General features: G+C 45.2%; 1 protein-coding gene and 1 pseudogene across 6 annotated transcripts; one reads left to right on the forward strand and one right to left on the reverse strand.

Annotated features, from left to right (window-relative positions):
- Positions 1-31,405: 31,405 nt before the first annotated feature.
- On the forward strand, positions 31,406-208,008 carry SMOC1 (SPARC related modular calcium binding 1). Of its 6 annotated transcripts, none has more exons than XM_064292641.1 (14): positions 31,406-31,744; positions 116,742-116,907; positions 118,005-118,117; positions 145,682-145,781; positions 148,077-148,124; positions 162,117-162,206; positions 164,216-164,296; positions 184,407-184,599; positions 185,359-185,441; positions 187,221-187,326; positions 198,365-198,609; positions 204,950-205,044; positions 205,124-205,177; positions 205,769-208,008. In XM_064292641.1, the coding sequence occupies exons 1-14, from the start codon at positions 31,646-31,648 to the stop codon at positions 205,970-205,972; spliced, it is 1,677 nt and encodes a 558-aa protein (XP_064148711.1). In that variant the 5' UTR covers positions 31,406-31,645; the 3' UTR covers positions 205,973-208,008. The 6 variants fall into 6 exon arrangements, with proteins under 6 accessions (XP_064148711.1, XP_064148712.1, XP_064148713.1 ...); XM_064292642.1 differs by having other exon boundaries at positions 162,150-162,206; XM_064292643.1 differs by having other exon boundaries at positions 205,766-205,863.
- Positions 56,119-56,946, reverse strand: LOC100663689 (large ribosomal subunit protein eL42-like; annotated as a pseudogene).
- Positions 208,009-221,440: the final 13,432 nt, after the last annotated feature.

Genomic DNA, 221,440 nt, shown 5'->3' on the forward strand with positions numbered 1-221,440 from the left:
GCTGCTGAAATGGCCTGTGTTGAATGTTTACTGGAAATGACATTTACAAAAGGCACCCCTGGGAAGAGTGTCAGGTGGACAGGGAAGTTAGAGGCATGGGGTCCACCAGGCTTCTATCTTGTCCCAGCACCCTCCAGGGCTATCATTTAATTGTGTTCGTGGATGGGAGGCTCAGAAGCTTGGGCGTGGGGGCTTTTTTGATTGAGCCTTATAGAGAGAGCATAGGGGATCAGGGCTCAACAAGTTCAAAGACAGGAACAGATACCAGGAAAGGAAGGAAATAGGACATTGGGATAGTAAAGAATGATCAACATTTCAGATAATGAAGATTTTGAACTTTTAACAATTGAGGTTGTCTTTTTTTTTTTTTTTTTATATCTCCCTCTTCCTCTAGTCTACCCATATGCATTTTGTTGTTGTCGTTAGGTGCTGTTGAGTCAATTCCGACTAAAAGCCACCCTATGTGACAGAGTAGAACTGCCCAGTAGGGTTTTCTGGGCTGTAATCTTTATATGGGGGGACCCTGGTGGAGCAGTGGTTAAGCGTTTGGGGCTAACCAAAAGGTCAGCAATTGAAATCCGCCCGCCGCTCCTTGGAAACCCTATGGGGTAGTTCTACTCTGCCCTATAGGGTCCCTATGAGTCGAAATCCACTAGAGGGAAATGAGTTTTTTGTTTGTTTTTTTTATGGTTTTAATCTTTATGAGAGCAGATCGCCGCCACCAGGTCATTCTCCTAAGGAGCTGCTGGATGAGCTCGAACCGCCAACCTCCCAGTTAGCAGCCAGTTAACCGTTAAGCCACCAGGGCTCTCTGTAATCACCTTAGGTAAATGTAAAAGCATATATATGCACAACACACAAACGTCCTTTAGTTTAGTTTGGTTTCGTATACACATGTCTTCTGTTTTCCTGCTTAGCTACCGATAATTTCTTATTTGGTGGCTACATCTCCCTTCTAAAACGACTACTTTAAAAAAGGGAAGACATGAAAATAAGTGTGTGAGAATGTGTGTGTGTCTCCACCATATGTAACTGCTTTCTTTTCTTTGCTTGTCTCCCCCTCCTGAGTCCTGTGGGTGGGTTACACTTGCCCTCCTTTGCTGAGATAATTTGCACTCTCCAATTTCATTAGCTGCAACCCCCTCCTGCCCTGGAACAAAAAATAGGGCCAAAATGTTCAAAAGAACACATGGAGACCCCATTAATGTGGGCCCTAATTGTGCCAATTCAACCCCCTCAATAACTCTAATTAAAACCTGTCTTGTGTGGGGCGCTGAATGGCAACACAGCTGTCATTCCAAACAATCACATAACAGAACCAAGGGGAAAAAGGTCTCTATATGCAATTTTTGGTGATGGTTGTTATGGAGAGGGTCGATGGAAGAGGATTAAGACAGGGGTGCAGTCAGAATGGAGAACCTTGAAAGAGTCTTCGATGTCAGGTCACAGTTTGAAATCTGAAGACCTTTAGCTTTTTCCCTCTAGCTCCCCCTCCTTTTCCTGCCCCCAGGCAGGAACACCTGCAAACAGACTGGAAGGGGCCATGACCACCAGACACATGGATACCACAAGTTGTCTGAAACATCTGAAAGGGCGGGGGGGCGGGGGAACCAACCAACAAAACCACACACCAAAAACTGAGAAAGATTTTTTTTCTCTGCTTCCAACCTTGTCTTTTAGGATCCAGCTGCACTTTGCTGGGCACCATAAATAACTCCGCAATTACATTAATTGGTTGCATATTTGTTGACACTGAAGGAGAAGCCCTTGAGGTTGGGGGAGGTGGATTTTAGCTGCAGTTTAACACTCTTCCTCTCTGCCATCCCTCCATATCTGACTTCCAACCACCCTGCTTAGTTTTTCTGGTTGGGGGGAAGTGGTGGGTTGACTGGCCCATTTCTGAATAAGGTTTGACAGCCCCCAACTTGACTCAAGTCTGCTCTGTTGGTCATCCCTGGGCCTGTTGAGCTGCTGGATTTAGAAGTTATATCCCACCACAGGAAAGCTTCAGAGGCTGGTTCCTGGCAACTTGATTTGATGGAGTTTAATTCCCACTGGAGGCAGGGGGTATGATGGGCTTCTTGTCAGGCATATTGTTTGGATCAAATGAGAACTTGCTAGACCTTTGCCAGAATCCCCCAGATCTTGGACTCTTCCAAAGGCTTGGCCTACCCTATGCAGTCTCTCAAATTCCCTTCCTTAGGAAGCAACAGTATCTTAGTTACCTTGTGCAGTCTACCTCAGTCAGTGGGCAACACCTGGGGAGCTCAGCTTGAAAACTAGCTGTCAGCCAGGATGACTTCACAGAACAGGGTGGAGGGTAAGTGGGGAGGGGGTAGGGAGCAGAAACTGAGCCCTGGCTGGCAGCTCAGAGTTGGCTGCAGATCAGAGACTCAGGACTTGCTTTCCCTGTAGCGCTGAAGGGTGGGAGAGAGAGGGTGTGAAACACTGAAGACATGAGTCTTGGAATCTATACCCATACATGGCCCTGCTGAGTGGTGGGAGCGGTTCTTGACGGGAAGGGCTATGTTTATCTTGCCCATCACTACATTTTGGTAGTGCCCAGCAGGAAGGCTCTTACATAGAAGGTTCTCAGTTAATGTCTGGTCAGTGCATGGATGGATGGATGGATGGACGGACGGACGGACGGACGGATGGACGGGTGGGTGGCTGGCTGGCTGGTTGGATGAAGACCTTAAGTTCTAGTTTCCAAGTGCTCTGAGCTCTTAAGAAGGAAGAGATTCTATCAGTCTGAGGTCATACAGTTCTCTCTAACATGGTATGGTGGAAAGAGCATAGGCTTTGAAGTCAGCCCCACCCCATTGCCATTGAGTTGATTCCAACTCATGGTGGCACTATAAGACAGAGTAGAACTGCCCTATAGGGTTTCCAAGAGCAGCTGGTGAATTTGAACTGCTGACCTTTTGGTTAGCAGTCAAACACTTAACCACTGCCTCTCCAGGGCTCCTTGGAGTCAGTAGACCATGACCTTAATATATCTACTTTTCAGAGCCTTTATAATGATAAATAGGAGTCCTGGTAGTGCAGTGGTTACGTGCTTGGCTACTACTAACTGAAAGGTTGGTGGTTCAAACCCACGAGCTGCTCCAAGGGAGAAAGATATGGCAGTCTGCTTCTGTGAATATTACAACCTTGAAACCCTATGGGGCAGTTCTACTCTGTCCTATAGGGTCACTATGATTTGGAATTGACTTATGGCAATGGCTTTTTTTTTTTTTTTCAATAACAATGCATAAGCTCCTGCAAGTAAATACAACAAAAGTCACTTTCTTTTCCTTTGTCTGTGAAACCAGTGAGGAGGATAACTTTCTGAATCTAGGGTTCTGATTTCCTTGTTAAAAAATAAAGATTAGTCCTGTAAACTAGCAAACAGGAAAGCAGGCTTGAGAACCTAAAGCTTAGGCAAAACTGGCCTCCTTGCTGTTACACAAGCATGCTAGGCCTGCTCTCAAGTTAGCTCTTTTATGTTTGTTGTTCCTTCTACCTGGAAGCTCTTCTCCCAGATATCTGCATGTCTCCCCCACTCATATCTTCCAAGTCTCTGCTCAAATGTCACCTTATCAGACTGCTCTTCCTTAATCACCATATTCGAAATAGCAACTACTACCCCTCCACCCCCCATCACTCTCTATCTTCCTTACCTGCTTTATTTTTCTTTATGGTGCTTATCACACCCTGACATATTATGTACTAGTTGATTCATTTGTTGTCCATCTTCCCTTATTACATTATGAGTTTTTATGAGAACAGAGACTTGTTTCTTTTGTTCATTCCTATATCCATAGCACTACGTATCACATAGTAAATTTTACCCATTGCCATTGAGTTGATTCTGACTCATAGTGACCCTACAGGACAGAGTAGAACTGCCCCAGAGGATTTCCAAGGAGCAGCTGGTGGATTCAAACTGCCGACCTTTTGGTTTGCAGCTGTAGCTCTTAACCACTGCACCACCAGGGCTCCAAGTAGTAAATACTCAACTAGTATTTGAAGTCCCTGGCTGGTACAAATGGAAACCCTGGTGGCATAGTGGTTAAGAGCTACAAATACTGACCCAAATGTCGGCAGTTCAAATTCACCAGGCCCTCGTTGGAAATTCTATGGGGCAGTTCTACTCTGTCTTATTAAAAAAAAAAAAAAAAACCCAGTGCTGCCAAGTCAATTCCAACTCATAGTGACCCTATAGGAAAGAGTAGAACTGCCTCATAGAGCTTCCAAGGAGCACCTGGCAGATTCGATCTGCCAACCCTTTGGTTAGCAGCCATAGTAGCACTTAACCACTATGCCACTAGGGTTTCCACTAGGGTCACTAAAAGTCAGAATTGACTCAACAGCAACGGGTTTGGTTTTTTGGTTTTTGGGTGGTGTAAACGGTGAACACGCTTGCCTGCTAACCCAAAAGTGGTTCAAGTCTACCCAGAGATGCCTCAAAAGAAAGGCCTAGTGGTCTAATGCCAAAAAATCAGTCTTTGAAAAACCCTATGGAGCACAGTTCTGCTCTGACATACACAGGGTCGCCATGAGTTGGAACTGACTCCGCGGCAACTGGTTTGGCTTATTTGTTGAAGGAATGGATGAGGGATTGTGATATTTTCTGATCACCTAACAGGAAGAGAATGCCTAGCCCTAAATAATTTTTGGGTCAAGTTGCTTCATGATGAACGTGTTGTAAGAAAAAAAAAAAGCCCTTATCTCCTTGGTTCCTAACCTGGGGGTCCTAGAGTAGTGGTTAAGAGGATGGCCTTTGGAGTCAGATAGATCTGGATTCAAATCTAGGCTCCACCCAGCAGTAGCAATGCAAATGTAGACCAATTACTGAGACTTTCTGAGCTTCGGTTTCTTTTTCTGAAGATAACAATAATTGCTACCTCATAGGACTGTTGTAAAGGAGCCCTGGTGGCTGAATGGTTAAGCACTTGGCTGCTAATCAAAAGGTTAGCAGTTTGAACGCACCAGCCACTTCATGGGAGAAAAGACCTGGCAATACGCTCCCATAAAGATTACAGCCTAGGAAACCCTATGGGGGCAGTTCTTCTCTGTTCTATAGGGCCGCTATGAGTCGAAATGGACTCGACAGCATACAACAACAAGAAGGACTGTTGTGAGAATTGAGATAATGTTTGAAAAGTGTTTATGACAGTTCCTATCACAGGGCGTATATACAATGAATGCTAGATGCCATTGCCATTGTGGTCAGCCTCATCTCCATTATCTTGAGGTGGAGACCACCCCATAACTAACAGTGAGGTGGGTGTGAGGCCTGACAATGCTGTTGGTGGAGTGATAAAGGGCTTTTATTTTGAAATACTTTCCCTCAACTAATCATTCTTGAGGGGAGAGATAAGCTCTATTTTGCAGCTTCTTATTCCTCAGTTCTTTTTATTTTTAAAACTTGCACTTGGCTGCCAATCACATAGTCAAGTAGATATAGAAAGACCATAAATTCCTCGCTGAGTTTGTTCCTTTGAGCTTGGACAGCTGGTGGAGAAGTTCTCCAAATGAAATTTGGGACATTATCACCTTGACAAGGAGTCTGATTCCTCTTCAAACCAGGGCAGGATTCTGTCCAAGGCCAGAGTAGATGCCATACTGTCCAAGAGGCCAGACAGATGACTCAGGAGCAGAGACAAATCTGAGTCTTACTTTTCATTTTCACTAGGATGACATGAGTGGGCACACCCTCATTCTCTTACCAGCCTCCCAGCACTGGTCTTAGAGGTGGGCAATGGAGACTGCCTGTCTCAGGGCTCCGTGGGCCTGCCAGTCTAGGTTTGGACCTGTGGCTTTTCTAGGACATGTCAAACTTACCCTACCGTAGTTGTATATCTACTCATCCTTCTTGTATTCAACTACATTGTAAAATGTGTGTGTATAGTTCTGGGGCACGGAGCAGGCATCAGGCCTCAGATCTCTTAACTGCCTGTTCAGAACTTTTTAACTGCCCAAGATTTTGTTGTTGTTATTGTTAAGGATATAGCATATTCCATCCCCAAACCATTGACTGTGGACTATAGAAACAGTTTACAGTATTTTTTTCCCTCTGTATTTTAGCTATATCTATGGCAGTGCCACCGCCCAGATTGTTGTTGTTGTTAGGTGCCGTGGAGTCAGCTCCAACTCATAGCAACGTGAGTGGCCCGGTCATGTGCCATTCTCATAGGAGCCCACTGTTGCAGCCACTGTGTCTATCCATCTCATTGAGGACTGTCTTGTTTATATAGGGCTGCTATAACAGAAGTGCCACAAGTGGATGGCTTTAACAAACAGAAATTTATTCTCTCATAGGGTAGGAGGCCAGAAGTCCAAATTCAGTGTGTCAACTCCAGGGGAAGGCTTTCTTTCTCTGTCAGTTCTGGGGGAAGGTCTTTGTCATCAATTTTAACCCTGGCCTAGTTGCTTCTCAGCACTGGGACCCTGGGTCCAAAGGATGTGCTCTGCTCCCAGCTCTTTTTTCTTGGTGGCATAAAGTCCCTCTCTCTCAGCTCACTTCTCCTTTTATGTTTTAAAAGATAAAAGGTGATGCAAGCCACACCCCAGGAAAACTCCCCTTACATTGAATCAGGGCTGTGGCCTGAGTGAGGGTGTTTTATCTCTCTCTAATCCTCTTTAACATCACCTAATCTTGCCTCATTATCCATGGGCAGAGATTAACATTTACGACACACAAGAAAATTACATCAGATCACAAATGGAGGAAACTGCACAATACTAGCCCAATTGACACACATTTCTGGGGGATACAATTCAATCCCTAAAAAGGGTCTTCCTTCTTTTCCACTGGCCCTCTACTTTACAGCCCAGATTATGTCTGGGAAATGTTAGTCACTTCAAGAATGAGGGCTTGTATGGCAACATTTGCATGCTACTAACCAATATGCTCGTTGTTGTTAAGTGCCATCGAATCAGTTTTGACTCATAGCAACCTTATGGGTGTTGCTGTGTGCCATTGAGTCAATTCTGACTCATACCAAATGTATAGGAAAGAGTAGTACTGCCCCATAGGGCTTCGTAGGCTGTAATCTTTATGGGAACAGATCACCAGAACTTTTCTACCGTGGGATGGCTGTTGGGTTAAAACCACTGACCTTTCGGTTAGCAGCTGAGTGCTTAACCATTGTGCCAGCAGGGCTCCTTGAACTTATGGATAACAAAATAAAGTGTTGCCTGGTCCTGCACCATCTTCATGATTGTTGCTATTTATGAATCCATCGTTTTGGCTGTTGTGTCAATCCATCTCATTGAGGATTTTCCTTGTTTTCACTGATCCCCTACTTTACCAACCACAATATCTTTTTCTGGTGATTGGTCTTGTCTGATGATGTACCCAAAGTAAGCAAGCTGAAGTCTTACCATTCTCGTCTCTGAGGAGTATTCTGGTTGTTTTTCTTCTAAAAGTGATTTCTTCATTCTTCTGGTATATTCGATATTCTTCACCAACATACCATTCAAATGTATCAACCAATATACTAATTATATTTAATTCATATCTGGTAAGTATTTTTAGAGCTATTATTTTGCAATTCTCTCAGTAGGTAATATATATTCTAGAACCAAATAAAACTGAATTTCTTTAGAAATATTCCATTCATCAGGTCTTTAAGAAATTGGACTGCTCTTCCTTCAATTAGGGAAGAAAGAGAAAATTTTTCTGAAGACCAGAAAATACTGGGAACAGAGAGGAGGAGGCTGCTGGGAGTGAGCAAGAAGGTAAGAAAGAGAGATACAGCTGGGAGAAGAGCATGGAGAGAGAAGGAAGGAAGTGGCAAAAAGAGAGTTAAACCTGGAAAAGGATCAAGTAGAGGAAAGGGTGTGTGGAAGTGGTGGGAGGGAGATCCCGGAGAGGAAGGGCTGTGGGCTCACTACACTCCCTGCTTTTATTAATCCAATTAAAGTGTTGAAAATCAGATCACATGTGAAACTTTTAACATGAATTTTTCATTACAGCATTGGGGAATGGGAGGATGGGAGATGGGGGGGATGGTAGAGGGGTAGGAAGGAGTGGGGAAAGCATCAAATGGTCATGATGTGGAGAGAGAAAGACCTCTCAGTCTTACCAGGACAGACTTGCCCACGTGACCATTGGCTTAGGCCTGTTCTTCTGGGGCCCACCAGAATCTCTGACTTCGCCCTCCAGTGCCTTCTGCCTTATTTTTATGCCCTTTAACCCCCGACAATCCGATCTGTTGGTAGGGTCCTTGGCAGGTGGGGCTGGAAAGAGAGTTCCCTTGAAGATCCCTGCTGCAGCCTCAGAAAGGAACCCCATACCATGTCCCCCAGCCTCTCCCTCAGCATTGCTGATGAGGACACTGGGTTTCAAAGGCAAAGGAGAAGGGAATAAGATAGTAAAGCCCAGTAACATACATTTAGCCTCCATGTACTTCAAAACGTGATGTAAGAAAAATAGCTGAGAAATCTCAAGCACTCAAAAATATCCCCTGTGATCTTGAGAACATGGGTGGCAGGGAAGGAAAAAGGTTTGCTTAGGTGGAAAGGTCTGCTCTCATGCTCAGCACTCCCTTTCTTCATCAGTACACCTTCTATACTCTATTCAGTCTGTTAAAAAATATTTGTGGAGCCCCAACTTGATGCTTGGCATTGTGCTAGCCACCGCAATTCTGGAAAATTGGGAAAACAGTTTGGGCTTTGGAATTATCTAGACCTCAACTCCAAATTCTGGCTTTGCCCCTGAGTCTTCAATGCTGAGTGACACAGCAGAAAAAAAAGTCCCTGACATTCTGATCTAGCAAGACGAATGATAAGCAAGTAAGCAAACACACAAGCTCACTTCAGACTGTATGAAGGAAAAAAACTCAGTCACACACCTTAGTTGGGGTTCAGAGCCTCCCTGGTGGAAAGTAAGGCCAAGCTGAGGCTCAGCAGAGTTGTCCAAGAATGCCCAATAAGTTGATGGAGCTGGGTTTGAAACCCACACTATGCCTCTTTTTTTTAGCTGCCTGGATTTCCCTCAAATTAAGTTTGTTATGTGATAAATAAATATAATTAAAAAAAATCAAAGATGTAGAAAGGGAAGGCATGTTTCACCACATCCAATTTGGTGGACTGCCCTTTTCTCTGTGCACTTGCCTTTGACCCTCCCTTGGGCTGACTGAAGAACAGGCAAGAGGTGGGGGACCAGGGTCAGCATGGAGGATTCTCTCCTTGAACTCCCCTCTCCCTGCTCAGTTCCTTTTCACATGGGGATTTCCTGGGCTGCCCACTCCCAGGAGGGAGGCCTCTGCTGCTGCCTGCCCACCAGGGTTTAATCTCCTCCAGGCACCACTGGGCCTGCTGGTGTGTGGTCTTTCACACTGATGTGCTTCAGCAGCTGGAAATAGTGAGAAGGAAAGGGGGGGACCTGGAGCATAAATCCCTGGCACTTCTCAAAACAAAGCTGAATGACTCCAGCTTTTAATCAGTTTCGGGCTGAGGCGGGAGAATCGTGTTTAGTTTTACATAGACAAAGCCCTCTTTAGGTCTCTGCTTTCAGGGCATTCCAGGACTGGCCTTTATGTAAATGGCGGCAGCAGCCTGGGCAGGAGGTACAGAGACTGTTCCACAGCTGGGGCCTGTGGGAAGAAGATGAGCCCTCTGGGCGCAGGATGGTGATTTCGTTTTTATCACCGAGACCCCTCTGTAGTGGACATTGGTATTGCTTACCCACCTCTTCGGCTCTCGGAAGCCAGAGTAACCACAGCTTTAGGGACTGCTGTCTGCCCTTCCTTAAGCTTTGACAGGCGGGCTCCTTCAAAAGTGGGTGTGCGAAGTTAAGTTTAAAAAATTCATTTCCATGTTAAGATTAAGAGAGCTTACTATTTATAAGACCTCAACTGTGAAAGAATACATTTGCAAAGCGAAGAATCCTGTTCTATCCGCTGCACTACCAACTGCTGCCCTGCCCAGATATGTAGGTATCAGGTTATTCTAGAATCAGTAACATCACAAAGAGATTTCTATAAAGGCGTGAAGTAGGAGCCACGTCTCTGACCTAAGGTTGCCAGAGTTAGCAAATAAAAATACAGGATTCCCAATTACATTCGAATTTCAGATAAACAACGAATACTTTTTAGTATAAGTATGTTCCATGCAATAGGCTATGCAATATGTGGGATGTACTGACATTAAAGAATTACTTATTGTATATCTGAAATTCAAACTTAACTGGATGTCCTGGCAACCCTACTCTACATATCTGACAATGCTACACTGGCCCTCTTTTTACACGAGTCCTCCTTCAGGTCTTTTTCTCTCTTGGTCCTCCTAGGTCCCCCTCTCTTCTTCCTGGGGTACTTTTTGAACTTAGGTCTCCCTGGGTCCTGTCCTTCCTCTACCTTTCTGTCTAGTTATAACCCCCTCACTTCTCAGTGTGGGGTGTCTCTACTCATCTGCTTTTCCTTTTCTCCTTCTTTAATCCTACTTAAAGGCCATGAGTGGATCAAGACTCACCAGTTGCTGCTGAGGACTAAAGACAACAATGTGATATTAACTCAGTGACCCAGAGCTGTCGAGTCGATTCCAACTCATAGCGCGACCCTATAGGACAGAGTAGAACTGCCCCATGGAGTTTCCAAGGAGTGCCTTGCGGATCCAAACTGCTGATATTATCTACTATTTATTAAACCCCTACTATACTCCCTGATGGCCCACTGGTTAAGCACTCAACTGCTAACCAAAATGTCAGCAGTTCAAACCCAAACAAGTCTTGTCAGGGAAGAGACTTGTTGATCTACTCCCATGAAGATTACAGCCTAGGAAACCCTATGGGGCAGTTCTACCCTTACACGGGGCTGCTGTGAGTCAGAATTGTGCCAGGCAGAGTCCCTGGGTGCTGCAAATGGCTGGTGGTTCTAGCCCACTTAGGGATGCCTGGGAAGAAAGACCTGGTGATCTACTTTGGAAAAATCGGACATTGAGAATCCTGTGGAGCACAGTTCCACTCTGACCCACATGGGCTGGAATTAACTGGACAGCAACTGGTTGGTTTTGGGTATGTGCCAGGCACTGTTAGTTGCTTTAATACATTTAACCCTCACAACAACACCATAGGGAATGTTTAATTCTCATTTGACAAATGAGAAAATTGAAGCTCTAAGAAGGGGAGTGACTTGCCCGTGGTCAGCTAGCAAGTCACAGAGACGGAATTTGAACCAAACTCTGTTAACTTCCAAAATGGGACTCTTAACTCTTATGTGCTTTTTTCCTGCCTCTATTACAAGCATCCAAATTCAAGTTTTTCTGTCTTTGGACAGATGTCTAATTGTGCAAGACGTCTGGTTAAGGCACAGATGTAGTAATGAAATATATCCAAGGAATTTTTTCCATGTTCTTATTGCAAATACACCTCTCACATGGGAAAACAGCAATAACAAATAATCTCTTCTTAATCTGCACTTCATCTTAGTCAATTTTAAAGTCACTTATTCAATTTGGCCACTTCAATATCCTTTACCTTGGTATCATCTGACTATTTTAGTTGCCTAGCTAAGGAGTGTGATCGAGCATGGGTTTTGATTTTATTGAGGACAGGAAGCCCAAATAGCAGATACAAGCTCCAACCTCCAGATGTTTGTGGTCTAACTGGCCAGAGAGGAGTGGCCCTGAGAGGCCAACAGCACAGACACAGCAGCAGCTGGCTGGGAGGATGACCGTGGAAGGGCTGAGGTCCAGGGGCATAAAGGAGTGATTGCAGTGCACCTGTGACCTGCCAGGGAGTGTTTCCTGGCTGAGGGCAAGGCTGCCTCCTTGGCTGGTTGCAAAGCCTGGAGTGGCTCCAAGCAGTGCATCCTGGAGAGTGGAAGTTGCAGATGGTGTTGCCCAGCCTTCCAGACTCCAGCTCCTTATTAAGTGCTGCTGTGTCTGGAGGCCGTGACCCTTGGATTGCTCATGGAACTCATGGAAAAAACCCATTAGATTTACATTTATTTCTCCTGGTTGTTGAACAGTTTTACCCTTCATGTTCAACCGCTGTGGAAGGAGGTCAGTTGACTTGTTGAACAGGAGAGAAAGATAGTCTAGGTAAAGATGGAGGCTGAATCTTGCAAGGCCTTGCCCAGAGTAGGTGTTCACCAAATGTTTGAAGAATAAATAGAACACTTGGGATGGGGAGCTCCTGATGGGGAGCCATGGAGTCCGGGGTATGAAAATTTATGGTGAATGTGCAGTGGGAAGGCAGAGGGAGCAGGGTTTGACCTTTCCTTTTTATATTTTAAATAGCACTTTTCCTTTTATCACAAATATAATGCATGTTCCTTTAGAATAAGTAAAAAAACAACATAAAACCCAGATAACTAGAGATCCTTGAACAGAAGGATGATATGATGGCGATAGTATATGATGCCCTTGTCTCAGGAAATCCATTAGAACTTGGAGGAAACCCCTGACAGAGCGGGAGACCACAGAAATGGTGACTGCACATTTGAGGGAAAGTGGCAGGATTTGGAAGTAGGGTGGGGTGGGGGGGGCCTTGAACCTGGAGTACCAGCTGTCTGGAGGCGCTACGGGTAGTGGCCAAAGTGAGACTTTGGTGGTGGTGAGGAGGAGATCATGAGCTCTGTTTATGTGCAGTCTGAAACAAAGGACGGACATACAAAAGGAGAAGTAGGGTTGAAGAGTAGATGAGGCATACGGCTGAAGGTATCAGTTTGAGAGTCACCAAAACACACATCATTACTGAGGCTGTGACAGCAAAAAAGACCCCATGACTGAAGCTAAAGGAGAAAGACAGGAAGTGAGTTAGAGGGGGAAATCAGGCGCAGGAGAGGGAGAGCTACACATACTGAACCCTGACCAGGTATCGCGTGAGGACCTTGCTAGGTCACTGAGTCTTCGTACAGTTTGGGGTACGGATGGCATGGCACGCTTGAGTCTGTGATGCACAAGCCCTCACCTGCTGAAGGTTCACCCCCTCCCCCCCATTATGCATCCAGGGATCCCTTGGTGCTTGTGGCTTCCTGTGGAGGAGGGTCCTAATTGCCTCATGCTTTTTTTTTTTCTCCATGGCTATCAGTGATCAGCTGTGTCTGAAGTAGGGATGTAAGCAGCATCCTGGTCTCCTGAGGCACAGGTGGCTGCCAGGTGGTTAGTATTATCCTTGGTGAAGGGGATGACCTCATCGTCATGTTCTGGAATGCCACCTTGGAAGGTTGGATGGGTCAACTGCCTGCCCATGGTTTGGACTGCAGAGCACCAGGTGGCACACAGATGAGGCAGTGGTTGAGTCTTTGGAAGCCACAGTGAGGGGACACACCAGCTAAGCTGTTGAAGGAATCCTCTGAGGTGAAAAGCAGAACTTGGGGTCAGACAGAAACTCCTCATCTTGTTTCTCCAGGAGGTATGGCATTGCTCCCTCAAGGAACCATGCCCTCCTCCCCTTTCATCCACACACGATCAAGAGGGCCTGCCTTAGACCTGAGCCCCAATGTTACTGCTCTCCACAGTCTGTCCTAGCACACCATTACCAGGAGGCAAGCAGCTCCATGAAGGCTTCAAGTCAGAAAGGCCCCTGCTGCCAGCGGATGCAACCAGAGTCCCTCTTCCTCCTTCAGTAACCAAGTTCCTGGAAAGGAGCTGGGCAGTTTTAAAAAACTGCTTACTATTTTTTTTTTTTTTTACTACACAAAAGGCCTTGTGATACCCTTCTCCCAGGACTCTGAGACCTACCGCTCCTTCATTTGCATAACTAAAGCAGACCACTCAAGTGATTCTTCAAAAACAATGAAGACCTGCTTTGAGGTGATTTTCTGCCTCTGCCAACACTCCAAAGTCTCTGGCATATTATCTTGGTAAAAAAGAAGATTAAAAACACAAATTTAATCTCTGACAGGGCATTCTACCAGAACACATTATTTCATTTATTACTCCCAACAACTTTGTGAAGAAGACTTTATTACCCCTTTTGGTAGAAGAGGTAATTGAAGCCAGAGATACCCTGGGTTGGAATCCAAGTCCTCTATCTCCACGCCCAGTGCCATTCCACTGCACCAGGCTGTTTCTTAAATAAGATCAGCCTGTTCTTTTTCCCTATCCTCAGGGCCCATTCCAACATTTTGTCAAATGGATAAGGCATTTTTAATGGTTTTAAATAGCTACATATTTATTTATTTTGGTGGTTGTTGGAACATACACCAGTTCAACAATTTCTACAGGTACAATTCAGTGATACTGATTACATTGTTGAAGTTAGGAGGCTGTTGGGAAACTCAGTGAGCTGAGGTGACATGGGTGAGGCATGAATAGTGTCTGCTTCAGGCCATGTCAGTGGTGCCAACCAAAACCAAACCAAACCCATTGCCACTCACAGTGCCCCTACAGGACAGAGTAGAACTGCTCCATAGGGTTTCCAAGGACCAGCTGGTGAATTCCAACTGGCAATCTTTTGGTTAGCAGCCGAACTCTTAACCGATGCGCCACCAGGGCTCTGTCAGTGGTGCCACTGCTCCCAAATCCATTACATCTAGTACCATCAGGGCCCATCTGACTCAAGTTTAGTTGAAACATTTTTAGCACTTTTAACTATTTGTAAAGATTGATATTTCTTGGCTTTTATTCTTTCTTAGATGTCTTCCAAAGCAAAAAGATAAATTTTACTTAAAAATAGAATGAACTCGGTCTATTTTGTAATTATGATATAGGGACATTGGACCCTTTTGTAAATGTAGATACATTATGAGATCTTAGTGATCTTAATTTTTCCTGTATCTTGAAATGTTTTGCTATTTTGTCATCCTAGAAATTGTTTTATCATTGCTCATCAATCATTCCCAACTATGCTGAAAAAGACTAAAACAATAAGAAAACTGAAAAATGATGGGATAACCTAGAAAGATGATGCAATTGTGTAATAAATTTTATCAGTTCTGAGTTGGCATTGAATCAACAGCAGTGGGTTCAGTTTTCTTACTGAACTGCCTATAATATTACTTCATTCTTCAAGAAGATGTAAAAGACTGGAGATACCATTTTTGTTATCAGCTTTTAGCTTTCACTGAACACAGTTGAGAATTCTGAATTTTTCTTTTTCTGCCTATAATTATTACCCAAAGTGGGTCCTGCTCGGTCTGGCTTCTTGTCAACAAAGACACCTAGATGAGGAGGGAGGAAGAGTATTGATTGCAAGCACGAAGGCAAGGAGCACGGACGTATCTACCTCAAATCAAGCTCCCCCAACAAAGGGAGGCAGAACTTTTTATACTGTCTTTCACAAGGAAGTACAAACAAACATTATGGACTACATAGGTTATCATGGTGCACAGGCACAAGACAAATTGCATTTTCTTTCGCACATAGGCTGGTAAACTGGGTTTGACTGGCTTGAGTCACACCCAGTGCTTTGAGGACAATGGACAGGAGGGGCAGGTTCTGCTTGGTTTGAGCAGCTCCCAATTGAGCCACACCCAATGCTATCACTTAAGTCTTTGTCTGATAATGGCTAAGCAGCTCCTGGCTGGGTTGGCTATCATAACGGCAAAGAGAAGATTGAGAGAAGAGGTTTCATTAATTTTTCAATAACAGAAAATAAATGCCAAGAGACAGTAGCATGCTACAGTTTGGACAAATAATGATGACAAAATTGATTGTGTAAGACAAATCTTAGCCTATAAGTCTTCAGATGACAATATTCTACATTATTTTTCCTAGACTCAAGGAATCAATGAACTAAGAATATATGTATTTCTTGTTTTAATAATTTTTATTGAGCTTTAAGTGAACGTTTACAAATCATAGTCAGTCTGTCACATATAAGCTTATATACACCTTACTCCATACTCCCACTTACTCTCCCCCTAATGAGTCAGCCCTTCCAGTCTCTCCTTTCATGACAATTTTGCCAGTTTCTAACCCTCTCTACCCTCCTATCTCCCCTCCAGACAGGAGATGCCAAGAATATATTTTTAAGGTCAAAAAGGAAATATGGTGTTTTCATTCACTTAGTCACTCAGCAAGATGGACTTTATTACATAATATTTTACAACCAGAATGTGGACCTTCCTATTTTGCTAAAAGGACATGACAGTATTCCTTCATTTTCTAGATTTTTGCACCAAAATTTACATGAAATGATTTATAAATGGACAAATGCTTAAGGCAGATGTGTACACTAGGAAACAGATAATGTAGAAATGAAAATACTAATTGAAGATTTTAAATTGTTTTTAAATCTAAATTAAAAATGTGTTTCAGTTACAAGCAAAGGAGGTAGATGGCCATTCTCTCTTCAACCAAATTATGAACCATTAAAGTTTTTAAAAGTGTTGTGTTTTAATGATGCAAGTGCAAACAGAAGAACCATAAGGAACGATAAGCTAGGACCAATTAGAAATACATCTAAAATCTGGAATCAGTATTTACAAGATGAATATATGCCAGGTTCATGACCGCTGATGAGCAGATGGTTTCAGTCAAAGGTTGTTGTCTATCAGGTATGTTCCTTTAAAACTAGGAAAATATGGAATAAACATTTGGGTTTATTATATTTACATTTGTGCCGCTAATTGCACTACTAAAGGGACAAGGTGGGCAAACCCCACATTTATCATTTCCTCCTTGCCAGCCACTTCCTTGGCACTCCCTCTCTCTGATCCTAACTACCCAGAGTTAGGTTGGACTTCTTCCCCGCCTCCTTTGAGTGAGCTCAAAACATTTGTAGTCACCCAGGGCCAACTGTAGGCTCAGGAGTCTGCACAATTCCGTATACTTCACACCAGCCAGCCCCTCTCTCTAACTCCTCTGGGGCTTGGTCACAAGCTAAAAGGACTCTTCCCTTTGTCATCAACTGCCTGGAGTGCATTGCCCTGACCACAAGTCACCTAAAGCTGGAATCTTCACCAATCGACTGCTAATTCTCTGAATTAGCCACCCTGAGTTAAGCCAGAGTCTTATTGCCCCTTGTGGGTTTGTTAGTTTCCTAGAATGGCTCACAAAATTCACCTATAGAGCCCTAGTGGCTAAGTCGTTAAGAGCTTGGCTGCTAGCCAAAACTTTGTCAGTTTGAACCCACCGGCTGCTTCCTGGAACCCTATAGGGCAGTTCTACTCTGTCCTGCAGGGTTGCTGGGAGTCGGAATCGACTTGACGACAACAGTTTTATTTTATTAAAATATTTACATTTATTATAACCAGAAAGAATAAAAGTGAACAGATGCATCAGGCAGGTCTGGGAGAGTTCACAGCAAAGAGACTTCCACTGTCCCCAGGGGTGTGCCTTGCTCTACCATGCATAGATGTTCTCACCACTTCCAGAAGCCTAAAAAGAGGAAGCTCCAAGGTTCAGGGTTGCTTAGTCATTAGGGCCTAATGCATATGCATGACCTAGTGAATATGTATGATTGTATCATGCCCCCTTCCTTTCTAAGTTCTGTTGCCAGGGTGGGATTGGAGATTCAGAAACAAAGAGGCCAAATTAAGTTCTTTGTCCCGTACACAATCTTATTAACATTTCTAGTGAAGTTGTTTTTCACTCTCTGTGGTAGTCAGGCTCCAAAATGGCCCCTAATGATCCCAGCTTTCTAGTACTCATGCCTTTGTATAGTCTTCTCCAACATTGTACTGGGGTTGGTCTTTGTGATCAATAGAATATAGCAGAAGTGATGGTATGCCACTCATGAGATTAGGTTATAAAAGACCACGGCTTCTATCTTGGTCTCTCTGATCACTTACTATTGGGGTAAGCCGCTACCATGTTGTAAGGACCCATGCAGAGAGGAACGGAGGTACTGGCTAATAGCCATCCAGGACCCGAGGCCTACCAACAACCAAGTGAGTGACCTTGGAAGTAGAACCCTCAGCTCCACATGACTGTAGCCCTGGCTGAGAGCTTGACTGCAACCAGGACTAGCTGTGGGGCCCAGTGAAATATTAAAACGTAAGACCTCTTGTTCAAAAATTATTAAGGATTTCAAGACCATGACAAAACCCTCCCAAAATAGTTGCCGTCGAGTTGATTCTGATTCATGTCACCTCATGTGTGTCAGAGTAGAACTGGTCTCCATAAGGTTTTCTTTTTTTCTTTATGTTTGTAGCAGCTTTATTCATAATTTCTAAAACTTGGAAGCAATCAAGATATCCTTCAATAGGTTAATGCTAAACAAACTGTTGTACATCCATAAAATGAGATATTATTGAGTGATAAAAAGAAATGAGCTATCGAGCTGTGAAGAGACGTGGAAGAACTCTAAATGCATATTGCTAAGTGAAAGAAGTCAGTCTGAAAAGGCTACATGCTATATGATTTCAACTATATGACATTCTAGAAAAGGTAAAACTATAGCAACAATAAAACAAATCAGTAGTTTCCAGGATTCCAGGGGAGGGAGGAAAGGATGAATAGGTGGAGCACAGGGGATTTTTAGGTCAGTGAAACTATTTTGTATGACACTGTAATGGTGGACACATGACATTATACATTTCTTGAAACCCATAGAACTGTACAACAGGAAGAGGAGTCCTAATGCAATCTATGTTGCTGTTGTTGTTAGGTGCCATCGAATCAGTTCCAACTCATAGTGACCCCATGTACCACAGAACAAAACACCGCCTGATCCTGCACCATCCTTACAATTGTTGCTATGCTTGAGCTCATTGTTGCAGTCACTGTGTCAATCCATCTCGTTGAGGGTCTTCCTCTTTTCCGCTGACCCTGTACTTTACCAAACATGATGTCCTTCTCCAGGGACTGATCCCTCCTGACAACATGTCCAAAGTAGGTAAGATGCAGTCTCACCATCCTTACTTCTAAGCACCATTTTGGTTGTACCTCTTCCAAGACAGGTTTATTCGTTCTTTTGGTAAAAACCAAAATCCGCTGCCGTCAAGTTGACCCGACTCATGGCTTTTGGCAGTCCATGGTATATTCAATATTTTTTGCCAACATCACAATTCAAAGGCGTCAATTCTTCTGTCTTCCTTATTCATTGTCCAGCTTTCACAAGCATATGATGCGATTGAAAATACCATGGTTTGGGTCAGGCGCACCTTAGTCTTCAAGGTGACAACTTTGGTCTTCAGCACTTTAAAGAGGTCCTTTGCAGCAGATTTGCCCAATGCAATAAGTCTTTTGATTTCTTGACTGCTGCTTCCATGGGTGTTGATTGTGGATCCAAGTAAAATGAAATCCTTGACAATTTCAATCTGTTCTCCATTTATCATGATGTCGCTTATTTGTCCAATTGTAAGGATTTTTGTTTTCTTTATGTTGAGGTGTAATCCATACTGAAGGCTGTGGTCTTAGATCTTCCTCAGTAAGTGCTTCAAGGCCTCTGTTTGTCGTGCTGTGGGGCTTGCATGTTGCTGTGATGCTGGAATGTAAACTATAGATTTTAGTTTATAATAATCAATATTCTTTTATGAATTATGACAAATGTACCATACTAATACAAGATGTTTATAACAAGGAAAAAAGGTACATGGGAGTTCTCTGTACTCCCTGCTCAATTTTTCTGTAAACCTAAAATTGCTCTAAAAAATAAAGTATATTAATTAAAAAATGCATAGAACAATGCTTAACACATAGTGTTAAAATATTCGATATTATTATTATTAACATTATCATAATTATTCTTATTACCTTCATCTGATTTTTTCAGCCTTGAATGACTTGACTCCTGAACTAACTATAATTTCTGAGAGACTAGCTTTCTTTTGTTCCTTTTTCATATGCGGCAGCTTTAAGACCCCCTACTGCAGAGAAATAAAACTCAGAATCTTCAACTACTCTAGGGCTTCCCTAGCTCTTGCTGTTATGCCGCATGTACTTACTGTTTTCTCGGAACTTTCCTTTTTTTTTAGTTTTTATTATTTTTTAAAATAAAAAAATTTTTTAAAGTATATATATATATACACAAAACATTTGCCTTGTTGACATTTTTTACATGTATAATTCAATGACATTAATTATGTTTATCATATTGCACAACCATTACCACTATATATTTTCAAATTTTATCACTAACAGAAACTCAGTGCCCCTTTATCCAATTTTTACAGATGGGCATTTAGGAGGTTTCCAATTTTTCGATGTTTCAATATTACAATCCATGCTATTCTGAACATTATTACTCATGCCTACTTGGACACTTGTATATTTCACTAGGATGTGACTGAGATGGGGACCTGCTAAATGGTAGAGAAAACCAGTTGCTGTCAAGTCAATTCTGACTCATGATGACCCCATGTGTATCAGAAGAGAACTGTGTTCCACAGGGTTTTCTTTTTTTAAAAAAACATTTTATTTATTTTTGTTGTTTAGACTGTACACAGCAGAACATACGCCAATTCAACTATTTCTACATATATAATTCAGTGACATTGATTACATACTGATCTGTGCAACCATTCTTACCCTCCTTCTCTGAGTTGTTCCCCCCATTAGCATAAACCCACTGCCCCCATGGTTCCTATCTAATCTTTCAAGTTGTTGTCAGTTTGATCCCATATCCAAAAACCGAAAACCAAACCCCCTGCTGTCGAGTCGATTCTGACTCATAGCGACCCTATAGGACAGAGTAGAACTGCCCCATAGAGTTTCCCAGGAGCACCTGGCATATTTGAACTGCCATCTCTTTGGTTAGCAGCTGTAGCACTTAACCACTATGCTACCAGGGTTTCCCATATAGATAGACCTTAAAAAGAGCACAATGCTCAAGGCAGACATTCTTTATTAAACTACTGGCTGGTTTTAAGAAGACTTCAGGGGATATTTTTGTTTTAAGGTTTAAAGATTATCTCAGGTCAATAGTTTCAGGGGTTCATCCAACCTTCATGGCTCCAGAAAGTCTGGAATCCATGATAATTTTCAATTCTGCATTTTCCCCCCTTTGATCAGGATCCTTCTATAGAATCTTTGATCAAAATGTTCAGTAATGGTAGCTGGGCACCATCCAGTTGTTCTGGTCTCATGGCCAAGGAGGCAGTCGTTCTTGGAAGCAATTAGCCACACATTCCATATCCTCCTCCTATTCCTGACTCTCTTTCTTCCTGTGTTATTCCAGGGGAATAGAAACAAATTGGATGGCTGCTTGCAAACTTTTGAGACCCCAGGCACTATGCAATGAACTAGGAGTTAGAATAGAAGTACTAAATATGTTATTAGGCCAATTAACTAGGCTGTCCCATGAAATCATGACCCTAAACCTCCAAACCAAGTGTTTTGGTCATCTAGGGCTGCCATAACAGAAACACCACAAGTAGGTGGCTTTAACAAAGAGAAATTTATTTTCTCACAGTCTAGTAGGTTACAAGTCCAAATTCAGAGCATCGGCTTCAGGAGAAGGCTTTCCTTCTCTGTGGGCTCTGGAGGGAGGTCCTTGTCCTCAATCTTCCCCTGGTCAAGGAGCTTCTCAGGCTCAGGGACCCTGTGTCCAGAGGATGTGCTCTGCTTCTGGTGCTGCTTTCTTGGTGGTATGAGGTCCCCCAACTCGCTGCTTTTATCTCTTGAGATAAAAGGTGGTGCAGGCCTCACCCCAGGGAAACTCCCTTTACCTTGGATCAAGGAGGAGACCTGGGTAAGGGTGGTATTACAATCCCACCCTAATCGTCTCAACATAAAATTACAATCACAAAATGGAGGACAACCACACAATACTGGGAAGCATGGTCTAACCAAGTTGATACACACATTTTTGGGGGACATAGTTCAATCCATGACACCAAGAAACCAAATCTCGTGAGGTTTTTGGTTGTACATAATCAGCTTCATCAGCCACTCCTTTTTTTTTTGTCATTGTAAATATATAGCTCACACATTTTTGCCAACTCAACTTTTTACAGGTTTACAACTTATTGACAGCAGTTACAATAATTGCCTGTGCAACCCTAACCTGAATCAATGTGGTTTTTGTATCACCATTAACCACCCCTTTCCCTCTCCCTCCCACCCCTGGTAACCACTAATAAACTTTCTTCTCTTTATATTTGTCTTGTCTGGTCCTTTTTATAAGTGAGGTCATACAATATTTGTCCTTTAGTGATTGACTTGTTTTACTCAGCATCATGTCTTCCAGCTCCCTCCATAATTTATTATATATCAAGACTTCCTTTCTCCTACTGGCTGAGTAGCATTCCATTGTATGTATGCGTCTTAGGCTGGGTTCTCTAGAGATGCAAAACCAGTAAAGCCTCCCTCCGTCCCTCCGTCCCTCTGTCCATCCGTCCATCTGTCCATCCATCCGTCTAATCTATCTACGTATCTAAAGAGGTTATATCAAGGAAATGGCTCACGGGGTTTTAGAGGCTGGAATGTCCCAAGTCCGTGGAGCAAGATAGAGGGTTCTCCCGATTCATGTAGCCACAGGTGCTGGTGAACCCAAAATCAGCAGGTCAGAGAGCAGGGCTCTTGCTCACAGGCTGTGATGATCGAAGAATTCCAAGATCAGATCACAGGTAAGCTGCTAGCTCAAGTCCCAAGAACCGGAGGTCAGATGAACAGGAACCAGTTGCAGCATCCAGAATGAGCAAAAGCCCCCACGCCTTGCCAGAATGTCTGCTTATATTTGAACCCAGGCCACACGCCGAAGGAAAGTCCCTTCAAGTGATTGGCTACTCACAGCAGATCCCATCATGGGGGTGATCACATATGAAATCTCAACAGGGAAGTGATTACAAAATTATTCAACTACCAAAACACTGTGATCATGGCACAGATAAGGTGACATACAACCTTAACCATCATAGTGTAGATCACATTTTGTTTATCCATTCATCTGTTGATGGGCATTTAAACTGTTTTTACCTTTTGGCTACTGTGAATAGTGCTGCAATGAACATTGGTGTATAAGTCTGTTTGAGTTTTTGCTTTCAACTCTTCAGGGCATATACCTAGAAGTGGAATTGCTGGGTCATATAGGGTCGTTATGAGTAGGAATTGACTTGAAGGCAGTGGGATGGTAGTTCTATTTTAGTTTTTTTGAGGAACCACCACACTGTTTTCCACAACAGCTGTACCATTTTGCGTTCCCACCAGTAATGGGTAAGCATTTCAGTTTCCTCCCACATCCTTGCCAACATTTGTTGTTCTGTATTTTTTTTAGTCTTAGCCATTCGAGTGGGAATGAAGTGGTGTTTCATGGTAGTTTTGATTTGTATCTCTCTGATGGCTAATGATGCTGAGCATCTTTTCATGTGTTTGGTGGCCATTCGAATGTCCTCTTTGGTGAAAAGTCTATATAAGTCCTTTGCCCATATTATGATTATTTGTCTTTTTGTTGTTCAGTTGTCCATAGAGTTTTCAGTGACTGATTTTTTGGAAGTAGACCATCAGGCCTTTCTTCTGAAGTGCCTGTGTGTAGCCTCAAACCTCCAATCTTTCTGTTAGCAGCTGAGAGCATCAACTGTTTGCACCACCTAGAGGCTCCCCAAAGGACAATAGCAGAACATTAAACCAAGCATGGGGTCCTTCCTGATTGCACAGGTTACATGCCCATGAAGCTGGCCCTAACTGCAACCTCATGAGAGGCCCTGGTCAGAGTCACCCAGTTTAGTCACTCTCAGATTCCTGACTTACAGAAACTGCGACATAATAAACGTTTGTTATCTTAAGCTGCTAAATTTTATCAGTAATTTGTTACATAGCAATAGATAACTAATTAACTATTCTTTTTGTTCTCTTGTAAATTATTTATAGAATGACTTAAAAATATAAAAACACAAAATATGTTCATTGGACCCAGATTATGGTAACAATTTTTCCTGGGCTACTGAAGGTTAGGAGGATAGGAGTGGTATAGTCACAATGTAGTTCTCTCCCACCTCAGTGCCTTTGCACATGCTGTTTTCTACACCCAGAATGCTCTTCCTCCCATGCTTTGTCCAGGTAACATCCACCCGTCTTTCAGGTCTCAACTTAATCATTATTTCCTCAGGAAAGCTGTCATTGATCCTCCCGACTGAGTTTCTCCCCTTTTTAATATGGTCCCAGGACACCCTGTACATCTTTGAAGTGCTGCGATCACTTGTAATTAGTGAATTAATTATTGATAATTGGTTGCTTAATGTCTGTATTCTTGCTAGATTGTAAGCTCCTTGAGGTCAGTCACCTCTTTTTGTTCAGTGGAGTCTTTAATCCCAGTCTGAATGAGGTCCTTGTAATAATGTTTTCTCTGGAGCCCCCAGGCTTGGACCTGGTTATAGGCCTGAAGACCTGGGAAAGGCCCTGTGCCTCTATATAAACAAATAAGCCAATAATGCAGACAAATGAAAAATAAAGCAGGTGAGTGGGAACATTTTATATAAATGGTTCTTACTTTCCTAGGGACATCATAACAAATTACCACAAAGTGGGTGACTTTAAAGTACAGAAATTTATTTTTTCATGGTTCTGGAAAGTAGAAGTCCAAATCAGGAGGTCGGTCATGTTGATTCTTTTTGGAGGCTTTGAGAGAGGAAATACTCCATGCCGCTCTCCTGGTTTCTGGTGGCTGCCAGCAATTCTTGGCGTTCCTTTGTTTCTTATGGACGCATTTGCTTCCGTTGTCACATGGAATCTGTCTTCCCCCTGTGTGTGTCTCTATTTCCATGTCTGTCCTTCTCTTTTATAAAATGCCACTCAGAAGGGACTGGGATTAGGGCCCACCCTACTCTGGTATGACTTCGTTTATTTAACAGATAACATCTGCAAAGAAAAACCCTATTTCCCCAAACAAGGTCACATTCCCTAGGTCAACATACCTTTTCTGGGAGACATAATTCAATCCATAGCACATTGTAAATAGGAGTAAACCTTTATTAATGCACAAATATAGCAACTTTCTGAGTCTTATGGATAGATTTAAGAGAATGCCAACAATTTGCATGCACATGCAAAATTTAAGGACTGTTCTTGTTAAGGTTAACGTCTGTGGTTAAGCCTCAGTTACTTATTTACAAAATGGCACCAATAACGCTGACCCCATAGATTGGCTCATAGGCTCATAGTAGCCTAAGGCAGATAAGGTTCAAGTTCCAATTCTGCTATTCCTTTTGGCTATGTGAATATTTAACCTCCCTAAGTCTCAGTTTCTTTGTTGGTGAAATGGGGAAAATAATGATACCTACATCAAGGTGCAGGGCAATGGATTTCTCTTTATATTTTGCCTTTTTGGCACTGGGTTTGTAGTTCTGCCAAGGTGATTTGCTAGGCCACAATCTGGCAAAGGGTTGGGCAGTTTACTATGCAAATAAGATATGTAAAATCCTTGCAGGGATTGGTCAATTACAATGCAAGCAATTAAGAAGAAGAACCGGGACTAGAGTGTATCATTTGGACCCAGGGTCACTGTGCTGAGAATCTCCTAGACCTGAGAGAGAGAGCTGTAACACTGGAGATGGCATGAGACAGTGCAAAATGACACGAGATGGCATAAGACAGCACGAGTGGGGAGACCCAGGAGACTGGCGCTAGATGGCTGTGGTGGACATCCTGGCCCACAGAGTGAGGCAGCTGTGGTGGGCTCACCAACCCATGGAACTAGATTGCTGAGTGCCTTTGGACAGGAGGCTTGCTGGTAGATGGGAGGTGGGGGGTGAGGGTGGGGAGTGCCTCTGGGCACTTGATGGCAGAGCCATAACACTTGCTGCAACAGGGATCAGAGGCAGAGTCCAGGCCCAAGTGGGGGCCAGTGGCTGAGGCCAGGCTGAGTGGGGCCAGGTGGCAGAGGCCCAAGTGTGGCCTGCTGGCTAGCATGGTCAAAAAGGAGCTGAGAGCTGTCTTGATTGGAAGCTGTCCTGATTGATGAACTGCCTCCTGAGTTGTTCCTGTTACTTCCAAGTTGATCCTGACCCTGAGTTGTAGCCTGTTACTTCCCTAATAAACCACATAATCCTCAGAATGGTCTGTGAGTTCTGTGTGACCATTGCAACAAATTACTGAACCCAGCAGAGAAGTAGAGAGTGCCATGGGGAGGGTGGCTGGTGTCAGAAGTGGTTCAACAGGCTGGAGACTGAAGGTATGTTTGACCTCCACTTTGTAGGAATCAGCTTTGTGCTAATGATAGCGATTTTCATTCTCCTTTCTGAGAAGTTAGACGTGGTCTGACGCTACTACCACCAACAGCTTTCGATAAAGTAATGTGAGAGTGTGTATTAGGGTCTTTGTATTTGGTGTTTGCTAAGCACTTACCATACCAAACCCATTGCCATCAAGTCGATTCCAACTCATAGCAACCCTATAGGACAGAGTAGAACTGCCTCCTAGGGTTTCCAAGAGCGCCATGGTGGGCAGTGGTTAAAGGTCAGCAGTTCGAGCCTATCAGAAGCTCCAAGTGAGAAAGGTACAGCGATCTGCTTCTGTAAAGATTATAGCCTTGGAAGCCCTATGGTGCAGTTCTACTCTGTCCTATAGGGTCGCTATGAGTCAGAATTGACTTGACAGCTGCAGGGGTTTTTTTGGTTTAAGTCTTTACGGAAGCGGACTGCCCCTTCTTTCTCCAGTGGAGCGGCTCGTGGGTTTGAACCACCAATCTTTCAGTTAGCAGCTGAGTGCTTTAACCACTGTGCCATCGGTTAACTATTATTATTACTTTTAAAACCAAGTCACAGAGAAGTAACCAGGTGAAAAAAGAGATTCAATTATAGGTGGAATACGGAAGGAAAGAAATAGAAGAATACAGATGGATTGCCGAGAATATTTTCACAAGGATGCATATTATTTGCAGTGATTATTGGCCACTGGTCTCTTAGGGGGGTTCTTTCTTGTGATTCTTGACACCAAATGGTTTGAGCTTCATCCCAGTATGTTCTCAAATCCTCCCACTTGAAGGTACCTAAGAGAGAGAAATAATAGAAGTAAATTTTTCTGACATCAAGAATCTGGGTGTCTGGCCCTTAGGCCATTAATGTTTGTGAGCACAAACGAGCTGGACTTGCAGAGGTAGAGGGAAGCCACCACTGAACATTTGGACACCATTACCTTGTCCATGGTTCTTTCTTTTGGCAACTCAAGGCATGGTAATGACAATAGCCTCTACTTTTAGTTGTCTCCCAATATTTTTTTTATTCTTCCTTGGCAACATACACCCTGGACACATGTAGCCTCCTGGAGTTGAAACTACATTTTTTTTCTCAGCTTTCTTTGCAGCTGGATAGTGTCATATGATTAAGTTCTAGACAATGAGATAAAATGGAATGTGACTTCTTGGAGATGTCCTTAAAGAAAGGAAGTATACTCTTCTTTTCCCCTTCTTCACACCCGCTGACTGGAAAACAGATGTGATGGCTAGAGCCTGAACAGCCATCTTGGACCATGAAATGAAAGCTTCTTATAAGAATGGTAGAATGATAATAAAAGAAGCCTGGATTCTTGACAATTGTGGGGCTGCCCTGGACTTTCAATGAAGTTTGTGTACAAAAGAGAGAAATAAGCTTCTGAATTGTCACTGTAATTTTTTTTTTTTTGGTCACATATATTTAAAATTTCAGGACTGATCTTGGTAAGGTTAACTTCTGTGGGTAAGCCTCAGTTACTCATCTGCATAATGGGACCTGTGCCAGACTAATGCTGTTACGGCTAGTTAGTTATAAATCCAGAAACAGTACGCAGGATTCTTGGTGTCCTGGGCTCAGTAGTGTATTTGAAAACGGTCCTGGACCTTTGATACAACTCACCATTCTCAGTTGGTAGCGGTTCTCACGAGTGAAAATCCAAAAACTAAACCTATTATCGTCAAGTCTCTTCCGAAAAGGCTGGCAGTTTGAATCCATCAGCCGCTCCTTGGAAACCCTATGGGTCAGTTCAACTCTGTCCTATAGCAACCTTATAGGACAGAGTTGAACTGACCCATAGGGTTTCCAAGGAGCGGCTGATGGATTCAAACTGCCAGCCTTTTGGTTAGCAACTGAGCTCTCAACCACTGTGAAGCAAACATAAATTGGAGTATGTTTATATTATAAAAGCGCTTTGCTTGAAAGTTCCATTTAAGGCCTACCTCCTTTATGAAGCCTTCACTGTCCATTAGGTCTATGGTGAGCCCCTGCTCTCTATGTCCCCAAAACATACTCCTAGATATGGTCTCCAGGTGTTTGTCTGTTCCGTGCCTTCAATTAGATTTTAATCTCTCAGAGGACAGCGTGTGTGCATTCTAAACATCCCTCATAATAGCGAGTATTGTGCTGGGCACAGAAAGGAAAGGCACGGAAAGTGCTTGTTAAAATGAACAGAGATGTTCTGTTCTGAATACACAACAAGGTGATAGAGACTCTCCTGGGTTTTACAGAAACACAGACATATTTGGAACTGGCGTTCCTCGCTAGTACTAAATATTTGAGGCCCTCAGTCCTCAAAATTTGATAGAAAGTATTCTTTTTTACTTCTATTGATATACCCCCTTGCAAATAGGAGTCCCACAGGACAAGGAATATGGCCAAAACTGGACAGACCAGATGCCAGCATAGCTAGATTTATTTTTGGACCATAAGCCTGGCCTCCAGGGAAAGAAGGAACTTGTCTATTTCAGTTTTTGCTTGGATCAGAAGAGCGAGCCTGGCAGAGAGACGCTGTTTGGGACTAGGAATTCTCTGGAATGTCTAACCTTCTCTGGGCTTGGGAGGAATCAGGAGAAGAACATGCATAATTTGAATAATTTGAATAATGGCCATGGTTACGACAGGCCCCACATGCCAACCAGAGGGAAAGAAAACAGTAGCCAGTGAAGTAACTGGAAAGCAATTAAACTAAGCTACCTGGTTGCAATCCAGAATAATACACTTTTGGACCAGTGATCACTAGGAAATAAACTTTCCGGCTGGAAGGCAGCGTTTGGTATTACGGATGGAATGGACTAATGCAATGCTTTCTCCCTGGACGCTTTCTCCTGCCAGATACTGGGGGACCATCTCACATATTTACTTACTCCAACAGATTTTTCAAAACTTTCAGCAGCAGAAAGAAGTTGAGTAGCTTGACAGGGTTCGTGTGGCCAGGTGATAGAGTCAGGAAAAAGCTGTCAGGCTTCTGAGCCTGATGGTAAGGTTTTCGTCCTGCCAAGCCCCTGGTGGGTGACACTTAGCAAGCACGCGGAAATTGGTGTAAGTATTGCATTAGGCACAGTGCTGGACAAATGTCACAAGGCCAGCTGGGCAAATTCCCAGGATGCCAGATCACAAGGGCTGTTTCCAGGAAGGGCTGACCCTGGCTCTTTCTACCCTCTTCCCCCAAAGCTTAGAAGTCTCAGTTACCTTGTAGGCCACTGAAGTTCCCACTGAGCACACAGGAAACAGCTCACCCTACTGCATTTGAGGCTGGGTATTGAAGCTATCACACGACAGAGGCAGAATTAGACTCTGAAAACCTGGGCTTGGATATTGGCTCTGCCATTTTCCAGCCAAACATGGCCAGGCAAGTCACAATCTCATGGAGTATCCACTTACCTACCTGTAAAGTAGGGTTATATAGGTCCAAGAGCTCAAACGGTTTGAGCTCAACTACTAACTGAAAGGTTGGCAATTCAAACCCACCCAGCAGTGCCACAGAAGAAAGGTCTGGCTATCTGCTTCTGTAAAGGTTACAGCCAAGAAAACCTCATGGAGCAGTTCTACTGTGTAACACATGGGGTCACCATGAGTTGGAATCAACTTGACTGCCACAGGTAGAGTGGGGCTGTCTGACCCAGCTTCACAGGATCATTGTGAGGATAAAATGAGATGAGGCATTTGTCCTGCCCTCTTCAAATGCCAGAGAGTGATATTTCTAACTTATTTAACCATTCTAAGGGCTTTATATGCTCCATCTCCTTTAATTCTGACAATTCACCCGTGGATACTATTTTTGTCCACATTTACAGAGAGGGAAGGAAACTGGACCCCAGACAAGTCACTTGTTCAAGGTTATACCACTAGGTGGCAGACCCGGGGTTTGAACCCATGCTGCCCAGCTCCACAGAGTCTGCCTGACCGTTTCAGAATTTCCCAGTAGGGGAAAAGACAGACAGTTCTCCTAGAGAGGCTCTTCATTTTTGTCTGGACAACCACAAATATTTCACTATTATTCCAGGGAGAGGTTTGGGCTTTCTGGTCTGAGGGCTCTGGGGAGAGTTGAAGCGTTCTAAAACAGAGGTGGTGCATTCAGGTTTGCTTTTTAGGAGGATGACTGGGTGCAGTGTGGAGGCTGGAGAGGGCAGTCTGGGGAGTTGGCAGGTCTGAATGCAGGAGTATGGTGGGAAGCTTGTACGTTTAATCCTGGAGAGGAGCGGTAAGGGAGCAGAGCGAACCCATACACATGGGCTCTCAGGCCCAGGCCGGGAGGAGTTATTAAACCCTGGGTTGCTTAGAATCTGGTTGGAGAAAAGGAGGCTTTCCCCTGAAGTGGGTGGCACATACCAGTCCTGAAGGAAGTAAACACAAAAGGGGTCCTGCTCTGCATAAGAAGACAAACCATGTGCTCTTGGGTTGAGTGCAGCCTACCGTGGTCCTTGGTTGAAGCAGCTGAAACCAGCTCCAAGGTGTTCCTGAGGAGACAGCCCTGGACAGAGCACTCCAATATCTGACTGGACGTTTTGCTGGGCTGTTGTCTCCAAGTGGTCAGGACACCCAGGGCTCCCAGGCCACAGAAGGACACCCTGTTGGCCATCCAGCTCCAGAGCCACCACGGGCTACGGGTGGGCACTACCTTTTACCCACGCCTAGCGCCTGCTCCCCCTTCTTCCTTTGTGACTTCTGCCTGGTCAGCCTCTGTAGGACTTAGGGTCTGTCACCCCTAGGGAGCTTCTTCGAAAGAAGTGAACATGCCCATCCCCACTCCTAAGGCTGATCATGGGCCACCCATTGCGGGGGTCGCCTAGCAACTTCCCAGTTGTTCTCGGGCCTCTGCTCCCTAGCATCTTCACCTGAAAAGTGGGGCTAGGAGCATTTTCCCCCGCCTGCTTCACGGGGCTGTTGTGACAACGCATGTGGTTGTGCTATAACATGCTCAAACCCATTACAATCCTTTGTCGTCGAGTTGATTCCGACTCATAGCGACCTTACAGGACAGAGTAGAACTGCCCCTAGCGTTGCCAAGGAGAGGCTGATGGATTCAAGCTGCTGACCTTTTGGTTAGTAGCCGAGCCCATAACGACTGCACCGCCAGTGCTTAAAGCATTATTTATTGTTAGCCGGTCGATGTTCTAGTAGGTTAAGGCTGCAGGAGCTCTCTTAGGCTTCTGGTAACAGAAGGGCCAAGAGAAAGTTACTTTTCATCCCGATTCCTCCGAGAATCCGCTACAGCGGAACAATCGGGGTTCGCTACTAGGTGGAGGTAGTGTGGGGGGGAAGGGTGGACCCCGAACCACCACTCTTTCCTCTCTCCCATTGGCTGTCACCTGCCAGAGGGTCAGCTGCTACAGGCCTGTCGGGGCGTCAATCACGCCCTCCTGGCTCCGCCCCGCCCCACCGGGGGTTTATAACGGGAATTCCCATGGCTCGGGCTCTGCGTCCAACCTGCTGCCGCCGCAGTCCGGCCGAGCGCAGTAGGCACCGCGCGCAGAGCACACGCTCGCGCTTCAGCTCTGCTTCTGGGCAGTTCATGACGGTGTCCTCTGACCGCAGCCTCCGCCAGCAGCCGCCGCAGGACCGCTGCCTGCTACCTGACGCCGCCAGGGCCCGCGAGGGAAGGAAGAAAGGCAGGCAGGCGCTGGTGTGCTCCCCGCGGAGCCCGCGACTCCAGCCCGCTGCCCTGCCCGGCTGGCACCATGCTGCCCGCGCGCTGTGCCCGTCTGCTCATGCCCCACTTGCTGCTCGTGTTGGTGCAGCTGTCCCCGGCTCCCGGCCACCGCACCACCGGCCCCAGGGTAAGTGCGCCGGGAGCTGCGTGCCGGTGGATTCCCGAGGGCGGGGCGCGCGCCCTGCGTCCCCAGTTGCGCGTTCACCTGAGCAGGGAGACTGCGGCCGCTTTGCTCCTCACCCTCCCGGGCGGGGGAGGGAAGAGGGACGTGCCAGAACTTACTGTCCCCCACCTACTACCCAGTCCCTTGCGGGTTTCTTGGCGAAATTGCTGCAATGAATTTTTCTCCCATTGCCCCCTTTCCTTTCTTGCAGCACCGCCCCCGCCCCGACCCCGAACTGTCACGAGTGAGTTTTCTTTCCTAACCTCTCTCCCACGGCATTTTGCTCCAAGACCCTCAGAGGTGCCTCCTGCGTCCGAGAGAGCACGCTCTCGGCTCCAGTAGGGCTTCCCTGTGCTCTCCCGCTGCGCCCTGGCGGTCCCCGAGCGCTGGCGTTCTTGGGAGGCGGCGGGGGGGAAGCGCTGCTTGGGGAGTTTTAGGTTACCCGCGAGCCACACAAGGACCTTGTGTTGTTGTTTTAAAAAGCGATCGCTGCTCATAAAACCCACAGCAGATAATTTTAATGCGCCCTTGTGCTGGGCACGGCCCTGAAGGAGGGGTAGAGGTGGGGGACTGTGGTGAGGTGGTGGAGAGGGAAGCGCTGTGCTGCCTGCGTTCGAGAGTCTCTTCTCCCGGGGTTCGGTGCTGGGAGGTTGAACTGCTTGTTGAACCTTGGTCTGACTGGCGTTTTTAAACGATCTGAAATGTGCCAATTCTGTGCACAGGACGGGCTGTCCAGGGCGTTGTAGACTCTCCTGGAACCGACAAGCATTGTGTTCATTTCGTTTCTCGATTACTGCTCCCTCTCCTTCCCCCAATTGATCTAAGAAAGAATTTCACTGCCTTAAAAAATGTACTTTTAAACCACCTAGTGGATCATTTGCCCAAACAGCAACCCTAATCTCTAGCCACGAATCAGTTTATGTCAGAGCAGCCGTCCCTCAAGATAGCTGCTTGCCTCAGCAGGCAGTGTGCAAGACCCTGTGAAGGTAGCTAGGATTTTTGTGAAAAGAAGGTTGGCTCCTCTGCCAATTTGCGCTTTCCTGGATATTCTCCTGCCTTGCCCGATTACCACCTGTTAAGATGGCAGGTTCTTTCTTCAGAGCTTTTGCTCTCTGAGAGTCATCTTTATAGCAGTCGTGTGTGGAGGAAAAGCCTGGCGAAGCTTGCGGAGTCTTAATGACTGCCCAGATGCCGGGCTGATTACCCTCAAGCTCCGCTATCATTGTGAGATCAGTGTTGCAGCCACTTAGAAAAGAAAAGTGTTTGTCCCGTGTTGGGCTGGCTCTTGCTTTTGTGACCAGATGTACAACAGCGGCAGTTCAAGTGTGGCAGATTAGATCCAGGGCGTGTCATAAATCCTCGACAGCAGGCATTCCCAAAGCTGGGGCAGGGAGGGCTCGGGGGAGTGACTTTTATGAATGCAGATGAGGATGCCTTTTAAACGAAGCTGCTTGGTTTGATATTAGGGCTCGCAGCTCTTAAACTCTGAGGTCAGGCGAGCCACGGTGTTCCCTCCAATAATTAGGAACAGTCAAGACAGAGACGCAGACCAGAGCGCCCCAACTGAAATCTGGATGTCCGCCCACATGAGGGTCGAAAGGAGAGAGGCCCGGAGACAAATGGTGGGGGGCTCATTTGCTGCTGGCCATGGCTAGTGTCTCAAGCCATATGGCTCTCTTGCCCTGCCTCCTGGACAAGAGGAAGTAGTGTTCAGGGCAAAGCTAGCGGCTCTCAGGAAAACCGAGACATTAGTTAGATTTCTCTCCAGCGTCTTTGAATTTATCAATTTGATAGAAGTGATGGGGCATAAACAGGAACTGTACATGGGCTTGTGTGTGGCCCAGCAGCTCGCGAGCTCTCTCTTGCTTGCTCTCTCTTTCTCTGTCACGCACACACAGACACACAAGTGTGTTTAGAAAGTACCAAGGGGGAAGCTGCTGTCCTGAGCATGTGGTTACCTGGTTACATTTATAGGAGACAATTTATGAACATCTGGGCTAGGCACTTTACATGATCTCTTCTGTTTCCAAGAACCGTGCAAGGTGGGTCATCCTGTCTTAGTGCCAGTTTGCTGATGAGGATGTGAGACTCAGAGGCCCAGCAACTTGCCTGAGTCACTTGTGGTGCATGTGTAGCTCTGGGATCCGGATTCCGGTTTGTCTGGATTTAAAGGCTGTGTGCTTTCCACACCACCGAGCAGCTGCAGGGAGTGCTCATCCAACCAGTGATACTGTCCCCGCTCTAAAGAAGAGATGGCTCCATGAGAAAATGCTGAACCCAGAGGAACCAGGCAAGTCTGTTTGGAAGAGAGCGTGATGAACAACACTTTTTGGCGTCTTGTCACTAAAAGGTGATGTGTTTGAGTTTCAGCATATCCCCGAAGACTCCAGTTTTCTTCTATGGTTTCTTGGTGGCCCCAGATGTGTGGCTCTGGGTTGTGAGTGGTGGTATCACAGGAGGAGCAGACACATCTGGCTGGTTTCAGAATTCCCTTTGGGCACCCCGAGGTCTCTTCTGTTAATCTTTTGAGTGACAGAGGCTTACGGATTGGCATCTTTTCCAGCTGGCTTCTAGGAAACTGAGAACATGCCCTTTTGGTTTAACTTTATCTGGCTCACTAATTGAGCTCCCCTGAGGCCTAGACCCCAATCCTTGCTCCCTTATTTGCTTCCGGCCTTCATAAAGTCCCTGACATTTGTTTGACTCTGGAAGCCAGCAGCTATCAGGTATCAGACTGGAGGCTATTATGTAGGAAGCACCTGATTTTTTTGGTCTCTCAGCTCTGAACGCTGTGCTACCTGGGATGCTGGTCAGGATTCTTTTAATTACGAAGGAGGCAGTCATTTCTTTAATCCTGCACAATTTACTGAAAATGTTTCAGGGGAGGATGGGATGGGGGAAGGGCTGTCCCAGGCTGAGAATCCGGCTGATGGTTAGGTCTTTGTTTAATCCCCCGTCTGCCCTTGGAGACAGGGAGCTGGGTGAGGGCAGGAACCGTGCTCACCTTGCCCAGTGGTGTATCCCCAGAGCTCAGCACAGTGTAGACTCCCAGTGGGGATTTACTTTGTTGGAGTTTGTGGGATGAGCAAATAAATAAATGTAGATAACGCGTGCATAACAGTGATTGAGAAGCTCCACTTTTCGGTGCTTGCTTTAGCATGGCTGGGGGTGAGGAGGGGCAGGAAAGAGATTGAAGAAGTTTGAGAATTAGGAGAAAATGGGAAGGTCAAGAAGTTAGAGTCAGAGATTTAATTCTTTTAAGTATATTCTTGATTTGTTTTCTCTCCTCCTTAGTCAATTCATCCTGCAAAACCCAGCTTCAACATCACTGTCCGGGGATTTTCCCCCAGAACACCCTTTTGCTTATAAGGGATCACTTCTCATCTTTGATAACTTCTGTGTCTGGTCCACTTGTGTTCTTAACTTTTACTTAATCCTGCCACCATGTGGACCTTGAGACCAAGCCAGCATCCTTATCTTAGCATTAACCTGCCACTCTGTCACCTATGCATGATCCTGTCTTGTTAAGTGAACAAACTTCAAGCCCGTTGAGGGCACGTGAGAGAGGTCTTATTCATCAGTGTGCTTGTCGCATTGTAAAGTACATGGTAAATAATTCATTGACGTGAACTGGACTGTTCAGTGATGTCCAGCTTGGACTCCTGCTTTCACTGAAATTTGTTAATTACAAGCTGTTTCCCCTCTCCCATTTTTAGGCTTCTGCTTTTTTTTTTTTAATTAAAGATGTGTGTGCATGTGTGTGTGTGTAGGGTACAGGGGTGTGGGGTCTGGGGTGTGGAGGTGTGTGTGTGTGGAATATGGGGTGTGTGAGGGGTGCATGTATGTGTGATGTGTGTGTGGGGTGTGGTGTGTGTGTGGGGTGTGGGGGTGTGGTATGTGGTATGGGTGTGAGGTGTGAGGTGTGGAGGTGTGCGTGTATAGGGTATGTAATGTGGGGTATGTAAGGGGTGCATGTGTGGGCTGTGGAGGCGTGGTATGTGGGGTGTAGAGATGTGCGTGTGGGGGTGTGGAATATGGGGTGTGTGAGGGGTGCATGTGCGTGGTGTGTGTGTGGGATGTGAGGATGTGGGGGTGTGGTGTGTGTGTGGGGTGTGGGGGTGTGGTGTGTGGAGGTGTGTGTGTATGGGGTGTATAATGTGGGCTATGAGGGGGCTGCATGTATGGGGTGTGGGGGTGTGGTATGTGTGGGGTTTGAGGATGTGATGCGTGTGTGGGGTGTGGTGTGTGTGTGGGTTGTGGGGGTGCGGTGTGTGTTGGGTGTGGGGGTGCAGTGTGTGTGTGAGGTGTGGGGGTGTGGTGTGTGGGGGGTGTGGGGTGTGGTGCGTGTGTATGTGGGTATGTGAAGTGGCGATGGGAGGCTTAGGGGAGAAGACACTGAACAAGGAAACTTGGACGGGGAATCTGTAGCTCTATTCTAATCCTTTTATATATTTTTCATATCTGTCAAATGTGAAATAGCTTCTAGACTGTCAGCTTGCATTTCACTAGCCTGCCTCAGTGTCTGCACCAGGGTGGGTGCTTGTGTCTGCATAGATGCTCTCCTTATGGTCTGTGTGCCTGACAAGATGCCCTTCTCTTTCATGTGGGTGATTTACCTGAGATGCTACTCAGGCATTAGGCTAAAAACCTGATTTAAACATTTTTATACAGTTGCTTTTATGCCTATTCCCAAGAAAGGTGATCCACCCCCGAATGTGGAAATTATAGAACAATACCATTAATATCATATGCAAGCAAAATTTAGCTGAAGATCATTCAAAAACGGCTGCAGCAGTATATCGACAGGGAACTGCCAGAAATTCAGGCTGGTTTCAGAAGAGGACATGCAACCAGGGATATCATTGCTGATGTCAGATGGATCCTGGCTGAAAGCAGAGAATACCAGAAGGATGTTTACCTGTGTTTTATTGATTATGCAAAGGCATCTGACTGTGTGGATCATAATAAACTATGGGTAACACTGGGAAGAATGGGAATTCCAGAACACTTAATTGTGCTGGTGAGGAACCTTTACATAGATCAAGAGGCAGTTGTTCAGACAGAACAAGGGGATACTGATTGGTTTAAAGTCAAGAAAGGTGTGCGTCAGGGTTGTATTCTTTCACCATACCTGTTTAATCTGTATGCTAAACAAATAATACGAGAAGCTGGACTCTATGAAGAAGAAGGGGGCATCAGGATTGTAGGAAGACTCATTAACAACCTGCATTATGCAGATGACAACCTTGCTTGCTGAAAGTGAAGAGGCCTTGAAGCACTTACTAATGAAGATCAAAGACCACAGCCTTCAGTATGGATTACACCTCAACATAAAGAAAACAAAAATCCTCACAACTGGACTAATGAGCAACATCATGATAAACAGAGAAAAGGTTGGAGTTGTCAAGGATTTCATTTTACTTGGATCCACAATCAACAGCCATGGAAGCAGTAGTCAAGAAATCAAAAGATGCATTGCATTGGGTAAATCTGCTGCAAAGGACCTCTTCAAAGTTTTGAAGAGCAAAGATATCACCCTGAAGAATAAGGTGGGCCTGACCCAAGCCATGGTATTTTCAATCACATCATATGCATGTGAAAGCTGGACAATGAATAAGGAAGACTGAAGAAGAGTTGACACCTTTGAATTGTGGTGTTGATGAAGAATATTGAATATACCATGGACTGCCAAAAGAACAAACAAATCTGTCCTGGAAGAAGTATGGCTAAAATGCTCCTTAGAGGCAAGGATGGCGAGACTGCGTCTTACATACTTTGGACATGTTGTCAGGAGGGATCAGTCCTTTGGAGAGGGACATTATGCTTGGCAGAGTACAGGGTCAGCGGAAAAGAGGAAGACTCTCGACGAGGTGGATTGATACAGTGGCTGCATCAATGAGCTCAAGCATAACAACGATTGTAAGGATGGCTCAGGACTGGGCAGTGTTTCGTTCTGTTGTGCATAGGGTCGCTATGAGTCGGAACTGACTCGACGGCACCTAACAACAACAACAACATAGAGTTGCTATATCTCTGCGAACATGGGGTATGTTAAAAATAAAATTGAAGGGGACAGGAAGAGGAAACAACTATCTTAGAGACTCCAGGAAATGAAAGCAAAATGAAAAACATTTTGATATTATGTCCTAAATGTGAACATTCACATTTCGTATGACCCAGCAATTCCACTCCTGGGTTTATGTCCCTGGAGAAACTCATGTCTAGCAAGGAGACATGTGCAACTCTGTTCACAATACCACAGCCTGGAAAGAGCCCAGATGCCCACCAGTGGGAGGGTGATGAATAAACTGTGATGTATTCACACAGTTGGAAATTATACTCAGTCAAAACAAATGAACAACAATGACATGCAAGAACGCGAATGAATCTTAGCAATAAGGTAGTAAGTAGAGGAAATGCATCTTTCTAAGCCAAAAATAATGAAAATTAAAAATTTAGAGACACATATGGCTGCAGCAAAACAGCATAAAAAGAAAAGCAAGGTAGTAATGGACCTAAGATTCAAGGCAATGGTTACCAGGGTAGGGCAAGGCAGGGGGTGGATTGGTGGGGAAACCAGATGGTTAGTGTAAGTTAGGGTCTATCTTAGCTTTTTTTTTGAGGGGGGAGGAGCAGATGGGATTAAAGGTATTTGCCCACTATTAAAGATCTAAGAAATGATTAAATGAAAAACAAAAGTGGGCCTTGCATGGACCAGTGTTGAGTGTATCCTGAAGCTAAGATGACTAATTCAGTCTTTGCACCTGAGGCCTTGCCTCCTTCTGTCTTCCCCTTTCCAGGTGTGCATGTGGCCCTATCTAAAACACCACACTGGGGAGTGAATATTGGCTTTTGTTTATTGGCAGGTTAGACCCAGAGCAGGCCTGAGGCCCTGGCGGAAATCTCCACATCGGCTGGCCAAAGGGCTCATTTGTAAAGCCGAGCTGGCAGCGGGCAGCCCTCCCTCTCCCTTGCTCTGGAGGTTCCTCTCTGCACCTGAATGCTGAGCCCTGCGGAGTAGAAAAATTCACTGGCTGAAGGCTGGGTCAGAAGCCTTATTTGCCAGCAGGGGTGGGGTGGGTGTAGAGTGTGGGGAGGCCTGTTTTCTGATTTGATGCCTGTCTCTATTCCAACCTCTTCCCCTCACCGCCTTTGCAGGCCCTGGGGGAGGGGTAGCTTGGCCCTGTTAGCAGGTACAGGGCACCCTTTCTCTGCAGATCACATAGAGATTTATTGTTCAGGCAGCCAAGTTGCTGGCATTGCTGGTGGTTGGGGGGGGGGTGGTGTGTCAGTGCGGGGGGCCCCTTCCTTCCACGTTTGTCACTGCAGCGCTGTTTGGGAGAGGACAAGGGTTGAGTTGCTGATGAGAAATTGATTGGAGCTGCTTGTGAGGCCTGCCAAACAGGGTTAGCATTGTACAGTACGTGCTCTGCACGGATCATGAGTCAACGAGGGGATAAGAGAATTGGATCTCAAGGAACACTCCCAGCCAGCCCATGAAGACCCCAAGGCAACATAAGCCATTATACCAATGAAATGGGCTTCCCTTTGCATCTGACATCATTCCAAACTCAGTTGTTAGATCTCAGAATAATCTTACCTTTGGCAGACATTAATCTTGTTAGGTGTGGAGCTCTGTGTACTTTCCAGATGTTGCCTCAGTCAATTTTAGCCTCCCTTTTTTTGAGCCAAAGTAGGGCAGCCTGCACAAAGCAGGCCTGGCCCGTGGGGGAGGCAGCACACAGTTGCTCTGTCTCAGTAGAGCCCGTGCTACCAAGAGGAGGACCAGGATAGAGCACTCTGTGTAAGATAATGTGTTTCAGGTGCTTTGAAACCCGTCAAATACCCTGCAAGTATGAGCTAGTATACCACCACCCATTCTTTAAAAATCATTTTGAACTACAGCATTGATCTGATTCTATAATATAAGGCTTTACTGTTGTCGTTAGCTGCCACTGAGTCAGCCCCTGACTCATGATGACCCCATGCACCACGGAACAAAATTCTGCTCTGTCCTGCACTATCTCCATGAAAAAAAAATGGGTTGGGAATTGGACGCTTGCGATCCACAGGGTTTTCATTGGCTGATTTTTGAAAGAGGATTGCCAAACCTTTCTTCCTAGTCTGTCTTAGTCTGGAAGCTCCGCTGAAAACATGTTCAGCATCAAAGCAACACACAACTCCACTGACAGACAGTGGTAGCTATGCATGAAGTGCACTGGCTGGAAATTGGACTCAGGTCTCCCCCATGGAAGGTCAGAGTTCTACCACTTAACCGCAAGGGAGAGATGTGGCAGTCTGCTTCCGTAAAGATTTCCAGGCTTGGAAGCCCTATGGGGGCGCTCTACACCGTCCTAGAGGGTCTCTATGAGTTGATGGTAACAGGTTAAGCATTTCCAGGACAGTGCTGTGGAGTTTTAAATGATTTTTGTGATGCTTATTATGCATCTAAGGAGCCCTGGTGGCACAGTGGTTCAGTGCATGGATGCTAACTAAAAGATTGGCGGTTCGAACCCACCAGCCACTCCATGGGAGAAAGATGTGGCAGTCTGCTTCTGTAAAGGTTGCAGCCTTGGAAACCCTATGGAGCAGTTCTCCTCTGTCCTGTATGGTCAGTATGAGTTGGAATTGACTCAATGGCAAGGTTTTTTTTTTTTTTTGTATTGTGCACCTGTCATGGAAAAGTTCTGCAAAGCCCCTGGGGAGAGGAAACAAAAGTGGATAATACCTAAGGGGGTAGGGTGGGGAGTGTTGTAAAAGAACGTGAACCACTCCTTCAGGTACCTAGTGCCACTGCCCTGCTCAAAACTCCAGTGAATTCCCTTTATCTGCAGTGCTGTCCAATAGAACTTTTCACGATGATGGAAATGTTTATATCTGCATTGTCCAGTATGTTAGTCACTAAACACATGTGGCTGTTGAATGCTTGAAATGTGATCCATGTCACTGAGGAACTGAAGTTTTTATTTAATTTTAATTAATTTAAGTTTAAATATGAAGAACCATCTGTGGCTAGGGGCTATTGTATTGGACAGTGTTGGTCACTAACCAAGATGTCTAGCTTTACCTCTCATTAGATACTCCCACATGCCCAGGCTTCAAGGGCACTAAATCACTTTGCATTTCCTGACCCCTCTTCCTTTCTCTTCCCCTCCCTATCTCCATCTGTCAGAATCCTACCCATCATTGGAAAGGCTCAAATGCTATTTCCACAGAGGCCCCCAGACTCACCCCAGGCAGTGTTTTCTCCACTGCTGTGTACTGCTTGCCCTGTGATGGCGTGTGTTCCTGTCTGCCCTGCATTCCACCTGACTGTAGGAAGTAGGGTAGTGGGGCGGCTACAACACAGGCTTTGGAGGCAGACAGACTCGAGTTTGTATGTGGCTCTGCCACCTGGAGTCTGGGCTAGTAATTTAACTTCTTAGATCCTTAGCTCCCCACTGTCTTCGTTATAACAGAAATACCACAAGTGGATGGCTTTAACAAAGAGAAGTTTATTTTTTCACAGTAAAGTAGGCTAAAAGTCCAAATTCAGGGTGTCAGCTCCAGGGGGAGGCTTTCTCTCTCCGTTGGCCTTCTCATCTATCTTCCCCCAGACTAGGAGCTTTTCGTGCAGGGACCCCGGGTGCAGAGGACACACTGCTTTCTTGGTGGTATGAGGTCTCCCTGTCTCTCTGCTCACTTCTTTCTTTTATATCTCAAGAGATTGCCTCAAGACACACTCCAGTCTTGTAGACTGAGTCCTGCCTCACTACCACAACTGCCGCCCATCCTCTCTCATTAACATCATAGAGGCAGGATTTACAATCACAGGATACCAGGAATTATGGCCCAGCCAAACTGATACACACATTTTTGGGGGACATAATTCAATCCATGACATTCTACCCCTTGGCCCTCCACAAAATCACATCCTTGTGACATGCAAAACATTCACCTCATCATATCATAGGCAGAGCTTCGAACAGTGCAGCTCATTGTTCACTTTGCTTGGAAGGAGAAATGGCCAGATGTGCAATTGTATACTGATTCATGGGCTGTGGCCAATGGTTTGGCTGGTTGGTCAGGGACTTGGAAGGAACATGATTGGAAAATTGGAGACAAGGATTTATGGGGAAGAGGTATGTGGATAGACCTCTCTGCATGGGCCAAAGAAATGAAGATATTTGTGTCTCATGTGAGTGCTCACCAAAGGGTGATCTCAGCAGAGGATGATTTTAACAATCAAGTGGATAAGAAGACTCATTCTGTGGAAACCAGTCATCTTCTTTCCTCATCTACTCCCTCCCGAACAAAAGTGGCCATGGTGGCAGGTATGGAGGTTATGCATGGGCCCAGCAACATGGAATTCTACTCACCAAGACTGACTTGACTACAGCCACTGCTGAGTGCCCAATCTGCCAGCAGCAGAGACCAGCATTGAGTCCCTGATATGGCACCATCCCTTGAGGTGATTACATTGGACCACTTCCATCATGGAGAAGGCAGCATTTTGTTCTTACTGGAATAGACACTTTCTCAGGATATGGATTTGCCTTTCCTGCATGCCATGCTTCTGCCAGAACAACCATCTGTGGACTTAAAGAATCCCTTATCCCCCATCATGGTATCCACACAGCATTGCCTCTGATGAAGGGACTCACTTCACAGCAAATGAAGTGTGGCAGTGGGCCTATGCTCATGGAATTCGCTAGTCTTACCATGGTTCCCATCATCCTGAAGCAGCTGACTTGATAGAACAATGGAATGGCCTTTTAAAGACACAATTACAGTGCCAGCTAGGTGGCAGTACCTTGCAGAGTTGGGACAGTGTTCTCTAGGAGGCTGTATATACTCTAAACCAGTGTTCAATATATGGTGCTGTTTCTCCCATAGCCAGGATTCATGGGTCCAGTAATCAAGGGATGGAAGTAGGAGTGGCATCACTTGCAGGATTTTTGCTCCCTGTCCCTGAAACATTATGCTCTGCAGGCCTAGAGGTCTTAGTTCCAAAGGGAGGAATGCTCCCACCTGGAGACACATCACTGATTCCATTGAACTGGAAGCTACGAATGCCACCTGGCCACTTTGGGCTCTTTATGCCTCTGGATCAACAGACAAAGAAGGGAGTTACCATATTGGCTGGTTTGATTGATCTTGATTACCAAGAGGAAATTGGACGTATATTACATAATGGAGGTAAAGTCTGGAATACAGGATATCCCTTAGGGCGTATCTTAGTACTACCATGTCCTGTGATTAAAGTCAGTGAAAAACTACAGCAACTCAATTCTGACAAGACTACTAATGGCCCAGACCTTTCAGGAATGAAGGTTTGGGTCACCCCACCAGGCAAAGAACCATGACCAGCTGAGGTGCTTGCTGAGGGCAAGGGAATATGGAATGGGTGGTGGAAGAAGGTAGTTCTAAATACCAGTTATGGCCAGGTGACTAGTTGCAGTAATGAGGACTGTAATTGTTATATTTCTGCTTTGTATATGTGCATCAGATATTTTTGTTTTCTTTGGCTTCTCACTTATAAAATATAAGATGTAAGTGGGGCTACTGTGTTTCTGGTTGTATATGTGTTAGTTGTATCATTGTTAGGCAAAAGTATGACTTCATAATTGTATTTATTCAGAGATTATGTATGGTTTGGAGAGATTGGTACAGATGCCAAGTTGACAAGGGGTGGACTGTGATGGTTAAGACTGTGTGTCAACTTGCCTGGGCCATGATTCTCAGTGTTTTGGCAGTTGTATAATGTTGTGATCACTTCTCTGTTGAAATTTGATATGTAATCACCCCCATGATGAAATCTGCTGAGTGGTACTGGTTGGGGTGGGGCCTGTGGTGGCTCACTGCCCCCTCAGCCTTCATCTCTCCACCTTCCACCACCTGCTTACTTCCTGCTTACCTTGCCAAGGTTGTTGGCTTGTTCTGGATCCAGCAGCTGTCTCTTGTCTGACCTCCGGTTCTTGGGACTTGAGCTAGCAGCTTATCCGTCGATCTTGGAATTGATTAATCTTCACAGCCTGCAAGAGTCCTGCTCCCCAACCTGCCGATCTTGTGTTTGCCAGCCCTTGCAGCTACGTGAATCAGGAGAAACCTTGCAGTCTTGCCTGCCAACCTAGGGAATTCCTCGACCTTCACAGCCTGTGAGCGGGTGACCTGCTGTCTGACCTGCTGAAGTTGGGTTCACCAGCTTCTGTGGCTCCGTCAATTGGGACAGGCCTCTATCCTGATCTGAGGACTTGGGTCGTCCCAACCTCTACAGTTGCGTGAGCTGTTTCCTTGATATAAATCTCTAGCTATACATTTATAAGCTTTACTGGTTTTGCTTCTCTAGAGAACCCAGCCTAAGACACCCACTTTGTCCAATAGAGATCACAGCATCTATGTTGTGGGGTGTGGTGAGGAAGAAATGCAATATCGTTAATTGTATTAGTTTCCTATAGCTGATGTAACAAATTAGCAGAAATTTACTGCTTAAAACAACACACATTTATTATCATACAGTACCGGAGGTTAGAAATCTGACATGGAGCCCCCTGGGCTAAAACCAAGGTGTCAGCAGGGCTGTATTTCTTCCTGGAGATTCTAAAGGAGTATCCATTTTCTTGCCTTTTCCAGCTTCTAGAGGTTGCCTGCATTCCTTAGCTAATGGCCTTCTTCCATCTTCAAAGCCAGTAATGGCCGGTTGAGTCTTTCTAATAACACTGCCTCTCTGGTTCTAACTCTTCTGCTTCCTTCTTCCCCGTATAGGGTTGCTATGAGTCAAAATCGGCTTGATGGCAACGGGTTTGGTTTTTTTGGTTTGATGATTACATTGGAGCCACCTGGATAATCCAAGATAATCTCTTTATATTAAGGTTATTGATTAGCAAGCTTAACTCCATCAGCAGCCTTAATTCCCCCCTTGCCATGTAACATAACATGCAGGTTCTGGGGATTAGGGTCTAGGCATCTTTTGGGGGCCTTATTTTGCCTGCCACGTTCATTAAGGGTATCTACTACAGTACCAAGGAGCTGTGGTGATGCAGTGGTTAAATGCTCACTGCTAACTAAAAATCGGTGGCTGGAATTAACCAGCCACTTTGCAGGAGAAAGATGTGGCAGTCTGCTCCATCAAGTCTGAAAAACCAAAAGCCAAACCTGTCGGCTGTCGGGTTGATTCCTACTCAAAGAACTCTATAGGACAGAGTAGAACTGCAACAAAGGATTTCCGAGGAGCGGCTGGTGGATTTGAACTGCCAACCATTTGGTTAGCAGCTGAGCTCTTAACCACTGTGCCACCAGTGCTTCTCCATAAAGATTAAAAACCCACTTCCATAGAGATTATGGAGCAGAACTGCCCCACAGGATTGCAACCTTGGAAATCCTGTGGGGCAGTTCTGCTCCATCCTATAGGGTTGCTATGAGTCAGAATTGACTCAATGGCATTTTTTTTTTTTTTTAGTACAGAGCCTGGCATGTAGAAGGTGCCTGATAAATGGGGGCCATTATTATTACCTGTGTCTGTTAGTTTCTTTCCTTTGGAGTGTGAATCTTAATGGTGGAGTTGCTTAATTTTCTTTATGGAGTCTGTTCTACCCAAGAGCAGGTGCTTAGTAAACGTTTATTGAATTATTGAATTTTCAATAAAGATAGATCGTTTCTTTCCTTGTGAAGATTTATTGGACAGTAAAAAGAAGTAAAATGCAAACCAGAATGTATGGTCCCTTTGTGCAAAAAAAAAAAGTTGGTTTATGTATAGAAGAGTTGGGTGAATTATATGTCATGCTGTTAATGGCAGTTATCATGGGAATGTTCCCTTTCTGTGAGCTGCATATTAGTAATCAATAAAATAATTTTGTTTACAATGAGCATCTTTTAGTCTTAGAGGACAGTCATAAAGATTAGAACAGGCATGATTCAAAAACAACCCTGAAACCTGCCTCCTTCCAACCTGATACCAAGTCACCCTTGGATTCAGTTCACATCTGACACAGTCGGCCTCTCCTCATATTGGGGCGATTTTTGGGCTAGTAACTATTTGTACCAGGCCTTCTGCTCATTTCCGACATGGTTTGAACTGAGTCTGCTTTCAAAGGAGAGCTTTCAATTAACCTCAGCAGGACATAACTGTAAAAAATGTATTCTTTTTTTTTTTTTTGCTGCTGCTGGGAATATAAATTAGTACAATCACTTTGTAGAATTACAGTAGAAGTTGCACACATTCTTTGACCTTGGAATTCCACTTCAGTATATATCCTAGAGAAACGCACTTAACTTTTATACAAAGAGATGTGTTCAAGAATGTTCACAGCACCATTTTACGTGTTAGTAAAAAACTGAAAACTACCTAAATGTTCATCAACAAGAGAAGAGAAAAATAAATTTTGTTATATCCTAATAATGAACTCCCTCGGTGGCACTCCAATGTTTGCTGAAAAGTTGACAGCTTGAATCCACCCAGAGGTGCCTTGGAAGACAGGTCTGAAAATAAAGGCCACAACCTTGAAAACCCTATGGAGCAGTTTTACTGTGCACACATGGGATTGGCATGAGTTGGAACCAACTGGACAGCAACTAACAACAACACAACACTGAAAATGACTAATCTAGAGTCATACTCATTATCATGGATCAACTTCATAATCAAAATATTGAGTGAAAAAAGGCAAAGTGCAGAAGAATACATAAATTATGTTACTATTTATATAAAGGCTAAAAACATGCAAAAATGATATACAAGTATGCTTCGCTTAATGTGTGCCCATACATTCTGTAAAGTAGCATGTTATGTGATTTGGACATCGTGTGAACACCATATTATATTCAGAAGAGTGGTGCACAGGACGATCACTGAGCAGGCCCGAGACCCACACCACTGCTGCTGCACTGAGGGACTGCTCTGAAGGACTCTGGGAAAACTTTGGCTCCACTACCGCGACTGGGCCTGAGTAGTTGCCCTCAGGTCTCTGAGAGGTGCGGTGCGCCCACTGTGGCTCCCGGTCCAGCTGCCTCCAGGCATACCATTGGCTCCCTCCCCTTCCTTCCTCGCTGTCTACCTTCCCTGCCCCTTAGTGGGCTTTAAAGTCTTCCAGCCCTGCCCACTCCTCCTCTGCCTCCTCCCCAGCGGCCTTTCCTGCTCCTCCTCCTACCACCACCGCAGCCCTGACTGCTTGGCAGCCATCCGTGGACTGTGCGTGATGCACAGGGCACCCTGGCTGAGTGGGGCAGCATCCAGTGGCATCTGCGTGGTCTCTGCCTGAGGTCAATGCTGTGGGACAGGCAGCCTTGGATAGGCACTGAGATCTTCTCCCCCTGCTGCCCCATGGGACCAGATGGCTAGTGAGAGACAGGTACGGTCTACAGTACATCTGCTACGTCCTGTTCTTTGATCAGGATTTCTGGACTCTATTATAACCTTATGGTAGCATGGACTTATATGAGGTAGGACATTGCCCAAATGGACATGATGCAGCACATATCTGTACTGTTTAGGGGTGCATACATGTTTAAAATGTATGAAAAAATTAAGGGTAATGATAGATACAAAATTCAGGTTAGTGATTATCTAGGGTGTGGGGGCAAGGAGGGAGAGGAATGTGTTGGAGGGGGCACACAGAGGGCTTGGATTGAGATAGTAATGTTTTATGTTTTTTAAATTGGGTGGTGAGTACATGGATTTTTAAATTCCTTTTTGTACATATTAAAAAAAGTAATACATAATAAAGTTTTTGGAGCCCTGGTGGCGCAGTGGTTAATAGCTGTGGCTGCTAACCAAGAGGCTGGCAGTTTAAATCCACCAGCTGCTCCTCAGAAACCCTGTGGGTCATTTCTACTCTGTCCTCCAGGGTGGCTGTGGGTTGGAGTCGACTCGACAGTGATGGGTTTGTTTTTGGTTTTTCTAATAAGTTTTTATAAAAGATAAAAAATATATTTAAATAGATCACAAAATTTTAATAACAAATAATAAAAGCCATACTTCTTCAAGGGTTCCTCCCTACCTTTTGTATTTGCTGGCTGTCCTCCTCCTGTCCTCCTGAAAGCCTGAGATCATGCCTCCTTCCTGGAGGCCACACCTCTTCCCCTGTGGTGGTGCTTCTTCCCCCGAGGCCACACCTCCTCCTCCGAGGCCAAAACTTCTCTCCCAGAGGCACACCTCCTTCCCCAAGGACAAGCCTCTCCCCGAGGCCATGCCTCCAGGGGGTGGGGAAGGGGGGCCCCCCCAGCCCAGGGCCAGCTGCAGGCCCTTCCTTCTTCCTTCTCTTTGCCTGTGCCTCACAGTGTTGGTGCTTCTCTCTGCTTGTCCTGGGTCTCTGCTCTTTCCATTGTACTTTTTCTCCCCAGATGATTGTGAATGAGGTTGATCATTTTCTCAGATTTCTTGGCTATTGGTTAAGGGTTGCCAGAATTGGCAAAGAAAAACACAGATGCCCAATTAAATTTGAATTTTAGATAAGGAACATATAATATTTTAGTATAATTATGTCTCAAATAAAAAAAAATTCGTTGTTCATCTGAGATTCAAATGTAACTTGGCATTTTGTATTTTATCTCGCAACCCTATGCTATGTGATTTGTGAATATCTCTCCAGATTTTAATGCCAATTTTTTTTGTACGGGTGCTAGTTTCTTTTTTTACTCACTGACTTGGAAGAGGTGTATATGTATATGTATATGTATATGTATATGTATATGTATATGTATATGTATATGTATATGTATATGTATATGTATATGTATATGTATATGTATATGTATATATATATATATATATATACTGTTTTTCTGTCATATATGGCAAATGCCTTCCTCAGTGTGTTATATAAGAAAAGGCAATGGCTTCAATCTACTAAAATTTTGCTCTTTACGTAGCTAAATCTTTCGTTATGGTTTGGTGTTGGGCTGAGAATGGTCTTTTCCTACTAAGATGATAGAAATTACAGTAAGTAAGTTTCTAAAGACTTAGATTCCAGCAACAGCAATAAATACATTACACATTTGTTATTAGCTGCTGTTGAGTCGATTCTGACTCATGGCGACCCCATGTGTGCAGAGTAGAATTGCTCCATAGGGTTTTCAAAGCTGTGACCTTTTGGAAACAGATTGTCGGGCTTGTATTCTGAGATGCCTCTGAGTGGGTTTGAACAGCCAACCTTTAGGGTAGTAGATGAGTGCTTAGCAATTTAAGCCACCCGGGAACTCCTATATTGTGCATAGCCCATCCATTTAATATTTGATATGAGTTTATCTAGCATTTTTCTGTGAATTAAACTTCTTAATGTAGCCCTGTGGAAAGAGCACTTGTCCTGTGTTTCAGAAATTCCCAGTAACATTTGGAAAGAAAATGAGTCAACTGGAAGTATTCCATAAAGGTAATTACTTGGGGAAATTTATGTAAAAAGTGTCATTTTGGGTAAGCAGGCTATCCTGGAAATTACACTAGGACTTTGGCAAATAATTTAGACTCTTCTTTATCTTTGAGCTCTTTCCATCCATTAAAAAAAAAAAAAAAACCCAAAAACCCTATTATTATGAAACTTCCAAATATACACAAAAATAGAATAGTATAATGAGTTCCCATGGATCCCTCACCCAGCCTCAGCAATGAATAGCTTTTGGCCTCTCTTGTGCCATCCACCCATTCCCCTAGTCCCCTGCTCAGATTATTTTAAAGGAAATTGAGACATTATGTCTTATCTGTAAATATTTTCATATGTATCTCTAGAAGATAAGGATTTACTAAAAACATAACCGCAATACCCTTATCACAACTAAAAATATTAATAATAATTCATATAAAAAATCCATACCCATTGCTGTTGAGTCATTCTGACTCATAGCAACCCTATAGGACAGAGTAGAACTGCCCTATAGGGTTTCCAAGGCTGTAATCTATGAAAGCAGACTGCCACGTCTTTGTCTTTCTCTCACAGAGCAGACGACCTTTCAATTAGCAGCTGAGCACTTAACCACTTAATCACTGTACCACCAGGGCTCCTTCCTTAATATAATACCAGCAAGTATTCTGCCAGTATTCAAATTTCCCTGATTATCTCTTAAATATGTTTTGCTATTTATTTGACTCAAATGAATATATATATATATATACACACACACACACCAGTTGTCGTTGAATCGACTTCAACTCATGGCGACCCCATCTGTGTGTCTGAGTAGAACTGTGCTCCATGTAGGGTTTTCAATGACTCATTTTTCTTGGAAGTAGATCTTCAGGCCTTTCTTCTGAGGCACCCTCTGAGTGGACTTGAACCTCCAATCTTTTGGTTAGTAATCGAGTGCGTTAACTATTTTCACCACCCAGGGAGATATATATGTATGTGCATATACATACATAGAGCCCCGTGGCACAGTGGTTAAGAGCTACGGTGAGTCACAGCTGCTAGCCAAAATGTTGACAGTTTGAAACTACCAGCCGCTCCTTGGAAACCCTATGGAGCAATTCTACTCTGTCCTGTAGGGTCGGTATGATTCAGAATCGACTCGACAGCAATGGGTATGTATGTGTGTATATATGTATTCTCTATCTTTATTTATTTATTTATTCTCAGTTGGGAATTTAAGTAACAGATTACTATTGTGAACTGGCTTACACAATGAAGGGGATTCATTGACTCAAGTAATAGAAGGTAGAGATGTAAGGTGAGTTTCAAGATTGGTTTGATTCAGTGGCTCAGCAGTGTCATCAAACACTCAGTGCCTTTATGTCTCTCCCCTGCCTTTTGTGGTATCTGCTTTATCCCTAGCTTAGCTTTCCTCATGGTGGCAAAATGGTTGTAGCGTTTCCATGGTTTATATCTAAACATTACACTTTTTGGAAAGAATAGATATTTGGGCTCTAGTAGCCCTCTCAAGAGGGAGAATTTTCATTCCTAGATGCCCTCAAAAAACATTGGCTCTTAGCTTATTCATCTAAATCCAGTAAAAATTCCATTCTTTAGCCCATCCATTTGGCCAGGAGAATGCCATGCTCTGAGTGACTTAGGCCAAGGCTCCTTGGCAGGGTAGGAGATAGAATTGCTGACTTCTGGAGCCATGAGCCAGGTGAATCCTCCCCTCCTCCTGAAACCCAGCTGTTAAGAATCTTAGTACATGACTGTTACACGAGATGAGGGAAAGGAAGGGATGTTGGGGCCACAAGCACAGTGTCCATTATGGGATCTGCAGCATTTTAGAACAGCAAAGTGGTGGGGTGGGGTAAGGGGTGAGAAGTGTGCTGGATACTGAAGGTCAGAGCCTAGAGAAGCAGGTCTCCTGTTATTATGGAACTAGCTCCTTCATCTATTAAAAGGAGATTAAATGATCTCCAAGATTACTTCCAGCACAGACATTCCAAGATTGGAAGGTGATAGGAGAGTTTGGAAACTTTCAGAGTAAATTAAAGAGGCCAAATGAAGGTGATTCTTCCTGGCCCCTGAAATGAGGAGAGCATGGTCGTATAACCCCACATTGGAAGAAATCTCAGAGACACCCTCATTTCCCACATGAGGTTACAGACTGCTGGCTGGTGGCAGAGCCAGGGTCACAATCTTTCCCTCCATTGCTCTGTCCATGACTTTCCCTTCAAAGATGCCGTGGAAAACTTGGAAAAGTGACAGAAATCCAGCTGAGGGGAGGGAATAACTTGAATTTTCATGGAGGATTGTGTTTCTGAGTTGCATCTGGTCAGTTCCCCAACTTACAGTGGTTGGACCATGTGAACAAAAACCCTAGATATATAGAATCGTCACTGTCCTTGCCACCTGACTATTGGAATTGTTATAGCTTCTAGTTCACAGCGTTCTCTTTGAGTCCCTAAAAGGAGTGATTTCCTGGTTTTGCAAATGCTGAAGGTTTCAGTTAGGAAATGTAAAGTAGAACAGATAGAACAGGTAGCAAGTGATGTAGTTGGAAGAAGTAAAGGTGGATCTTGGTGTAAGACTCTTAATACTTGTTAATAGCATTTGAGATCAGTGCAGAGGTACCCCAAACCAAATGATCAAAAAGTCCTCACTGTCAGCATAACTTCCTGGAGGAATATCTCCAGATGAGTGCACTCTGTGCTGGGTTGTGGAAAACTGCCCCCCATTTACTGTTCAGGTGACTGTGCTTTGCAAAGGTTGTCAATGTGAAGGAAGGCCTTGGAAGAGAGGAGAAACGGCCAGCTGTGCCTCCTCCTAGAGCCAGCTGTGTGGGAGACAGCCATCTAAATACCTAGTCTTCATGGCTGAAGGTAGAGACCAGGTTCCATTTATTTTCCACACTGAAGCACCTAGTGAAGAACCTGGCACAGAATTGTTTTTTTCTACTATTCAAATCAACACATTTTATTGAGCACCTGCTATGTGCCAGACACACTAGAAATGGTGGAACAAAACAGGGAACAGGAGAGATAGACCCTGCATGTGTGGTATATTACATGATAGCCAGCACTTACACCTCTTACCCTGTGCCAGGCACTCTTCTAAGCATGTACACATGCAACCCATTTCAATCTCTGACAACCTTATAAGGAAGATATCATTCTTCCCATTTTATAAATGAGTAAACTGAGGCAAGAGAGGTTCATTGACCTGCCAAAGTTACTAACCTAGGCTGCCAGGCTCCAGATCCAGGCTCTTAACCACCATGTTGTAGGCCAGGTGAAGTGCTGGGCGCTAGGGATGCAATCAGGAGCAGGGCAGGATTCATGCGCTTGGCGAGAAAACCAGGCCCTTTTCAATGGCATGCAAGACTAATGATCTGATGTTTGCCTACTTCACCTACCTCACCTCTTGTCAGCTATGTACTGACTACACTTGACTCCCATCCATCTGTCTGTCCACCCATCCATCCATCCAACAATCATTTTTACGGCAACTACTATGTGCCACCCCCACATGTCTGTCAGTTTGTCGTACTGTGGGGGCTTGTGCGGTGCTGTGATGTAGGAAGCTATGCCACCAGTATTCAGATACCAGCAGGGTCACTCATGACAGACAGGTTTCAGCTGAGCTTCCAGACTAAAACAGACTAGGAAGAAGGACCAGTCAGCCTACTTCTGAAAAGCATTAGCCAGTGAAATCCTTATGAAGAGCAGCAGAACATTGTCTGATATAGTGCCGGAAGATGAGCCCCTCAGGTTGGAAGGCACTCAAAAGATGACTGGGGAAGAGCTGCCTCCTCAAAATAGAGTCGACCTTAATAAAGTGGATGGAGTCAAGCTTTCGGGACCTTCGTTTGCTGATGTGGCGTGACTCAAAATGAGAAGAAACAGCTGCAAACATCCATTAATAGTAGGAACATGGAATGCATGAAGTATGAATCTGGGAAAATTGGAAATCATCAAAAACGAAATGGAACACGTAAACATCGATATCCTAGGCATTAGTGAGCTAAAATGGACCGGTATTGGCCATTTTGAATGGGACAATCATATGGTCTACTATGCCAGGAATGAAGAGGAATGGCGTTGAATTCATCGTCAAAAACGACATTTCAAGATCTTTCCTGAAGTACAGTGCTGTCAGTGATAGGAAAATATCCATATGCCTACAAGGAAGACCATTCAATACGACTATTACTCAGATTTACACACCAACTGCTAAAGCCAAAGATGAAGAAATTGAAGATTTTTATCAGCTTCTGCAGTCTGAAATTGATCAAATATGCAATCAGTATGCATTGATAATTACTGGTGGTTGAAATGTGAAAGTTGGAAACAAAGAAGGATCAGTAGTTGGAGAATATGGCCTTGATGATAGAAACGACGCTGGAGATCAAATGATAGAATTTTGCAAGACCAACGACTTCTTCATTGCAAATACCTTTTTTTTACCAACATGAGTGATGACTATACACACGGACCTCACCAGATGAGATGCATAGGTGTCAAATCGACTACATCTGTGGGAAGAGATGATGGAAAAGCGTAATATCATCAGTCAGAACAAGGCCAGGGTCTGACTGGGAATCATACCATCAATTGCTCATATGCAAGTTCAAGTCGAAACTGAAGAAAATTAGAACAAGTCCATGAAAGCCAAAGTATGACTTTGAGTATATCCCACCTGAATTTAGAGACCACCTCAGGAATAGCTTTGACGCGTTGAACACTAATGACTGAAGACTAGATGAGTTATGGAATGACATCAAGGACATCATACATGAAGAAAGAAAAAGGTCATTAAAAAGACAAGAAAGTGAAGACCAAAATGCATGTCAGAAGAGACTCTGAAACTTGCTTTTGAACGTTGAGTAGCTAAAGCAAAAGGAAGAAATGATGAAGTAAAAGTATTTCAAAGGGTGGCTTGCAAAGACAAAGTAGAGTATTATAATGACATGTGCAAAGAACTGCGGATAGAAAACCAAAAGGGAAGAACACGCTCCGCATTTCTCAAGTTGAAAGAACTGAAGAGAAAATTCAAGCTTCGAGTTGCAGTATTGAAGGATTCTACAGGAAAAATATTAAACAACGCAGGAAGCATCAAAAGAAGATGGAAGAAATACACAGAGTCACCATACCAAAAAGAACTGGTCAACATTCAACCATTTCAGGAGGTAGCATATATATCATCAGGAACTGATGGTACCGAAGGAAGAGGTCCAAGCTGCCCCGAAGGCATTGGCGAGAAACGAGGCCCCAGGAATTGAGAAATTTCAACAAATGGATGCAGTGCTGGAAGTGCTCACTTGTGTATGCCAAGAAATTTGGAAGACAGCTACCTGGCCAACTGACTGGAAGAGATCCATATTTATGCCTATTCACAAAAAAGGTGATACAACTGAATGTGGAAATCATTGAACAATATCATTAATATCACACGCAAGTATAATTTTGCTGAAGATCTTTCAAAAGCAACTGCTGCAGTATATTGATAGGGAACTGCCAGAAATTCAGGCTGGATTCAGAAGAGAACCTGGAACCAGGAATATCGTTGCTGATGTCAGATGGATACTGGCTGAAAGCAGAGAATACTGGAAAGATGTTTACCTCTGTTTTATTGACTATGCAAAGGCACTCGACTGTGTGGATCGTAACAAATTATGGATAGCATTTCGAAGAATGGGAATTCCAGAACACTTAATTGTGCTCATGAGAAACCTGTAAATAGATCAAGGGGCAGTCATTGGAACAGAACAAGGAGATACTGTGTGGTTTAAAGTCAAGAAAGGTGTGCGTCATGGTTGTGTCTTTCCACCATGCCTATTCAGTCTGTATGCTGAGCAAATAATCCAAGAAGCTGGAATCTATGAAGAAGAACAGGGCATCAAGGTTGGATGAAGACTCATTAACAACCTATGTTACGAAGATGACACAACCTTGTTTGCTGAAAGTGAGGAGGACTTGAAGCACTTACCAATGAAGATCAAAGACCACAGCATTCAGTATGGATTATATCTCAACATAAAGAAAACAAAAATCCTCACAACTGGACCAATAAGCAACATCATGATAAACTGAGAAAAGATTGAAGTTGCCAAGCATTTCATTTTACTTGGATCTGCAATCAACACCCATGGAAGCATCAGTCAAGAAATCAAAAGATGCATTGCATTGGACAAATCGGCTGCAAAAGACCTCTTTAAAGTGTTGAAAAGCAAGGATACCACCTTGAAGACTAAGGTGCGCCTGACCCAAGCCATGGTATTTTCAATTTCCTCATATGCATGTGAAAGCTGGACAATGAACAGGGAAGAATGAAGAAGAATTGACGCCTTCAAATAGTGGTGTTGGTGAAGAATATTGAATATGCCACGGACTGCCAAAAGAACGAACAAATCTGTCTTGGAAGAAGTACAACCAGAAGGGTACTTGGAAGCAAGGATGGCAAGACTATATCTTACATACTTGGGACATGTTGTCAGGAGGGATCGGTCCCTGGACAAGGGCATCATGCTTGGTAAAGTACAGGGTCAGCGAAAAAGAGGAAGATCCACAATGAGATGGATTGACACAGTGGCTGCAACAATGGGCTCAAGCATAACGATTATAAGCATGGCGTGGGACTGGTGGTGTTTTGTTCTGTAGTACATAGGGTTGCTATGAGTTGGAACCGACTTAAGGGCACCTGACAACAACAACTACACTAAGTGCCACGTACTGTTCAAAGTATTAGGGATGTGGCAGTGGTAAGATAAAGTTCCTGTCCTCGTGGAACTTACTATTCTAATGGAGAAACAGATGAAATGTGTGTGTGTATGTATGTGAGTACATGCAAATACACACAATTATGCATATATTTGCCAATATGTGGAGCCCTGGTGGCAGAGTTGTTAAAAGCTCAGCGGCTAATCAAAAGATCGAATCTTACCAGCCGCTCCTCAGAAACCCTACGGGCAGTTCTACACTGTCTTGTAGGATCGCTAATGGGTTTGGGTTTTTTTGGGGTATGCCAATAGATAAAATTATATGTGAAAAACGTATGTGCAAGCACGTATATTAGCCACGTAGAGTTAAGTGCTATGAAGAAAAATAAAGCAGGGTAAAGGGCTGGACTTCTCTCTGTTCGTGAATAATGATGGGCTGTCCGCTCTGCCTAGGATGATCTCCTTGCAGCTCTTCAGGTGACTGGCCCCTTCTCATCCGCAGGTTTTCTCTTGTCTTCCCCTTTGATAGGATAGTTGGGGAAAACCTATCTAAGCAAGTGTGGCCCATCCCTCCCCAGTTCATCCTTTGTCACTCCATCCCAATTTCTGCTGTCAATAGCCTATCTCTACAACCAGGAATTATCTAGTTAGCTTGTTTTTTTTTTTTGAACATAACCTCCAGATTTTATTGTCTTGATGATAAAACAAGATGAAGTTTAGAACTGGATCACTTGGCCCTTTCTGTTCTTATCTCCTTCTAGTTCAAAACGTTTGCATCTTGTAAAAGCCAGCATTCTCTTAGACGTGCAGTTGAGCTGAACACCTTCAAACTTCAGCACTATCTTCTTTGTAGTTTTAGCCTTCCTCCAAAAAATCGCCTTAGTCTGCTCACCATATCCACTCTACTTCGTGTCATAACGCTAGTTTCCCTGGGCATATAGAGAATCTTTGCCCTTCTACTGTGTCACTTTGTGGGGTTGGTGCTAGCCACACTTCTTACAGAAAGTTTGGCAGGTTTTAGGACTGTTCACCATGTTTGCAGGAGCACTATCAGCACGAAAACCTAGTTAGCTTATTTTCTTTTACTTGTCAGCCTCCCCCCTCTAGAATGGAACCTTGTCTGTCTCGCTCACCTCTCTATCTCCGCGCCTAGAACAAAGAAGGTATGGAATTCATATGTAATAGAATGAAAGAGACATTTACAGCGGTCTAAATAACAGACACGGAAACAAGCAGTTTTCAATTTATGAGACACATGCCCTGATGCAAGCATGTGCAAAGTGCTCTGGGATACAGTGTTGGCTGGAATCACCCTCCTTTGTTAGAAGATGCTATGGACAATGAATAATGACAGGGTAGGGTAGGAGTGTGTGTGTGTGTGTGTGTGTGTGTGTGTGTGTGTGTTCTCAGCTGCAGGAATGGATGTCTTCTCTCTGCATGTGCAGACTGGTTGGCCATTGACAATACAGCAGGCTAAGAGATGATGGGATCTTCAAAGCTCTTGCTGGATCCTGAATTGAGAAAAGACCCCAGATGGGGCTGATGGAGGAGCAAATCTGCCATTCCCAAATCTACTTGCCAAACCACAAATATGAACTTAAGGAAACAGAAAATAGCTCAGTATTGCAATAAACCTGAGATACTCATGTTGAGTAGCAGACTGTTTAGTCATAACTTAATTATCTGATGGAAGGTGTCAAGAAAACAAGCATGTTCTTGCCTATTTCCCATACACAAATGCTCTCCCCTTGTGTTAATTATGAAAAATCCAATAACCAGGTGCCCCTAGTGCTGAAGCACAGTAAGTTGTGTATCTCAGTGAAGACTGAGCCTCCGTCCCTGTGCCCACCACAGCTGATTGGGCTCGTGACCATGTACCACCATGGCCTGGTACAGCCTATGGAATTTTTAGCTGTGCCAGCTTGTAACTGTATGTCATTAGCAAAATGTTGGCCTTTTTTATGAGGACCTGAAACCCAGCCATTAAGAATCTTATTACATTCTGTAGACCTTTATTTCTGCAGGAGTGCATTTCCTAAAGTACAGTCAGTCTGTAGCTCATCTCAGATGCTATAGGATTCAGGAATCTGTATTTCCAAAATGGACTTCTGGTTATTATTAAGCACACTCTAGATTGAGGACACTTCTTTAGGCTAAAGTTGTGGAAGAGAAAGATAATATGGACTGGAAGGACTGGAACCCATGGCCTATGCAACCTGTGTAAATTCTCCTTGCTTTTTCTAGTAGCTACTTACATATGACAAGACAAGCTCCTTTGGAAGGAAGAGAGACTCTTGAAGTCTCTGCCATCTGGCTATCTCAGGTATTACTCTTCATGTTTGAGGACAGAGGAGCATCTTGCTTATGGGTTAGAGCTGTTCCTACTGCTGATATGAAATTGGGAATCTTAGTCTGGCAGCTGCAGTTCTGAAAGGGTGATGTCCAATTCTGTGGACGACCAACTCTTAGGGCCACATGCAACTATTTTATTGTGTAATTAAATTTGAAGTGCGATTTCTTTTCTCAGGCCCTTGTCCCATACTCCGGATATGTCCTGGGATATGAAAAGAAGTGCTACAGTGTAAATTACTAACAGTCCTGGAAGTTCCAAAGAGATGGACTGGTTGGATTGCTGAGGTACATTTGCTTCACTGACCATCTTTGTCTCCTATACCTGAGGGCTTAGGACTTGAAACATGGCTCTTGTTAGGGAGGAGGATTTTGACTCATTTACTCATTCATTCATTCCTTCATTCATTGATGGATGGATGGATTGATTCATTTATTGTTGAGGTTCTGCAGGTTCTGTAGTAAATATACTTAGAATGGAAATACCTGAGGTGGTTTGGGAAATATTAATTTACTAATGGCACAGATCTTCACTGTGGTCCCTAAACCTGCATGCAGTGTTGGCCCAGTTGTTTCCAAGACTTTATGAGTTGGCCTTTGATGGGGCTTGGGAGGCAAGGAGGAAGTTGTGTTTGCATCTGATCCAGAAAAACCACTGAGTTAAAAGACAAAGCATTCTGATTCCTATTGGATGGGGTGTCTTAGGGAACAATTTGACAAATGCCTGAGAAAGGACATTTTTCACCAGACTGAAGAATTGTGCAAGTGCGTGTTGCAAAAGGCTTTGTCCTGTGTCTTTGTTTTTTAAGCACACAACAAGCTACTCAATGGTGCACACACCACCCTGATGGGAAATTGGGACTTGACAACTGGCAAAGTTGCATCATACATTGGAAAAGAGAAGTTCAGTGCATTCTGTGGTGGCAGTGTGCCCTGTCACCACTTTAAGAAGCCTATTGTAGTAAACATCTGTTGTTTTGGTCTGCTTAGCATCCATTCTCTCTTTTCTGGTAAGGGCATTTCTACTTTTCTTTGGGGAACATTCTTCCTCCACTGTTAGTCCCCGTAATTTAAGTGGACTGATCCTACCTCACAGTTCCAGGGTGAGTGTGTGACCCAGGCTTGGTCAATCAGTGAATTCCGTCCTGTGGCTCAGAGATGGTTATGTGACTCAAGCCGCACCAATAGATTCAATTCTAGGACTTTTGGGGACAACTATTGGGAAAAAGAAGCTCAGGGGTAGGTATACTGTGAGGATGTAGGCCTGAGATGGTTGGTGGTTCTTTGATCACTATGAAGGAAAAGTTTGCCTGAGAATAAAGCCACACAGAGCAAAGCAAAGCAAAGCTGAGAGAGGAAAGAGACAGGTTTCTGATAATATATTTTAAGCACTTGGAGCCAGCTATGCTTAAAGCTCCCTTGTACCTACCATTTTTGTGATACATTCCTGTGGTAAATTCTTGTAAATGCTAGTAAATTCTTGTGATAGATTAAATGTGGCTACAGTTTCTTTGTAGTACCTTCCATTAAGAAGTGGAGTCTATTTTCCCATTTCTTGAATCTGAATTGGCCTGTGACTCGCTTTGACTCTGAATGTGGTAGAAGTAACATTGTGTGAGCTCTAGAGACTAGGCCTCAAGGGGCCTTGCAGCTTCTGCCTTCACCTTCTTAGAATACTGCCATGGGATCAAACCATGTAAGGAAGTCAGTCTAGCCTAGTTGAGGATGAGAAGTCATGTGGAGGAGAACTGAGGTGCCTCAGCCAACTGCCAGCACCAACTGCTGAACATGTCAATGAGGCTGTCTTAGACCTTCCAGCCTAATTTGACCCTCCAGCTGAATGTAGCTGCATGAGTGAGCTTAGGGAAAACCAGCAGATTAACTGCCTGGTTAACCCACAGAGTCATAAATTGTTTACTTCAATTCACTAAATTTGGGGGTGGTTGTTACACATCTAGAGAGAGCTGCCACACTTCTCTTTTTTGGCTTAAGTCAGTTTGAATTTGTTTTCAGTCATTAGCAACAGATAAGAGTTCTGACAGATACAGTTATGAGCCTTACCAGAAACATACTTTTGGAGAATTTCTTCCCATTTCTGAATGAAATCGCTGCCTTGATCTATACCTTCACTCGTGGAGTATCTGCATGGGCTTTCTTTAGTGGATCTACTTCTTGCTCATGGCCGTGTAACTTATCTGCACAATAGTGCTACTGTCTCCAAAAGGTTGGGGTTTTCTAAGACATAGACTTGAGAGGAGACCATTCAGCAACTCTTTCTTTACTGGTTGTTTTTAGGTGCCATTGAGTCAGTTCCGACTCATAGCGACCCTATGTACAACAGAATGAAACACTGCCCAGTCCTGTGCCATTCTCACAATCATTGCTGTGTTTGAGCCCATTTTTACTGGTAATTTATACGAATTAAGAAAGACTTGATATTCCTCTATTTATTGGAGAAAGTTCCCATTAAGAAGACTGCTTAAAGGAGTTGGAAGCTCTCTTTTATCAACTTGTCTACATTTGCCTTTGGGGATTCTTAATCTGTCCTGAAAATGCCTAGGAGAAATGGAACGTCAGCTAACTAAAAAAAAAAAAAAAAAGGAAGGTAGAAGAGGCAATGAAAAAACATGGGCCCTGGAGTTAGACATAGGTGGGCTCAACAAATGGCTCTGCTGCCTGCTAGCTGAGGTCCTTGTGCACGTCACCTACCTGTTCGTGACTTGGTTTCCTCATATGTAAAATGCGAGATAATAATACCTACTTCTTGGGGTTGGTGTGACCATTAAATGAGATAATTCATAGGGAGGGTCTGGCTTGAACAGTTGGCAGCCTAGATTTAGCAGTGACCCTTCAACATTGTTCATCTTGTAGGAAGCAGAGCATCACAGAACATCATTTTTTCTCCCTTTATCTCATTTTTAACACTAGAAGAAATCATGCCTTGTTTGGTTTGGAATCAAGATTGTAATAGGTTACCTATGATGAAGGGAATCTTTTTTGATAGTACAAACTCATAGTCATGATGATCAGTATGGTGATAATAATTAAACAAGTTATAACATCTTGTGATAATGCTGTATGTCATATGATGGTGAGAAAGGGTGCTATGGCAAACATAAGACCCACCAACTGCTGTCAAGTTGATTCCTACTCATAACGACCCTATAGGACAGAGTAGAACTGCCCCAAAGGATTTCCAAGCCTGTAAATCTTTATGGAAGCAGACCACCACATCTTTCTCCTATGGAGAGGCTGGTGGGTTTGAACTGTTGACTTTTTGGTTAGCAGCCAAGTGCTCGAAACACTGCTCCACTAGAGCTTCTTAAACGTAGGACAGCATGGCTAATATTCTTATTGGAGCAAAATCAAAGAAGCATCACCTGACCTAGGTACTTAACACTGAATAGGAGTTTCAAAGGCAGAAGTTAGACAGGAATTTCCAGGTAAAGGAAATAGCATGTGCAAAGGCATGGAAAAATGAAAGACAATGGTATGTTCTAGAGACTGTAAGAAGTTCAGTATAATGTGATGTAGGGTGACTGTGGGGAATAGAAGGAGTGAGGGGTGACCATCATGAGGGACCACACAACTACATGCTAAGGAGTTTGGACTTGGTGCTTTAATTAGGGGAGCATCATTGAAGAATTTTAGGCAGAAGAATGACATGATTAATGTTTTAGAAAGATGAGGCAGTGAGAGATTTGGAGAGGTCCAAGACTGGATGTTTGGGGACCAGTTAAGAACTAATTGTAAAAGTCCATCTAGAGATGATGATAAGTTAATTTAAAATAATTGCAATGATACTAGGGTTGGAGAGAAGTACTAAAAGTATTGAACAGGCAGCATTGCTAGGAGTTCGTGGCCATTTGGATGCGGAAGGATGAGGCCGAAATCAGTAACCAGTTGCTGTCGAATTCACGCTGACTTATGGAAACCCACGTGTATCAGAGTAGAACTGTGCTCCACAGGGTTTTCATTGGCTGATTGACATCATGCTTGGCAAAGTACAGAGTCAGTGGAAAAGAGGAAGATCCTCAATGAGGTGGATTGACACAGTGCCTGCAACAATGAACTCAAGCATAACAATGATTGTAATGATAGCTCAGGACTGGGCAGTGTTTCTTTCTGTTGTGCATGGGGTCGCTATGAGTCAGAACTAACTCGATGGCACCTAACAACAACAGCAATAACAACAACAACAACAATTTTTTGGAAGTAGATCATCTTCCTAGTTCATCTTACTGGAAGCTTGCTGAAACCTGTTCAGCATCATAGCAACATACAAGTCTCCACTGACAGACTCGTGGTGGCTGTGCTTGAGGTGCACTGGCCAGGAATTGAGCCTGGGTCTCCCACATGGGAGGCAAGAATTCTACCACTGGGGGTGGTAATATGTGGAGATGGTGAGACCAGCAGCTACTCAGATGTCCTAGGCAACTGGACTAGGGCTTTACATGTTGTTGGCAGGAGTAAACTGGCAGCAAACACAGTTCTTAGGCATTAATAATACTATTTCAGAAACTCAATGGAACAACCCCATTTTCTCTTGTAATTGACCATGGGTCAAGAGATCCTTCTCTCTTGGGTTAAGAGCCCAGATTTTGAGTTGACTCTGGTCTAAAGGCAGGATGCCTCTCATTTGGTGATATTCAGTGAAAATGGATTGGATAAGATGGAAAACAGAAGACAGGAGTTAAAACTGAACCATAAGTACAGTAGGTGAGTGATGGCATGGTCAGTAAAAATGGTATTGTGTTCTTGACGTGGTTAAGTTCACAGTGGATTCCATGTCAGAAAAAATAGGTTACAAGTAGGTTAGTATGTATGGTAGGGTCTCATTCTGTAAATACTAAATATGCATAGAAAAGGGGTGCATACCAAAATGTTAATAATTTCCTCTGGCTGGGAGGGTTATGGAAATTTTTATTTTCCTTGTTTAAAAGGAAGATGTGTTCCTTGTGTGTATCAATAAAATTAGCAAAAATGAAGCAGCCACCAAATCTGCTCATTTCAAACATGAAAGTTGCCCCATAAATATTGTACAGTTATCTATCAAGTAGGCAAGTCTGTGGCCAGCACCTTTTCCGAGGTTTCACACCCTTGGATGAGGCCATTTTGTGATGACTGCTGCTTTACAGGGTGGTGTGAACAAGGACAGGGCTTCACGGGATTTCAGCAGACTCTGGCCACTGGATACGCTGTGCTTAAATGCAGTTAGACCCTGTGAAGCTGCTAGCCAGGATGAGGAGAGCCTGGGCCTCCGCATCCACTTTGCCTTCCTTCTCATTTGGCTTCTGTCCTGTTTTTGTGAAAAATATGTATATCTTGGACGCGTCTCTAATTCTGACCGTGCTTTGGGTTCTGCGGGTGCCATGCTGGCCTTCTGGTGCCCTCTGAGGTTCTTCCTGTTAGGCTAGAAAAGGAGACCATGCTGGGTTATTGTGGTAACCTTCTCAGGTACAATTAGGACTTAAGGTGGTATGGGCTAGAAAAGGTGCCGGGAAGTTGTTTCTCTGTTTTATCTTTCCTTCTCCTTTTCTTTTAATGCTACAGTGTGCATATGTGTCTGTGCGTGCACGCATTTGTGCATATGCGCTTTGTATGGTGATGGATTGGGTTGCTCGCTGTACAAGTTTATCTCTTTGTCTTCCTAGACTCTGGTCTCCCTGAGGGCGGGGACTCTCTATTACTAACTACCTCAAAAGAACTCAGAAGGCAGTGACCTGCCTTAAATCTCTATATTTCCAGGGCCCAGCACAGTATCACATACTGAATAATTATCTGTTGATAATGATACCCATCAGCATTTCATTATAAATATGTGAATTTTCTGTGTCCCTTAATCATTAAAGCACCATGATTCCAACTCATGGTGACTTCATGTGTGTCAGAATGGAACTGTGCTCCACAGGGTTTTTAACGGCTGTTTTTTCAGAAGTAGATTGCCAAGTCTTTCTTCCAAGGCACCTCTGGGTGGACTCAAACCTCAGCATTTCAGTTAGCAGCCAAGCACGTTAACCTGTTTGTACCATCCAGTGACTTCTCCTGAGTCATAGTGCATGTTTACTCTATCTACTCCTTAATTTTACTTTGACTAGTTTGTGAAATATTGCCTTATGGCCTGAGTATGCAACAAACTGTATCTGAGAGCAGGGGTTGGCTGAGCTCTTCCCTAGTAGTGGTAAACTTCTCTAACTAAATACATTCCCTCTGATGGACTTGACTTTGACTTTACAGAGTGATACACTGAATGCTGACTTAGGAAGTTCACACTGTAGTGCCTAGGTATTGGAAAACTTGGCCGGAAGGGAGACGGCTTTCAGTTTCGAGTGTAGCATTGGGAAAGTACGATTTCTGGCAAGGACTTATAAAAAGCTTTTCAAAACTCTGACTGTATCTTTAATGAATGTCTAGTCTCTTATTTTTTGAAGAGCTGTTTTCCATTGGAAAACAATCTTAGGTTTTAAGTTATCCTGTATAAAGTTTCCAGAAAGTGTCAGGTTATTTTCCAAGGGCACCCTAGGAGGGAGGAGCAATTAAAGCACTGAAAACACTTTTTAAAAATCTGTTTTCTGATGGACATTGATCATTTCATTTGTTTTTCATCAATTCTTGGGCCCCAAAAGAATCTCAACTGGGTGTGAATGAAGACTGAGGGAATGAGAGAGCAGAGGTTATAAATCTAATGCTGCCTCTGAACAAGACTCCACTTGATCATTAGTCAAAGTGACACAACTGGAAACCAAATTTCTTTTTCTTTACTCATATCATTCACGCCTCTGAATCAGGCTTCCTAGCCTGGGAGCAGATGGTTTCTCCTGGCCTCTGGTCATTTGCCTGTGCTTCCTGTGTTGGCTTAGATTTTTAGATTTATGTGGGGTAATTCCAGATACTGGACATTACCTAGGGGAAAGAAAGGCTAGAATTTAAGCACATTTTATGAGTCAAGCCCTGTGTTAGGGTCTCTTACCTCTGTCCATAGATCTGCAAAGCGGACCAATTATTCCCCATTATAAATGAGCAAACTGAAGTATGCAGAATTTAAGAAATGTGTGTTCTCGGCCCCGGGAGAGTTTGGATTTGAATCTAAGTCTGTGTAGTGCCAAAGTCCTTGTGCTTGCCAATAAGCCATGCTGCCTTGATAGCACATTAGAGCAAGATTCAAGCCACCAGCCCAGGTGGGTGGAAATACACAGTTAGGAAGAAACATTTCTGTGGAGATTTTTGTTATATTTCGAGCATCTGGCGTGGAGTTTGCGATGGCCAAGAAGGAGGCTGGAAGCTGGCAGAGCCACTCTGGCACCTTCTGTCCACAAGACAGGCTCTGTTTATGTCATGCCAGCAAATGTGGAGGACAGCTCACATGATTTATGTTTAAAGAATTTTTTGGTTGACAAAAATGCCCCTATTGCAGTAAGCCTTAGATGCTCCATTTTTAATAAACCAAGCTGAGCAGCTGCATAAGGTCAAGAGAGACAGACTGTTTCTGCAAGAAGGTGTCAAGTCAAATGTACCCCTGGTCAGCATCCCTCCTGAACAGATGGATTTTTCCCTGGCCCGAGCCTCAGGGATTAGCCCTGAACATTCAAAACCTTACAGTACGGTGACTTCTGGGAGGTCATCAAGGATAGCTGTTAGGAAGCCTGAAACTGGGGGCTTTGGTGGGAGTGGGCCAGTCGTCTGTATGATTACCAGAAAGTTTCCAAGGACTGAGACCGTTACGAGCTATAGATTTAAGACTGACACATTGAACTGTATCCAGACTCCATGTTACCCTGGGCAGATCCTCAAGCCCTGGGAGCTGGGCAGCTGCAAAGGCCAGTGGCAGGGAGTCACCATGGAACTTGTTGCTAATGTTTACGCAGTGGCCTGTATGGAGCTGCATACAATATGGCTATTGTTCCACATTTCAGGGGTGCCAGTTGGTGGCTGGTGTTAAATGTGTCCAGGCTCTGGGTGGAGAATCCTCTCTGCCCGCCATTGTACTATATTCTGGAGGGATGACCAGATAGTGCTCTGGGGGCCGGGGCAGAAATGGAATAGAGTAGGGGTGGATGCTGAAACTGGGTCCCAAGTGGACATCCTATGTGGCCCAGGCCTGTTTTCCTGAAGGGCCTTTCATATAAACTAAAAAAAAAAAAAAAAAAAGTTTTTTTTTTCTTCCCTTAAATTTATGTGTAGTAAATGAAACATTCACTCTTTTGGGTGTACAGTTCAACAGGCTTTGAGAAATTCACAGAGTTGTGTAACCAGCCCCACAATCAAGGTATGGAACAGTTCCGTCACCCCCACCCCCTATTCCCTCATGTTGCTCCTTTTAATTAACTCACCCCTGCTTAGCCCCTGGCATCCACCGATATGCTCTCCATCGCTATGATTTTGCCTTTTCCAGAATGTCATATAAATGAAATTACGTAGTCTTTTGAGCCTGGTTTCTTTCAGGAAGAGTGATGCATTTGGGATTCGTCTGTTATTGCATTTATCAATTGTTTGTTCCTTTTTATTGCTGAGTAGTATTTCATGATATGATGTATCACAGTTTGTTTTTCCATTTGCTAACTGAAGACATTTGGGATGTTTCCAATTTTGGGCAGCTATGAATAAAGCTCCTATAAGCATTCATGTACAAGTTTTTGTATGAACATAAGTGTTATGGATCAAATTGTATCCCCCCAAAATGTGTGCCAACTTGGCTAGGCCATGATTCCCATCATTGTGTGGTTGTCCTCCATTTTGTGATCTGATAATTCTTTGTGTTGTAAATCCTAACCTTATGATGTTAATAAGACATGATACAGTCTACAGGATTAGGTTGTATCTTGAGTAGTGAATCTCTTTTGTACAACAGACAGAAGTGAGCAGAGAGGAGAGGGACCTCCTACCACCAAGAAAGAAGAGCCAGGAGCAGAGCACATCCTTTGGACCCAGGGTCCCCGTGCTGAGAAGCTCTTAGACCCAGGGGAAGATTGATGGCCAGGACCTTCCCCCAGAGCTGACAGAGAGAGAAAGCCTTCCTCTGGAGCTGGTGCCCTAAATTCAGACTTCTAGCCTCCCGGACTGTGAGAGAATAAATTTCTGTCCGTTAAAGCCATCCACTTGTGGAATTTCTGTTGTAGCAGCACTAGAAAACTGAGACAGTAAGTTTTTGTTTCTCTTGGGTAAGTACCTAGGTGTGGGATTGCTAGGTGCATGTTTAACTCTGAAAAACTACCAAACTGTTTCCAGAGTGGCTGTACCATGTTGTATTCCTGCCAGCAATGTATGAGGGTTCTAGTTGCTCTGCATCCTCGCCAGTGCTTGGTATTGTCATTGGTTCTCATTTATTTATTTTTATATTTAGCAGACTAATGGGCATGTGGTATCTCATTGTGATTTCAATATGTATTTCCTTTTAAATATTTTGGATAGTGTTTCCAAATGAGTTTACATGTACAGTCACAATTTTCAAAATTGAAATAAATAGCAAATTACATTGAATTTATAGTTTTGTATGTTTGTATGTGTTTTTATGTGTAAAAGCATTCATTTGCCAAGTGTATATATTTAAAATTTACCACAGTTTTGGCAACTGTGTTTTGATGTTTCTTTATATTTCAATATACTCTGAGCCTGTATCATTTAGGAGTGGTGTCTGGCTGCTAGTAACAGTGGCTTAATTATATGTAGGTTTGTTCTTTTATATATAGGAATTCAGGAAGCAGGCTGTCCAGCGCTAGTATGATGGCTCCACAAATCATCAGAAATCTAGGCTCTTCCATATTTCTGTCCAACCATCCTTAGACTGTGGCTTCCTTTCTCAAGGTCACAAGGTGGCTTCTAGAAATCCGTCCATCACATTTGCTTTCCATGCAGGAGAGAGTGAGCGGGAAAGGCCTTTCAGCTTTGCATCTCTTCACCTCCTGGCGGTATCCCTGCTCATGCTCCAGTTTGTCTTATCCTTCTGTATATGTGACTGCTTTATGCCCAGAGAAATATCCAGGCTTTCACTCAGGGCCTGTTTATTCTCAGTTTAAACCCAATTTGAGTAGGTCCATTACTTTAAGTTCACTTGAAAATTGGAAGCATCACATTAGAAAGCTGGAGGAGGGATGGCTAAGGCTGCCATATAGAGACAGTGATCGTTGACATTTAGCCTGAGGCCATTAGTGCAGGGGCAAACAACTCCGAGTGGTTTCAAAGCCTTAATTATATCATTTCACCTGTGGGATTCATTTGCTGGGTATGAGGGTTAAGGTTGCGTGTCAACTAGGCTGAGCCATGATTCTCAGTGGTTTGGCAGTTATACAATTATGTAGTCACCTTGCACGATGTGATCTGACGTGATCAGCCAATCAGTTGTAAGGAGAATTTCCTCAGGGGTGTGGTCTGCATCCAGTACACACACACACACACACATGCTCACACACATCCTGGCAAAGCTCACCTGCTTGCTCTGGATCCTGCATCTGGCTCATCATCATCTGACCACTCATTCTTGGGAGTTGAGCCAGCAGCCTGCCATATTGCCTACTGATCTTAGGATTTGTCAGTCTCCACAGCCTATGGGCCAGTAGCCCGCTGTCTGACCTGCCAGTCTTGAGTTCATCAGCCCCTGCAGCTCTGTGAATCAGGAAAGCCTCCAGCCTGATGCCTGACCCATGGACTTGGAACTTGCCAGTCTCTACAGCTGCATGAGCCATTTCCTTGAGATAAATCACTCTCTCTCTATGTATATGGTTCACTGGTTTCATTCCTCTAGAGAGAACCCAGCCTAAGACACTGGGTAACAATAATTTCTTCATCTCTTTCCTTACTATTAGATTGTATCCTCCTGAGGACAGGAACATGGTGGATTTTCCACCTATGCTCTGTGTTCTGTGTACCTATACATGTGAGTTGTGTGTTCCTCACCAGCTTCCTAAGAAGACCAAGGAAGGTGAAATATGAGAAATGTGAGTGGATGCTTTGGAGGAACCTTAGAGTTAGGGCTGTCAGATAAAATACAGGATACTTAATAAATTTGAATTTCAGATAAAAAGTGACTTAAAAAATATATAAGCATATCCCAAATAGTGTATGGGACATGTTGTTCTTAGGGGCTGTGGAGTTGATTCTGACTTAAAGGGACCCCATGATAGAGCAGAACTGTCCCATAGAGTTTCCTAGGCTGTAATCTTTGCTGGAGCAGATTACCAGGTCTTTCAACAGCAGAGCTGCTGGGTGGGTTTGAACCGCCAACCTTTTGGTTAGCAGCAGAGCCCTTAATCATTGCACCACTAGTGCTCTTTACATGGGGCATACTAATACTAAAAAAAGAAAGAGATTGTTTATCTGAAATTCAAACTAACTAGGCATTCTTATTTTTATTTGCTAAACCTGGCAAACCTACTTGCGGTTCATGAACATCAGAAGAAGGCCCTGATTATGTTTCAGCCTGAGGTAGCTAGCTAGCAGAGTAGGAGCAGTTTTAAGGAAGCATCCTCAGCCTTGGCACCATGGTGGGACCATTTGTTGATCTGATTTTGCTCTGAGTGTGCTACTTCTGATGCTCTGCTCAAGCAAGGGAAAACAAGTTTCCCTTTTCCTAGCTGCTAATAAACTAACTCAGTATAGCAGTGCTTAGAGAAATCCTCTCGCTCTTTGTTTTAGGAGAAATCCTAAAGAGCCTGGGTTGTGCAGTAGTTAAGCGCTTGGCTGCTAACTGAAAAGTCAGTGGTTTGAACCCACTACCCGCTCTGTGGGAGAACGATGTGGCAGTGTACTTTTGTAAAGATTACAGCCTTGGAAACTCTATAGGGGCAGTCTACTCTGTCCTGTAGGGTCGCTATGAGCTGGAATCGACTTCACAGCAAAGTGTTAGAGAAATTCTGGCTAGCATTTTGAGAGACCTGGGGACAACATCAGGTTTATGTTCCCTCAGCTCCTTGGCTCATCCTTTGCCTGTTTAGGGAACATTTTTTTTTTTTTTTTGAGTTGTATGTCTTTTTTTTTTTTTATTTTTTATGTCTTATCCTTGAATATCTGTTTATGCATGTGGACCTAGAATTAGAACGGAAAAGCTCAAGTTCACTACAGAGTCATGAAAACGATTCTCACCATGTGAGCAAAACAGGCCAAAGTCACATATTAAGAACTTTCTCTAAGCCAGTGGTTCTTTATGTGTGGTCCTGGACCAGCAACATCAGCATCACCTGAGAACTTGGTAGAAATGTAAATTTGGGCTCTACCCTAGACCTAGTGAATCAAAACTGGTGGTGGGGCCCAGCAGCTTATTTTTAACAAACTAAAGTTTCAGAACCACTGCTAGATTAGAAATTAAGAATCCACAACCTTTTCTTGTACACAATCAGATAATAAGTATTTTAGGCTTTGTAGGCAAAAAAAAAAAAAAAAAAAAAAAATTTTTTTTTTTTTTTTTTAGGCCATATGGTTTTTGTTGCATCTGCTCAACTCTGCCATTATAGTATGAAAGCACTCACAGACAATATGCATATGAATGGGTTTGACTGTGTTATAAGTAAATACAATTTCATTTACAAACACAGCAGCTTGCCAGGTTTGGCTTGCCTGCATAGTTTGCTGACCCCTACAGCACTAGAGAGCCCTGGTGGTGCAGTAGTTAAGAGTTTGGCTGCTAACCAAAAGGTCAGCAGTTAATATCAACTAGCTTCTTCTTGGAAAATGTATGGGGCAGTTCTACTGTCTTATAGGGTTGCTATGAGTCAGAATCGACTTGATGGCAACAGGTTTGTTTGTTTGTTTTTTTGACACCACCAGAAGATACCTTCAAAGTAGTCAGACTTGCTTCTTACTTGGCTCTCTTATTCATTGATAGATGTGAAATGCTCCTAAACCATCAAACTATCAGAAGTGGGAGATACAAGAGGAAGAAGAAAACAGAGCTCCCTAGTCTGGCGAAGTAGCTGCTATTATCAGAGAAGGCAAATGGCCCATGACTAGATGTTTCTTTGTCCATCTGTATTACCCTATGTCCAACTCTAATGCTCGTTAATGAGACTGTCCTGACTGCTCTCACTGGTAATTAGCTCCCACTCACCTCAAGAGTGACTGGAAATCTCTTTCTGTTTCTTTAATGCATTCACTAGTTCACACATTCTTTTCTCTTCTCAAACATCCAACACTTCTTCCCCCCGCCACCTCAGTTGATGAACTTGCTTCCTCTTTCATTGAGAAAATATGGTCAATGAGAAGAGAATGTCTATGGGCTGCCATTAGCCCATTATGTACCCAGATATGTACACATGTCTGGACCCAAATGCTCCCTCTCCTTCTGTCAGTGCAGGTGAACTGCCATTGCATCTATCCAAGGCTGCTGCCTCCACTCATCCCCTATCACTATCCTCTTTCTCCTGGATAATTTATTCAATGTCAAACCTGCTGTAATTTCTCCCATATCACCTTTTTCCTATCACCCCATTTTTCTACTGCCTTTGACAGCAAAACTCTCTGGAAGAGTGGTCTATACATGCTCTTCCCAATTCCTTGCCTGCATCTTCTCTTGAACCCACACCAATCAAGCTTTCATCTCCACCCCTTCTCTGAAACAGCTTGTCAATGTCACCAGTGACCTCTAGGGTGATTAATTCAATGGTGAATGTTCAGTTCTCATCTTACTAGGCTGTCAGCAGCACTTGACACAGCTGATCACTCCCCTCTTCATGAGACACTCTCCTCAGTCTCCTACTTTCCTGGTTGCTCCCAGTCAGTCTCATTTCCTGGCTGCCCCTCATCAATCCCAACTCTAAATGTTGGAGTTTTTCAGGGCTCAGTCCTTGGGACTCTTCTCTATCTGTACTCATTTCTTTGGTGATCTCATCTAAGTTACGGTTTAAACAGGATTTTTTTTTATATGCAGAGGTATCAAATCCATGTAACTAGCCTGGATACACCCATGCTGAGATATTCAACTTCCCACTCAACATCTCTACTTGGATGTCTAATAAACCAAAAAAAGAACAACAACAACAAAAAACAAACTTGTTGCTGTCGAGTAGAATCTGATTCATAGTGACCCTATCGGACAGAGCAGAACTGCCCCATAGGGTTTCCAAGGAGCAGCTGGTGGATTCGAACTGTCAGCCTTTTTGGTTAGCAGGCAAGCTCTTAACCACTGTGCCGATAGCTATCTGAAACTAAAAATGACCAAAAACAAACTTCAGGTTTTGCCCACCAACCCCAGCAAACCCATTCACTCTGTAGTCTTCCCCAACTCAATAAATGGCAACTCAATCTTTACAATTGTGACAAAATCTTTGGGGTCGTCCTTGACCCCTCTCTTTCTCTCACATTCTGAGTCCTATTCATCAGCAAATCCTATTGGTTCTACCTTCAGAATGTATCCAGAATCCATCTACTTCTTGCCACCTGGTCCAAACCATTATTAGCTCTTATTGGGATTACTATAATAGCCACTACACTGGTCTCCTTCCTTCAGCCTTTGCCTCCCTACACTCTATTATCAACACAGCAGCCAGAGTAAGCCTTTCATAATGTAGGTCACATCAATCACTCTTCTGCTTCCCATCTTAAAGTGACTTCCAAGACCCACATGAATTACTCCTCTCCTAACTCTCTTACCTGACCTCCTGGTCTCCTTGCTGTTCCCTGAGCATTCCAGGTAGATTTCCTCCTTAGGGCCTTTGCCCTTCATAAAAACAGCATGGTGGTGGCATCTGACCTCCTCGTCTGACTTCACAAGGGGGAGGAGAGAGAATCAAGATCATCAGCCCAAGGCTGACTCCTATGAGGTCAAGGGCAGACATACCTCCACTCTCCAACCTTTTCAACAATCTGACACCAGCTGTCTCTCCCACAGCACTCTCTACTTCTCTGCCAGGTTTGATAATTCATTGCAATGGCTACACAGATCTCACAGACATACTCACAGTTATGAGGTTTATTAGGGAAGTAACAGGTTACAAGTCAGGATCAGGAATGACTCAGGATACAGTTCATCAGTCAGGACAGCTTCTCAGCCCTGTCCACAGGCAGGCCTCTTTCTTGGCCCCTGGCTCCAGGGCCTGGCCTCTGCCCTGCTCAGGCAAGTGTTACAAAGCTCTTTAGCTCTGCCAACAAGTGCCATGAGGCACTCCACTCCACCAGTAAGCCTTGGCCCAGGGCGCTCAGCTCTCACTCCATGAGTCAGTGCATTAACTGTAACCTCCTTGCTCTGTGGGCCAGGAAGCCCGCTGCACCATCTCGAGCCCGTCTCCTGGTTCTGCTGCTGCTGTTTCTCTGCTGCTGCTTTTCACCATCTCTGGTGTTACTGTTCTCTCTCTCTCTTGGCTCTAGCTGGTTCTCAGTGCAGGGACACTGTGTCCAAAGAACTCACTTTGCTCCTGGCTCTTCTTCTTATGGTAGTGAGGTACCCTTTGCTCTGGAATTGGCTCTCTTTTTAAGCCTAGTAGCATGGCACAACTGACCAATCCACTTGTTAGGGTTCCATATACCTTATTTGCATGATCCTACCCCCACAAGAGTTCCATGCACCTTATTTACATTGTTAGCAAGCTGTCTAATCCTCTTGGTGGACCACAAGCACCTTATTTGCATAGTCTCACCCAGTCATTACATGGGAACTACAAGACCATGCATTCTAAAAATGGCCATACTAAGTAATTCACTGCACTGCACCCTTGCTGTTCCCTCTCTATGGAGTGTTCTCTCCCCAGATAACTTCACGGCTCAAACTCCCTCACTTCCTTCAGGCCGCTGCTCAAATGTTGTCTTCGCAGAGGCTTTTCCTTGACTACGCTCTGGATAAGAACTGCCATCCACTAACCTCCTTACACCCTCTACCGCTCTTGTTTTGCTTTTCTCCGTAGCAGATATCACCTTCTGCTAGATTACATACTGACATGTTAATTGACTGTGTCCTTCTACTAGAATGAAAGCTCCATGAGGGCAGGGACCTAGTATATCGAGCAATGCCTAGAATATAGAACATGCTCCAAGCATGTTGAATGAGTGAATTCTCACTTCTCAGACTCACTTAAAGAGCATTTTAAGAGGGTCATGGATTTCAAACTTTTGAAAAGCAGAATAACTTTTTCCAAACAAATTTATAAGGAACTTCAGTTTATTGGACAGATACCAATGATATTCTGTCAGTTTGAATATATCTGATTTTTTATTTTGTTGCCTTTTTGTGAAGTGTCAAGAAAGCCCTGATTTACATTAACAAGTGGTTACAAGTACTAACAGCGCTCTTTGCAATAACAGCATTCTCTTCAATTAAGCTGAAGTTTGAAGGAAGGATAGTCAGAGAATTTCACTTAAAAATTGAATATTAACAGTATCTAATAACAATTCATAAATTATCATATATAGGAATCAGGCAGGAAGGACCCAAATTTACAGTAAGCTCTGAACTGGGCAGTAAGCTACGTATTTATGGGTTATTAAACAATTGATGGCAATGCTTGCTGGACATGTGTGCCTGTGGGGCACTCATACTATTGGAGTAAACTTTAGTTCTAGAATTTCACATGAACAGACATGTGCAGACTGAATTAAAAAAAGAAAGTGTAGACCTACAGCTTCCCTATCAATGAATGATAGGTTTATAAAACATTTAAGTAAACACACAGAGAGGTGGCACAGCAGAAGTTTTGTTACTGAGTGTTTTGTAAAAACCTTGGGAACATGAGACAACATGTTGGCAATCTTCAGTGTGTTAAAATTTAGACTATAACACATCAAAAAACCAAAACCACTGCCGTCGAGTCAATTCGGACTCATGGCGACCCTACAGGAGAGAGTAGAACTGCCCCATAGAGTTTCCAAGGAGCGCCTGGCAGATTCAAACTGCCGACCTTTTTGGTTAGCAGCCGTAGCACTTAACCACTACGCCACCAGGGTTCCCGTAACGCATCAGTTGTTTGTTAAAAAACTGGTTTTAAAAACAGTTAACACTGTTCTGACTTATTCTCTTAACCCTCTTTTTAAAAATGGCAAACATTAGTTTCTGGGTTTCTATGGGAGCAAAGTCTACAGAGAAGTGAGGAGTAGGTCAGTGATCTTGGAGTCTTTTTCAAAGGGCCGTTAGGGATGATTCCAAAGGCAGCCTCTAGCCGTAAAACAGACATTCATCTAAGGAATGTTGGGCATCGAATGAACATAGCAGAGGCCAGCAAGGGGAGGCAACATGCAGTCTTCTCACCTCCCTTCCTGCCTGTAGTGATGGTTTTGGCCATAGACCCTGGAATCAACTGGCTGGATTCCATCCCTGGCCCCCTCATTTAACGCTGGTGACCTTGGTCAAGTAACAGAACTTCCCTGTGCCTCAGTCTCCTCAATTGTAAAATCTGTAAAAAGTACCTACCTTGCAGGACTGTCTTGAGGATTAAATAAATCAACATATTAAACACCTAGAACAGTGCCTGATAACGAAAGCTGCTTGCTATTATTGTTGGTATTATTCTGAGAGGTAACACTTTTCATAGCTGCTCAGTCTGCAAAGGCCACAGGATACTGAGCTGGGAACAAAGCTTCTCTGTCCTTTTAGAATTGCAGCATTTTGAAGTTCTTCAGGTAATTCTCAGGGCATCAGACACACCCAGTCAAAGGATAGGGGCCTAAAGAAACATTTTCTTTCTGTTAACGGGATCTCAAGGAGGTGATTACTGTGGGTGGTGGTTTCTGCTTCTCCAGAATTTAAGCTGTGTGTTTTCTTTGTTCTTGTCTCTGGGGGCATACATACTTGGGCTGGAGTGGGGGAGTGCTGACTTACTGTTATTTTTTATAGAAGGGGGTAGAATCTTCTTTCCCATTAGAAATCCCTGTTGTTACCTCGTATTGCCAGGTTGGACTATGGAAAGAGCTGAGCTAAACAACCTTGTCATGTACTGGGCTAGAGAGGATGCTCAGAAACTCAGATGTTCCCTATAAGAAAAAACCAAAATCCAAACCCAGTGCCGTCAAGTCAATTCTGACTCTTAGCAACACTATAGGACAGAGTAGAACTGCCCCATAGAGTTTCCAAGGAGCACCTGGTGGATTTGAACTGCCTACCCTTTGGTTCACAGCCATAGCACTTAACCACTATGCCACTAGGGTTCCCTATAAGAGTGAAGAATAAAGCCCAGGCCCCTTGGCAAGCTCTCATGCCCCACCCACGATTTGGCCTCTAGGGCTCTGGTCCTGAGTCTCCCCCTTGTATTCCCTCCAAGGAGAAAGTTACTCTTCTCCCCAGACATACCTGAACTTTTTGCTTTCTGTGTATTAAAAAAAATAATGATCGTCGCTTTAACCACAACAATTATTATTTCTAATATTTAACGAGACCTAGCATGTTCTATAGGGTTGCTATAAGTCAGAATCGGTTCAGTGGCAGTGGGTTTGGTTTTTTGGTTTAGAATGTTCTAGGCACATGTAATGTAATGTCACAACACACCTGTGATCATTTACATTTTGCAGACGTGCAGGAGACATGGGCATTAAACTTGACCTAAGCTGAAGATCACTTGGCTCTTGAATGTTAAGGCGAGCCTCAAGCTCTAACCAGTTTGACTCCAAAGCTCATTTTCTTACTTCACAGTTGTTAAAGTTACAGTGGGAGAGGGGTGGATCTGAAGACATACAGGGAATCATACTTGATTCTCTCTCCTGGCTTTGATGAAATCAGTGGAAATGTACCAGAAGTAGCCTTTTCAAAAAACTTCCTTTCTTAGTTATCTAGTGCTACTATAACAGAAATACCATAAGTGGATGACTTTAACAAACAGAAATTTATTTTCTCACAGTTTAGGAGGCTAGAAGTCCGAATTCAGAGCCCAGGCTGTAGGTGGAGGCTTTCTCTCTCTGTTGGCTCTGGAGGAAGGTCCTTGTCTCTTCAGCTTTTGCTCCTGGGCAAACTTCATGTAGCTTGGCATCTCTCTTCCCCTATCTCTGCCCTGCTCGGTTGTTAAATCTCTTTTATATCTCAAAAGAGATTGACTCAAGATACGTCCTACACTAATCCTGCGTCAATAACATAACAAAGACAACCCATTCCCAAATGGGCTTATAACCACAGGCATAGAGGTTAGGATTTGCGACACATATTTTGGGGGGGACACATTTCAATTCAAAACACATTTATTATAGAATTATTCAACTTGACGTAGGATTTGCGACACATATTTTGAGGGGACACAATTCAATTCAAAACACATTTATTATAGAATTATTCAACTTGACATAGGATTATCCAATATAGAATTAACATAACCATCTGAACTAAGTCATCCTATACACACACGCACACGTGTACACACACACACACCCCTTTGGACAGGGATACAGATACACACTGTACCTTAACCCTAGGTGGTTGTAATCCCTTAGTCTCCTGGCGGGGGGGCGGGGGGAGTGCGCGCCCTTCCTGGTGGCTGCCTAAGTTGTCACTGTGGTCAGATTCAGTTTAAGGGACCTCATCAGAGCGAGCTATAGAGCCTCTAGCCAGCACTCATCCTGCAGGGGAAGCTAGCCTGTGGCCCTGCAGTTGGCTCATGTGACAGTGAGCAGGGAGAGTTCGTACGGTGCCAGTTGCCCCTGATTGGTTCTGTGTGGCCGAGTCGACCTGTGCACTGTAGGGTTTTCAGTGACTGATTTTTTTGGAAGTAAATCACCAGGACTTTCTTCCAAGGCACCTCTCGATGGACTTGAACCTCCAACCTTTCAGTTAGCAGCTGAGTGCATTAACGATTTGTACCACCCAAGGACTCCTAGTGAAAGCCCAGGAACCCCTGTATTCTGAGGTGGGAATCTCCTGTGACTGGCTTCCTGAGGGCTATTGCTGTTTATCCGCTTGCTATGATTGACCCCTAATGTGTTAAAAAAAAAAAATGTGTTGATCCTAGGTAGGATTAATACCCGTGCTGGCCCTGTTCCTGTGCCTACCTAGCTATAGGTTTTATGGATATGATGGTGCTTTGCTCCCCCAAGTGTTGTTCCTCTGCCTTCTCAACCTGATTCTAACGTTCATCCAGCACATTTGTACAGAGCTGCTGCTTTGTGCTGGACACAGCACCAGGGATGAGAGCACAGTGAGGAAACATGGTCAGACAACGCTGCTGCCATCATGGAGTTTATAGCCTAGTCAGGGAGGCAATGAAATCATCATGCAAATAAAATAGAACTTCAGTGGGGAGGAGCCTACGAAAGCCTTGCCTTGCCCTGGGGGCATTGACCAGAAGACAGGTGGGTGCTAGCTTCCCACAGGAGGTTGATTGAGGTGAGGTGTGGAGAAGGGGAGGGAGGAGCTCAAGGTAGACCGCACAGCTCAGGGAAACTGCCGGTTGAAAGTCAACCCCTGCTTTCCGCCAGTTCCCAGTCACCATTCAGATCCTCCTCAGCTGAAGCTCCCAGGCAGCCCTGCTCTGGGTGCCTAGCCCTGGATTTCTTAGGGTTAGTGTGTTTGACATCCTGGCTCCTATAAGACTAAGGACAAGGGCCCACACTTAGTCTTCCGGAATCTGCTGTCCTCCTGGGGGGTTCGAGGGATCTTACATTGCACCTGGGCCCTGAACTAGCCTCTTACACACCCACTTCCTGCGGCAGAACTGGCCAGATGCCTCCCGAACCAGCCTCCCTGCAAGTCATAACCGGGGAGCCGGAGCCGAGCTTGACTCTGCAGCCCCCAGCTCTGTGACCCCCACCTTGGCCATTACGTCATGGACAAGATCTTGCAGGCAGGGGAAGAGGAATTGCTGGCCTGACCAACCCCCCACGTCTCACTCTGTTTGCAAGGACATACCCAGCCTAGGCATCAGGTACAGGCCTTAGAGCCGGCACCGTTTTCACTTTCACCCTCTCACTGCAAAATTTAGAGGGCTGAGTCCTCTGTTCTCGGCCAAGGTTCCCAGGAGAGCAGAAGGGAACATCAATTCATTCAACAAACATGTATTGCATGCCCTTGATGTGTCAGGGGCCAAGTCCCCAGGCTCCAGGTCCCCTGTTCATAGGAAGTTCCCAACCTGTGGACACTGCCAGTCTTCTCCCCATCTCTGGACTAATCTGCACGAGGGGTGAATGGAACCCCACATCTGTACAGGGCTTTGTATTCTGGGGAGGGAGGAGGCTGATACAGCCCCAGGAGAATCTGAGTCTTCTGTTTCCAACAAAAGAACATTCCCGGGGGCTGGGCTGGGCTGGGGCCCTAACTTGGGTGGTCTCACTATACTATCCAGCTGGAAGACAATGGGATGCTTCCCTTGTGTTTCTCTCCTTTTGTAAAATGGTTCAGAGGGCTAGATCTTCAAGGTGGGAACCAGAAGCAGCAGGTTTGGAATCAAGAGGGGGAAGGAGTATGAGAGCCAGGCGGGGGCCCAAGAGAAGGAGCCCCCTCTAGGTCCCAGGACTCCTGACGTGCTGGATGTGAATTTGGCAGGTTGGGGTCCTGGGATGCCAGACACAGGCACATTGCTCTGTCTGTTCTGATCTCCTCCCTCTCCTGACCCAGTGATCGGTGTAGAGCTAGGCGATGCCACAGCTTGGAGGGACTGGGCTTCATACTCCATTAGCTCATTGAAGAGGCAGCTTGGTTGTCATGGCACCAAGCATGGGCTTTAGAGTCCACCCGTCTGGGTCCTGCTGTGTAGTCCTGGTCTAGTAATGCAACCCCTGGAGCTTTGAGCTTTCTCGTTGGTAAAATATAAGTGCAAACACTGCAAGTAGTGAGGCTAGGCTGAAAAAATGTACATCATGTCCTTAGCCCCTAGCACAGTGCCTGGCATAAAGTCAACAAGCTCAATAAGTGGTGGTGGGTGGTGTTATCTTACTTTCCCCATCATGCTTCAGGCTGTGAAGACTTTCGGCATCATTATATGCTCAGGCCTGGTACCTGCTGCTGCTTGAAAGTGTTGGAAAGTGGCCCAGGGTTAGCTGAACCCTTCCTGCTACAGGGAACAGCTTTCCTAGGGAAAGTCATGGCTCAGGTTGACATCCTGCTGTTGCCCTTGACTATTGCTGTTAGGCGTTATATGTTCTCTACACCCTTAATGCGCAAAGTGTGTGCGCCCGCCACATTGACATCGCCTAGAAGCTTATTAGAAATGCAGCATTCCGGACCCCTGTGAATCCACTGAATTAAAACCTGCATGGTAACAAGATCCCCAGGTGATTCCTATGCACAAGAAAGTTTGAGAAACTGCTCAACCTTGTATCAGCTTATGGGGATAAAGCCTTCTCTCTCTCCTTTTTTTTTTTTGGTGTGGTGGGGAGAGGGTACGTATGGGAAGGGGTGGTGAGGACGGCGAACAGGTGAGATAACAGAAAATCAACAGAACTTGACCTGTGACTTGGTGTGTCCCTTCAGGGTCACCTGTTGACTCTGCCTCCTCTCCTAGGTGACCTCCTGGGCAGGGTCTGTGCCATCTGTACCAGGCATTTCCTCCACCGGCTTACTACCTGGCTTAGAGTTCTTGTTGTTAAGTGCTGTGGAGTCGATTTCGACTCATAGTGACCCTATATGAGAAAGTAGATCTGCCCCATACGGTTTCCTAGGCTGTAATCTTTACGGGAGCAGGTCACCAGGTCTTTCTCCTGTAGAGTGGTTGGCTGGATTCAAACCGCTGACCTTAACCAAGTGCTTAACAATTGTGCCACCAGGACTCCTGTGGCTCAGAGTCAAAAAAACAAACAACAAACAAACCTGTTGCCATCGAGTTGATTCTGACTCATAGCAACCCTATAGGAGAGAGTAGAATTGCCCCATAGGGTTTCCAAGGAAGCGGCTGGTGGATTCGAACTGCTTGGTTAGCAGTGGAGCTGTTAACCACTGTGCCATCAGGGCTTCTGGTTCAGAGTAGGCTTCCATAAATGTTTGAATAAATGTAGGAAAATTATGAGTTCTCTCTTCTTGGTTCTGAAACCCAGGCTTGTATAGGGATTGGGATAGGGAAGTCCATGGGGAGATTTGATGTGAGGTAGAAGCAGAGGCTTGCTTGGCTCTCCTGTGATCTCCCTGACTTCTCGTTCTCCTTTGCTGCCTCCTCCTGCTCTGCCCCTCTCAATGGGCCCATGGCTTGGTCCTGGGCCCTCCGTCTCTAGCTATACATCTTCCTCCAAGTGACTTCATCAAGTCCCATGGCTTTAAATCCATGTCCTGATGACTCACAAACTTATATCTGTAGCCCCTACCTCTAGATGCATGTGACCAGCTGCTTCCTTGACATATGCATTTAGGTGTTGTCTTATCGTGTTCCCTAGTTTCAGACAGAGCCTGAGGCAGGGGTTTGGGTGCATGAGGTTTATTGAGGGTGTGCTTTCAGGAGAAAGGAGGGGAGGGAGGCTGGATAGGTCAGGGAAAGAGGCTGAGCAAGGGTGTGGTGTCAGGTATGTCTGGCTTAGCCTCATCCACTGGGTCGGAGTGAGGGGAAGGCAGAGAGTACAAGCTGGTGGCTGCCTTCACCAAGGTAATTCTGTCCGGCAGATTCTCAGCTCTTGCAGCAGTTGGCAGTGGGTAGGTGGGGTACCAATCAGAAAAGGGGTGGGATGGCAACAGCATCTACTACTGGTGTCCAGTAAACATCTAAAACTTCACATGCCTGTAACTGGTCATCCCTTGCAAACTTAGTCCTTCCACAGGCTTTCCTATTGCAGCAAATGGCCTCACCATTCACCCGTTTGCTCAAGCCCAAAACTAGAGATCTCTCTTGGTCCATCAGCAAATCCTATTGAGCCTGCCTCCAAAATATATCCTGTCTGCATTCTCTCTTCTCTCCTTCCGCTTATGCCATGCTACTCTAAACCGTTTCATCATCTCTTGGGGCTGTATAACCTCACTGACCTCACTGTCAATCTTCCCTGCGTCTTCTCTTACTCTTCATTTAACATCTGGGGTGATCTTTTAAAAATGAAAAGCAGATCATGTCACCCCCTTGTTTAAAGTCCTCCAATGCCTTCTCATGGTGCTTAGGATGAAATTGGGTCCAACATAATCTGACTTCTGTCCCTCTCTCTCCCCAACCAGCCTCCCTCCAATCTCCTGTGTAACGAGGTAAGTGGAGTGTGACTCTCATGTTTCTGCATCTTTTCTTCTCTACTAAACTGGGAGCCTCTTGAGGAGAGGAGGCAGGATGTTGCCCAGATGGTGTAGTGAGCAGCACATTTGTGACGTTCAAGGCTGTGCTCAAATGTCATCCCCGCCCCAGGAATCCTTCCCCAAGCACACAATCTACAATAGCCCTCCCTACGTCAGTCACTCTGGGGGCAGTGGTTGTTCAGTGGTAGAATTTTCGCCTTTCATGCTTGAGACCCAGGTTTGATTCTTGCCCAGTGTACCTCATGTGCAGCCATCACCCCTCTGTCAGTGGAGGCCTGTGTGTTGCTGTGATGCTGAACAGGTTTCAGTGGAGCTTTCAGACTAAGATGGACTAGGAAGAAAGGCCTGGAGATCTACTTCTGAAAATTAACCAAGGAAAACCCTATGGGTTACAATGGTCTGCTCTGCAACACATCATGGGGATGGTGTGGGACTGGGCAGCATTTTGTTCTGTTGTGCATTGAGTTGTCACGAGTAGGGAGTCGACTCCACAGCACCTAACGGCAGCAACACATCTGTTCCCTCGCTGTGCCATCACCCTGTTTTATTTTCTTCAGAGAGTAAATTACTGCCTAAAATTCTTTTGCTCATTTATTTGTTTATTTGTCTGTTTTTCCCAAGCCCCCTAAGATATAAAGTCCATGAGAGCAGGGACCTTGTGTATCTTGCTCACCACTGTATCCTCAGCACTAGACACATAGTAGGTGTTCAAATATTTGTTGACCAAATGACTGAACACTGGGAGAGTGAATAAAGAGACAGGAAGGCTCTCTGGAATCTTGAAGGGCCCATTTAAGCTCTAGAAAGTTGTTCTTTTTCCAGCTTTTTTCTTATCAAAATGACGAGGGAAGTCACTGACACCCAGTTTCCTGCTCATACTTCAGACCACCAGGCAAGACAGATAAATCTGGACAAATCAGGCTGCACATTGAAGAGGAGTCCTGGCTCTTCCCCACTGAGAACTCACCTCCCTGGGGACTTGCTCAGCTCCCCATGAGAGGCTCCTCTCAGGAACCTTCTGGCGCCAAGGCCCAAGTAGCTGGTTAATATCACAAGCCTTTTTTTTTTTTTTTTTATCTCCTGAATTGGCTCCTGACTTGGTATTACCCAAACCCTGACAAAGTCTGGGAGGTGCATGTCCAGGGAATAAGCAGGAGTTAACTATGTTTTCCTGGGTGTCAGCTTTGTTTGAAGAAAAAGAAGTAGGATTTTCCTGGTAGGAGGTTCTTAGGGCAGTAATGAAGTGAAGCCGTTCAGGCCTCTGAAGGGAGGGGAGTGGTGGCAGGAGAAGGCTAAGCACCAGGACCAACCATCCCCCTGAAGACAGCGAGGTTGGATCTTTGTGTTTGATTTTGTATGAGGGAGGCAAGCGGGACTGAGACACCCTCTCTGCTTCAGGCTTCCAGTTAGGCCATGGGGCAGGTCAGAGTGCTGGGCCTGTTAACTTTCAGAGCAGGAAGAAATAAACAGGGCTTGAGGGGCCAGGCAGCAGACGTAGGAAGAATTGGATTTGTTCTCCTCGTATCTCTTTCTCATGGCCTTGAATCCCAGAGGCTCTCTAGAAGATTAGATGGCCAGGGGCAGCTGAGCCCTGCTTCTGTCGTGTGGCCAGCACCTCTGGCTGATCCTGTCAAGTTACTCAGAAACCAACTTCCTCTCCTCACACTTTCTGCCCCCACTGGGGCACAGAGAGCAACCATGCTTGCCTTGCTTACCATTGCAGCCCCTTGAACAGAATGGCACATTGTAGGTACCCAATAGCCATTCTTGAATGTTCAATGGTGGAAAGTATGCTGGAGTCAGGAGACCTAACTGAAAGTCATGTTCTCATACTTCTTTACATGGTGACCTTGGGGAAGTTGCTTAATGTCTCTGAACCTCAGTTAATCTCTGCCTAGCATTGCTTATTTGGATTTCGTTGTTGTGAGAACCCAAACACGGTGACGATGATGGTGATGACAACAATGGCTACAGTTTATCGGTACTTAATCTGTGCCAGGCAAGATTCTAAACTCGTTACATGTCTTCACTTGCCCTTTACTTGACTTACAACACATACATGCAATGGGTCCATTATCATGTTCACTTTACAGATGTGGAAACTGAGGCACAGATAAGTTAAACAACATATCCAAGGCCAAAACCTAGAGCTAGGGATTGGGTCCATGGATTTATTTCACATGACCAACTGCATATCTCCATAATATATGCAGAACATGCCTTGTAAAGTGCTGACCAACTTCCAATTGTTCCAGTATTACACTCCCAAGTAGGATTGAAAAGGTCCAGGCTTTAGGTTTGGTTTTGGAAGTCATCACATCTGAGCATTCACTGTGTGTCTGTGCTTGGACCCATGAACACTGGACAGGAGGGCTTTGCAATTGGTTGAGAATGTGAGGGGACCGTTAGGATAGAGAGGTTTGCTCAATAAAACGGTAAGAGGAGACCACTTAGCCATGCCAGAAGGCCGCAGAGGAGGTACAGGATAGCTCGGGGCTAAGGATACTCCTCTAGCAATCACTCTGGTCTTCTGATGGTAGGCTGAAAGGGCCTGGTCCTCCTTCCCTGTTCACATCTGAACCAAGTTCTTGGCAGGACTGAACATCCAGCAGGGACTTCCAAGCCACCTCAGCCAGGGGAAATGGAGCAGAGTTCCCTTCTGTCCCATAATGTGAGGCTAAGAGGGAGCCCTTGAGGAAACGAGGAGGGGAATAAACAGAAGGGGGTCAGTGTGGGGAAGAGAAGGCAGTGGGGAACTGGGCAAGGAGGGAAAGCGGGGATGCTGGCTTGATGCAGTGGGACTCCTGCCAAAGGAGAGGGATGCTGGGAATGAAATCCAGGAAGCTTCAAGACCGAGGCCCAGAAAGAAGGGACTTGCCCAAGGCTAGGTCTACAGGAGGAACTAGGGCTGTGTGAATGTTTGGGGCGGGCACCCAGGTGGCTGGTGCTGGTCCCTGGCTGCCAGGGTGGGAAGCAGGAGGTTGGGCTGATCTCAAGTCAGCCCTACTCTTCCGGGAAGCGGGCAGGCTTCCTTGGCTGCGCTGAGTCTGTGTGCAGCTCTGATTTATTTCAAGATTTTTCTCGTCTGTATCAGAGATGGTTTTTCTTGGCAAATCTCAACTTTTTCAGAAAGCAAAAATGCAGTCTCCTCGTAGTCTGGGTCAGCGTAATCCCCTGTTTGTTTATGCAGGCTCAGCGTGTTTGAGGCCAGAGCCAGGGCCAGCCGGTGATGAGGGTCCGGCCTGGGCCAGACAGCTTTATAGCTGGATTTGCAAACTCCAGTGTGGCTCCAGCCCTGGATCAGTCTCTCGGTGTAGTGCGGCTGTGTGCCTTGGACTCCGTGTGTGCTCTACTTTTGAGGTGTTCCTCTGTGAGCCCCTTTTCTGCTTCGTAGGACTTTTACTTCAGAGTGCAAGTGAAATAAGAACCCTCCTCAAATAACAGTTTGGGAGACAACCTAGATTAATTCAGAATTCTTCCAACTCCATTAATCCCAATTAATGTGCCCATCTGGGTAGAGTTATTAATATCATGTATCTATGGAACCCAAAGTCTGGGCAGCATTTTGCTCCAACGTGCATGGGGTCACGATGAGTCAGTGACAGACTCGAAAGCAACTAACGACATGGAGCTCAAATACTTAAATCATGTATATATATGCTTCTGCTGTTTATGTTTGTTTTTATTTTCCATCTTTATCATAAATGATCCAGATGAAGAAGCTGAGGTTCACTGAGGTTAAGTGACATGCCCAAAGTCACACAGCAAGTAAGTGGCAGAGCTGGGATTTGAAATCCTGTTCTGTCTAATTCTAAAGGCTGTGCTCTTAAATATCACGCTCCATTGGCCATGAAGATGCCTGAGAAACTGAGTGCTTTCCAGGATGTTGGGGGTGTGTGTGCAGGAGAAATTTTCTGGAAGTCATGTGAAGTCAGGTCTGGGATACAGAGAAGCCAGAACATTGAATCTTGGAGGCTTCTTCAGGATCTGAGCCCCCCAGGAAGGGAGGGACATGATTTCCAGGGGAGAAGTACAAGTCAATAAATAGCTTCTTGGGTCTGGATTAAATACAGGTAGAACTTCTTTTTGTAGTAACTGGGAGTTTGGCCAGACTCCAGGGGCTTGTTTCTTGGTGTGAACATGGAAGGAGGCAGGTCCAGGGGAGCTGGTCTGACAAGGGAGGAGATAAGCTTTTTTTCTTTTTTATAACCTATTGTAAGTATGCAGGTACAGAGCATTTGCCATTTCTACAATCTTCACACGTGGAGTTCAATAACATTAATTATGTTCATCATGTTGTTCAACCATCACCATGAACTGTCCCCCAATTTTTCCATCACCCTTGACAGAAGCTCAGTGTCCCCTTCCCCCTTCCCTCCCACCCACCCCTGATGACCACTAATAAACTTTGGTCTCTGTACATTTGCCTATCCAGGTATTTCATATAAGTGGGATCATACAGTATAGTTCCTTTGCGACTGACTTATTTTACTTGGCATCATGTCTTCAAGGTTCATCCATGTTCTAGCATGTATCTAGACTTCATTTCTCTTTATGGCTGAGTAATATCCCATTGGAGAGAAGGCTTTTTAAAAGGAAAATCTCCCTGGTGTCTGGGCCAGGCTGGGGGCCAGTCTCTTTTCTGGATATTCACGCAGGGTCTGGTGCAAAGCACAACGTGGACCTACTGAGCAACACACTTATGGCAACCCTCCCCTGAGGAGGTAGAGGGGCTGGCCAGGGGGTGGCGTACCTTCTGCTAGAGCAGTCCCAAAGCCCAAATTCACCTAGGAGGCTGGGCTGCAAAATCCATACATGCCTCTGCTGCTTTGCTTCTGGATCATACCTGATTCTGTTCCATCCTTTGCCTCCCTCATCCCTTGGTGACTGTTTGCATGCTCATCCTCCGTGACAGGCATGACAGTGCCATCCCCACCTCTGCAAGTTCCAACCAGGCTTGCTGAGTGACCCACTGTTGACCCTGTGATTCAACCACTGGGTCACCCTATGTTGCAGGTCTGCATAGCACTTGCTTTGTGCCAAAGACATTTCTGGGGATGGAAGGATGTGCACTTAGGATAAGGGTGAGGGGATACCAAGTCCTCTTTTATGGAACAGTATGTTTAAATTGTATGAACCAAACTGTGGCTTTGGGGAGGGTCTCTTTCTCCCCCCCTGGCAGCGAACGGGGAATAATACCACCCAGTCACTTTCAGTCACCCAACATCAGCGGGTCCCTGGGCTGGACTTTTGAGGAAAAGAGGCCTGAGGAAGGGCCCCTGGGGGCACTAGAGAATGGGTTGGGGAGCTGTAGTTGCTGGTCCTATAGGCTTGTGCCTTGGGAAGGCTCTCAGTGAGACCTGGAGAGACCTACCCAAGAGGAGCCTGGCATCAGCCAGAGGGCAGTTTCTGAAGTTGCTCCCCCTACTAGGACGCTCATTCTGTCTGGTGCCTGAGGCAGCTTGTGGCCTGGAGCAGGAATGCTGGACGTGACCTAATTACATCACTTACCGAAGTGGGCTGGAACCATAAGATGGTGACAACCATTTCCAGAACCTTCTTCTAAACCATCTCCTGTACTGACTCTTTCTTTCCATCTCCACTGCCACTGGGCTAGCCCAGGCCCTTTTCAACACCTCGTGTCTGAAATTCTGCCAGTGCCTTTGACTGTCCATGCTGCATTTATTCTCTTTCCTTCCAGTCAGTTCTACCCACTGTGGTCAGAGTACCCATCCAAACCCACTGCCGTCGAGTCGATTCCGACTCCTAATGACCCTGTAGGACAGAGTAGAATTGCCCCTTAGGGTTTCTTTACGGAAGCAGACTGCCACATCTTTCTTCCAGTGGTCAATCAGCTGAAAAAGCCAGTTTTTTATTGTGAGACTTTCCTACTCAAGCCTCCACAGGTTCTTCCTGGCCCACAGGCTGGGGCCCTGTTTCCTGGAGGAGCCTGCCCCATCTTCACACAGAATCCCGCTGCAGCCACATTGGCTTCTTCTCTGCACTTTGTACCTGCACAGCCATTTCACACTCCCCTGCCCCATTACCCTTCTTCCTCGCAACCATGAGCATAAATCACATGTATCCTTCAAGGTACATCCTGTGAAGTCAACTCACCCTTCTCCAGGAACCTACAACCCCTTTTGCTAAGCACTGCATTTGAAAATTAGATGATGAGGTAGACAGCTTATTTACTGGTCTTTTCTCCCCAACCAGAGTGTTGGCTTCTGGAAGGAAGGAGCCAGGTTGTGTTCTTTTGTAGCCCAGGGCAGGCCATGGGTTAGGTCTCTAAAGGAAAAAAAGGCAGTTGCTGCGGAGCCAGTTCCCACTCGTGGCAATCCCATGCGTGTCAGAGTAGAACTGTGCTCCACAGGATTTTCAATGGCTGATTTTTTGGAAGTAGATCGTCAAGGTTTCTGAGGTGTCTCTGGGTGGACTTGAACCGCCAATTTTTCAATTAGCAGCCGAGTGCCTTAGCCATTTGCACCACCCAGGGACTCTTAGGGCTCTGGTAGGTACTTAATAAACAATTACTAAGCTGACCAACAGAAAATAAGCTTACATTGCAGCATGAGGGATTTAGATTAAAGGAAGGATTTTTAGAGAGTGGTTAGATGTTTACAAAAGGATGGTCAAAGAAGGATATAGCCATTTATTTCTTGTAATGCTTATGAAATATATGAGAAAATTCTCTTGAGAAATGTTTTCAGGCTATATGGTGGTAGTGGTGGCAGTGGTAAAGAGTTACATGGGGAAAGGTGGGGAAGGAGAGGAATGACCAAGTTTTAACGTCCAGGTTATAGGTTTCAGATTTTTGGCTGCAATCTGCCTTTTACTTCTTCTTTTTTCAGTTTAACCTCAAGGGAATTTTTTTTTCTCATACAAAAATTTATACACACATTGTTATACAACCCTAGTTGCTCTCCCTGTAATGCGACAGAACACTCCTCTTCCACCCCAGATTTCCTGTGTCCATTCAACCAGCTCCTGTCCCTTTCTGCCTTTTCATCTTGCCTCCGGACAGAAGTTGTCCATTTAATCTCATGTTTTTTTTTATCTACTTGAGCTAAGAAGCACACTCTTCACGAGTGTCATTTTATGTCTTATAGTCCAGTCTAATACTTGTCTAAAGAGTTGGCTTCGGGAATGGTTTTAGTTTTGGGCTAACAGAGACTCTGGGGACCATGTCTTCCGGGGTCCCTCCAGTCTCAGTCAGACCATTAAGTCTGGTCTTTTTATTAGAAGTTAAGTTCTGCACCCCACTTTTCTCCTGCTCCATCAGGGACTCTCCATTGTGTTCCCTGTCAGGGTGATCATTGGTGGTAGCCGTGTATCCTCTAGTTCTTTTGGTCTTGGGCTGATGGAGTCTCTGGTTTATGTGGCCCTTTGTATCTCTTGGGCTAATATTTTCCTTGTGTCTTTGGTGTTTTTCATTATCCTTTACTCCAGGTGAATTGGGACCAACTGATGCATCTTAGATGGCCTCTTGCTAGCTTTTAAGACCCCAGACGCCACTCACCAAAATGGGATGAAGAATATTTTCTTAATAAACTTTGTTATGCCAGTTGACCTGGATGTCCCCTGAAACGATGGTCCCCAGGCCCCTGCCCCTGCCCTTGTTTGGTTGTATTTAGGAAACTTCTTAGCTTGGTTTACCTTTTACTTCTCACCTTGTCATTGGCTTCACTTTTCCCTCCCTTTTTTTACCTAGCATGGAAACCCTGGTGGCACAGTGGTTAAGTGCTACAGCTGTTAACCAGGAGGTTGGCAGTTCAAATCCACCAGGAACTCCTCGGAAACTCTCTGGGGCAGTTCTACTCTGTCCTATAGGGTCGCTATGAGTCAGAATCGACTCGATAGCAGTGGGTTTACCTAGCTTAAAGGGGCCCTGGTGGTGCAATGGTTAAGTGTTCTGCTGCTCACTGAAACGTTGGCTATTTGAACTCACCCAGCACCTCTGCAAGAGAAAAGCCTGGCGATCTAAGCCCATAAAAATTACAGCCCTAGGACACCCCTATGGGGCAGTTCTACTCTGTTACATGGGGTTGCTATGAGTTGGAATCAACTTGACTGCACCCAAAAACAACAACAACAACAAGGTAGCTTAAGTCAGGTCATACGTAACAGAACTGGCTACAAGGGGTGGGAAGAGGAGAGGAGCAGGAGGCATGAAGGTAACTGAGGGGGCACCAACCTTGTTAGGGCCAAAGAGCTATTCACCTGGTCCGGAAGTCCCAAACCTAAGAGTGGCTATACTATCCTGTTGCCTGAAACCATGAACTGTTCCTCAACCAGTACCCAGCTGTACCATTGGTTGTATGGTGCTGGCATGCTCAGAGGAAGGCGGTACCTTCTTCACCTCTATCACTGCATTTCTCAGAACACAAGTTTGCCAGCCAAGGGTATGCACGGGTTTACCTGGAGATGAGTGGAGCCACAGGGCCCATTTGGGAAGGAGATGGGGTGTTGGTTTTACATTAAACATGGGTATAGTTACATTAAACATGCCCTGCAGTGGAATGCATGAATGGGAAGCTTGAACACCAGCTGTAATATAGGTGATGACCTTCCTCTGCTGTTGTTGGTGCTTCAGTGGAGGATACTCCCAGACTTTGCTACAAAGCTTCCTCAGCCTTGCCTGCCTCCTGTCTCCCTGGGGGTGGGGATGCGCTGAGTGAAAGGAGAGGCGGAAGTGGGAGACAAAGGGCAACCACAAAGGAGCCTGGAGGGTTGGGGGCAGTGGGAGCCAGAGGGACCGTTGGGTGCCCGTTTGGGCTTCAGATGCAGCATTGTTCATACAGGTGCAGCCCTCTCCTCCCGGCTCTCAATGGCCGGATTAGGCACGTTCAGTCTTTGTTCTGACACCGCAGCCGGCCCTCTGCTCTATTCATTAAAAGGCGGCTTTGTGAGCCCGGGACGACCCTTGGGCTTTGGGAGCCCCTGTGTCGGAAGGTGGAGAGACACTGGCAGGGCAACAGTGGCCCTCTCCTAGTGGCCACTCGGGAGAGGCTCACAGGAGCTGTAACGGCATGAGGATGGGGGGCTGAGGAGCCAAGGCTGCTCTGTAGGAGCTGAAAGAATTTGGGGGTTGGTGGCAGCCTGTTCTTCTCTAGTCACACTCCCTCCGCCCCAGGAGTTCTGAGCAATTCTGAGATACAGAGTACAGGGCCAGGCCAGCCTAGGGCAGCAGTTTTCAAGTTTTTAAAGGCATTAGGGCAAACCATATTCTCAGAGGCTAGACGACTGGGCCTGTTTTAATGATTAGCGTGCATAGGGTGACATGCATTATTATGGTGTGCAAAGCAAAACTTCAAAACTGATATGGTTCGCTGAGGTTTACCCATAGGACAGCACAGTCAAAAAAGGTAGAGTTTTGCTGCAAAATAAATCTTTGAGAGAAAGTAAAAAAGTGTAAAAATTTACTCCTTTACTGCAAGCCAGTGATCTTTATTGGAAAAAATAGGGCCTGAAATAATAAGCGAATGTTTCAGGTATTATATTTACTTGTTGTAAGGTTTAAGGTGGCAATTGTGGGGTTGCAGTAGCATTGTTCTTCCATTTACAGAATTCATTTTTGCTGTCTCTAGAAAACAAATAAAATACATGTTTGGCCATTGTTAACTAAGAGTTGTACTATTTTTAATACAATGTTTTTGAAACTAAAATATTTTTCAATTGTTTTTCCCATGGTTCTTGATGACCCTGCTGTGGGTTAAAGATCACTTTGACATGAAATTAGAAAGAAATGCACTCACACAAATAAATGTAAAATGCAAAGAAAGTTAGCAATTTCACAAAAAAGCCAAAGTTTAACTTCATTTGCAAACCAATCCCTAGAATATTTACTAGTTTCAGTGAGAACTATGGAACACAGCTTGACAAACCCTAATTTAGTTGATAGTAGAAGTAATAATAACATAACACCTAAGATTTATCAAGCACTTTTTATGTGCCGACCTACTCTTCTATTCTCAGAACAACCTTTAATACTAGAAGTATGATATTTCCTGCCTTAACAGATGAGGAGCTCAAGGTTCACAGAGGTAAATATCTTGACCAAGGTCCACAGTTCAAGGACTGGATCTCAGGCCTGTCTGCTCCAAGTCCATGCTTCTAACGCCCGCCCTGCATTTTTTGCCCAGAACAGAGCACCTTCCTAAGCCCCACATTCTTTGCTGTGCCCTGTCGAAGACGCAGATCTGGTTTCTGTTAAAAACAACACAGCTGATTGACAGTTGGGGTATTGAGTTAGTCTGGCATTCATCACCCCCCTTTCCCGCCTTGTAAATGAGGACAGTCCTTTTCCTTGCATCAGAAATAGAATGGCATTGAGTCTGAATTTTGTCCTTTGTCCTTTCACCCATGAACAGCTCCACAGAGAGAGGTAGAAGGACTCCCAATCCAGCCAGGTGGTCACCAGGGGTGGGCAGTATGGTGTTTCAGGCAAAATACTGCTGGAGTCCAAATGCTGTGGCCCCTGAAGGATCCAGAATCTTTGTTTACTCCTACTCTTCCTCCCGTCTCATCTGCTTTAAGGGGATGGTGGGTAGAGATTTGAAGTCTTTAACATTTCTTAATTCAGTTGTGCAAGAACATAACCACGTCAGACTGAATGTTTTTAAATTGCTGAACTTTTATGTAGTCCAAGGCTGGGCCGGGGTTTAACCCCTTAGGTTCTTCACACAGCTCTGTGGTCCTTGTTGGCTGTGATATAATGGAGTCCTAGGTCTGGGTTTGATTTCTGACTTTGTGGCCTTGAGCAATTGCTTAACTTTTCTGAGCCTCAGTTTTCTCATATGTAAAATGGGATGAAAATACCGCCTCTTGGGTTGTTGTCAGGATCAAGTAAAACACCCAGAATAGAGCCTGGCACATAGAAGCCATGTAATATATGGGAATTCCCCAGAAAAGTTATTTCTGCTATGGTCTTTTCACCTCCAACTCTCTCTTAGAATGCTTCGAAATTTTAGCTGTGCGATTAGGTGTTTTATAGTGTAAGTTAGATAGATCCAGTCTCCTTTCTTGAAATTTCTGCACTGAAGCATAGTGTTTTAAGGCAGTTTTCTGGTGGTCTCTGGTGTTTAGAGACTCCAACACATTTCAATCCTAATGGAGAATCTATATTTTAAAGCCAGTGCTTCTATTTTAAGCATCTTCTTCAGAGATTCTTTAAAACACATCAGTACTTGGGAAAATACACTCAATCAAGATAAAAAAGGGTGATTTTAAAATCGTCTTTTTCTGCTTTCCCTAGAAGAATTAATTTCTTAGACCAGACCAAGTGCTCCAGCTTATTACCTTTAGCCCCATCCCCTCGGAGGCCAGGCTGGGAGGCCCTCAACCCCGTGTCTTGACATGGCCTGAGAACTCTGTTTAGCTTCAACAACTTCTGGAGTTGGTCTTGAGCCTCCTGAGCCCCTCTTCCAGCTAGTTGTCTGGGCTCTCTTTAGAATCAACCTGTTCCTCTGGATTAGTTCAGGAAGAGTTGTCTTCTGTGGGGGCACCTGTGCTGTACCCTCCTCAGGGAGTTTGCTCCATGTGAGTGGGCCCTCCTGCCCTGGTTCATCCCCACTCTAAGGTCTATGCCCGGCACCAAACTCTGTAGCTTGATGGTACCAAAGATCAGGAATGGCATCATCTGTATCTGAAATATGAACAGTGGGTTTGGTGGAGACAAATACAGCACCGTGAGGGAAGGGACTATGCCAGCATATGCCTCTCTGTACACCCATGGCCCTGCACAGTGCCTGGCCCCATAAAAAAAAAATTTTTATTTTGGGGTTTAATACATGTTTTTTGAATGAGTGAAGGTAGCAAGTTATGGAGCTAGGATACAGAACTACCTTGCAGGTGGTAGATAGTCAAGTTTAGTTTTGAATTATTATGTAAGGAAGTAAATGCAAGAACATTTCTGTTCTAAAGGCATCTTTCAGGAATGATGGGAGAACAGCTGGCCCTCTGCTGCCCTCCTGTACCTGAAGGTCTTGCTTTTAGCCACGTGATTTTGACTCCTCCCCACCCCCCCAGCTGACAACATATTCGCCACCCATCACCCATTAGCCTCTATTCTGATGGCCAATACAAGGTGCATGACTGCCTTTGAAAGGCTGCTGAATGCTGCTGGCAAACCCTATCACAACACTGCTTTTGACTGAGAGATTGGATTTCCTTGTGATTGGTGCAATTCCTTCTGTAGAGAAGACAAGAGATTGCCTGGCTGTGCCACCAGAACAGAACAGGGAGACTGAGTGATGGTGACAAGGCTGCTACCTGCATATGCTGCCCGAGAGATCACTGGGTCCAGTGAAGCTAATGACAGCCTGTAAAAAGGATGCTAAATTGTGCTTTGCCTATCTTATGAGGTGTGTGTGTGTGCGTGTGTGTGATGCAGAAGAACAGGAAACCGTGTCAGATGCCAGGAGATGAACCAGTCAAGAAGAAGGCATCTTTCCCCTCCCACTTCAATCTAGGGTAAGCTTCTTCCAGTTTCCAGCCTTGGGTGGGCCATGGGCCCTCAGACCTTGATGTACCTGAGGGACACCAGGGACTGGGTAGAGCTCTAGATACAACTGTGCTTAAGAGGCCGGTCTGGGCCAATCTATTTGGAGCTTTGTGTGTGCTTCACCCTCATCCTCTTTAAAACACGCCTATTTTAGTTAACTTGGAAAATAAAGAAAACTGTAAAGACAAAAACAAAAACCCAAACCCATCTGTATTTCTATCACTTAGAGATAACAACTGTTAACATTTTGGTGTATTTCCTTCTGTTTTTTTGTCTTCTCTCTTTCAGTGTCTATTTCTCTATCTCTTTCTTTCTGTATTTATTTGTGGGATAGAAGGAAGATATACATGTGTGTATATATATATACAATATATCTATAAAGGAGTCCTGGTGTAACAGTGGTTAAATGCTCGGCTGCTAACTCAAAGGTCAGCAGTTTAAATCCACCAGCTGCTCCATGGGAGAAAGATTGGCAGTCTGCATAAAGACACAGCCTTGGAAACCCTATGGGGCAGTTCTGCTCTGTCCTACACGGTTGCTTTGAGTCGGAATTAACTTGATGGCAGTGGGTTTGGTTTTTGATTTTATGTATATGTATGTGTGTGTGTGTGTGTGTGTGTGTATGTGAGTGTATGTGTATATATATTTGGCATCCTGCTTTGTTTTTAATCTAACTTTATATTATGAGCATTCCCCTCTTGAGGACCCCTTTGGAGGCTGGGTTGAAAGCCTTCAGTACTGAGTTTTTGTGGTTACATACCTCGTGTCAGAAAGCCTGATAAGTCCCCATTCCTTGGAGTGAGCACGCTTGCTTGGAGTGCCCCGCAGGCTCTCTTGAGCGGGTTCAGTGCGCCGCTTGCAACCTCGTTTTCATAGGATTGCTTAACAGACAGGCTCTGCCGAGTGCAAAGGTAATGTCGTCTCAACCAGCTTGGCTAGCCCATGTCTGAGGGAAAGCGGGACTTTAGGTTTATAAATTTATGGACTAAAAGAAAAAGATCCTCAAAAGTCGAATACGGGGCTTTAACCTTAAAAGCAAGGCTTTCTTTTTGCTCAGGAACAAAAAGAGTGAGCAAACGGAAGAGTCATTCTTTCTCTCTCTCAGGAGTGGGTTTGCTTTGGTTTTCCACTAATCTCCCATTCCTGCCTGTAGAATTTGACATGGTTTTATTTACTTTTCCATGGCCCAGTTTGGGTCAACAGGATTTCTGTCCTACTCAGAACAGCCTCACACTTGTGTGAAGTAAGATGTGAGCCTGCGCCCTGGACAGCGGTCATCAATCCTTGTCTGAGTGACGCAGCAGGGATTTTCAGCTTGAGAGGGTCTCACAGCCCCAGGTCTTACGTGGCATGTGGCAGTTGCACGTGGGCCAAGTGATTTCTTCTTGTCTTTTGTAGGTGTGTGCATGTGCATGCCTGTGTTGTATGTGCGTACATGTGTGTGAGTGCGTGTGTGCATTGTGCGTGGGTGCCTGTGTACGTGTGCATGCATGTGTGTGCACACGTGTGTGCATGTGTGTGCACACGTGTGTGCATGTGTGTGTATGTGCACTTGTGTTTCTGTGCTAGCATGTGTGCATGTACATGCTTGTGTGTTTGGTGATCTGAAGCTCAGCACCAGTACAGTAGCATCTCAAGATGACAGTGTAAGTAACAATCAAAGGAAACACACCATTTAAACCACACACAGCACCAGCATAATTTGATGAGATAGCAAGACTTGGGATTTCCTCTTCTGTTTGTTTTAGCCTGCACTTGCTCAGCTTTCATCCCCAAAGCTTAGTGCTGTAAAAGAGTGGATTTCCTCAAGTGCTATGGATAAAGCATTTCTTCTTCTGCTGCCTCCTTTGCCAATGTAAATTGCTCCATGATGTAGGTGGGTATGAAGATGAGCCTATATGGATGCCATAGTATCTTGCCCAAATGAAATGGGCATTAAAATGACATTTTCCTTTCTTATAATCCCACAACATTGCAGGTAGACCCTGCTTCTCTTTTTAATTATTATGGAGCCATGAAATAATTCCCAGGGGCCAGGAGGGTGTAATATTTCTGCCTCCCACTCTGTTTAGACTCTGAAGTGTTTTATCGTGAGTGGGGTGTGGAGAGGCTGTTTTGAGCCCTTTTCTGTTGATAAGGGGAACAGTAGAAACCCTGGTGGCGTAGTGGTTAAGTGCTATGGCTGCTAACCAAGAGTTCAACAGTTTGAATCTGCCAGGCGCTCCTTGGAAACTCTATGGGGCAGTTCTACTCTGTTCTATAGGGTCACTATGAGTCGGAATCGATTCTACGGCAGTGGGTTTGGTTTTGGTTTTTAAGGGGAACAGTAACGGTAAAAGCAGAAGGACTCACTGCAAAATACATGAGTGGACAAATAGTTTCTAAGGTCAGAAAACTAAAACGAGCAACACCAAGAACCCCAAACTGTGTATGTGAGAGGGCTAAAGGCAGCCCTCTAGCAGGATGAGAAAGGAGATTTGGCAACGATGAGAATCTGTTTTTCAGGTTAAGCAGCTCAGTCCTGAAGGGGGTTTTGGACCCCTCTACCACTCAGAATAGGAGTTCCTGGGTGATGCAAACAGTTAATGAACTTAGCTGCTACTAAAAGGTTGGCAGTTCTGATCCGCCGAGAGGTGCCTTGGAAGAAAGACCTGGTGGCCTACTGAAAAATCAGCCATTGGAAACCCCGAGGAACACAGTTTTACTCTGACACACATGGGGTTGCCATGAGGTGGGGATGACTCAAAGGTACCTGGTTAGACCACCCAGGATGTTGTTGGGCTGTTGGTGTGCTGGGGGTGGGGGGCAGGAAACACCTTGGGTGGGGACTCACTTGACACACCTGGCTTATTGTAGGAGGGACTAGGAGGGTCTGTTCATGACTCATGTGGGTGGCGTGAGTGTTCACTAAACAGTCTGCATTCACTGCCTTTGGGGAAATATTGGGGTGCCGAAGGGCACATATCTCATAGGTCAGCACAGATCCATGAGGAGAGAATAACAAAGACTTTCAGGGCTTTTGTTTTTTGCAAGTGAATGAGCTAGCAGTTGTCTCCTTCAACATTCTTGCTCTTGGATTCTTGAACAAACCAAACCCGTAACCGGTGAGTTGATTTCTACTCATAGTGACATAGGAGAGAGTAGAACTGCCCCATAAGGTTTCCAAGGAGCGGCTGGTGGATTTGAACTGCGACCTTTTGGTTAGCAGCGGACCTCTTAACCACTGAGCAACCCAGGCTCCTCAGTAATTCTTTGCTGAATGGATGCCTCTTTTTCCTTTCCTTTCCTTTCCTTCCTTCCCTTTTCTTCTTGTCCCTTCCTTTCCTTTTTTTTTTTGGGGGGGGGAGTTAGCTGTGCCCACCTCACATCTTGGACTTCCTCAGCATCCCATTTTCAATTATTCTCTCCTTTTGTCTCTTCCTCCAAGAGAGGACTTCCTCAGTGCTCTTCTGAGTCTGTGTGTGTGCGTGTGTGCATCTATGTCTGGGTGTCTGTATCATGGACACACACTTGTTTCGGGTAGTGAATAGGGTCAGCTGATCAGTCCTTTTATTTTGGGTGCCAAGTCCCACCCTCTCAGACTCTCCATCCTGCTCAGGGCCAAGAGTTATTAGCTTTATTTCGGCCTCATTAGGGGTTACTGACTCAGCCTGGGAGTCTGACAACCATTTCCAGCATAGCCTTTACGGAAAATAGGTCTCTGCATCCACAACTGGCCTCTGGAAATTCTTCCTAAGAATTTGGGGCTGCCTCTTCTGCCAGCCACCGCCTGCTAAGGGAACCTGCACTGCCATTAGTGTCTGTTCTTGTAACTGGTATCCCCAGGCCTCTCCTGCCCGTGATTACGAAATGGCCACACATTGACATTTTCTCCCAAATGTCAAAGCCTCCACGCCTCTTGTCTACTTAAACAGTAACTCCCCTTAGTCCCTACTTTGGGGTGCTTTAAGTATTTCCATAAACTAGTTGTAATTTTCCCCTTTGCCCAAAGGAACCTCATTGCTGGCAGCGTCCATCATGAGAACACGCAAGTCTGTGCCAGTGGAACTATCTCCAGCTGCTGCCAAGGCTGTCTACTCTGTTGCCAGAGCAGGGCTGGGATCCATGCTGAGGTGGGGAAAAGGACCTGCCTCGTTTCTGTGTCTCTTTGTCTCCCAGGCCCTGAAATAGCCCTGCGTGTGGCCAGAATCTCTCAAAGTGTTCTCGATCCCTTAAACACTCCTTTCAGCTTCTGCACCTCTCACCTTGCTCAGAATCTCACCAAGTCCCCCGTGAAAACAATTCTGTCTGTTTCAGGATCTTGGCCTTCCAACCAGAGGGGCTCAGTCCCTGCCCAGCACCCAGCTGGATTGGGGCTAACCCCAGGTCGTCCCCTCTATAGTCTTAATCCTACCCCCAGTGTGGCTCCTCCCTCATCCCCCTGTTGTAAAACACATGTCACAGATCACTGGTCACAAAATGCTGCTAGTGATGGTGGGACTGGTTATGGCAGAATGGGGCAGGCTCTGTGGAGTAGTGTCTGGGCCCAGTGCAGCTGGCCAAGAGGCTCAATGACGTGTTTGGTATTTCTGTTCTTAGTAATGCCCAGTGAAAACCTTGAGCGTGTTGGAGTGCTCAGGATAACCTTGTAAGGAGCCACTAGCCTTGCTTGAGAAAATTGCTCCTGGCAGGTGGAGCTATCGTGTTAAGTTAACAAGCCCCTGCTCCCAGACCTGTGTGTCACGGTGGTGAAGGGAAGGGAACTTAGAACAAAACAGACTGGTGACTAAAGGAGATCCCCCCGTTCTCTTTGTCCTTGCTACCCCCACGAGTCTGTGCCCTCTTTTGTAAACACAGTCTCTTGGATGCACCCGAGTACAAGACCACTTCCTTGCACCCTGTTAATACAATCAATCTAACCTTTATTTTGTCCCAGTGTTAGTGAGCTGAGAGGATGGAAAACTCTGGGTCCTGGAGTGGGCTCTGTTTATTTGACTTGGAGCAAGAGGAGTTTTTATTTACACTGGTGGCAGAGTTTGAGGGATGAGGAGTGGTGAGATGAGCAAGTGGCTTGTCCAAGCCCTTGCTTCGGGAGTTCTCTTTAGCTAGTATTTAGTGAGTAGGGGGTGCCAAGCAAGAAACAAAAATAAATGCCTTCCTCTTAGGGTGGAAAGTCTTGATTCCCTATAGGTGATCAAGGGGGAAAAACCTACTGGGTATTTAAGCTGAAGGACTCTAGTCATTCAGAGAAACAGCTATGTCTCCTCTTGCCCTCATTTCTTCTTACCCTCCAAGATGCATGCTCGTGGCACCCCACCTTCCTCCTCCTATCCTTGTGGAAGTTCTATAGGGCTGTGATGGAGTGGAAGTTCTATAGGGCTGTGATGGAGTGCATGGGTCATCTTCCATGAGCATCAGTCCCAGTTCCTACACCCAGCTGTTTGATTCTTGGTGCTCCTATTACATCCAGTTGCCTACAATTCTACCTGGTGCGTTTGCTTTTCTGCCTGGGATACCCAGCTCCTAGGGAGAAGGCAGGAGTCCCTGGGTGGTACAAATGTTTAATGTTCTTGGTTGGTAACCAAAAAGTTGGAGGTTCAAGTCCACCCAGAGGCACCTTGGAAGAAAGGCCTGGCAATCTACTGCCAAAAAAACCAGACATTGAAAACTCTATGGAGCACAGTTCTACTCTGACACACATGAGGTCACCATGAGTCAGAGTCAACTGGATGGCAGTTGGTTTGGTTTTTTGGAGGAAGAAGGCAAAGTTGAGATGTCTAGTGCTGGGCTCGGAAGCTCAAGACTGAGCCTCTTGTCATCACTACCCTCTGCTAAGGCTGCAGTTCTTGGGGGCTGCTAATGGGTTTGCTTGCTAATAAGCTCATCCACTACAATGTGGCCAAGCGGATCACCCAGGACACCCAACCACTGCCTTGGCTCAGATATGCCCTTTTAGTTCCATTCCCCCTGCTGCTACATTCCAGTATAGCAGCCTCCTAGTTGGTCTCTCTGTTGTCTTTCATATTCCTGCCAGAGATTTCTAAAGCTCTGTTCTGATCTTGTCTTTTACATTCTTCCTTGGCTTCCAATTCTTAAAAAAAAAAAAAAGACAGCTGGGTGTTTTCAAGACCCTCCATGATCTTGCCCCCAACCTGACCCTAGAGCCTTATTTCTCCCATAAGTTGTCATTTTTCTAAAACTCTGCTTTGAAATAAGTTTGCTTCTCTACTTGTATACCTGTTGCTGTTTCTTAGCATGCTCTTTAGACATCCCTTCCTGCTTGTTCAAACTCTTTATGACCCAGTTTATGGCCCCTTTTCTGAAAAATTCTCCCAGATCTTTCTAGTCAGAATTAATTGTGGTGTAGTGGTTAAGAGCTATGGGTGCTAACCAAAAGGTCTGCAGTTCGAATCCACCAGGCACTCCTTGGAAACTCAATGGGGCCAGTTCTACTCTGTCAAGTTGCTATGAGTTGGAATCGACGACAGCAGTGGGTCCTGACCCCTCAGAGCCCTGGTGGTTGTAGTGGTTAAGAGCTCAGCTGCTAACCCAAAAGTTCGGCAATTCTAATCCACCAGCCACTCCTTGGAAACCCTGTGAGGCAGTCCTGCTCTGTCCCATAGGGTCACTATGAGTCGGAATCAACTCGATGGCAATAGGTTTTTTTTTCCTGACCCCACAGAACATGGGGCATACAATGCTGAGTTGCCTCTCACAGCTCCGGTTCATCTGCTCTGGCCCCAGCAGCCAGCGTAGCCCTGGGACATAATAAACCCAACCCAACCCAACACCACCCAAGCCAACCCAAGCCAACCCAACCCAAGCCAACCCAACCCAAGCCAATCCAACCCAAGCCAACCCAACCCAAGCCAACCCAACCCAAGCCAACCCATTGCCATCAAGTCAATTCTGACTCATAGCGACCCTATAGGACAGGGTAGAACTGCCCCATAGAGTTTCCAAGGAGTGCTTGGTGGATTCAAACTGCCAACCTTTTGGTCAGCAGCCATAGCTCTTAACCACGATGCCACCAGGGTTTCCAAAAATAGGTGCTCAGTAATTTTTTGCTGAATGGATGGCTCTTTTTCCTTCCCTTCCCTTCCCTTCCCATTTGTGTTTTTTTAAGAGTTACCTGTGGCCATCTCACACCTTGGACTTACCCTAGCATCTGATTTTCAAGTACGCTCTCCTTTTGTCTGCTTGTGACTTCGGCTTTGCTTCCTGGTTGCTGGTTCCGAAAATGCAATCCCTATGGAATTAGCTGTACGCATGCCAGTCTTTGCAACTAGCTCAGCTTTTGGGGGCAGGGCCCGTGTTCTTGTTTATTTTTATAACCCCCAATGTACCTAATACAATGTCTGGTCATTGAAGGGAGCAGGCAGAGAAATCTCCAGAAATCTGAGTGTCTGAAGTGTTCTTCAAAGTAGACAGTCTTTGGAGTTATTTTTTTTTTAGGTTTGAATTTTATGTTTTTCTCCTGCATATGGAAGTATACTTTATATGAAGCATAATTCACCCTTTTTAGAGTGCATACTTTCATGAATTTTAGCAAATTTATACAACTTTGTAACCACCGCTGCAACCAAGATACAGATTATTTCTGTCACCACCACAAAGTCTTCTCATGCTGTGTCTCCTCCTACCCCCAGTCTCTGGCAACCATTGATCTGATTTCCATCCCTATAGCTTTGCCTTTTCCAGACCATCATGTAAACAGAACCATACAGTGTGCAGTTTTTGGAATCTGGCTTCTTTCACTCAGCATAATGGTTCAATTTTTGGAAATTTGATTACCTGGGCCCTGTCCCACGTTTGAGCTGCGTGGACCACCATGGGACATGGATTTGCGGGTGTGATTGGGCCGTTTGTGAGTTGGAAGCACCCAAGTAAACTCTACCTTTGCATCCCTGTTAGGGCCTTCTTAGACCCAGGGTCCAGCTGCTTTGCCAAACCCACTGACCCTCCCCCGCTCCCCACAGTGGCACCTGGTATAAGACAACCTTTTCCCCTGGGTCTTGACTGGTCATCCATATGGCCGTGGGGGGCACAGTGGAGGGGGGACGGGTAAATGGGGTGGAGTGACCACTGAATTCCTCCCCTGGGGAGGGGGTGGGAGTGGGGTGATGAAGGTCAGGCCTCTCCTGGCTAAAACAACAGAAGTGGTTCCAGCTGCCGAACAGCTGGAGGGAGGCGTCTGCTTTCCCTCAGCGGCGTGAAAAGCCCTTTAATCGGCGCATGCTGTTGTCAGGCCCCACAGTGGAGGTGTGCAGAAGAAGAGCAGACTCCGCTATGTGGCAAACCTTCCCTTCCCTTTGACCCTTCTTATCTCCCCTCCTCCGTCTTCCCAGTCCCACTCCGAAGCGGCAGGATGGGCCCTCCTTTGCACCTGTGTAAATGCAGTGGTCCTGGGGTCAGGGAAGGGTGAGAGCAAGCTGGCTGAAAAGGGGATGTGGATTTTCAGTGCAGATGACGGATTAGATAGTGGGTGGGTGAGTGATGTTTTAATGTGATCACTCCTCATCTCCAAAGATGTTGGCTCCCAAGAGAAGGCCAAAGTCCAGGTTTGCAGATGGGAAAGCTAGTGGTGACGGGAGGCTGGTCCCTGGGTTAGAGTGTTAAGAGTTTGAGCTGCAGCTAGACATCTGGAATGCCATTCCCTGCTTCTTGTTCCAGGCGTTGGGTCCAGGCATGGCTTTTTTCACCCTTTCAATAGCAGATTTACCTCCCAGAAGTGCTTTTTAGTGCTTGAGTTCTAAAAACTTGGGCTGGACTTTGACTTACAAACATGACAGCAAAAACTATCCCCCCTTAGAGAAGCTCTTTTTGCCTCTGGAGCCCTTCTCTTCTGTCCACCAGAGGGGCCACTGCCAGAGGACTACCCCCACCAGCTCCCACCATTGCTTCCAGAGCTAACCACAGTGGAGCCCCCTCTGCCCCTTGACCAGGAGCTGGGAGCTGAAAACTTAATATCCTTACATTGAAACAGATAGTGTGGTGTAGTAGAAAGAATATGGATCTTTAAGTCAGACTTAAAAGAGGACACATTGGTGGTTGAGTGGCAGAATTCTCCCCTTCCATGCAGGAGGCCAGGTTCCAGTCCTGGCCAATGCACCTCACGCATAGCCACCACCTGTCTGTCAGTGGAGGCTTGTGTGTTGCTATGATGCTGACCAGGTTTCAGTGGAGATTCCAGGCTCAGGATAACTAGGAAGAAAGACCTGGTGATCTGCTTCTGAAAATCAGCCTATAGATCACAATGGTCCAATTCACAACTGACCATGGAGATGGCGCAGGGCCAGTTGTACATAGGTTGACACCTAAGGCAGCTCACCACAACTACCACTTGCTAGCTTAACCTTGTTGGGCCTCAGTTTCCTCATCCTTAAATCAGTAAATATTTATTGAGTACCTGCTTTGGACAAGGCTCAATGTTGGGCATGGGGATCTAGCAGTGTTTCACCCAGATCTCGTCTTGACTGCAGGGAACTTACAGTCTAGTGGAGGAAGATGGGCAAGAAACAGATAATTAAAGAATTGGTTATTCAATTATAATTGTGACACAGGCCCCAGTGGAGAAGTAGTGGGTATTATGGAGGTTCATGAAAAGGATCTCTATCTACTTTGGAATCAAATGCCCCAAGGAAGTGGCATTTACACTGAGATGGAAGGATAAACCTGAGTTTCTGAGGCCCATTCTAAGGGGAGGGGCTACGACATGCAAAGTCCTGAGGTGGGAAGGAGCATCAGAACAGGGCTAACAATTTCTTTCTGGCTGGGGCCTGGGCATTAAGGGCCTTCAGTGTGACTGTTACCTGCCTAACAGGCACACAGGTAGGAAGCATTCCCTTCCTTTCCTGCTAAGTAGGCATTTACATGTTGGGCTGGAAAACTCAACATTATTTATAATATTAATTCTATGGAAAAATGATTTCAGGGTGCCAAAAAAGAACTTATAAAGGAATCCATTTTATATCTGGCTGTTGTTCTTACGTAAGTGTATGCATATGGTAGCTGCTGGAAAGACTAGCGGGCTAATCACATTGACTGTTAACTTGTCAAGAGTTTTCTGCCTTGACATACATTTATTTCAGGCTCAGCAACCCAAGATGTCTCAGATTACTGACTGACTTATGGGTAAGATGACTTATCTCCAAGCTGGCGGAAAGGCTTTCTGGGGGGCTGTGTGAGGAGAATTCTGAGGCTAAGGCCAGGTTCATTGGGAAGGAATTCCATGAACAATTAGTGATATCTGCCCTGGGCATGTGGATACTGTCTTAGCCATTCTGGTATATCTCTTCAACAACTTAGGGATTTTTTCCCTTTAATTAAAGGAAAAACCAAAACCAAAAACCAAACCCAGTGCTGTCGAGTCGATTCCGAGTCATAGCGACCCTAAAAGACAGAGTAAAACTGCCCCATAGAGTTTCCAAGGAGTGCCTGGCAGATTCGAACTGCCAACCCTTTGGTTAGCAGCCGTAGCACTTAACCACTATGCCACCAGGGTTTCCAAATACTGTGCTTAATGTATAACTTTGCTTATCTAGTAGATGCTCCTTAAAAAAAAAGGAACAAACAACTTCTATTACTGTGCACATTTGAGAGCTTTAAGCTTTCGGTAGTTGTTGGACAAAGTCACAGTGATAGAAAAAGGAGGGTCTTATCCTGAATGTATGATTTATTTTAGGTAAGGCTTGATACGCATCCACTCGTTCCTCAAAGATTTTTTGAACAAATGCTTTGGGACAGGCACTGCGTTAGGCCCTGTGTATTAAAAAAAACCTGTTGCCGTCAATATATAAAAAAGAATAAAATACAGTCATTTATAGACATGTAAGCAGATAAATGATAATACAATGTATTGAGTATTTTGATAGAAGTATGAACAAAATGCAGTAGGAGCTTCAAGAAAGATAATGATGGTGTTTAAAACATGAAAACGTTTGCTTTTTAGGATAATAAAACTCAGTGCAGTGTGAAACTTGAATTTGAATGGGGGGAAAGGTTGGTGGTGAAGAGTCAAACAAGAGATGATAAAGGACTGAACGAAGTCAGTGCCCATAGGGGAGGGAAGTGTTTTGGAGAGAGAGGCCCAGCTAGCCTCGAACCATTGCAGCTACCCCAACTGAGGCACCAGTGAATGAAGCCAGACTGGATGCTCAGCCCTAGCCAAGTTCCCAGCTGAATGCAGGCAAATGTGATAGATACCTCAGCTGACACCGCATGGAGCAGAGGAACCTCCCAGCTGAGCCTAGCCAATCCACAGAATTGTAAGAAAAGATAAATTGTTGTTTGAAGCCACTGAGTTTGGGGTGGTGTGTTTTGCAGCCATAGATAAATGAAACAAAAATGTTAAAAGTGAGTGCCTGACATTTGGATCAAAGATTCTGTAGAAGAATCCTGATCAAAAGGGGGAAAATGTAGAACCGAATTTCAAATTCTCATAGACTACAGACTTCCTAGAGCCATGAAGTTTGGGTGAACCCCCGAAACTATTGCCCTGAGATAATCTTTAAACCTTAAACCAAAAATATCCCCTGAAGTCTTCTTAGAACCAAACTATAGTTTAGCTTAACTAGTAAAAAATGTCTGCCTTGACCATTATGCTCTTTTAAGAACTATCTATATGGGATCAAAGTGATAACAGCAACTTGAAAGATTAGATAGGAACCTTAGGGGCAGTGAGTTTATGTTAATGGGGGAGAAACAACTCAGAAAAGGAGGGTGAGCATGGTTGTACAACTCAAAGAATGTAATCAGTGTCACTAAATGGTACATGTAGAAACTGTAGAATTGGTGTATGTTTTTCTGTGTATATTCTCAACAATAACAACAAAATTAAAAAAAAAGAAAAAGTGAGTGCCTGAGTTGTGCGTATTAGATTCCTAGGGCTGCTGTAACAAAATACTACAAACTGGGTGGCTTAAAAGAGCAGAAATTTATTGTCTCACAGTTCTGGAGGCTAGAAGTTCAAATCAGGCTATCAGCCACATTGATTCCTTCTGAACACTCTGAGAGAGAAACCATACCATGCCTTTCTCCCAGCTTCTAGTGGTTCCTGGCCATCCTTGGTGTTCCTTGTCTTGCTGTTGTACCTGCCTCTGTTGTCACATGGCTATCCTCCCTTTGTCTCTCTATCTCTGTGTATCTATCTCCTCTTTTGCAAGAGCACCAATCATCACAGGACACCATTGTATACACAGGGCCTAACACAGTGTCCAACCCAAAGAAGTTGTTCAGTAAATGTTTGAGGAATGAATGAGTGAATATCCAGCCTTACCTAAAATGTATCGTCACCACCCTACTCTAGTATGATCTTACATTAACTGATAACATCTTCAAAGACCAAACAAGGTCAGTTTCAGAGGTATAGGACTTCAACACATCTTTTTGGGGGACAAATTTGATCCATAACACTGTGTCATATGTAAATTTATTCAAGAAAATCCTCAAATTAGTTTGAGGTTGGTCTGTGACTTTTTAGTAGGATATCATAAAGGGGAATGCCACTTCCTACTCCAAATTGTGAACTCCACTCTCCCAAGTCCGATAGGTGGGTCACTGACCTGATTGTGTCATATGACTCTTGCCCCTAGTTTATACCCGGGGAAGATATAGAGATATGCATGTTGCTAGAAAAGCCTGTTCAGACTTTCAGATGCTGGTTATATAGGCATGGTACTAGCAGGTGGGGGTTAAGACGGAGACCATCTCCATATTATAAAGAATTGAACTCTTCTTCTGTATAGAACTTAGGCTACTTACATTGTGCATACGTTGTCATGGAAACTTGGCAGCCAGTCAAACCTAACATAGCTTGTTGTATTGGGGTGGTCTCCCTGAGCAAGGGCTGCAGCAGGGTTTCCATTCGACTCTGATGGAGGCTGAAGGGCAAGGATCAGCCTGTGTGCATTTCAGATAGAAGGGATTGTTGGTCTAACATTGATTTCATCTACCCCAATAAAAGGAGCCCTGGCGGTGCAATGGTTAAGTGCTCAGCTGCTAACTGAAAGGTTGGCAGTTTGAACCACCAGCGGCTCTGAGAGAGAAAAGATCTGGCGATCTGCCGCTGTAAAGATTACAGCTTAGGAAAAACCCTATGGGAAGTTCTTCTCCACCCTACAGGGTTACTATGAGTCGGAATCTACTTGACAGCAACGACCCTCCATGGCAAAAGCAGCCGATCAGTCCCTTACTTTTCCAACAGGAAAGACGGATTGTTTATACGTATATCAAGTGCCTGCTCTACTTTACAAATGTGAGCAGCACACACAATATTGTGTGTTTTCTTTGGAGTCATTCACTCCCGAAGGAGAGAGGGTGGCACTGGGGGAACAATTGCAGATGCACAATTGTCCTAGTCCCTTTTGTTTGGCTTCCATGTTACACAGTCATATTTAACATTATTATTTTGTTTTCGTGGTCTTTTGCTTAGGAAAAAGGAAGGAACTCTATATGAGGATTTTTATAAAAATACTATTTCCCCCCTAGAGGGAAAGGGCTCAGTGTTTGGCTGGATAGAGGGAGAGACAGTGTGCCTTTGCCCAACACCAAAAATTTCCACCAACCGTGGCTGTTCTTGAGGCCACAACAGACTTCTGTGACCTGGGGTTCATGTCTCTGCAGGATGACTCAGATTCTTTGACTTTTGTTTGTGTGCTGAGTCAAGCAACACAGGCCACAGGCTGGGGCTGGGGATTTCTAGCCTGTACCTTCTGTCCCTTGCAACAAGAGAGGAAAAGCTGCCTTCGTTAGTTCAAACAAACTATGATGCACTCCTGGGATATCCTGGCTGTTGACATCATAAGTAATGAACTGATATCATGTCCAGCGTCAAAATGTGGAATTATTCTCACAGTCCAATTCAGTATTAGCCTGGCTCAACTAGGGAAACACTTGATTGAGGCCCACCCTTCCTCCCCTGACCTCTTGGTATGTTGTCTCTATAGCTGTGCTATGGAATACCAGAGCCACTAGCTATGTGTGGATATTAAAATCAGTTAAAATTGTTGTTGTTGGTAGTTGCCTCTGACTCATGGCGACCTCATGTACACCAGAATGAAATGTTGCCTGGTCCTGTGTCATCTTTACGATTGTTGATATGCTCCAGGCCATTGTTCTAGTCACTCTGTATTTTGTGTCGTTCCAACTTGGGGGCTCATCTTTCAGCACTACAGTGGATAATATTCTGTTGTGATCCATAGGGTTTTCATTGGCTAATTTTCTAAAGTAGATCGACAGGCCTTTCTTCTTAGTCTCTCTTAGTCTGGAAGCTCTATTGAAACCTGTTCACCATTGGTGACCCTGCTGGTATTTGAAATACCGACAACACAGCTTCCAGCATCATAGCAACATGCAAGCCACCACCATATGACAAAGTGGCAGAGGAGTGGTGGGAATTAAAACTAAACACCACTAGAAATTTAGTTCCTCACTTGCATTAGCTACATTTCAGTGCTTAATAGCCACATATGGCTTGTGGCTATTGGATTAGAACATTTCCAGCATTGCAGAAAATCCTCCTGGACTGTGTGGCTCTGTGGCATTCTAGAGTCCCTAGCATTAAGTCCTCTCTTGGTCCTGTGGTATCCTGTTCACCTGCTGTATGGGAATTGCCTGCTTGCCTGTTGTCCCCACCCTAGAGTGTCAGATCAATGAGGGCAGGAACAATGTTGGTCGTGTTTGGTTTCCTATGCTGGGCTCAGTGCCAGGCTCATCATCCACGCTGGCTTGTTGAGTCCATGAGCAGATGAACAGATGAACCTACAAGCTGGAGGAGTACCTCATCCTCGGTGTTTGTGGACCTGAAGTAATCTCTGTAGCTTCACTAGGATTGGTGTCACCCGCTGTGGTAACTCATGGTGTCACCCCCCCCCCCATGCTAATGAGCACGATATCGTAGCTAAAACACCAGAAGATTTGACGAAATCAGTGACCACAGAAACACTGGCAGCAACGAAAACCACAGCGGGTGCTCGTAGTGCATGCAGACGAAACCACGTGATTTGAAGCGTCATTGTAACTGGGCAATAATGACAGCTCTGGCGGGAGTACATTAGAAGGTTCAGAAGTGAATTACATAAAGTTTTCACCTTGAAGGTATATTGATACATGTAAGCTGGGCTTTGGAAAAAAAAAATTTTGTTGTTATGACTGACTGCAGGGTTATTTTTACAGAAAATAAGAAATTTCTGCTGCAACACTGTACAAACATTTTATAGACAGCCATTTTTCGTGTCACTTCCCCTGACAGTGTCACCTGGTGTGGTCTGAAACACTGCCCACCCAGCGATGCGACTGAATAATCCCCTGGGGCCCTGGAGGTTTGGGTGATCCTATTAGGACATAGTCATCCTGTTAAATCTCCATTTTATGGAACCCATTGCCTTTTTTGAAAACCATCAGAAACACACACCCTTTGTAAACCAGATGAGGATGCAACACCAAAGATAATTAAAGGCTTTATAATTTGGACTTCAGCAATGGCCCCGTGCTGTCTCTGAATTTTTTACGTTGCCTCAGGGATCAGTAATTTCTGGACAGGAATCTTTGGGGAGCTGTTCTGAAGCCAGGAAAGGGTCTTGGTGCGTGCAGACAGCACTCTCCCCTTGTAATTAAGCTGCTGTCTGGCACAAGCTGCTGTGCGCTGCTGTTGGTGCAGAGGAAGCCAGTTCCAAACTGAATTTATGGCCCGTAGTTCAACTGTGGAGCTCTGGTGGTACAGTGGTTAAGCACTGGGCTGTTAACCAAAAGGTCGGCTGGTCTAACCCACCAGCAGCTCCTCGGGAGAAAGATGTGGCAGTCTGTTTCCATAAAGATGACAGCCTTGGAAACACTAAGGGTGCAGTTCTATTCTGTACTATAGGGTCGCTATGAGTTGGAACTGACTAGGCGGCAATGGGTTTAGTTCAACCCCACGGTGACACCACAGCCCTCCTCTCGTGAGCTGCAGAGCGAGCAGACAACACGGCAACCTCCCTGAGTTTGACAAGCAACTTTGTCTTTCTCTCACCTTCATTTTTGGTATGTTCTTTAAAAAATTTTTTTTTTCTCTGCAGTGATGAAAAAGTATTGGAATATTGTATGGGGTGGGAATGTCTGCTTTGATTTTAATTCCAAAGAAAGAAGGTGAACAAAAACTATTGTCAGAGCATCTCTCACTTTCTGCTCAAAAGTGCCTGGAGGGCAGGACTGTCGTATTTGGATTTTAAATCTTTAGCATTTAGGGGTCTGGTACGATAGTGCAAATGCTTACAAGCTTGGCCACTAACGAAAAGGTTGGCAGTTCGATGGGGCTTTCTTCCAAGGTGCCTCTGGGTGGGTTCAAACTGCCAACCTTTTGGCTAGTAGTGGAGTGCTTAAACATTTGCACCACCCAGGGACTCCTCCATAACTTCTGTTACTTACTAATCTGTCCTCTATTTCTATGACTTTGTCTTTTCAAGACTGTCTTAGGATAAAATGTTAAGTATAAAAAACAAAACAAAACAAAAAGTTGGCAGTTCAAGACCACCCAGAGACACTTCAGAAGAAAGGCCTGGTAATCTACTTCCAAAAAAATCAGCCATTGAAAACCTTATGGAGCACAGTTCTACTCTGACACACATGGGGTCGCCACGAGTGGGAATCGACTTGATGGCAACTGGGTTTGGAACTGGACACAGTAGGCTTTTATTAAACGGTTTTTGACTTTGTGAGTCTATTTTTGCCACTAGGTCAGTGTGTCTGTTTGCAGTGTTCCTCTGTAACAATGAAAGGCAGTACAGTGTCGTGGTTAGAAGCATAGCCCTGGAGCTAGGCCATCTAGGTAAGCCTGCCAGATACTTACATGTTGTTTAATCTAGGGCAAGTTGCCTAACTTCTCTGTGCTTTGGTTTCCTCATTTGTAAAATGAGGATGGTAAGATACCCTGCCTCATAGGGTTATTGTGAAGATTAAATTAGTTAATATATCGCAAATGATATGTAATTATCGGCTGTCCCTGGTGATACAGTGGTGTGGGGCTTGCCTGCTAATCAAAAGGTCAGCGATTTGAAACCACAAGCCACTCTGCAGGAGAAAGATGTGGTAGTCTGCTCCCGTAAAGATTACAGCTTTGGAAACCCTATGGGGCAGTTCTACTCTGTCCTATAGGGTGGCTGTGAGTCAGAATCAACTCAATGGCAATGGGCTTATTATTATTATTCTACAAAGTAATTGTTGTTATTGGGTGCCATCAAGTCAATTCTGATTCATGGTGACCCTGTGTGACAGAAAAGAATTGCCCCATAGGGTTTCTTGGCTTTAAGTTTTACGGAAGCAGATCCCAAGGACTTTCTCCCTCGGAGCTGCTGGGCGGGTTCAAATTGCCAGCTTTTCTGTTAGCAGCCGCGCGTTTAACCGTTGCTCCACCAGGGCTCCTTACAGAATAATTACTCTGTTATTATTACATGACAGAATCCCTCTGAGAGCAGGGACAAGTTCTTTGGTTTTCCCAGAAGTTAGAAGGTGCAGATATTTCTGACACTGTCTGATCATGAGAATAAAGAATATGCTGCTCCTGAGGTCCTACCGATCCACATGGCAAAGGAACCGATTAAAGCAGGTGTTAAAAAGGCTTACTTCATGCAGGGAGCACAGATGTCCACTCCCAACAAGAGCATAGCCTTAGCACAGCAGTGCCTTGACTTGCTCTTGGACAGCCTTGAGGCCGCTGATTGGCCCAGAAGCCAGGGTGCAAGGGCACCAGTGCTGCCCCCTGGCCTGGCATCTGCTGCTCACCAGGGAGAAATACAGATCCAGGCTTCAGCTGCACATCCAGGCTGCAGACGGATCAGGAGGAGATCTGAGGAAACTATACATAGGGCAGAAGAGAGACTTTGAGGCTAGCTTTGCAACCAGCAACCTGAGTCCTGCCCCATCCAGGAACCTGGGGCCAGGACTTCCCAAGCCTGTCTTATTCAGTTCAACATTTGGCTTCCAAATTTTCTGTAGTGCACAGAGGGTCATGGGCTAGGCAAGGTATAGTGACAGGGTAACAGAGGGACCCAGGGTGAGAGAGAGGAGAGCCCCACCTCAGCTTCAGAGCTGACTTAAGTTCTGAGGTGGAGCTAGGACAGTAAGCTGCGGACCACCTATACCCACAGTGTAATGTCGGTATGGAGGGTGAAGGGAAGAACACGGCTTGAGAAAGGGAAAGGCCAGAGCATGGGGTTGGGGAGAGTGGCCCCAGGGATCCTCTTGGGTGACAGGAGCCTGGGGAACCAGGCCTATCACGTCATGCCAGCTGGTTTTGAGCTAATTCTGTGTGGGAAATGCCACTACAGGGATGCATCCATGCAGCAAGTAATCAAGCGCCCTGATATATGCTGGGTATGTGTTCACAGGCAAAATAGACATTATCCTTGTCTAGAGTTGGGTATTCCTTTAGTATTCAAATCATACAAATAAATTCATCATCACAACACATGTCAAGAACCCTGAAGGGCAAGTGAGGTGTCAGGGGGACCCGCCCTAATCTGTGAGAGTTCAGGAATGCTGCCTGGAAGCAATGACGTGAGCCGAGATCGGAAGTAGGGGTGGGAGGGAAGGAAGAAGGAACAGCATGTACAAAGGCCTGGAGGTAGGACAAAATGCAGCTCATGAAAAGTGGAAACAGGCCAAAAGGCCTGACCAGGAATGAGCAAGGGGGAGAACAGGGCAGTAGGGGCTGAGGCCAGAGAGGGGCTTGGGGTTAAATTCTGCCAGGCCTGGGAGACTACGTGAAGCAAGTTGTGTTTTTCCTGATGGGCAGAGGCACACCACTCAAGGATTTTGAGCAGGGGAGCTGCCCTGTGCAGGGGTTGGGTTGTGGATGACACTGCCTCCTCCTGCTGCCCTGGTCAGCTCATCCGCCCACAGTGTGGCAGGCTGGCACGGGGTGGGCATCCCCAATGTGACTTTGTGTATTATTTTATCCTGAACACTGCACTCAGGAGACACATTCAGGTCACTTCCCTTTGGCTTTGGCCAGGTCTCAGGTTTAATGTATGAATGTGGGAGCCCAGGAATCTGAAGAGAGGGCCAAGTTAACTGTTCATCTTGAAAAGGCCCAGGTAGTGGTTTCAGTCCTCAGCTGTACCGTCCCTGTGCTGACCAGCCAGCACCCAGACAGGAGGTCAAGGTAGCAGAAGGGACAGGCATTATACCTGAGATGTGATCTGTGTATTAATGGACAGGTGTGGACTCTCTTAGAATCTGGCCAATGTACAGTGTGTATTTCCAATGCTCCCTTGCTGTTCTGGAAAAAGGTGAGCCACTTCTCATCTGTTTGCTTCACAAAAAAAAGGCCTGCAAATGCATCTGAAACAGAGGAACATGTTTGCTGAGGTTGTAGTTGCACTTTCCCTAAGTCTCTATGAGCTTGGTGTGATGGTTCAGTCAACTCTAGCATTACCAGCTGCCTGATGTTTGCTTATGCCATTGCTGTGTATCATTACTGTGGGATATTCATGTCCTCAACCAAACAGTATAGATGAAGAGCCTTCAGTGTGCCCAGGGCTCTCCTGTAAGGAGGTAGATAAGAGTAGACCCAATTCTCAAGGCCCATGCAGTCTAATCATGGGTTATTAAACAGAAGCTCATGGATCATATGTCCCAATTATTATTTTCCAAAGGCATTCGACTGTGTGGATCATAACAAACTATGGATAACACTGTGAAGAATGGGAATTCCAGAACACCTAATTGTGCTCATGAGGAACCTTCACATAGACCAAGAGGCAGTTGTTCAGACAGAACAAGGGGATACTGACTGGTTTAAAGTCAGGACAGGTGTGTGGCAGGGTTGTATTCTTTCACCATACGTATTTAATCTGTATGCTGAACAAATAATATGAGAAGCTGGACTATATGAAGAAGAACGGGGCATCAGGATTGTAGGAAGACTCATTAACAACCTGCGTTAAGCAGATGACACAACCTTGCTTGCTGGAAGTGAAGAGGTCTTGAAGCGCTTACTCATGAAGATCAAAGACCAGAGCCTTCAGTATGGATTACACCTCAACATAAAGAAAACAAAAATCCTCACAACTGGACCAATGAGCAACATCATGATAAATGGAGAAAAGATTGAAGTTGTCAAGGATTTCATTTTACTTGGATCCACAATCAACAGCCATGGAAGCAGCAGTCAAGAAATCAAATGATGCATTGTATTGGGCAAATCTGCTGCAAAGGACCTCTTCAAAGTGTTGAAGAGCAAAGATGTCACCCTGAAGACTAAGGCGTGCCTGACCCAAGCCATGGTATTTTCAATGGCATCATATGCATGTGAAAGCTGGAAAATGAATAAGGAAGACCAAAGAAGAGTTGACGCCTTTGAATTGTGGTGTTGGCGAAGAATATTGAAATATACCATGGATTGCCAAAAGAATGAACAAATCTGTCTTAGAAGAAGTACAACCAGAATACTCTTTAAAAGCAAGGATGGCGAGACTGGGCCTTACATACTTTGGACATGTTGTCAGGAGGGATCAGTCCCTGGAGAAGGACATCATGCTTGGCAGAGTACAGGGTCAGCGGAAAAGAGGAAGACCTTCAACGAGGTGGATTGACACGGTGGCTGCAATGATGGGCTCAAACATAACAACGATTGTGAGGATGGCGCAGGACCGGGCAGTGTTTCGTTCTGTTGTGCATAGGGTCACTATGAGTTGGAACCGACTCGACGGCACCTAACAATAACAACTGTATTCTATAGTTGTTACCAGCAGTTCATTGATAAAGGGGTTCATGTCAAATAAATTTGAAGATGCTTCATAGTATATGCCTCTTGATCTGGTTATCTATAGCTGTGTAACAAACTACCACAAAAGTCAGTGGCTTAAAACAACAGTTTATTATTATATCTCACAGTTTTGTGTGTTGATTGGGCTCAGTTGACCGGTTCTCACTTGGGGTCTGTCACACAGTTATTGACTTTCATCACAGTAAGCTGCAGTCAGGTAGCAGTTGGACTCATCTGAAGGCTTCTTCCTTCACATGTCTTTGTGCCTGGGTTGGTTGAACATTTCTCCCTCCACATGGTTTCTCCAAATGGCTAGCTTGGGCTTCCTCATAGCATGGTGGTTTCAGAGTTGTTAGGCTTCCTACATGGTGGCTGGATTCCCCCAGAGTGAGTGTTGCAAGGTCTCAGAGGAAGCTACAGGGCTTCTTATGACTTAGCTCAGAAGCCCCAGAACATCACTTCAATAACGTGTTTATTGGTCAAGCAAGTTACTGAGACCGGTGGAGAGTCACGAGGAGGGAATTAGACTTCCCTGCTCAATGGGAGAAGTAGTGCATAATTTGCTAGACCTCTCATAGATTCACAGTGCCTATGAATGTATCAAATGTGTCTGAGAAGTCCTGCAGTAAAGAAACTTGTATAACCCAGCATTTCCCAAGCTGGTTATTACTGGTTTGGTTTTATTTAAATCATTAAATCCCTTTTTCCCAGAAAATCCCATCACTAGTATTCTGCCAGAGAGCAGTGACTGGAAATTGCATAGGCATAGATTTGGGCTCAATACTACTTTTAAACAAATAAGTCTTCCCCCAAATAGAATTTGATATTGATAGTGAGTTCTTAATCTGGGGAAATACCCAAATAGGGCTCCCATAGACAAAGAGGCAGAATGCCTGAGTGATTAAGGCTCTGAGTTTTACCTCCAACAAATCTAGGTTTAAATCCAGCCTCCACTTATTTAGTAGCTATGTAACAATGAGCAAGTTACCTCTCCATGTGTTTTAGTTTCCTTGTCTACAAGATTGTTTCTGTTTCATAGGGTCGATGTGAGCACTAGTGAGATCCTGCATGTGAATTACTTAGCACAGTTAATTAGCATGTTCAGTCAATGTCAGACACCATTATTGTTCTTACGGTGTGGAGAGGATGCCCTCTTTGGTTAGACTTTGTGGTCGTTCAATTCCTTTCCACGTCTAGATTCTTATACCTTTGGGTCTATTCAGGACTTGCTTTCTGAGAGCAAGCCAGCATTGTCAGTCATGGACTCACCCTCAACGTTTCTTGCAAAAGTAACCTTTATCCCTTTCATTTTTTTCCAACCTAGTTCCTAATAAGTGACCGTGACCCTCAGTGCAACCTCCACTGCTCCCGGACTCAACCCAAACCCATCTGTGCCTCCGATGGCAGGTCCTACGAGTCCATGTGTGAGTACCAGCGAGCCAAGTGCCGAGACTCGACCCTGGGTGTGGTCCATCGGGGTAGATGCAAAGGTGAGTGCAGGTACTTTCGTCCCAACTAGAAGAGGCTCCTGGGCACCCAGCTCCCTGCTCTGTGCATTTCCCGTGGGCCCTCAGAATGAGTTTCTCCATTTGGTTTGCTACCTTATCCCCCGACCCTTTCCATCAGGGATCAAGGAAAGGAAGATTGGTCTGCCTGAAGGAGTGAGCACTTTGAACCACTGCCATCAAGCTACGGCTTAGAGACATGTGCTGCTATCCGGCTAGTGACTTTTGGGTGGCAAGGCGCTGTTGCTGGCTCCTGTATAGCGATCCCAAATTGTCGGCCCACAGATGTGTTTTGTTTGGTCTGCTCACATGTTTAAAAACATTAAAAATAATTGAGGCAACACTTAAAAATTGGGAGATTAAATATAAAAATCTTTTTTTTGTGTGTGCTTCTCTTGAAAAATGGGAAGTTCTGGTAATGTTAGGCCTGTGTTGCTGAAAGGCAACAAATGGCTAGAGCTGAGTAGCAGGCACCTGCTTTAGCAGGAAATGTATTCTTTAGTTTGCCACAGTCCTCACCACTCCCTAAGGTCTCTCAGAACCAGGTTCCATTCTTCCCATACCCAGCCCACTTCTCTAATGTGTAGTACCTTCCTGAGCCCTGCAGATGTTTGAGTTTATGACACTGGACTGCTTAGGAATTATGGGATGCTTAGTAGGCTGCCTGCGCTAGGGTGTTTGATTTCTCAAAGAAAATACTTGCAATTATTGAACTATAAAACATCTGTGGGATCTCATGGGCTTATTAGTTTTTTGTTGTTGTTGTTGTTTTTAATAAGTCCAGTGAAAAATTCTGGAAGTGGAATTTTCTTCCCCCTGGTTGGGGGGTGGGAGTACTTGGTAGAAAAAATAGGCAAACCCCCCCCACATACAGACTTTTCTAACATTGGAAGGGATATGACACTGAGCATCAGTCACGAGCCAATGCCCCTTTATAGTTAGAAAGGCCCGTGGATTGCCTGTGGGCTCACCACAGGTGGAGTGGTTTCTCTCAGCATTCCTAGAACTGGACAACCATTTTGTCACATGGCTCCAGTGTGGAATCCAAGTGAAAAATGAAATATGCTCCTCTCCCCTTTTAGATGCTGGCCAGAGCAAGTGTCGCCTGGAGCGGGCTCAAGCCCTAGAGCAAGCCAAGAAGCCCCAGGAGGCCGTGTTTGTGCCAGAGTGTGGTGAGGACGGCTCCTTTACCCAGGTGAGGCCTTGGCCAGTCCCCTCAGGGTTGGTTCCTGGATTGAGGTGGGAGGAGAAGGGAGGATGTCCTGAGGGCGTGAGGGCTGCTTCACTTTCTGGGAAACAGCTAAGTCAGTGGCTCTTCGGCTCCCCTCTGTGCTAACTTCTAGTGCCTGCCTCCCTCCTTCCTGGTCCTCCACGCAATCCCTTGCCAACTGGCAGTGTATCCTGCAAAGATGCGTGGAACTCTGAGCCAGGAAACTGGCATGGCTTGTCCCCATCCTCCCTGCTGGCTGTCTCCTCCAAGGGCCAGGCCTGCGCTTTTCTCTTCTGTTAAATGCGGGCTGATTATTTTTTCGTATCCCTGCCAGTTTCCATGGGCAACCTCGTTATTCCCTTCACTGTTTATGGCTACCCCTCTGTACTTCTCTCCTTCCTACCCCCAGTCCTTAATGAAGCAATGTTGTTTTTGAGTACAACTTGCACCATTATTCTTGCAGTGTGCATATTTGTGTGTGTGTGTCCATGTGTGTGTACACATTTATATGTGTGCATGTGTGTATACATACATGTACATGTGTGTATGTGAGCATGTGCTTGTGCATGCACACGCATGTGTATGCGAGCTCTCGGATTTTAAAATTTCTTTTCAGACAGTCCCATCTTTCTTCCTCCATGGCCTTCTGGTTGGTTAGTGCTTTGTGTAAAAATAAGGCCGATGACGTTGATGTTGGCACAGATTATTTCTAAAACACAGGCAGCAGTGGGACAATAAGGTGCTCCTTGTAACAGGTTGCTTCCTCCTACACCAGTCATGTGTGCCTGCAGGTGGAGGTGTAGCTTGGGAGGTGGGAGCCTTCCTCCAGAGCCAGGACTTTGTGCTGGCTGGATGGAGGCTCTGTCTTGATGCAAGTGGGGAAGGTCACTAGACAAGAATGAGCTTAGCCAAGCGGTTGGGGATAGTCCTGGTGCCAACAACTCCCTTTGTGAGTTGGATAGAGTGGTATTTGAGGGAATCCCACCATCTCAGAGCCAGAGGTAGAGCTTCAAGGTTTTAAAGCTTCCTTGTAAGTCAGAATCAATGGGGCAAAGGGTATAGGCTGGTCTTCGTCTGACAGGTTTCAGGTTTCATTCTGTGCTGGGCCAAGGAGATTGTTGATTTCCAGCTGAATGCCTGTTGGGGCAGAAATGTGGAAGGGTGGTAGGGTAGGGATTGGGTGTCCGTATTTTTAAAAGTTTCACTGCTGATTAAAATATGAAATAAGAATTGAGATCCACTGGGTTAAACTAACCTTGGTGCTGACTCTACAAGAGGTGCTTTTTATTCATTTTCTCACTGAAACCTCACTATAAGCCTGGAAGGTAGGTGTTACTATCCTCATTTTATAGATAATGGGACAATAGTGGGGCACTGACTGACAAAGGTGGGATTCAAGCCTAGATCCCTCTAACTACAAAGCCCTCCAAAACCCTCCATATTCTGCCACTCTCTGAACCCGTGGGTTTAAAGGAGGCTTTGAAGTGTGGTCTAAAAGAAGGCAGTGTAGTGCCATGGTCAACGTGCAGATCCTGGAGCCAACTGCTTGGGTGTGAATCCCAGCCTCATCACCTTCAGCAAGTCACTGGACTTCTCTGGATCTCATTTTCCTTATCTGAAAAGTGGAGGTAACAGTAGCTGGCCTCATAAGGTTGGGATGAGGATTAAATGAATTGAAACATTCGAAACACTTAGGACAGTGCCTGATTCAAATAAATGCTGTATAAATATTGTCATTATCATGATCATTACTCCTGTCTCTACTGTGATTCTACAACTCAGATATTTCCAAGATTTTATGGATGATGTCCCTTAAGGAAAAAAAAAATGTCTTTTTCTTTTTGTTATTTGTATTGTTGTAAAACATATATATAACACAGAATTTGCCAAGTCAACATTTTTCACTTGTGCAATTTAGTGATATCAATTACATTAATCATGCTGCGCAATGGAAAAGCTCTTTGTTGAAACTTCCGAAGTTTGAAGATTGATGAGCTCTCTCAGTTTATTATTTATTCTAGTCAAAAGAGCGCGGGTGATCTTTGCACACCTACTTGAACCCGCACTTTTGAGAATTCCCGGATGCAAGAAGAAAATAAGACCTCTCTTGGCTTAGTCTGGGGCTGAGACGGGGTAAAGGTAATAGAGAGGAGGGCAGAGTCTCTGGCAGTCATTTTTTCCTTTCTTGAGGCTTGTGTAATCCTGAGTGTGTTGCTTATGAAAATGGTTGACCCCTGCCCTCCCAATTCTGAAGCGTCTGCTGCCTCGTGACACACAGCTTTTGTTTTGGCCAGGCAAGGGTGGCCAGGTGTTATTTGCTGGGGGAAAGGAACTTCCAAATTAGTCCAGGCTGAATTGCTAAATGAGGGGGGCCTTCAAAGTTCAGCAAAGGTTGTATAGACAGTCAAGGACTGCCTGGTTTGTTTGACATCCTAAGCACTGCCATGTGTCTGCAGGCTTGATGCAGGCTCACCCCAGTGGGCAGCCAGAAGCCAGAGCCTTAGCCCATCTCGATGAAAATGATTGAAATGTATGTGCCTTTTTCCTTGATCAAAGACACTGCAATAACTTCACAAAACGAGGCTGCCTCTTTGAGTGTGCTTCAGTCCCACTGACAGGCTGCCAAAACGCCAGGAGACAAATGCTCTTTCCCTTTCCTAGCTGCCACCGTCACTTAGCTGGGCCTTTTTTTTTTTAAAGACCAAAACCCAGAGAGAAGCTAGGTTGCTTTACCATTCTTTAGAATATCCACATACACACAATAGTATATTTTAGCCCTGTGAATTATTTCCCAGGAACCCGCTCTTGAAGTTTATGGAGGGAGTGATGGGATCTTAATGGGGTTGGATTTGTCTAGGATGAGACACAGCTTGGGACCACATGACTGAGTTGCCTTTAATGGGGTTCATGTGGGACTCAATGGTGTCTGTTCTTTTCCTTTGTCCTCTTCCCTCCCAACCCCATCATTTATGGATGATGCTACTTAAAGGAAAAAAATGCTCTTTGTTGAAACTCCCCATGTTTGACAATTGATGAGCACTCTCAGTTTATTAGTTTTTCTAGTAAAAAGAATACAGGCCGTCTTTGTGTATGTATATATATACATATATATATGTATTTGAAACTGTACTTTGAGGATTCATGTATGGGGGAAGAAAATAAGGCCTAGTGGCTCAGTGGTTAAGTGATCGGGTGCCACCCAAAAGGCTGGCAGTTTGAACACATTCAGTGACTCTGTGGGAGACAGACCTGGTGATCTGTTTCTGTAAAGATTACAGCCTGGAGAACCCTAGGAGACAATTCTACTCTGTCACATGGGTTACTATGAGCTGGCAACTACTCGATGGCATGCAACAACAACAAAAACTTAGCTTAGGTTGAGGTTGAGACAGGGGTAAAAGTAATAAGAGGGAGGGCAAAGTCTGTGGCAACCCCGCCCCAGCTCACACAGGAGCGTGACTTCTTCCTGGTAAAGCAGTGATTCTAAACCTGTGCATTAGATTTCATCAGATTTTTAAAAGCCTTGATACCTAGGCCACCTCCCAGACTATTTAATCAAATTCCGGGAGTGGGACCAGACATCTTATATGTTAAGGCTCCCGGGTGATTCTAATGTTTGGTCAAAATTGCGAACCATTTATAAGGGCTTCATCATTCTTGTTTCTCGATTATATCACTGGAATGTGGAGTTGAGGCTCTTTGGTAATCTGTTGAGGAAGACCAGGCACCATGGGTTTTCACCTTTGCAGTGGTTTTATCTGTTTTTCCTTCTGGGTATCAGGAACATACATGGCGACATCTGTTCTAACAAGTCCTCTGCCATGCGGTTGTCTAGTGCCCAGGCTGGTTAACTGAAATCTCAGCCACAGTGGCAGGATGTTGGATGCCACCACCAGGAAATGGTGGCTGGAACTTGTCAAGGCATATGCATTGCTGAATAATGATGGGCACTCTTTACTGTTTACACCTCAACATAAAGAAAAAAGAAAAAATCCTTACAGCTGGACCAATAAGCAACATCATGATAAATGGAGAAAAGATCAAAGTTGCCAAAGATTTCATTTTACTTGTATCCATGATCAACACCCATGGAAGCAGCAGTCAAGAAATCAAACGATGTATTGAATTGGGCAAATCTGCTGCAAAAGACTTATTTAAAGTGTTAAAGAGTGAAGACGTCACTTTGAGGACTAAAGTGTGCCTGATACAAGCCATAGTATTTTCAGTCGCCTCATATGCATGTGAAAGCTGGACAATGAATAAGGAAGACTGAAGAAGAATTGATGCCTTGGAATTATGGTGTTGGCCAAGAATATTGAATATACTGTGGTGTGCCTGAAGAACAAACAAATCTGTCTTGGAAGAAGTACAGCCAGAAGTTCTAAGTACCTTAGAAGTGAGAATGGCAAAACTTTGTCTCATGAAATTTGGACATATTGTCATGAGAGACCAGTCCCTGAAGAAGGACATCATGCTTGGTAGAGGGTCAACAAAAAAGAGGAAGACCCTCAATGAGATGGACTGACACAGGGGCTGCAACAGTGGGCTCAAACATAGCAACGGATGTGAGGATGGTGCAGGACCAGGTGGTGTTTCCTTCTGTTGTACATAGGGTCACTATGAGTCTGAATTGACTTGACAGCACCTAACAACAACAACAGCCCTTTGCTGAGGACTCCCTAGGTGCCAGGCGCTAAGTTTTACATCCATTAATCTTCACTATTTTTTTTTTTTTTTATAGCCTTTTCAGGAAACCCTGGTGGTGTAGTGGTTAAGTGCTACAGCTGCTAAATGAAGGGCTGGCAATTTAAATCCACCAGGCACTCCTTGGAAACTCTATGGGGCTGTTCTACTCTGTCCTATAGGAATTGACTTGACCACAATGGGTTTTTTACAGCCTTTTGAGTAGTTACTATAAATATTAGTAAATATTCCTTATTTTCAAAGGAAAACTGAGTTTCAGAGGGGTTCATTAACTGGTTCAAGGTCACTCAGCTAGAGAGAATTTGTACCAGGCCTGCCTAATTTCAAAGCCTGAGCTGGCAACCTTTTTGCTCTACAAAAGTGGCCTTGATGCATATGTAATTAATTTAGTCAGCATTGTTTTTCTGGAAATCCCCTCTCTCGGCTGGTGACCAATCAATCAAACAAACATTGGGGAGGGGGGAAGTCCTTTTTATTATGGAAATTTTCAAATATACAAAAAAGTAGAAATAATAGCATAATGAGCTCCATGTACCCATCACCCAGCTTCAGCAATGATTAACATGTGGCCAATTCTATTTCATCTTTTCTCCTTTTCATCTCCCATCTCCAACTGGGTTACTCTATAGCAAATCCCAAACACAATATCTTTTTATCCCAAGGAAATATTTTTGAGTCCCACTATGTTCTGGGCTATGTGCTGATTGTTCTAGGGAGCCGAGAAATACTGTGACTTCTTCCTCAGGGAGCTTATATGTAGAAAAGGTACTGAAACATGTGATAAAGTAACTAGAATGCAAGTCCATACATGTACAACCGATTATACTTCAAAAGGGCATTTACAAGTCTGCTATTTGGAATTCTGAATGCATTTCACCATAGAGAAAAATGCATACAAATTCAAAGTTTCTGAACATAAAGACACCTAAAAAATCAAAAGGCAGATAACACACTTTAGCCCGTATGACAAAGGGCTATTTACTTAATATAGAAAGACACTTTACAAATCAGTAAGAAAAAGATCCTAGTAGAAAGGTGGCCAAGAGATGTCAACAAACAGGTCACACAGTAACATTAGTCAATAAGTGAATATGGATGATGGTGCTCTACATTCATAATTAAAGAAACACAAATTAAAACAATGATGTACCATTTTGCTTACCAAATTGGTAAAAACTGGAAAAAGAGAATAATATTCAGGGTTGGGTGAGGGAAAAGGCTACCCCTACGTGGCAGTTGGGAGAGTAAATTGGCACCGACTTTTTAATGGGATAATTTTGCAATATGGGTCAAAAGGTCTTTCATTGTGTCCACATTTTGAGCCTGCGACCCCACTTCTAGGAATTTATTCTAAGGAAATAATTAAAAATGTGTGAAAATATTTAGCCACAAGGATTTCCACCTAAGTTCTGTATGTAATAGCAAAAATTTGGAAACAACCTAAATATTTAACAAATAGGAATTGCTGAAACAAATTATGACATAGCCGTATTATGCAGCTAGTAAAATGGTGTTGAAGAGACTTATTTTATGTATGTACGTATGTATGTTAGGGACTTAATTAATCAAATAGTTAAAATAGAAAAGTTACGCACACTCTGTTAAAAAAAAAATATTCTGACAATACAGAACCATGTAAGGATGAAAGTGCAAGTCACTCAGTGATTTCACCACCCCATAATAGTGACAATTAAGCATATAGCCATCTAGGGTTTTTTTTCTTCATGTACATTTATTATCATTATTTAAGACAAAAATGGTATAATGTTTTATACCATTTTATAACATTATTCTTGATCTAATTATACCAAAACCAAACCCATTGCTGTTGAGTCAATTCTGACTCATAGCGACCCTATAGGACAGAGTAGAACTGCCCTGTAGTGTTTCCGAGGAGCACCTGGTGGATTCAAACTGCTGACCTTTTGGTTAGCAGCCATAGCACTTAACCGCTATGTTACCAGGGTTTCCAATCTAATTATATTGTGGATTTATTCCCAGGTTAATTACATGTAACTCCACCTTTCTCTCTTGTTTTTAAATGGCTACACAGCATTCCATTGTATGGATGTTGTCATGGATTGAATTATGTCCCCCGCCCCAAATATATGTCAACTTGGTTAGGCCATGGTTCCCGGTATTCTGTGGGTGTCCTCCATTTTGTGATTGTAATTTTATGTTAAAAAGAATTAGGGTGGGGTCGTAACACCACCCTTACCCAGGTCACATCCCTGATCCAAAGTAAAGGGAGTTTCCCTGGGGTGTGGCCTGCACCACCTTTTATCTCAAGAGATAAAAGGAAAGGGAAGCAAGCAGAGAGTTGGGGACCTCATACCACCAAGAAAGCGATACCAAGAGCAGAGCGCGTCCTTTGGACACTGGGTCCCTGCGCCTGAGAAGCTCCTTGACCAGGGGAAGATTGAGGACAAGGACCTTCCTCCAGAGGCGACAAAGAGAGAAAGCCTTCCCCTGGAGCTGATGCCCTGAATTTGGACTTGTAACCTACTAGACTGTGAGAAAATAAATTTCTCTTTGTTAAAGCAATCCACTTGTGGTATTTCTGTTTGGGCAGCACTAGATGACTAAAAGAGATGTATTGTGAATTCTGGCAATTTGGGGGTTAAATTTTCAGAAGTTGAATATTGGGTCAAAAAGACATGTACTTTTTAAAGGCATTTGATGCTGACTGCCAAATTGCTCTCCGTAAGTGCTGAGCAACAAACAAGGTGGCTGATTAGTGGTTGTTATCAGACACATTTCCAAGCCATTTTAATTTTTTTGTGTGTAGATGAATTGCAGTACTAATGGTACTGTAGAACACAAAATATCATTCATAATGCTACCTCTATGTGAAAAATGTATTGTGTTTCCCGTCTTTCAGCTGCACATGCCAGGAACAACAATCTTTCTTGATATAGCTCTGTCTGGCACTAACGCCTTTCTCATTTTCACTTGTTCTAATCTCTGTTCCCCAACCAATGCACACATATACATACTTTTAAAAGATTTCCTGAGGTAATCTTCTTGCATATAAAAACTCTAATGCCTTTTTGATTATGTTTTATTCTGAAATTGAAAGCCCCCCCCCAAAAAAAACTTTGTGACTTTTTGGCAAAGACAGTGGGAACTCTTGTCAACGTTTCTACAGTTCTTATTTCTGTATTTCCTCATTTCCTAAGTGCCTGGGGTTGAACTATGAGTCAGGTCTTGATGTTCCTTTTTAGTAATTCCTCTCCCCTCTGTCTCCAGCCTTCTCAGTATAGAGTTGCTTTTTCCTGAAGCCACCTCTGTAGGCTGGAGTTGTGTGACTAACTTGCCTTGGGAACACCTTGGCTTATTGTCTGTACTCCCTCTTCAGAATCTCAGCAGGTTCCTGAAGGTATCAATGCTTTGCATGGACTGTGAGCCTTTGTTGACCTGGGCTGATTAAACACTGGTGGGCTGGAGAGCTGCACATTCTCACAGGGCGGAAAGGATTTGTTTCATACTTGATGAGTCTAGACGTCTAAAAAGAGTCCAGGGCTATGGTCCTTCTTGTCTTAATGTGGAGAAATCTTACTTGGAGCAACAGGTAACAGGTAGAGCAACTGGCTGAGGACTCTGTGGGTAAACTACTGAGACCCTGGGTATATCGCAAACTGGAGTGTTCCTGAGCTTCTCCAGCCTAGATGGTCCCTTTGGATGCCCCCAAACAAAGTCAGCTCTGTACCAGTCAGTGGATGATGCCGCTGCTTTAGGCCCCCTCAGCCTTCTGTGGCATGGATAATGCCAACTTTTTTTTTTTTAAAGCAGTCACACTGTTAAAAATTCAAGCCCATCCTTTATGTATAGACAGCATGAACAAATGGTAAATGGATCCACTGTTGGTCAAGTTGTTACTCCCCCCCCCCTTTTTTTTTAAAGTGCTAAATAAATTTGGTTAGGTCCTGGTGGCACAGTGGTTAAGTATTTGGCTGCTAACCAAAAGGTTGGCAGTTAGAATCTAGCAGCCGCTCAGTTCTACTCTGTCCTGTAGGGTCGCTTTCTGCTGTGTCCAGAGTATCTTACTAAGTGCCTTACACATGTTTTTCATTGAATTGCTTTTGTTCCAGACAACTAGATATTGCTCGTGATAATTTATAATAATACCCACTATTTAGAACATAGTTGCAGCTTAGCAAATGCTAGTTTTCTTTCTTTTTAGGTCTCAATTTGCTTAACTGTAAAATGGGAGAGTTGAACTAGTTCAGGGGTCAGGAAACTATGGCCTGTGGGCCAGCCATATGTTTTTATATATTTTTTAACAGCTTTATTGAGATATAATTTATATAGCATAAAATTCACCCATTTAAAGTATACAGTTCAGTGATTTTTAATATAGTCTCAACATGCAATCATCATTGCTATCTAATTTCAGAACATTTTCATCACCCCAAAAAGAAACCCTATGTAGTTGGCTCTCCATATCCACGGATTCCACATCAATGGATTCAACCAAAACATGTGTTAAAAAAAAAAAAAAGCTCCAAAAAGCAAAACTTGAATTTGCCATGCTAGCACTAAGCTAAATCCACATGAATGAAGTGATGTGTAGGCACCCCCTGCTATAGCCTCCCGACATTTTACAGGTCCTCAGTCTCTCTCCAGTGCTCGTTGTATGAGCATTGTTTGCCTTTCATCTCGTTCATTCGCTACTTGAGTTGCGTGCACTCTTTGTTTCTCTGAAAAAATGGCTCCTAAAAAGCAATCCCTCAAGGGCTAAGTGTGAGGGAGTCGAGGAAAGCGAGGGGAAGGACTTTAAGGGGAGTAAGGAATGGCTGGAGCCCTGGTAGCACAGTGGTTAAGAACTATGGCTGCTAACCAAAACGTTGGCAGTTCGAATCCACCAGAAGCTCCTTGGAAACTCTATGGGGCAGTTCTACTCTGTCCTTAGAGTTACTGTACCACTACAGCCTCAAGAACTTCAAGAGCACAGGAGAATCGGCATCAGCTCCAGAAGAAAGAGGTCCGGAAACTCATAGAAGACAAAGACTACATTCCAGAGCAAGTCTTCAATTGTATATAACATTTACATTGTATTAGGTATGATAGGCAATCTGGAGATGATTTAAAGTGTATGGAAGATGTGTGTAGGTTATATGCAAAAATGATGCCATTTTATATATGGGACTTGAACATTTGGGGATTTTGGTATCCGTATTCATTAGTTTGAGTCGGAATCCACTCGATGGCAGTGCGTTTGGTTTTTGGTGGGGTATTCATTAGTTGAGAGACATTTGAGTTATTTTCTTTTTTTGCTATTATGAATAATATGAACACTTATGAACAAGTTTTTGCGTGGATATATGGTTTCAACTCTCTCCGTGTATAGCTGGAGTGGAATTACTGGTTCATGTGGTAACTATAAATTTAACCTTACGAGGAACTGCTGAACCGTTTTCTACAGTGGCTGTAGAACAATGTGCAATGTACACGTGTCCCAGTTTCTCCAGATCCTCACCAGTACTTATCATTGTCTGTCTTTTTCGTCCTAGCTGTCCTAGTGGATGTGATATAGCAGTATCTCACTGTGCTTTTGATTTGCACTTCCCAGTGGCTAATGATGTTGGACATCTTTTCATGTGCTTCTTAGCCATTTGTATACCTTCTTTGGAGAAACGTCTATTCAGATTCTTTGCCCATTTTTAAATTCAGTTATTTGTTTTTATATTCTTGAGTTGTGGGAGTTCTTTATGTATTCTAGATTAAAGTCCCTTATCAAATATGATTTAAAAATGTTTTCCCCCATTCTGTGGATTGTTTTTCCACTTTCTTATGGTGTCTTTTGAAGGAAAAACATTTTTTAATTTTGATGAAGTCCAGTTTATCTATTTTTTCTTCTGTTGCTTGTGCTTTTAGTGTCATATCTGAGAAATCACTCCTGAATCCAAGGTATCAAAAATTTAATGTATGTTTTCTTCTGAGAGTTTTATGGCTTTAGCTCTTACATTTAGGGCGATGATCCATTTCGTGTTGATTTTTGGGCATAGTGTGATCCAACTGATACCTGGGCTTCAGTGTCCTTGGTTTGCTATTTGCAAAGGAAAGGAAAAGAAAGGTGGAGAGAGAAAGAGCGCAAAGTAAAAACCGAAACCAAACTCATTGCCATTGAGTTGATTCCGACTCACGGCAACCCCATCTGTAACAGAGTAGAACTGAGCTCCGTAGGACTTTCTTGGCTGTAATGTTTATGGAAGTCTTTCTTCCACTGTGCCGCTGCGTGGCTTCAAATTGCCAATCTTTAGGTTAGCGGTCAAGCACAAGTCATTGGCACCGCCCAGGGACCGGACCCTTTTAGAATGCAGATTAGGGGTGGGAAACTCTCTAATCACCAAAGGTGAGGCTTATATATGCTTGAAAGCTCTCAATCTTTGGCAAGCTAAAACATCTTTGCATCTGCAACCAGATAAGAAATTTCTTTAACAAATTAGAAACTGTAGGTTTTGAGCACGCTGGAGCCTCCAAGGAGTCGTGTTGCCGACTGTCTGAGTCAGGCATTTTGCTTGTGCTTGCTCCTCTCCCCACACTGACGTATCCACTGTGGTCACTGAAGTTTTCAGCACATCAAGTTCTGGGAAGATGCAGAAGATGGAGACCTGGTAAGCAGCAGCCAGCAGCCGGCTTCCAGAGGGGGCTCCACTTCATGCCTTCCTTTGGATGGTCTAGGTGGCATATAATTTGTAATGAGTAAGCATTTTTTTTAAGCATTTTGCAGCCATGAAAGTAAATTTATCAATGATGGCAGGGGCGGAGCTTGACCCATTCACGTGCAGGAAGGACTTGTCTAACAAGTAACTTGTCCAATTGCTCATCCATGGTGGGACCCACCACTCGCATCTTTTCAGTGGGAGAACAGATGGCCTGTGGGTCACCCATCAGGTGCAGGGAAGTGCAATAAGATGAGGGAGTATGGAGCATACTTTGTGCTCAGAACACTGTATCCGTTGTGTTGTTTGGGATCTGACTACCCCAAACACTTCTCTGTCCGACTCTTCAGTGGCTTTTCTCCAGCCGAAGGGCCACTGGGCATCCTCTCCTGGATTGGCTGGCATCATCTGCTGCGGAGCAAGCACACAGGGTCTGGGTGCTTCCAGCTGGGCGTCAGAGCTCCCTGCAGCCCTTGCGATTCTGTCCCTACATTTTGTCTATTGTGGAAATGAAAGGAGTGAGCACTGGGTGGTATCTGCAGCTGCTCTTCTGTAAGGGAGTGTGGATGGGGGTGGGGGGAGGTGGAAGACCTACTTCTGTGGTCTTCCTGCTGCCTTTGGCAAAGGAGAGGCTCAGTCATGGGAGGCTTCACCCAGTGTCTCTGCTATTCTTTTGTTTGCTGGAGAATATAACAATAACAGCAGCAGCAGCTAATCCTTAAATAGCACTTTCTATGTGCCAGGCTGTTTATAAGTGCCTAGAAACAAACAAACAGAAAAGCAAAACAAAACCCATTGCCGTCGATTCTGACTCGTAGCGACCCTATAGGACAGAATAGAACTGCCCCATAGGGTTTCCAAGGAATGGCTGGTCCTTCATAGGAACTTTTATTCCCATTTTATAGATGAGAAAACTGAACCACAGAGAAGCTGAGTCACTTGCCCAGGGCCCTGTGGCTTGCAAGTGGTAGAGTCAGGATTCAAACCCAAGAAGCCTGGCTCCAGAGTTCTGGCTCTAACCACTACTCTACATTGCCTCCCTAAAGACATGTGCTTTCATTTAAAGGAACACTGCCAAACTAGAGCATATCCAGGAGAATGACTCAGATGGAGTAAGGTCTGAAAATTATGTCACATGAAGAGTATTTAAAGGAGCCAAAGAAGTTTGGTTTGGAGATAAGAGCCAAAGGATGTAGGAAAAAGAGATGACCAAAGGGGTTCAGGAGAGCCTCCTCGACTTTTTGTCAGTGGTTGATGATAGCTTTTTACTGTGTAGTCCTACAGAGCTGACCCGGGGCAGTGAGTAAAATACATACTCCGATTTTGACTCGAAGTACGAAAGAACTTTTGACAAGTAGAGCAATTCACGGATGAACTGTCTGACTCAGAGAAGACTTAGTTCCCCATCCCAGCAAGTGGGCCAGCAGGGGCTCAATGGCCATCCTGCACCTGGCACCTGGCAGGGCTGGTTTTGCATTGGGAAGGAGGTAGAATGGTTGTCCCCCGAGGAGATAACTTCCGTGCTGTTTAGGATTTTATGAGACAGTAGCTAACCTTCAGTCGGTGACTCAGCACACAGCAGGCCCAAACCAAACTGTTATCCAGGAAACTTCCAGGCAGAGTCATTAAGACACATACATTTAACACTATTGCCACTCCATTGTGGGTGCATATAACATGCCAGGAGATGACCCTGCAGGTCTGCCAACTAAACTATTCTATAAAATTAAAGGGATCAGATCCACCCCGTCCCCCCCTCCACCCCACCCATGTCAGAGTAGGAACACAGGAAGAGGTATGAAGACAGAAAAGTTTAATTGAAAGCGAACTCAGACATGGAAAGTGAGAAGAAGTTACCCCTTCTGCAGACCAAGTATGTCCCTCCACCAGTCAGGCTTTCACAGTTCTGATCTGCACAAAGCTCCTACACACGAGGGACGTTCTTACTGTGCGTTTTTTAAACAAAATTTCATACTTGTTCTCCCCCCCCGCACAGAGGATCCCTGGGTGGTGCAAATGGCTAAGAGCTGGACTTATAGCCAAAAGGTTGGCTGTTGGAACCCACCCAGAGGCTCCTTGGAAGAAAGGCCTGGTGACCTGCATCTGAAAAGTCACAGCCTTGAAAACACTCTGAAGCACATGGGGTCGTCATGAGTCAGAACTGACACAACTAACAACAACAGCAGCCCTTCTCCCCCAAGATGGAAATAAAAGGAAATGGAGAAGAAGAGCCATATTTGCTGTTAGACAAGCCCCAACCATTTTAGGCAGTGAACAGAGGGGCAGGAGGCAAGAAAATTACGATTTGGGCCCCTGGCAGGTCTACCGAAGCCCTAATACTGAGGTTTTAAAAATATAATTTTGTATGTGTTGGGGGGGCGGGGAAGGGGTGTTCAAATTTTTTGGAAGATACAAGAAAATGTCCTTCATCGTATGTCTAGAATAGTGGTCTTAACACTGATAATGAGGTACTAGTTTATAAATTGCCACCTTAGTCCTAAGCAACAAGCATTCAACTTAGAAGAGGGTCGTGGAATCACAGGCCTTCATGGGTTGAAAAGGGGATTATAGAGGTTTCTGACTCATCTCCTCCTTCTTCTTACCATACTCCAATCCAGTGCTTAGTTTCTACTTACAATCCCTCACCATGTAGTCATCCACCTTCTGCTTGATTGCCACTAAAGACAGGAAGCTTACTCCTGTCAATGACAACATACGTAATATATTCTGGGACAACTTAGTTGGAAAGTCATTCTTTACATTGACTTGAGAGCTGTCTCTCTGTAGTTTCCTACAGATGACACTGCTTCTATCCATGGGGTTTACAGAATTCACAGAAATCCTACTTTCCTTTCGAGATGAGGACAGACACCTCTAAAGACAGACACTATTATTTCCTTGTGAAATCCCCTCTTTTAGTCAACAAAAATTTCTGTTTGCCCTGGCAAAAATCCTTAGTTCTACCACTCATGCCCATATCATAGAGATTTATGCCTTTCCAACACCCTGGCCTCTTTCCTATCATCTGAATCCAATTTGCCAAGGCCACTCTAATAAAAGGAAAATTCTTTATTTCCCCAACAGACAATCCTTCCTAGACCTGGCATAGAGTAGCAGACAATGTCTACAGCCAGCAAGAATAGCAGCACTTTGAAGCTCCGGCCTACATCCTCCCTGCAAAAGGGAAAGGAGATAAGGACAAACCCAGCACACGCTGAGCACATAGTCTATGCCAGACACTGCTTTAGACGCTTTACATATCTTGTTTCACTTTGTCTTCGCAATAACCTTTAAGGTGGGTACCATTAGCCCTATTTCACAGATAGGCTCAGAGAGGTTAAGTGACTTTGCGAAAGTCACATAGCTAGTGGTGATGAAGATGGTATTTAAATCCAGGCTTTTTTGGCTCCAAAGCTGTGTTTTCCCTGCTACATCTTGTTGACTCTCAGCCAAACCTGACTCAAGATGAGGGGGCAATTTGTGGGAAAACCTTTTCCAAACCTGGGAAAGAACAGCTCATGCTAGACAAACCATAAGGATTTCACCATCCGTTCCTTCTTCTCTTTCCCATGGCTGCTGAACTCTCATCTGTGTATGAAATCACCCAGAAAATTTAAGTCTGCAATTATTAGATTCAGGGATAAAAAGGCTACACATCATCAAAACAACTGGAATACAAAACCTTGGAAAGAAGTATGGTCACAAGGTCCCTTGTCCGCAGTTTCCCACCTAGAAAAGTACTTGTTTCTTGAGTGTTTATTTCATAGTCAGTGTTAGAAAGGGTAGAGTGAGTGGGGAGTTCCCTTTAAAATAAACCAAAACCACTTGTCATGAGTCAATTCTGACTCATGGCGATCCCATGTGTGTCAGAGTAGAACTGTGCTCCATAGGGTTTTTAATGGCTGGTTTTTGGGAAGTATATTTCCAGGCCTTTCTTCCAAGGCGCTTCTGGTTGGACTGGAGTCTCCAACTTTTTGGTCAGTAGCAGAGTATGTTAACCACTTGTACTACCTAGGGACTCCTCCTTTAGAACAGTCCTCTCAAAGTGTGATCCCCAGACCAGCAGGGACAACATCACCTGGGAACTTGTTAGAGATGCAAAGTCACCACCTGACCTCAGAGGACTGAATCCAGAAACTCTTCGGGTGAGGCCCAGCGATCTGCTTTAATAAGCCATATAGGTCAGTCTGAGGAGCCCTGGTGGCCCAGTGGTTAAGAGTTCGGTTGCTAACCAAAAGATCAGCAGTTCGAATCCACCAGCCACTCCTCGAAAACCCTACAGGGCAGTTCTACTCTGTCTTATAGGCTCACTATGAGTTGGAATTGACTCGATGGCAGCAGGTTCGGTTGGTTTTTGGTTAGGTGGGTCCAATGCACGCTCCAGTTTGAGAATCACTGCTTGAAACCTAAGAGGCAATGTTCTCCTGCAGCTTCTGGTGGAGAGAGATGTTCTGAGAAACAAGCAGCTACCTCAGACGTCCTGGAGACTCAGTCTCCCTGCCAGGGCCCATGCCACCGATGGAAAAAGACAAATTTTCAGAAGTCCCATAGGGACTTCAAGGAGCCCTGGCGGTGCAATGTTTATGTGTTCGATTGCTAACCAAAAGGTTGGCAGTTTGAAGCCATTCAGTGTCTCCACAGGAGAAAGACCTGGTAATGGCTTCCATTAAGATTACAACCTAGGAAACCCTCTGGAGAAGTTCTATTCTGCCACATAAGGTTGCTGTGAGTCAGAATGGACTTGATGGCACTTAACAACAACAACCACAACATGGGAAATGCAGCCCAAAGGAAAACGGACAGCTGAAAATACCGCCCTGAAAAAAAGTCATCAGTAGGGCCAATAGGAAGATCTTTACCTTCACTATGCATGCGCTTAATCCAAAGAACCTGCTAAGTGATTTGGAGCAACTGGCAGGTTTAAAAAAAAGTCTCATACTCCCACTTCCAATAGAGAATTAGAAAAATATCTCCACGTCTCTGCCTTTAGTTTAATTTGTTCCCGCTAGGAAACACTCATGCGCGTGACAGTAGTCATTTCATTACAAGCTTGGTAGTTGCTACTAAGCATGCCGAATCAGGCCTGTCGCTCTGCATCTGGTTCACGTTTTAAAAAAGAGGCACAGAGAACTAGATGGAAGGAAATTAAGCCATGGGACGGGAAGGCGCTGCACCTTGGAGGGAATCCCAGTTGTCACTGAAGACTTGTGGCAATTCAAGACGGACTTCCTAGAACGTATGTAGCTAGAGAAAGCATTAAAAAAGGGAAGGAGCGTTGCTGGAGGGAAATGATTTCAAGCATAGGGAACTAAAATGAGAGCCTGATACCTGCACTGGGTGGAGCAAAGGAACAGGGCAATGCCCTGCAGTTCATTCTTGTTGTTAGCTGCCGTCAAGCTGGCTCCGACTTATGGTGTCCCATGCACAATAGAGTGTGATGGTGCTGATCCTGTGCCATCCCCATGAGCAGTTGCAGACTGGGTGGTTGTGATCCCTAGGGCTTTTCATTGGTTGATTTTCAGAAGTAGATCCCCAGGCCTTTCTTCCTAGTTCATTTTAATCTGGAAATTCTGCTTAAACCTGCCGAGCATCATAGCAACACACAAGCCACCACAGGCAGACTGAGGGTGGCTGCACGTGAGGTACATTGGGCTAGGAATCAAACCCGTCTCCCACGTGGAAGGTAGGAGTTCTACCGTTGAACCACCAATGTCTCATGCAGTTCATTGTACTGCCTACTTTACAAAGCGTGCTTCAGAGAACACTAGTACCATGAAATGCTCCCCTCCCCGCTAAAAAAAAAAATTAAGAGAGGGTCCCACAGTTAAATGTGCTTAGGCTATGCTGCAAATGGTATCTTCCTCTTAGCGTTAAATCATTAATTGATTGAAGGCTCTGAAGTTCTACAGTAAAGAAATCTTTTTAACTTTATTTAACCCAGTATTTCCAAAGCTATTTTCCCAAAGCTATATATCGCCCTCGCCCCCATAATTCCTGCTGACATCCTATAGAATGCTGGCTGTATTCATCACTCTATTAATATGGCAGAAGAAGTAAAGGCGGTGAGAGCAGCAGCTTCGCCTTCCTGGAGAAAAGAGAAGAAAGTGGGCACACACAGAGGAGCTTAGTGTCCCCACTGGTATCCCAGGGAAGCACGGGGTGCCTTGTAGGAAGGAGAGCAAAAGTCCAGCAATGAGGAAGCTAGTCTGGGAGAGGCAGGTCTGCCCCTCTCCTAGGAGCCCCTAAAGAATAGGCGAAAGAAGGAGCACAGGCAAGCAAGCAGGCAGGCAGGCAGGCAAGGAGTTGGCGTGTGGTAGTTGCCCTAATGGCCTCTTGCTTAAAGAGGATTAAGAGACTTTCCAGCTGCCTCCTTGATTAGAATATTTGTACTCTCCTCCCTCCCCCCCCCAAAAAGAGTTCCATGTATCAGAGAATTACAAGGCACAAAAAGACCCAGTCAGTTCCCTCAGACACCAGCACTTGTAAGCACTTCCTTTCTTCGTCTGCCTTCTCCTTCTGAGGGATTTCCATCTGCCAGGACTAGGCAAAAGGAACCAGCTACCTGCCTGTCTCTAGAACTCAGTCCTTCATTTGTAAAACGTTTGGGTTAAACTGGAGCTTACTAAAGTGTTTTCCAGCTCTGTGAATTCTGTCATTTTATGAGAGCTCGGAGACCGGGATTCTGGTTTCTGTGCTGTTATTAACCAGCTGTGACATTTGCACAAATACCCCATGCTGTCTGTGGCTCTCCTGTAAACGACTTGCACGCAGGGTGACTCTGAGACTCAAATGATCATGGAAGGTGACTGAAAAGTCAATATAAAAGCATAAGGTGGTGTGTTGGTCATCTCGGGCTGCTACAACAGAAATACCCCAAGTGGATGGCTTTAACAAAGAGAAGTTTATTCCCTCACAGTCCACTAGGCTACAAGTCCGAATTCAGGACATCAGCTCCAGGGGAAGGCTTTCTCTCTCTATCGGCCCTGGAGGAAGATCCTTGTCATCAGTCTTCTCTTGGTCTGGGAGCATCTCGGCGCAGGAACCTCAGGTCCAAAGGACGCGCTCTGTCTACTCCTGGCACTGCTTTCTTGGTGGCGTGAAGTCCTCGTGTCTCTCTGCTCGCTTCTCTCTTTTATATCTCAAAGAGATTGACTTAAGACACTATCTCATCTTATAAAAGACCTCATTAATATAAAATAATATAACTGCCACTAATTCGTCTTATTACATCATAGTGATGGGATTTACAACATTTAGGGAAATCACATCAGATGATAAAATGTTGGACAATCATATAATCATACAAGGGAATCATGACCTAGCCAAGTTGACAGATATTTTGGGGGGACACAATTCAATCCATGACAGGTGGTGTCTTCCATTTTGGGCACACTTGGGTGATAGCTGTCTATACAATAGCCCATTTGTCTCCTCATTTTCTCGGTGCCCTCCTCTGCTTTTCCCTGGGATCTAGTGTTTTCTGTGCTCATCACTCAGCGTTTGTTGCAAGTGCCATCCTCCCACATTCTTCCCAGTGTCTAGTTGGGCTGTGTTGGAGATAATTTCAAATTTGTCTTAATTTGGACTGAAGTTGACCTGAAATATACCTCTGGGCTGTTTATGCAAAGGGCTTCTTGCCAAAAATATTAATGTTGGTGAGTCAGAAATGAATTTTTTTTTTTTTTTGTACTTTAGAGGAAGGTTTACAGAACAAACTAGCTTCTCATTAAACAATTAGTACACATATTGTTTTGTGACATTGGTTGCCAGCCCCACAACACGTCAATACTTTTTCCCCTTCTCGACCTTGGGTTCCCTATCACCAGCTTTCCTTTCTCCTCTTGCCTTCTCGTCCTTGCCCTCAGGGTAGTGTGCCTATTTAGTCTTGTTTTGTTTTATGGGCCCGTCTAGTCTTTGGCTGAGGGGTGAACCTCAGGAGTGACTTCATTACTGAGCTAAAAGTGTGTCTGGGGGCTATACTCTTGGGGTTTTTTCAGTCTCTGTCAGGCCAGTAAGTCTGGTCTTTTTTTTTTTTTTGAGTTAGAATTTTGTTCTCCATTTTTCTCCAGCTCTGTTCGGGAACCTCTATTGTGATCCCTGTCAGAGCAGTCAGTGGCGGTAGCCAGGCACCATCTAGTTGTGCTGGACTCAGTCTGATGGAGGCTGTGGTAGTTGTTGTCCATTAGTCCTTTGGACTAATCATTTCCTTGTGTCTTTGGTTTTCTTCATTCCCCCTTGCTCCAGACAGGTGAGACAAGTGGAATATCTTAGATGGCCACTCACAAGCTTTTAAGACCCCAGATGCTGCTCACCAGAGTAGAATGTAGAACATTTTCTTCATAAACTATGTCATGCCAGTTGAGCTAGATGCTCCCTGAGACCATGGTCCGCACAGCCCTCAGCCCAGAAGTTCAGTCCCTCAGGGAGTTTGGATGTATCTATGGAGCGTCCCTGATCTTGCTTCGACAAATCGTGCTGGCTTCCCCAGTATTGTGCCCTGTTTTACCTTTCACTAAAGTTACTACTTATCTATCGTCAGAAATGAATTTTACTTTAAAAAAAAAATTTTTTTTTTTTTTAAGAACACATCATCTTAAAGTACCTTTAGGGATACCAGTTATATCCAAACAATGTAATTACAATATAAACAGAGTATAACCTTACTATACGGAAACCCTGGTGGCGTAGTGGTTAAGTGATATAGCTGCTAACCAAAAGGTCGGCAGTTTGAATCTGCCAGGCGCTCCTTACTTGGGTTGGCTTACAAAGGTTTTTTTTCTCTCTTAAGGAAGACCCATCAGTTGACAACTTCAGCCTTGCTAGGATGCTCCATAGCAGAATAGGAGCAAATTCCATGGTTTGTAACCGTACCTTTGGGACTAGAACAACCCTGAGTTTTGAGAATTGCACAGCAGATTATCAGAAATGCCAAGTGACTTTCCAGTTCCTCTTGATCTAGGGTTTTCTCTTAGATTAAATCTCATAGATTAAATTCGAGAGTTTGTTGATTTGAAGCAAGTCATAGTTTATCAATGTTCGCACTTTCTGGGAAATAAGGGGGATTACTTACTAAGTTAAAAGAGCAAGTAAGTTTATAAGGGAGAATACTAAACTAGCTGGGATTTGCATCTTGATCATTCATACTACGAAGCATAAATTCTATAGAATTACATCCTGATTGCTTTTCTGCAAGAAGCCTTACTCCTCTTACTTTGAGGGTAATATTACCATTTCTGTATGAAAACAAAGAGTCCCTGGATGGCTCAAACCCAGTCCCTGGGTTAAGTGCTTGACTACTAGCCAAAACGTTGGCAGTTAAAACACACCCAGAGGTGCATCAGAAGAAGACGGTCACAGCCATAAAAAACTCTATGGAGCACAGTTCTACTCAGCAACACATGGGGCCGCCATGAGTCAGAATCGACACAGTGACAACTGGTTTTTTGTTTATATGAAAAGAAACTTCCCCTTCCTCCACCCAAACTTTTAAAAGCTTTTGCTGATTTCAAACTGCATGTCACCTGCCCCTAGGCTGTTCAGAATTGGATGTTCTTTGGTACCCATCAAAAAAGTCTGGCTCTGCCGTTTTGGAGTGTACACATAGTTGCTAAAAACCAACGCACTCATAATAAAAATAAATAAGGTTATCTGTGCACTTACCACGTGCCAGGCACTGAACTGAGTGCTTTACTTGCATTATCTAATGTAATCCTCCTGACAACTCTGTGAGGTCGGTATTATTACTATCTGCCCTTTTTAAGTAGATGTGAGAGATCTGAGGCTTGGCTTAAGAACTTTTCCAAGACAGCAGAGTACGTTAAGCGACGGAACTGTGATACTTGTGAAGGTGGGCTGCAACCTTACCTCGTGGCCACTATTTTATGTCTTGATGTAACTTCTTTTTTTTTTTTTTTTTTTTTGCAAGAAGACGTCTTGAAAACTCCCCAAGACAGCTTAAAAACAATCTCTCGATTTAGCGTCATAAACTGATTCACTCAGGGCTCCTTCCACAAAGGGAATTGATTTTGCCTGGCTACTTCCCTCAGTTCCTGACATCTGAGACCTTGCTGGGGTCCTCTACACCTTCTTTTGCTCACAACTTCACCCCAACCCCCAGCACACCTGGGACCAGGGTACCTATTCCTGTGCACCCCAGCCCTGAGAAGAACATGGCAAGCAATTCCTCTTTCAATTTCAGTTTTATAGGACTTGGAAGCGGCTCCCAGCCCGAGGATTCTGTAATCTGGAGTCTGCTCCTTGGAGCCTGGTCTGAGGAAAATGCTGAGGGCCCTGGAGAGAAAGGAGCTGTGTTTGGACCTATGGGCTTGGCTGGAGGCTGGGAGGCATTGTACCTGTGCCCATGGGGATACAATGGCAAGCTCAGTGAGAATGTGGCTCTTGGGATAGGCTGAGCCCAGAGGTCAGATTGTATCCCCTGAAAAAAGCTTTGGGTTTAGCATCTGACTTACGTGTGTAGTTCTGTCCCCAGTACCCTGGGCTGGGACTCTGTGCATATCTGGGAGGAGGGGGCTGCAATTCAGCCTGCTCATTCTGTGGTCTGCTTGACCTGAGCGCTGGCTCTAGCAGAGCAGCCGTGAGGCAGAGGCACAGTCTCGGGCCTGGGCTTAGTGAGCACAGTCCTTATGCGGAGGAATGCCCACCTTGGCTGTGGAGTGCCTGGGGTTATGTTAGTGCAGCTGCCCAGCCCCTGGGGCAGGTTTCTCCAGCGGTGATTGTTGGCTAAGAAGGAGAAAGCAGCCAGCCATCGTTGAGGAATTGTTGTCTAGGATGTATTCTCTATAGGGCTGACAGAATCCAAAGCTGTCAGCTCCAAGTTTCCAGCAGCGTTTCCCACCCAAGCTTCTGGAGGTTACTAGAGGAGCTCTGGCCAACGGGGAGACAGCTGGCCAGGTGTGTCTTACACAGCTGAGAGCAATCATTCCAGCAGCCAGCAGGTATGCAGCCCTCACCACGGCCAGGCACTAGGCTCATGTCTGTTTTCCTCACGACAGCCCTCCAGGTTTAGCACTGCTGTCCCTATTTTATAGACAGGGCTCAAAGAAGCTGAGAAAGTGCCTCATTTATAACAGGCTGGACCAGGGTTCAAGCCCAGGTCTGCCTGGGTTCTTTCTGTTCCACCATTAGGCCTCCTCAGAAGGTAGCTCTGACTCAGTCTTCCAGGTCCCTGGGGCTCTGAGTTCAGTTGGGAATGTTGGGGCTCTTCTTTGAAGCTGCTGTTTGGTATTAGAAGAATTGTATTAGCCAGAAGGATTATGTTCTTATCCTGACTGAGCCACGTGTTTCCAATGTTCCCTTGTTCGGGGCCTCAGTCTTCTCCTCTTGTCATCTGTGACTCCGTCGTCCCATGAAGAACCCTGGAAGTATTCGAGATATTTATCTTGGGTGAGCATCCAGAGTAGCAAGCATAGCCATGGGGTATATAGATTGTCTCCATGAGATAAGATGGGAGTGGAATATAGTCCTGGGGCAAAGACGTAGTATTAGAATGAATGTGATTCCCTTGCATAGACAGTAGAGGTGAACGTGTCATTGGCACAGCAGTCATCATACTGGTGAGAACGGATGCCCTCCATCTTGTTCTTATCCTGATTTCTGTGAGTAGGTCTGTAGTGAAACAACTTGTGTTGTGTGTTTCATACCCACACCAGAGCAGAAGCCTTTCTGTAGCCTGTCTGCCTTACTGATTGATCACTTCTGGATTTCACCCAGGCTGCCAGATCACTGTTTGACTGTGTACCCCTCTATATCTCACCTCTTGTATGCTGTTACTGCCCCTCCTCAATTCCACTGTGCTCTTTTTTTATTTTTAAATAATTTTTATTGTGCTTTAAGTGAAAGTTTACAAATCAAATCAGTCTGTCACACATACGCCTATATACACCTTACTACATACTCCCATTTACTCTCCCTCTAATGTGTCAGCCCGCTCCCTCCCTCCAGTCTCTCCTTTTGTGACCATTTTGCCAGTTTCTAACCCTCTCTACCCTCCCATCTCCCCTCCAGACAGGAGATGCCAACACAGTCTCAAGTGTCCACCTGATACAAGTAGCTCACTCTTCTTCAGCATCTCTTTCCAACGCATTGTCCAGTCCCTTCCATGTCTGATGAGTTATCTTCGTGAATGGTTCCTGTCCTGGGCCAACAGAAGGTTTGGGGACCGTGACCGCCGGGATTCTTCTAGTCTCAGTCAGACCGTTAAGTCTGGTCTTTTTATAAGAATTTGGGGTCTGCATCCCACTGTTCTCCTGTTCCCTCAGGGGTTCTCTGTTGTGCTCCCTGTCAGGGCAGTCATCGGTTGTGGCACCATCTGGTTCTTCTGGTCTCAGGATGATGTAAGTCTCTAGTTCATGTGGCCCTTTCTATCTCTTGGGCTCATAGTTATTATGTGACCTTGGTATTCTTCATTCTCCTTTGCTCCAGATGGGTTGAGACCAATTGATGCATCTTAGATGGCCGCTTGTTAGCATTTAAGACCCCAGATGCCACATTTCAAAGTGGGATGCAGAATGTTTTCATAATAGAATTATTTTGCCAATTGACTTAGAAGTCCCTTCAAACCATGGTCCCCAGGCCTCAGCCCTTGCTCCGCTGACCTTTGAAGCATTCATTTTATCCCGGAAACTTCTTTGCTTTTGGTCCAGTCCAATTGAGCTGACCTTCCATGTATTGAGTGTTGTCTTTCCCTTCACCTAAAGCAGTTCTTATCTATTGATTAATCAATAAAAAACCCTCTCCCTCCCTCCCCCTTCGTAACCACAAAAGTATGTGTTCTTCTCAGTTTTTACTATTTCTCAAGATCTTATAATAGTGGTCTTATACAATATTTGTCCTTTTGCCTCTGACTAATTTCGCTCAGCATAATGCCTTCCAGGTTCCTCCATGTTATGAAATGTTTCACAGATTCGTCACTGTTCTTTATCGATGCGTAGTATTCCATTGTGTGAATATACCACAATTTATTTGCCCATTCATCCGTTGATGGACACCTTGGTTGCTTCCAGCTTTTTGCTATTGTAAACAGAGCTGCAATAAACATGGGTGTGCATATATCTGTTTGTGTGAAGGCTCTTGTATCTCTAGGGTATATTCCCAGGAGTGGGATTTCAGGATTGTATGGTAGTTCTATTTCTAACTGTTTAAGATAACGCCAGATAGATTTCCAAAGTGGTTGTACTATTTTACATTCCCACCAGCAGTGTATAAGAGTTCCAATCTCTCCACAGCCTCTCCAACATTTATTATTTTGTGTTTTTTGGATTAATGCCAGCCTTGTTGGTGTGAGATGGAATCTCATCGTAGTTTTAATTTGCATCTCTCTAATGGCTAATGATTGAGAGCATTTTCTCATGTATCTGTTGGCTGCCTGAATATCTTTAGTGAAATGTGTGTTCATATCCTTTGTCCACTTCTTGATTGGGTTGTTTGTCTTTTTGTGGTTGAGTTTTGACAGAATCATGTAGATTTTAGAGATCAGGCGCTGGTCGGAGATGTCATAGCTGAAAATTCTTTCCCAGCCTGTAGGTGGTCTTTTTACTCTTTTGGTGAAGTCTTTAGATGAGCATAGGTGTTTGATTTTTAGGAGCTCCCAGTTATCTGGTTTTTCTCCGTGATTTTTAGTAATGTTTTGTATTCTGTTTATGCCTTGTATTAGGGCTCCTAAGGTTGTCCCTATTTTTTCTTCCATGATCTTTATCATTTTAGTCTTTATGTTTAGGTCTTTGATCCACTTGGAGTTAGTTTTTGTGCATGGTGTGAAGTATGGGTCCTGTTTCATTTTTTTGCAAATGGATATCCAGTTATGCCAGCACCATTTGTTAAAAAGACTATCTTTTCCCCAATTAACTGTCACTGGACCTTTGTCAAATATCAGCTGCTCATATGTGGATGGATTTATATCTGGGTTCTCAGTTCTGTTCCATTGGTCTATGTGCCTGTTGTTGTACCAGTACCACGCTGTTTTGACTACTGTGGCTGTATAATATGTTCTAAAATCAGGTAGAGTGAGGCCTCCCACTTTCTTCTTCTTTTTCGGTAATGCTTTACTTATCCGGGGCTTCTTTCCCTTCCATATGAAATTGGTGATTTGTTTCTCCATCACATTAAAAAATGTCATTGGATTTTGGATTGGAAGTGCGTTATATGTATAGATGGCTTTTGGTAGAATAGACATTTTTACCATGTTAAGTCTTCCTATCCATGAGCAAGGTATGTTTTTCCACTTATGTAGGTCCCTTTTAGTTTCTTGCGGTAGTACTTTGTAGTTTTCTTTGTATAGGTCTTTTACATCTTTGGTAAGATTTATCCACTGTGTTCTTGATTCATAAAGGCACATTTTTTTCACACTTTAATATCTTTATAATTGACAAATATCTTGTAATTGAGGTCTACATTTAATGTGGTGGGGCTGTTTACATTGATATTGCCTTTTAGAATTGATGGAGGCCACGAAATGAAGAAATATTATAATTCATACATTTGTTCAATCCATCAATTGCCTACAGTAAACATCAGCCATTATGTTAGATGCTGGTAATACAGAAATAATTAGTGTGCAGTCCTTTCTTTGGGGAGGTCACAGCCTAGAGGGGGGAGATGGACTAGAAAAATCAACAGTTATAGCTCCCTGTGATAAGGGCTTTGAGACTGGGCTGGATTCACATATGAACAGTGGAGAAAACTAGGGCCTGGACAAGGAAACATTGGAGACTTGAGTGGAGGGTCAGAGACAGGAGGTAGTTGGGGCAGGGAGGCTGGGACTACCTTAAAGAAAAGGTATATCACAAAGCAGAGTGGGAATACAAGAGATGAGGAATGGATTGGGGGTGGGTTGGAGAATAGTATTCCAGACAAATTGAATAGTAGGAGCAAACAAAGATTCAAAATTATAAGAACCTAAGGTTAACGCACTCAGCTGCTAACTGAAAGGTTGGAAGTTCAAGTCCACCCAGCAGTGCCTTGGAAGAAAGGCTTTGCAATCTACTTCTGAAAAATCAGCCCTTGAGAACCCTGTGAAGTGCAGTTCCTCTCTAACATACGTGGGGTAGCCATGAGTTGGAATCACCCCTATGACAACTGGTTAAAAAAAAAAAAGGGTGTGTCTGGGAGTTTCAAATAGCTCGCTGTGGCTGGAGTGGAGGGTGTGTGTGGAGACAAGGGTATAAAATGAGGCTGCGAGAATAGACAGGCTTCCGATAACGGGAGGCATCACACATCATGCAAATGAGTTAAACACTATCCTGAACCTGATGGTGAATCACTGAGGGATTTTAAGAGAGGTGTAATGCCCTGATTTGTGTTTAGGAACTCTATGTAACCACAGCGTAGAGGGCAGATTGGCAGAGGATGGTGGAGTGAAGTGGGAAAGGGCAGGGTGACAGCATTGGAAGAAGAAGGAAGAGTTACCTGGAATGATGCAGAAAGTCTCATTTTCACTAATGTTCCTCGGCACGGAGGACCTGATCAGGGAGGCATTGGTTTGAGGAAGATCACACCGTGGTGCAGTGAGGCGTCTGCAAATAGAATCTACAGGAGCAAGTGACCTTGCCCTTCCTTGCCTTGACCCCATCTTGTGTGCCCTTGTCTCAGGAGAGCCATGAGGTCAATAGGCATCCTGACTATATGAATGCATGCTGGGAAAAGCTAGAAAAAAAGAAAATATTATCACTTTTCTCTACTTGTTAAAAAATTCATTGATGATATAATACTTTTTGTGTGACAAGGTCATATCCACCTACGATGGTGCAATTGTAGTTTGTACTTGCCAAATTAGTTAAGCAATCAGAACTATTTACAATTGGTAAAAACTGCTTGCCAGTGTATGCCAGTGCTTGGGAAAAAATGTGCAGGTATTGGTGAGAACCATCACAGAGTAAATATACAGTGGATGCGTCTAAGTAAGATATAAGATATTAAGTGTTAAGAGTCTCAAGAAAGAAGCAAATAAATTGCTATGGTTGTTTACAGGAGTCGCCCAGCAAACAAGTAATAAGTGTTGTTGGCTGGCCCACCTGCAGGAGGTTCTCTGAAGACAGATGCTGGGGTGAGAGGTGGAAGGAGCTCTTCCACCACATTGGTGATGCTTTGAAATGGGTGGGAAATGGCTCTTAATATTGTGACTCAAGACTTACAGTTCTCTTCCCCTTCCTGCTTCCCTGAACAGGTGCAGTGCCATACTTACACAGGGTACTGCTGGTGTGTCACCCCCGATGGGAAACCAATCAGTGGCTCTTCTGTGCAGAATAAAACTCCTGTGTGTTCAGGTACCGTAAAGAATAGTGGGAAGAATGAAAAGGATTTGTGAGAGACCCCTTGGCTGGTCTCCTGCATCTTGTGGTGGTGGTGGTGGGGGGTGGGGGGAACCTTTAAAAGGCTTGTGGGAGTTGTGAGCCCTTTTCCAGGTCAGAAAGGATTCCACTCAAGCACACTTGCTCTGCAATGGACTGGGGGTGAGCGTCAGGATATGCCTAGGTATATATATTTACTTATTTTGGGTTCAGGTTTCTGGTTACATGCTGTTTTCCCAAGCACTGGCAACAACCCTGAGAGCAGGGATAGAATACAGATTTTTAGCTTATGTGCTGATTCTGATTGCTAGTGGCCCTTGGAGTGTTTTATTGAGATAGGTTTAAAGACTTCATCGGAGTTAAGCGTCAAAGGCTGTGGTGATCAATTAGTGATGGCTATCATGGCCACAGGAGAGGAGAATGGTGGCATATGTGCCATGTATTTGCCATCCCTGGGCAATGTAGTACAGGGTAACAGAAACTTTTTATAAAAGTGGCCCTTACATATGACTAATTATTAGCAGTTTCTGGGGAACGAAAAAGAACCTAAATGTTGAGGCTCCCCTTCCCCACTCTGTGTATTCTGATCTAGTAGGTCTGGAGTGAGAGATGTGGAGTGCCTGTTTTTATAAGGGTGGTTCTGATGATTAAACAAGTTAAGAAACCACTGCTTTATGGTGATCCATTGGGTTGGTCCAGAGCAAAAATTAAGTCCTTTCTATTCCCAGGAGCCCTGGTGGTGCAGAGGTTAAGAGCTATGGCTGCTAACCAAAAGGTTGGCAGTTCGAATTCATCAGCGGCTCCTTGGAAACTCTATGGGGCAGCTATGCTCTGTCCTGTAGGGTTTCTATTGCCAGAATTGGCTCAACGGCAATGGGTTTCTGTTCCTAACTTTACAAGCACTGAGAAATTTTGCTCTTGGGTCAGTTTTATGAGATTGTGGATTATTGATTTACACAAGCCCCACACTTTTCAAGTCCTTTCAGATGGTAAGGCACTCATGAATAACTCCCTTAATTCACCATGTGGCTCAGCCTTTATTCAAAAAAAGATTATCCCACCCATCAGCTGCTTCATATTTCTCTATATTGGTGTGTATGATTTTTATTTATTTACTTATTTTTAATTTTTAAGTGCAAAATGTAAAATAATGTGCTAAAGCCTATGGGAAATTCCAAAGACAGGTAATCTTGCTATGCTAACTTTTTCTTTCTTTTTACAAAATTTATTCATTTCCCTACTGGCCCTGGTATATAAAGGGAAAAGTCAGTGGAGAGGACCGTAGGTATCTGCGTTAGGAAACCAAGATTTACAGGCCAAAAGGAAAGTTTACTTCATTTGTGGTTTACATGAAAACTAGAAACCTTAATTGAGGTTAGGGTGGGGAGGGGAAGGAATCAGCCCTCCTTGCAAATGACCTGGGAAGTTTCATTTAAAGCAAATAAATACATGAGAAACAAGTCACATAGGGCAATATAATTGAGTTTTTACAAAAGTAGTATGTGGAGAAGGAGTGTGACATGGACTAGGAAAATATGGATTCTTTCTTTTGTTGGTGGGCCCTGCACAGATGACCTTATGTGGATGCGGTGTGAAGCCCTGCATACTGGGAGTTGGCTTCATGGAGAATACAGGTGCCACAGACTCAGGACTGTAGGGCGGGGTGCCCATGGCATCCCAGCATATGCAAGGAGAGCGTTTGGCCAAACACACACGATACCCCTCCTGGAGGAACAGGCTGTGCCTAGAAAATTGTTTCCAGGCCTCAGATGATTTTGGCCCATTCAGTACAATTGGGCCAATGATTTTCTACTTAATGCAGATGGAAAATCGCCCATTTCCTGCCCTCACCAGCAAGGGATGTCAGTCATTGTATTTGCAGCAAGAGGTGGTTTCTGCTCAGCTGGCCCTGTTGACTGGGATGTGGCGCACAACATGTAGTTGGTGGGAAGTGGGGAAGATGGGGGAGTGGAGGCAAGGGGCAGGTATTGGAATGCGGAATTTTGTAACAATTTGGTCAAGACCATTTCCAGGGAACCTGGAAACTGTGGTTCATTTCAACAGTGCTGGGATATCAGTGACATTGATGTTAAGCAAACCCCGCTCAACATGCATGTATGTACTAACTTTGTATATAATGTCCCTAGATGTGTATACAATGCATATATACATAACCATATGCTCATAACATCAGGCTTTGCCAACTCTTTGAAAGAAACCAACCGTAATGCACTCTGAATGTCTATGTTTTTGTTTCCTCTCTCGCCCAAGGTTCTGTCACTGACAAGCCTTCAAGCCAGGGTAACTCAGGAAGGAAAGGTGAGTAGAGTTCTATGCTTTATCTAAATGTTTGCTTCTAGGGCCCGTCCAAGCAGGAGTTCTTAGACAAAATAGAAGGAGCAAGGGTGAAAGGTAAAAGTGCCCCACAGAAAGGCTTCTCCATTCTTATTCTACGTTTCCTCCCAGAAGCCCTGGAGATACGTATGTCTCCTATAGTGGTGGGACCAAGCTCTCAGAATTCCTAAGAACAGGGAGCGTGTGCAGTGGTCACAGCTGGCAGGGACCTTTAAGGTATGAACCTTGAGAATCATGATACCTTGGGAATTTCAGTTAATCAACTACCAGTGTTGCCAGCATTGAACCAAAACAATGATGAAAGTAGGAAATCATGTCCAAGTCTGCCTCTGGCTCACTTGATTTGGAAACCCATTTGAGCTTTTTATTTTCCCACTTATTCTCCTTCATACATGTCCCAGCACATCTAGACTGTCTTCACTAAGGCTGAGTCAGCTTCATGGGTGGGCAACGTGTGCTGTCACAAAGGGCCCCACACTCAGAAGGGCCCTGTGCTTGGTTTAATGCTCTGCTGTCCCTATCTTGTACTTCTTAATAATTTTGTCTTGAACTTGCATTTTGTAAGTTAAGTCTGGTGGGACAATGGAGCACCTAGGTGAGCAGAAGTGTTGCCAATGCTTGTCGCACCATTCACATGTAGTGTTTTGATGTCTGCGACACGACTTCCATAACACACTTAAAATTTTAATTTTTCTTTATGTAGTGGTGTAGTGGTTAAGTGCTACGGCTGCTAACCAAGAGGTTGGCAGTTCAAATCCGCCAGGTGCTCCTTGGAAACTCCATGGGGCAGTTCTACTCTGTCCTGTAGGGTCGCTATGAGTTGGAATTGACTCGACGGCAGTGGGTTTGGTTTCTTTTTGGTTTAGTGCAATATTAAAGAGCAACGAAAAAACACCATGACAAGTCAAGAGATAGAGACCATGGAAGAAAGGAAAAATCTTTGTATTTTAGTGATTTTAATGGTACTTTTTCCTGCTTTTTGAACAAGGGCCCCACATTTTCATTTTACCCTGGGCACCACAAATGTAGCTGGCCCTGTCTAAGTGCTGTTTAGCAGGGAAGTCAACATGTGGAATAGGTCCCTGGCTTCTGCTGACCATAATTTTCAGTGTGGAAGACAGTTTGAGGCCTAAGATTCACCACTTAGATTCACCACTATTTACCTCCAGGCCACCATACATACAGAGAACTAGTAGTTGAATGAAAAATAAGTACCAATTCCATTGCACTGAACAAGCACTCTAAAACAGTACAGGACACAGGGGACCGTGGCTGAGTCTAAGGCTTTCCACCTGAATCTAGGCCTTGAAAACTGCATGTGCACAAGGGTCCAAGTGAGGAATTGAGCCTCCTGAGGGTCAGCATGAAGTTCACAGGCTTGTCCTACACACCCCGTCACCTGGCCCCTGCCCCGGGTGCCTATTGCATAGGAACAGGAGGCAGAGGCAAAGTCATTAAGCAGTAGATAAGAGTCCAGGACCTGCTGCCCCTACTGCCAGTGCTCCAAGAAGACAAGGAATTAGAATGTGCTGATACCATTGCCCACTAGAAAACATGGACCACTGGGCCAGATGGGCACCCTGTCTTTCTGCAGGCAGGAGTGTGTTAAGTGGGTGAAAAGAAGGGAGTAATTGCCTTTCCAGATCATTCCCAAAACAGTGAGAGACAGCGAAGTATTGGTGGTTCTTTCCCGGGTGAGAAAGTGGGGAGAGGGTCGTAAAAGTCTCCTGCAAAGACCTGAGGTCCTCAACACTGTGAATGGAGTATGTCTGTGTACAATATATTTGTTCTGCTTGCTGCAGCTGAAGTCTTCAGGACCATCCCCTTTGTTCCTGGTTATGAGGTCCCGGTGGTGAAAAAAAAAATCAGAAATCATGCAAAACTTGATCACCTGAATTTTTCTCACCAAAGGGGACTGAGTGCATGATGCTAAAAAAACCCACACTCACAAAGGCCTTCCATAGGATTTTCGTTCTTACACTGGACAATGAGTTAATTTCCAGGATGATGTGGCCTTGTGCCTGCTTGTGGGGAACAATGAGAGAAATGTGGTCATCTTGGTCGCTCATTGATCCAGCTGGAAGAAGGTAGGTGGGCTGTGGAAGCCAGTTTACAATAAATGGGAATGACTACTCTTTGCTCCTATTTAGCTCCAGAGTCAAATTCCAGAGTCCAAGGAGGGTGGAGAGAGGCTGATTCCTCCAGGGGTGATAGAGGGAACAGGGGGTGAAGGGGGCATGGGGAGCTAGAATCTGAAGCCTCATCTCAGGGGGATAAATTGTTGTCAGTTCCCAGCAATTTGTTGCCCTACCCTGGATGGGTTCCTCTTTTCCAGATGATTCTGTGGAGGCTTTGTCTTTGATGCAAAGGTCAGGACAAGGCCTGGGTGGGGGGATGTTAGGGCTCACTCTGCCCTGGAAACTGACTTCTGCCCATTGGTCTCTGATTTTCTTTACTCTGGAGGATCAAGGCAGGCACTACATCCTCTTTTCTTTGTCACCTTGGGCAATGGCAGCAAAGAGCAGGCTCAGGCCACCTGTAGGAAGGACCACCTGAAGCCACACCTGTCCAGGAAGCTGGGGTTTGAATGGAGATAGCATGCGAAAGGGCATTTGTAATATCCTGTATCCACTTGCCGAGGTTCCTCTTTCAGCTGCCACTTAAGAATGGAATGTGTTCTGGAGGGCAGCAGGTGGGGAAGACACAAAAGGCCCTTGTCTGAGTTTGCGCCCACATGTGGGGTCTCCTAGAAGGCATCTCCTGTGAGCGGGAGCTCAGCCCTTTAGCCTGCCACAGAGCCACAGAGAGATGCTGGACCTGCCCCTTGTTAAGGGTATGGCCAGAGGGAGGTGAGGCCAGAGGTCTGTGTGTGTGAGGGGTAAAGGTGGCAGGGGGAGAACTGGACCCAGCCTTTTCTTTCCCTTTTTGAGTATGCTCTACTGACAGGGCTGGGAGGGATCAGTTCACTTTGCCTGGAGGGAATGAAAAGGCATATTGTGCTGTAGAGAGAGTGATTGCCAGCCAGGAATTAGTTCTCTGAAGGAAAGGAGGAGGAAGACAGAAAGGAGGCTGGGGGAGGAGCCCTGGCGAGATAGCAGGAGGAAGAATGGAGGGAGAGAGACAAGGCAGTGGCAGGTCATAGCTGCTTTGCACAGGACAGGAGGCCTGGGCTGCTGTGGCTCCTGGGTCCCCAGGTGTGGGGCCTGAGGGAAGAAGTGGGGGAAGGAGGGAGGGAGGCCCTGTTATCTTACCCAGATGCACGTGCTATAGAGGGGAGGAGGGTCAGAACTTCAGACTATTTACTTAATCCCTTGAAATGGCCTTTCCTCGCTCTGTTCTTTGGGTCCCTTGTGTTTAGCCCACTCCTTTATGGGCACATGTGTGGTAATTAACACGTGCGATGGAGGGCCAGGGCCATGTGTTTGAGTTTCAAATATCCATTGATCTGGAGCAATCCCGTCCTGGCTGGCCCCTCCCCTTCTTCTCCTTTTGCCCTGGCCCTTGAAGAAAGATGTAAGGCTTTGTGCACGCGCATGTGTGTGTTGCTCATGGATTTATATGTGTTTCATTGATGCTACAGAGGAGATTCTGAAGAGAGGAAAGTGGGTCCAAGTAGTCCCTTCTGCTCTGACAATCTGCAGCTGAAGCCATTGTAGGCTGCAGAAGGGGAAAGATACAGATTCCCTTCTGGTTTTAACTGAAGTTGTCACAAGGGAAGTGGGTCCCAAGGTAAATATATTTAGAGATCATGAATTGACACTGACCAGCTTTTTCTGGCTGTGCCACGGCCTGTGGGTTTTTCTGAGGGGCCCCTTTTTGGGGTCTTGATGCTAATTAATGTGGGTGATTGGGGGAGCTTCCAGGATAACTGACCACAAAGTCGTGGGCTAGGCTTGGGCATTGTTGCTTTTGAGGTGCAGGAGGGAAGTACCAAAGCCTCCGGTGGAATGATGGTTGAGGAAAAATGTTTCAGTAAAAGACTATGGGAGAGCATCTGAGAGGTGATCTGCGAGCTCATTTTCTGAGTGACCAGGACGTCAGAGGCTTGGTGGTGATGCTGTGTGTGATAAATGGCAAGTGAAAGTGAAGGGCCCTTAGTTTTCTCCAGTTTGTTTTGGTCTGGGAGTAAGTGGTAAGGAAAGTCAGCAAAAAATAAAGACATTAGCAAGTTGTGCTTAAATTTTTTTTTTTTTGGGCATGGGCATCTCTATTTGACAAGCCAGTCTTGGAGAAGAGCTAACCTTCCAAAACTCAACTCACCTTTAATTTAAGGAGACATTTTTATTCCCCCCACTGGCTACTCCATAAGTATGTGCTCCAAGTGGAGAGTGAGCCACGTTCATTTCCCCAAGGTCTCGTTCCTTGTCTCTTTCTGGTGCTTTGAGCCTCCCTGGCCAAGCCTGGCAGGTGCCTGTACCTGCTTTGCAGAGATCAGTTCTGGGAGCATGGTTCATGAGTGTGTTTGTGTGCTCATGGGTACACAATGCCTCCCCAGTTTCCTACTTTCCCAGCCTGGCTTCATCCCACTCACCCCTGCCCTCTGTCTTGGCCCATATTCTGGGATCTCAGAAGAGAAGTTTATGCCTAAAGAGTACTCGATTAAGAGTTTGAATCCCTGCCACATCTCTGCCTCCAAGGATTGGGAAGGAAATGGGGTCTAGGAATCTGGAAAAGCCTCTAAGTCATAGCTTCTTTTGAGCCTCTGGTAGTATTAGTAAGGAGCCCTGGGGGTGCAGTGGTTAAATACTTGGCAGTTAACCAAAGGGTTAGCAGTTCTAACCCACCAGCCACTCCACGGGATAAAGATGTGGCAATCTGCTTCTGTAAAGATTACAGCCTTGGAAACCCTATGGGGGCAGTTCTGCTCTGTCCTATAGGATCACCTATGGGTCAGAATCGACTCAACAGCAGTGAGTTTGGTATGGTTTTTGACAGTATTAATAGCCTGAGGTATTTAATACTTGATTCTTTTAGTCAACAAATGTAATTTGAAAACTTACTGAGTACCAGACATTTTATGGTCATTGAGGATCCAGTGATGAATAAAACCATAAGAGCCCTGGCCTCCTGGAGCTCACATTAGAATGGTTCTTAGCCTCTTATTGTGGAGGTTATCTTCAGGTGGACGTAAAGCCTCCCAAGGAAGCAACAGGCTTCTAGATGCTCAGAAGCTGTCACCTCTGCAGGGAGTTGTGGGGAGGATGGTGGCTCCTCTATGAACAGCCCTGGCTGGTAGCTTCCATGTCCAGAGCAAAGATCCCTTGAAAGGGCTGCCAGGGATAAACATGGCCCACCGGCAAGTTCTTGAATCCTCTGCCTGATACCTTTTGTGAGGTCACTAAAGTCCAGGTGAGGGAGCTCTGAGCTGGTCAGGCCAATGAAAATATGTTCATTTACTCATTGCTCCCTGTCTGAGTTCAGTTCCAGGTGCGGCAAATCAAGTTGGAGGGAGGCAGGATATCAGCGTGTGGGCGGAAGGGTCTCAGGGTTAATTCTGAGCCCTTCGTCTCCAACTCCGAGGTCTATGTGGCTCTTGACGTAGAGGCTGAGGAATTGTCAGTCTCAGGACCTTTTGCACAGATTCTGTGACTGCTGAAAGAAAGCTTTGAGATTCAAGGGCTGCTTATTCTCAAATTTATGTGGAGAGGCAGCAGAATTAGAATAGCTAAAACAGCTTTTGAAAAGAAAAAATAAAATGAGAGGAATCACTCTATCTGATTTTTAAGAGTTTATTATATAGCTACGGAAATCAAGACAGGGTGATATTGATTTATAAACACATAAATCAATGGACTAGAATAGTGAACCCAGAAATAGCCCACACAAATATGGACAACTGAATTTTGATAAAGATGCGAAGCAATTAAGTGGAAGAAGGACAGTTTTTTCAACAAATGGTGCTGGAGCAGTTGGACATCCATGGGTTGGGGGAAAGAACCTTTACCCAAACCTCTCATCTTATAAAAAAATTAATTCAAAATGGACTTTGGAATTAAATGTAAAACTGTAAAACTTTTAGAAGAAAATCTTTGGAACCTAGTACAAGGTGAACCTAGAGTTTTGGTGTCTTAGCACACCAGAAGCAGACCTGTAAAAAAAAAAAATTGGTAACTTTGACTTGGTGAAAATTAAACACTTGCTCTATGAAAGGCCCTGTTAAGAGAATGAGAAGAACTATAGACTGGAAGAAAATAATTTGCAAACTACGTATCTGACAAAAGACTTGTATCTAGAATATATGAAGAACTCTCAAAACTTAACAGTAAAAAGGCAATTCAATTAGAAAATGGGCAAAAAGACATGAGGCATTTCACTAAAGAGGGACACACAGATAGTAAGTAAGCACGTGAAAAGATGCTCAACATCATTAGCTATACCCAGTCATTAGCTATAGGAAATGCAAATTAAGACCATGATGAGATATCATTACATGCCTATTAGAATAGCTAGAAGAAAAACAGTGGCAATACGAACTGTTGATGAGGATGCAGAGAAACTGGATCTCTCACACCTTCTTGGTGGTAAAGTAAAATGGTCCAGCCACTCTGGAGAACAGCTTGGAACTTTCTTTAAAAAATAAACATATACTTACTACATGATGCAGCAATCACACTCTGAGCATTTATTCCAGAGAAATGAAAACTTATGTCGCACAAAAACATGTACACAGATGTTCATAGCAGCTTTCTTTGTAATAGCCAAAAATGTAAACAACGCAAATGTTCTTCAGTGGGCGAATGGTTAAACAAGCTGTGGTATATCCATACCTTGGAGCATTACTCACCAATAAAAAGGAACAAACTGTTGCTACACAACAACTTGAGTGGGTATAATGCAGAGTGAAAAAAAAAAATAAAAAAAGTCACAGACTTCATGACTCCATGATTCGAGAACAAAATTGTAGAGATAGAAAACAAATTAGTGGTTGCCAGGTGTGAGGGATGGGTCAGGAAGAGGGAGGTGGCCTGATTACAAAGGGATGGCATGAGGGAGATATTTGTGGTGATGGAAAAGTTCAGTATCTTGATTATAGTGCTGGTTACCTGAGTCTATTCATGGTATAACGTCACATGAACTATGCACACACACAAATGCACTCAGAAATGAGTGCATGTAAAGCTGGTGGATTCTGAATAAGGTCTGTGAATTACATCAATGTCAGTTTCCTGACTTTGATATTGCACTGCAATTATGTCAGATGCTACCATGGGGGGAAACTGGGCAAAGGGTACATGGGACCTCTCTTGACCATTTTTTGCAACTTCCTATGAATCAATAATCATTTCAAAATAAAAAGTTAAAAATAAATTAACACAGTCTTCTGTGTGAACACAGCCCTGAACTGCCTTGCTGTTGCAGGTGTCTCCTCCTTCTTCTCCATCCCTGATCTATGTTTTTCACTAGCTTTGTGTTTTTGCTCTTATTCAGGGCATTGCAGACCTTGAGGATGTGGGAACTGCTTGCAAAAAGACAGCTTTAAGCTTACTTTCACTCTTTTTGGGAGGGAGTGTGCAGGTGGGTATGTACAGAATGTACAAAATTGATCTCTTGCTCCGGAAAAGACCTCAAGTACCCAGATTTTTGCTGTCAGTGGTCAGAGTCAGGACAGCTCACTCTACATTTCTGGGTCTTGTTGGTCATGGGCTATCCACCCCAGGAAACGTTGAGGTTGACCAACATTCCATCCTCCTCCTGGTATGATGCAGGCCAGGCTCTTAAGGGGCCGTTGCAAATAGGCACAGTTGTCTCCCTATGATGGCCAGAATAAGTCGTCTTGATTTCCACACTGGGCCCATGAGTCAGATGCTGAGTCTAGCGTAAAAGTGGTCCCTTCAAAGACAAGAACCTTCCAGCACTTCTGCCAGGCTAAAGTTTACCTCCATGTCTTTTAAAAGATAGGCGATGGCAGCCTTAATGAAAACAAGAGGGAGGGTGACCAGTGATGGATATATCTTGGGAAGAGCCCAGGACTTGAAGGGGACTTGGAATCTCTGAGAGACCTTCTGAATCTCAGGATGGGGGTGGTGGTTTCTTTTTTTCCTCATTCTCCAAGGCTCAGCCTCAGAGACCCCAAGAGATGCCATCAATACAGATTCCTACTCTGGCCCCTTTGACACATTTGCTTTTGAAGGACCTGGAAGAGAAAGCTCTTTGTAAGTGGTCAGAATAAACTCTTTGTACACCCAAACAATTAACTTCTCAATGGACTTGCCAGTCCCTTGAAAGGCCCAGCCCTGCTTCCCTGGACCTCTTGGGCTCTATTCAGTTCCTTAAGCACACCAATGTTTTTTGGGTTTTGTTTTGTTTTGTTTGTTATTCTAAAAAGTCTTTCTCTGAGAATAGTCCGAGCGGATCAACATTGTCCTCAGCCTGGCATTTATCTCCACTTGCCAGTGAGTGTCAATCAGGAATCAAAAAGCCAAACAGAGGAGGCTTTGAATGATGTCATCGGGGGTCGCAATGACTTCCAGCTGTCTGTGAGTGGGCCAGGCCTTCTTGCAGGTCAAGGAATTGTGCTGTCACACAAACTCACTGTCTGTAGAGGCTCACTGAGCCTGTGTGGGGGCTATGGCTTTCTGGGGCTGCACCTGCAAAGAACATGCAGGTTTGGGGGTTGGGCAGTCTTAGAAGGCCCCATGCCATGACTCTGAGCCTGGGCAGTTTCCAAAGCTGCTCACTGCCTCTGGGACCTTGAGCAAATCAGTTGCTTGCTCTGCCTGGTTTATTAGTTGCTTTATCTGCCTGGTGGCTTCCTCTGCCCTGGGTGGTGGTGAAAATAGGTGAAGAAAACCATCTGCCAGAAATAGTTTTGAGTGTTGCTAAACATGGCAATAGTATTATTATGGTTGTACTTGACATTGTCCTTGAGAAATCCTTATTTATTACCTTTTTCATTTATTTTTTAATGTTTCCAAATTATTCTCCCTGTTAGAAAAATGATAGTCTTTGAATTGCCATTTTTCAGTGTTCCATTCTCTTCTCTTTGATCTGGAGGAGTATTGTGGTATTAAAGAGAAATAAAGTCTTCCTGTTTGAGGTTCAAAAGACTAAGAATAAGCATGAGGGGTCAAATCATCACGTGCTTATACGTAAATTGAGATGAAGATGGAGTCCCGGGTGGTACAAATGGGGAATACCCTAGGCTGCTAACTGAAAGCTTGGAGGTTCATGTCCACCCAGAGTCACCTTGGAAGAAAGACCTGGCAATCTACTTCTGAAAAACCAGCCACTGAAAACTCTATGGAGTACAGGTCTACTCTGACACACATGGGATCGCCATGAGTTGGAATGGACTCTGTGGCAACTTGTGGTGGTGTTGAAATTCAGATATATTTTTCTTTAAAACCTATGGAAGTGCCCCTCCCCAACCCCAGTTAAGGATGGCTCAAATAATCTAGCTGCTACTGCCTGATGATTTATCTGTGATGACTTGAGCACTTTCCCCCTTTTGTTTTAAGAGCTTTGTTGAGGTATAATTTACATACCATAAAATTCATCCATTGTAAGTGTACAATTCAATGAGTGTAATAAACTTCCAGAGTTGTGTAACCATTACCAGAATTCAATTTTAACACATTTCCATCATCCCCCAAAAGAGACCTTGTGCCCATTTACGGTTAAACCCGACTTCTATCCCAAGCCCCAGAAAACCACAAATAATCTTGCTATCTTTGTAGATTCACCTTTTCTAGATATCTGGCTTCTTTCACTTAACACAATGTTTTTTGAGGTTCATCTGTGTTGACACATGTATTAGTAATTCATTCATTTAAATTGCTGAATTGTATTCCATTATATGGATATACCACTATTTGTTTATCCATTCATCAGTGGACTGGCATTTGCATTGTTTCCAGTTCGGGGCTATTATGAATAATGCTGCTATTGTTATACATATATATGTCTTTGTGTGGATATGTTTTCATTTCTCTTGAGTAGATTCCTAGGAGTGGAATTTCTGGGTTGGATGGTAAGTTTATGTTTATTTTTTTTAAAGAAACTGCCAAACGAATTTCCAAAGTGGCTGCACAATCTTACGTTCCCATTAGCAATTCATGAATGTTTCTGTTTCTCCATGTCTTTGCCAACACTTGGTTTTGTCTGTCTTTTTGATTTTAGCCATTCTTTTGGGTCTGTAGCAGCCTCTCATTGTGGTTTTAATTTGCATTTTCCCAATGAGCTTCTTCTCATGCATTTATTTGCCATTCATATATCTTTGGTAAAATACCTTTAAAAATACTGTGCCCATTTTTTAACTGGATTGTTTGTCTACTTATTGAGTTGTAAAGTTCACCTTATTTTAAAAAAAAATTGATAGGATTTTAATTTTGCAAATCCAATTTTAAAAGTAAACAATTGGATGAGATGATTTAACACTTGGGTACTATAACTCCTTTCATAGACCTTGAAAGTTTTTTCCATCTATGCAGGGTCCTGAGGCTGTCTCCCAAGCAGGTGTCTCTCATTTTAGAAGAGGGCATTGCTGCCCAGAGAAGTAAAGTTAGGAGTTCAGGTCACCCCACTTGTTGGATATAGAGCCTACATCTGGACTGTGACCCCAACTTGAAACTGGGTGGCCAGGGACTTTTGTATATGCTTTATTCTCTCCCCAGGGCCCAGTGTGGGGCCTGGTGTTGCACCAAGGCTGGCACAGAAGCAGAATTGATGTGGACGTTGGACCCAAGCCTTGGACCTCTGCTTGGTAGAAGGGTGCGCTTATTTGCCGGGTCAGAAGCCAGGTGCCCAGGTGCCCGGAGATGATGGTCAGAGGGTACTGTTGGCTTTGGCTTGCCTTCCCAGCCTTTGGGCATGCTAAGTCTTGCAGGTGGCTCTCCTGGCAGCAGGCGCCTTGTCTTTTCTCACTTCATAAAGATTCTCAGCTGGAGCCTCCCTCATGGAAGTGCAGCTGTATCTCCTCACCCTCAGTGACCCTACCCTGCAGGGAGAATCACTACCTGTACTTGGCTTCATGCTCTGTGCTGGCATCTGGGCAATCCATGGAGGTCCACGATCTGCAGACGTGCAAAACTTCCACACCCTCCTGCTCTCCTTGAGCCTAGACCTTCTTTACTGATCGCTGGACCAGATGGGCAGTTGGACTCTCATCTGGATGACGGGAGAAAGAAACAGAATGTTTTCAGTTATCCTGCTCCAGAGAGAGAGATACAGCACTTATAAAATGGGAGGGCTTTAATGTATACAATGAATATTAAAATATTACTTAAGCCATTTTGTACTTGGGTTCTCACCTTTGTCACTCTGGGAATGCTTGATTTCTCACTTTCCCTTTGTTAGTACATAAGGCTCCTAAAATGAAGCTACCCTGGGTGGAGGGACTGAGTACACAGTGCTGGGCTATTTAGACTGTGAACCCTGCATCTGGCAGGAGCAACCAAATGTGCATAGCAGCTGCCAAAAGACTTCATTCAGTGGCTCGCTGAATTCAATGGAAAGAGGTGTTAATAGGGTCAGGGGAAGTGATGCTATTTAAAAAAATGACATTGTGTGCCTCTGTTCTGTGTTTATACTTCCTCAATGACTTCCGGATCAAACTTACACAGTTTGGCATCCAACGATTCCTGTTTTGGACTCCAGTTTGAGGCAAATAAGATATCCAGCATAGCTGCTCATCTCTTCCTGCTGGATGTCACTCCTCAGCATTCGGTGTCTGCCTATTGTGAAATGGCTCGGGATTGCTGTGGCCCCTGTGGGAGTTTGGTCTTGGTGTTGCAATGAGGATAATAACAGGGTCAGGTGTCACACAACTGTCAGGTTGCTGGCTTCAGCCTACAGCAAGTGTTTAAGGTCTACATAGCCCTTCAATCTTAAGATCCCAGGGCTGGGATGTTGGTGTAAGAGAGGAATTGGGAACCTGTATTCTTTCTCCCTCCACCATAAGAAGTTGGCCAACGATAGTGGGAGCTCCAAACGGTGGAGTGTTATTATTGGTGACGATCCGACAGACATCTAAGAGACTATCTGAGAACTTGGGTTCCCTATAAACAATGACTGCTTGGAGAATGTAGTGTTCAGTTCTGACAGACCTCTGGAGTCTGGGGAAGAGAGGGAAGGTGTAATCATCAAAACATCTGAACCATTATGCTTCCTTCCCCTACCTGACCCGAGGGAGAGAACAGAGAGAAATCTCTAACCACGCATTTTCAGTGCAGATGAAGAGACCTGCTTCCAGCTTTCACCAAGCGGGCGAAAATAAGTCTTTTTACATATAGAGCAAGATAATAAATACAGTAAGTACATAAACATATACAGTCTGTGTTATTAAAGTTTCATTAGCCTTTCAAAAAGGCTTTTTAGGGGACAATTGGAAAAAAGCTGAGGGACGCTGATTGAAGCTAAGGTTTTGGGAGCTTTGATGAAAATAACTCAGAGTCCTGGCAGGTAGATAAACAAAGCCTGCACTAACTCCTGACCTTTGCGGGTTCTCGCTGTACAGAGAGAGCTGCCAGCGCCACTAGAATGATAAGCATTAGGACTACGTTACTGGGAACTCTGTTCCCATCACCTGTGTTAGAGGTTTCCAAGCAAATCCAGGGTGATTTCTGCAGTTTCCCATGTCCCCTCCAATTTTGTTTACCGCCACCTCTTACTGGGAGCTGGGTGCATGCTATTTCACAGTTAAAAATATTGTAAGGATTTCCTAATTCTTTTGATTTCAGTGTGGTGGTAAATGTATAATTTCTTTTATAAGGATCAGCACAGAGCTGGTTCTTATGAGGCAGAGGTTAAAGATATCCCAAATGTCTAACTTTTCCAAGCCACTGTACCACTCCATCATCTCTAACATCAGCTACTCCCCCAACCCTCAGTACTCTTCCTCCAGTCTTTAGGTTCCGTAATTTGCTGCAACGTCTCACAAATTCATGAACTGTACTTACAGTTAAGTGGTTTATTAGGGAAGTAACAGGGTAGAACTCGGAATCAGGAACTACTCAGAAGTAACAGGAACAACTCAGGATATAGTTCTTGATCAGGACACCTCCTTCTCCCCTCTGTCGCCAGGCCCTGCTTGGGGCCTTCTCAGGCAAGTGTTACAGCTCCTAGCTCCATGAGACCCACTGCAGCCCTCTGGCGCTGGTCTCCTGGTTCCTGCTGTCTCATGCCACTATCCCTTTTGCTATTGCAGCACTGCTGTCTTGCTCTGTCTTTGTGTTAGAGCTCCTCCTTCTCTCTCTGTGTGTCTCCCTTTAAGCCGAGCAGGATGGCAAAACTGACCAATCCCCTTGTTAGGGTTCCATACACCTTATTTGCATTAGCAACAAGTTGTCCAATGCCCTTGATGGGCCATGAGCACTTTATTTGCATTGTCCCACCCAATCATTGTACGTGAGTCACAGACTCTGGCTAGAAGGGCCATGTTAAGTAATTCACTGCACTGCAGCTGGAGAGAAAATGTTCCTTCCTGCTGCCTTCTAATCCCCCTTCAATGAGGATGAAGAAATAACTAAGAGTTTGGAAGGGAATAGTGCCAAGGTCTCTTGTTCTCTTCAAGCTTTTAACTCAGGACCTCTGGGATAGGTTCTGAGCTAGTGCCTGTCAGAAGAGGCCAGGAAGAATCAGAGAATACCAGAACTAGATGCCATAAGGTGTGCTGTCTTTGCCCTATCATGCCTGGCCAAATGCAGGGCTGCTCAGGAAGGTAGCTGCCCAGCTTTGCTATGGGAGGAACAGGGATGGCAGAGCCATGTGTCATACTCAGATTCACAAGAAAGAGTCCCTGCCTGGGGATGGCCAGCACAAACCTGGATGTGTCTCCCTATTGCTGTCTCTCTGAGGGCATCCTTTCCTTCTTGTGCGTGGTTTTTTTTTTTTTTTTTCTTCTTCCCTTTTTTTTTTTTTTTTCTTTGCTCTCTTCACTGGGACTTGGCCGGGCCATGTGCAAACCCCAACCATTCAACAGTGCTGGAGAGTAGATAGTATTTACCTCAATAATGGTAGTCTCTTTTCGATTCTTTCTAACCCTCAATTCAGATGATGGATCTAAGCCGACACCCACAATGGAAACTCAGCCGGTCTTCGATGGAGATGGTAAGCTCTTGGGTTACTCCTGACTCTTATTCTCCCACCCATTTTCAGATTTGGAAAAGGTCTTTCCTTTGGATGTTTGTTTAAGCTTTCTTCTTTTTTCTTTTTTAATTTCAATTTTTCCCAGTTTCAGCTGGGTTGTTTTAACTTTTTTTTTTTTTCTTTAATAAAAAGCAAATCCTCCAAGGAACTGGTACACTCTCTACTTCTGGAAAGGTCTTCTGTTCTCCCCAGGCTTCCTGGTGTCCAACAATAACATAGGTCTTCTGTTCTCCCCTGTCTCCTGATGTCCAATAATAACATAGCCTGGACAGATACTTTGAGTTGACAAGACCAAGGAGTCATGGCTGAGAGAGGAAGTCAGGCAAGCAGTGTCCCTGCAGCAAGTACGTCAGCACTTCTGAGTACCTTCTTGGTGGCTAGCAGTATGCTGGGGGATGACAGAAATAGAAGAAATGTAAGCCTTTGCTCTCAAGACAGATGCAACTATTAGAGAGCTTTATGGGTTAAATTATGTGGTCTCAATTTTTAGTATAATGGACATTTATGGAAGAAAGGTGTCAGAGTGGTCTGGGAAAAGATTGTGTGAAGAGATGGCACTGCACTGGATCTTGAAAGTGGAGGGGTAGAATCAGGGTGTTCCAGGTAGAGCAACTAGTGTGACCGAAGGAGGGAAGGTGGTGGGTATGTGATACAGTTAGGAAAGTAGCAAGGAAAGAGATTGGCCGGTGGGGCTGGTTTGGCTAGGTTACAGGGACCTGGAGAGTTGAGTCAAGACATTTGGGAGAGGTGAAATTCCAGGCCAAGAGAAGTAAAGTGGTCTGGTGGCAAGACAGAATCTGTATGTCCATGTCCGGCGAGGTATGGGGAGCAGAGAGGAGGAGCATGGTGTGCAGAAGTTGGCCTCCATTCCATGTGTGAGCTACTCAGACCCTATATTCCTCAGTGTACTTTGCTGAGTACTGCAGGCTCCTGTGAGGAGGAGAAGGAAGCTTAGCACAGCACAGTTTCTAGAAAGTCTGAGAATGAGATTCAGTTCTCAGTGCAACATGCAAGAAAAGTTTAGCAGCTGTCAGCTGAGTATATACAGGCCTGGCCCATCTCCTGGACAGTGAGACAGAGGAATTAAAAGGGATCACGCCATTGGTTGGCACTGTGGCTAGGGATGTCTCTAGCATGGGCTCAGCTCTGGAAGAAGGATTTAAATGTGGCTCGTTTGGTGGAACGTATGTGTGTTTATGCATAGGCGTTCAAATGTTTCCATGATTCTGAAATGTCCTGGATTGATGGCAAGTCCAGGGCCCTGGGAATCATGTGGGGAGTCAAATGGGGCCTTCCTAGCACCCCCATTGAAGATCTTGTCATTTTACGGTGTATTCAGGGTAATCTGGGATTCCCACACTACTTGTCCACTGAGTGAGCCACACCTTGGAGAGGCCTGGAGGCTCCCTGGAGCTCTCTGGATGGAAGAGTTCAGCCTTTGTTCAATGAGGAACCATTAGAAAGGGAAACAAACAATGGATTAGACCCATTACTTTTTTTCTCTTGTGGAGCAGAGTCTCAGTGAGCTGAAATCTGCTGTGGCTCAGCCATTTCCTTTAAAATGGTCTCTGTGGTTTGTTTGGCGCTCGTTTGTTGATTTATCCCCTTTAAATCTTCTCCCAGGGAAGCAGCTGAGAGAGACTTGGCATGGTCCGTGTTCCTCACCTCCTGGGATAATATTTTTATTCCTGGATGGAGTGGCTCAGTGCCTCTGGACTCTGACCACTCGGCATCCTGGCCTAGGAGGAGCTAGTTGGCTCCTATGAGTTGAAACGGGAAGGAGCTTCCATTGTAAGGAAGGGAGAGGATGTTGGGACAAGGTGGGTATGGAATGAGGGAGGAAGCTGAATTCTCAGGATTTAGATGCCCCAGGCTTTTAGAAAAGCTATTAAAAAAAGACCTAGAGGTTACACTCCAAGTTGCGTCCTCTCTTTGCCCAGACTTTATTTTCTCTTTCTTTTTCTCTTCAGAAATCACAGCCCCAACTCTCTGGATTAAGCACTTGGTAATCAAGGACTCTAAGCTGAACAACACCAATGTAAGAAGTTCAGGTAAATAATCTTCCTTGGATTATATACGTACCTGATCTATCCATGGCTGCTCTAGGGTTGCTCCAGGACTCCCACTGTCTGGGCTTGGGCAAGTCATGTGATGTATCTGGTTCTCAATTTCTACAGCTGCAAAAAGAAGTTATGTGAATTAATCCCTTCCACCTTTAATTTTCTTGAATTGTTATCTTAGGGATCATATTTCATGAGTAGTTGATCCTTTTAGCTAACAATATTTTTGACGGTATGTTTTAATATTTTAATTTACTTTCTACATGCCACGTAGAAGAATTTAAAAGAATGAATGGCATAGAGAAATTGGACTTCAGACTTGATGAGACTTTGTTCTATGTGCTTTAAAAGCTGTAAATAAGTGCTTGGTTATGTTTTTTTCCTGCTCTGTTTTTTTGGAGGCTACTAACTAAAATGTTGAAGGTTCGAGTCCTTTCAGAGGCACTTGGAAAAAAGGCCTGCCAATCTATTTCTGAAAAATCAACCATTGAAAACCGTATGGAGCATGCACAGTTCTATTCTGACACTCAGGGGGTTGCAATGAATCAGAATTGACTCATAGGCAACTGGTTTTGGTTGTGAGTGGTCAGGTTTTGGCACTGGCTGAATCCATTGTAGAAATGGGATAATTTTTGAAGGGTGATCAGATTTGTAGGATTTATTTGTAGAGTTCATTTATCATTAGTAAGACCAAAGTTCATGTCCATCAACAGGAAAATGTTTTACAAACTCAATCTGTATCTCTATCCGGAAGGATCATCCTTCTTTCAGCATAAGACTTTATTGTGAGAAGAGTTACTCTGTATAATTTATGCCTGGTTGTTGAATTTAGCCATATCTTTCCTTTATAGGTAAAAAGGGCTATAAAAAAAGGTACATGGTCATTAATTGATGAATGTGCTATACTCGGACCCCTTTATATTTATCTGTATGGTAATACTGTCCTAAAGGTGGTAGTATGGGGCTAGAGTACACAGAGTGATTTATACCAAGAGGTGACTCCATCCAGCATCTGTTGAGTTTCTCTGTGGCTTGGGCTGGTCAGTACCTCTCCGTGTGTTTTGGTTCCCTGTTTGATAAAAGCTGAAAGTATGAGATGGTGAGGTGGGAAGGAGACCATATGAACTCCCTTGTGCCAGAGCTTTGATGGCACAGTGCAATGGTTAAAGCACACACTTTAGAATTAGAGAAATCTGGGTTCACATCTTGGCTACTACAGTTAGTAAGTGACCCTAATCAAGTTGAACAATCTCCCTGAGCTTCAATTCTCATTTGTAAAATGGGATCGTGAACTCTCCCTCAAAGGGTTGTGATTTAAAGGTTAACTGATTTAATGTCTGCATGGCACTTAATCAATGCCTGGCTAATGATAAATAGTAAATGCATGATAAGTTGTAAGTACATGTGTTTATTATTGGTAGAAACAATAGAAATATTAATTATACTGCTTATAGTGAGAATTCTTCAATTAGGAAAGAATTTATGATTGTCACCATAAGCAAAAACATCAATTGGGCAAGATTTCTCTTAGGACCTCCCCTCACTGGTAGACAAACATGATAACTAGTTTTGGTACCTGTAGCACTGGCGCTGGAAGTGACATCTGGAAATAGTCTCCCTATTCCTTGAGTTCCTGGCAGGTCTGCAAGGTCCCAATGAAAGGGTTAATTCTCATTCTGTGCCCAAGTGGTAGGTGTGAGGTAATCTTTCTCTGAAATTCTACAGTACCTTTTGTCTAAATTGGCATTTAGCATTTACTTCCTTGAATTTCTTTTTCGCCTACCAGTGCCTAATTTCTCTATCTAGATTATAAATTCTGTGAGGGTGAAGGCGTTATTGCTAGTCTTTTACTGCAGGGGCATTATAGCTCAATGTGATTGAGTGTTTTGGGGAAGGAAGAGAAGTCATCATCATCACCATCATCATTGTCATAGATTGAATTGTGTCCCCCCAGAATATCTGTCAACTTGGCTAGGTTAATGATTCCCAGTATTGTATGCTGGTCTACCATTTTGTCATCTGGTGTGATTTCACTGTGTGTTGTAAATCCCATCATATGATGTAATGAGGTGGATTAGTGGCAGTTTTTTGATATTGGTGAGATCTACAAGATTAGATAGTGTCTTAAGCCAATCTCTTTTGAGATATAAAAGAGAAAAGTGAGCAGAGAGACATGGGAACCTCATACTACCAAGAAATCAGTGCTGGGTGCAGAGCATGTCCTTTGGACCTGAGGTTCCTGCTCAGAGAAGCTTCTAGACCAAAGGAAGACTGATGACATGGATCTTCCTCTAGAGCTGACAGAGAAAGCCTTCCGCTGGAGCTGATGCCCTGAATTTGGACTTGTAGCCAGCTAGACTGTGAGAGAATTAATTTCTCTTTGTTAAAGCCATCCACTTGTGGTATTTCTGTTAGAGCAGTACTAGATGACTAAGACAGAATTTGGTACCAGGAGTGGGGTGCTGCTCTAAAAGTTACCTAAAATGTGGAAACAGTTTTGAAACTGTGAATGGATAAAGGACTCGGAAGGAAATGAAGAAACCTGTTATGCTGGAGATGACACAGATGGTGAGAAGCAGCAGCAGAGGTTCAATAATGACAGAGAACCAGAAGTGGCAGAGAAATGGCAGTGGCAGAACCAAGAGACCAGCACGAGACAGCATTGGAGCCGACCCATGGAGCGAGAGAGCTGAGTGCCTGTGTGCAGGAGGCTTCCTGGTAGAGTGGGGTACCTCTGAGGACTTATCGGTAGAGCTAGGCTTGCTAACCCATGGAGCAAGAGAGCTGAGTGTCTCCCAGTTGAAGTTTACTGGCAGAGTATGGTGCCTGATGGCACTTATCGGTGGAGCTACAGAGCTTTGAAACACTTGCCCCAGCAGGGTAAATGTGGGCAGTGAAGCCTGAGGGGCCGAGAGGCCAAGGAACCAGGAAGCAGACACTGAAGAGACAAGGAACACAGGAAGCTGAGCTGCCTCAGTCTCAAAAGGTATGGTCATGACCTCTGGGGTTTGAAAGGTGGAGCCATGGCCTCCGGTGTTTCTAAGGGTGGAGTCGCCACTCGGATGGACTAGGAAAATGGTGCATCTAAAGCCAAGGACTAAGACAATCATCATTATCAGAAGTAAAATAAGAATTATCACTGTCATAACAGCTAGTCTGTGTCAGGTCCTGTACATGTGTTATCTCATTTCAAATTTATCAGAACCCTATGGGATAAGTATTATCATTAGTGTCCCATCCTACAGATGAAGAAAGCAAGACATACAGAGAGGACATAACATGTCCTGGGTTGTACAGCTAGTAAGTGGCGGGGCTGGAGAAAACCAGTTATCCTTGAGGGTAGAATGCCTGTCTTTTGGGGCTATAATCTGTGAGTGTAATAGAGAGCTGATGTCAAGTCAGGTGATGGCCTTTGCTTCCACTCTAGTTCTTCTGCTTTCCCTTCCCACTTTTCTTATATGGTTTCTAATAGAATGAGTATAGGATCATGTTGAGAAATGGTTTCCGGCAGGTCCAACCACCTTCCTTTAGTTGGAGTGACCAGGATACCTTTATTCTGCTGTGGTTGGCCCCAGTCATGTCTGTAAAGTTAGTGTATAGGACAGGATAGTTAGGGGAGAGCTAAAGGATCCCTTAGAGAAACTGAGGCCTGGGATAACGGTCAGGAATTGGCACCTTAGGAATTTCCTTATGAACTAGGACTTTCTCTATCAGGATCTACCAATAATTCTGGCAGAGTGCCTATTAATCTTCTTGGTGGTTATGTGTTGAGGACACAGTGCCACAAAAACGTATAACAGGGTTGACAAATTATGACTCACCAGCCAAATCTGGCCAGCCACCTGCTTTTGTAAATGAAGCTTTATTGGAACACAGCCATCCCATTCATTTACGTATCACCAATGGATGCTTCCACACGACACTAGTAGAGTTGAATAGCTATGACAGAGACCATCTAGCCTGCAAAGCCTAAGTTATCTGGCCAGGAAAATACCTAGTCTACGAGAGGGTCAAAAAACATGAGCAACAATTGGACTAAACCAAAGGCAAAGAAGTTTCCTGAATAAACTGAATGCTTCGAAGGCCAGTGTAGCAGGGGTAGGGGTCTGGGGACCATGGTTTCAGGGGACATCTAAGTCAATTGGCATAGTAAAATCTATTAACAAAACATTCTGCATCCCACTTTGAAGAGTGGCGCCTGGGGTCTTAAACGCTAGCAAGCGTCCATCTAAGATGAATCAATTGGTCTCAGCCCACCTGGATCAAAGAATGAAGAACACCAAGGACACAAGGCAATTACGAGCCCAAGAGACAGAAAGGGCCACACGAACCAGAGTCTACATCATCCTGAGACCAGAAGAACTAGATGGTGCCAGGCTACAACCAATGACTGCCCTGACAGGGAACACAACAGAGAACCCCTGAGGGAGCAGGAGAGCAGTGGGATGCAGACCCCAAATTCTCATAAGACCAGACTTAATGGTCTGACTGAGACTAGAAGGACCCCAGTGGTCATGGCCCCCAGACCTTCTGTTGGCCCAGAACAGGAACCATTCCCGAAGCTAACTCTTCAGACATGGATTGGACTGGATAATGGGTTGGAGAGGGATGCTGGTGAGGAGTGAGCTTCTTGGATCAGGTGGACACTTGAGACTATGTTGGCATCTCCTGCCTGGAGGGGAGATGAGTAGTGGAGGGGGTTAGAAGCTGGCGAAAAGGACGTGAAAAGAGAGAGTGGAGGGAGAGAGCAGGCTGTCTCATTAGGGGGAGAGTAATTGGGAGTGTGTAGCAAGGTGTATATGGGTTTTTGTGTGAGAGACTGACTTGATTTGTAAACTTTCACTTAAAGCACAATAAAAATTATATATAAAAAAAACCCATGAGCAAGACCCCCCCACACACACACTACAACAGTGCAATCTGCTGCCAGTTATGGGGATAGTACAGAACTGGGCAGTGTTTCATTCCATTGTACATGGGGTTACCACGAGATGGGGCCAACTCCATAGCAGCTAACAACTCCTCATAGTCCAAGCAGAAACAGGGGCTGTGCCTCCTGAGACGTTTTGTGACGTGCCCAGGTAAGTCTGCATCAGTCTAAGAACTCTTTAGGCAGCCTCACATAGTTCTTCATCATTTCACATGAACACAGTACTTTGCCCACCTTTAATGTCCTGTTCTAGTGCTTACTTTTTAAATGGGTTGCAAAGGAAGCATCCTGAGATTTGGCTTTCATAGGCAGAAAGATAAGGAATCTTTTGGATAAAGAAAACATAAACCATGTAATAGCAAAAGCATGAGTTTTGGTATCGGACAAGCTCATAGAACTAGCTTCCAATGTTAGCTTCTCACTGAGAGGCTGGATGACCTTTAGAAAGTTATTTAGCTTCCTTATTATTATTGGTGTTTTGCATGATTTTTGTGAGGATTCAACGATGTGTATAAAATGTCACCTGCTATGTACCTTAAACGATTGCAAAACAATGACTACCTTTTTTTTCTTTTCATCACTTTTTTTTTATTTCTTGTACTTTAGATGAAAGTTTACAGAATAAACTATTTTCTCACTACACAGTATACATATTGTTTTATATCATTGGTCAGCAACCCCACAACATATCAACACCTCCCTTCCCAACCTCGGATTCCCTTTTACCAGCTTTGTTGTCTCCTCCTGCCATCTAGTTCTTGCCCCTGGGCTGGTGTGCCCCTTTAGTCTTGTTTTGTTTTATGGGCCTGTCTAATCTTTGGCTGAAGGGTGAACCTCAGGAATGGCTTCATTACTGAGCTAAGAGGGTGTCTGGGGGCCATATTCTAAGGGTTTCTCCAGTCTCTGTCAGGCCAGCAAATCTGGTTTTTTTTTTGTGAGTTAGAATTTTGTTCTACATTTTCCTCCAGCCCTGTCTGGGACCCTCTATTGTGATCCCTGAACAATGGCTACTCTTTTTATTATTATTATTTCTTTTTAAAAATAATTTTTATTGTGCTTTAAGTGAAAGTTTACAAATCAAGTCAGTCTCTCACACAAAAACCCATATACACCTTGCTACACACTCCCAATTACTCTCCCCCTAATGAGACAGCCTGCTCTCTCCCTCCACTCTGTCTTTCCGTGTCCATTTCGCCAGCTTCTAACCCCCTCCACTACTCATCTCCCCTCCAGGCAGGAGATGCCAACATAGTCTCAAGTGTCCACCTGATCCAAGAAGCTCACTCCTCACCAGCATCCCTCTCCAACCCATTGTCCAGCCCAATCCAACAATGGCTACTCTTGATGGACTATCTTCACGTATTGTGCTAGGCACTTGTATGAGGCACTTATCACATGTCATCTCCTTTGCTGTAATGAGAAGTCAAACTTTAATGATAACTGAGGTCTGTGCAGCTCGCTCTGGTACCGGTAGGCCCCTCTGTGTCAAGCACCTGGGATAGTTTCCCATTAGAGTTTGACTAGAGATCCTGGGCTCAGGTGAGGTTCAGGCCACATCTCTGGAAAGGCTGAAGTGGACTCTGAGAAGCTTTTCTGGGTGAGAGGTCTTCTTCTCAGCTGTCTCTGAGAGAGGCTGAAATCCCGTCCCAGTTTCTTTTACACCCCAAACATCCTTCTTTCACACTCAGACCCTGTGACGCCAGGTTTGTTTTCTGGCCTGGGGACTGTTGTTGTTGGAAAGGTTCCACTGGGCAGCTGAAGTTTTGCAATAACATGACACATATGCCTGCAGACTTATCCTGTCTCCTACTCTCCTCCTGGAGGGTCTGTTCCTTGTTTTTAAGGCTTTGTCATGTGTTCACCATAGTCAGTGTTGCCTTTGAGTACGTGGCAGGTTCAGCATCGACAGGCTTGCTTTTTTGGTCTTCTCTTTGATTCTCTCCTTCATTACACCTGGTTGAGTGGAGGGATTCTTTTTACATTCTGGCAGATGGTGTACCTGGCCAGCTAACACCCTAGAGCTTGAGAGCAGATATCTTCTCATAGATGAGTGTTGACCAGAGACTCTGTTCTGCTTTTATAAGGAACTGGGAACTCTTGCTGAGCATTTTGTATCAGGGACTAACTACCAAGACATTTCTTAACATTTCCTAGAGTTAATTTTTTTTTAATCATCTACATTTTCTAGAAGAGGAAAGTAGAGGGTAAAGAGATTAAATAAAGACAAGAATTCAGCTTCATCTACTCTGTTCCATTCCATCACAAACAAAAGAAACCAAACCCGTTGCCATCGAGTTGATTCCGACTCATAGCGACCCTATAGGCTTGAGTAGAACTGCTCCACAGGGTTTCTAAGGAGCGGTTGGTAAATTTGAACTGTCGACCTTTAGGTTAGTAGCCGAACTCTTAACCACTGCACCACCAGGGCTCCCCCATTCCCCTATTCCCTTAGGACTTCTAAATTTAGTGTATAGAGACTTTTTCTACACGTGTGATTTCTAAAAGTCTTTTTTTGTTTTCTGTATGACAAAATTCTGTGCTTTCTTTATGGGGAAACACTATCTCTCAGGAAAGATGGTCTAGGGAGCCTTAACTCTTTTCTAATACTCCCAAGGCCCAAAGCCCCGTTTTCTTCTGCTTCAGGGTGGCTAAGTTAACTCTTGTAGCCTTTTGTGGAGTAGTTTGACTTCCCTTCCTTCTCCATCTCCTTCTTTCTTTTATCTTCATTTTTTCTAGTTAACTTCTTTCATAATCTGATCAGGGACTTCAAGAAGGCTCTAGAACCAGGCCCTGTGGGTTCAGTCTAGAAGGATCTTGCCTTTGCTCCTTTGCCTCTTTGACTGGCACCAATGATGGAGCAATCCCTGAGTAACTCTGATCCACTGTAGGTAGAGCTACCAGCATGGACATAAGTGGAAATGCATTTCTTATAAGTTTTACCATGAAAACGCCCCCATCTCTTTGTGCATGAGGGTGCTTGTTTGCCCAAGTCACTGTACTTGTCAGAGGTAACTGTTCACAGCATCCTTACCCAACCTTACCTGCCAGTGTCAGAGCGTTGCTCTTCCAGGCCTACTTTGGACCCCTTGGCTGCATTTTGGATTGCTCATGACTCATCTGGTAATTCCTGTTGGGGATAGCTGCTGCAGTTGAGATTTGGGGTCACTGAGGTAACAGTACCTCTTGGTTGGGTCCCCTGTCCCCCAAACCAGCACTCTTGGCCTGCCTAGAAACCACGGGGTGATGTAATGACCTGAGGCCTGGAAAAATAAACAGCTCTCAGGGAAACCAGCGGTAGCCGTTGTAAGCAAATACTCCACAGCCACCTGGAACCTCGCACATGACGCGATTGGAAGGAAGAATGAGTAATCCACTAACGTTAGCAGCGGAGGATGGGTCTGGGCTTCTGTGCGTTTAAAATATCTATATAAAAATAAACACTCGATGTTTATTTCTATAACTGGCCTTCTGGGTGACTTTCCGTCTGTCTTATGCAGGTGCCATGGTCAGTCATGGCCAGTGAGAAGAGAGAGCTGGGGACGGGGATTGGTGGTCAGCTCAATGGCTTTCTCCATAGCGACAAAGGCCTTGCTCTTTGTCAAGTTTTCTCTTTGATGAAAGGAGCGGTAAACACTCTTGGAGGCACCAGAGAGCCTAGCCCAACAGTCCATTTTTACCTCGCTTTAAAATTAGCCTTCCTGGTTAATCTGCTCCTTCATCCCACGTAGTCTGCTTGGAAGACGGAGGGCTGGTGGTGGTGTGGGGGGTGTGGCTGTATGATCCAGCCTCTGGGACTTGCAAGACTTGCTAGACCAGCAAAGGTTTTGTTTTTCTAGGTGAGTTTGTATGCTTTTTGTTGTTTGATGACAAAACCTAGTGTCCTAATATTTTCCTTTAGGCCCATGCTGCTAAAAAACTGAAATCAAATGCCCTGCCAAGGTCTTGTAATTGGCTCATCCCAATTTGCTGGAAGTTAGGTATGGCCTCTGTTTGCACTGAAGGTCCTCACTCTGTGTTTATTTGTAAAGTGACTTTGGAAGTAGGCAGGGCCTACAGCTTATAAACACACTCAAACATGCGGTATTAGGCTTTGCTGGGAGAAAGAGTGAGGTCCTGATATTTTATTTTGACAAATTTTAAAACATGTCTTCCACATTCCTCCCTTGCCTGTGCCCTATCTCTCATCTTTCCTGAATTTTGATTTACTAGCTTTTGCTGTTTAAGGTCCAAAGCCTGTCAGATCAAGGTCAACAAATTTACTGAGAAAAGGAGAAAAGAGGTAGCTTATCACCTCTCAATATTTGTCCCTGCAAAAATAGTGTGAAACATTTCATATTCTTTTTGGTGGGAGGGTTGTATCAGCTCACTTAACAGCATGAGTCAATTGAGATGGGACCTTTTCTAAAATCTGAGTGGATGTGAGTCAGTGATACTTTGGGGAAAAAGTTTTTAAAAAGCGCCCACATGCTATATTGAGACAATCCATCATAGAAGAAATGTCCTCTGTAGAATTTATATCTTGTTCTCCTCCACCCTGTTGGAACTGGGTCCATTTGTCTGTGTGAGACAGGACGTGGTCACCACTGCAGACCATGGTGAACCATGAACGGTCATTTTAGGTTCTGCAGAGGGAAGCTATTTAGGAAGGCTGCTTGGTTTGTCATTTTCCCTTACACCTCCTCACTGTGACACTTCATTCCAGCAACATGTCCTATTTACAGGCCTCTTGAAAACATTCCTGGGAGTCGCTGCTGTCAGCCAGTGTCAAGGGTGTGGGATAGGCATTGGCAGTTTTGCAGTGAAGATGAGGCCTCTGAGACATGGCAGGCTGGGTGTGACTCACAGGCCATACAGCAGCACCGTGGAATGTCAGAAGGGAGAACCTGGAAGCATGAGCAGCCTTGCCTTTGGCTTTGCCCCTTCCGGGGTGCCTGGGTTCGGGTCAGGCCTCTGACCTGGGGAGTGGACCTGAGCCTGTCTACCTGTAAGATGGTGGCCTGTCAGAAGGGAAGAATGGGAGATCATCCAGTACCACCTTTCATTTTAAATGACAAAACAGAAGGACCGGGTAGTTAAGGGCCTGTCCAGGGTCACAGGCCCATTAACAACTATTATGTGCTAAGATCTCTACTTGGTACTACGGGGGCCAAGGGAAGATGTACCAGGAAAATCTAAGGAAGTAGCTGACTGGCAGTGTTGTACCAAAGAGAGGGGGCAGTGGGTGTGATCGGCCCCAATAGGGTGGACTATTTCAGCACCAACGTTGTTTTCAATTATTGGTATGGTGATCATAAAAAGCTGGCTGACTCTTACGATATTATCTCTTAATTTAAACCCTTGTCTCCTATATTGAGGGCAGACTGTTTCCGTTACCCTGCCTTTGGGCAGCCACTGCAGTCCAGCTGAGGAGATTAGTCATTCACGGGGATAGGTCAGGGAGACCATATTTACTCCATGTTTGTGGAAGACACTTGACCTTAGACTAGCTAATAATAATAGCAGTTACCATTGACCAAACCCTTACTATAGGCCAGGCACTGCATTAAACTCTTTACATATACTATTGCATTTAATTGTCATAATGACTTTATGAAGTATGCACTATTGTTAATCCTATGTCTTAATCTCTTAGTGCTGCTGTAGCAGAAATACCACAAATGGGTGGTTTTAATGAACGTAAACGTATTTTCTCACAGTTCAAGAGGCTAGAAGTCCAAATCCAGGGTACTGGCTTTAGGAGAAACCCTTTTCTCTCTGTCAGCTCTGGGGGAAGATCCTTGTCTCTTTTCAGCTTTTGTTATTTGGTTCCTTGGCAGCCTTCATGTGGCATAGCATCTATCTTCCCTTATCTGTGTTTCCTTGCATGTGTACTTAATCTGATCTTTTCTATATCTCAAAAGTGATTGCCTTAAGATACACCCTACACTGATAATGTCCTCATTAACGTAACAAAGAAAACTCTATTCTTAAATCAGATTATATCCACAGGCAAAGGGGTCAGTATTTACAACACATATTTTGGGGGGACACAATTCAATCCATAGCACCCTACTTTCACAGGTAAGGAACCTGGGGCTTAGAGAGCTTAAGTAAACTTCCCAAGGTCACAGAGCTAAATCTTGGTAGAGCCTGATCCATCTGACTCCAAAGCCCACGTTCCTGACCACCGTGCTCTACTGTTTGCAACTATTGTTGACTTCCATGAGACTAATGGCTAGAATGTACAGGAGCACGAGTGATAGATGCTTACTGTCACCTTCAGCCTTCCCAAGGAAGCCCAGGTATCCCTATCCTTCCACCTCCCCCCCCCCCCCCCCACCATCCATCCTCCACTCCAGTTCCTGGAACATCTTCCTTCTGACTGCCCTAAACTCCTGGGATTTGGGAACAGCCATCCAACTGAGCTTTTATACCATTCTTACTCTGTCTGGGACTGGAAACAAGGAGCAACATTTTCTCTCAGTCAGTTGGTAATCAGAGAGGTGCCCCCCTCCAGAGAAGTGGACCAAGGTAGTCAGTCCCCTTGCAGGTTAAGATTGGTTGATGATGTATCTTTTTCCACTTCATGTTGATGCCTATTCTGTGGGGGCAAAGGGGAATCCCATTCCAATGGAAGAGGTGATCAATTTAAAATTGTGTAAATTCTGCTTCTATTCTTCCCACCCCACCTCTAACCAGGTATACACCTGAGCACAATTTCAGGGGTTGAATTTGTTCTATTTGGCAGTGAGTTTTGTTTCTTCCCCACCCTGGAAGGGCTTTTCCTCTGGTATTCCTCTTTTCTGGGCCTGTTGTCTGCCATCTGTTCTTAAAGGAGCCCTGAGTCCTGGTTCTGTGGGTTCCTCTCCTCTTCAGGTGTCCTTGGAGCCCTTGGATGGCTTTCAGTCACATGGATGTTGAGATTTGGGAACTGCCAATGGGCAAATGGCAGCTCAATGATGGGCATGATGGGCAGAGTCAGCTCAGCAAATGGTGCTTGGAAAATGATCCTCTAGGGGCCACTTAGCCCCTCCTGTGAAAAAGTGCAAAGTACACAAGGAAGAAAAATAATCTATTCACATAGCTGGCTTGAAACCATAGGTGCTAAGACCCCATGTGGCTAAATAAACAAAAAGGGCCTGCTCGGTGATATACCATAAATCACTCCTTAAGACTCTGGTCTCCAGCAGAACCCCGTCCCCTGCAGCTCCACATCTCCAGGCCTCGTGCTGGGCCTTCACAAACACTAAAGTCAGTTACTTAAAACTTGGTCCTACCTTTCCTCACTTTTGCTTCTGCAGCTCTTTCCCCGGCCAGATTCCCAGCCACCCAGGCGTTCTGGAACCATCCTGATACCACACGCTCACACTGACCCAGCCAACACTGAGATGGGAGCCATGCGATTTCTTACGCCTCTGGAATTTCATGTTGTGATTTAGAAAGGTTGTTTTTAACACATGCTTTGTTGTTTTGGGTTATCTTTTAGCGTTTCATTCATTTTTGATAAGGGGCTAGGTGGGTGTGAGGTATCTGAAGGGGTTTCAGTGTGATTATAGGTGACACAGTGTGAGTATTTTCCTTAATATTCTTGGCTCAGAGGGATGATTCCTTTGCAGTGGAACATAAATAAACTCCTCCTTTTTCAGGCTGAGTAACTTTTTATTGATTTTCCCCTAAGAAAATCCAATGCTTGATAGTCTGAGGGTTGAGTGTAGCTCTTTCCCAGGACGAGTCAAGGGAACAGATCTTTTTTCAGCCTCTGTGGTCTCATATCCTCAGTGTGGCATTTACTCAGCTGTGGGCAGCCCCATCTCTGGAGGGTCAGGCTTCAACGGCACGAGGTGGTGTGCGAGGATTCAAGCAATAGAGAGGTTTTTGAACTAGTTACTCTTTGTTGTTGTTAGCTGCCATTGAGTTGGCCCCCAACTTCTGGTGACCTCATGCACAACAGAACAAAAACTGCCCAGTCCTGTGCCACCTCCATAAATGGTGGCAAATTAGACCACTGTGATCCATGGAGGTTTCATTGGCTGATTTTTGGTAGTAGATCAGGCATTTCTTTCTAGTTTGTCTTAGTCTGGAAGCTCTGCTGAAAACCACTGAGCATCATAGCAACACGCAAGCCTCCACTGACAGATAGATGGGCAGTGGCTATACATGAGGTGCATCGGCTAGGAATTGAACCTCGGTCTCCCATGTGGGAGGTGAGAATTCTACCACTGAACTACCAATACCCACTTAAATGCTCTTTATGTATCCCTTAAACTTGAGATTCTATGGCTCTCCTATGAATAAGGAGCTAGGGGCCAGGGATGAGTGTGGTGAAGGATCAGGAAGAATATGACAGAGTCCTTGTTCTCAAGGAGCTTAAGTTAGAGTACCAAGCGGTCCATAAGGGGAACAGATACCCAGTTTTAGATTCAGCAGAGCGACACTTCACTGTGGGTTGGAGCCCCCAGGGAAAGCTTCGGGGGTTGAGAAAGGGCTTCAATGAGAGCAGGTTCATATCTCGTTGCTAGTTTGTCCTGCTTGCTACATCTCAGAACTTTTTTGGCCTCTCCAGTGCCTGACACGGTGCTAGCACACAGCACCCAGTCAGGAACAGTCTGTGCAAGAGCTGGGTCCATAAAAGTTCCTGACCTTCTTTGCATCCTCTTCGTGAATCCTAACATCATGTGTTATTCCTGTTCCTTCTTCAGGTGCAACTCTCCAGGAACACCCTCCACTCTCAGAATATTGTTCTTAGCCTTGCTGGCTCCCACTCCCTTGTTCTGTAGTATAAGAAACTGTCAGAACGTCCTGAGTAAAAAAAGAGTAGCTTCCCCTAATTACCAACTGAGCCCCCACTAGAGAGCTTCTGGTTTCTTCTCTGGGGAGGTTGTGTCATTCATTGAGGCATATTCCCAATACACATTGTTTTTGACCAGTGACTCTTCTCAGTTCTTCTGTGTGTTCTTCTCTGTTAGACTGGGCTTTTTTCGTGATTCACTTTTCATATGGCCCTTCTCTGACTGCTGCTTCTCTCCCTCATATCCCCTCCTGCCTCCACAACTGTGAGGTTCCCATGCTCTTTCTCCAGAAAGTTCATGGCATGTCTGGCCCATTGGTACCTCCTGACAACGTTTTCAGAAGGTGCTTAAGTGTTAGGTTATCCAGGGTTTTTGCTTTTCTATTTGTTCCTTCCTTAGTAGTTTTTCCTCTGAAAGTCTGCAACCACAAAGAAAACCCAGCCCAAGGAGCTGAAACTCAAATCTTCTAATGTTTATGTTTTTTGGCCATTTTTGTTAAAAAAAAAAAAAGAAGAAGAAAGAAAGAAAAAGATGATGGAGAAGTAAAGGTTGGCAGGATAAAAGGATAAACTCTGGGCTAAAATCAAGATTGGGGATTAGCTGAGAATTTGAGTTATCCATGGTCTCCTTTGCTCCTAGTTACCACAAGTAACTGAGATGGAAGGAGGCATGGGTTAGTCATAGCAGACAGAGCTGCTCTCCACGCTGTGCCTGTCTTGGCTGAATGCATAAGAACCCGTGCCCTGGGCCTGAAGACAGCTTATGTTTGTCTGGTTCTGCCTAGTCTTTCTCCTGTCTCCCTTCCTGCCCTCTCCCAAGTTCACGTCAGTCATGCTTTGCTCTGGGACTACAGGAATTTGGTGGTAGAGAGGGCTGTGTGTTTCCTGGTGGCAAGGGATGGACTGTGGTCTCATTTCTTCCAGATGGCACTTTTTTGTTTTGTTTCTTAGTCAGTTAGAGCATTGTGAGTGAAACTTAAACTATTCATTGCCCAGTAGGGAGTGGCCTGGCTCTCACTTCTCTGTACCATCCAGTGCTAGGACTATAGGCTGTGGGTATGCATGAGTGTGTAAGTATGTGTGGTTATTTGTTCACACACCCCCTTGGACAGCCCTGGTTATTCCTTCTTCCCTGCTGTTTACAGATGGTCCTGGCCCATTCTCATAGTTATCAGGCCAAACCTTCTAATCTTGCCGTTCTTCCCTGAACTTTCCTAAGCAGAGATTGAGTGTTTTACAACAGTGAGTGCCCACTTCTGGTGAGCTCCCTCTTTGAGCTCATGGCCGTGGAAAGACCCTTAAAATAGACCACCCACCCCGGCTTACATTCTGGAAGGCCACTGCTTGGTACCTGGGAAAACTGGTAGCCAAGTATTTTAGAATTCATTTGAGGGGTGACCAAAAAGGGGAGTGACAATGGTCCCAAGGATGGGGCTAACTTTTGGATCCTCAGATACACAATGAGCTTATGCCCCCGGACTCAAACATACCAATGATCGTGAAGATGGTACAAGACCAGACAAGGTTTCGTTCTGTTGTACATAAGGTCACCATGAGTCGGAGCCAACTTGATGGCAACCAGTAACAGCAACACTTACTGATTAGCATTTGCCTGACGTCTGGAGAAGCACTGCAGGAGTAGCGATTGATTGATTGATTGAAGGGTTTGAGAGGGCAACAAAAACAATTATGGGGTAAATTGTTAAACACAGTTGAACCAGTCTAGATGTTTCACCTCTCTACTGCTGTGTAACAAGCCAGACCAAAACTATTATGTCTCATGTTTCTATGGGTTGACTGGGTGGTTCCTGACTGGTTTTACCTGAACATGCTTCTGGACTTAGCCAGCTAGAGGGTCAGCTGGGCTGGAATGTCCAAAATGATCTTACTCACAGGTCTGGCTGTTGTGCTGGCTATGGGCTGAGGCTCCTGGGTTTCCCTCTAAGTGACCGCTTATCCTTCAGTAGGCTGACCTGGCTTCCTTATGTGGTGGTCTCAGGGTGATTTTCCAAAAAAGTGAAAGAAGAAGCTTCTAGGCCTTTGCCTGTGAAGTCAGGTTCATCGTCACGCTGCCCCTGGGCAGAGGTGTAGCTAGGGTAAAGAGCACCCAGGAGTAATCTCTAAGTTTGTAGCCAGGACTGGAGGGATGTGTGAATCGCTGGCAGGCCTCATCTGGCGCCCCCTTGGACTTCTGCCTGGGGGCAAATGGACCCCTGTAACTCCCCCTTGCTATGCCTCTGTCCCTGGGGAAAGTTCCTCCTCCCACCCTTTGTGTCTCATATGCAGCCTGATTTATGGCTTTAGAATGTTAGCCTTGGAGAGTCTTCATTTAAAGCCTCTGTCAGAGGTTGGTCAAAGCAAGTTAGGATCACTGTGGAGGGATCTACACAATGCACGCGTACAAGGAGGCATACTTTGCTAGGCCCCATTTTGTAATGATCTGCTACACTGAGTAAAAGAACAGTATAGGTTAGAGTAAAAATCCATAACCTATGGCAGCGAGAAGGTTCCTGGGTGACACAAACAGTTTGCATTCCACTACTAACTGAAAAAGGTTTTTACTATGGAAGGTTACATAAGATTACAGCCGTTGAAGCCCTATGAAGCAGTTCTACTCTGACACACGTGGGGCCCCCATGAATCAGAATCCACTCGATGGCAATGAGTTTTTTTATGGCAATGAGAGACAATATTGCAAAGAGGTGAAGGGAGCAGACTGCCTGGGCTGGAATCCCATCTCAGCTGCTTCCTTGTTGTATGACCTTCAGCAAATTACTCTACTTGTCTGTTTCTGTGTCCCCAACTTGTAATAAGTTAGAAGTGAGTTATTGCAAGTAAAGCGTCTAGTACAGAGCCTGGCACATGGTAAGCACACAGATGTTCACTGTTGTTAATTGTTTTACAGTTCTGTCGTAGTGGGTGAGTTACAAATTTAGCTTTAAGTTTCCCAGCTCAGAGGTGAAGGGAGGATAATGCTGAGGTACAAGACTTGTGGTGCGCTTAGGTTCAGAAGAAGCTGTGCTGTGTTGAACAGGCAAGCATGTTTTTTAACCCACTTGGTTTTGAATGCAGCAGATTTGGAGTGGTTTGCAAAGCACCTGACCTGGAAGAACTTCGCATTAGAAAAATTAATTAATTTTTCCCCAAGAATAAATAGAGGCAGTAATGTCTAGGGGTTAGCAAAGTCAGGCTTGACTGTTAGAAGCTCTTGACGGAAGTCCCAGCTCTCTTCTCGCACCGTTGAGTGAACTTGGGAAATGCATGAGTCTCTCCAAACTTCAACATCCACATCTGCAAAATGGGTATAATAATAGTGTTTGCCTCACAGGGGCAAAAAGATTAGGAAGTAAAGCCCTTAGTATAGTGCCTGACACACATTACTCAATGAATACTTATTTTATTATTATTTGTGTAAAGATGATTTTAAGGGAGATTTCCTTTTTTTGAGAAGACAAGCTGTCTGTGTACTCTTTGCAAATGGTTAATGTTGTTATTACAAACCCTGTCTTTCTTTGAGGGGCCCTTGGACTTGTAAGAACTGTGTGCATTTAGCCTTCACTCTAATTTCCTGCCTGACCCTTCTCCTATTTTTCCCAACTTTATCATTTATATGAGTTTATTCCCCATAGAGCTTCACACAGCCCCTATGGAAGCTGACTTGAAAGCATTTCAGAACAGCCTTCAAGGGTTTCCAGAAACTCATCAGCCAGGTCTAATCCAGGGGTCTTCCCCTATCCTTCAGTGGCTCCTCCCACATTCTGCAGATTTCAGGATCCCCAGTGGTGTGAAGTCAGGTCCGTCATTGCTCTGCTCCTGGGGAATTTCCTCCTCCTGCCCTTTGTGCCTTGCTTCCAGTCTGATTTATAGCATGAGAATGTTAGCCTGCAGAGTCTTAATTTAAAGCCTCTGTCAGAGGTTGTTACATCAGTGTGGTGCCAGTAAAAAGCTGTTTTCCTTTGGTTTGCTCCTCTGTCTCCTTTTTCATGGCGTGAAATATGAGGTAGGAAAATAAGGCTCCCAAGCTGGGGTTGGGGGAGCTACTGGAAAACTCGTGCGTAATCTCCTTGAAGTTACCGTGTTACAACTCCAAGCAGGGGCTGAAGTAAAAAATCTGGTCTTCAAGCCAGGTCTCACCAAGGCCTGCCTCTGCCCCTTCAGTTTATGTCCCTTTCCCACAGTGCCTCTAGATGCTGTTCTGGTGGTAGTTAACCACTGGGTTCAGAATGTCTAGTCTGATGTTGGTCAACTGTTCTCAACTCCTGTGGCTTCAGCCAGGAATCCCTGGTGGTGCAAGCAGTTAATGTGCTTGGCTGCTAACTGAAAAGCTGGCAGTTCGATTCTACCCAGTGGTCCTCGGAAGAAATGCCGGGCAATCTACTTCCAAAAAATCAGCCATTAAAAACCCTATAGAGCACAGTTCTACTCTGACACTCTGAGTCAGAATCAAGTTTCTGGCAACTGGATGCTATACATACCTGCCTCCTGGTCCTCAGATATTTTTATTCCCTTAGGGAATATTCCTCTTTTCCTACAATGGGAATGACTGGGCTATTGTTGATCATTTTTCCTAGGAGCGAGACAAACTAAAAATTATTTTCCCATCATTTGACTTCTCTGGAAGACAGGGGTTGAGCTACGTAGTGTCTCTGTGTACACTTACATCTGGTTTAAACATAAATACTTGATATATGTATTTGCAAAACTGTTATTTCAGAGTTTGGCTCCTTGAGAGCAGAGCTGTTTCTGTTAGCTGGATCATTTTTACTGTCATTCAGTGAGCAGCATGTTCTCCCTGCTGCTGATAGCAACTTCCGGCTCTAAGAATGATATTTTTTATGACACGCTGTGAAAATTTCATGGGATGCCCATGACTGTATTCCTGTTAGCATCTCCAAGAGGAAAGTTGTGGAATAACGTTACAGTAAATGATACAGTGAATGAAAAGAATCATGATACAGTATAAGTTTATGGTATGATTTTTTTGTTGTTTATTTTTTTGTTAAAAAAAAGGAGTGTGTTCATATATTTTTGCGTGTGATTACGTGTATAATGGAAGTCCCTCAGTCCACCCAGAGGCACCTCAGAAGAAAGGCCTGGCGATCTACTTCTGAACAATCGGCCACTGAAAATCCTATGGAGCACAGTTCTACTCTGACACTCACGGGGTCAGCATGGGTCAGAACTGACCTGTCGGCAACTGGTAATGGGTGGTATGTGTATAACAAAAGGTCTGGGGAAAATATAATATATAACTTTAGTGGGCTTTTGGGTTTTTCTCCTTTTTCTCTTGACTGAAGTCCCAGCTCTCTCACCATTGAGTGAACTTGGGAAATGCATGAATCTCTCCAAACTTCAGCATCCACATCTGCAAAATGGGTATAATAATAGTGTCTGCCTTACATGGGCAAAAAGATTAGGAAGTAAAGCCCTTAGTATAGTGCCTGACACACATTACTCAATACTTATTTTATTATTATTTGTGTAAAGATGATTTTAAGGGAGATTTCCTTTTTTTTTTTTGAGAAGACAAGCTGTCTGTGTACTCTGTAATAAGAAAGGAGCCCTAAAGAAAGCCAGTGCTATTTATTTTGAATAATTAAAAAAAAGAAAGTCAGGCAGGCTGACTGGTTGACTGGTAGAACTTTCAGGTAAGGCATGGGGGAGGATTGAGGCCCTCCTGAGCTGGCCTTGCATTGGCACAGGGCACCATGCACTGTCCCAGCCTGGGCCTGGCTCCTGGGAAGCCCGGCTTGGCTGTTCAGACACATTCACATGTGAGTCCGCCGAGTGCAGACACAGTCCTGCTGGGCCTATTTCTCCCTCCCATCGAATGGAAGCAGTGTGTGTAATCAGCTCCAGTCCATGTCTACTTTGTTCAGCGTGCTGGAGGAGGGAAAGGATCCTGGGTGGACCTGGTTTTTGCTCCTCTTGGGCAGTGAGCACCGCTCCACCTGAGGCTGGCTGCTCGTGGCTCTGTCCCCCTGTGTCTGGGCTTAAGGGGAGTATCCACAGAGACAGATGTTCCTGAGTCAGCTCACAGGGCAGCTAGACTCCCAGTCCAGCCTCTCCAAGAGCCAGTAGCCACCACATCAGCTGGAACTACTCTGAAAACAGTCAGAAAACCCCGGGGTGAACGGGGGCTCTGATAAGGAGCAGGCCTGGAGTCCCTGGTCGGGAACTTATTTGGTGTGAATGCTGATGAACCCTAGTGGTGGAGTCGGCCACGGGACCTTCAGTCTTCCTCCCCCCCACTGCTCTGGGCTAGTGGGAGACACAGCTCTGGTGGCAATTCATCGGTGAAGCCATCAGTGAAGCCATCGATTCCTTGGGGCCAGGCCTGGCCTGCACTCCAGGCACAGAAGACAAGAGTGATAAGTAACCGCAGGCTGTATCTTCTCTTACAGACAAAGTCCACTCGTGTGACCAGGAGAGGCAGAGCGCCCTGGAAGAGGCCCAACAGAATCCCCGTGAGGGCATTGTCATCCCCGAGTGTGCCCCTGGGGGCCTCTATAAACCAGTGCAGTGCCACCAATCTACGGGCTATTGCTGGTGTGTGCTGGTGGACACGGGGCGCCCGCTGCCCGGGACCTCCACACGGTAAGGCCACCCACAGCCTGCCATGCACCTTGGGCTGGACATGGGGGCTTGAGGACCAGCTTCCTGTTATGTTGGCATCTCCTGGCCTTAGGCCCTGATTTGGTGCCAGTCAATCACTAGGAGAACAACCTTTCCATTTATGAGCAGACGATGCGGTTTTTGTAGAAAGACCCTGGGATTTGGACTCTGGTCACAGGCCTGTCTTTTCCTAGCTGAGCAACCTCTGTAAAGTACGTAACCTCAGTTTTGGATGAGAATATTATCACCCTGCCTGAGTCACCAGGTTCTACGGATCAGACATTTCCTGTGTGTAGATAAATAGGGTAACATCATTATCATGCTTGAGTGATTAAAACAACATGTCTGAGTATGTCTGAATGGGGTCATGTATTCTGGGATTTCCTTGTGGCTGCTGGACAGTGCAAGTGATACCTTGCTGCCAGCCCAGGAGCTCCTAGGCTTGGTGACAACATAGGTAATTGTTGGGCAGTAGTGGCTGAAGTAGGAGTCCCCAAGTGGTGCAAATGGTTTACACACTTGGCTGCTAACCAAAAGGTTGGAGGTCTGAGCCTACCCAGAGGCACCTCAGAAGAAAGGCCTGACAATCTACTTCCAAATAATCAGCAATTAAAAACCCTATGGGGCACAGTTTTACTCTGACATGCATTGGGTCACCATGAGTCAGAATTGCCTTGACAGCGACGGGTAGTGGCTGAAGTAGGCTCGGCCTCTCTCCAGCCCTGATCCCTCTCTTCCCAGCTATGTGATGCCCAGCTGTGAGAGCGACGCCAGGGCCAAGAGTGCGGAGGTGGAGGACCCCTTCAAGGACAGAGAGCTGCCAGGTGGGAGATGATGCTTTCCCTTGCTGACTCCTTTCTCTTTCTGACCCTCCATCTCCTCGTTATCCAGAAGCAGCTCCTTGTTCTGGGTCTGTCTCGCCATTTGTAGGATGGACTACAGGTGCTGGGCAGGGACATTACAGGCGTGGGTGCCAGGAACCCTTGGATCTGCATTCCAGGCTGGGGTTTGTCCCTAATTAGCCCTGCATCCTATCACATTGCTTCTCTCCTTTCTTTTTTATCTTTGTCTTAAAATGTAGTCCCTGGGATAAAATCCTATACCTAAAATTCCATAGTTCTTTCTCTATCCTGAGGAGATTGGGACAATGCTTTGGGATCACCCCTTTCTTCCAGGGCTGCAAAGACAAGAAGACTTGCAGCAGGGCTCCCTGTCAGCCTGCCTTGCAGAGCGCTCTCGCGATGATCCCTGGTGGCACAGGATGGTGTCACACACTGAGGGTGTGACACCAGATACACAGGCAGAGGCACCAGGACCATTTTTATAGTCATCTCTGTCTGCAAGTTACAATAAGATTACTAAATGCCTGTGATTTAGAGCACTGAAGAAAATAGTCATTACTCAACATAAATTCCATCAGTCCCATTACCCATCAGGACTCCAAAGTGAGAACTGAAAGCAGAGGGCCCTGAAAGTCAGGGGGTTTCCATGTGAGGCTTTTAGAAGTCATTCAGTCACAAGGATAGAGTTGTGAAGACCAAGGTACCCCCTTTTAGCCATCCCCTCCACAAGTGTGAATTGAGCCTCTACTATATACCAGGGACTGGGCCAGGCAGTGTGTATAATTTAGTGATTGAAACTGACATGAACGTTTCATAGTGGGGGAGACAAATAATGTACAATAAATGGATACATACATGCCATGTAGATACTCTGATGGAAAAAAGCAAGGTGCCATGAGAATGACAGGGAGAACGGACGGTGGATTTGATGGTGTCTCTGGGTGATAATGTTTAACCTGAGACCTGGGGGATTTGGGGAGAAAACAGAATGAAATAGTTGTTGGAGAAAGGAGCATTATGGGTAATGTTGAGGGCCCACTGGTGTTGGTGATCATGACTTTGTCGGGACACCCATTTCTCCATTGTGTGGTGTTTTTTCCCCTACCAATACTCAGCTCCATAGAGGTAGACATGGAAAAGTCATATCCATGAGAATGTTCATTATGTTTGGGGTTTTGCTGGAATACTACAGTGGAGGAAAAGAGGAACAAAGGGCTTGAGGGCATTTATGAGGGCGATTCTATAATTATAATCTAAGCTGCATGAGGAAAAGAGTCAAAAGAGGAGGAAGTTCTTGAACAGATAAAGTGGTAGGTCTACTTGAAGTCTGCTGATCATTCGGGTTCTCTCCCTCCCCTGTGCTCCATAGCACCTTGTCCTTACCCCGAGAGTAGCACTTTTTACACTGTAGTATGGCCACCTGGCCATTAGCTTGAGTTCCCCAGTATACTGTGGACTTCACAAGGATGAGGACCTTATATATATTTCACTGTCGTACCCCTAGCATTTAATATGGTGCCCGAGTTGGTACTCAGTGAAAGTTTGAGGAATGGAGGAAAATTGCACGTTTATTAGCCATTTGGTCTATTACCCATTGATCCCTTGCGGGCTGAGGGTAGAGGTTTATGAGAATCATCTGAGCAGTAAACAAATCCCAAAAGTGAATTTGGCTGGACAAGAAAGAGGTTTGGGAAAAGGTGGTAGTTGAAGAAGTGGTTTATTTATCTGGCATCTGCCTTCAAGTCTCACTTTATCTTTCAGGCTGCCCAGAAGGAAAGAAAATGGAATTTATCACCAGCTTACTGGATGCTCTCACCACTGACATGGTTGAGGCCATTAATTCAGCAGCGCCCACTGGAGGTGGGAGGTGAGAATGTGAGCAGGATTCTGGCCCAATAGGGAGTGTGGGGCTCTTGGCTTTTCAGGGAGCCCTTGGGTGGTACAAATGGTTAACACACTTGGCTGCTAACAGAAAGGTTGGAGGTTCAAGTCCACTCAGAGGAGCCTCAGAAGAAAGGCCTGGTGACCTACTTCCAAAATATCCACCGATGAAAACCCTGTGGAGCTCAGGTCTACTCCGATACACGTGGGGTTACCAGGAGCCAGAGTCAGCTCAACAGCAGCTGGGTTTTGACTTTTCTGGTGCTGAAGGAGGCCGGGAGAGTGGAGAGGATCTGGGCAAGGCAAAGGCTGGAAACTGGTCTTTTTCCTGGAACCATGTAGCCATGGCCCTGTCCCCCCTTCCATCACACATCTTCCTGCCCCTCTACACCCTGCTCCCCGTTCTTTGGAAGCTGCTTGTCTCTCGCTTTTAGGTTCCTGATTTGCAGGCAGCTCTAGCGCATCTGGAGACTTCCAGCTCTGTAATCGCAGAAGGGAATGCCTTGGAGTGAGAGTCCTGAATGGCAGGAAGGAGTCCTGGATGTGCCAGGGATAGGGGGAGGAACAAAGAACTTTGTGAGTTCCTGCTCTTCTGAGGAGGCAGAGGCCAGGTACCGAGGAGCTTGGCATGGTGGGATCGGACACTCCCATAGCTAAATCTGACTTAGTTCAGGAGTTGGTAGAGTAGCTGAGGCAGTACTGACATGAGGCTGAAATGCAAGCTCTCCTGGTGACCAGCATCACTAGTGCTCACTAGTTAGGGCTGACTAGCTCAGTGGATTGGAGCAGGCATCCACCATCAATTTACTCCATACTTACCGAGCACGTAGGAGGTACCAAGCACTGGGCTAAGGACTAGTTATTCTGGATAACCAGTGAATATCTGAATATTCTGATATCTAAATGTGGATATGAGACACATTCTTGCCCTCAAAGAATGCAAGCTAGTGGTGGGTACTAGACTGTAGACAGACAATTACAAACTAGGTGGCAAATGCGGGGACAGGGGTAGAAGAGAGAAGGGTTATCTAACTAAGTCTGGAGGAGTCAGAGAAGGCTTTCTGGAGGAGGTGATATCTGAGCTGACTTTTGAAGGATAGGTAGGACTTAGCCAGCCGAAGAAGGGAGAAAGCCATTCCACATGGAAGAAAAGAACATCATGACTCCAAGAAAGTGCACGTACACAGCTCAGTATGACTGGCTGGGGTGGATGAGGTGAGGAGGAGGAGGTAGGAGTGGTAATAGGTGAGGCAGACAGGTACCCCAAGGACCTGCATCATGCTAAGTAAGCCAGAGGGGAAATGTCTTAGTTTCTTACTGCTGCTGTAACAGAAATACAGGCGGGTAGCTTTAAAGAACATAAGGTTATTTTCTCACAGTTTAGGAGGCTAAAAGTCCAAATCAGGGTCTCTGGCTGTGTCGATTCCTTCCTTGTTAGTAGCCTGGGCGTTCCTTGGTGATCTTCGCATGGCATCTGTCTCTTCCAGTTTGTGCTCTCTTCTGTGTCTATTCTTCTCTTTTTATAACTCAGAACTGATTAAGTTTGGGACACACCCTACACTGATATGGCCTCATCATCATGATAAAGAAAACCCTGTTTCCAAAGGGGATTACATCCATAGGCGTAGGGGTTAAGATTCCAACATATAGTCTTGGAGGGCACAATTCAATCATAACAAGGCTGCAGAGCAGGGCCCAGGGAGAGGCCTGTTCAGGTTCCTTCCACAAGGCAAGGAGTGCCCCTCCAAAGACAGGCCCAGGCCCCCAGGCTCCTAGAAGGGCCCAAGCCTGGCCATCTCAGCGGGGATCAGCAGGACCACATAACCAGGGCAGGAGACAGGGCTCCAAGCATAGCTGTCAGTGGTTCTGCATCCTGAGGCAGACGAAGGCAACAGTCTTGAAAACCCAGTTTTAAGTCTCATGAAAGTGAGTGCAGTGGTTTTCTTGTGTGCTATCACTTTTTTTTTTTAAATCACTTTTGGAGACTGCTTGTCTGGGATCTTGCTTTCAGTACCCCTGTGGTCCTATGAGCTCTGGGGCTGGTTTTTGGCCGTGGTGGTTTCCTCTCACCCAGGGGGTGGGGGCAGGCCTCCCTCCAGGAGGAGAACAGCACCAAGTCTCCTGAGAAAGACAAGACAGGGTCTGACCGGCCGGCCACAGGGAACTGCTCAGTATCTAAAATAGAGAGGGCTATGTCAGTGTCTCCAAGAGGAAGGGAGCAGTTGGGGTTTGAAAAGACACATTCGGCATTATATGTCTTTATGTTATTTATGGAGCCCACAGGCAGTGCAAACTCTGCTCGGCTGCTAACTGAAAGGTTAGAGGTTCGAGTCCACCTAGAGGCACCTTGGAGAAAGGCCTGCAATCTATTTCCGAAAAAAGCAGCCATTAAAAACTCTATGGAGCACGGTTCTGCTCTGATATACATGGGGTCACCGTGAGTCAGAATTGACCCGATGGCTACTGGTTTTTATGCTATTTATGTTTAGAATATGAAAAAAGAAAAAAAAAAAACCCAAAACCTTGTTGTTTCACGGAAAACCGGGTGTGAGATATCTATGTATATTAGATGAATGGAAAAAGAAGAAAAAGAGAAAGCATGAGTTTAAAAATCCTGGTCTGGATGCTTCGCCAGCATAATCCCCCGAGGCTGCTGGCCCTGACCACCAGGTGAGGTGTCCTGAGGGAGCCTGCCCAGTGGTTATGCCTTTGTCCTAAGGGAATAAGACTTCAAGCTCCACCCTCTTTGCTCCCACTGGAGCCACAGCCCTGAAGCACTGTGTGGCCTTGGCTCCCCTGAGGATGCAGGGAAAGGGCACAGCTCACTGAGCCCTGGGACATCAGGTAGGGGGCCGCAGGGGTCGGGAATCCTGATCTGCCTGAGGCCAGGAGGAGTTTTAGGAGAGATGCTATGCCCTTGAATCACAGGCTGAAAGGGTTTTACAGAAAATTAAAAATTAAAAAGTTTATGAATTTTTTAATATCAGTGTGTCCTTAGGTGGATTTGAACTGCCAACATTTTGGTTAGCAGTTGTAGCTCTTAACCACTATGCCACCAGGGTTTCCCCATAAAGATTATGGCCTTGGAAACCCTATGGGCAGCTCTACTTTGTCCTGTAGTGTCACTATGATTTGGAATCGACTCGACAGCAGTGGGTTTTACCTGAGCTGATCCAGCAAGATGACTGACCTGGCCTATCGCCCATATCTCCTATTCCTCTCCTTCTCACCCTTTTGCTCCAGCCAGCCAACCCTCCTGGGTCCTCAAACAGACCAAGCACTTGCTGGCCCCGAGGCCTCCATGTTGACTGCTCCTTCAGCCTGGATGCTGTCCTCCATCTCCCCATGACTAGCTCCTCCTTGTCTGTGTAAATGTCACATGCTCAGAGAGGCTGTCCACAGTCACCCAACATAAAGGAGCCACCCAGCCATCCTCTACTGCAACAGTGCCCCTTTTGATTCTTGACCTAGCACTTATCACTGTCTGATATTTTGCTGGTTTACTTGTTTATTGTCTGCCTCACCCCACCCAGCAGGAATTTAAGTTCTGTAAGAGAAGGGGCACTTTCTATCTTCTTCTCCACTGTAGTCCAGAGCTTAGAATAGTGCCTGGCACACAGTGGGTGCTCAATAAGCATTCGTTAGGTGAATAGAAAGCTGAAAGGATGGATTGGTAGATGGACCTGGTCTGACATAGACAGGCATGTCTTGATAAGTCTTCTTTATCTTGGCGATGTCAAAGGGGCCCGCTGACTACTGCAGGACTAAGTATGAGGGTGACGCAGCTGTCAGGCTTGCAGTGGGGCTTCTTTGTGTTCAGGGCCCTGAAGCACCCTGGCTGGGCCCAGGGACTTAGGGCACTGTGGGGACAGGTCCTGGTGGGTCACTCCTACTGACAGAGGAGCTGAGGCCTGGGTAGCGCATCTGGAACAGGGCTGATGTAGGGAATTAGGAAATCCAGGCTTCCTGGGGTTTGGCCTTGGCCCTAGAATTCAGGTGGAGTTGAAGTTGCAGGCATGAGGTAGAGAAGCCACATCCGGTCCCTCCGGCATCCTCTCAGGGTCTGGCAGCTAGAGCTGGACATCAGCTGAGGCCACTGGGAAACAGTCCCACTCAGGGACAGTGGGAAGTAGCGTGAGGGAGAGTGCTTGGGCAGTGCAGAGAAGAGAGTGTCTTCCCCTCTGACCTACCTACCATCCGTCAGGCAGGGGGCTGTCGGCTTCACACAAACCCTTACTCCTGTGGGAAAGGACTCAGTCCCTAGCCTGGAGGAGCAATGGTCTGATTGGGAGGAGAGAACAGCCACATGATGACACCACAAAGTCAGAGTGATAATAAACCAAAAAAAACCCATTGCCTTCAAGCCGATTCTGACTCATAGTGGCCTTGTAGGTCAAAGTAGAACTGCCCCCATAGAGTTTCCAAGGAGTGCCTGGTGGATTCGAACTGTCAACTTTTTGGTTAACAGCTGTAGCACTTAAGCACTACACCACCAGGATTTCCAGAATGATAATAGAGGTGGATAAAAGTGCTGCAGGCACTCCATGGAGGGAAAGAGTGTCAAGGAAGGCTCTACATAGGAGGCAACGTTTGAGCTGCATCTTTGCTTGTAAATGGGAAAATGTCTCAATTTAGGAACCCTGATGGTGTGGTGGTTAAGAGTTCAGCTGCTGACCAAAAGGTTGGCAGTCTGAATCCACCACACGCTCCTGGGAAACCCTCTAGGGGGCAGTTCTACTTTGACTGACAGGGTCACTATGAGTCTACTCTGTCCTATAGGGTCACTATGAATTGGAATCGACTCCATGGCAATGTGTTTGGTTTGTTTTGGTTAGTGGGATCAGGGATATGGACATCCTAGCAGAGGGAGCCATGGGGTAGTGAGGGCTGAACGATGGATGGAATGTGAAAGGAACTGAACAAAGTAGTTTGGGGGCATAATACAGACAGGCAGAAGACGAAGCTGTGGGAATGGACAGGGCCCATGAGTTATACCAAAGAGCATGGATCTGACCTGGGGCAGCAGGAGCCATGTGATCACGTGATTGGACAGGCTTGTTTGAAGAATCGTCATAATGGCAGTATGGAAGCCAATTGTAGGGGGCAAGACAGGAGTTGGGAAGGTTACAGTGTTGTCAGTGTGAGAGGTGATGAGCTCATGAACTAAAGCTGTGGGGGAAGGGGTGATTTACTGAAACCTTAATAATGAAATCAGTAGGATTTGAAGGCTTGTTACATGTAGGGAATGGAAGAGAGGGAAATGCCTACTCCCTTTTTCTGGCCTTCTAGCCTGATTGGGAGTCTCTGGGTGGTGCAAACAGCTAAGCGCTTGGCTAGTAATTGAAGGGTTGGTAGTTCAAATGTACCCAGAGGTGCCTCGGAAGAAAGGGCTCATGATTTGCTTCTGAAAGGTCACAGCCTTGAAAACCCTATGGAGCACAGTTCTACTCTCACACACGGTTGGGGTTGACATGAATCAGAATTGACTTGATGGCAACTGAATTGTTTTTTTTAAGCCTGATTTAGTGGCAAAAAGCAGTGCTGCCCATCTAACTAAGTGAAGTAGAATGGGGGTGCCCATGGCAACATCTGAGCCTGGATTCATGAGAGGGCTGTCCTGCAGATATAACTGAATGACAGTCATTCTCAATGAACATTGTTGGGTGATGGCACTTTCCCCTGGGGCCTTCCCCCCAGAGCTCCAGGAGATAGCACTCACCCTTAGATCAGCCCTCCCATGGCACCTGTTAGCTTTGGTCAGTACTTTATCAATCCCAAAGGAAGGTTTCTGTGATCCTAGCTTGCAGGGCCTTCTAGAGAACCCTCTTCTCTTCCTAACCTACTTTCGGGAAAGTCAGCTTGGAGGGGAGACCTGTGGTCAGTGTGGTGGAAGGAGGTAGGATGAGCTGTGTGAGCCTCGTGGTCACTTATGTGGTCCCCCCTACCTCTCCCCCACCGACAGAATTGTGGCTTCATCCTTCCTGCCCAGTGTGGTTGCCCCTTGATAGCTTTGCAAGGAAGAACCTGGAATGTGGCTGACTTGGCGTTTCCTAGCACCCACCTCCCCCCCGCCCAACTATGGGGTCTCTGCCATACAGCTGGTGAGGCCTGGACCTGGCTCCAGACGGGGCTTGGTTGGTCTGCTTGTCTTGGCTAGTGCATCCAGGTCAGCTTGCCTCCCCTTCTCTAAAACTGCTTGGGACAGCAGAACTGGGCCCAAGATCTTGGCCAGAGCAGGTTTCCTTGTGGTAAATGGGGCTGGCTCTCCAGCTGTGCGTCGCAGCCAAGGCCTGGTGGGCTGAGGCTTCAGAAGCAAAACTGGAAGTGCTGGAGGAGAAGGGCAGCACCTGCCACCTCTGAATCTGGGAGAAGGCCTAGTGGAGCCAGTTCAGGGAGGGGCCTGGCTCTCTAGGGCTTCCTCATCCCTGGAGCCGGAAGGCAGCAGGGCAGCCACCAAAAAGGCCCAGAGGCAGGGCAGACACCAGGATTTTACTAAACCTCAATCTTCCAAAATCTGAAATTTGGTATCATTTGAGTGTGTCTTTGTTGTTAGATGCCGTTGAGTCAATTCAGACTCATAGTGACCCCATAGGACAGAGAACTGCCCCACATGGAGTTTCTAAGGAGTGCCTGGTGGATTCGAACTGCTGACGGTTTGGGTGTGTCTTTAGGAGTCCCTATAGGATCACTATGAGTCGGAATCGACTCAATGGCAATGGGTTTTTGGTTTTGGGTGTCCTTGGGTGGTGCAAGTGGTTAAGAGCTCAACTACTAACCAAAAGGTGCTTCAAACCCACCCAGAGATACTTTGGAAGACAGTCCTGGTGATCTGCTTCCAAAAGCCTTGAAAACCATATGGAGCCGTTCTACTCTGTACTTGTGGGGATGCCATGAGTCAGAATTGACTTGATGGCAACTGGTTTGGTTTTGGTCTGGTTTCTACACTCTATGTAAGGAAACCTGAATTTTCTACATGGCCAGTGAGCCCTTTTAGTAAGAGTGGAGCTTCAGCTGTAGGGAGGCCCGTCATATAGACCAGTGAATGCTATAATTGTGATCTTAGGGAGCAATTGCGCCCTCTAACTTAGGGTCCCTGATGAGCAGCTTTAGATATCAGCAGTCCTGATCTCCAACTGGTGTGTATGTGTGCATGTGATAGAGAAAGGTGGGAGTCTGATGCCAGTGTAAGCCTTGAGCTGGGAGTGCAAGTTGTGGATATTTTCCAAGGATGCTTCCAGGAAGCTGCAAGAGCTGGAAGGATCCATGGGGTATGACTTGGAGGGCAGGTAAGTGGTGGGGAGTCTAACTATGATGGGAAGCACTCCAGCAAAATTACCTCAGAGATTTCTGGAAGACTGGGGAGGCCTTCCTGCCTTGCCCCTATTCAGCATTTCCTGGGAAAATCTCAGCTTCTCTTTATTTAACAGAGGTTCTCTTGTGTGTTTTTTTGCACATGCCCACTGCTGGTCTGGTCTGAGAGTGCTGTACTAGGACTCCCGATAGATCCCACTTTTGACCAGATCTTTTGTAAAGCGTGGTAGAAACCCTGCTATCAAGCCCTTGGTCTGGGACTCAAGGCTGTTGCCAAGCCAGAAATCTGATTTACAGAGTTTTCAATCAATACCTTTAGGAGCTTTCTTTTTTCTTGTTTATATTTTGTTGGAGAATAGAAACTAACCCAAAACTTCTGCCAGCTGCTGTCTTGTCTTAACTTCTTCAAGAAGCTTCATGCTTAAATGTTCTTCTGGCACCATCACTGGAATCTCCTTCCTTCTAGGTCAAGGATTCTTTGCCTGAGTCCCTGGGCCTTGGATTGAACTTAGGGAGGCCATTAACCCTCTAAAATCTGCAGTCTTCTGTGTATATGTGTGTTTTTCTAAAGAGAGGGACTGTAGCTTTGTTTAGGTTCTCAGAAGGGTTCATGATCCCCTAAAGCTAAGAAATTCTTGCTTTAAATGTACCTGTAACTCGGGTTAGCAAAAGTGTTGAGTTCCAAAGCAGGAGCCTAGTCCTCACCAGGTTCACCTGTTACTTGGAGAGGCTTTCTTGAGGCCACAGGAGTCCACACTGCCTGGAAGGGGAAATGGGAGATAGGGCCCTCAGCCTCCACTTGCTCAGGAGCCTGGCCCAGCCCTAGAGCAGACTGTCAGTTTTGGAGGTGTCCAAAGGGAGCCCAGAGGCACTGCTTGGAGAGGACTCAGACATATTCTCTGAAAATCTCAGCCCAGGATGCTCAATCTAGGGGCTGGGTCAGGAGGCAGGACATGCAGGCCAGAAGTTAGAAGTAGTGGCTGCTCAGTGCTGGGGTCCTGATGGGGGCGAGGAGGGGAGAAACATAGTCCTCTTACAAGGGAGACCGGACAGGAAGGGAGAGGTGGAATAAAAGGAGGGAAAAGGGAGCAGGAGCCAAATGATGATTGGTCGCTGGCATGAAGGAAACTTTTAGTGGTTGTAAAGTGGGGAGAAGAACTGCCTCTTGCTGAGAAATAGCCCAGAGGAAGGTGGGGAGACCTCTAGGCACAGAGCTGCTGAAAGCTGGACAGGCGGCAGCAGGAACACGTGTTGGAGGGAGCGTGCCTCCCCTGGCAGGGCGTCCGGGAGGGATGACCTCATCCCTTCCGTCTGACTAAGGCTTTATTATTCCAGGCTCTAGGTAGACATTACGCTATGCTGAGCCTAAAGGTGAAAGGAAGAGCTGCTTTCTTGTGCCTCGGGGTTCTCGTGGCCCCCTGGCGGGAGAGGCAGGCTGCTGATCGCCTGCCCAGTTGCCTGCCTTAGAAATGCTCCAGTGGGCGCAATGGGAGATGCCTTCCTTGGGACTCCTGCCTCTTCTCCACAGCCAGTACCCTCCTCACGTTGAGGGGAAGGCAGAGGCAGGCAGGGCGCTCCGAGAGGGGACTGGCCACTCCCCGACTGTGCGGCCAACGTCCTGTTAGGGCAGCTTTCTGCCCGCCCACCTGGCGTACACTGCAGGGCAGGCTGTGAGAGTGGGTAATGCAGGTGAAAGAAACCGCCCAAACCAGCTGCAGTCAAGTTGATGCTGGCTCATAGCGACTCCCTGAGGAGGACTGTGCTCCACAGTGTCTTCAATGGCTGATTTTTTGGAAGTAGGTTACCAGGTCTTTCTTTCAAGGTGGCTCTGGGTGAACTCAAACCTACAAACTCTTGGTTAACAGCCAGACATGTTAACCATTTGCACCACCCAGGGACTATAGAAGAAAATAAAAAACACCAAATACCATGCACTGGTGGAGAAAAATCTGAGCTCCACATCAAAAAATGTCATGCCTGTTTCAGAGAGCCCTAAGCCCTGTTCCCATGACAGATGAAACAGATTCCCAAAGAGCCAGAAGCAGACAGCAGACCCCACAGACCCTCCCTCACATCTTCCCTCAGGTCTTCCCTGGGCTGAGCTTGTCAGGATGGGGTCCCACTGGCAGATGCAATAATTGCACCTCCCTTGGAATCTGTTCAGGATACTGATGGGAACATGCCCAAGGCTGAAATCCATGTAATAGGGATGCCTGGCCTTTTTTTTTTTTTTTTTTAATATAACGAAACTTCTTTTCCCCTAAACTTTGAGACCATATGGGGATAAAGAGGGGGTGGGGGAGCTTGCTGGCTCCTTCATAGGGGAGACTTCAGAGGTGGTAGCTTCCCTGATAGGAAACAGCAAACATTGGAGAAAAGAAGGTGGCATTGGCAAGTGCCTTGAATATTCTTCTTACCAGATTCAGCATCGGAGTATACGGACAGGCCCTGAAACCCTGGTTTGGGACCCCTGTGTGACAGTGAGACCATCCTTCCCCCAATCCCTGCTTTATCTGTGGTGGTCCACATATACACCAGTGCTCTGCAGACCAAGCATTTGAATGCATGAGACTCCCGACCTCAACCTATTCCCCTTCCCCAGGGAAACTTGCCCAGGAACTTTAGCACAAGTGTCTCAACCATGTTTACTCAGTGCCAAGCCCTGGGGCCCTGGGGTTCATGGGACTCTGTCCTTCCGGTCAGAGGCCGCAGTCATCTGTCTGAAATAGACCCATCATTGGATTTTAAGTTTTCAAATGTCAGTTATCACCCTGAACCCTTTGGGGACAAGTTGGGGGATAAATAAGAAAATAAAATGGAGGTCAGGCCATTGTGTACAGTTGTAGATGTGGACATTGATCTTGGAACCTCTGGTTACCACATGTGTGTGGTTGTGTTAAACATGGCCACTGCTATGCAGCTGTAGACTGGGAAGCTTTCCTGGTTACTTGAGTCCAGTGTTTCTCAGCAGAAACACCCCAGCCCTCCTGAGTTAAAACCTCTGGGTGGGCAGACTTACCCTCCATAGGTCTGAGGCTTTCTAGTTTTTGAACCTTTGTGTGCATCCCAATTGCTTCCTTCTCTCAATTCCTATTGCATTTGGTACCCAACAGTGATAGACCATGGGCACTTCACAATTTATATTTGTCACTGCCTGTTTTCACGTGTTTTGGCTCTGCCTCATGGAGATATTGAACATCATGAGGACAGGGGCTACTCCTGCTTTAGAAGCCCTCCCAGGACCTTTCCTCGCACTGGGTATGTGTGGAGGGTATGGGAAAGGGCTTCTACATGTGTTCCTACAATGCTCTGCATGGAGCACCCTTTCCCATATTCATGTGCATTATGTTCATATATGAAGAGCAGCTTGCCTAGAAATGGACAGTAGACCAGGAGAAGGACAATTTGGATTCCAGCTACGGTTTTCTCAGGTGAATTAAGTCCAGCCAATATGTCTTGAGCACCTATCTTATGGTTGAGGATAAGGCAGTTTCATGTAATTAAGGGTCACCCACTTTGGGACCCTCAAGAAATGGATCATCCAGTCTTAAAACTCAAGTTGGAGAGGGTGGCTTGACTCTGTCACACACTGAACAGGCCTGGGAGAACTTTGACATGCATACCCTGGCATCTGTTTTGGGGGAGAATCATGGTAGGTTCCTGCAAGATCCTAAGCCGCATTCTCTGGGATGGGGTGCCTATCTGTGGGCCAGGTTCACTGAGCCAGACCCCAGCCACACCCTGGAGGAGCGCGTGGTGCACTGGTACTTCAGCCAGCTGGACAGCAACAGCAGCAATGACATTAATAAGAGGGAGATGAAGCCCTTCAAGCGCTACGTGAAGAAGAAAGCCAAGCCCAAGAAATGCGCACGGCGTTTCACTGACTACTGTGACCTAAACAAGGACAAGGTCATCTCTCTGCCTGAGCTGAAGGGCTGTCTGGGTGTTAGCAAGGAAGGTGAGTACTCTCTCCTATGCTCCTGACCCCACCCAGACACAGGGACCAAGGGCTCCCCCAATAAATGAGGTCCCAGGTACTCATTTCTTCAGCTATTTCCTGGGGATGTGTTATGGTTTATGCTAGATGCCTGATGCAATGGTGAAATTGACTGATAAGTTCCCTATCCTTACCCAGTCTACTGAGGAGACAGATATTAAGCAAGTAACTACATTAATTGTGATAAGTGTTATTAGAATGTATTAGTTAGAGTAGACCAGGCTGCCATAACAAATAGACCCACACATGTAATGGGTCAACACAGTCGAAATTTTCTGTCTTGTCCATATTATAGTTAAGTGTGGTTCCAGGTTATGGTATGTGTGTGGGGAAGGGGTGGGCCGTAGGAGTGGGGATTACTCCACGTAGTCACTCAGGGATCCAGGCTGACAGTAGCTCTGCCATCTTCATTGTGTGGCTTCCAATGCCACCTTGGAGATCATCTTCATTCCCAGTCAGCCAGAAGGAGCAAAGCACAGGGAAGTGCATGTGGGAGAGTTCCATGGGTCAGTCCTGGAAGTGACACACAGTACCTCTCATATTCTCTTCCTGGACCTTGGTCACTAGACCACACCCAACAGTAAGGAGCCTAGCAGGAGGAGAACATGGATTTTGGTGAATACCTAATAAACTCTGCTACAGTAGAACAAATGCAGAGTATTGTAGGAACACATGTAAAAAAAAAAAAAATTTTTTTTTTTTTTTTTTTTTTTTAGAAACGCTTAAATCAGCTAAGAGGGCAGGCAGTCTTGGAAAACTTTGTGAAGGAAGTGATGTATAAACCGGCGGTCAGCAAACCACAGCCTGCAGGCCCAACCTAGTCCATAGCCTGTTTTTATATGGTCAATTAGCTAGGCATAGTTTTTGCATTTTTAAAGGGTTGTAGTTAAAAGAAGAAGAAGAATGTACAACAGGGACCATATGACCCGCAAAGCCTAAAATATTTACTATCTAGTCCTTTATAGAAAAAGTTTGCCAACACCTGGTCTCAACTAACACCTGAGGAATAAGTAGGAGTTGGCCAAGCAGAGAGGTTAGAGGAGGGAAGAGGGCTCTAAGCTGAGGCAAGTGAGGTGTGAAGGTCTACAGGTGAGAAAACAGATTTTTAGAAGAACTTGAAAGATATTAATGTGACTGAAATGCATATTTGAGGGGAGGAGGCAGGAGACAAGGTGAGGTTGGAAAGCTTTTTAATCCTTGTGAAAAAGCTTAGACTTTGTAAGGGCAGTGACACATGTAGAAGGAATTCAACCAGAGAAATAGTAGGATCAGTTTTGCTTAAATTATGCTGGCTACAGTGTGAAAGTGGATTGGAGATGATCAAAGCAGGGTCATCAAATAGGACTGTGGCATAGTCCAGGCAAGGGGTGATGGTGGCCTAAGTTATGAAAAAGAAAGTGAGGAATGAAGGGAAGTGAGTCGAGTGAAGAGACATGTAGAAAGTACAACTGCAGGGCTTGGTGACTGAGTGGATTTAGGGACTGAGGATTGGTTTGGGCAGGCGAAGGGTGGATCCAGCTACTGAGGTGGGCAACATGGAGGGAAGAGTAGAGTAGGTGTAGAAGGATGAGGAAACGTAGAGTGCAGTTTAGACATGTTGAGTTGGATGCACCCAGAGAATAAGTGGGTCTGCAGCACAGGTGAAGGGTCTGGTCTGAAGATGAAAATTTGGGTGACACTGGCTTATTTGAGATGGACGCTTTAGAAGATGCTGAGATTGCCTAGGGAAGGAGTTTAGTATAAAAGACAGAAAGGATTTTCCTTCTTCTAACCCTTAGTTGTCAGTGTAAATCCAAAGAGAAGCATGGAAGGTAGATGAGTTATCACAGGTACCCAGCCTTAGGACCTGTCCTCTTCCATAGCTGGGCTCTGGCCCTGGTTTGATGCTAACTGGCATATGACCAGGGCGAGTTACTTCATTACTCTGGGCTCCCTATCAGATGAGCATGCCTGACCTTACTTTTAAGTTAATGAACATTTATGGAGAAAGATTCCAGTCTACTTCAAAATATTTATTTAATAGATAGGCTTCTGGGCATGGTCATTCTTCTGACAAATGAGAGATTCTGAAATCCCATAGTACTGAGTCACCAGGACACAGTGCCATGTCATAGTTCAAGCCCAGGCTGTGCCACTGGCTAGCTCTTTCACCATATGTAAATTACTTAACCGTTCTGTGTTTCAGTTTTTTTTATCTGTGAAATGGGAATAACAATAGTACCTACCTCATAGGGAGGTTGTGTTGATGAAGTGGAACAACGAATTAAGTTAAACATTTATCATAGTGCTTGTGACATTGAACGACTTCAATAGAAGTTCGCTATTGCCATTATTATCCCTGCCAGTAGCACTTATCACACTGTATTGCACTTTACTTTCCTAATTTCCACTTGAAGCCACGAACCATATCTTGTCTTTTCAATTTCTAAAGTCGAGCACAGTACACTCCACCTAGTAGCAGCTCATTAAATTCTTGTCAAATGAGTGAATGAAGGGGTTGCCCCTGGTGGCAACATCATGCTTTGACACACTTGACTCTGTGTTCATTTAGCAGAGCACAGGCAGAGGGCCAACACTGGGAGAGACCATTCGGTGTTAGTGAGACCCCAGCCCTAACCAGGGCACTTCTTGGCTGAGTGGGGACGGGATCACAGAGGGCTGCCCTGACCCTGACCTCAGCACCCCTTCCTTTGGTGGTAGTTCTGGTCTGCACAGCTCACAGATGCCAAGGGAAGGCTGAGTGTGATGGCCTCAGGGCCACAGAGCCCAGGGAGGCCTACAAGCCTTCATCTGAAGCCTTGCCAGGCACAGAGCCTGAAGGGGGCATCGGGAAAACTATGAACTGGAATGCAGTATTTAGGGAGCACTGCTTGTCCAGACATTCCTGCTCAGCTCAGTTCAGCTGGGGAAAGGTTTTAGTTCCAGGTCACCATGACAGCTTTGCCAAGAGAGATCCCTTGGTGCTTCAGAATGCAATTGTCATCTTTCTTGGCCAATGCCTTCAACCTACCATTCTGACCTCCTCTGCCCCAAAGATGGGACTGGAGGAACCAGAGAGCTTTGGGACCAGTGTTGACCCCTGAAAGAAAAGTATCACTAGGGTGCATGGTTAAAAAGTATGGCTAGGGTATATGTGTTGGGGTATTTGTGTATGTGCGCAAATGTGTGTACATGTGTGTGTGTGCACATGTCTGTATGTGTATCTGTGTGTGCACATGTCTGTGACTGTCTCTGTGAGCACTGTGTGTGCATGTGTCTGTGCACATGTCTGAGTGTGCAACTGTGTATGCGTCTGTATGTATGCTCATGTGTGCATAATCTGCACATGTGTGCGTGCGTGTGTGAATGTGTCTGTGTGTGATGGGCTGAGAGAGTGAAGCATCGAGGTAAGGGGAAGAAGGGTGTGTAGGATTAAACACCCGGGAGATGGGAGGAGACCACACAGATCGAAGGTCTATGGAGGAGAGCAGAGTTAGTCTCTTTCCACTCCCTGTTTCCATATATACCACAGGATACACTGCTTTAGGCCCCTAGAATTTTAGAGATGGAAGGTTCCTTAGATCCTCTAGTCCATTTTGCAGTTGAGGAGACTAGGCTAGGCTACAGAGGGGTAGCAGGGTCACACATGAGGTAGCATCATTGCTGGTGCTTGGAGCCAGTCTTAGGATTCCTAGGCCAGACTGCCATCCCGTCCATGAGGAAGACTTGAGAGTGTTGGAAGATGGCCCCTTGTGTGAGCAGGTCAGTCTTGTATGCTTGAGGAAGACCAAGGGAGACCAGGACCAGCGGTGACTCCCGAGAGGCAGACCGGCCTTGGGGTGGTGTGAGCAGGTAACTTGGAACTAAAAGCTTTCCCCAGCTGAACTGAGCTGAGGAGGAACATCTGGATGAGCACTGCTCCCTAAATACCACATTCCAGTTTGTAGAAGCTGCTGGGAGGAGGGAGTCACTAGCAGCCAGAGTGGGGAAGCCCAGGTTTCCAGACAGGTGGTGCCTGCAGGAGAATGGACTGCTACTGGAGGCACAACAGAGGTAAAGGCAGGGAACTCATGATCTGTCTTCCTCTAGGCACAGAGGGGACTGTAGGTAAGAGCAGAGGTCCTCAACTCAAACTAGCCTAGCTTTTAATCTCAGCTCTGCCACTTACTAGCTCTAAAATCTTTGGGAAGCTCCCTAAACTCTCTGAGCCTCAGTTTCCTCATCTGCAAAATAGAGATGATAGTATCTACCTCATAGATTGGATGTGAAGATTTAACAAGGTAATGCACGTGAAGAATTTAGCACCCGGCTCATGTGAAATGCACAAAAGAAATTACCATTAGCGGAGAAACACACCCATGGGCCGAAGACCTGACTGGAAACTTCCCTCGGCCCTCGCTCTGGGGAGGAGCAGAAAAACCACTTGAATAGATGCTTTGTAGCAGCCCAAGGAATGGAACCATGTGTTGGTCATCTGGTATCATGCGGTGCCCTCTGGTGGGCTGAGAAGGGCTTGCACACTGGGGGGGGGGCAGGACAGAGTGGAGAGGGGGCAGGGAGCTTGGGGACGAGTGTAGCTTGGGTTTCAGACCCTGAATTTCTGAAAATGCCGCATGAGCACAGCTGCTTTTACCAGTGGGCTCCTCGCTGGGGAGCTGAATTCCCTGCGTGGCATGAAAAGAGCAGACACTCTGAGGGCTGGGGCTTCTCCTGAGTGAAGGAAGAGTCTCTTTCTTAACTGGTCGCAGTTCCCCCATGTTTGAGAAGTGCCGACTCTTTAAATTGCCCCAGGCTGCCACTTGCCCTGGGGGTGGCTTTTTCTCACCCTACACTCCCAGGTGCTGAAGACCAGGTGTTCCGGAGGCAGATAGTCTAGTTCTAAATTTGTTTCACCACATAATAACTATGCCATCTGGGCAAGTTACTTAACATCTCCAAGCCTCAGTTTCATCGTTAAAAAAGGGCATAATTGTATAACTGTCATATGAAGTTGCTATAAGGATGAGGGAAACGGTGGTGGTGTAGTGGTTAAGCGCTACGGCTGCCAACCCCAAAGTCGGCAGTTTGAATCCACCAGGCGCTCCTTGGAAACTATGAGGCAGTTCTACTCTGTTCTATAGGGTGGCTATGAGTCAGAATCGACTCAATGGCAATGGGTTTTTTGGCTTAAGGCTGAAGCTACGTGATACAGGTAAGGGAATTCGCATAGTGAAACTTCTCAGATGAGAGCTGGGTACTTGGCTGCGCATTTTGTCTCTGAAGTCTCAGCTTGGTGGCGGGGGCTGCTGTGGGCCTCCTCTTTACAGACGTAGATCTTCCTGCCCGCTGCTCAGAGAAGCAGCTGCTGGGAAGAGCAGAAGAAGGACGGGATTTGGAGCCAAGCAATCAGGCAACCTGGCCTAGCCACTGCCCAGCTGCCTGGCCTTTGACCTGCCACTCTCCCTTTCCAAGTTGTTTCCTCATCTGTAGAACTGGATATAGCGGTTTAATGATGTGATCCATAGCTGATGGTGGAGATGGTGCAGGACCAGGCAGTGTCTCCTTCCTCTGCGCATGGGATTGCCATGAGTCGGGGACTGACTCAACGGCACCTAACAGCAATATCTCCCTGCCAACCATGCTCTGCTTCTCTCTTTCTCAAGTTTAAAGGAATGTTGGCATGACTGGGTGGCTAGGGGGGAGACTTTGGACCTTGAGCTGTGGATTTCCATGATCCCTGGATGGGCTTCGGTCTCACAGCCCTTTATACTCCCTCAGAGCCTTTTCTCCACCTCTATGAATCCAGTCGATCCTCACAGCACTCCTGTGAGGGAGGCAGAGCAAAATCAGCATAGCCATGGTCTTAATTCTCCTTCTGTAGATGGACCAGAGAGGTTAAGGGGCATGCATAAGTCACACAGCCTTCGAGGGCTCCATGGTGCAGGCCCAGCCCTTGCCTCCCCAGCGCCCTGTTCCGCCTGCAGGACACCCCAGCTCTGCAGGAGCTGGCACAGCCAGTCTACAGAACAGCTCAGTACCCTCTGGGGAGGGATAGGTGTTAGCAACAGGCTTGGACCTTATGCAGGTAAGTTGACTGCTCTGGGCCTCTGTTTCTGGATCTGTAAAGTGAAGGGGCTGGACCAGCTGATTGCCAAGATTTCTTCCAGCTCTGACCCTCTGCGACTCGGGATACAGGACCCAAGAAGGTTATGCAAATGTCCATCAGCACCAAAGCCCTTTGTAGCTAATAGCTGAGAATCCCAAAGGGGAATCCCAGCAGGAATCTGGCATTAAGGAGAGAGGACTTTGTTTAAAGATGTTGGCTAACAATGGGCTCTCCCAGGTGGACCAGGACCACGAACACTCATAGGACAGGAAGCATGGCCACAAGCTTCTGACTCTTTCCCAAGTCCAGTCTTCACTCCAGGGGCCGGAGAGGTAGGAACCCTGGTAAAGAAAAAGCTCTATCAGCTCTCTGGGTCAAGGCCACCCAAGTAACATCTGTTCTTTGTCGCAGGTGGTAGCCTTGGCAGCGTCCCTCAGGGAAAACGAGCAGGCACAAACACATTCAGTAAGTTGCCTTCTTTCTCAGGCTCTCACCTTCCTCTGCAGAGCCCTAAAGTAGCTTTGTTAGTGCAGCGGGGCAGGAGTGGGGGTGAAGAGGGTGTGGGGAGCTGGCCAAATTACTTAGACTCTTGTTTCCATTCTGCGCTAAGGATGCAAGAGAAAAGTTAGGTTAGTGCTAAGAGAACCCTGCTGTCCTCACCTATAAACAAGCCCCTGCCATTTCTGCCCCTGGTTGAAAAGCTAACATCTCAGTGTGTATGATTAATACAAAGTGCACAGTGCCCAGCCTGTGCTGACTGGGCAAAGCCTAGTTCTCCAGAATGCCCAGCTTATTTCCGTTGCCATTGTGATGCATCAGGGTGACAAAGGACAGGCCGGTGAAATGTGGGTTTATTCGTAAGTCACAGAGAAAAAAAAAAAAAAATTTTTTTTCTCTAGGCTACTTGTTCTCCACCCCAGCCCTTATCTAACAGCAGGTAGGAAAGGTTGCTGTTATGGGGAAATGGATGTATATATCTCGATTTCTCATGAACCCAGTTCTGACTTCTTATCTACACCCCCCCTTCTTTCTGCACCCGCCTCCCCCTCTCAGTAGGACGCCTTGTCTGAGGAGCAGAAGACCAATGGCAGGTGGAGAGTCCAGGGAGACAGCATGGGTCATCAGAAACCTAACCTTGGACGTTGCTCATGGCCCAGCTGCATCCCATGTAACATAAGTGGTGCCCACCATGTTCGCACTTTTAATAACTCTCGTTTGCGTGTTTTATTTTTGGCTTCATTTTTAAACACCATTATCTAATGCCGCAGTGGGAAAAAGGAAAGGAAGAAAGACTGTGTAGTCTCTTATTTTACGTTTTTTGGATCTGCTACTGACAACTTTAGTTTATTGGGGTGGGGGAGCATGGTTGGGATTGAGAAGAAAGAGATTTATATGCTGTATATAAATATATATGTAAATTGTATAGTTCTTTTGTACAGGCATTGGCAATTGCTGTTTGATTATTCCCATCCCTCTCCCTGCTATGGGTGGTAGGGGCTCTGGACACATGTTCCAGCTTTCTAAAACCCAAGACTCTATCCCCAGCCCACCTGTATTCTTCTTAGAGACTGACATTCGTGTTCATGCGGATGTGGGCCCTGCAGTTATACTGCAGATTCCATTGGTTCTTTCCAGGTGGAGGGAGAGTACCACCCCAGGCCATTAGCTGTCAAAGCTGGCAGGTCACGTGGTATTTGGCCTTCTCCAAGGGAGGCTGGCCTGGGGAGAAGTAGGACTTGCCGCCAGAAGGGAAGGCATTCCAGATCCTAAGAGTAGCTAGCACGGGTACGAGTACTCCCACACCCTGTGCATTCCTGCTTTCCAGACCCCCAGGTAGCCTGGAATCAGTGGGCACACAGTATCTTAGTGACCCACTGAGCAAATTATCCTCAAACAATTTATAGTAGATCAATTTAAAGATTTTCATCCATATTTACCATCTACTCTGTATAAAGCATCCTGGTAGGCATTAGAGGGAAGGCAAAGACGAAAAGGACACACAGAAGGGCCTTTAATTTAGTAGATGTTTAATAATTAGGCAGCAGGGGAAGAGGACAGAAAGCTTACATTGGTGTGTGCAGTGTCAACAGGACAGCAGATGAGCTGAGGAAACTTCTCACTTCCCTGCAAGTCTACAAATGAGACTTCACAACTGGGGCCAGACTGGGTTTTACCTCTTACTCTTCGGTATCCCCCACTGCCACCCTCAGTAGTCATTACAAGCCTGAGGGAACCGTTGGGTCAGCCAGCTGTTGGTAACTCAACAGTTATTTTTTTTAAAACCCAATACTGAGGTTCTTGCTGCTCCTCGAATTTCCTCATGGGTGCCCAAGCTATAGGCCAACTCCAGAAGTAAAACTGATCTTGAGCCTCCCTACTTTTGCCACCCCTAGAAGTACAAGGATAATAACCCAGCTATGGGGAAATCCGGAGCCCTGGTGGCACAGTGGTTAAGAACTCAGCTGCTAACCAAAAGATTGGCAGTTCAAATCTACCAGCCCTTCCTTGGAAGCCTGTGGGGCAGTTCTATTCTGTCCTATAGGGTTGCTATGAGTCGGAATCGACTGAACGGCTTTGTTTTTTGTTTTTAATGGGGAAATCCAGGCCTAGCTTTGCACAGATGTTTTATGAGGCACCAGGGTAGGATGCCCAGCCTTTTGGTTAGCTGTACATCTTCCTCTACCCAGGTGATGGGTGCCCCTTTAGACAGCGTTCAGACTGAGGGCAATAAGTGATACTAGTGTCTCTTCCTATGAGCAGCCATGGGTGGCGAGGGAGGTCTGGTAGCCCAGGAACGGTGCCCTCACAGGATTGCTCTCAGAACCTGGCCTCATCTTGTATTCCATTTCAGCGTTCCCATAAGGGCATCCACCTTGGGTGACTGTTTATCATGTTGGGGATCTGGAAAGGCTTTGGCACTGCAAGCACCGGCCCAGTCAATGTCCCAGTGGACCTGATGGGACCTCAGGTTAGAGAAGGTTCTGGCTGTCCTGGTGAAAGCCCTAGAGGTTTCTCAGGGGTGACTGGTGGCCCCATCTGACATGATAAGGTGAAAAGGGCACCCTCGCCTGTTAGCTGGACCAGAAAACTTAGCATGCTGACCTGAATGGGCCTTGCAGGAAACCTGGCCTGGTCTTCTGGCCCGGAGGCTCCTCCTTGCAGAATTTCAGAACTTCCCCAGGCATTTTCTCTCTCACACATGTGTGTGTACGTTGTTTTGTGGTTTTCCTTTGTGAGGGAGGGAGGAAAAACCATTTGTAGCTTGTTTTATAAAAAATAAAGGTGGGTAAACCTGGGTGGCTCTTGCCTCTTTCTTCGGGTGGCTTCCTCTAATCGAAGGACTTTATTTCCTAGAAGGTTTAGTCATTTTCTCTGGCCTGGACACCCTCCGCTCTGACCCTAGGAAGTCAGAGTTGCTGTTAATGATGTACCTAGAAGGGAACCTAGAGTCCTGGTGGCATAGTGGATAAGAGTTCAGCTGCTAGCCAAAATGTCAGCAGTTCAAATCCACCAGCTGCTCTTTGGAAACCCTATGGGGCAATTCTACTCTATGGTATAGAGTTGACTATGAGTCAGAACTGACTCAACGGCAGTGGGTTTGGTTTCTAGGTGGAAACCCATAAGTGGCCACAAGGTGGCACTGCACTTTGCCGTTAGGACACTGATCCTCTAGGCTCTCTCCCAGTGTTTGTGCACTGGCTGTAAATCCTCCTCTTACCACCACCCTTACAGCTGCCCCAGAGGGTCCCCTTCCTGAATTCCACATCACTGGAATGTAGGGAATATTGCTGGCAGCACTTTGGGGGCAAGACTGCAGGGTAGCCCATTCCATGGCTACTGGTTGGTGGGACAGGTTGGCCATAATCCAGATTACAAAACCCTAGGCTGGGATATAGCCATGGGCAGGGTGCAGACTCCCACTGGGGCTCCTGAAACCTGTGGCCCACTTTTGTAGGTAACATACTCAGGCTGAGGCTGCTGGTCTCCTTTGGATAGCTAGAGGACTTGAGGGTGGGGATTGGCAGCACGGGTGGGGGATCTCAATTTTCTCCAGTGTTCCTGGAATCTTTTCTGCTTGCTCTCTCTGCGTAAAATGTCCCCGGAAGTGGTCACACTCAACTACTCCCTTCAGAACCCCCTCCAGCTTCCTTTTGCCACACTCTGTTCCCCTGCCCTTTCCAGGTAAACAGAAGATAATTCCTCTTGAGAAATTCTCCCTCAGCCGTTTTTCCACCTAAGCTTTCCCGGGAAAGGGGGCTAGGGCCTGGAATGTGGTCACACAGGTCCCTCGTCATCCAGGCTCTCTTCAGCCTCAGAATATTGTCTGATATAGTGCTGGAAGATGAGGCCCCTTGGTTGGAAGGCACTCGAAATACATAAAGGCTGTAACAATGGACTCCATCATACCAGTGATCATGATGATGGCTCAGGACCAGGCAACATACATGGGGTTGCCAAGAGTTGGCGCTGACTTGACGACAACTAACAACACCACCGTTTTCAGGAATTTGGGGTAGAGAAATCAGGAGGGCAGTTGCCCCTACCAGACCTTACTGGGAGACCTGGGATGAACCTAGTCTCCAGCAGAGCCCAGCCTGGTATAGGAAATGGCAGATCTCAGCTCACATTTCACTGCAGGCTAGTCCTTCCTCTGCTTTCTCCGATGATAGCAAGACTAAGAGTCAAGGAGAGGTGGAGGTAGATCCATCCTATTTCTTCCTTTGCCAAGAAGCTCCTGAGCCATGCAGGCTGTGGACATTTTCTGTCGGATGTTAGGGATGACAGCTACTGGGGCCAGGGTTCTTTTCAGAGCCCCTGTGATGCTGAAGGAAGAGGGCCCCCTAGTAGTCTAGTAGTCATTCCTGAGGCTCAAGGGGAACTACGGGTATGGGAAGCTGGCAACACCAGTCCCCTTGTAGAAAAAGCTTCCTGAGATAGCCAGGCTGGTTGTCTGGCCATTTACTCCCAAGTTCCTGAATGACCACAAGGCTACAGGTGTGCCCACCAAGGAGGTCAAAGACTTTCCCAGGCACCCTGGGTCTTCTGGCTGTGGCACTTGGTTTTTTTTGTTGTTGTACATGTGGATACAGGTGAAACTAGCCCTTTTTCATTCAATCTTCCAGAATCAGGCTTTCATACCCAGGGCCTGGAGCACTAGTATCCTTGTGTGACCTTCATAGATTGATAAAGAGAAGGGCCATGACCTTGGTTATATGTCTGCCTACAAAATACGTTTGGCACAGGTATCTCTTATCATTTCTTGACCAATTCTGGGTAGAGCACTCTGACCAATTGCTTGTACTCTTCAATGTCACCCTCAGCCAGCACCTGCACCACCCTTTTTTTTCCTCTAACATAGTACACTCTTATAAGGACCCCTTTGTCTGGTGTCTTCCTAGTCATAGCTTCAGAGCTAGCTAACAGTCCACTATCCTGTATGTGGCACCTACAGCCAGGGCTCTACAAGTCCAGGGCAATCCTGATATCTAATGGTGGAGGGGAGCTTGATGGTGGAGGGGAGCACGGGATACTTGGACATAGTTGCTCCACAAGATGACAGGCACATCACTCAACTACTCATACGTATCAGTCAAGAGACTAGAAAAGGCTGTGGTAACACCCTACCCCCCAAGCCTCAGTGACTTAAAACACAAGGGTTGTCTTCTCACTCCTGCAGCATATCCATTACTGGTCAGCTAGGGGGCTTCTCTATGTTGTCCTCACTTAGGGACCAAGCTGAGGGACCAAGCTCCCTCTCCAGGCTTCCTTGATTGTGGAGGCAGGAAAATGGAGCCTGGTGAATCCCACACTAGTTCTTCAAGCTTCTGTCTGGAAGGGGCACATATCATTTTGTGCCCCATACATTTCAATGGCTAAAACAAATCACAAGGCCCCACCTAACTTGAATTCAACTGGCAACTATCTGGAGAAGAACTAGAAATTTTGGTGAACAACCTTGATGACAGTTGCAGCATAGATTACCTTTGTGTTTTCTATCTAGATAAAATAATTGCAATTTCTACATTGTCTTAAAACAAAGAGACTTGCTTTTCACAGTTTTCACAGTGCATTTCATGTATACTACTCTGGCTTGTCTATCATTTTTCTGATAATTACCCTTTCCCTCCTGCCCCTGGGGGCAGTGGTGGTTCAGTGGTAGTATTGTTACCTTCCGTGTGGGAGACCCAAGTTTGATTTCTGGCCGATGCATTTCATGTACAGCCATCTCCAGTCGGTCAGTGGAGGCTTATGCATTGCTATGTATGATGCTAGACAGGTTTCAATGGAACTTCCAGGCTCAGATAGACTAGAAAGAAAGGCCTGGTGGTCTACTTCCAAAAATCAGCCAAAGAAAACCCTATTGAATATAGCAATATATGACTGTGGGAATCATGGGGGTGGTGCAGGGCCAGACAGCATTTCCTTCTGCTGTGCATGGAATCGCCATGAGTTGGGGGTGACTCACAGCTACAACAATGACACTGACAGTTGCATCGCATTCTGTTAATCACCCTTCCCCCTCAGTAAAGTGGGAGAGACTGCCCCTTCCCTCCTACGAATTCCCTGCCCCCACCAGGAAGCTGCATCTCTGCTGAGGCTCTGCAGCAATTCTGCCATCCCACCAGTGCTGGAGAGCTTGGGGAGAGGCAGGGAGGCCCCTGTAACTCTGGATGAAAATGGTTGAGGACTCATAATGTCCTAGGGTAGAAATGTGGAACTTTTGTTGCCACTGAGGGCATTACTTCCGGCTGTGCTCTGTTGAATCTTCCTTCCACTGTCATTAGTGGATCCTTTAATGACAACTTGGATAGTTCCCATATCATCCTGGTCACTTTGGTTATTTACAAACTAAGCTCTGGCCAGTTACAAAACTTCAGCCTCCAACTTGATTTAAATCTTCCCCCCAGCCTTGCCCTGCACAACCCTGAGCTGGATCCTTGACTGCTTGAGGAGAGCAGGGTTGCTGTGGTCAGGCTCTGAGACAAGGCCTCCTCCACTTTATCAGGACTGAGCACTGCTGCTCTGATGGAGAAAGGAGGTGGGAAAAGAAGAGCATGAGGGTCTCTTAACAGGCAACAGACACTTTTCCAGTCCTTGTGGCAGCTTCTCGGATTCCCACTGGCTTGCCCACTGTATGGCAGGTCTCCAAACACTCTCCCATATGGGGCACATTTAGGGTTCTAGGGTGAACCTCCACAATGCACTGACTCGACCTCTTCCAGACTTCCCTGCACCAATACACCCTGTACCAATACAACTTTGTTCTCAGGACTCTGCCTTGGGTTTTGCACCTATAACATGGCACCAGTGTGGCTCCTGTCTAGGAAGTCCATTCGTACATGGAATAACTCAGACATACTTGCCATACCAAATGGTGGGAGTGAAGGTTGATCTTCAACTGCTTCCTTTCTTGGCTTTGCCCTTTCTCTCCACTTATACTCTCCCTTCCTTGCATGGATTGAGAAGGCAGATTAGCAGGTCTGCATAAGCAGATGTCCAATTGGGAAATGAGATGCCAGGCTTGCAGTCAACCTTAATCTCTAGGAGGAATTCTCTGGGTTTCTCCCCACTTTTTAGGTCTTATGGCAGAGGGGAGGAAACAATCTAGTGATTCTTGGCTTTCTCCCTCCTCTCTCTTCCCCAACCTTCTTTTATAAATTGGGTTTTGGGGGTGGGGGGCATGGCTAGTTGCAGAGCTAGTTCAGTATCATGTTAGTAATCCTTAGGGAGGGTGTCAGGCCTCAATTGTTGCTGTGTAGAATATGAGGTGATTTAACACCCCACTTACATGGTTTTGGGCACTAGTTACCAATTCTGGGGAAACAAAATGTCCTGCTGAAAGTCTTGTTATGGTAGGTTTAGTGATAGGAGCATGATAGTTGATCTCAGAAAGAATCTCTCCACCTATCACGGAGGATGAAAGACACCAGTGTGGGAGGAAGGGTCACTGTCTTTGGCCAACCTTCTCTGACCTACTGGAGTCCCTGGGTGGTGCAAATGGTTAAGAGCTTGACAACTAGTTGAAAGGTTGGCAGTTTGAACCCACCCAGAGGTACCTCAGAAGACAGGCCTAGCAATTTACTCCCAAAAGGTCAGAGCCTTGAAAACTCTTCAGAGCAATTCTCAGCTCTACTGTATACACATGGGGTTGCCATAAGTAGGGACTAGACTTGAATGCAACTAACAACAACTCTTGCCTATTGGTCTACTTGCTCTCCATTGGAAGTGCAGACCTTTCTGAAGTTGGCCTGCATTGGTTCAGCAGCAGTGTCCAGCGGTGCCCCAAAGCTTCCTCTCCCCTGAGGCAGGGCAGGTACAGAGCACCCCTGGGTTCTGAGCATATAGAACTTCATATGCTCACTATATGCCAGGCACTTTGCTAAGCCTGTTGACTCATTAAATCATTGTAATGACTTTATATGGTGTGTTGGAATCTTCTACTTGCCTCTTTAAATCCATTCTTCACCCTTCTCAACCTGCTGCCTGCTCTGCCATGGGAAGCCGGCTTGTATAAACTGCATTAATGGAGCTCCTGGGTCTTCTGAATAATGAGGAGCCCAACAGGAGATGGGGGCAGGGGAGGAGAGGGAAGACAGGGAATTTATTCCCCTGGTTCTTTACTGTGAGGTTGTCTTGGCCTGGCTGTGTGTTTCAGCTGAAATTTATTTCTTCTCTCCAGGAGGCCTATCTACAGGACTCTCTCTCCTTCAGTTTCCACTAACTTCATCTCTCCTGCAACTCTGGCCTAGTTGTGGTAACAGCTCCACTGCTGCTATCCTTGGATTTCCAATACTTTGTCCCATACCTTTGGAAATCCTTAATTTGATTGTACCATTTGTTTCTATTGGGATTCTGACTAATTCAGAACTGATGCTAAAAGTGACCCCAGGAAACAAACTATTAAAATGGGACTTTGGGTTTGGGTTTGTTGTTTATTTAAGCAGCCCAAAGATAACTTTCTTAATGAGGTAAATGGAGCACAGGGAGCCCATGGTAGACAGTGTCATTGCAATTCCTCAAATTGTCACTGAAGGTAGCATGGGATAAAGTGGAGAGCAAGGTGTTGGACGATCACGTGGTTCCTAGCACTCAGGGCAAAGACAGTGATTATTGTGGAGTCACCTGGATTCTTCATATGACCTTAGAGATCATACATGGAGAAAAACTAAAAATTAAAAGCTGCGAATATGCAAAAGAAGACTCATAAGTCTTCCTAGGAAACTTCAAAGGAGTCCCTCCCTTCCTGAGAGACAGGGCTATAGACCAAGCCCAGGTTGCAACACCAATTAAATTCTCAGCCTCGTTAGGCCTCTTAAGGACACTGGTGGGAAGGGTTGAAAGGATGAGACCTAAATCACCCATGTGAATCTGGGTGCCTTACCCAACAAACAATAAAATTGGATTTTCACAGCAGCATTCTATTATACAATGTGAGTGGCATATATGGGACCCAGCTAAATCAGATCTAGAAGGCATCAGTAAGCTGCTGAACAGGTAGCTTAGACTCCCATGGTGACTGTCCCTACAGCGTTGCTGCCTTTTTCTCAACCACATATATGGCTTCACAGGAACTCCCTATGACAATTGGTGAATAAGGGAAAAGTATGAATCTAATTGAGGGATAGGTCTGTACAGTATGCCAGCATCAGTCAGAAGCAGATAGCACCACAGTATAGCCCCACTTGGGTGTTCCTGAAAGACTGTGGTAGATAGAAATCTCCCAGTGGGCAGAACTTCAGGCAGTACATCTGATTGTCCATTTTGGTCTAGGTTATGAGTCTATATTGACTCATATACAGTGGATAATGGGTGAGTGGCTGATTGAAGACTTGAGGGAAGCTAACTGGAGACAGGGAAGTTTGGGGAAGATAGATATGTGAGCGGCATACATGGCCTCTTGAATGAGGCCCAATGTGTGAAGAAATTTGTGCCTCACATAAATGCTTGCCAGAAGGCAACCATAGTGGTGGAGGCTCTCAATAATAAGATGGACAAGATGACTTCTTGTGGATATTAGTTGGCATATCTTTAGCCACCTGATACTTGCTTAATGGGTCCATGTATGAAATGGCCATGGTAACAGGGATGGTGGCTGTGCTTGGGCTCAACAACAGGGATGTCCCCTCACCAAGGCTCATCTGGCTACTGCCACTGATATGTTTACAACCTGCTAACAGCAGAGGCAACTGATGAGCTCCTTAATATGGAAATATCTCCCAGGAAGACCAGCTGGTTACATTGTGTTAGATGGATTACACTGGACTATTTCCATCAAGGAGGAGGTAGCAGTTAGTCTTCCTGGGGAGAGACACACATTCTGAGCATGGATTTGCTTTATCGACCATAGTGTTTCTGCTAGCATCTCCATTCATGGACTTCAGAGTGTCTTATCCATTGCCATGGTATCTTACACAAGATTGCCTCTGACCAGGGGACACTGGTCTTACCACATAATGGTGGAATGGCCTGATGCAGACTCAATGAGAGCACCAGCTAAGAGATAAAACCTTATGAGGTTGGGATGCTATCCTATTAAATCCAGCATATGCTTTAAATTAGGGACCAATATATAGTGCTGTCTGCCCTTGACAGAATGCATAGATCTGTGGATGAAACAGTGGAAGTGGAGTGGTTCTTCTCATTATTATGCCTTATAATTCTTACAACTCTGGGCTCCATAAGTTTAAATGTCCTAGTTCTCAAGGGGGAAATGTTTCAATCAAGGGACACGGTTATGGTTCTAATGATTAGAAGCTGAGCCTACCCCCTAGTCATTTGGGCTCTTTATGACAATAGGCAGAGGATGAGACCACGGAACTGGGTGGGGTGATTAACATATTTAGGGAAAATTGGGTTGGTGTTATACAATGAGAGTAAGAAGGATTGTGCTTGGAACCCAGGGATTCATTGGGGTGTTTTTTGCACTCCCTTGCCTGAAAGTACTGGTCAATGAAAATCTGTAGCAACACACCAAGAATTCAAATTCTGTGGGAATGAAGGCTTGGCTTAACCTACCAGGTGAAGAACCTCATTCAGTTGAGGTTCTGGCTAAGAGTAAGGGGCCCATGGAATGGTAGATTCATGATATCTGGGTTGAAGTATAGAGTCTACCACTTACTAGCTATGTAAGATTGTCACAATATTTAAGGGTGCCCAACCAGCCTGGTTTGCCTAGGACTGAGTGGTTTCCTGGAACATGGGGCTTTCAGTGCTAAAACCAGCACCATCCTGGGCAAACTAGGATGAATCATACTATTTATGATCTTCAGTTTCCTCATCAATACTATCAAAGTAAATAATGCCTGTCTTATATAACCAACAGGTGCATACAAGGATAATAAACAGTTACTTTGGAATATGATAGACCTAGGTTTTAGGTCTAGCCCTCTCAGTCACTTGTGAGTGATCATGAGCATGTTACTTAACTTCTCCCAACTTCTTAAAGCCCACTAGCTGTTTCTGCCCACCATCACCCACCTTACTTATTATCGTGGAAGACCCTATCTAGCCTGCTGTCCAACATATGGAGGGGTGTCAAGTGGGATGTGTTGGCCTGAGGTCATCGGTCTCCCCTGCTTAGTGCTGCTGAGCTTTCTGGAACATTTCAGAGCCTGACAGCATGAGTGTAGTAGCTATTCTAGGAGATTTTAACACATGCCATTTTTGTGGAAAGAAAGGAAACGAACATGTTCAGGGTGCATGCTAGGTGCTGAGCACTGTGATAATTGCTTTTAAAAGTGGTCAATTTAACTTTGCAGCAACTGTATTTTTAGGTTTGGGGAAACTGAGGCTCGGGGAAGTAGAATTCCTTGTTTAAAATCACACGACAAGTAAAAATGGTAGAACTGAGATTCAGGCTCCACAGAGTGCTTGGCACCAGCATGTGAAAGGCCAAAATGCAATACTTTGAGCCTTTACGCCTTAGCAGATGGCACACACACAGATGTCTACAGGGGCCAGGCAGGTCATGTGAATGAGATAGGTGGCCAGGTAGGGACTCTGGTGAACTGAGAACTTAAATCCTAGTAACCACACTGGGCAGCCATTTATCAGCTCCATTGGGTTGTTACCATATGGGTATGCCCACCCTGTGTGCCCAGAGATGCCCAAATCCAGATTTTTACACAGTTTTGAAATGCTGACAACTATTTTTTGAAAAGTGTTTACATGAATTTAATATGCTATACCCGTCACCAGGTTTGAACCTGTGACCAGAGAAAGAGAAATTGATTGAATAAGGATCAATCCAGAGGTGCTGATGATCATAGTAAAAGAATGAATAGTTATTGTGCATGATAGAAACAACCCCATTCATGTAATATACAGTTGTAATAAAGACAACTGTGAGAGCAACAAGAGTGCCACCAGCTTCTATTGTGTCTCCACTGTGGCTGAAGTGAAAAGGACTGGAGATACCTTAGAAAGGACAGATTAGAAATCAGAACCTAAGGATTTTGAGGCAATAGCATATTTTACCTTGGGTCTCCTCTGTTCCATATTTTTAAGAAAGAATGATGAATTCCCTTCAAGTTATGAGTAAAGGCTAATCACATTTCTTCTAAAGCCAGGTTGATTCCCCACACCCTGAAGATTTCATAAATGCCAAATGGCATACCTACCATGGAAGTTTTCCAGGAGTCTCTTTTTGACACCTATCAAGGATTGAATTTTGTCCTCCCAAAAATATGTGTCAACTTGGTTAGGCCATGATTCCCAGTACTGTGTGGTTGTCCTCCATTTTGTAACTGTAATTTTATGTTGAGAGGATTCGGGTGGGATTGTAACACCACCCTTACTCAGGTCACCTCCCTGATCCAAGGTACAGGGAGTTTTCCTGGGGTGTGGCCTGTACCACCTTTTATCTCTCAAAAGATAAAAGGAAAGGGAAGCAAGCAGAGAGTTGGGGGCCTCATACCACCAGGAAAGCAGCACCAGGAGCAGAGCACGTCCTTTGGACCTGGGGTCCCTGTGCCTGAGAAGCTCCTCGACCAGGGAAAAATTGAAGACAAGGACCTTCCTCCACAGCGGACAGGGAGAGAAAGCCTTCCCCTGGAGCCTAGGCCCTGAATTTAGGCTTATAATCTACTAGACTATGAGAAAATAAATTTCACTTTGTTAAAGTCATCCACTTGTGGTATTTTTGTTATGACAGCACTAGATAACTAAGGCAGTACTCTTTCCCAAGAAAATGGCTTTTGAGTCACGTGTCCCTGGAGCCAGGTAGCTCCATTGTTAATTGTCGGTAATAAGGTCTTCAACCCAAATCACATTATGGGAATCTCACCGTGAGATTTCCCTTTAAGGAATGTCTATCAGCCTGCCCTTGGCTCTTCCCTGGAACATCAGTCCACTCAGCTGCCCCTGGGGGAAGCTTCCTGCTCAATAAGGAAGGCGGTAAAGGAGAGGAGAAGGGGATTAAAGGAAGAAGAGAGAGCCAGCTACCAGCTGGTTTCTCCCACCTGCCCTCCCTGGGCCCTGGCTGACGACGCTCTGTAGAGCCATTTCACTGGATAGAGAGATCCCAGCTTCCCGTAAGTCTGATTTTTTTGTGCTGGTGCTTGCCAAGGGAGGCTATGATGTTCTGGGTAGATTTTGGATTTGGAATCAGAAAGCCTATGCTTGAGCCTTGCCTCTTACTATCTGTATGCTCCCGGACAATAGTCTAACATCTTGGAATTTCACTGATAAAATGAATATAATAATATCTACCTTTTGTGGTTCTTATCAGATTCAAATTAAATAAGCATATATAAAAGCTTTTTTGTAAACCATAAAACTCTGTGTAGACATAAGGCTTGCGTATGTCAGTGTGAGACTAGAAATTGCTCTTGGCCATTGATAATAAAATGTATCTATCTTTTATCACAGAGGCTTGTGAAAGAGACAGCTAACTTTCATCAAAATTTCATACTTCTGTAGTATAGCATTGTCTTTGGGATATGGCTGCTCAGCCAAGGATGATATTTCCCAGTCTTTTTTGCATTTGGACTTGTTAAAGTTTTTGTTAATGGAATAAGAGCAAAAATGATGAGTACCACTTCGAAGTCAAGGTGGAAGAAGAGTGTGTGCCTTCTCTAATTTTCTTCTCATCTGCCAGCTGGATGAAGAGGACTCCAAGCCCCAGGGGATGGCAGAGTTACAACATGCAGGAAAGCAGAGTCCCTGAAACGCCATGAGGGAGAAAATCACCTGCTGACCAGGAGCCTCCTCACTGGGCAAACAACCCCATGTGAGTGAGAAATGAACTTTGAATTTTCCAAGCCACCAAAATAATGGGTTTTATTTATTACAGCAGCTAACATGACCCTGTCCCAGGGTGGTACAAAAGTTAGTGTATTCTGCTGCTAACTGAAAAGCTGGAGGTTGGAGTCCACCCAGAGCCACCTCAGAAGCAAGGCATAGTGATCTACTTCCTAAAAATTAGCTGTTGAAAACCTTGTGGAGCATGGTTTCACTCTAACACACATGAGGCTGCCTTGAGTCGGGATTGACTCGACAGCAATTGAAAAAAAAAAAAATCCACATTGCCTAAGTAAATAAATGAGTCAGGTGATGGGTATGCTGTGTCTCGGTCAATATAAAGCACTGAGAATGGTGCACAATGGCTGGTGATGCCGTTTCACAATGACTGACATACAGGCAACAGGGCCAAGGCATTGGTTTCTATTCTTAGCTGCTGCAGTATGCTGAGCACACCCCAAACTCCTTCTCCTTTTTCATCATCTGTGACACAAGGATAATCACGATTCTCCTTGCCCCCTCACGAGATTTTTGTTGCAATAATATTTGTAAATCACTTTGGATTCTTCAATAAAAGAAAATTCTGACCAATGTTTCCTTGAAGAAGAAAGAGAGATGGCATCTTAAAAGTCAGTGAGGCTGCCAGGGCTCATTCTTATCAGCTATTATAAAGATGTGTTACCACTGGTGGACAAAGATCAGTCACTAAAGTGGCTCAGAAAGGCTGATGCTCTAAATGAGTGGATATCCCTGAACATGATGCAAGGAAGTGCAGGCTGCCACAGAACCTGGGGGCTTGGCAACGTGTTACAGAGCATGCTGTGAGCTTTGGGAGCTTACACAAGTCAGGCGAAACTACTCAGAATTTCTTATTGAGTCATTAGATTGATAGATTAGGAGACTTGTAAATTTTTAGTAATCTCACGATATTACCGTGGACAAAAACGTGACTGGATCAGAGTCCAGCTTTCAAACATATTTAAAACCAATTAAGGATTTCGGCATCTTAAGCTGATCAAGGGGCTTTATGAATTGCAAAGAGTGGTGTAAACGCTAAGTAAGATAAAGTTGACACACAACTATACACACTACTTTTGTACATACTCTAGAATCCCAATGTTAAAGCTAGAAGCAATGGACTTCAGAGGCCATCTATTAAAACCTCACTTGTAGTTCAGGAAACTCGGATCCAGAGAGGAGAAGTGGCTGGCTCAAGACCCCAGAACTAATTGATGGTGGCATCCAGACTAATACCCCAGTCTTCAGATTCCCAGTCTGCTCTCCTCAACTGTCCTCCCCATTCTCTATAGTTTATCCCAGCTTCTCTCTTGGCAAAGCCTAACATCTGGATAACCCAGAAACGACTCATAGAAGGGGAAAGATGGGCCCAAATGGCTTTCAAGATTTTGCATCTACCATTTAATCAGCTAAAGGGCATTTTTTCTTTTGCAGATTAGTAGCTGACAAAACATGGACCAACCCTTCTAGCTAAGCCCTTCACCCAGCCTGCTTTTTCCAGTCATTTTGTTTTTACCTACAAATCTTATTGCTATCCAGTTGTCATCTTCCATAGCAGGACTTGTATTCCTGATGCTGCTTTCTCAGCCCCATTGTTTGCCTAAAGTTTAGGCCCAGGAAAGGGCTGAAAACCAACATTCCAGAAAGAGAGAAAGGAGAAACAAGCCTTCAATGTGATCTGATAACATCACTCCATAGCCTAAAGCTTTCTTAGGAGCCCACTGCAGAGAGTTTTGAATCCTCAGCAAAGCACACAAGGGGGGCTACAGTTATGATCTGCCGACCTCTATCATAACCTACTTGAACTTTATAGTTGGCCATTACCAACTACCACCACTCCATGACTTTGCCATTTCCTGCGCTCCCCTGGGCCTTTGAGTGTACTGTTCCTTTTGGCTGTCCTGTGCTCAACTCCTCCATCAAGGCAAATCACTATTTACCCTTCCTTCAACATCCTACTTAAATGTTACATTCTCTGTGAAGTCTGTCTGGACTCTTTCAGGCTGAGTCAGTGTTTCTTCCCCTTGTCTTCCCTCCGTACTCTCTTTATGCCTCTCTTAGAGCACTCCTGACACAGAACTGTAATTTTTATTTGCACCTCGGTGGTTGATATGCTTCATAGGCTGCTTCTCATCACTTAGCTTTTGGAAAGGACAATAACACATACAATGTGATTGCCACCCGCCTCTCTTTACCTGAGTTATTTGGACCAGAAAAGGACACCTGACACAAAACCAAAAGGTTCTCCCTGTATCTGATTCTCTCCCCACTTCTCCAGGCACCACAGCAACCATAACACAGCCTTTTAGAAAGCATTCTCCTTTTGTGAATTGGCCCTTTGGGAATGGGGAATTGGCCATATTCTCTCGATTGGGAATTTGAACTTAGTTGTGGGGAGTGGAGCAGTGAAGTCATTCTACAGGTCACGGCTGGTGGCTGTGCTGGGTTGGGTGTAAGATAAGCAAAGCA

This window comes from Loxodonta africana, chromosome 10 (genome assembly GCF_030014295.1).
Source record: "Loxodonta africana isolate mLoxAfr1 chromosome 10, mLoxAfr1.hap2, whole genome shotgun sequence".
Taxonomy (NCBI): domain Eukaryota; kingdom Metazoa; phylum Chordata; class Mammalia; order Proboscidea; family Elephantidae; genus Loxodonta; species Loxodonta africana.

Coding starts and splice junctions, on each gene's coding strand:
- SMOC1 (XM_064292641.1), top strand. CDS start 31,646: ATGCTGCCCGCGCGCTGTGCCCGTCTGCTCATGCCCCACTTGCTGCTC. Junction 118,118..145,681: donor AGGACGGCTCCTTTACCCAG/GTGAGGCCTTGG, acceptor TTCCCTGAACAG/GTGCAGTGCCATACTTACAC. Junction 145,782..148,076: donor TAAAACTCCTGTGTGTTCAG/GTACCGTAAAGA, acceptor CTCTCGCCCAAG/GTTCTGTCACTGACAAGCCT.